Source organism: Mirounga leonina, unplaced genomic scaffold (assembly GCF_011800145.1).
Source record: "Mirounga leonina isolate KUSES-001 unplaced genomic scaffold, KU_Mleo_1.0 Mir_176, whole genome shotgun sequence".
NCBI classification, from domain to species: Eukaryota; Metazoa; Chordata; class Mammalia; order Carnivora; family Phocidae; genus Mirounga; species Mirounga leonina.
Genome location: NW_023270454.1, coordinates 44,522,442 through 44,810,799, shown reverse-complemented (window position 1 = coordinate 44,810,799; position 288,358 = coordinate 44,522,442). Strand labels below are relative to the sequence as shown.

Below are 288,358 nucleotides of genomic sequence, written 5' to 3'. Positions count from 1 at the left end.
GTGTTTGAAGCTCTCAGATTTAGTGCCCTCTTCTGTTTAAAATGTTCAATGCGCATCCAGGCAATTTGCCTTGTTCTCAAACAGCCTGAAAAAGCCTGAAACTGTTGGGAGCAAGCCTAGTGCAGGTTGAAAACTGTGTAAATGGAAGCTTCTAAGAAATGTGGGAACAACCAAAGGGATTCAAAAGGACTTTGTTTTCATTATCTTTTTTTTTTTTTAAAGATTTTATTTATTTATTTGACAGAGAGAGAGAGACAGCAAGAGAGGGAACACAAGCAGGGGGAGTGGGAGAGGGAGAAGCAGGCCTCCCGCTGAGCAGGGAGCCCGATGCGGGGCTCGAAGCGGTGCTCGATCCCAGGACGCTGGGATCATGACCTGAGCTGAAGGCAGACGCTTAACGACTCACTGAGCCACCCAGGCGCCCCTTTGTTTTCATTATCTTAAGAACAATATGTCTGAAAATTAGATTCGTCTCACTTTCCTTTTCCAAAACTATGCCCAATATTTTTGGATTCACAATATTTATGATTTAGTGAATATGAACACACTTTTATAAATCAACGAAACCAAGTTTGTTTGCTTTCTTGTTAGACAGAGTATATTACGTATTTCATTACACTAGTGTTGAAATGTTTTTAAGTTGTTCTGACAAAAGAGAATGTTTGTTTAAATTTGTACCATATCCTTGACGACAGTCCCATTGCCTTCTCTTTTACCTGCTGGAGAGTTAGGGAAGGGGGGTGGGACAGAGAATAACATTCTCCAATCTAATCAGATTATAACTGGTGGGAAGGGGAAAAATACCACTTTAGGAGCATTTGGGACAGAGACACTCATGGAATAGAAAATAGGAGTACCATGAAGGGCACACTATGGATGGCCACTCAGGATTCTTTCCCCTTCATGACCCTTGACTTCGCTCCTGTCCGCGGGGACCCTGACTCCCAAAACGGCATGTTCTGCAAGGCCAGAAGTGAGAGTAAACTAGCCATCACTATACAAAGGTTTGAGTTTGAAAAGTGTCCTTGACCACAATTAAATTATGTTGCCACCAAAGGAACCAGGCGTCTTGGTTATATCTCATGGTCCAAAAAAGTGATAATTCTCACAGATATGATTCTCATGGTTAAGGGATAAATTTGCTTACTCATGAAATTGTGGTTTTTACCAAAATATAAGCTTTAAGTTTGCTAAAATGAATGTTGACCTGTATGTACTATATTGGTCACTTCCTCGGTGGTAGAGCTCTCTCCTGGGAGTTAGGGGAGCTAAGTTTCAATACTCATATTTGCTGCTAAAAGGATGTGTGATTCATGAGCAGTCACGTAATAAATACTCTCTAAGCCTTAGTTTTCTCATCTGTGTTCTTGTGAGGATCATATAAGCTAACATGCAAAAATGTTGTTTAACCTATAGAACGAAAGGTGTTGCTAACCAAATGTAAAATTAAATAATCCCTTTTGGATTTGAAAATAAAGCCATTTGGGAACCTAATTTGATGTTTTGCTTAGGAAAAGGGTTCTGTTTGTTATAAAAGTTCAGCAGCAATATAACCATCCTCAAGGGCTTAGAGAGACCTTATAAACCATCATGATTGAGACGCTATGGTGAATCACATGGTCCCCGGATCTGAATGGTCTAAGATGTTTCTTAATATAATTTTTAATTTTTTAAATTGTAGTAATAAGCACGTAATATAAAATCTACCTGCTTAACTATTTTTAAGTGTACAGTTCAGTAGGGTTAAGCGCATTCACATTGTTGTGCACAAATCTCCAGAACCTTTTCAGCTTGCAAAACTAAAACTCTATATGCATTAAACAACTCCTTATTTCCTCCCAGCTCCTGACAACCTCCATTCTACTCTTTGTTTCTATGGATTTGGCTACTTTAGATACTTCAAATAAGCGAAATCATATAGTGTTTGTCTTTTTGTGACCAGCTTATTTCACTCAGCATAGTGGCCTTAAGTTTCATCCGTGTTGTATCATGTGGATGAGGTTTCTCCCTTTTTAAGGCTGAATAATATTCTACTGTGTGTATAGACCACATTCTGTTTATCCATTCGTCAGTTGATGGGCATTTGGGTTGCTTTCACCTGGTCTATGTAATATTTTTGTCATAGTGATATTATGTTCTGAATCAATTAGCTTGTTTAAGATCAAAGGAACACACACATCACCTTCAATGATAGGATGGGTAGGAACCTGGGGTCGCAAGAAAGAAAGTTAGCTCTAAAAATTGCCTCATCCAACTGCTCATACTTCAGGAGTTTGTGTAAAACAAACTATAGGAACCAGGACATTTATTCACAGTAGCAGCCTTAGCTAAAATGACTTCCCTTCTTTTTTGGGTTATCTAGCATTTATACTTCCCCAAAGAGATATTTTTTTTGAGTCCGTTTACCACCACTTATTGTGGAGTATTATCCTGTGGCAAAATGCTCGCCAGACACCCTCGAGGTGGCTAATCCACCTCATGCCTTACGTGCCTTTGGCTCGTGCTCTGGTCCTCAGCCAGTTTGCTATGAGGACGAGGTCAGCAGGCTTCGCGTCCCTCAGCGCACACCCTAAGGCAGACTAGCTCAGATAGGAAGCACCCATTCGGTCTCTTACTTTAGGACGGAGCTCCTAGCGTATATATAAGTCAATGCCTAATAGAATATATATTGCTATATATATATATATATATATATAAGCTGGAGTTACATGTCTCCTCCATTCTTTCCCTTAGCACATTCATTCATTTAATCACCCATTTATTTGTACTGTCACTCAACAAAAATATATCAAGTCCTCTGGTGTCTAGTGCCTTCATTGCCCCCTCCCACCCACCTTCTCAAAGGCCCTCAGGGTACCCTGTACAGGCAGTATTCATGCTCCTGACCTATTCAAGCTGCTTTTTTTTTTTTTTAAAGATTTTATTTATTTATTTGACAGAGAGATCGAGAGAGCACAAGCCAGGGGAGCAGCAGAGGGAGAGGGAGAAGCAGGCTCCCCGCTGAGCAGGGAGCCCACTGATGTGGGACTCAATCCCAGGACCCTGGGATCATGACTGGAGCCAAAGGCAGATGCTCAACCAACTAAGCCACCCAGGCACCCTCAAGCTGCTTCTTCACATCAAAAATTAGTGTTTCAATCCTTCAGATATCTGCTATTTTTAATGAGTTAATCGACACATTAATTAATGTGAAAAAATGGTGTTAACTGATGTTAATACGGTCTCTTGAGTAAATTGTTTGCTCATAAAATAAGACCCTTCTGAAGACAATGCTTTCACCCAAAGGAGCAGGACCACATAACTTGCTACATAATTTGTGGGGCCCAGTGCAAAATGAAAATGCAGGGCTTCTTGTTCAAAAATTATTAAGAATTCCAACACAACAGGGCGCCTGGGTGGCTCAGTTGGTTAAGCGACTGCCTTCGGCTCAGGTCATGATCCTGGAGTCCTGGGATGGAGTCCCACATCGGGCTCCCGGCTCAGCAGGGAGCCTGCTTCTCCCTCTGACCCTATCCCCTCTCATGCTGTTTCTCTCTCTCTCTCTCTCTCAAATAAATAAATAAATAAAATCTTTAAAAAAAAAAAAAGAATTCCAACACAACATCAGCAGAGCATTAAACCAAGCACAGGGCCCTTCTAAGTGTGAGGACCTCTGTATCTGCACAGATTGCACACCCATGAAGCCAGGTCTATAAAGCAGTGATGTCAAGCTGGAATCTGAAGTAACATAGCAGGCCATTAAAGATGATTTAGATGGACATCCTTCGAATTATATCATGAAGGCAAGTTTGTTGAAACAACTCATAAAACTATATTTACTGGGGTAGAGAAAAGAGTAAATCTCTCTGGAGATCACTAGGATGTAGGAAGAAAGAACAGTAAAACAATAATAGAGTAATAGAGAGGTTAAATAATGTGCCCAAGGTCACATATTCAGTAGGATTTGAGCCAAGACTGAAAAATTCCTGTTCACCCCTGTCTACCCCTCTGCCTGCCTTTGGCAGTATAGTGTCCACAAGGCTTGGAAACATAAGTAAAAGAGCCTATTTAGTTAGTTCAGATTGACATTTGGACCCATCGCTTTAAATGTACCCGAAAAGGTATCTGAAGTTTGAAAACAACATATTTGCATTTTTTTATAAATGTAACTAACATACTGTTTAAAAATAAATTTATCTTGGGACACCTGGGTGGCTCAGTCCGTTAAGCATCTGCCTTTGGCTCAGGTCATGATCCCAGGGTCCTGGGATCGAGTCCCACATGGAGCTCCTTGCTCAACAGGAAGCCTGCTTCTCCTTCTTCCTCCGCTGCTCCCCCGCTTGTGCTCGCTCTCGTTCTCACTCTGACAAATAGAAAAAGATCTTTAAAAGAAATACATTTATATTGGTGGACACCGTTGTACAACATTGTAAATATACTTCATGCCAATGAACTGTACACCTAAAAATGGTTAAGATGGTAAGTTTTGTTATGTATGTTTTAGCACTATAAATTTCTTTAAAGTTTTGGTACCTGTATTAGTCTGTGCCACCATAACAAAATACTACAGATGGAGTGGCTTAATCAACAGAACATTCTGGAAATTTGAAGTCCATTGTCAAAGTGCCAGCAAATTTGGTTTCTGATAAGAGCTCTCTTCCTGGCTTGTAAATAGCCACCTTCTCCCTGTGTCCTCACATGGCCTTTCCTTTGTGCACTTGTGGAAAGAGAAAGAGAGAGTTGTGGTGCCTCTTCTTATAAGGAAACCAGCCTTATGGGACAGATTAGGGCCCCACCCTTATGACCTCATTTAACCTTACTTTCCCAAAGGTCCGAGCTCCAGGTATAGTCACTCACATTGGGGTTAAGGTGTCAAAATATAAATTTGCGGGGACACAATTCAGTCCATTGCAATACCTTTTGTCAATATGTCTTTCAGATAGATTGCACAAATGTATACTCCTGCTTTCTGTGTTTGCAAAGGCTTACCCTGCATTTTCCCCAAGAGTTTCACACTTACAAACGCAGACTGTTTTGAAAATGGATCTTTTGGACGTTCAGAGTTGGACAAATGTTCATTATTGCACAAACAGGAGGTTTGACTAAGGGGCTTAGTTCAGGATATACGTTTCATTATTAAATGCTTCAGACTCTCAGATCCATTCTCTTGCTGTGAGCTCCATATCACCTACAAACCTTGATGTGTCCTTGGGCCTAGGAGGCACCTTAGCTCATATGTGGAGAAAGCTTACAGGTGCACTTACGTACTTTGCCAGAGCCCCAACGGAAGCAGTGCTTAGGTGCAAGGTTTAGAGAAGTTGGGAATGACTGGCTGAGAAGGAACTAAAAAGTATCCTGGTAGATGAATTAGGTGAAATATTGAAAGAATGTGAAGGGAGAGGTCATCCTGAGCAATGGGATTGAGAAGAATTCCTTGACATTGAGTTCCACAGCCTGAGGGTATGCATTTGAACACCCCCGCTTTTCTAATCCCCAGTGGCAGCTGAGCCTTCAAGAGTCCTTTTTTCATTCAGATTGATCAGGGAAATGATGACCCTTTCTCTGTGTGGATCTCCTTGCCAGACAGGAGTAGGCCATCTAGTCCTACCTTCCAGACGAGAATACAATAGACTTTTCTGTGTATTCTGAAGTCCTACTACAGACTGCAGAAGCTCAGCTGCTTTCAAGAGTGGAGAAAGGGTGCCTGTGCTCTAGTTCTTTGCTCACTTCTCCTCATTCCCTAGGTACAATGATCTCGGACTTCTTTCCTAATGGACAGAGCCCCCGTGGAAACGAAGAGCAAAAGTACTTGTTTATTTTATTGTTTACATTTAAGAACAACTTTACTGCTTTTATTTTTTTTTTAAAGATTTTATTTATTTACTTGAGAGAGAGAGAGCGAGCATGAGCAGGGGGAGGGGCAGAGGGAGAAGCCGATTCCATGCTGATCAAGGAGCCCGATGTGGGGCTCAATCCCAGGATCCTGGGATCATGACCTGAGCTGAAGGCAGACGCTTAACCAGCTGAGCCACCCAGGCGTCTCTGATTTATTTTTTTTAAGTAATCTCTACACCCAACGGGTGCTCGAACCCACAACCCTGAGATCAAGGCTCTACTGACTGAGCCAGCCAGGCACCCCTCACCTAGAGAGTTATTATGGAGACAACCAATGTCATAATTACAGATGTATAAAATAATTTTGTGTAAGTGAGTTCATACATGTATTCTGTGACCTATTTTATTCAACCATAAGCATGAAATCTTTTCGAGTCAGTAAATATGAAATAACAGCGTTACTCACGATTGCATAGTACTATTCTGAATATATATATATATATATATATATATATATATATATATATATATGATTGTTCACTTAGCCAGTTCTCAGCTAGGTAGTTTCCCATTTGTGAAGCTGCTATAACAAAAACAAAGCCTGATTCTTTGTTTCGAAAAAAGAAAAAAGAAACCCTGGTGAGATCAATGTCCTTGTACATATCTTTCACTACCTTTAGAGATATTTAAATGATCATGTGTGATGTCTTTGGGATAGACAACATATGAAGTCATGGTTAGGAGAAATTGAAAATACACACAGCCTATTCTCTATTTACACCCGTAGAAAGTAGTTACCTCTACCCTCCTGTAGAGTACAAGGAGTTTGAAGTGCTTTCATTTTGATCACCCCCTCATCCTCTTTCTTGTCTCATGTGATATTGTGTTCAGAATTTGGGCTCTATTTTGTTATTTTTGTTATTGCTTTATTTTAATTTTTTTAAGACTTTATTTATTTATTTGACAGAGAGAGAGAGTACAAGCAGGGGGAGCAGCAGAGGGAGAGAGAAAAGCACGCTCCCCGCTGCGTTAAGCGGCTGCCTTTGGCTCAGGTCATGGTCCTCCTGACCTGAGCCAAAGGCAGCTGCTTAGCGACTGAGCCATCCAGGCGCCCCTTAACTTGAAAATTGTCAAGCACATAGGAAAGTGAAAAAAAAAAAAGTTCAAAAGACACATGTAAGCACCTCGCCTATCTTTATCAATTGTTAACATCTCTCTCCCACTTCCATTTCTCCCTCTCATTCTTTCTCTTGGAGATATTTATTACTCTTATGCAAGCTCAGCCATGCATTTAAAAGAACATTTATTATATCATCTCAAATTTCTAGATATTCTATGGCAAGAAGTTTTTCAGGTTATCCGGTCAACTGTACTTTCAGAAATGAAAGTTTTTCAGAGAACATTACACAATTCTTTCATGGTTCCACAAGAATAATTGGCTGCAAATTTATTCTTTATAGTCACCTGAAAAATAATTTAAATAATTATTATATTATTTCTTCAGAAGCAATAATTGCATTCAACTTCTTCTACCTGTGACTTGTGTGGTAACATCCTTCTTCAGTCTCTTACATGTCTACTTATACTCCCTATATATATTTAATTTTCATATAAACTTTGCCCTCATTTTGCTCAATTAAAAAAAAAAGACATTTGGAGTGTGTTGGATAGGGAAAAAATAAACACCAAACTGCATCATGCTGTATTTCTGACCTGGAGAAGATGCAAGCAGCATCCCAGACAGATGGACTTGCATATACAACAGCCTTTGTGAAAGAAAGAATGAGGTTAGACTGAAGAGGTAGATGGGGTGTACCTCAGGACCTTGAAGATAGTGCTGTTGAAGTCGCTAAGCGACTAGGGGTTTAATCAAACCTGGGTTTGAAAAGATGACTCTGACTGCATTGGGAAGAGCAATCTGGAAGGCACTAGAGTAGGTACAGGAAGACCAATAGAGACTATTGGAATAGCCCTAGCAAGAAATAATGGCTTGGAATGGGGTGCTGGCAGTAGTGATGGAAAAAGCAAAAGAGAAAGAGAATAGTTAAGTAATGATCTTGCTAAAGTGATGAGCAAAACATTTTCAAGCGTTTACTTGGTCCTCTACCAGAATGGAAAATCAGGTGATAAAGAGAAAGCTTCCCGCTGTGGAAGCCGTGGAGGCTCCATGCTTGGATCTCCTTTCAAGGAAGAACTTAAAGGGGTACCTGGGTGGCTCAGTTGTTAAGTGTCTGCCTTCAGCTTAGGTCATGATCTCAGGGGCCTGGGATCAAGTCCCACATCAGGCTCCTTGCTCAGCAGGGAGCCTGCTTCTCCCTCCCCCTGCTTGTGTTTTCTCTCTCTCAAAAAAAAAAAAACAAAAAAAAACAAAAAAAAAACTTTAAAAAAAAAAAAAAAGGAAGGACTTGTTCTTCAGCTGCAAGGGATTATTCCCCTCAGCCACACTCTTCCTGGGCAGCCCCAGCCAATTAGCAGACATGGCAGGGTTACTGGACATGGCAAGAGGGTTACTGGAACTGATCATTTCTGCCCAAAGCTGGACTTCTCTCACGGACAATCAGCTCTGTGTGGGTCGGCTGAGACCTCACCAGATCTGCTTGGGCCTGCGGCTCTCTCTGCCCTAACCTGCATCCTTCCCTTTATCTTTCATAGGCTTTATTCACCAATAGATCTCAGTCTCATTATCTGCTTTCCATGGGACCCTACTAATCCATCGGCTAAATGATGAGGTTAGGAATAGCTGATGAAGGACATTTGACCAACTATGACTTTATCACCACAAAGGCCAGAGCTAGGCCACAATTCACTAATTGTCTGCTAAATTTTCTCAGAATCTTAGGCAACCAGATTCTCCCATGCGTCCGAGGAGTCCTGGGTGTTGTTTTGGAGTAGCTGCTCAGAGATGCAGAATTCACAGGGAGCAGAGCACGGAAGAGACAGTCGGGCATTATCTCTTCGGGCAGAAGGAAAGGCTATGAAAAGAACTGACTTAGGCTTCATCTAGTTCACTGTGAGCTGTGTGATTGACTGGTTTCCCACCCATAATATTCTTTAACACTATATAACCCAGACTTGGGAAAATGCCCTTTTGAGCCGCACTGGAAAAACCAAAGGCCAGAATTCACGCCTATACTTGGGATTAATTTTTCTCTGAAAGATAACTATGTTCCCACTGTCACTAAGCCTGGGGAAAAAATTGGCTCAGGGACAGAAAGCAGCTGAGGATTTAGAGAGGTGGGCTGCAGTTCAAAGGAGAAAAGGTCTTTCTCTTCCCTTTGGGACTTAGCAGGGGTTGGGAATTGTTGGGTCTGGATTCTGAGGTAGAGATGTGGAGATTAGGGTGGTGTAAGCAGGTTTGGTGGGGACAGAGCAAGCTGTCCCAGATTAGTTACAACTGCGTGGGAACCAAACAGGAGCTAATGTAGCCAGAGGCTCCAGGCAGATCTGGGATTGAGCTGTAGTTGTTATTTTCTGTGTTGCGCTCCCTCCCTGAGCCTCCAGTAAAACCATGGCTTAAGCTGTGCTGTGGAGAATTAGTTAAAAGTTGTGCCTACATTTGGGCAAAGGCTATGAAAGGAGCACCATTCCCAGACCGTGTGCCCATGTGAACCTCTTCCACCATGTAGATCAGAATTTAGGGGGCCCAATGAGTGATATCCCTGTTTCCTGCCCACCTGTGGAACCAGCTGAGAGAAAGACGGAAGAGTAAGGCAGGAAAGAAAAAAATATCAGCTTTATTGCCATTAAAAGCAGTTGAGGGATGTGGATTAGGTGTGTCAGCCAAGGGGTGACATACTAGTCCCCCCCTGAATTGAACTTACCTATCTCATCATCAGCAGTGCTGGACAGCTACATGGAAAAAACAGCTACGTGGATTGTGTGTGCCTTGCTGGCAGGCAAAACTCAAAGACAAAAGGAGGAAGAAGTTGAACATGTTCAGCTTCTTCTCCCCAACTCTCCATTCAAACCTCAGTCCTCCTCTAGGGGTCAGAAGTAAAGAGCGCGGAGAAAGGCTAGGAGGGTTAGACATGGAACCAGAGCAAGAGATTTCTCCACTCCCCAAGGTAGTATGCAACAGTGCGCGTCAAGGCTAATAATTTCTGCTCAGCGTATATGTTTCCCAAACAGAGCCAGCCCTGTTTGTCTTCTACATCCTGTACTCTTGCTGTTCCATCTAGGCCTTCTTTTATGTCTCTTTCCCATTCCACCTCTTCGGTGCTCAGTACTTTCTCTGTCTACCCTTAAATTCCCAGTGTAGCACCCCAGGAGTAGGTCTATGTTTCCCTTAGGCAAAATTCAGACCGTTAACTTTACATCCTAATGCTTCATCACCAAAACTTTTGAATGTTTCTAGCCACAAAAAGCTCCTATCTATTCTCTCCCATTAGAAAGAATCGACCAGGGCACCTGAGTGGCTCAGCTGGTTAAGCGTGTGCCTTCTGCTCAGGTCATGATCCCAGGGTCCTGGGATTGAGCCCCGCGTCGGGCTCCCTCTGTGGGAAGCCTGCTTCTCCCTCTCCCTCTGGCCCCCTCCCCCTGCTTGTGCACTCACTTGCTCTCTGTCAAATAAATAAATAAATAAATTAATTAATTAATTAAAATAAATAAATCCCAACCTGAGCAGAAGGCAGATGCTTAACCGACTGAGCCACCCAGGTGCCCCAAATCTTTTCTTTTTTTTTTAAGATTTTATTTTATTTTATTTTTAAAGATTGTATTTATGTATTTGAGAGAGAGCACGCACAATTGGGGGGGCGGGGCAGAGGGAGAGGGAGAAGCAGACTCCCTGCTGAGCTGGGAGCCCGAACTGGGGCTTGATCCCAGGACCCCGAGATCATGACCTGAGCCAAAAGCAGACACTTAACTGACTGAGTCACCCAGGTGCCCCTTAAGATTTTATTTTTAAGTAATCTCTATATTCAATGAGGGGCTCGAATTTAGAAACCTGAGATCAAGAGTCGCACGCTCCACGGACTGAGCCAGCCAGGCACCCCTTTACCTGTCAAATACTGAGATTTATCAAGACCATAGTGAGGCAAGGACAATGTAGTACACTTTTCATAAGGCTAAGTTAATTCAAAAGAATCTCCTCTATTCTGAAATTTTATGTTGAGGGACCACATAAATAAATTATTTTATTTATTAAATACTGATCATTGTTAACAGATAGTGTTTTAGAAAAATGGCCTTAGTTGACAAAAATAAAAGTTGACAACCCTAAGTTGGTGTCAATTTTTTTCAATTGTACTGAACTGGGAAATGGCTAAAGTCCTATGGTTTGACAATTCTCAGGGATTTTTTAATCTAAAACTTGTACTGAATAAGCATCTTGACCTGACAGAATCATAGAAGTAGCAGGCCCATTCTAATTCAAATGGCAGATGGGGTTGTACATCAGGCAGAAACTGGAGGAAGCCAGTAGAACTGAGTGGACCTGAGACCAAATCTCAGAGAGGAAGAAATAGTACCTAACTACCTAAATCAAAAAAATCCATAGATCATGGAAAATATTCTTGATCTGATTGGCCATCCATGTCTAGTGGGGGTTGAAGGCATGAACGTAGTCATTGTTCCTCCCTGCCACTTCTTAACAAATTAATAGACAAAAGGAAGGGGCACCTGGGTGGCTCAGTCGTTTAGCGTCTGCCTTCGGCTCAGGTCATGATGCCGGGGTCCTGGGATCGAGCCCCGCATCGGGCTCCCTGCTCAGCGGGAAGCCTGCTTCTCCCTCTCCCACTCCCCCTGCTTGTGTTCCCTCTCTCACTATATCTCTCTCTGTCAAATAAATAAAATCTTAAAAAAAAAAAAAGAATAGACAAAAGGAATTCAAAACATCAGCTTTATTAAAAATAAAGTAGAGACTATAGCTTGAGCCCTAGACGGAAATAGAGCTCCTTCTTCCTTTTTTTTCACTGAATCTGCAGGGTGGGCCTACCTGTAGTACCGCTTTTAGACCCAGGTGAAAGAGAGCCTCTGCCTTGGGCCCCATACTCCAGAGGGCCACACACATCCCCAAAACACACATATTTGTTAAAGAGCACCTAAGAGTCTCTGCCACATGGGCTGCAGTGTTCAGTGTTGTGGAACCCATATCCTAAATAGCCATCCTTGTAACTGACACCATTCAGGCCCCAGGGAAACATTGCTTTAGTTGCAAGAGTGCCCCATGTCTTCTAAACAAAAGGCAACTGTCTTTAAGTGCCAACAGCTTGGTGTAATGCCACAGCTGACTAGAGATAAATGCTCTGTGCTGTGGGGAGGGTTTGAGTAACAGAAATTCTTTTTTTTTTTTTTTTAAAGATTTTATTTATTTATTTGAGAGAGAGAACAGGAGAGGGGGGAGGGTCTTGAGGGAGAAGCAGACTCCCTGCCGAGCAGGGAGCCCGATGCGGGACTCGATCCAGGGACTCCAGGATCATGACCTGAGCCGAAGGCAGTCGCTTAACCAACTGAGCCACCCATGCGCCCTCTTTTTTTTTTTTTTTTAAGATTTTATTTATTTATTCATGAGAGACAGAGAGAGAGAGAGAGAAGCAGGCTCCCAAGGAGCAGGGAGCCCGATGCGGGGCTCCATCCCAGGACCCTGGGATCATGACCTGAGCCGAAGGCAGACGCTTAACCATCTGAGCTACCCAGGCGCCCGAGTAACAGAAATTCTTAAGTAATAGAAAGGACTCGTCAAATTAATTAACTTCTCAACTCCTTTTCCTCAACAGCATGAATGCAGTGAAAAAAGTATCGGTTTGCAGTAGGACCCAAAATTTATTTTTCCTGCTTTTTTTTTTTTTAAGATTTTATTTATTTATTTGACAGAGAGGGAGACAGCGAGAGAAGGAACACAAGCAGGGGGAGTGGGAGAGGGAGAGGGAGAAGCAGGCTTCCCATGGAGCAGGGAGCCCGATGCGGGGCTTGATTCCAGGACCCTGGGATCATGACCTGAGCCGAAGGCAGACACTTAACGACTGAGCCACCCAGGCGCCCCTATTTTTCCTGCTTTTACTCACTTTCCAATTTGTGTCTCTGGAGCTATTCATGAATTGGTGTTTTATTTGTAGGACCTACACATGGCAGCTGAAAAACATTTTGCAATAAAAAGCAATATATTTTATTTTTACGTTTTTTTTAAGCTTTATTCTTTTAATTTTTATTATTTATTTTTTTAAAAATTTATTTGATAGAGAGAGAGCACGAGTGGGGAGGAGGTGCAGAGCGAGAAGAAGCAGACTCCCTGCTGAGCAGGGAGCCCGATGCGGGGCTCGATCCCAGGACCCTGGGATAATGACCTGAGCCAAAGGCAGATGCTTAACTGACTGAGCCACCCAAATGCCCTTTATTTTTACATTTGTGTATGTATGAGTAGTATTTATTTATTATTTACTTTTAAGATTTTATTTATTTATTTGACAGAGAGAGAGAGAGACAACGAGAGAGGGAACACAAGCAGGAGGAGTGGGAGAGGGAGAAGCAGGCTTCCCGCGGAGCAGGGAGCCCGATGTGGGACTCGATCCCAGGACCCTGGGATCATGACCTGAGCCGAAGGCAGACGCTTAACCGACTGAGCCAGCCAGGCGCCCTATGGGTAGTATTTATTACCTAATGTCACGTAATGAAATCATCCTATAAGATAGTGTCTTATAGCATCAGTAATGATTTATTATGGGGCACCTGGCTGGCTCAGTCAGTAGAGCACGTGACTCTTAATCTCAGGGTCATGAGTACAAGCTCCTCGTTGGGAGTGCAACCTACCTAAAATTTAAAAAAATAATAATGATTTATTCTCTCTTACGATTTCCGATTATCAGAAATTTGGGAGTAGTTTGGCTGGGCTGCTCTGGTTCTGGATCTCTTGTGAGGTTTAGCTGGGGCTACAGTTGTCTGAAGTTGACTGGGTCTGGAGAATCTACTTTCAAAATGGTGTACCCACATATGTCCCAAGCTGATGCTGGCTGTTGGCAGGAGGCCTTCATCTCGACATGGGCTGCTTGAACATCACCACTTCATGTCTGCCAGCTTCCTCCAGAGCTAGGAATCCTGGGTATCTGGAAGTCATGCAGCATCTTTTCAGCCATATTCTGTTGGTCATACAGACCAGCCCTGATTCAGTGTGGAAATAGACTGCAAAATGGTATGAATACCAGGAGATGAGGATAATTGGAGGCCATCCTAGAGCCTGACTACTGCATACGTTTAGATATATGTGTTAAGCATGACACCAATTTTTTAAATGGACAATAGATAGATATTTAACATTAAAAATGTGAATATAGTAGCTCCCCATTATTCACAGTTTCACTTTCCCCGATTTGTTATCTATGGTTAACCATGATCTGGAACACATCCTCAGAAGGCCAATAGTAGCCTGACCCTATGTCACAATGCCTACGTCATTCACCTCACTTCATCTCATCACATAGGCATTTTATTATCTCATAAGAAGAAGGGTGAGTACAGTACAATAAAATATTTTGAAAGAGACCACATTCACATAACTTTAATTACAGAATATTGTTATAATTGTTCTATTATTAGTTATTGTTAAATCTCTCACTGTGCCTAATTTATAAATTAAACTTTATCACAGATATATATATATATATATGAAAAAGCATAATATATATAGGGTTTGGTACTATCTGTGGTTTCAGGTGTCCACTTGGGGGTCTTGGAACATATCCCCCATAGGAGGAAGGGGACTACTGTAGTTTTATTTTTCTAGATATATTTAATGCCACTTAATTTTTTAAAAGTAAAATAAAAACTTTAGCTTTTAAAAATCACTTAAATTATGGGGTGCCTGGGTGGCTCAGTCGTTAAGTGTCTGCCTTCGGCTCAGGTCATGATCTCAGGGTCCTGGGATCGAGTCCCACGTCGGGCTCCCTGCTCCGCGGGAAGCCTGCTTCTCCCTCTCCCACTCCTCCTGTTTGTGTTCCTTCTCTCGCTTTGTCTCTCTCTGTCAAATAAATAAATAAAATCTTTAAAAAAAATAAAAAATAAAAATAAAAATCACTTAAATTTTAAAATGTAATATCCATTAATTATAATTGGCATTTTGTTTTTTCCACCTTAATAGATAATTTAAGAAAAGCTTTTTGGGAACATATATGAAAATAATTAAATTTTACTTTAATTTATAATTTTTTATTAAAACACTCAAATTTTGTATATTTTGAATGCAGTTACAGTTTATTTTTTAATCTTTTAGATCATAGGTACTATTTTCACAAGTTTTGTGAAAATCTTGATTACAACAGCATAATTAGTGATTTGCTGAAACTAAGACCAGGGAAATAAATATAAAAAATTTATGAATTATGATTGCCTTTATTTTATACTCACAATAGAACACCCAGATGTGCAATAATTAAATTCACTCTTCTTTCATATTTTGCCTATTTTTAGTCATATTAAAAAACACAGCTTTACACATATTTCAATTTTATCACTCTGAAGGGATATTTTTTAAGGCAGAAGGATAAAGTAGATCTTATTAAACAGTTTTTCTGCTTGATTTATAATCTATGCATGTGTAGACATATGGTGTGTGGGCCTCCATTTGAATTCTTGCCCTACTTTCATGACTTAGCCTAGGAAACCTACAGCCCTCTTGTGGTAAGGTATAGAGGAATGGAACCTGTCTAAATCAGTGTATCATGAGGGGTGCTTTTGGACTGACAGGTCTAAGAGAGAGAACAGACGTATTCCATGCTTTTGTGGCAAAATAAACAAAATCTGCTCCATGAAACTTGGCCAATCATATACATCAGAATTGAGGGGACGTAAGCATCTCCACCCCCCACAACATCCAAGGAATTCTAATCTGGCAGTCAAGGCATGTCAGCAGGAGTCTCTTGATGGGGAGTTCTTATTCAGTGAGGTGAGTTGCAGTGTTGGTGGTGGTCCATCTAGCCTCCAGCAGGACCCCAGATAAACTATACAGGATGGAGGCCCAGTCCAATCTCTTGAAAAGAAAAATGGCAGGGCACCTGGGTGGCTCAGTCGGTTAAGCATCTGGCTCCTGATTTCAGCTCGGGTCATGATCTCAGGGTTGTGAGATAGAGTCCCACATCAGACTTGGCACTGGGTGTGGAGACTGCTTAAGATTCTCTCTCTCTCCCTGTCCCTCTGCCCTTCCCCCCTCACTCAAGTTCTCTCTAAAAAGAAAAAAGAAAAGAAAAAATGGCAAAACCTAAGCATATTTGGGTATCCCAATCCAGTACGTTCATAATAAGGAAAGATTCTACTTCTGGCAGATGATCTTGGTGTCTAAAGCAGATACTGTAGCAGAAGTTTAGGCACACACATCCTAAGGAAGCATAGCAGGTGATTAGGAAAGCGGCGGCTTAAAGGACAGATACTAGGGCACCAGAATTCACCCTGGACGTGTGGAAGTCGCAGAGTGTAGGACTGATAACAGAATTAAGCCCAGACACCACCTGTGGGTAAAAATGAGCTCTATTTTATTTTATTTTTAACCTTTATTGATCATCTTTTTTTAAAAGTAATCTCTACTCCCAATGTGGGGCTTGAACTCAGGACCCCAAGATCAAGCATCACATGCTCTACACACTGAACCAGCCAGGCACCCCCCATATGAACTCTAGATATATTGCCTGCCTGGGTCAGGACTGTCTCCAAAGCTGGAAAGCCCATGCTTATAGTGTTGGACCTGGAAAAGCAAGGACTATGGAGCATCAGTAGTTGGCTGCACGCTGTTATTTCTGAGTAGAAAGTCTTTCAGCACCCATCACGTACAGCATTCAGATTACCCACTCCCACAAAACATGAAATAAATAAATTCTGGTAGCTGAGTGATGACAGTATGCCAGAGAGGTAGAAGCAAGGCAAGTGATGGGAAAACTGCAGCAACAGTCTCCCTTAGGATCAGTGCACGATGGTGTCTTGAACTAGAGAGGCAGTAGTGGAGATGGAAGGAAGTGGGAGGATCTGGTAGAGTAAAGAAGGGAAAGCTGCTGGAAGAGAAAGAGGAGAACATTACCAAAGCGGAATCCTTGGGAAGAAAGGTGGGGATAACAGCAGAGCACGGGGAGGGCTGGGTTGGGCATTTATTTTAGTAGGAGAGAAGGCAGAAAACATGGGACAGAGGATACACAAGATTTATTCAACTCCTACTATATCCCAGGACTGTTCAAAGGAGTTTCATGACTTTAACTCATTTAATCCTCCCAACAACTGTATGAGACAGGTATTATTATCATCCTGATCTTACAGAAGAAGAAATTCAGCCACTGGGGGTATAAGTTACCCCCAGGGCCCATAACTAGCAAGTGGCAGAGTTGAGATTTGAACTTGAGCTATTGGTTCCACACTTTGAGCTCTTAACACCAACAGTAAATCCTGCACGTGGGGAAGCTGGTAGATTTGGGTGGTGGGAAAAATTGCAAAGAATGAACAATTATGCCCCCCAAGAAATTTGCTTTATAAAAGGCCTCCAATAAACAAAAAATAATATTTCTTACATGAAATTCCCAAACATAGCACCTCCCACTTAGGAGCATTTGAAGAATCTAGGATGTGTTCCGACTAACAAACACAATATCCTTTTTTCATCTTGGCCACTAGGGGGAAGAGTGGAATATAAAAAAAAAATTATCTTCACAGGTTCTCAATGGCTGATAATTAGTGTTAGTTCTTTCCCTAACATTAGCAGTATATAAAACTTGTTCTGTGTTTTTTACTTATGAAAGATCATTTTCAAATAAGACTCATTAAAGCATCCATAAATGTTTTTCTCCACTTTCTAATATATATATGTCATATATATATTTATGCTAAGTGAAAGAAAGTAGACACAAGAGACCACATAGTGTATGATTCCATTTATATGAAATGTCCAGAGAAGGCAAAGCTCTAAAGACAGAACATAGATTAGTAGTTGCCTGGATATGGGCTCAGGGGAATGGGGGATGACCGTGAATGTATGTGAGGGACCTTACTGAGTGACAAAAATATTCTAAACTGATATGGTGATGGTCACATATGTAAAATAGTAAAATAACTGTACAAAAAAATCATTGAATTGTACACTTGAAAGGAGTGTTATGATATGTAAAATATGCCTTGAAAAACTGTTGGAAAAAAAGAAATGTAACATTTTATGAATCAAATAACAACAAAAAACCCCACGGATTAAAAAAGATTAAAATACAGGCTTATGTATGCATAGAAATGTCTAAAGTCACTATTAGCAATGATTAACTTTCAGAAATGCTATTGTAGGGGCATCTAGGTGGCTCAGTCAGTTTAGTGTCCCACTCTTGATTTCTGTTCAGGTCATGGTCTCAGAGTTGTGAGATCGAGCCCCACAGCGTCTGCCTTCGGCTCAGGTCATGATCCCAGGGTCCTGGGATCGAGCCCCACGTTGGGCTCCCTGCTCAGCAGGAGGCCTGCTTCTCCCTCTCCCACTCCCCCTGCTTGTGTTCCCTCTCTCGCTGTGTCTCTCTCTGTCAAATAAATAAATAAAATCTTTAAAAAAAAAAAAAAAAGAAAAGAAATTGGGATGTAGATCCTTTCTTTGAAGGTTCACGTGTATTAGTACATGTCTGATGGCTGTGGGGAGCCAGATAGGCATCAGATAGTTAAACTGACTATCAGATAGTTAAAATGGGAGAGGAAAATTCTTTTTTTTTTTAAGCTTTTTTGTTGTTGTTGTTGTTTGAAGATTTCATTTACTTGAGAGAAAGAGCAGAGCAAGAGAGTGAGAGAAAGCACAAACAGGGGTGAGGGGCAGAGGGAGAGGGAGAAGCAGGCTTCCCGCTGAGCAGGGAGCCCAATATAGGGCTCAATCCCAGGACGCTGGGATCATGACCTGAGCCGAAGGCAGACGCTTAACCATCTGAGCCACCCAGGCGCCCCGAATATAAACCTCTTGAAGATGAAGATTGTGTCTTTCTTGGTTCTGCTTAGAACAGTGCCTGGCATGTAGTAGGAATGCCATAACTACTTATGGATGATGGGTGAACGGAAGCGTGAACATATGAGCAGGAGCCCAGACAGACCTTTGGCCTGTGGTGCTGTTGTGGTTTCAGCCCACAACAGCTGTCCTGGCAGGAAGGCCAAGGTTCCGGAGGCCACGGGCAAGGGCAGGCAAGGTCTGGAATTCAGTGACGCATGTGTCATGCACGATTGACACACAAAAGAAAAACATTTCACTGGCTCATTTTTAGAAAGTCAAGAGTGAGGGTGCTGTGTCATCCCTCAGAGATTCAACTGACTCTCCCTGCTCATGTGTGCTCTCCTTGGAGCTATGACTCCTCTCCAAGAGAGCGACCTTGCAGCGTACAACAGAGATGGTTCTAGACATAGCATATGTCAAGTTTCTGAAACAGAAATGATAGCTTTGTGTGGTCCAGAAACATGGTTGTAATCTTGCTTAGGGTTTTAGGGGGGCGGTTTGGGGAGAAATGGAGAGAAGGTAGAAAGAATGTCGGGAAATATGCTTTGAAATAATGGTATTTTTAAAAAATAGTATCTCTGAAGTGGGTCACATTTATTTTATTTATTTATTTTTTTTTTTTAAGATTTTATTTATTTGACAGAGAGAGACACAGTGAGAGAGGGAACACAAGCAGGGGGAGAGGGAGAGGGATAAGCAAGCTTCCCGCAGAGCAGGGAGCCCGATGTGGGACTCGATCCCAGGACCCTGGGATCATGACCTGAGCTGAAGGCAGTCGCCTAACCAACTGAGCCACCCAGGCGCCCTGAAGTGGGTCACATTTAGAATTCAATGGTTAGGCTGTAGAAGTATGTGTTATTCTTCCTGAAAAATGAAGATCTAAATTCAAAAAGTCTAATAAAATGCCTTATCCTATATTGGTCTCTTTTGAACCAAGAAAATACCCAAGAATGTCATAATTGTCACAATGTTTTATTGCTGTAGAGAAAAGGGAAACTTCTTCCGATTGGAAAGTGGAGCAACGCAATCCAGATGGCTTAGCTGAGACAGATCGGTCAATAACATACTTGACTAATGGTAAGAAGAGTTGCCTGTAGGTACTGCTATTCTGATTACATAACATCCACTTAAAAAAAAAAAAAAAAAACTTAGTTCATGTGAAAGCATGGAAATGCTTCAGGCATGAATACAGCAGTAACGGTGCGAAGGGACCAGAAAGGCAATGGTCCTGTCCGAAAATGTCCCTGCTCTGTGGCTATTATGGTTATAGTCCAAGATGTTAGAGCTCTAGCGAGCACTGAAACTCATTCAGCAGATGCTCTAGCATACACTCTAATGAACAGTAGTGGTGCCGACAGGAGTTACCTACAGACCCCAAACATCTTAGGCTCTGAATGGTCACCTCGATTTCTCCCCTCACCTGGAAGGCCCACTGACCCCAGTCCCCACTTCTTCATCTGGCCAATGCTACTCATCCTTCAAAACTCAGGTGAGCAATTGTCTTTGCCCAGAAGTCCTCCGTGACCATGGTTCCCTTCCCCACTTTTATAGGCTCCCGGAGCTACTTTAACCCCGTGTGTCATATTAATTTTATAGCACATTTTGTCTGTCTTTCTCTCTGACCAGAATGTAAGCTTTTCCACCTCTCCAGGCGCCTCCTACAAGGCCAGTACCATAGCAGGGCGTTCAATAAATGGCCATTAATAAATGTTATTCAGTCTCGAAAAGCAGTGAATTGATTTGACCAAATAAAAGCAGTTGCTTTAAGAACTCCCCCACAGCAAGCCTTAATGCTGCAAAGCTTTTCGGTGGTCATTAAAAGAGGAAAAAATTAAGCAGCACTGTTGAGCTTTCTTTGTTTCTTTTCTCCAAAAGCACGGTAAGAATTCAGTATGCCTTTCTCCTTATACTCAGAAAAAATCTAAAAATGAGGACCTGGACCCTTTCCTTCTCTTCCAGGTTCAGGATGGCACATTCTCAATTCCCTCCTGACCACAAAAAATAAGAATCTAGTCTCAAATCTGTAACACCTATCGCTAATGAGAAAAATTGTTCTTGACTTTCCATTTGACAGAGAAATACAGAGGCGGAGCGGCAAAACCCCCGGTCTTTGATCACTTGGCTAATCACAGAACCTGTAACAGATCCCAGAAGAGAATCATAGGAGAATATTTGGCTCTATGGGCCAAGCAACCTGGAAGCTTTTTACCATACAATCAAGTGACAGATTTTTAGTTTTTAGTCCAATCTTTTTAATCAATTGCAAAAGATGGCATGTACTTGGAATATTTTAGACAGGGCTCTTTATAAGTATTATTTGTCCTAAAGTCAGGTAGATCTTCCTTTATCCCTAACCCACATTTTACATTTCTGAAAATGTAAGCAGGAAATTACTTCAAGAAAATCCCTGGCAGAAAATCAAATATATTCAAACCATTCAGAGGAAAGGAATTCTTTAAAAAATGAAAACTTACCAAGGGGAGGGGGCGGGAAGCAACTAATGCCTAATTCTTAATGTCCCAAAGGAGGGGGGTGGGGGACTATCATTCTGCTACCTATCCATCATAGTTAGACACGATTTATCATTTGTTTCTGGGAACACATTGGGACCCACTCTGACCTCCTATGTCCCAGCAGACCAAAGGAGGTGAAAAGGCAGCTTTTTGTCTGCATTTTCTGGCCATGGAGAATACTTTGGCTGTCACCTGCAGCTCTGCTTCCAAGTCTTTAGTGACTGGGGAAATGCTTAGCTGGTTTCATCTTTTCTGAGTGTGGAGGATGCAGTAGAGAACCAGAAGCACCTTCCAGAAGATGCCATTTATTTGTGCAGTCTGGGTATCTCTTTTCTGGAGACAGAAAAGAATTCTATGACTTTTACTAAGTCCTAAGATTCTGAGAGGTAGTGAATCTCATTCTTATTTAATTGCATTCTCATTACTGTATTTCTTTTCTATGTTAAATATATTCATGCTCCTTTAAAATTAAAATTACAACTCAAGTCAGTGTAGTGAGTGGTTAACTTTGAGGAAGGTTTAAAGTACTAGTGGAGTTTATATTTAATAAAATTACTCATGAATCTATAATTATTGCCTCTTCTTTCTACCTGATTTTACATTTCCCTACATTAATTTTCATAGAGTATGAATGTGATTTCATTGCAAGTTACTGTATCTTTTGAAGTCCATATAGATAAGTATTATAAGCAGATAACAAATATAAAACTATATTTCCTTAATCATCCTTAACTAACTTTTAAAAAAATTTTTTTTAAGATTTTATTTATTTGAGAGAGAGAATGAGAGAGAGAGCACATGAGAGGGGGGAGGGTCAGAGGGAGAAGCAGACTCCCTGCCAAGCAGGGAGCCCAATGCGGGACTCAGTCCAGGGACTCCAGGATCATGACCTGAGCCAAAGGCAGTCGCTTAACCAACTGAGCCACCCAGGCGCCCCATCCTTAACTAACTTTGATTGCACATGTATCTTGGCACTATTCTGTAAGCTGTGGAGGAAGGCTAATGACATATTTTGTATCCTTATGTAGATTGTAACCCAAAGACTTAGATAAGGAGTGATATCCTCTTATTTATCTATCATAAGTCTCTTTACCTTTGTGATGTTTTCCTAATAGTATCCATGAATTTGTGTTACACCAACAACCTTTTCCTAAGTGGCCCTTTCTTTGATGCGTACATTCTCTGGAAGTCTTATAGTTGAGTGTGGGTTTTGTTCTTCAAGCAGAGCAGAGATAACTAGAGTACAAGGGGTACTAATGCATAAGCTTGGCCTGATTTCCATCATCCTCTACCTGCTAATTACATCTATATAAATATGTAGAAGGGAACCAGATGCAGAGAGGAACATGTTTTCCAGTTTTAATTACGACAAATATGTATCAGTGTGTGACACTAAATTCTAATGAATAGACAAAGAACAAATCAACAAATACATAGCACAATATATGATGATATATAATAAATATATAATGCAAGTTTATTTTATTTCTTATGTGGATAATACTGAAAGGAAGAACAGGAATAGATTAAAGGGAGAACATAAGATATTTTCAAATGTACAGATGTCCTCTGAAAAGGCCAAGAGACAGAGAAAGGGAAGGGAGACCGTAGAAATGATTTTTTTTAAATAAGGAGACAAAAGTTCCCGATGGAATCATGGACTATGAATTAGCACAGAAATGGTGGATAATGAAGGCCATTTGGACAGAGAGAAAATGCTGGAGCCTGGAGTCAACATCTTGAACCTCATTTAGAAGAGTGCTGTAGAATTTTTGATGCCTAAAAGACAATAGATGTGACACATTTGAGGGAAGGGTTTTAAGATCAGTACGAAAATAAGCCTAGAATCAATTACATTGATAAATAAAGAAGGGTCACACCGTGTTTATGGAAGAAGAGCTGTGAGAAGTTCGGAGGAAGAAAACGTATTTAATAACCGTAAGGCCAGGGGCAGAAAATGGTCAAAATTCCTCAGAAATTTAGGCAACGATGCACATTACTTTTCGGCAGGACTCACGGACACTGTAGCATTACCGAGTTCTTGGATCAGACGCCACAGCTGCCTGTATGACAGGATCTGCCTAGAAGTTTCCAGTCTCCTGGCAGCCATTTAGCCTCAGCATAGGCCCCTTATGATATCAAGGATTCTGTCTTCCCTCCATTCCCACAGGTACAGGGATCTCAACTTTTTAGTCAGAGGAAACTTAGAGGACATTCCAGTTCAATTTTCTCATTTAACAAGTTAGGAAACTGAGGTCCAGGGAGAATGTAGGATTTGTTCAAGGCCACACAGTTTGATGCTGAAGGAGCATAAAACCCAGACTCCCAAGGTCATGATAGTGCTGTATGCCACATGCATTCTTCTTTCTTTCTTTCTTTCTTTTTAAAGATTTATTTATTTGAGAGAGCGAGAGCTCGCACCCGAACAAGCGGGGGTAGGGACAGAGGGAAAGAGAGAATCTCAAGCAGACTCCCTGCTGAGCATGGGGCCCAACACAATGCTCTATCTCACAACCCTGAGATCATGACCTGAGCCAAAATCAAGAGTCGGTTGCTTACCCCCCAAGTGCCCCTATATTCTTTTTTCTGTTGCAGAAGGGCCAGTTAGCTAATATTCTTCTAGCTTTGGAAAAGAAGGATAAAGTGTAGTGTTAAACACAAAGCAGTGAGGTTTTCTTACTTTTAGCTAACATTTTAATTTCAAAATATTTTAAACATACAAAGAAAGGGTAGTGAATAGTATAATGAATACACATCTACCCACTTCTTGAGCTTTGAAGTATAACATTTTGCCATTTTTGCTTTACATCTTTTTAAAATATTAAATAAAAATATAAAATTCTCCTACATGGGGAGAAAATTATAAATTATGTTTGCATAGGAGGTTGATTTTTTCAATAATTTTGTCATATTTAACCAACTATAACCTCACTGATAATGTAAAACAAACTTTTTCTTATTAATCTGAGTATATAATTGATATATGATATATATATATATAATATGTAGGGGTATTCCTCTTTATAAATAAGTTGTTTTCCTAGAAAAATAAGTAAGTGACTCAAACATATTAACTTTAATATCCATGCAGAATCTCAATTTTCTAGGATAACATTGTATCAACAAACCACACATTATTTTTTCATTTCCTTGTTTTTAAACTTAAAAAATTTTTTTAAATTTTTTATTTTTTTAAGTAAGCTCTAGGCCCAACATGGGGCCTGAACTCATGACCCCAAGATCAAGAATCATATGCTCTACAAATTCAGCCAGCCGGGGGTCCCAAATTAATCTTTTTTTTTTTTTTTTAAGATTTTACTTATTCATTTGACACGGAGAGAGAGAGAGAGAGTGAGAGCACAAGCAGGGGAAGCGGCAGGCAGAGGAAGAAGCAGGCTCCCCTCTGAGCAGGGAGCCTGATGAGGGGCTTGATCCCAGGACCCTGGGATCATGACCTGAGTCAAAGGCAGATGCTCAACCAACTGAGCCACCCAGGTGCCCCCCAAATTCATCTTTTTTTTTTTTAAAGATTTTATTTATTCATTTGAGACACAGAGATATAGAGAATGAGAGCATGAGCAGGGGGAGAGGCAGAGGGAGAGGGAGAAGCAGGCTTCCCGCTGAGCCAGGAGCCCGATTGTGGGGCTCCATCCCAGGACCCTGGGATCATGACCCGAGCCGAAAGCAGATGCTCAATCATCTGAGCCACCCAGGTGCCCCCAAATTAATCTTTTCATGCTGTTTTATAATTTTGTGTCTGAGGTATCCTTCCCTGTTCTAAAGCCAAAGAAATATTTTCTCCCAAAAATATTAAAATTTTTCTTCTCACTTTAAAATTGTTATTCCATTTGGAATTTTTTGACTGTATATTGTAAGGTAATGGGCTAATTTTGTTTTATTTTTAAATCTGGATACCCAACAATCCCTGCACCACTTAGTAAAGAGTTAATTATTTCCTCACTGATTTCTTTTTATTTTTTTAAGTTTTTTTTAAGTAATCTCTACACCCTATGTGGGGCTCAAACTCACAACCCCGAGATCAAGAGTTGCCTGCTCCACCAACTGAACCAGCCAGGTGCCCCTTCACTGATTTCTAATGAGTCATAATTCTTTCCATCCTATGTGCAGCTTATTTTTCAGCTCCCCATTCTTTTCCATTGGCTATTTGTTTATCCATTCACCTAGCCATCTTAGTTGCTATAGCTTTACATCTTTTTATATCTAGTAGAGTAAGTTCCCATACACACAACATTCTCCATGTTTTAACCATATATTTTTAGCCACATATTTATATAAGACTGCAGACAATGGGGACTTGACTCATCCACATGATGACATTCCACACAGTCCAGATGATGGCCAACTGTGTGCACTGACAAGAATATGAGAAGTTCTGCTTCCAATTAATACTGAGTTACGAGGAAACAGGAAATTGACTTTTAGGGAGAAGCAGAAAATACTACTGTAACCAAAATAGCCAATAGGTAAAAAAGAGTTAAGGTGGTACTGGGAACCCTGCTTCATTACTGCTATATTCATGGGTCAATTTTGTTAAGTGTATTGTCTTTGGACAAGAAATGTCTTTGCAAGAATTTATATAAGCTCTCATGTCAATTTCATTATGTTGATTTGATTTTTGAATGATTTTTAAGGAATAATATGAAGATACTTCTGGATATTTCTGTTCAGCTTTCAGCTGAGGAGAAAGCCAGTCACTGTCACGAAGAGCCATGTTTAAAAACTTGGGAAGCAGGGGCGCCTGGGTGGCTCAGTCGTTAAGCGTCTGCCTTCGGCTCAGGTCATGATCCCAGGGTCCTGGGATCGAGCCCCGCATCGGGCTCCCTGCTCCCGCAGGAAGCCTGCTTCTCCCCTTCCCACTCCCCCTGCATGTGTTCCCTCTCTCGCTGTGACTCTCTCTGTCAAATAAATAAATAAAATCTTAAAAAAAAAAAAAAACTTGGGAAGCAATCTCTTCAGGAGCAGTGAAGCTAGAATAACGTGAGGTGGCGCCTGTAATTGCACTGGAATCTGCCCGCGGCTGCAGTTCTCATGTAAATTGACTAATGTGGTGATGCTTGTTCCAAAGCTGCAAAGGCTTCCCACAGCGCTGTCGAACCAAACCCCAGGGCTCATCCTCTCTAGACTGTTAACAAAGATATGACGGGAAATGGTCTACATAGAAACCTGAGCAAGATATCTAGAAATGTAATGCTTTGGGGGGGAAAAATATAAATGGAGTGCAAATTCCATTCATTATAACAAGTGGGCTTTGTACTATGAGAAGAAAAATGTAGGCTGATTTCTTTATGGAAAAAAACAACATTTATATTTGAGAATATCTTCATGGGGTTTCCATACAATCTGAGAAAATTTTGTATTCACATTAGAAGCTATAATTATTTTTTTTTAAGATTTTTATTTATCTATGAGAGAGAGAAGGAGAGAGAGAGAGCACATGAGAGGGGGGAGTGGGAGAGGGAGAAGCAGACTCCCCGCTGAGCAGGGAGCCTGATGCGGGGCTCGATCCAGGGACTCCAGGATCATGCATGACCTGAGCCGAAGGCAGTCGCTTAACCAACTGAGCCACCCAGGCACCCTAGAAGCTATAATTATTTTAGTGAAATTAACACTCTGAACTTTTCTCAAGATTTACCTCTTGGAATATATTTATGAAATTGCTGTATCAGGGGGCGCCTGGGTGGCTCAGTCGGTTAGGCATCGGACTCTGGATTTCAGCTCAGGTCATGATCTCAGGGTCATGGGATTGAGCCCTGCTTCAGGCTCCACACTCAGCGGGGAGTCTGCTTCTCTCTGTCTCCCTCTGCCTCTCCCCTTGCTCTCTCTCTCTCTCAAATAAGTTAATTAAAAAAAGAAAGAAAGAAAGAAAGAAAGAAAGAAAGAAATTGCTGGTTTTGTAGGTCAAAATGGCTGAATATCAGCAGTTCATAGAGGTCAATTCTATACACCAGGCCATAACTCTCTGAGCCTCATAATTTCATTCAACAAACATTTATTGAGGGCCCTAATATGGTGTTTCTTCTCAGGCAACTCCCATTATATTTGGAGATTCTAAAATGTCAACAACTAATTGAAAAACAGAACGATAAATGCAACGATAGAGAAGGTACAGAATGACACAAAGGAAGGTGTGAAAGATTCAGCTCAGTCCAGTGAGGAAAGGCATTGCAAAGCAGATGCTGTTTGAGCTGAGTAACTGGAAAGCGGTTGAGCCAGTTGAGGAATTGGGAGTGTCTTTCCAGGTGGAGGGAACTACTTGTACAAATCTTTGAGGCATAAAACAGGATGACAAGTTCAAATAACGATGCTGTTAAATCATTTAGGCTGTTTGGATCAAGGGTGAGGGAAAGTGGCTGGAGGCTGCAGGAAAACAGGAGTAAGGACAGAAAATAAGAATGGAGAGAGGTCGAACAGGTGTGGTTTGTGGAGGGTCTCGGATGTCATACTATAGAGTAAGAATTTTGACTCTCGGGGCGCCTGGGTGACTCAGTTGGTTAAGTCTCCGCCTTCGGCTCAGGTCATGATCCCAGGGTCCTGGAATCAAGCCCCGCATGGGGCTCCTTGCTCGGCGGGAAGCCTGTTTCTCCCTCTTCCTCTGCCTGATGCTCCCCCTACTTGTGCTCTCTCTCTCTCTGTCAAATAAATAAATAAAAGTTGACAGAGAGAGAGAGAGCACAGCAGGGGGAGCAGCAGAGGGAGAGGGAGAAGCAGGCTTCCCGCTGAGCAGGGAGCCCCATGCGGGGCTCGATCACAGGACCCTGGGATCAGGACCTGAACCGAAGGCAGAGACTTAACCGACTGAGCCACCCAGGTGCCCCTCTAATTATCTTAATAATAGAATAAAATCACTGCATGATCAATTCAATTATCATCTAATCGAAAGATTAATTTTCTTTTTTTTTTTAGACAGAATGCTCATGCACAAGTGGGGGTGGGTGGGGGCAGAGAGGGAAGGAAAGGGAGAGAATCTTAAGCAACACGGAGCCCCTCTGGGGGCTTGATCTTATGACCCTGAGATCATGACCTGAGCAGAAACTAAGAGTCAGGCGCCCAACTGACTGATCCACGCAGGGGCCCCTGGAAAGATGAATTTTATTTATTTATTTATTTATTTTTATTTTTAATTTTTTAAAAAGATTTTATTTATTTTTTTGAGAGAGAGAGAGAGAGAGTGACAGTGAGAGAGGGAAAACAAGCAGGGGGAGTGGGAGAGGAAGAAGCAGGCTCCCCGCTGAGCAGGGAGCCCAATGCGGGGCTCAATCCCAGGACCCTGGGATCATGACCTGAGTCGAAGGCAGATGCTTAACTGACTGAGTCACCCAGGCGCCCCAGAAATATGAATTTTAAAAATCAGTTTAGAGGTGCCTGGGTGGCTTAGTCAGTTAAGCATCTGACTTCGGGGCAGGTCATGATCTCAGGGCCCTGGGATCAAACCCCATGTAGGGCTCTGCTCCATGCTCAGGGTGAAGTCTGCTTGTCCTTCTCCTTTTGCACCTCCCCCTGCTTGTGCTCTCTTTGTCTCTCTCAAATAAATAAATAAAATATTTTTAAAAAATCAGTTTAATTGGTCATTCTATGTGGTTTCTGCTTGAGACATAATAGTCTACAAATCTTCCACTCCAAAGGAACTTTCTTTCCCTAGTTCTGAGGGAAAGCATTTCTGATATGTGAGAACGGATTTTCATTCTCAAACGGGAGTAGTAATGCCCACAATGTTCTCATCTTCATGTCACCTGAAAAAGGAAAAAGCTAATTTTCTCTTCTCTTCCTCCACCCCAGAAATCACTATCCCTAAGAAATAATCTCAGAAAATAAAAGTTTTTACATTAGTTTAATCATTAATTTGGGCAATGATTACTTAAAATTATATATCCATGTGAAAATTTTGAATAATAATACTTAAATGGCCAAATTCCTCCCATTTTTCACTAAAACTTGCCCCCAAAGTTAAGCAAAATAAATAAATCTTTTTCTAGAAATTTCTTTAGTGAGATTTTTAACTGAGGAAAAACATTATATAATGTGCTTTATTAAAATGGACAGTGTTGCTTCTGGTCAACAGATGTTATCTGACAGGACAAATACTTGGCACAGAAATTACTAGCACATTCAGAAACTAATCTTCCCTGAATTCAGCTTTGACTCAAAGGCTGGCTATGGAATACACTGATTGGAAAATTCACATTTAAAAAAAAATGGACAGAGTAGTTATCTCAGATTATTTAAGACTGCTCCATACATTTCTTTCAAGAGTGAAAGTAATATTTAAATTTCAGGGGCATGGCACTGATTAAAACATATGTTGTGTTGTTTTTTTGTGTGTGTGTGTGTGTTTTTATAAATTTAGTCCTCTTTTATATCCTTGTCTTCATCAAAAAGAACTTGGTTATCTGATTCTGCTGCCATTTTTAATCTTTTGTAACTGGTTTCATATTCTCAGCCCCACACCCTATCCCATTTTGACTTTTTTAAGGTATATTTTTAATTTTATTAAAATCCGCCAATGGTCTAATAATAAAAATATTGTTTGTAAAAGACTGTTATTAAACTTTCATTACATTGCTTGTTAAAGTCTAAAAAAGGCTAATAAAATATAAGTTGCTTTTGGACTTGATAGCTGCTTGTTTCAAAAGTTTGTTCTAAATAAATACTGGACTTTAAAAGGAAAAAAATCGGGCGCCTGGGTGGCTCAGTCGTTGGGCGTCTGCCTTCGGCTCAGGTCGTGATCCCAGGGTCCTGGGATCGAGTCCCACATCGGGCTCCCTGCTCGGCAGGAAGCCTGCCTCTCCCTCTCCCACTCCCCCTGCTTGTGTTCCTGCTCTAGCTATCTCTCTCTGTCAAAAAAAAAAAAAAAAAAAAAAAAATTAAAAGGAAAAAAATCCTCTGTATGCAGTCACAATTGGCATTTAGTAGTTCTAAAAAATTTTTTCAGAAAAGGCAACAATTGGCCAGAAGGTAAAGCCAGACAAGTTCTGGACCTGCGAGGTACAGCTCATTCTTCCTTCATCCCTGTTGAGGAACGTGACAGGCAACAACACAAAAGCCAGTCTGCACCAAACTCAAGTTAAGCTTTCTTTCCTAACTATCTTAACTACATATTGCTGCTTACAACCGCCCCAACTTCATGGCTTAGCACACAACCCTCTGATTTGCTCACAATTTTATGGATCAGCAGTTTGGTCTGGGTGTTCAGCTGGGTGGTTCTTATCTGGTCTTGCCTGGGATCACTCAGTTGCAGTCATCTGGCATGGAGGCTGGAACTGGAGGGTCTAGGATGGCCTGACTCACATAGCTGGGCTTAGCGCTGGCTCTAGGTGGAGCCTCTCTCTCCGTAAGTTCTCTTATTCTCATGGAGATCACATGGTAGTCTCAAAGTTCCAAGAAAGTGAGAATTCTCACAAAATCACTTCCACAGCATTCCATCAAAGCAAGGTACAAGGCAAGCTTAAATTCAAGGAGATGGAAAAATAGTCTCCATCTCTTGATGGGAAGATTTTTTTTTTTATTTTTTTTTATTTTTTAAAAGATTTTATTTACTTATTTGACAGTGAGAGAGGGAACACAAGCAGGGGGAGTGGGAGAGGGAGAAGCAGGCTTCCCGCTGAGCAGGGAGCCCGATGCAGGGCTCCCTGCTCGGCTCGATGCAGGGCTCGATGCAGGGCTTGATCCCAGGACCCTGGGATCATGACTTGAGCCGGAGCCAAAGGCAGACACTTAACAACTGAGCCACCCAGGCGCCCTTTGATGGGAAGCGATATAAAGGCATACCTCACTGGAGTATATGTGGAAAGAATATGTGACTGCTTTTTCCCAGTCTACCACACTAACGATGACTCAAATTTCACAAACAATATGGAAAAAGATTGATCAGTTTAATTATGTAAAAATAAAATTTCTTGTACTACAAAAACACCATAAGTAAAGTAAGAAGATGGATGACAAACTTGGAAAACACTTATAATTTATATCAGACAAGAGTTTGCTATCTCTAGCACATAAAGAGTTACTTAAAAATAGAAAAGTAACAGACTAACAACACTATAAAAAAATGCATTGGAGGGGCGCCTAGGTGGATCAGTTGGTTAAGCCTCTGACTCCTGATTTCTGCTCAGGTCATGATCTCAGTGTTGTGAGATGGAGCCCCGAGTTGGGTTCTGCACTGGGTGTGGAGCCTGCTTAAGATTCTCTCTCTCCCTCGCCCTCTGCCCCCCCCCAAAAATTTTTTTTAAAATGCATTGGAGATATGAACAGAAACTTTGCAGAAAAAGAAATGTACATAGCCCTTAACCAAATGATAAAATGTTCAACCTCACTCTTAATAAAGAAAACGCAAATTAGGGCACCTGGGTGGCTCAGTTGCTTAAGCGACTGCCTTCGGCTCAGGTCATGATCCTGGAGTCCCGGGATCGAGTCCCGCATCGGGCTCCCTGCTGGGCAGGGAGTCTGCTTCTCCCTCTCCCACTCCCCGTTTGTGTTCCCTCTCTCGCTGTGTCTTTCTCTGTCAAATAAATAAATAAAATCTTTAAAAAAAAAAAAGAAAAAGAAAAGAAAACGCAAATTAAAACCACACTGAAATATAATTTTTCATCTATCATACCTATCAAAAATCCAAATGTTCGACAATATACTCTGACGGGAAACAGGCACTCATATCCATTGGTTATTTTGGGAATACAAAATAGTATGACTCCTATGGAAGGACTTTTGCAATAGATAGCAAAATTACTTATGTATTTGATCTAGCAATCCCTCTTTCAGAAATCTATCCTAGTGAAACACTGGCAAAAATGCAAAAAGACATTTTGCAGAAAGTTATTCATTGCAGCAATGTTTATGATAGCAAATAAGAGAAACAACTCAAATGTTCATCAGTAGGAGATTATTGAGTAAATCATAGTACCCACACATGTAGCTCCATGCAACTGTAAAAAGTAATGAGAACTAAGGGCACCTGGGTGGCTCAGTTGGTTAAGCATCTGACTCTTGGTTTCGGCTCAGGTCATGATCTTAGGGTCGTGGGGTTGAGCCCCAGGTCACGCTCTGTGCTCAGTGGGGAGTCTGTTTGAGGTGCTCTCCCTCTGCGCTTCCCCCCATGCTCTCTCCAAAATGAATAAATAAATCTTAAAAAAAGTAATGAGGATTATCTCTACATACTACAATAGAGTGATCTCCAGGTGCATAGTTAAATGGAAAAAAAAAGCAAAGTGGAGAAATATACATATATTGTACGCTGTTTAAGAAAGAAGGGTAACAAATATGTGTGTGTGTGTGTGTGTGTGTGTAGTTTACCCAAAAATATGGAAGGGAAAAAACCCACAAAGTTTTATAGTTTATAGGGGAATGGAAGGAATAAAAAGGTAGACTTCTCTGCATATATCTTGTTCCATAGATTTGACTTTAGAACCAAGTAAGTAGTTTACATTGTTATTAAGAAATTTGGGGATGCCTGGGTGGCTCAGTTGGTTAAGCAGCTGCCTTCAGCTCAGGTCATGATCCCAAGTCTTGCTTGAGCCGGGCCCAGGGGGGATTCTGCTTCTCCCTCTCTCTCTGCCACTCCTCCTTGCTCATGCGCGCTCTCTCTCTCTCTCTCAAATAAATAAATACAATTTAAAAAAAAAAGCAATTTGACATTGGGGCACTTGGGTGGCTGTCAGTTAAGTGTCTGACTTGGTTTTGGCTCAGGTCATGATCTCAGGGTCATGGGCTTGAGCCCCATGACAAACTCTGGGCTCAGCGTGGAATTTGCTAGAGATTCTTTCCCCCTCCCCCCTCCCTCCCTTTCTGCTCCTCACTACCCCCACTCAGGCTCTTTCTCTTTCTAAAATAAGTAAATAAATAAAATCTTAAAAAAAAGGAACTTAAGCAAATATTGACCAACTGCAATTTGTGGACTTTTAAAAACAAAGAACAAACTGAAGGAGGGAAAACGCTTTTGAGGCAGTTGAAGAAATTTGATCACTGACTAGATAATTAGTAATATAAAGAATTGTTGTTATCATTATTATTATTCTACATACAGGCAGCGGTGGTAGTGGAAGATAAGTGGGTGGGACTAAAAATACAGGATTTGCCAAGAGTTGATAATTGGTAATTGGGATGTAGGGCACATGAAGATTCCCTTATACTGTTCTCACTACTTTTGTTTAAAATTTTCCACAATAAAATGTTAAAAAGAAAAAAATGTATTTAAATTATTATTTTTTAAGATGAGGACATTCTTCTTTTTGAAAGACTTCTGGGGGACATTATTGTATCTGAATAAAATACTTAGAATTGAGGTGATTCATCCTGTGAATATGAGGAAAGCCTACCAAGGATAAAGCCAAACATTCTTGATAGTAGAGTAGAATAATAGAAACAACCTGGTTCTTGATGACTGAACCACAGAATAAACCAGCCCTGGAGCAGCTCAACCTCTGGATACCTAGTCAGGTAAGAGTTAACTGTCTTTGTTGTTTAACCCATTTTGAGTTGGTTTCTGTTATTTGCAGCAGAAACCATCCTAGGCAAAACAGTGGTGAAGAATGTGTTTTTGTGTGGATGTTGAAGTCATAAATGTGGTACTGAGTAGTGTTTCTGCTTTATCTTACAGAATGTTTGGTAAAACAGCATCCCTTAATGTGCCATGGGCCTTAGGCTTATGAGTCTAATGCAGAGCTGACGCTGAGACAAATTCAGAACAAACCCAAGGTACCATCCTTATCCCAGAGTTAAACATCGTTCTGCAATGATTAAGTCCATATAGTTCAGGTTTCTTTGTACTTCTCAAATTCCAGAGGCATTAAGCCAACAGTAGAGCACCTTCCACCTAAAGGCATACCTCATTTTATTGTGCTTCATGGATATTACATTTTTCACAGACAGAAGGTTTGTTGGCAACCCTGCATGGAACAAGTCTATCACCACCATTTTTTTCTTTTTTTTTTAAAGATTTTATTTATTCATTTGAGACACAGAGATACAGAGAGAGAGCGAGCATGAGCCGGGGGGGGGGGGGGGGGAGGGGGGGGGGGGGGAGCAGGCTCCCCGCTAAGCCAGAAGCCCGACGTGGGGCTCGATCCCAGGACCCTGGAATCATGACCCGAGCTGAAGGCAGACGCTCAACCATCTGAGCCACCCAGGCGCCCCACCATTTTTTTCTTTTTAAGATTTTATTTATTTGTTGGAGAAAGAGGGAGAGCGAGCCCACGAGCTGGGGGGAGGGGGAGGGGCAGAAGGAGAGGGAGAGGCAGACTCCCTGCTGAGCAGGGAGCTCCGTGTAGACCTCGATCCCAGGACCCTCGGATCATGACCTGAGCTGAAGGTAGATGCCTAACCCATCAAGCCACCCAGGCACCTGCCACAATTTTTTTTCAACAGCATTTGCTCATTTTTGTGTGTCTGTGTCACATATTCGTAACTTTTTCATTATTAGATTCGTTATGGTGATCTTTGATCAGTGATTACTACTTACTGAAAGCTCAGATGATGATTAGCATTCTTTTTTTGGCAAACAAAAATTTTTTTAAGTAGGCTTCAACCCAACATGGGGCCTGAACTCACTATTCTGAGATCAAGAGTCACATGCTCTACCAACTAAGGCAGCTTGATGTCATAACCCTGAGATCACTATCTGAGCTGAAATCAAGAGTCAGACTCTTAATCAACTGACCCACCCAGGCGACCCTAGACATAACTTTTATATGCACTGAAAAACCAAAAAATCCATTTGACTTGCTTTATTGCAATACCCGCTTTATTGCAGTGGTCTGCAATATCTGCAATATCTCTGAGGTATGCCTGTATATTCCATCCTAGTTTACCATAGGTGAAAATCTCGGCAATCACATTGCTACAGAATGCCAGGAACTAGCAATCTTCCACCTACCACCAGTGATGAGGTCCTTGTTACCATTGAACTGAAGAGTGACACAATTCCAGAATCCTATTCTTAGTGTCTGCGTTCAAGGACCACATCCGTTACTAATTATCTTAGGTGGAGTTCCCTAGAAACAGAGCAGGAACTTGGGGGCAAGTGATCTACTGAAGGGGTGTTGTTAGGGGAATAGTAGGGAAAAAGCAGGATAGGACAGGAGAGAATATCTAAGCAAAGATGTAATCTAGATTGGAAACAGCTTCAACCTGAGCCCCCCAGGGAACTCGAGAGCATGAGTTGTCGCACAGACTTGGCCCCACCTTTTGTACCACTGTGGCAGTCAGTCATTGGTTGTGAACTGTCTGGGGTGGGGATGGAGTGTGTGTGTGTGTGTGTGTGTGTGTGTGTGTGTGTGTACCACTCACAGAAGCTGGGGGTAAATGGCCCAGGTAAGGGGATCTAGGCAGAGCATCAGAAGCATCCACTACAACACCCCAACTTACTCTAATAGCCCAAATCGTACAAGACCCTGCCTGATACAGCCCATCTCTGCAGAACCATTGCATTCTTTCTGAAATCATCTCCAACTACTCTCTCTCCTTTTCACTCCACTTTAGCCACTTGACCACCTTACAATTCCCCAAATTCTATAGGATGTTTATGTTTCAGATCCTTTGCACTGCTCAGTTCCCTCATCTGGAATGACTCTTCTTTGCCTATCCCCCCATGTCTTCATGACTAGGTCCCTTGTACATCCTTCAGGTTTTTACTCACTAGACATCTTCTTCGTAAGGCTGTCTCTGGCCATCCCATCTAAAATTACACCTTTCACCCCTAACCAACACTTATAAATCCCTTCCCTTTCGCTACTTTTCTTTTTAAACACCTATATAGTATCTAGCACACTATATAGTTTTCTTATGTAGCTTATTATTTGATCATATTCTAGAATATAAGCTGGGAAGGGTAGGAATTTTTGTCTTTTTTTTTTTTTTACCTCAACACTTAAAACAGTGCTTTGTAGGTTATAGGTGCTCACTTAGTATTTGCTGAATACATGAATGAATGAATGAATGAATGAATGAATGAATGAATGATTCCTGGCACTAAGTATAAATTCTCACTAAACATTGTTTGAACTGAAATAAACTGAAATTAAAGATGTTGGCCCAGTCCCCCATGCAATATAGACAGGAGAACAGAGATGTAATGTACATTGCTATACGCAGAGTTGTCCATAGATTATATATTTTCTTTGATTGTTCATGCGATGCTGTATGTTAATCTACAATCGATATTATAACATATATTTTATATTATACATCTTTAATATTATAGATTATAGATTATTTATACATATACATATTAGTGAATAAAGACAGAAGCACTAAGGATTTTCCAATTCTATTTTAATGAGTTCAAATCAAAACTCAGGAATCTAGATTAACATAAAGATACAGGTATAGCAAAATTAAAGTGAATGCAGATTGTATAGATAGCTCAATTCCTATGATACAAAACTTAAATGCAAAGATGGAACTCGGGAAGTTCTTTACTGCAATGTCATATTCTGATCTCAGAGAGCAGGAAACTATTCAGACATGTAAAATCTCAAGTCTCTCAATCCCCAAATCTATCAGTAGATACCAAAACTCTTCAAGGCACATTCAGGTTTTCTAGCAAAGAAGCCTATTCTAAAACTACGATGACTGAAACTACAAAAGCACCTATCGGACACTCGATGGCATTTTTTTTGCTCAAGTGTCCATCAGCGCGAAATTAGCCTTGAGCCAAGGCGGCATCGGAAACCACACTGGCTTCCTCCTGTAAATCATCCCCAGCAGGGGATTCTGATTCAACGGGAGGATTCTTCTTCTCGTTCAGCACTTTCACCAGAGCTTTCCTGCTCTATTGTCCCTTTATCATCATTTCCGGCAACCGTTTCATGCGAAGCTGCATTCTGAGCCTCTGAGGCCATTTCAGCGCTGCTTTGTGCGGTGGCCCCCAGGGCTGCGGCGGTCACCCCTGGCCCAGCTTCAGCACTGACCGCGCCGGTCTCTGCCGCAGCGGCCTCCGCATCCCCAGGATAGGCTGAAGCCTTTTCTCTGGCTGCAACTGGAGCGTCTGGACTGTCTTCCGCATCTACCTCCGGAACTTCCGCGAAAGATGCTTCACACACTTCTGAACTTGCTTTCTCAGCTCCCGCCACCTTCTCTATTTCACCTTTAAGATATAAGATTTAATTAAGATTCACCATTAAGCAAAGGGTTAATTTAAAGAGCATGGGAATACAGTGGAAGTCTGCGCAGTCACTTGTAAAAATGAGACAAAGCTATATGGACTGATATGAAATGGTCTTCGAGGTAGCCTGTCAAGTGAAAAAAAGCAAGGAAAAGAGCAATGTATACCCTATGGTACTATTTGTGCTAGGACCAAAGGAGGTAGGACATACCTAGATAGTTTTTATTTGTAAAGACTCTCTAGGAGGATACAAAGAAGCTGGTATTACTGATTGCCTCTGGGGAGGGAAAATGGGGATCTGCTTTTTCATAAACCCTTTTGAACCTGTTAAACTTAAAAAAAAAAATTACAGGGGCGCCTGGGTGGCTCAGTCGTTAAGCGTCTGCCTTCGGCTCAGGTCATGATCCCAGGGATCGAGCCCCGAATTGGGCTCCCTCCTTGGTGGGAAGCCTGCTTCTCCATCTCCCACTCCCCCTGCTTGTGTTCCCTCTCTTGCTGTCTCTGTCAAAATAAATAAATAAAATCTTTTAAAAAATTACAAATATTATTGATTTAAATACAAAGAACATGAAAATAACAGCCAACCTTTCATGTGAAATAGCCTGGAAGAGCAGCCGACTTACTAGTTGATGACTGAGCAATCAGTAATATTCTCTCAACTTCAGTTTTATCATCTGTAAAATGGGGATATCGATAATATCTGCCTCAAAGAGCTATTGTGAGGACTGATTAAAATCATGTGTATGATAAGGGATTTAAAAACAAAAGTGTGGGGCACCTGGGTGACTCAGTAGGTTAAGCACCTGACTCTTGATTTCGGCTCAGGTCATGATCTCAGGGTTGTGAGAAAGAGCCCCTCAGTGAGCTCCAGGCTTAGTGGGGAGTCCACTTGGGATTCTCTCTCTCCCTCTGCTGTCCCCTCTCTTTCTCTCTCTCCGTGTGTGTGTGTGTGTGTGTGTATACATAACGGAAATGCTATATTTCATCATTATTGCAATCAGCCTTCTCATGATTATATTCAGTAATGTTTACTGAAGATATTCCATTTCTTACTGTTGTCATGACTAAAAGGTTAAAATTGGTTCATAGGTAGCTATTATCTGTCCCTAAATAGTGATTATAGTAATTGATAATAATGGCATTATAATTGAGATGGAAAAAAGTATTTAAAGCAAGCAGTTCAAGGCAAGAAATATGTATTAGGGTGAAAATGTAAAGTTTCTGTTCTAGTAGTTGGCATTTTATCAATCAGATCAACTGAGGGACTTAATAGACATGACTGATTGTACTAATGTCAAGTGTACTTTGGGCAAAGACACATGGGCGATCTTAGCCAAAACTGAAACAAAAATTAGTTTTATGATTTAAAAAAATGTAATGAGGGAAATGAGAGGTGAAGCTGCTGAGAGAGACATACTAAAATTATGCTTGCCTGAATGGAAGCCTGAGTAGGGGAAAAGTAATATTACCACACAAAGAATTCAAAGCCACTGGTCAGCAGTACAAATGTAAAACGTTTCATTTATCTAATGCACTCATCCAAAACATATAACAATATTCTTTAGGTTTTGGTTGGGCTTTCCCTTTCTGAATGAACTCCTGCCCAGAGCCATTCTGTCAAGTTAGTAAAGAAGCCAAAAGCAAATAGTGTTCATTGCTAGACTAAGATCATGGAAATCAATGCCTTAAGAGAAAAAAATAATAAATTCACTTTACCTTGAAGTGGATGTAACTCTGCTTTGGTTTTTTCTTTCAAATTTGTTATATGTTCCGTGTGTTTGGCTTGCTCTGATGTGACCGCCTTGTAAGTCTGAAAGTAAATGTGTGCTTAAGTTTATTTCTTGAGCTCTAAAATTCATCATGCCAAGTTCAAAGGTATATTCAATTCAAAGAGGAGAAACCCCACCTACTCTTTTATTCCCCTTTGGAAACTTTTGCTATTAAGTAGAACACTTTAAAAAGAAAAGAAACAAATGCTCTAACAGGAGTCAAAGATAACAGAAAACACACAGTAGATACAAACATGAAGACAAAGAAGAAAAACAAATTATGCTAGAATCAAAATATTCTGACAGGCATTTGCAGATATCCTCTGGCATTTATCCCAGGGAGATGGGAACTTATGTGCACACAAAATCCTGTACACAAATGTTCATGGTTGCTTTATTTGTAATAGCCAAAAGCTGGAATCAGGCTGGGGGTCTTACAACAGGTGAATGGTTAAGCAAACTGTGGTACATCCATAACATAGAATGCTACTCAGGATTAAAAGGGAACAAACTGTCAATACAGTATAACAATTTGGATGAATCTGGGTGAAAAAAGCCAGTCTCAAAATATTATATACCTTATAATTCCATTTATGTAACATTCGTGAAATGGAAAGTTATAGAACTAGAGAACAGATTCCTGGTTGCCAGGGCTGGGAAGAAGTGAGGAGACTGGCAAAAGAGACTGAGTGCAATTACAAAGGGCTACACAAGGGATCCTGTATCTTGACAGTGGTGGTGAATACACGAATCTACACGTGACAGAACTGCCCAGAACTAAATACACACACACACAAAAGTGCAAGTAAATGTGGTGAAATCTGAATAAGAACAATGGATTTTATCAATGTCCATTTCCTGGTTGTGATATTGGATTATCCCTATAAAAGATGTTAATCACTGGGGGAAATGAGGTGAAGACTATATGAGATCTCTCTGTATTAGCTCTTATAACTGCATGTGAAACGCATTCATCTCATAATAAAAATTTTGGAAAAAAATCTTCCAAAATGGCATATTTGTAGACCCTAATGAAGATTCCTTAAGTAAGCTAAAGTTATTCCTTAAAAGCAGCACTGTGACCTGACCATCGGTTATTTCAGAAACAGAATAGGGAATAAAGCTATCTCAATCACAGATCTGATGTGCAGGCTTCCTTTCATTTCATATTCAAGTACTCCTCTCTGGCCTGTGTTCATTTTAGCCAATGATCTTTTAAAAATGAAAATCTCCCTAGTTAGATAATATTGTTTATATTCTCTCAGCTTTAAAAAAATGTTAGGGATTTATCACTTAGTAGCAGGATTACAGATTTTTAAAAATTGTATATTTATATATAATATTCTAAATTTTTAATAATCAAAAACCAAGCATCTTATTAAAAATTATACTTTGCAAATTACAAACCATTTCATACCATGTTAAAATTAGACTGTGAACACGGAAAATCTATAACCTCAGGGGTGGAGATGATGCTGAAGTGGCCCTAACAAATCCCACAGAGTTTGGTAAATTCAGACTTGAATCATCTGGGTTTGAAACTTGCAGGACAAACAGGATTAGCAGGAATGATGGTCACCATTTCTGAATAAGAGCAGGGAATACTTTCCTAGTAGGGTGGGAGCTCCTGATAGCTTGAACCACTATGCTGAGCCGACACCCTCCGCTCTCAGTACAGGAAAGCTGAGCCTGCGCGGAGGTTCACATTTCTGAAATGGCCAGCCCAGCAGTGACATCCCAAGGAACATTACTTTTTTTGTTGCTCAAGGGGCTAAAACACAAGATGGGAAGAAAGACTAGTTTAGGTAGGACTGAAGAGATGATGATATTAGAATAATTCATACTCATGTGTGGCCGGGAGAATCTAGCTTTTCCAAATCTAACGTGGACAAACACAGAGTAGAAAAAAGGCCTGTCAGAAGAGGCCTTTGGAAAGCCTCGAATCTAGACTTTGGAAGTTATTTCTGAATGATATTACTTATTACATGTAAGCGTTTAAAATAGCCCACAGATACCTCAGACCCTCAAAAACTTGACGTGACCTGGGCCTCTCTCAGATTCTATGAGGCCCTCGTAGTAGATTTTACTTGGAAATGGAAAACTGGCTAGTGAGCATCTGTGAATTCAATTCAGATAAATCTAGCAGAGAACTTATTTGAAAGTATAGGACAAGGGGAGGGGGGACTAGAATACAGGTTTTCAAGTGCCTCACATTCTGTATTTCCTCCTGACAAGAGCCTAAGATTCTTGGGAATTAAGGCTTCCAACATTCAAGAGTAAAACCACAAATTCTCAGAGGTGGAAAGGGACTTGGAGCTCATCGCCTTGTCCAACTTCCACTCCCATTGTGAGAGAAAAAGGCCAGAAAGGGCTCGAATGAGAAGCCAGTTTATAACGTTCAGTTTACGATTGCTTTTGCAAAGAAAGATTTAGTGGGCTGGAGAGGTTCATGTCTGGCACTAATAAACATAATTATGGGTATAGTGAGTTCCAGATGAAATTCCATCTTCCAGCTCCCCACATAATCACATGGCCCAGCCCAATCTCTATTTCTCCAATGGCCTATATCCAACAATAGTAGCCCTGGGCAGTGAATTAACATTAAGCAGTAGAAAGACGGTAGAAGGAAAGGAATCTGGGTATGAGTAAAAGCTGATAGATCAGTGGAGGACAATAATATAAGTGACATATTTGAAGTTTCCTGGTTTCTTGAGGCTCTCAAAATTCTGAAGATTAGAATAAGTTATTTTGGTTTGGCCATCTACATACAAACTGCTCCTATTTATGCCTAAAAGTCCATTTATGCATATTTCTTAGGGTAAAACCAAAATGTAGTGACTCTTGTGTACTCTTAGGGTTTCTAAAGAATGTATTTTACTTTTATTCACACTGAAGATTAAATTTTGATTTAGAAAGTTTATGACAAAATGGGGAATGATTCGGGGTGCCTGGATGGCTCAGTTGGTTGGGCGACTGCCTTCGGCTCAGGTCATGATCCCAGAGTCCTAGGATCGAGTTCTGCATCGGGCTCCCGGCTCAGCGGGGAGCCTGCTTCTCCCTCTGACCCTCTCCTCTCTCATGCTGTTTCTCTCTCGCTCACTCTCTAATAAATAAATAAATAAATAAAATCTTAAAAAAAATGGGGAATGATTCAATAGACTTGTTATTACTTATTTAATGCAAAAATATCTCATCATTTTAGCCCCAAAATCATACTATCAAAAGCTTCATTTTATAGTGATTACCTGGGAGGAGTGGGTAAAACATTCTTTTAATTTTGCATATGTCTATTTTGAATTTTTAAAAATATATGAATATTACCTTTTTAAAATAATGAAGGTATATAAAGATATATAAAACTAATAAAAAACTATGGAGACAGTAAAAAGATTCAGGGAGGAAGGAATGACTAGGTGGAACACAGGGAATTTTTAGGGCACTGAAACTATACTGTTTGAGACTATAATGGATATATCATCATGTATTTGTCCAAACCTATAGAATGTACAATACCGAGAGTGAGCCCTAATGTACACTACAGACTTTAGTTAGTTATAATGTATTGATATTGACTCACCAGTTGTAACAAATGTGCCACACTAATGTGAGACTGTTGATGGAGGGAGTGTTGAGAGGCGGTATGAGAACTCTGTACTTTCTGCAGATTTTTCTGTAAACTTAAAATGCTCTAAAAACATAGTCTATTGGGCACATGGTTGCTCAGTCGGTTAAGTGTCTGCCTTCGGCTCAGGTCATGATCCCATGGGTCCTGGGATCGAGCCCCACAGCGGGCTCCCTGCTCCACGGGAAGCCTGCTTCTCCCTCTCCCACTCCCCCTGCTTGTGTTCCCTCTCTCGCTGTGTCTCTCTCTGTCAAATAAATAAATAAAATCTTTAAAAAAAAACAGTCTATTAATTTAAGTTAATCTTTCAAAACAGTTCTTGTTAAATGTTAATAATAGTACCTACTTACAGAATTACTGTAATTATTAAATGAGCCATGAGTCTGTCATATGAGAAACACTCGAATGTCAACTATTATTGGTATTTATAGTAACATCATTTTAAAAAAAGATTTTATTTATTTGAGAGAGAGCACAAGAAGGGGGAGGGTCAGAGGGAGAAGCAGACTCCCCGCTGAACAGGGAACTCCAGGGACTGCAGGATCATGACCTGAGCCGAAGGCAGTCACTTAACCAACTGAGCCACCCAGGCGCCCCTAATGACATCATTTTTACTAGAAGTCACCCGTACTTGGCAGTGTATGCTGTGTAAGAAATGTTGATTTCACACCTAAAAAAAATCTTCATAATCTTGTATATTTAATTAATCCCATGTCCTGACCTTGACAATGCTTTGAGTTTTACCATAGGTTGTAAAATACACGAATTCCTAAACATTATGGTTACTTAAACACTTACATAATATCCACCAGCACTGACTGTGACACCTACAACCAGATAATAGATCATATTTGATCCAGATGATCCAGGCAATTTGTTAGACGACATCCAGCGAAGAGATGCTAGGAAAACAAGTTGAAACACAGGTTCATGATATTAAGCAAAACTATTTAAAATAATTATATCTTAAAAAAATTTTCCCCTTCGGTGAACTTAGAATCTATTAACATCAAGTGATTTTAGCTTAAGGGAATACAGTATCACAAGGTAGGATAATGATTCCCATTTGACATTTTCCCAATCTCATTTGATAAGTACTTATGAAACCTGTCATCTTCGTGCTTAGCATCATGCTTTTCTTGGAAAGAGTGCGGGCGTGGGTAAGGAGAAATGACAAAAGCACTGAACAATTTTGACAAACGAGATGTAAAAGGAATCCATTCGCTGTATGTACTCCACACCACAGGATTCAGGGGAAAAGATTTTTCCAAAAATTGAATTAAATATATTTGTACTTAAAACTTACATGTTAAATAAAACATGTTGATATCCAACACATTTCTATAAATCTATAATACGAATGTCTATGTAGGCAGAAATATTAATTTTTCTAACAAAAGCCTTTAAAGATGGGCAGATATAAGCTTGTTTAAGACAAAACGTTACAACATGGTCATGTCTGAAATGGAAGTACAATTCTGTAAAAACTAATAGAAATAGGTAAGCGTACTGTATTATTACATCTAAATATATAAAACCATATGCCCTGGAATTGAAATTTTTATAATAGACTCACAGCTAGAAAGAGCTTAAAGTTCATATAGCTCAAATTCTTTATTTTAAAGATAAAAAAGTAGAGACATTTGTTGAATGAATAAATAAATGTTGAGCACCTACTCTGTGTTTGGTCTTGTTAGAATCATTAAGGATAGAACTGTGAACAAGACATACAAGGTCCCTAGCCTCAAGTAGCTCACCGTGTAGAAGGAGCGAACAAAGGTACAGACAAATGATTGTAGACAAATAACTGCAATGCCGTGTGACAAATGCTGGAACAGAAGCAAGTAGAAGTTGCAACAACAGCAAGAAAATTCAGTGAAAAACCTCAGCTAGTTGCCTCAAGGGACCTGCCACAACTGGAGAGACATGACCTGGGTTTTGAAGGAAAGTAGAGGAGATTGTCAAGATAAATAAGGGCAGAGAAAACTGAACCGGAGGCAGAAGGCAAAGCATGTGCAGGAGAGCTGAAAAAGTGCCGAGTAATTGGATGTGGCCTGACACAGAGGATGGGCACGAGGACTAAGAAGTTTTGATTTGCAGAGGGCAAATCTTCAGACATTTGCACTGATTACAAATCTTTGAAGTAGCAATACTGGAAAGATTTCCCGTATGTGTTTTTAGTTTGGATATAAATGACCATCTCTTGGAAAAAATATTTTTTCCCCACAAATGTTCCCAAAGAGGCTATGGTAAGAGGGTATGGCTTTGACTTGTAGTGGGGCTTTTGTTGGTTTGAAAATACATCTGTTACTGAACAGGGAATGTGTAGCTTCTGTAGTTGTCAACCAGATATAAATATCAAAAAGATTACTTTAAATAGGAAGGAATAAAGAAAATCATCAGAGATGTAAGTAAAGACTTAAACACAAATACAATTATGCAGTTATTTAAAATAGCAATGAAATGGGAAATATTTAATAAAGATTAATTAGTTAAATTTGAGCATATCCATACAATGTGAAACAGAAGTTTTGCAGGAGAATATTACTTCCGTGAGAAAATATTTACAATATACTAAATGCAAAGTTATAGAATAATCTATACAGGACTATCTCAGTTTGTGGAAGCAATATGCATAAGAATAAAATGCAAGGGGAAAAAAGGTCTGGAACATTATATATACTAAAACGTAAATGGTGGTATTCCTTGAGTGGTAGGATTACAAGTGACTTCTATTTTGTCTTTCTGCGTTCCTTCCAATGATCTATTACAAACCCAATTATTTACTCATTAAAAAGTTACATTTTTAAAGGCAAAAGCCAGAGAACGCAATTTGATGAGGCACAGCTAAAATTTTACCCTTCAATAAAACTGAAAGTTTTATTTTTCATCAAAACAGTAAGTACCAATAAAAAAGGTCAATTAATGTCCATAACTGAAACCAGATTCCCAGTCAATAACAGTTCTTAAAATACATAAACAAATCAGTGCTACGAAAAAAGTAATTAGATGAAAATTAGAGAAAGATCAGTGTTGCTCCAGCCAGTGTTGCTAACTGCCGATTTAGAATTTTTAACCTACTCTCCCCTTGGCCCAAGTTGGGGAAGAAATTATCTGAAACGCGTCGCTACACAAGGGGTGTGTGTTTGTGCCTGAAGACCGTGGGGCATGCGGGCGATAACGCAGAAGGCCACGGTCAGGGGGCTCATCTTTCTCCCCTCCCAACCCCCAATCACAACGGCCTCGCTATCTTCAGATGTTTAAAATTAATGCCTTCTATTTGTCAGTGAAAAAAACTGCTCTGTCTTACTCGGTATAAAGATAAGGAAAAACGAAAAAAATACCTTATTCTGTTACTTGTGAGGCAACTACTTCCTACGAGCATTTTAAGAGAAAAACAAAGCTAGCTGGACAGACCTGCCTTCCCTCCCACCACCACCATCACCACCGCAGGCCTAATCAAAGTGGGGGGGGGGAAATCGGCCCATGGAATTTTCCGCAGGAGAGTTTCTCTCTCGGCTCGAATGCACGCTCTGGGCTAAGCTACCTCACAAGCCTTACAAAGTGAGGCGAAGTGCAGGGGGAACTAAGCACTTTCCAAGAGGTTGTCTAAGAGCCGGGGGCTAAGCTGGACGGAAAAGACAGGGAAGACGGAGGAGGTCTAGGAAGGAGCTGCTGGGGCCGAACAGCGCGCGAGCGCAAAGCCGGCCGGGGGGCCGCTGGGCGCAGGGAGGAAAAACATGCATGCTGACACTTACTAAGCCCCGACAATGTTCCAGGCGCTAGAGTAAGCAGCTTTCCTGTTTCTCCAGTTTTAGTTAAGAAGCTTCCAGCTTGCACTGCAACTTCCCCTTTAGGAAATTTCTGAATACTGTCCCTCTTCCCCTGCATCCCCAAATCTAAAGGTGGCAGATAACTGGGACGGCTGAGCCGAACAGCTTAGGATAGCTCCAGGTTTCTGCGCAGACCCAGGGAAAGTGCTTCGAAGGCTCACGGAGCTCCGGCTGCCGAGCCCGGGACAAGCCTTGAGTTTATTTACTCAGGGGTATTTACCGAACATTTACTGGGCCCGCACTCCCTCCCGCGCCCTGCCTGGCTCCATCGTGCCACCCGTTCCTCTGGCTTCCTCGCGAAGTTGGAGAGCGCACAGGTCCCTATACTAATAGAAGGAGTTTAAGCTACGCGGGCGTTAGCCAGGCACTTTTCTAAGCGCTTTTAACTGCCTATTAACTCATTTAAAACTCACACCATTATTGTCCCCATTTTAGCGACGAGGAAGCAGGTGAAATCACTTGCCCAAGATCAAGATTCGAACCCGGGAAGCCTAGGCCGGATTCCGAAGCCGCGCTGGAAAAGTTCCCTAAGTCTTCAAGAACTTCGGGGCGTCTTCCCCGCGACTTTCCTTCATTTCTCCCCCTATCCTCAATCCCAGGCTTCTGCAGCTCGGGCCGGGTTTGGCCCCCAGGGTGCCGGCGGGTACGGAGGCGCCGGCGAATCCGCGCGCAAGGCGCCTGTCCTCTTCAGGCTCGGACGCCCGGGCCGGCGCGGCACTCACCGTCCTTTCGGAGCGGCGCGGGGCCGAAGGGCGCCCTCAGAGGCAGCGCCAGCGTCTTGGAGACCGCCCTGCGGAGATACATCGCGCCCACTGCCCGCCGCCCGCCGCCCGCCGTCCGCCGCGCAGCCCGCTCCGCAGCCCGCTCCGCAGCCTAGGGCGCGCTGCGGGGCGGGGGGAGCCGCCGCGAGCCCCGCCCCGGGGAGGAGCGCTGGCCCCCGCTCAGCCCCGCCCGTGTGTCCCCGGGAGGTGGGGAGGGGTTGGTCGCCCGCTTCTTCCTCCCCCAACCCAATCTCCAGACTTTGCTGCTTTCTCCGGAGTCCGAGAAGCTAGCTGCTGGCGCCTTCTCCGAAAAGGGATCGGGAACCGAGAAATCACCGTCACCTGCCTGCCTCGTACTGTTCCACTGTGTTGAACTCCACCGAATAGGCTGGAAATGTTTAGGGATTCGCATCGTGAAAAAGACGGACATGGTTTATCATGCCGATGCAATCTGAACCCATTTTAAGTCACACTCCCCGTTAGTTTTCCTAAGAGTGGAAGGGGTAGCTGGAAGTTTCCTGGAGGTGGAATGAGGAGAGGAGCAGTGCACTGGCAGATGTTCAGAATCATAAGAAAATCCCCAGGAATAGTTGAATCTCTAGGTAATTCACTGTTACAAAAACTTTAAATATAAACTCCTAAAATGCTGTATATTCCTGTATGGGTTGTGGAATTAGTATTTCCACATGAACTAAAAATTCTGAATTATTAGTTTCTTCCCCCAGATTTCAATTTCTTGCTTCATTGTGGCTACAAGAATTTGTCATAATTTGAATATGGAAACCAATAATTTATACTTATAGCATTTTCTAAATGATTAATTTTGGAAGGCACGTTTCCTCCTATTATTATCCCTCATATGTGTTTGGCACTTGATAGTTTATAAAGCACTTGCACATATATTATCTCCTTTAATTCTCATTTCAACCCTCTGAGGAAGACAGTAATTTTACCTTAAGCAAATGGCTTGGTGGTGGGAAGGAATGTCCAGGGACTGATGGTCATCAATTAAAAAATAAAGGACATGATCATAGTTCTTCTAGTTTCAAGTTCTCTTGGCATGTTACAGGCACATTCACACATTTGTTATGTGAATAAACACTGCTCAGAGATTCTACTTCTGTGCCCAATTCTAGTAATATTTAACATATGCTCACTTGAAGAATACAAAGTCAATGGTCAGAACTCGTTTCTTGCGGGGCACCTGGGTGGCTCAGTCCGTTAAACGTCTGCCTTTGGCTCAGGTCATGGTCTCAGAGTCCTGGAATCAAGCCCCACATGGAGCCCTCTGCTTAGAGCGGGGAGTCTGCTTTTCCCTCCCCCAAAGACAACTGTTGTTTTTTTTTTTTTTTAAGATTTTATTTATTTATTTGAGAGAGAGAATGAGATAGAGAGCATGAGAGGGGGGAGGGTCAGAGAGAGAGGCAGACTCCCTGCTGAGCAGGGAGCCCGACGTGGGACTCGATCCCGGGACTCCAGGATCATGACCTGAGCCGAAGGCAGTCGCTCAACCAACTGAGCCACCCAGGCGCCCCTTGGTTGTTTTTTTTTTAAGATTTTATTTATTTACTTGACACAGAGAGAGAGCACAAGTAAGGGGAGCGGCAGAGGGAGAGGGAGAAGCAGGGCTCCCTGCTGAGCAGGGGGCCTGATGTGGGGCTCCATCCCAGGACCCTGGGATCATGACCTGGGCTGAAGGCAGACGCTTAACCGACTGAACCACCTAGGCACCCCACAACTGGTTTTTTGGTATTTAGAGTAGCTAGCTATCCCTAGTGATTAAACCCTTGAATGAGAGCAAGTAGGTAATCTGTAGTTAATGAGCAATCAAATTTAGATTTCCAAGCAGGGCAAGAAGGGGCTAGGTCTCCACCAAGAGGTTGGTATTCCTGAAAGTAGCAAAATGCAGGTTAGTGCAGTTACTACCTTGACCAGCATCAAGTATTCATCCTCTGGCAACTAGAGATTAGCTATCTCCCTGGGCTGTAAAATGTTTAATGAACTGCTAGCAGCTAGGACCAATGGACAAATCAAACCAAATCTACCTTCCACTATATCTCATTTGTTCACTGGTATACTTGGGGATGAATTTTTACTTGGCTGCCAGGGAGAAGTAGTCAAAGGCAGTAAATTGCATTTAAATGAATTAATGCATGCATTATACTGTTATTCAATGTGTTAGAAGCGCCCCTAAAAAGGATTCTTTTCAAGTAAATATTTGTAAATGATGGTGCTCTTAGGACACTGTTCTAGGCTCCTTTTCAGAATCCAGTTCTATTCTTGTTCTGGATATAGTCTGAGGTCTTCCAGATCACCTCCAGGTTTCATAGTAGCCACCCAATCTCAATCAGTTAAACTGTTAAGTATCTGTCAAAAGGCTTACAAGATGCTAGGGACCATGCTAGATGCTGGAGATTAGTTATAATTTATTTCACAAATATTTATCGAGTATCTATTATGTTAGGCACTGTTCCAAGGCAATCTCCAATGAATAAGATGAAATTTCTGCTATCACACAGATGTTATGGTTGCAGGTAAATGAGACATGGAACCAACATCTTTTCTCAGAGGTAGCTACCAAGCCCACCATCAATGGGGCCAATGATGAAAAGAAATCTCTGATCAGGTATTAGTAATAAATGTGATCTAAGGCCTTTGGTGAAAACCAAACTAGTTTTTTTTTTTTTTTAAGATTTTATTTATTTATTCATTAGAGACAGAGAGAGAGAGGTAGAGGGAGAAGCAGGCTCCCAAGGAGCAGGGAGCCCGATGTGGGACTCGATCCCAGGACCCTGAGATCATGACCTGAGCTGAAGGCAGACGCTTAACCATCTGAGCCACCCAGGCGCCCAAAACCAAACTAGTTTTAACAATGCAAACTGATTGGTTTAAATGATGCAAGAATAACACACATGTATAGGCCTTTAAAAGCTTTTCCCAAAGTATTGTCTCATCTATTTTTGTACTTTAGCTTCTTAACAATCCCAAGGGATATTGGATAATGCTAATTATCCCTATATCACATATGAGAAAAACTGAGGTAGTATAGTACTATAGTTAAGAATATGAGTTTGGGGTGCCTGGGTGGCTCAGTTGGTTAAGCGACTGCCTTCGGCTCAGGTCATGATCCCAGGGTCCTGGGATCAAGTCCCACATTGGGCTCCCGGCTCAGCAGGAAGCCTGCTTCTCCCTCTCCCACTCTCCCTGCTTGTGTTCCTGCTCTCGCTGTCTCTGTCTCTGTCAAATAAATAAATAAAATCTTTAAAAAAAAAAAAAAGAGTATGAGTTTGGTTGGGGGACGCCTGGGTGGCTCAGTCGTTAAGCGTCTGCCTTCGACTCAGGTCATGATCCCAGTGTCCTGGGATTGAGCCCCGCATAGGGCTCCCTGCTCAGCAGGGAGACTGTTTCTCTCTCTGCCTGCCGCTCCCCCTGCTTGTGCTCTCTCTGACAAATAAATAAAATCTTAAAAAAAAAAAAAGAATATGAGTTTGGTTGGGACGCCTGGGTGACTCAGTTGGTTAAGAGTCTGTCTTCGGCTGGGGTCATGATCCCAGAGTTTTGGGATTGAGCCCCACATTGGGCTCCCTGGAGCCTGCTTCTCCCTCTGCCTGCCGCTTCTCCTGCTTGTGCTCTCTCTCTCTGTTAAATAAATAAAATCTTTAAAAAAAAAAAAGTATGAGTTTGGGGGGTGCCTGGGTGGCTCAGTCGGTTAAGAGTCTGCCTTCGCCTCAGGTCATGATCCCGGGGTCCTGAGATCCAGCCCTGAATTGGCTCCTTGCTCAGCGGGGAGCCTGCTTCTCCCTCTCCCTCTGCTGCTCTCCCTGCTTGTTCTCTCTCAAGTAAATAAATTTAAAAATCTTAAAAAAAAAAAAAAAGTATGAGTTTGGGAGCTAGATACCTGGTCTATTTTACTGGTCTGAGTAAAATGTGGACCATTCCTTTATTTATAGAGTTGGGTGTGAGCTCTAAAGCACATTAGGTATGAAATGTGCTCCTCTAGTTGGAGGAGGCAGTGCTAGATTCTGACTTCCAGCCCAGCTGGAGCTCAAGGCTCCTTTTACCATATTCTGCTGCCTTTCAACGCACGTGTGCCAGGATCCATTGTTTTCCACTCTTATCAGATGGTATGATCTAGTGGGGAGACTACCATGTCCTCTAGGTTGGATGTGGCCCTGCCAGCTGGGAGACGTAAGAATCATGAGTTAAATAGTGCCATTCTCCAGGTCCTATTCATCTTAGTTAAAAGCTTGATGCCTCTCATTTCTTTTTTCTTTTTTTTTTTTTTTCACGTAAGCTCTGTGCCCAGCGTGGGGCTCGAACTCACAGTCCTGAAATCAAGAGCCTCATGCTCCACTGACTGAGCCAGCCAGGCGCCCCAAGCTCAAGGCCTCTTGGATCAGAGGGCATTTTCTACCCACTCTACTGCTCCTGTAGAATGCGTAGCTTTCCATTTTGATGGCCAACTCTTCACATCTTGATGAAACATTTCCCATGAGGACATGAGAAGACATGTCCTTGAGTTGTCAAATTCATTCTGTCACAAGCTGTTTCTCCCAAATGCAAGAGAATTTTAGCATAGGTCTTTGCTATAGAAGACTGAGAAGCTCAGACAATAATTTCCCAGCTGTCGGTCACGTTGTTTATAATACTGCCCTTGAGCACGTCCTTGACATTTTTCTTTGTCTGGTTGGGAAAACAAGAATCAAGGGTCAGGGACAATTTGGCTTACCTAAGATGGACTCCCACCTAATTGTGATTGCTGACAAAGAAGATATTAGTCTTGAAAATATATTGTAAGGGTCCTCTATTGGTAATATTAATCATACTTACTCAAGGCTTAAGTGCTATAAATTAAAAGCAATTTTCAAAGACTGAGTGATTTCCTGGGCTCCACCAGAAGTTAGAAAAAGCTTTTCTTTTTTCTTTCTTAAGATTTTATTTATTTGAGAGAGAGAGAGAGAGAGAGAGAGAGGACACAAATGGGGGGAGGAGCAGAGGGAGAGGGAGCAGCAGACCCCCCGCTGAGCAGGGAGCCCGAAGCAAGGCTGGATCCCAGGACCCTGAGATCATTACCTGAGCTGAAATTAAGAGTGGGACGCTTAACCGACGGAACCATCCAGGCGCCTCACAGCTTTGTTTTTCTTAACACTAAATCCTTAGGGTATAATCTGTACAAATTTGGATGGCTTAGGAGAACAGAAATAGATTCTCACAGTTTGGGGCACTCGAAGTCTGAAATCAAGGTGTCAGCTGGGCCACACCCGCTCTGAAACTAGTAGGGGAGAATCCTTCCTTGCCTTTTCCAGCTTCTGAGTTTGTTGGTAATCCTTGGCTTGCGGATGCATCACTCCAATCAATCTCTGCCTCTATCATTACATGGCGGTCATCTCTCTGTGTGTCTGTGTCTCTTCTCATAAATATACCAGTCATATTAGATTAAGGATCCACTCTAGGCCTGTATGAGCTCATCTTAACTAATTATATCTGCAACTACCGTATTTCCAAATAAGGTCACATTCTGAGATACTGAGGGTTAGGACTACAACGTATCTTTTGGGGGACACAATTCAACCTATTACTTCCTGTACTTGCAACTGAGTTTATATAGCCTGTTTTTTCCATGGCAACTTAAAATAATTTAGGGGCACCTAGCTGGCTCCGTCGGAAGAGCATGCAACTCTTGATCTCAGGGTTGTGAGTTCAAGCCTCACATTGGAGGTAGAGCTTACTTAAAAATGAATGAATGAATGAATGAATGAATAACTAAATGACTACCTCACAGCTACTAAATCTGAAAAAAGGTCTACCTATTTTAAAATTTGTTTAAAAGATTTATTTAATTGACCGAGAGAGAGACAGCAAGAGAGGGAACACAAGCAAGGGGAGTGGGAGAGGGAAAAACAGGCTTCCCACTTAGCAGGGAGCCTGATACGAGGCTCAATCCCAGGACCCTGGGATCATGACCTGAGCTGAAGGCAGACACTTAACCACTGAGCCACCCAGGTGCCCCTGATTTTGATCTGATAAAAATTTTGACTGTATTTGACAAAGGATTTTGTCTGCATCTTCTTTTTTATGGAAGCTCTCTTACATTATTACTAAAGAAACCATAATTTGACCACAATTCCTCTTGGGAATTTAGAATTAGAATAATTCTTGTTTGGTCCAACCACACTCTTCAACTAAGATGTAAATCTAGTAACTACTGACTGTGGCCTATTACAATATGAATTAGGTTAGAAAAGAAAATTGGGTAAAGAAAACAGACAGCAGGGCTAAGAGCAAGAGTCTTGATAATGTTTGAGTTCCAGACCCCTTATTACTGGGCCCAGGTGCATTCCTGTTTTTGGTGTCTGTGGGTCACTCTGCATCCTCATAACCTTTTTTTTTTTTTTTTTAGCTTCACACAGTTTGAGTTAGGTTTCAGTATTTAACTTAGAAAGCATTTCCACCAGCGCCACTATATGCACAACTCTAGGTTACTCAAAGAATAATTTACATCTGTGCTATCCAGTAAAGCAGCCACCAGCCTCATGTGGCTATTCAAATAAATGAAAATGAAATATTCAAAATGCAGTCACATTAATCACATTCCAAATGCTCAATATCCACAAGGGGCTAGTGGATAGCAGACAAAACATTTCCATCAATACAGAAAAGTTCTTTTGGACAGCCGGGTCTTCAGGAATGGCTCCCCCTGGAGTCAGTCATACAGGCATAGTCAAGATGCAAGTCCACACAGGGAAGCTATGTTTGCAGGGCCTGACATACAGCTGATACTGTTTATAATTTATTTCCAACTGAGGTTGCCAGTTTCTGGAATTTCAAGCGTCTTAGAGTTTTCAATTCCCTTTTGGCAGATGTATTTTTAAATGTTTCTTTTAGTGCCTTGATTTGTGAGTTGATACCTGACTTCTTGTTTTACCGTGTGAGGACATTAGTTCCCTACTGCTGCTACAACAGTGTTTTAAAACAACACAAATTTACTACCTTACAAGGTTTTTTTTGTTTTTGTTTTAGGTGAGAAAGCCATCACAGTTCTCACTGGGCTAAAATTAAGGCGTCAGCAGGACTGTGTTCCTTTCGGGAGGTTCCAAGGGAGAATTTGACTTTTCCAATCCTTGGCTCTTGGCCCCTTTCCACCTTCAAAGCTGGCAAAGGCCAGCTGAGTCTTTTTCACATCACATCACTGACACACTCTTCTGCCTCCCCCTTCCACTTATACGGACCCTTGTGATTTCACTGGGCCCAACCAAATAATCCAGGATAATCTCCCCCTTTAAGTGTCAAATTTAGTGATTAGCAAACTTAATTCCATCTGTAATCTTAATCCCCCTTGGCCATTTAATCTAACATATCACAGATTCCAAAGAGTAGGCAGTAGTCATCTCTGGAATCTATCACATCTACCACAGTGTTGTTGGGCAAATCACCCTTCACCTCCGGTTTTTGCATTTGTATAATTAATGAGATTGGTCTGTATAACCCCTAAGGTCCTTTCCAGCTCTATCAGCTAGAGCTCCAAACTAACAGAAGTTCATAGTATTATATCTGGCTTTTAACTGAATTTGCATTAAATAATCTGAAATAATGTTAATTCTGAATTTATGTTCAGAAGTGACTTCCAAAGATATTAGGCGATGAATCTCCCAGAATAAGTGTTGGCCACAGCCCCAAACACACACAAAACCAATTACAATGCAGTAAATCTTTCCACTTAATGTCAGAATGGAGACTTAAATAATGAATCTTCAAATGTGTGTACACTGTTTAAATCACAAGTGAATGAAGTGGCACATAAGTAAATTTTAACTGATACACAAGAAAGCCTCCCCCCCCCCCCGCCCACAAGAAAGGATTTTGATGAGGGATAAATGAAGTGTATTTTATTTTGTGTCTATTAACCCTCTCTCCTCTTCCCTCTCTTCTTAGGAGTTTGCTAAGTCATATTACAAAAAGGAACAACAAACTGGTGCCGTAAATGGTGAGTACAAAAGTCATCCAAATGGCAATCATTCAAATTCAAGGAAATGGAGTGAGAACAAACTCTAGTAATAAAAGGATTCACCTTTCCTTTCTGACTTACCAGACTGGCTTCTCTGGAAGAAAACAGTATTTAGGTTCTTTAGGTTTTTTTTTTGTTTCTTTTTTTAAGATTTTATTTATTTATTTGACAGAGAGAGACACAGCGAGAGAGGGAACACAAGCAGGGAAGAGTGGGAGAGGGAGAAGCAGGCTTCCCGCTGAGCAGGAGCCCGATGTGGGACTCGATCCCAGGACCCTGGGATCATGACCTGAGCCGAAGAGAGACGCTTAACGACTGAGCCACCCAGGCGCCTCAGGTTCTTTAGTATTTTGAATAATAAAGTAGTTCTATCACCCTGACACATTCAAGAATATTTGGAATAGAAATTAAAAGTTGATACAAGGAAAAAAAAAGTTGACATAAGGAGTAAATCCTTCAGCGGTGATTTTTAATCCATTTCCTTAACAAGTTTTCTTACCAATGTGTCCTTAATTACCATTGACCCTGTTATCAGATGGTACTTTCTACATCAAAATACTTCTAATAATACACTTTAGAACTGACATTCACTACATAGCCACAACATATATAATTTGAAGAATACAGAAATATTTTTATTTTTTCATTTAATGATGCAAAACACAAATGCTGATTTGACATACATTCACATATAACTTTTTCTCTCACGTTTACAACTCAACAGATTGGTGAATCCAAAGGAACTAGTATAATCACTATATGGAGCATACCTATAATGAAGAAAAAAAAATAAAACTATAGCATTAACTAGCAGAAATAATATTAAAATTAGACCATTTTGAATAATTTCTGGGCATCTGGGAAAATTAGAAAACAAATCCATAAAGAGTATCAACCCTTCGTTTTATTTAAGTTTTAGCAAAAAATATTTTATGTGACCTATAAGAGAGTAGCAAAAGCATATCTTATTTCATGTTTATCTCTCGATTAGCTAACTAAGTGCCTGGGCAATTTGCTGAAAACATTATGATTAATAAAATAGGGTTCTGTTCTCATGGAATTTACACTCAGGTGTCGTATATAACAGATATTAAGAAACACATACAGAAACCTGTCTTCAGTGTTATGAAATCACTGTGTAGAGTACCATCAGATTTACAAAAATGATATGATTTTGGTTTCATTCTTTTTTGTTTTTTTTAAGATTTTATTTATTTGTCAGAGAGAAAAAGAGAGAGGGTGAGAGTGTGTGCGCATGCACACACACAAGCAGGGGCAATGACAGGCAGAGAAGCAGGCTCCCCACTGCACAAGGAACCCGACGTGGGCTCGATCCCAGGACCCTGGGATCATGACCTGAGCCGAAGGCAGACGCTTAACTGACTGAGCCACCCAGGCATCCCGATTTTGGTTTCATTCTTAAACACAACTTTCTTTGAACACAGTCAAAGCATAATGATTACAAATGATGCTAAAAAATGATTATGCTGAGAGATGCTTCAGCTAAGGTATTAAAATTCATAAATTTGTCACAGGCAGGAATATCAGTGCTAAAAAGTACAAACTCAATAGGGGGGCCTGGCTGGCTTAGCTGGAGGAGCATGCAACTTGATCTCAGGGTTGTGAGTTCAAGCCTGACGTTGGGTGTAGAGATTACTAAAAAAAAAATAAACTTAAAAAAAGTATAAACCCAATAAAAAAAACAACCAAAATACATTATTTAGAAAGAGGTCAAATTAACTTGCATAATTAATTAATCCTATAAAACTGCATACTTACCATATTAGTATTTCAATAGTTTATTCCAACCCATTTCTTCTTTTATACTCTAAAACATCTTCATTATGTTGTTTGATGAGCTAGAAGTGGGTAACAATTAAAATTAGAAATGTAATCTTCCTGGCAACTTAAAGAGGCTAACCAATGATACTTATATTTGGTATATAAGAGGAATAAGAATTGTACGTTGTAAAAGAATTACAACTATTTTAGGGGTGAGGGAGGGCATGGGGGCACTGGGGCCTGGATTTGCTTTTCTTTGTCTTTTTTCTTAAAGATTTTATTTATTTGTCAGAGAGAGAGAGCACAAGCAGGGGGAGCGGCAGGCAGAGGGAGAAGCAGCTCCCTGCTGAGCAAGGAGCCCGAAGTGGGACTCAATCCCAGGACCCTGGGATCATGACTTGAGCTGAAGGCAGACACTTAACTGACTGGGCTACCCAGGTTTCCTTCTTTTCCTTTTTTTTAAAGAAAGGTTTTTTTTTTTTAAGATTTTATTTATTCATTTGTCAGAGAGAGAGAGCACACAAGCAGGGGGAGCGGCAGGCAGAGGGAGAAGCAGACTCCCCACTGAGCAGGGAGCCTGCTATGGGGCTCAAATCCAGGACCCTGAGATCATGACCTGCGCCCAAGGCAGACGCTTAACGAATGAGGCACCCAGGCGCCACCTTATGATTTTAAATTCAACTTCTGCCAAATAAATTATTTCATTCAGTGGGTAATTATTATTATATGTGCTGCTGAAGCGAGCACTCATTCAGTGGGTAATTAATGTAATAGAATAACTTACCATAGAGGAGCTAAACCAATACAACCAACCAGAACTGAGTATTAAATGAGGTCCAGGCTGGTTGCTGGGTGTGGCATACTTCTAACCTTAGAAGTTTGATACTATGAGTGACCAATCCCATCCCCCAACTATATGTGTATTAATTAGATGTCACGGGAGATAGACACTTTCTTAGAACCACTGTCTGACAGAATATGCAACCAAAACAATGGTTGATATGGGGTGACATTTGCTGCAATCAAAGATCCAATTTCAGTAAGAGTTCTCAGCAGCAATCAAGCTTTTTTAGGGAAAACTTTAAATTAAAACTTCATTATGACAAATACTATTTTAAAAAGAATTAGTTACTGTTGTTATGTTGTAAATGACTTTCAACATCTCTTACTCCTTATCAACAAGACTTTTTTTTTTTTTTAAGATTTTATTTATTTGACAAAGAGCACAAGCAGGGGGAGTAGCAGGCAGAGGGAGAGGGAGAAGCAGGCTCCCCGCTGTGCAGGGAGCCCAATGCAGGGCTAGATCCCAGGACTCTGGGATCGTGACCCGAGCCAAAGGCAGATGTTTAACGACTAAGCCACCCAGGCGCCCCCATCAACAAGCCATTTTAATGAGAAAATCCAAAATAAGAGATCTAAGAATTGGAGGTGGGAGGCAGTGGAGAAAGCCCCTAACCTATTAGAGACAAAAAAAAAATTTTTTTAAATACTAATATAGCACACAGACTTTTAGTCAACTTCAAGAAAATTTATCTACAGAGAGGCAGTATTTCATAATGGTCTATAGTGTAATTCTGAAGTCAGGGAGAAGTGGGTTTAGCAAACTAATTTCCCCAAGCGTTTTCTTTATAAAAAGTCAACAATAATATTACCTACTATACAGTGTTGTTGAAAAGATTAAATGAGTTTTTACATGTAAAGCATTTGGCATACTGTAAAGACAAAAAAAAAAAAAAGGCTGCCACACACTAAGTACAATTTCCAACAACGTATTTATGCAAACGTTGATTAAAATCTTATGTTTTGGAAGTCTAGTGGGACTTAATTTGTATAGCTTGTCCACTGATGATTTGTACCTATGGCATCTGAAAAAAAAAGTGTCTTCATAAAACCCAACCAGCTCCCATCCTCATTAGCAAGTAAAGAACAATTAATAGTAAAATTGCCATTCATCATAAAACCATGCTCATTAACAATGAATGAGGTAAGTTTCAGCCTCATCATATTTTCTCGATGCTGCGGAAAACTTTAATATTTCTTTTTAGTCTTTGGGATTTCCGTTACACTTTCCAATTACATAAACATCCAACTGGATGGGAGATAAGCTCAGCAACAATCTCACACTGACATTTCTCCTCCCCACTGTGTTGGGGTCACACGACATCAAGGGAGTAAAAAACTCACATAGATCCACAAGAAGGCGGAGGTGCCCAAGGTCAGTCCAACTTTCAGCCAGTCAGGTCTGTCATGTGGCGGCTCCCGAATGTAGAACTTGGATCGCGCTGAAGCTGAAAGGGGACAGTGTAAATCGATAACGTATCGCCTCGTACTGAAAAACCTAACGTTTACGTGTGTATTATTGCATTTAATTCTCTCTTCAACCCCTCTCTCCCCCGCTTAAACAGCCTCGGAAACAGAGGTTCAGAAAGGTCAAGTCAACTCGCACTGAGCCACCGGCACAGCCAGACCGAGGGGCCCCTGTCCTCCAAGACGCCCTCAAAGCCTCGTAAACCAGCTTTTGCGGAGCCTCAGATGACCCTCGAGTTGGCGGGAAGCGGCACCAAGAGGGTCTGCACGACCCAACCTGCGGCGGGTTGGTGGGGGGGAACCCAGAGTCCCTTCGTAGAGACCAAGAGTTGTCGGCACTGAGAAGAGGGTCGGCGGCGGGTGATGGGGAGCCTAGAGTCAGGGCTGGGATCTGGGACGCAGGCCGGCGAAGGTCACTGCAGAACGAGCCCGGGCCCAGACGCCCCCTGCCCCCGCGGGCTGGGTTCACCCTGGGAGTGGCAGACAGTAAGGTCGGGTGGGCCTGAGCGGAGAGGGACACTCACAGCCGCTTGGGAGCCTGGCAGGAGCCAACAGCTTGGAGAACAGGCGGAACAACGCGGGCAGCGCCATCTTGCCAGGCAGGGCTCCGCCTTTCCGCAACCCCGTGTCCCCTGGAGTCGGCGCTCATGCGAGCGCCCCCTGGCGGAACGAAGTGCGGCATTCGCTAGCTACGCAGCCGCGCTACTAAGTAGAGGTGTTAACTCGAGAATCGTGGTTATTGCCTGGTACTCTAGCTCTCCTGGTCTCATCACCCGTTTGTAAAATGGGGTTTGGGAGGAAATGATGAAAAGGCGTAAGGGGTAGTTTATCCATTTCGCTGTCCCATGAGAATTTCAGGCCCCTGCCCCAGGGATACTCAAGAGATTTACTAAAATCTTTTTTCTTTTTTTTTTAAGATTTTATTTATTTGACAGAGACAGACACAGCGAGAGAGGGAACGCAAGCAGGGGGAGTGGGAGGAAAAGCAGGCTTTCCCGCAGAGCAGGGAGCCCAATGCGGGGCTGGATCCCAGGACTCTGGGATCATGACCTGAGCCGCAGGCAGACGCTTAACGACTGAGCCACACCGGCGCCCCTGAGATTTACTAAAATCTTAATACATGAGCCAGAAAACTGAAAATGGAGTGCTGTGTTGAGTAACAACTAGCACTTTGAATTCTGTGTTCCAGACACTGTACATTATGCATCCATCATATGGTTTACATACATCGTCTCATTTCATCTTCACGACCACCGCCTGATATACCTTATTATCCTCGGTTTACAGATGAAGCTCAAAGGCAACTTACTCATCCAAGGTGACATACCATATATTTGAAGAGACCTCCCACAACTCCCAAAGTCTGTTCACACGCACTATCTTAGTAGAGCTTCACAACGCTGTGAGGAAAAGAGAATCTTCGTGTTTTGGAAGTGCCCTGACCAGCTCAGGCTCAGGATCCCACAGCTGGGGAAGGTAAGATTCAGACTGAGGTCTTCTGACCCCAGATCTAGTGATCCTCATTAGCCCACCTAACAGACTTGGACAATCCCCTGAGGCCATGAGCTGTAGAACAGGGTTCAAAGAGTCAAGTTTAAAACGCCATTCCTGTAGATCATTTTTTAGCTTTTGATTTTTAGGCAAATTACTTAATCTCTCTACACCTCAGTTTTATAGCTATAACATAAAACCTATCCTATATGGTCCTTGTGAAGCTTACGAAGAGTCTGGTAGTTGCAAACAACTCGTTTTTGCCGGTCTACCAAAGACGTTGTACTGACAATAGGTTTTATCTTTCATAATTGAGCCAGATTTTGTGCATTCAATTCTCAATTCAATCTGATGTCTAAAGACCATGTAAACATCTATATAAGTAAAAGAAATAATGAATTTTAATAATTTAATCCTTTAAACTTAATGCCATTTAAGATCATTTTAAAAGCACAATGAATGTTAGCAAATCTTTTCTCCCTCTATATTTTCTTTTTCTTAAAAAAAATTTTTTTTTAAGCTTTATGTCCAACGTGGGTCTTGAACTCACCACTCCATGATCAAGAGTAGCATGCTCTACTAAGTGTCCACTTTTATATATTTTTTAGCAATATTACTGGGGAAAAAATTTAACCAAAAATTATTGACCAAAGAGTAAAATAATGTACTATACTTTCTGGTTCATTTTTACATGCAACTTATGGCTACCTGGATTGCTAAACTGTGAGTCACATTATAATTTGTAACCTAGTTTGAGCCTCCTAGACTCATGCTCAAGTAAGCAAACCACCCAACTAATATGCTGAGTCAGTTGTTGGTTCTCAACTTCTTGTCCACTCAGCAACCTGACAGTTGAATATTCTTTCTACATCATTCTTTGGAAGCTTGTCCTGACACAGCTTTTGCTAGTATCCAACAAGATGAAACAGAAGCCATATTTAGTCAGAGCATACAGAGCCAGTTAGCAAATTACTAATTTCAGTACTGCTGTTGGAAAAAGGTTGGTTTGTTCTTTTGGTCCCTGTATCCTTTTACTAGTGTATATTTTAGGAAAGTGATGAAATATAAGCACATTCCTCTCAGCATGTTAGAGTTGATGGAACCCTACACTTAGAGTAGGCAGCTGTAGGTGAAACTCCATCTTGTTGAAGCAATTCCAGCCAGGAGCTAGTAGCTATGATATTTTGGTAGAAGTTGTGACATGACATTCATTAAACCATTTCCAGAATTTGAATGCTAAAACTTTCTTTATGACCCAGGCAAAAGGAGAGAGGATTTGAGTTAGCAGCTAGAAAACCACAGTTCTAGTCCCAGACTTTTCCACTAGGCAACATCTTACTCAACTCACACTTCTCATTCCTAGGGAGGGTTAAAGAAGAGCAAAAGTTGAAAACAGTATAAAATATAAGATCACTACATAGATGTTTATTGATTTATGATGCATGAAAATATCATACATCAAATTCAGGATCTGAAGAGGGATGCAGTTCCTGATATACTGGCAAAATTTTTAAATTTTTTTATTTATTTTTTAAAAGATTTTATTTATTTGAGAGGGAGAGGCAGAGGATGAGCAGGGGGAGAGGCAGATGGAGAAGCAGACTCCCAGCTGAGTGGGGAGCCCAATGTGGGGCTTGATCCCAGGACTTCAAGATCATGACCTGAGCTGAAGGCAGACGCTTCACCGACTGAGCCACCCAGGCGCCCCATATCTGCAAATTTTTAAAAAAGATTTTATTTATTTATTTGAGGGAGAGAAAGAGAGACAGAGAGAATGAGCAGTGGGGAGGGGTAGAGGGAGAGGGAGAAGCAGACTCCCTGCTGAGCAGGGAGCCGATGCAGGCCTCATGTTGGGCTTGATCCCAGGACCCTGAGATCATGACCCAAGCCAAAGGGAGAGGCTTGACCGACTGAGCCACCCCGGCGCCTCAAGTATATGCAAATTTTTATTTAAAAAACAATCAGAAGCAATCACAAAATGTTAACATTTGTTAAATCTGGGTGACAAATATATAGACTTGTTTTATGTTGTATTTTTTTTTTTAAGATTTTATTTATTTGACACAGAAAGACACAGTGAGAGAGGGAACACGAGCAGGGGGAGCGGGAGAGGGAGAAGCAGGCTTCCCGCGGAGCAGGGAGCCTGATGTGGGGCTCGATCCCAGGACCCTGGGATCACGACCCGTGCCGAAGGCAGATGCTTAACGACTGAGCCACTGAGGCACCCCTTATGTTGTATTTCTATAAAATTTAAATACTTGATGATTAAGGCATAAAAGTGTTGATAGAGAACATCTTACATATATGGAGATGGAGAATTTTCACTCTACATATCCCTTTTGTAGAGTTAAAGTTTGGAGGTCATTTATTTATATATTTATTTATGGTTAATTTTTCTTGTGAAGAGGCACTTTGGCAATAGTGATATGCAAATACTTAGGGTACGATGAATGAAATAACCATCATCATCATCATCACCACCATCCTCATCATCTGTCATCATCCAGCCTTGGATATGTTAATTTCCTGCATAGCTGTCAATGACAGCATACAGGTTAAATAGGATCTGTTAGTCAAACAGTGGTGATCTGTGAGAGCAGGTATTTTATTTTTGAGTTCGGGCTATCAAATCATGGACTGTATGGTCCAACTGTTATCTATTGGTGCATTTTAACTAGGAAATGACTCAGATAAATGTCAATTCAAACTAGTATTCACTGAGTCTTTTTTTTTTTTTTAAGATTTTTTATTTATTCATAAGAGACAGAGAGAGGCAGAGGGAGAAGCAGGCTCCCCGCTGAGCAGGGAGCCCGATGCGGGACTCGATCCCAGGACCCTGGGACCATGACCTGAGCCGAAGGCAGACGCCCAACCATCTGAGCCACCCAGGCGCCCTAGTATTCACTGAGTCTTAAAAATTTGTTATCAGCCAAAAAGAAGGTAACATTTGCCGAACTATATTGTTGTCTCATCTATTCAGGTACTCAGCCTTTGGTGGGGACTACTGTTTGTTTCAAACATCAGAAATTTTCTTCCCTCAAGAGGAAAATAGTATATTATTCAAAGGAGAAATTTAGAAAACCTTAGCAAATAATACTGGTGTAGGAACTTCTGGATATGAAGCCAGAGATTTGGAAACCAAAGTTGGTAGTGAAGCTAAAATTATCACTGTAAGTTAGATAATTTTTCTACTTCTTAATAGCTGAGATGGTTGAAAGAAAGACCTCTTGGGGGCAGTGAAGTTCAAAGGTTATCATTGAATGACAACTGTTTTTATGAATTCTATGTTTGTTCTTAGTTTTTTTTTTTTTTTAAAGTTAAGGTTAAAAAACTGGCCGTATTCCAAAACTCAAACATCTGTAGATACAGGTTTCCTGTAGATACTTTTTTCAATGAAACTTTTGAACAAAGATAACAGAATTTGAAGGAATTGCAGGATCTGATTCACCAAACCTAATTTATGATCCAGGCAAAAGAAGAGGACATTTGAGATAGCAACTAGAAAACCCGAGCATTAGTCCCAGATTTTTACAATGGGAAATATCTCACTCACCTTACACCTTCTAGGGAGGATTAAAGAAGTGCAAGCTGAAACAGTAAAATATCTGGGTAAATACATTTAAAAGAGCAAAGTTAATGCACATATAATGCAAAGATTCATGATGCAAAGAATGCTACGGATGGAATTTAGCATTTGGAGAGAGATCGTCAAAAATAATCAAGCGTAAAAATGGCTCACACAAGGGAAAAATTGGAGCTCATCAATGGAATGCCAGCTTTAAAATAGTTTTACTGTCAATTAAAAAAAATTTTTTTTAAGTAGGCTCCATGCCTAAATTGGGTCTCAAACTCACCACTCTGATATCAAGAGTCACATGCTCTACGGACTGAGCCAGCCAGGCGCCCCTTTACTGTCAGTTGTTCATGAAATTACTTATACATATACACATAAATGGAAAAGGTCCTCTTCGGCATCTAGTTTGATATTGCCTACTGCAGCAGTTCTCTAGTATCCCTGCCTGATACTCCGGTGTTTAACATTTGAGGATTTCTGGCGATGGGGAGTTCAACACTCACAATACAATATTAAGCACTAGCTTTTACCCAGCTCCAGGGGAGTCCATGTCCCTGAACTCTACTCCAAGATGACTCAAACAGTCGTGAACCCTTCATTGTATGGACTCAACAATGAAATAAAACACATTTTAACTTTCAGATGCTTCTTTGGCAGTGCAAATACGGCACTTAGGATCTGGCTCTTTCCAGGCTCACCTTAAGTAATAAACTAAATCACCGATACTCCAGCCAGCCCATTTAACTGGTCAAACTCTTCCACGGTTTTCAGACTCCATTAAGCCTCTCCTTTCCGTATTGGTTTACAAGCCCCGCCTGGGGTGAAGCCTTCATTTCCCTTCCGCCTCTGCTGCTTAATTAGGCACTTCACGATCAAACGCAGAACTTCTTGAACACCTGCACTTCAGCACTTCAGGCTCTAAGTATGATCATACAGGCTGGGAGAATCTACGCAATGAATGAAAGGCCACTTTGGCAGCAAACAGCTGAAAGGCTATTTCTGCGTTTGCGACAGCCGGAACCGCACTTAGCGACTCTCCCCTAGCTCTCCCCGGGGGCCTCCAAGACGCGCTGCGACCGAGGGATGGGCGGGGCCTGCCGCGACCCTCGCGGCCTCCGCCCACCCGCGGGCCTCCTGGTTTCCCAGCAAGCTCTAGGACAGAGGAGGTGGGGAAAGGAGGTCATCGCGCCTGCGTGCTAGGAGGTGTGACCCGGGTGGGAAAGCCCTCCGCGTCCGCCATTTTGGCTGCCTCTGTCGGTCTGTTCAGTTACCACGTGAACCGCCGACGGAGACCCGTGGGGGGGGAGGCGGCGGCAGCGTTAAGTGAGAAAGGAAAAAAGACAACGAGGGGAAGGGGGTGTCGGGGTTGGGCGACGCGGTGACACTCGAGGCTTGGTGGCGGCGGTGGATCGGGGCAATCAAGGCTGAAGCAGCCAGGGGACGGCGGCGGCGGCGGCGGCGGTCGGACAAACAGACTGACCGAGCCGGGCGGTGGCGGGAGCAGCGGGAGGAGCCGGAACGATGCCGGCCGTGAGCCTCCCGCCCAAGGAGAACGCTCTCTTCAAGCGGATCTTGGTAAGTGTGAGACTCTGGGCAAGCAGTGGGGAGGATTTAGCCGGTACACGGGCCTGTCACCCCTAACCTCGGCCCGGCGGGCACCGGGCCACCTCCGCCAGGAACCCCGCCTTCATACTCCTAGTCAAGCCGAATGCACCCCTTCGTCCCCTCCCTATGGTTCCCACATCACCCCGCGCGCCCCGGGCCACGGGCTTCCTCCTCCTGTCTCCACGCTTCGGAGGCCGTGGTTCCGGAGTAGGCCCCGTTTTCCTAGCTTCTAGACTGCGGGTTTTCATCCGCCCCGAGTGGAGAGGACAGGCCCGGCCTTTTAGCAGGGAAGCTTGCAACACGGGCAGGAGTCGCGGCCGGGGTGGTGCGGTAACGCTGCCGGCAGGTCGGGGTGGCACCCTTGGAAGGAACAGGTGGTGCGGATGCGGCACAGCTCATTCATTGCCCAAGCGCGGCTCTCCCTCCTTCGTCCGTCCCTCCCTCTTCCTCTCTTGATATTCACCTGTCCCCGCCCGGCCCGGGGTCACTGAATGACTTGGAAGGAGGGAAGGAAGGGGTTCAGAAGAGGAAAGGAAGCTTACTAAACGACTACCTCCTTGTAGTTAGTTTCATACTCGAGTCTGCAGATTCTCGGCCTCTCTTTTTCCCTCGTTTCTGGATGGAGTAGGGAAAAAGACATTTATTTCTTAGTTTCCGAGCGGGAAACAGCCCCACCCCATACCCTACTCGGGAGGTGGGGCCCACTGCGAGGGGGCGGTCCGGTTGGAAGTGAAAAGTTACAGAGTTTCTGGTTAAGACGTTCTAGACACGGATTTTCTCAGAGACTGAAGCGTATTATCTCTGATGCAAAAATGTAGCAGCAAAGACAACTTAAGAACTTTTGAGATGGATCTCATAGACGCTAGCTCAAACTCACTTATTTCCTACATTTCAAACGTGTGCAGTTTGCTTTTTTTTTTTTTTTAAATACTATAAAATACAGTGATGTTTGGAGGGACAGTTGACGTTGTAAAATATATCTTGTGGCCCTGGCGCTATAATTAATACATCATGGCACATTTTTGTTTTGGTATTTAGTGTGTGGGTTGCCTCTTCATCCAAACATTTCTTTATGAAAGAATTAACTGTTTGCCAAACTTAAAACTTTTAAAATTTGGAGTGTGTGCATGAAAGTGTTAGCTGTTTTCCCTTACAATTTTAATTTGCTTCACTTATTTGAAAAGTAGAACAATTTTGGGCATCCAGTCTTCTAGAAATAGGAAAGAGTAATCCATGTTGAACTAACGTTGATTTTACAAAAATATCCATATACCTTACAGATTTAGTCAATTTATGTTGAAAAACTTATCGGAAAGTCACATCCAATACCACGTGACTCTTTACCTTTGAAATCCTTATTGCCGTTTTGTTTTAAGAATAACGAGTATAGGGCGCCTGGGTGGCTCAGTCGGTTAAGCGACTGCCTTCGGCTCAGGTCATGATCCTGGAGTCCCGGGATCGAGTCCCGCATCGGGCTCCCTGCTCGGCGGGGGGTCTGCTTCTCCCTCTGACCCTCCTCCCTCTCGTGCTCTCTGTCTCATTCTCTCTCGCAAATAAATAAATAAAATCTTAAAAAAAAAAAGAATAACGAGTATAGATAGGACTATCACGTGGTTTTTTTAAAAAATAGAACGATTTATTTGCTTTTAAATCTTTTATTTACTTATTTTAAAAGATTTTATTTACTTATCTGACACAGAAAAAGAGAGGGTGAGCGCGCGCACAATCGGGGGAGTGGGAAGCAGAGGGAAAGGGAGAAGCAGGTTCCCGCTGAGCAAGGACCTGGGGGCGGGGCTGGATCCCAGGACCCCAGGATCATGACCTGAGCTGAAGGCAGGCGCCCAACTGACTGAGCCACCCAGGCACTCCTACTTTTAAATCTTTTGAAAGATTAACTGGTGTGTAAGTTCAACTGAAACATAGTTTTAGGACAAAAATGTGTCTTAAATCTTACTCCTTAACTTTTTTTGAAAAAAATTCAAGTAGAAAAGTTGATAGAAGAGTACAAGGAGCACTCATAAACCCTTTACCTTAATTTAGTATATTAACATTTTGCCAGATTTGCTTTCTCTCTTTTCCCATACACAGAAGAGTAAGTTGCAGACATAATATTTCATCCATAAATGCACCAGCAAGCATTTCCTGAGAATAAGGATATTGTCCTGTATAGCTATAATACTGTTAACAGTCATTCCCTAATACTGTGGAATATCCAGTTCATATTGAAATTATCCCAATTGTTAGGGTCGCAGTTTTTAAAAAATCAAACTTTTTATTTTGAGATAACTGTAGATTCCCATGTAGTTTTAAGGAATAATACAGAGATCCCTTGTACCCTTTACCCAGTTTCCCAGGGCTAACACCTTGCAAAACTGTAGTTCAGTATCATAACATTGATACCCTTTATCAATCTTATTCATATTTCTCCAGTTTACTTGCACTAATTTGTGTGTGTATTTAGTTCTGTGCAGTGTTATCGCAATTGTAATTACATAACCCCCACTACAGTCAGTAGGCAGAATGGTTCCATCAGCACAAGGATCCTTCTGTTGCCTTTTACAACCACACCCTCCCACCTGCTTTCCATCTCTTCTACCCCCAAACTCTGGCAGCCACTACTGTTCTGTTTTCTATTTCTATAATTTTGTCATTCCATGAATGTTTACTGAAAAGAATCATACAGCATATAACTTTTTAGGATTGTCTTGTTTTAATGCAATATAATTTCCTTGAGATTCATCCAAGTTGTTGGGTATCAATACTAGTTTGTTCCTTTTTATTGTTGAGTAGAATTCTGTGATAGGGATGTACCACAGTTTAACCATTCATAGAGTAACGTTTTTTGATTAATCATTTTACACATTTTTTTTTTCCTGGTTGTGATAGTGGGGCAGAACCTTTACGTTCATTGCTAAAATTGAAGTGCTAAAGGGTTTATTGTGATAGGGTATATGCAGAAAAAATGTGAAAATTACTAAAGAGAAGGGGATAGAATGTTCTTGTTGTCCTATTACTTTAGGAATGAAGAAAACTGTGCTAACCAAAAATATAGTTAGTATTTGCTTTTTAAAAATTCCTTCTGCTTCCTCAGTTTTTATGGTATGTTAGCTGTCTTGATTTTAAGCCCCCCAACGAAAAGTTGGGCATACTTTAATGCCTGTAACCAAGTGTTGCTGGGTTGGTACTGTTAAATCATTCCAGGAGTATTCACTTTTTGAGCTGCTACTTTGGTAGTTGTACCATACTTGTTTGTAGTAAATTCCTTTAGGAAATGAAGTTAGTTTGTATTTTTAAAATATTTGAAACCTCAATTTCAAAGTAATGAAATATGTTTTTGCCTTTATTTTTCAGAGGAAACCCAGAAAGTTTCTGTAGTGGATTTGCCTGGGTTGTTCTAGTTTAGTTGATACCTAAAATTCAGGTTTGGGGTTGCCTGGGTGGCTCAGTCAGTTAAGCATCTGCCCTTCAGCTCAGGTCATGATCCCAGGGTCCTGGGATCGAGCCCCGCATCAGGCTCCTTGCTTGGCAGGGAGCCTGCTTCTCCCTCTCCCACTCCCCCCTGCTTGTGTTCCCTCTCTCGCTGTGTCTCTCTCAAATAAATAAATAAAATCTTTAAAAAAGTAATAAAATTCAGTTTTGTTGCATATTGGGCCCTTTTTTCATATATTACTTAACTGTTTTCTGATTAAAGAACTGTTTTAAGTTGGTCAAAATGTCTACAGAATGTTTCTTGTCTATAATTTGTCTAGAGAAGGGGCAGGGGATGAATTTAATGTAACATATATTATGTAGGAGTTTAGTTTAAAGAAGAGTTATGTGTGTTTACCAAAAGTGGGGTTTTTTGCGGGATTTTTGTTGTAATTATACACTATTTTAACAGTTTGGAAAACTGGGTCATTAGAAAATTGTGCCTTTGCCTACTCTTGATGCTATTTGTTTATCGAAAGAGTTTGAGGACATTACCAGATCTTTACACCACTTTTTTAGGATCTAGGTTAAGGTAGGAAAAATGAGTTGCTGGAGTGGAACGAAGTTCACACCTTTTTAGATTTTAGCCCACTTGGACAAGTTGGAGAGCCCCTCCTGCGCTGCAGTTAAGTAGTGCCAGGGCGGTGACCGCCGCTGCTCCGCCCTGCTTCTCAGGTGGTAGTGTGAGCTGTTGGGAGTGCTTAAAATATTTTACACCATTACTCTAGTTTTGGACTTTTGCCTAATGATTTATGTTGTTAAAAGTCTAGAGGACAGAATTTCTCTTTCCTAGAAAAGTGGTAAGAGAAGTTAGTATAGCATGGTGATACTCTTTGTGACTTACTGAAAACTTACCATTTATACTGCACAGTAGAACTTTCTGCGATGAGGGAAATGCCCTGTATCTGCTCTGTCCAATATGATAGTTGTTAGTCACGTGTGACTGTTGTACACCTGAAGTATAGCTAGTGCAATTGAACTCAATTTTTAAATTAAATGTAAATTCAAATAGCCACTTGTGGTGGTATGCAGTTGCCGTTTTGGACAGTGCCCCTTGTGGATCCTTCTTTATTCTTAAAACTTCCGAAGGTGGGGACATTTTTATTAAGGAAACAGACTGAGATTAAGGTTAACAGCTTCGTTTTAGATTCAAGAATCAGTTTTTTTGTTAGCTCAGGGCATTTATACCATACCTGCCTAGTGTTTAATCTCTTTGGTGGGGTTGGGGAGGTTGTAGGGAGAAGGAGTTAGGTAAAGGTGTTGTAATAATTGTAGGTGGCTAGATGTATTGTGGGTACCTACACATTGTAGGTAAATTATTTCATTTGATTTATTGCATTTGGAAAAAAGTGCTCTTTACAGTTAATGATACTTAGGTTGGATTTAGTTGCAGATGAAATTAAGATTAGGAATTGTCAAGTAAATTTCCATATGTACATGGAAGGTCTTTTGACTTAAATTTCTATGTGATCTAGTTTGCAACTGAATTTGGACAGTAACCTTGAAATTGTTTTGTTTTGTTTTGTTTTTAAGATTTATTTATTTGAGAGAGTGAGAAAGAGAGAGAGAGAGTATACGAGAGGGGGGAGGGTTAGAGGGAGAAGCAGGCTCCTCGCCGAGCAGGGAGCTGGATGCGGGACTCGATCCAGGGACTCTAGGATCATGACCTGAGCCAAAGGCAGCCGCTCAACCAACTGAGCCACCCAGGCGCCCTGAAATTGGTTTTAATATGCTTTTGTCTGCCCTGCATGTGTTCAGAATGTAACAAAGAAAAAATAAAGAAATGGAAACAAAGTTTTACCTGCTGTGAAGTCATTTTTCTTTTTTTAATTTTTATTTATTAGAGAGGGTGAAGCAAGTGAAAACATGAGTAGGGGGAGAGGGGCAGAAGGAGAGGGAGAAGCAGGCTGAGCAGGGAGCCCGATGTGGGGCTCAGTGCTGAGACCCTGGGATCAGGACCTGAGCTGAAGGCAGAAGGTCAACTGACTGAGCCACCCAGGTGCCCCTAAAGTCCTTTTCTTTTGTACACTGTAGGTAATCAGATGTTTAAGCTAGAATAAATTTCTTCCTGAAAGTGTACTAGAAAAGGAAATGCAAATTTGCTATAATGTAAATATACTATATTATAAAATACACAAAATACTTTTTTTTAAAGTCAGTAAAAATATTAGGAGAAAAAACCTTTTGGTAATGTGGTGAATTCACTATTTTGTTTGTTTTCCTTTATACTTCTGCCCTAAATCCTTTCTGGAATGTTATGTAGTATGAATGAACAAACAAAGATACGTTTTTACTTAAATTGACAAAGCATATGTGTATGTACATATATGTGTCTGTGTGTATACATATATATATATATTTTTTTTTTTTTTTTTTTGAGAGAGAGAATCTTACTTAAGCAGGCTCCACGCCCAGCATGGAGCCAGACACGGGGCTCGATCTCAAGACCCTGAGATCGTGACTTGAGCTGAAATCAGTGGCCTAACTGACTGCACCACCCAGGTGCCCCCAAAGCATATATTTTTTAAATTGTTTATTGTGTTAGAAACCTGAAATGTTTCAAAAGTGATTCTTTTGGGTTGAGAGTAGGTTAAAGTACTTGTTTGTGCAGATTATTTGGAGAATAGAGTACTTTGGTTTAAAAAAAAAAAAGATTGGCCACAGTTTAGTTTTTTTTTTTTTTTAAGATTTTATTTATTTATTTATTTGAGAGAGAGAGAGAGAGAGAGAGAGAAACAGCATGAGAGGGGATAGGGTCAGAGGGAGAAGCAGGCTCTCCGAGAGCCGGGAGCCTGATGCGGGACTCGATCCCAGGACTCCGGGATCATGACCTGAGCCGAAGGCAGTCACTTAACCACCTGAGCCACCCAGGCGCCCCACAGTTTAGTTTTTAATAGTAGGGTACAACATATATGTTCAGAAAAGCATACAAAACTCTTAACAGGAATTGAATTAAAGTTCGGTTCTGTGGGTATTTTAAAGGCTTGCAGTCCTGGGTCATTATTGGGGATAATACAAACTAAGTTATTTATGATAATAGAATTGCTATCCCAACTATTACTTTGAAGCACTGGTTAAAAGACAGTTACCACAGAGGCAGGAATGGTGCCCTGTATGGCTGGAGGACTGGAGAACTACTGGCCAACCTGCTTTACCTTAAGGGATCTCTTTGTTTAGTGTGCATTATTTCCTTTAATATTTATGCTTCTGACAATGCAGTTCTCACAGAGCATTGATTCAAATATATCTTCTTTGTTCATAAAAGTGGTTTTGAACATAAAAAGCCAGGTTATATAAGGGATCATATGCAAAGGACTGTTCAGAATTTTCTCTCCCATCAGATACCTGCCTGGCACATTTCTTCTCTTAGAATTCTCTTCAGATGTTCTCTAAATGTTGTATAGAGGCCTTCCTTAACCAGAAGTCCTCCTCAGCTCAATCTTATTTTCTTCCTTAATTTATTTCTTTCTATATCACTTTATTACCATATGATATATATGTGCAAGTAATTTATCACATCTTCTATAATTAAAAGGTAGGTTTTATGATGATAGGGCCTTCTTTCTGTTAATTACTATACCTCCATTGGTTAGAATAACGTACCATAATAGACATTGAATAAGTACTTGTTGCATAAAATGAGTGTATAAAGAGTGACAAGAGAGAAAGCTCTTTGGATTATGTTCTTGTATAAAGATTTTTGAAAAAGGGAGTTACTGGGCCTTGGCATCATAGAGTACATTGTTACATGAGGTAATCGTAGGCTATCAGGCAGAACCTGTATTACCCGGTAAGACCTTAGAAGTTTCATTTACAGATGAATCATAGTATTAGTTTGTTTACATGGCCTTTCTCCAGTCACAGAAGCATAATAAGAGGAAATTTTATTGTTTCTGTTTTGGTGGTTTTAGCACTGGAGGAAAAAATGGCATCTGGATTAAATGAGGATGTTTGTCGTGAGGAGCCTGCTGAATCAGATAGTAAGGCTCAGTCATCTGTAGTTTCGTAAAGCTCTACAACTGACTCCAGTACAGATTTGGGGGTGAGGACCAGTGCAAATATTATAAAACAGGAAGGGAATATTTAGATTAGAGTTGCTTTGTGAGTGTTTTACAGAAAATGTAAAGATGAAGTTGAATTTTTGGAATTGGAAAGGTATGCTGGGAAGTTGGTGTGGCAGAGCAAGCCACATAACTAATCATTGAGCCTAGCCAGCCATCAGCATTCGCATATAAATACAACTTTGCTGTCTATTTATAGATAGTAGCCCTACTGAAGAGAGGAAAACTTAAGATTCTTAGTGAAAAATAGTTTTGAAAAGAATGTCAGTTGCCAGTGCTGATGGTGAGAAGAGCAAGTGAAGAGGTGTAAAAGAGTGATGGTTCTTAATATAAATATTAGGGTTTGGAGAGGAGGGAATTTTATGCTCTTATTGCATTCTTGACTTTTGGGAATTTCCCTGGAATATCAGCTGTATACCTAACATCTATGCTGTTTTATAATGCATGTTGTACAAACTTGTGTTGAAGTTTTAACTTTTAAAAAACTAGTTTAACTTGTCACATATGGTTTTCCCCCCTTAGGTAAAATAGGAATTATATTGTTCACTGCTAATTTGGAATTAAAATAATTCTTTAAAATTTTAATTTAATAAAGCAATCTTTTTGACTATTTAAAAGTAAAATAAAAATTGCAGTATGGAAATAAATAATGGAGAGGTTAATGTTTTTGTTGCCTGATATGTTCTATTCCATTGAAATTTTCTTTGGCTAATATAATAGGAACACATTTTCAGTAGAGATAATTTGAAATTTCTGTCAAAGCCTACTGGGGAAATTATAATCTTATTTCAAGCCAATATTTTTTTTCTTTTTTCTTTTTTAAGTAAGCCCTAGGCCCAACATGGGGCTTGAACCCACGACCCCAAGATCAAGGGTTGCATGCTTTACCCACTGAGCCAGCCAGACACCTTTAGCCAGTGATACTTTAACTCTTAAAGATTCCATTTGATTTTATTATGTAGGAGATTACTTAAATATTCCCGTGTGTTATCTGTAAGAGTTGTTCTATTTCCATATCTTGTATGTAAAAAGAGAAATGAAAGTTTGCTTTTGAAAGTATAGACCTAGAAAAAAAAAAAACCCTTAAGGTTGGTTGTTTACTTCCACACATGGTTGTTCCAGTTAAAAAAATTATTTTTCTCCTTATAATAATGGCTTCCAGTTAATATGGTACTCTTTATTTTTCAGAGATCTCATTGGAGATTACAAGATCACCTTTGATTATCAGTGCTTTGGAACTGAATCAGAATCTTTAAGAAGAGGGGAAATGAAGTAAACTGGCACTTATTGAGTATATATTTTGAGCCACATTTATGCTAGGCTTTCCTTACACATTAGTTGATGTAAAACTTGCATCTCTCCTTCAAGGAAATTGTAATAAGTATAGTCCATACTTATGTTATTGTTAAAAGTAGATTTCTGATTGCTTTATATACAGTTAGTTGTGCTGTATCAGGACAAATGGGTTCCTAAAAGTCATTGCACTATGCAAAATCATGCAATAAAAACCACAGGGCTTATGGAAAAAATGGGATTAGGCACAACACTCAAAAATTTCATTAGTGAGGGCCACCTGGCTCAGGTCATGATCCTGGAGACCAGGATCAAGCCCCGCATTGGGCTTCCTGTTCAGCGGGGAGTTCTCTTCTTCTCCCTCTCAAATAAATAAATAAAATCTTTAAAAAATTTTTTTCATTAGTGAAGAAAGCAAAGGTAAGAACCAAATTAAAATGACAGCATAATTTTTACATATGTTAAATGGTTAACAAATACATAAATACTATAGAATTAATACTGCACTTTAACATGGAAAAGACCAGAAGTTTGTTTGTGGAAGTGAGTGTCGGAAGGATTGCAGCTTGTGAATTGTTTTGAAGTAATGGAAGGAAAGTTATCTAAAATCTGAGGGAAAGTTGTAACACCAGATTGGGATGGGCGTGGCTCATAACACAGCCAGAACTGATGTAGCTGGTAGACGTTTGAGGTGTATGTCTGTCCTGTACATGCCTGTGTGGTTTGTTTCAGCTGAGTGCAGTTTTCTTTGTTCACCTAGTACTTCTGGTGGGCAAAATCCCACAGAAGCAATCATGAAATTTGAAATTTAGTGTGTTCAAAATACTCCTTAATATGTCAATGATGTTGGAACAAACGTGTTTTCCAAACAAGCATTATAGCAGAACTGATTGTATATTACCTAACTTTGTGTTGTAGTGATCACATAGCCTAGGTTTGGGTAACTCTTCTTCACTCTGGCATGTGATTATTTGGGTTACTACTAGGCTAGAACTTCTTGCATTTAGGACCTGAGATAGTGTCACATTCTTTGTTTGCCATCTTAGTTGCCACTGCCACTATGAAGTCTTAAATTTATTTCAGTGTTTTCCTTGTTAAAGAGAAGCTTTGTTCCAGACTATCAAAAGTTTCAAGCCAATTCATTTTTTTTTTTTTTTTAAGATTTTATTTATTTACTTGACAGAGAGAGAATATAAGCAGGGGTAGCAGCAGTGAGGGGGGGAAAGCAGGCTCCCCGCTGACGCTTAACTGACTGAGCCACACAGGCGCCCCTAGGCCAGTTCATCTTAAAGATTTTTTGTGGGAAGACAGTATTTTATTTTATTTTATTTTTATTTTTTATTTTTTAAAGATTTTATTTATTTATTTGAGACAGAATGAGAGAGAGAGAGAGCACATGAGAGGGGGGAGGGTCAGAGGCAGAAGCAGGCTCCCTGCTCGGGACTCGATCCAGGGACTCCAGGATCATGACCTGAGCCGATGGCAGTCGCTTAACCAACTGAGCCACCCAGGCGCCCGGGAAGACAGTATTTTAAAAACAGGATACAAAATAGTACACATTTCTTCAGTTTGTGTTTTGAAGCAATTTCAATGTTGAGTGGAGGGAGCCTGGTGTGGAAAGAACAAATAGAAAGATTCTGGGATTGAATCTTAGCTCTGCTGTGTTTTATTCCTTACTCTTTTTAAGACTCAGTTTGCAAAACGTACTTTTTTGACACGACTCACTGGTCATGTAGTGAGATATGTATGAAAGTGCCTGGCAAATGGTAAAGCATGTGAATTAGTACTTGTTTTGTTGTAGGTGTAGTCTATTAAGAACTTTAGTTTTTTCATTGGTCTCATTTTATGTTATCCTTATGTATTTTATATTCTGTTTGATATTTTTATTTTGTTTTGTATATGTTTTGGTATTTAGGAAGGTTTATATCTAGTCAGTTAAATTTATATTTTTACCTTTGAAAAGTTCCCTTAGTCCTCTTTTTTTTTTCTTATTTAGGCTTTTGCTGTTTGTTAGCTGTAAATTAAATCCACTGAGTCTCATTTATCTATGTGTGAGGCAACGAATGAGCTTATTCTGCTTTACATTTTTTCCTATGTCTCTTTTCCTTTTACATTTTAAAGTTATTTTTACTTGGTTGAGAGTATGTAATTTTATGTACTATTCTTTCACCCTCATCAATACCTTTGTTTTAGATATAGTTCTAAAATTAAATATAGTTTATATTCACAAGCAGACCGCTAGCGGAAGTTTTCCCAGTCATCCCTTGGTTGGATGAAGCTCATTGTCCACTAGAGATTCCTCAGCAGTGCTTATGGAAATCTCTTAAGTTCATACATGGTTAACCTGTTTTTCTATAGCCTTGATATTTGAAGGACAGTTTGGCTGAATGTAAAATCTTCGATGTATATCTTAAGTTTTTTGAAAATATTGCCCTCCTGTTCTCTTGCTTGTATATTGCTGATGCCACCATGATTTTCTTTGTGGATGATTTGGTCTCTCATTTTGGAGCTCTGGGGGCTTTTCCTTTATCTGTAGAATTGAATGATTTTACTAGGATTATGTCTCTGTGTCGACTGTTCTGGATAAATTTTCCCTGGTACGTGGTTTCAGGTTGTAGAGTGACGTTTGTTTTAAATTCAAGAATTATAGTTTATTGGGGCACCTGGGTGGCTCAGTTGTTAAGCATCTGCCTTCGGCTCGGGTCATGATCTCAGGGTCCTGGGATCGAGCCCCGCATCGGGCTCCCTGCTCAGTGGGAAGCCTGCTTCTCCTTCTCCCACTCCCCCTGCTTGTGTTTCCTCTCTTGCTGTGTCTGTCTCTGTCAAATAAATAAAATATTTAAAAAATATTTAAAAAAAGAATTATAGTTTATTAGTTCTCTTCTATTTTATTCTTCGATGATCTTTGCCTGTTGGATCTCCTTTGCCTCTTTTTATCTTTTACTTTTCCTTTGATTCTTTTCACCTTTGTTTCTTTTTCACTTACTTGAGAAGTATTCCTATTTTCTTTAGATCATATCTCTTGAAGTTTAGTCTTCATTTCTGAGATGCAGTTGGGTTTCTCTTGTTTCTTTAGTTCAGTCTCCACCTGTTTTATATTTTCCTATTGTTTGTCCATTATTTAAAATTTTGAACATCTGATTTGAGGTGTTCTTTTATATCTTCATCTGGTATATAATTATTTTTTTTCAGTTATATTGAGAAATAACTGATATACCTCATTGTAAGTCATACAGCATTATTTAATTATTTTTAATTTGTGATGGAATTGTATTACATGTTTCTTTTTTATCGCTAGGCTTTTTGGGTGTGTTTTCATCTGCCACAAGGTTTTTTACTTGTTTTTATTCCATATAAGTAGCTTGGTATAGATGCTGGGTTCTTTTTTCTGTTCAGGTTGTGATGGATTTTACTAGACTAACACTATGGACAGTTTTATTTATTTATTTTTTATTTATTTTAAAGATTTTTTTATTAGAGAGAGAGAATGACCAGGGGGAGAGGGAGAGGGAGAAGCAGACTCCCCGCTGAGCAGGGAGCCTGACGGGGGCTCGATCCCAGGACCCTGAGACCATGACCTGAGCTGAAGGCAGACGCTTAACCAACTGAGCCACTCAGACGCCCCTAGACAATTTTATTTTTATTTTTATTTTATTTATTTTATTTTTTTAAAGATTTTATTTATTTGTTTGAGAGAGAGAGGAGAGAGAGAGCACATGAGAGGGGGTAGGGTCAGAGAGAGAAGCAGACTCCCCGCTGAGCGGGGAGCCTGATGCGGGACTCGATCCCATGACTCCGGGATCATGACCTGAGCCGAAGGCAGTTGCTTAACCAACTGAGCCACCCAGGCGCCCGACAGTTTTATTTTTAGATTGAAGTTTGTGTGGCTTCCTCAACCTCCTAGTTCAAGAGAGCACCCTCTTTTGTTGCTACAGTGAACTGGTTTTATTTATTTATTTATTTATTTATTTATTTATTTTTAAAAAGATTTTATTTATTTATTTGAGAGAGAGAGAATGAGAGAGAGCGAGTACATGAGAGGGGTGAGGGTCAGAGGGAGAAGCAGACTCCCTGCCGAGCAGGGAGCCCGATGCGGGACTCGATTCAGGGACTCCAGGATCATGACCTGAGCCGAAGGCAGTCGCTCAACCAACTGAGCCACCCAGGCGCCCCTATTTTTTTATTTTTTTTAAAGATTTTATTTATTTATTTGACAGAGAGCACAAGTAGGCAGAGAGGCAGGCAGAGGGAGAGGGAGAAGCAGGCTGGAGCCGGATGTGGGGCTCGATCCCAGGACCCTGGAATCAGGACCCGAGCCGAAGGCAGCCGTTTAACTGACTGAGCCACCCGGGTGCCCCTGTTTTTAAATAATTATCTCTTCCACCCCTTTCCAATAGTTGTGTCATTATTTTAGTAGAGTCTTCATCTTCAGTGGCTTCTTTCTCTATTAGGCCTTCAAGTGTCAATCCCTTCTTCTAAAGTGCCTCCTTCTCCCTCAGTGCTATGCCTTGCTAAAACTGCTATCTTTGGTCTTTTTTGTTTTTTAAGTTTTTATTTAAATTCCAGTTAACATACAGTGTAATATTAGTTTCAGGTGTACAGTATAGCGATTCAACACTTCATACATCACCCTGCGCTCATCACAAGTGCACTCCTTAATCTCCATCACCTATTTCACCCATCCCCCACCCACCTCCCCTCTGGTAACCATCAGTTTGTTTTCTACAGTTAGGAGTCTGTTTCTTGGTTTGCCCCCCGCCCCGTCCCCATTTTCCCCTTTGCTCATTTGTTTCTAAATTCCACATGCGAGTGAAATCATGGTATGTCTTTCTCTGTCTTATTTCACTTAGTGTAATACGCTCTCCCTCTATCCATGTCATTGCAAGTGGCAAGATTTCATTCTTTTTTATGGCTGAGTAGTATCCCATTGTGCATATATACCACATCTTGTTTATCCATTCATCATTCAGTGGACGTTTGGGCTTTTTACATAATTTGGCTATTGTTGATAATGCTGTAAGCATTGGGGTGCATGTATCCCTTTGAATTAGTATTTTTGTATTCTTTGGGTAAATGTCTAGTAGTGTAATTGCTGGATTGTAAGGTAGTTCTATTTTTAACTTTTTAAGATTTTATTTTATTTTATTTTATTTTTTAGATTTTATTTGAGAGAGACAATGAGAGAGAGAGCACATGAGAAGGGGGAGGGTCAGAGGGAGAAGCGGACTCCCTGCCGAGCAGGGAGCCCGATGCGGGACTCTATCCAGGGACTCCAGGATCATGACCTGAGCCAAAGGCAGTTGCTTAACCAACTGAGCCACCCAGGCGCCCCTTTAAGATGTTATTTTTAAGGGGCGCCTGGGTGGCTCAGTTGGTTAAGCATCTGCCTTCGGCTCAGGTCATGATCCCAGGGTCCTGGAATTGAGCCCTGACATCGGGCTCCCTGCTCAGCAGGGAGTCTGCTGCTCCCTCTCGCTCTGCCCCTGCCTCCCTCCCCCCGCTCATGCTCTCTCTCACTTGCTCTCTTTCTCAAGTAAATATATAAAATCTTAAAAATAAAAGATTTTAAGTAATCTCCTTTTAAAGTAATTCCAACATGGGGCTTGAATCCACAACCCTGAGATCAAGAGTTGCATGCTCTACCAACTGAGCCAGCCAGGTGCCCCTATTTTTAACTTTTTTTTTAAGTGGGCTACACATGGAGCGCAGCATGGGGCTTGAACTCACGCCCCTGAGAACAAGACCTAAGCTGAGATCAAGAGTCAGATGCTTAACCAACTGAGCCACCCAGGCACTCCTATTTTTAACTTTTTTTTTTTTAGGATTTTATTTATTTGAGAGAAAAAGCATGTATGAGAGAACACGAGTTGGGGGGGCATGGAGAGGGAGAAGCAGACTCCCCACTTAGCAGGGAGCCTGATTTGGGTCTCAGTCCTAGGACCCTGGGATCATGACCTGAACTGAAGGCAGACGTTTAACCAACCGAGTGAGCCATCCAGGCACCCCTATTTTTAACTTTTTGAGGAAATCTCCATATTGTTTTCTATGGTGGCTACCAGTTGCATTCCCACCGTTAAGTGCAAAAGGGTTCCCCTTTCTCCACATACTCGCCAACACCTGTTTGTTGTGTTGTTGATTTTAGCCATTTTGACAGGTGTGAGGTGGTGAGATCTCATTGTAGTTTTGATTTGCACTTCCCTGATGATAAGTGATGTTGAGCATCTTTTCATGTGTCTGTTGGCCATGTGTATGTCTTCTTTGGAGAAGTGTCTTTTCGTGTCTTCTGTCCATTTTTTATTTGGATTATTCGTGTTTTGGGTGTTGAGTTTTGCAAATTATATATTTTGGATAGTAACCCTTTATTAGTATGTCATTTGTGAATATCTTCTTCCATTCAGTAGGTTGCCTTTTTGTTTGTTGATTGTTTCCGTCACTCTGCAGAAGCTTTTTATTTTGAGGTAGTCCTAATAGTTTATTTTTGCTTTTGTCTTCCTTCCCTCAGGAGACATATCTAGAAGTTGCTACTGCTAATGTCAAAGAAACTGTAGCCTGTTTTCTCTTCTAGTATTTTTCTGGTTTCATGTGTCACATTTAGGTCTTTCATCCATTTTGAATTTTTTGTGTATGGTGTAAGAAAGTGGTCCAGTTTCATTCCTGTGCATGTTGCTGTCCAGTTTTCCCAACACCATTTGTTGAAGAGATGGTCTTCACAGACTTTATAAGCCTCTTCTTGACTTCTTGAGTAATAGCCATTATTCTCATATATCGTGTCTCTAAGTACTTCCTTTCAGGATGGGGCCTTCTTCTGAGTGAATTCTAGTTAATATTACATGTATTCAGTCACCACTTCGACCCTCTTGTATTGCTCTTTTGGACAGTTCCAATTGGAGCTTCTGATCTTGGGTGATTATGCATATATATATATAAGTTGGAATTTTTTACTTATCTTCTTATAAAGCTGGCTTTGGGTGATTTTATTTGCTCTCTTTCTTGGCCTGTATGGTTTTTGTGAGGATTTGTGGAGTGTTTCGAAATTAGAGGGCAACCATTATGCTATAAAGAATTTATTTTTGGTTTTATGTGCTATGCTTGACAATAATTTTTTTTTAATTGCAGTTCAGGTTTTATATATATAAATTGAGTAATTGGTTATACTTCTGTTTCTGTGTCCTCATGGCCACTCCATTGTTTCTTTTCAAACTCTCCTGGGAGTATTTATTATTGAAATAATTATGAAGTTCTAGTATATAATTGACTATCAAATGTGTATATAGCTATGAGTTTTACTGAATTTTGTCCTATCCCTAGCATTAGAGTTCATAGCTAACAGCATTTCTTTAGCAGACTTCTATTCATATTAGCAGAATCTGACATCTTCAACTTTTTTCTCCAGTGACACAGTTTAATGCTAAAAAAAAAAAGTCAAATAAAACACATTTTACAGTGCATTAACAGTGGTGTAGTATCCAGAAAGCAGATGGTGATTGTCACATTGAATTTTGCGGCTAGTAAGACCGTATCTAATTTTAACTTCTGGGTCCAAAACTGAGAGAGATAGAGACCAGTGACTCCCTGAGGCTGATATGCCACAAGAATATTGGTGTAAAATTCCCACAGACCTTTCTTTGTTTTATTCTGAGACTGTGTATTTGTTACTTTTAAAATACTGAAAAGCCTTTTGTTTTGCGAAGTATTAATGACAGATTTTTTTAAAAAATGGTTTTTTAGAAAAAATAAAATTTAGCAACCTCATTTAAACGATCCATTGTTTTTGAAATTTTACTAGTTTTGAAAAATTATACAAGTATGGGAACAAATACTGTGTCAACCTCAGAGAGTGGCCCAGGTTGTTAAAGGACTTAAAACTTTCTTACAAGGAACAGTTGAAGAACAAAGATGGTTAGCTTGAAAGAGAAAACTGAACTCTTACAGAGCTAAAATCAGTAAACAGAAGTTAAGACTGAGATAAGAGTTTGGCTCAGTGTATCTGTAACAGAGTGAACTGGCAGCACACATGAGCTGTGTGACCGCTTTCACCAGATGATGTTTAAGGTCTCTCCGACTAGAGACTATAAAATAGCTTTGACTTGTTAAGTCTTATCTCAGTGGATCTTAGTTTTTTTTTTTTTTAATTGTAGAAGTAAGAAAAATGTTAAAAAAAAAATAGTATAAAACTAGGAGGAGAAAAGTCATCCTTAGGATTTGTGTTCATGGTTGTTGTAGTTGGCCGGATATTGTATGATATGAAACGGACAGCATACTGTCTGCAAATGGAAGTTCCAACTAAAATAATTTTGGGAAAGGGAGGATAGAGGTAGAGATCCTATGTTGGCTTTGTTTTTTAAAGATTTATTTATTTATTTTGGAGAGAGAGAGTGCAGCAGGGAGAGGCAGAAGGGGAAGGAGGGAGAGTCTGAAGCTGACTCTTGGCTGAGCGCAGAGCCCGACTTGGGACTCGATCTCATGTCCCTGAGATCACAACCTGAGCTGAAACCAAGAGTCGGATGCCTAACCGACTGTGCCATACTGGCGTCCCTCTATGTTTTCTTTTTAGATTTTATTTATTTGTCAGAGAGAGAGCACAAACGGGGAGCGGCAGGCAGAGGGAGAAGCAGGCTCCATGCTGAGCCATCCAGGTGTCCCTCTATGTTTTCTTTAAAAAAAAAAAAAATTCAAAAATTAAAGTATAATATACAGTAAAATGCACAGGACTTGAGTGTGCTATTTTATTAGTTGTCTTGAGGGTACGGTTCTATTCATTTTGACAATTGCATATACCCATGAAAACCTATGCCCTTTTCAAAATGTAGAACATTTCCATCATCTCAGACCCTCTGTTCCCCTCGATTGTATAATTTAATTTAGTTTCTGCTTTCATATTTCTCTGCATTGAGTCAAGCTGGGTTAGGTCTAAATATTGTAAGCTGTAACTGATAACATAGTGCTTTATTTAAACTTAAAAAAAAAAAATTTTTTTTTTTTTTTTTTTTTTTTAAGTAAACTCTACCCCCGTTGTGGGGCTGGAACTCAAAACCGGGAGCTCAAGAGTCACATGCTCCACCGACTGAGCCAGCCAGGTGCTCCTATTTAAACATTTTTATTGAGTGCTTATTCAGGTTCTTTATATATGTTTGCATTCAGTTCATATATTCAGTTTGCATTCTAAACCCTCCGAGGTGGTTGATGATATAGTTGAGGCTATAGTTAGGCCAGTGATACAAAACTGTTTATTAAGTGGTTGCTAAGATTTGAACTCTAGACCATTGTTGTCCAATAGAATTTTTCATGATGATGGAAGCGTTCTACATCTGAGTTTCCAGGACATTAGCTACTGTTCACATGTGGCTGTTGAACACCTGAGATATGGGTAGTGTGACTGAGGAGCTTTACTGAAGAATTTTTTTTTTTTTTTAAAGATTTTATTTATTTATTTGAGAGAGAGAATGAGATAGAGAGAGAGAGCATGAGACAGGGGAGGGTCAGAGGGAGAAGCAGACTCCCTGCCGAGCAGGGAGCCCGATGCGGGACTCGATCCTGGGACTCCAGGATCATGACCTGAGCCGAAGGCAGTCGCTTAACCAACTGAGCCACCCAGGCGCCCTTTACTGAAGAATTTTAATTTTTTTTTTTTTAAGATTTTTTCTTTATTTATCTGAGAGAGAGAATGGGAGACAGCATGAGAGGGGGAGGGTCAGAGGGAGAAGCAGACTCCCCGCTGAGCAGGGAGCCCGATGCGGGACTCGATCCCGGGACTCCAGGATCATGACCTGAGCCGAAGGCAGTTGCTTAACCAACTGAGCCACCCAGGTGCCCCTTAATTTTTTTTTTTTAAGGGAAAAAGTGGAGAGGGAGAGAGAAAGAATCTTAAGCAGGCTTCACGCCCAGCATGAGCCCAATGTGGACTTGATCTCATAACCCTGAGAACATGACCTAAGCTGAAATCAGAGGTCAGATGCTTTTTTTTTTTTTTTTTTTTGACAGAGAGAGACACAGAGAAGGAACACAACAAGCAGGGGGAGTGGGAGAGGGAGAAGCAGGCTTCCCGCAGAGCAGGGAGCACGATGCGGGGCTCAATCTCAGGACCCTGGCACCATGACCTGAGCTGAAGGCAGACGCTTAATGACTGAGTCACCCAGGTGCCCCAGGGGTCAGATGCTAAAGTGACTGAGCCAGCCAGGTGCCCCTTAAGGATTTTAATTTTTATTTAATTATTGATGAACTGAAATGTTAAATGGTTACAGCTCTAATCTCTGGCTCCTAAGGCTTTATGTGCTCTTTCTCTATACCTTTCTGCTCTACGGAAGTAGAACCACTAAAGTAGCTCCAATACACTGGCACTAAGTGCCAGTCAGGCTTCTGGTAAGTGAATAAACGCTACTTGATTTGATTTTGGCATACCTAAATTTTTAACTTTTTAATGGTGAAAATTTTCAAACGTGAAAATAAAATATAATGAACCTATCTCCTAATTTTGACAGTTACCAACTTTAGTTCATTCTTTTTCATCTGTGACCTCTGCCCTGTAGACTGTTTTGAAGAAATCTCAGGCATCATTTCAACATGGTTGACTTTTAAAGCCAAGTTCGGCTTTTATCATTTACCTTGATTTGAAGCTGCATTCTTTTTTTTTTTTTTTAAGATTTTTTTTTTTTTTAATTTATTTATTTAACAGAGATAGAGAGTGTAAGTAGGCAGAGCGGCAGACAGAGGGAGAGGGAGAAGCAGGCTCTCCACCGAGCAGGGAGCCTGATGTGGGGCTCGATCCCAGGACCCTGGGAGCATGACCCGAGTCGAAGGCAGTCGTTTTAACCGACTGAGCCACCCAGGCACATTCTTTTTAATCAGTTTCAAAGAATGAAATGTTTCCTGGCATTAGCTGAAGGAAAGCAATGGAAGGATATATATATAATATATATATATATAAAGAAAATTATGTAATTTTAATGCCAAATCTAAATTGTGTGTAGTTTTTGCCTAGTTTCTTTATTTGCCCTGTCATAGTTCCCACTTCTTAGGGAACTGTTTTTTTCTGTAACAAGAATTCAGAAAAGGATGATGAACTTTCTTTCTGGGCAATAGATAACCTTATGTAGTTTATCTGGGCTTTTCACAGCTTGTCCAGCTATTCTGTTTACTCTATTTATTTACTTTTTAAAGATTTAGAGAGTACTTGTGTGAGTGGGGGGAGGGGCAGAGGGAGAGCATCTTCAAGACAACTCCCCATTGAGCACCAAGCCCCAGGTGGGGGCTCAATCCCACAATGAGACCACGACCTGATCCAAAACTAAGAGTCAGTTGCCCAACTGCTTGAGCCACCCAGGCACCCCCAGCTATTCTGTTCTATTTATATAAACAGCCACCTGTTATGGAGATTTCTTAACTGCCTTCATATTCATTTCATTATATATGTAGAGGGCGAGAGAGAGAGAGAAACCCAGGCAGGCTCCATGCCCAGCATGGAGCCCAACGCAGGGCTCGATCCCACAACCCTGAGATCATGACCCAAGCTGAAATAGAGAGTCAGACACTTAACCAACTGAGCCACCCAGGTGCCCCAGTCTCCTTCATATTAGTCAAATTAGAGATCATTTTTCTAGGAAGAACAATGGAATAGTTTTCAATATTATGACAGAAGTTCTGTTACTTAACATCATGAATTTCATTTGCTATGATCTCATGGTACCATAGTGCCTCACCTCAGACATTGGTGCTGATGAACTATGCTGGAGGATCCCAGAGGATCCCCTCTTTTGGGATTCCTCTGGCACAAGTGCCTAAGGCTATGTTCATTTTTTTAAAAAATCTCTTCTCTGTTTTTCAGATTGGATAAATTTTATCGATTTATTAGTACACTGATTCTTCCTGTTATCTCCATTCTGGTATTGAGCCCATATGATGAGTTTTCTTATCTTCCCAAAAAAAGGTGTTACAAAGTGTTCAGTAATTGCTTCCTCTGGTATTTTTATAATAGCTAATTTAAAGTCTTAAATCTCTCTCATTTCCACATTGGCATCTGTAAATTGTCTTTTTCCTTGCAAGTTGAGATTTTTCCTGTTTCTTCACATGCCATATAATTATGGATTTTATCCTGGACATTTTAAATATCAGCTTATCAGAATCTGGGTCTTATTGAGATCCTGTGGAGAATGTTAATTTTGTTTTAGCAAATCTGGTCAGGTTCAAGCTGCACGTCTCAACTCTTTGGGCTGTGGTTCTAGTATCAGTTCAGTTTTTAAAATCTTTTTTTTTTTTTTTTTTTTTTAAGATTTTATTTATTTATTTGAGAGAGAGAGCACAAGAGTGGGGAGCGGGAGAGGGAGAAGCAGACTCCCCGCTGAGCAGGGAGCCCGATGCGGGACTCGATCCCAGGACTCCAGGATCATGACCTGAGCCGAAGGCAGTTGCTTAACCAACTGAGCCACCCAGGCGCCCCAGTTTTTAAAATCTTTGTAGTCAGTTTTAAAATCCTGTTGATGTGCCACCCAGGAACTAGTCTGAGTCCTGGACAGTGTATTTGTTACTTCATTTATCAGTCTTCAGTGTCGTGAGTAGGATCAGATCCAAGCGTGTGCAGTTTAGGGGTGAGCCATAAGTAACTGTGGGGTGCTTTCTCTAGTTCCTTCTTCTCTGTGATATTCTTGGTACTTTGTTTCCCTGAGTCTTCTTTTTTCATCCTCTGGCTAGAAAGCTGGGGTTCTAGTTATTTTACCGTACTCTGCACTTTTGTGATTATGCCTGAAACTGGCTAGAGCTTATCAAATTCATTGGTCTCAAAAGAGCTAGCTTTTGGTTTCAGTGATTTCCTCAGTTTTTCTTTTTTCTATTACATTGATTTTGCTCTTAACCTTTTTTGTTTCCTGTCTGCTTACTTGGGAGTTTAATTTGCTCTTATTTTTCTAATTTCTTAAGGTAGAAGCTGAGATAATTGGAGACCTTCTTTTATAATACTGGCTTTTTTCTAACTAGTTCCCTAATTTTCTCTTTTGTTGTTACTTTTCAGCAATTGGATTGTGATGTGCCTTTGTTCTCCTCCTATCTTTTTTCAGTTTATCCTATTTGGGATTTGTTGAGATTCTTGGATCTGTGGATTTAGAGTTTTTATCAAATTTGCATGTTTTTTTTAAGATTTTTTTATTTGACATAGCGAGTGAGCGAGCACACAAGCAGGGGGAGCGAGAGAGGGAGAAGCAGGTTCCCCGCTGATCAGGGAGCCTGATGAGGGGCTCAATCCCGGGACCCTGAGATCATGACCTAAGCTGAAGGCAGACACTTAACTGACCGAGCCACCCAGGCTCCCCACATTTGCAGTTTTTTGTATTTATCCCACTTCAGTCTTTATTTCCTTTTGATGCTCCTGTTACATTTATGTGTTCCACTATTAGACTACTTGTTATTGTTCCACAGGTCATTGAGTTTCTCTGTTTTCTTTACCTGCTACCCTCTTCATTTTCCTTTTGTGGCTTCCATTTTGGATCATTTCTGATACGTTTTCACGTTCATTGCAGCCACTTTAAGTTGTCTCATTGGTTTTATATTCACTGCACTGGCTTCAAATTCACTGCAGTGTCTATATTTTAAATCTATATGATTAACTTTTCACTTTTTGGTATTTTTTATTCTACAAGGTCCATATTTTTAAGTTTCCGTTTTTCCTGTGTTTTAAATACATACTTTCAAAAATTTATTTTTAGGTAATCTCTATACCCAACATGGGGCTTGACCCTTCAACCCCAAGATCAAAAGTTAATGTTCCACAGGCTGAGCCAGGCACCCCTGTTTTTCTTTTTCTTCCTTCCTTCCTTCCTTCCCTCCTTCCTTCCTTCTTTCCTTCCTTCCTTCCTTCCTTCCTTCCTTCCTTCCTTCCTTTCTTTCTCTCTCTCTCTCTCTCTTTCTTTCTTTTTTTTAAGATTTTATTTATTTATTTGACAGAGAGAGACATAGCGAGAGAGGGAACACAAGCAGGCGGAGTAGGAGAGGGAGAAGCAAGCTTCCCGCCGAGCAGGGAGCCCGATGCGGGGTTCGATCCCAGAACCCCGGGATCACGACCCGAGCCGAAGGCAGACGCCCAACGACTGAGCCATCCAGGCGCCCCTCTTTCTTTCTTTCTTTCTTTCTTTTTTCCTTCCTTCCTTCTTTCTTTTCTTTTCCTTTCTTTCTCTCCGCACCCCTTTTGGGCCTTGAACTCATGACCCTAAGATCGAGTTACATGCTCTGTTGACTGAGGCTAGCCAGGTGCCTCCCCCTCACCACCAAGTTTCCATTTTTCTTTTGAGATTTTCTGTTTGTTTTCTGATTGGGTCCATGTTTTCCTTTCAGTCCTTTAATATTATGTAATAGTTAACTGTTCTAAAGTCTTTGCTACTTCCATCATCATCATTTTTGAATTTCTGTTGATTTTTTTTTCTCTATACGTCATGGGTCACAATTTTTGCTTTTTCACCTTTCTAATAATTTTTGGTTTTTCATAATATTGGATAATATAGACACTAGGCCATTGAATGTCTGGATCCCATTGGCTTTCTTAATAGAGTTTGGTTTTGACAGACTGTTAATTTGCTTGTGCATCAGCTTCTCTCCAGGGCTTGTTTTAAGGCTTTAATAAAAGTGGGTCTAGATTAGCCTTATTCCTAAAGTGTTGGCTTTCTGGGTCTCTCCTGAATCTTGGAGTATTCAATGAAGTCTCTAACTGGGTGTTAGGAACTCAGATGTCTCCTCCCATCCATGTATGAATGAGCACCAGTAGTTGTTCTGCTCATGCTAGTTGATAGTTGTTTTTGCCTAGCTTCTGTAGAATCTTTCAGTGAACCCGCTCAGCTTAATATTTGACAAAAGATTCAGGGGTGCCTGAGTGGCTCAGTCAGCTAAGCATCCAACTCCTGATTTTGACTCAGGTCATGATCTCAGGGTTGTGAGATTGAGCCCCATGTAGACTCCACGCTCAGTGCAGAGTCACTTGAGATTTTCTGCCTCTCTCTCCTCTGCTTGCCCACACATGTGGCGGCTCTCTCTTCCTGGCTCTCAAATAAATAAAATCTTTAAAAAAATATGTTTGACTAAAGATTCCTGGGCAGATTTCCAAACCTTCATCTTTGTACAGTTTTCTCTGATACCCTGCCCCATAAACTCTAGCTACTGGAGCACTTTCTAACTCAGATTATCTGCTTAGATCAGTGAGACTGCCATCTTCTGTCCACGCCCCCGCCCCCCATTCTATAGTCTGTAAATTGCCTCTAGGCAGAAAAAAGGATTTTCTTGGGATTTACCTTGATTCCCTTCTGAGATCACAGTCTTGTGTTGGCTCTCACCCAACATCTGAAAATAATTATTTCATATTTACTTAACTAGTTTTATGCTTGGCAGAAGTTTCATCTTTTTTTCTTTTTTTCCCCAGAAGTATTATTTGTGTCGGTTATTCCTATACATTTGGAAGCAGGAGTCTCAGAGTGTATTTAGCACAGTGGGGTTTTTTATCTATTAGGACAGTTTATTCTATTCTAATTATATCCTATTTTTCTTTACTATTTTTTTTTTTTTTTTTAAGATCTATTTATTTTTAGAGAGCACAAGCGGGAAGGGCAGAGGGAGAGGGAGCGGGAATATCAAGCAGACTCCACGCTCAGTGTGGAGCCCAACGTGGGGCTCTATCCCACAACCCTGAGACCACCATCTGAGTCAAAACCAAGAGTCAGAGGCTTAATCAGCTGTGCCACCGCAGTGACCCATGCTTTACCCTTTCTAGAGCATAGTGTTAGTATTTTAAAATGTAACTCCTACTGGAAGATAACAGTCTACAACGTTCTAGTATTTTTGAAACTGTTATGTTTAATTTTCAATTAACATATACCCATGTTATAGACAAGAGAACATATAGAGCACTGTGGCATTCATTCCCTACCAAGGGAAACCCTTATAGTTCTGAAATTTCAAGAACTCCCAAGTACAAGAGTTTTAGAGATAGGATTGTAGACTTCTATTTTTTTTTTTTTTTTTTTTAAACAGTCTCCATGCTGGGCTTGAACTCACAACCCTGGGATCAAGACCTGAGCTGAGATCAAGAGTCAGATGCTGAACTGACTGAGCCACCCAGGCACCCCTGTAGACTTGTAGTTTTATTTAATTGGATGATTCCGCTGTAGAGAGCTTAATGTCTATCATGACGTTTTATGAAACCTGTTTTAAATGAATTGAATATGAAACTTTTTTTCAAAGTATACTGTATATAATATTTTTGCATGTTTTCCTAAGTAAAAGTTCCTTAAAAACTTACTTTCAGCCTATGGGATTGGTTAAGGCATTAAGAATCTTGTCATGATGCCTTCGTTTTATATAGTTCTGTAGAATTAACTTTAGTGTTAGTGTTACATGGGATTTGAAAAATAAGCAAATCTATTTTTTTTTCATTTTGTACATCTTTTTGAATGGTTCAAAAAAGGAATTTTTATATATTTTATATTTGTTATTTTTTCTGTTAAACTAGGAATACTACTCTCATTTGTAATGAGTGACCTGTTGTAGAAGTAGTGCTTTTAGGAGAAAAAGATTGGGATCCATTTCCTTAAATACATACTGATTCTTGAGTGTGAAGAAATGAATTCTTAGCAGTTTTTTGGAGGAGTATGTCATTTTGAATTAGTTTTACAGGTCACATTGACAGGAGATAATTGGTTTAATGGCAACAAGTGTAATTTTAATATGGAAGACTGCCAGATTTTATTAATTGAGAACATAATCATTAGGAATTGAAACTTAATTATTGGTCTGAAATGTGTGATAAAATAAAAAGCTAGGTAGTATACTATTATCACATTTAAAGAAAGTGGCGTTTGTTTTTTAATTTTCATTTGGTAAACTCAATTATGTGGGGGAATTATCCCAATTAGTTAATTATTCTGTGTGTGTTCATTTTTCTCACCTTTTGGCACTTTTATTGCCCATTTATTTGACTAAAATAATAAGTAAGAAAAGAAACAAGGTGAGGGGCTCCTGGGTGGCTTAGTCGGTTAAGCCTCTGACTGTTGGTTTCAGTTCAGGTCATGATCTCAGGGTCCTGAGACCAAGCCCCAAGTTGGGCTCTGTGCTCAAGAGGGGAGTCTGTTTGAGATTTTCCCTCTTCCTCTGCCTCTCCCCCCCACCCCCCCATGCACTTCTCTCTAAAATAAATATATCTTTAAAAAATAAAAACAAGGTGAGATAATGTTTGAATTTGATTAGAAGATCTGTTAAAAGATTATAGGCTTTTAAATTTTTTTTTAAAGATTTTATTTATTTGACAGAAAGAGTGAGCACAAGCAGGGGGAGCAGGAGAGGCAGAGGGAGAAGCAGGTCACCCTGCTGAGCAGGGAGCCTGGTGCAGGGCTTGATCCCAGGCCCCACCCAGGCGCCCCAGCTTTTTAAATTTTTATTTTTTAAGTAGGCTCCATTCCCAATGTGGCACTTGAACTCACACCCTGAGATTGAGAGAGTCGAATGCTCTACTGATGGAGCCAGCAGGCACCCCAAAACGATAGGCTTTTTTTTTTTTTTTTTTAAAGAGAGGGAGTGTGAGTGGGGGTTGGGGGTGGGGGAAAGAAGGAGAGAGGGAATCTTAAGCAGGCTCCACGTCCAGCGCAGAGCCCAGTGTGGGGCTAGATCCTGTCAGGACCTTGAGATCATGACCTGAGCTGAAATCAAGAGTCAGACATTTAACCGACTGAGCTACCCAGGTGCCTCCCCCCGCAACAAAAACTGTAGCCTTTAATAACATTTATGATAATAAAATTAATAAAATTTATATATATGTTGGGAAGAACTCTCATCTGAGCTTCGGAGGGCCTAGGATGTAGTCTAAATTTTGCCAGTAACTAGGTAAATTGCTTGTTTTCTTAATCTTGTGCAATAAGGATTGAACCTTTTATTCTTAGTTTACAGGAGTATCATGAAGATTAAATGAGATGTTAGTGTGCAATCCCTTTGAAAAATGTGGTGCTGTAAACAGTGTAAGGTATTTCCAGTAAGACCAAGAAAAAAACAACTGGAATCCTGAGTATTTTAAGTTCAACTATACAAAATAAAGTCACATTGTGCATGTCAAGTAAGAATATCAACATCTATGATTTTTATATTCTTGTTAATTATATTTATACAGGTTCACATTTATACTATGGGACAGTAGACTTCTGTAGTTTTTGGATTAAAACCTTATTAAAAAATCAGAATGTTAATAGCAGTTGCCTCTGTAATGGGATATAGCTTAATTCCCTTCCTTCCTTCCTTCCTTCCTTCCTTCCTTCCTTCCTTCCTTCCTTCCTTCCTTCCTTCCTTCCTCCCTTCCCTTCCCTTCCCTTCCCTTCCCTTCCCTTCCCTTCCCTTCCTTTCCCTTCCCTTCCCTTCCCTTCCCTTCCTCTTATCCTTACTCCCTCCCTCCCTCTCTCTCTCCCTCTCTTTCTTTCTACTTTCTACAGTGGCATTATATCTCTTGTGTTAGAGGTTTTCTTTTTTAAAAAACTTTTTTCTTCCTATTTTTTTTTTTTTTCCTGTGCTACACTACTCAACTGTAGTAGAAAAGTAGTTGTAATGGCTAGCTGTAATGGCTCTGAATCCAGATTGTCTGGTTTAAATCTTTTTTTTCCATCACCTAGTAGCCGTGTGACGTTGGCCAAATTTTATAATCTCCCTGGACCTCAAGTATCTCATCAAAATGAGGATAAAAAGAGTGCTTACTTCGTACCATTGTGAGATTAAATGAGTTTTCCCTGTAAAGTATTTAGCACAGTACCTGGCATTCAGTAAATGCTCAATAAGTATTAGCTGTTAGTACTGTTTTACATGTTTTTTCCTGGCAAGTGATCTCCAGGATTTAAGGACTCTTTCTGATACTCAGCAAAGTACTTAAGACTACATAACAAGTTTATTGTCTGAAGTCAGTTTTTAAAACCAGAGCTATTTGATTGATAGGTAGCTGTTCACTGTTTGACTAATTCCTTGAAGTAAATTTTTCCATTCATAATGTTACTGGTATGTAAAAATTACCTACAAATATAATGCTAGGATTATGACATAGTGATCACACTTTTTGTGGTTTGTTTACTTGAGCAGAGAAGACCTACACTCCTTTTGTACCATATTTATTGTATTGGCTTTGGTAAATTTAAGCCTTAGGTATAAATTTTTAATCCAAAGTAAATTAAAAGATACTAAGTTTTTGCTGACCTACTACTGAACTATTAGTTCAGGTAGGTTATTAATTTTAGGTATTTTTTGTTGCTTTCATGTATTTTTTTGTAATCTCAGCTTTTAATAAATGTTCACATTTTTCTTGTCTTTTGGTGAAGATACGTTTTTATTTTTGTTTATTTTGATGTAATTAAGCACCTCTAATGTGTTTATGGGCTGTTAGTATAACCTCTTTCCGGTTCATTTTTTCAAGACCCTTCCCCAATTATTATTACTCTTTTTTAAAGATTTTATTATTTGCAAGAGAAAGTGCACAGAGGGAGAGGGAGAAGCAGACTCCCTGCTGAGCAGAGAGCCCGATTTGGGGGCTTGATCCCAGGACCTTGAGATCATGACCTGAGCTGAAATCAAGAGTTAGATGCTTGACCAACTGAGCCACCCAGGCACTCCTCCTTGCCCAATTTTTTAATGAGCTGTCTTTTTGATATTGACTTATAGAAGTTCTTTATATTATATATATAGATATAGGATCTTTGTTGGGCATTGCATATGTCTTCTCTGGCTAGCCTTTTTTTTTTTTTTTTTTTTTTAAAGATTTTTTTTATTTATTTGAGAGAGAGATTGAGCAGGTGGAGAGGCAGAGGCTGACTTCCCCACTGAGCAGGGAGCCTAATGCGGGGCTTAATTCCAGGACCCTGGGATCATGACCTGAGCCGAAGGCAAATGCTTAACCAACTGAGGCACCCAGATGCCCCTGAGTTACCTTTTATTAAAAGTATTTTAAACATTTAAACTTTCCTGTTGAAGGGATAAGGGAGCTTGTCAACCTAATGTATAATGAAGATATTTTAAAATGTTTTATTGGGAAGCTTTATTGTTTTACCTTTTTCATTTAGATTTGTGATGCTTTTAGAATTTTTCTTTTGTTCAGAAGGGTCATTGTTTGGCCTCATGAAGTTTCACCTTACATATTTAAGACTTAGTACTCAGCAATTTTTAGCAACAGATGCATGGGGACTCTGCTAATTTATTTTTTCTATCTTTTTTCTCTATACTTCAGTTTGGGTAGTTTCTATTGCTATGTCTTCCATTTCACTGATTTTTTCTTCTACGGTGTCGATACCTTTAATCTGATGACATTTTCATTGTATATATTTTTCACCTCTAGAAGCACTATTTAGTTCTTTTTTATATGTTCTGTTTCTCTTGTCACATGTTTATATTTTCCTTAAACTCTTGAGCATTTAGTTGTCTTGATATTTTGACCTCATTATTTAATCATTTCTCTTATTTCTCCTGGTTATGGATCATGTTTTCTTGCTTCTTAGCTTATATAATAATATTTTATTGGATGCTGTGTATTTATGAATTTTACATTGCTTTATATGACTTATCTGTCTTTAAAGAGTGTTGGACTTTGTTAATAGCAGACAGTGAAGGTACTTGTATATCAGCCTAGGGCTTTGTTTAGGGTGGGTCTAGAGTACACATACTCTAGGGGTAGTTTTTGTCTTCTGCTGAGCAGACCTTTTTGCAGTGTTTACTGAATTCTGCAGGTATTCATTGAAGACTCCATTCTGGCTATTTGGAATTCTCAGTACCATGTGAACCCTGAAAATTCTTGAATCCACTGCTTCCTGGTCATTCTTTGTTTGGCCTCATGAAGTTTTCCCTCTACATATTCAAGACTTAGCACTCATAGTTTTCAGCAACCGATGCATTTGGACCCCCTGCAGATTTTTAAATTTCTTTCTCTGCAAGTTCCATCAGCATTTGCTTTACCATTTGGTTGGCCTCATTGAACTTCATTCAGTCTTTGTCTCTTCAACTCTGTGTGGACTGTTGTGCTCTGCTTGGGATCCTTCTCCCTGTACTATGATCTATAGAGCAGGGGCATTTCTAAGTCTGTCATCCCCGCCCCCTCCCCCCATGGTTCACAACCCTGTGCTGCCTATTGTACAATGTCTGACAATAGTTATTTCATATGCTTTGTCCATTTTTGTTGTGTATAGGAAGTAGAAGGGCAAGTTCAACCTCACTTATTCCATCATGGCCAAAAGTGGAAGTTCCCTTACTGTATTTTTACAGAAATAAATTTTCAGAGGTACACCTGGGTGGCTCAGTCAGTTAAGCGTCCCACTCTTGATCAGCTCTTGATCTCAAGCCCCATGTTGGGCTCCACACCAGGCATGAAGCCTACTTAGATAAAATTAAAAAAAAAAAAAGAAAAAGAAAAGTTTTCAGAAAGCTACTTGAGGATTTTAAGAATAATGCCCTTAAACTGTTCTTTGTATGTATATAGTTCCTGGAAAACATTGACACATCAGGAGTGTCCCTTTGAACTAGTGTTTACATCATAACTATACCTAATTATTATAAGAAAAACACACTGTAGTTAGGCTTTCTGCTGAGTAAATAGAAACATGAAATTTAATTACTTTGTTATGTTTCTTTGACTACATATGATTAATGATAGCTCTGAGTTACTGCTGCTGCTTTCCCTTCCCTCTTATCCCCAGATAACTCTGCCTGTTGAGTGTATAGTTGATTATGGGGAGGGAGGGCAGGAAATTAGGAAGCTATTGTAGAGAAATTGGGACTAATGGTACCTACTAGAGGATGGAAGTATGAGTGAAAGAAAGCACCAAAGATAAATAGGGCTTGTTTGTTTTTGTTTTCTTTACATCTGGTTGGGTGAGTTGAGGGAAAAGCATCTACTGAGATGATGAAGACTTGGTGCAGAACAGATTCTGGGGGAAAAATTCAGTTGTGTTTTGGATATATTAAGTTTAAGATGAGAAACAGCAAAGTAGAGGTGATGAGGACATAGTTGTTATAGAACAATTCTGTAGTTGTTCTAGCATTGAGCTTAAGCAGTTGATTTCTTTGATGCCAAATGTAAAATTTTACATTTTCATTGTTTTGTTTCTACATTTTTTTCTGCTGTGATTTTGTCATCATTTGCATTAAGTCTCCCAGATTTTGATGGTAGTTGTAAGTAAAATTTGCTTAAGTTTATGACCGTGAATTCTGGCATAGATTATTATATCTTTTAGATGCAGGCTTTTTCCTGTAACAAATAGAATGGTTTAAAAAATAATTATTGGGGCGCCTGGGTGGCTCAGTCGGTTAGGCATCTGACTCTTGATTTTGGCTCAGGTCTTGATCTCAGTGGGGTGAGTTCAAGCCCTGCATTGGGGTCCACGCTGGGCATGGAACCTACTTAAAAAAAAAAAAAAGCATTAAAAAAAATAATTGTTATTAGTGAAACCACATATTGATACCTGAAAGTCAAATAGCACTAAAACATGATAAAAAAATATGTCCCCTTCTCCCCTACCCCCTCACCCTTTCACCTTCCCACTTCAGAATCAAGCACTCTCTTAGCCATTTTCTTTGGTATTTGCTTTCTTGTTGCTTAGTAATATACCACTGTACTTGGTACATGACTTTTAGAAAACATTTGTTGACTTCTGGTTATGGAAAAGAAGGACTTAGAACATCATTCACACATTCGTCCACTTTCCTTTTCCTCATTACCCTGTCATAGTTGTATCACAACATTTTGATAAACTGGCACTGAATATTTACATTTTTATAATTATGCATGTATTGTTTACTGTTAAGCTAAATATTACACTAAGACCATACTTTCTTATACAAGCCTTTATTTCTCCTGAGTTAATACTTGCTCATGCAGTTGGTTTTCTGTAGACGTATTTCTCATTTTTCCCAAATGTGTCTGAATTTCTGTCATTTGCTTATAAATAATAATTTCCATATTATGAAATATATTAGTTCCATTTTGCCCTTACTGGAAACCTATTCCATGGTGGCCTTTGGCTTCCTTTTTTATTTTGGAGTGGTTGTTCTCTAGTTCTTTTTTCTGCATTAGATTTATTTACCAAGTGCCATATTGTCTTGTTTTGTTTGATTCTTTTTAATGGTTTCATAAGGAAGAATGCATAGAGATAAAATTTTAGCTTTCTGAGAAGCCTGTGAGTGTCCTTTTCACAACTTGATTGATAATTTGGCTGGGTGTAGCATTCTAGGTCGAAACTTGATTTCACTCTGAACTTTGAAGGCTATGTATAGATGTTTTCTAGTTTTTAGCAGTATTCCATTATTACTTTAGAGTAAAATTTCAGTGATATTCTAAATACAGATCCTTTTTATGTGACTTTTTTCCCCCTCTGGAGGCTTTTCTTTATTTTCAAGGCTTTGAAATTTCATTATGATGTGCCATGGTATAGGTCTTTTTTTTCTTTTTCATTATTTTGCATGCCACTTGTTCATCCCTGTGGCTTGAGAGACTTCTTTCCTTCAGTAAGAAGAAAATATTATTTTAAAATACAATTTCCAGACCTTTATTTTCTTTCAGTTTTCATTTTCTATAACACTTGCTGGACATTTTGGAGTGAGCTGATGATTTCTTATTTTTCCTAACCTATATTCTGTCTCTTTGTGTTGCTTTTACTTTCTGTATTTGAATCTTCTGTATTTGTTTTTTTTTTTAGTGGGATTTAGGAGAATATGGAAATAACATTTGATCACTCTGTGTATTTAGTAATCAAAATTTTAGTATTGAATTTAAAATTGCATTTCTTCCTAAACTCGATTTTTTCTTTTTTGTTTTGACAGAGATGTTATGAACATAAACAGTATCGAAATGGGTTGAAATTCTGTAAACAAATCCTCTCTAATCCCAAATTTGCAGAGCATGGAGGTAAGTATAAATAACATATACTTGTAAGTGTAAGTAAATAAAGCTTTGCTAACTTGTTTGACTTCACTTATTTGGATTCTGTTACTCTCAGCTGCCCTAACTATTTTTCAGAGAGAATGGACCTTCTTTGACTCTTGTGTGAAGATGTTTTAATACTGTCATTTGAATTTAATGTTAAGAAAACTATAACACGTTCTACTTGATTTCTGGTTTATTCCTGCTTTGAAGATTAATGCTGTAGGAAAGGCAGAGGAAATTAGTAAGGACAGATATGTTTAGATTTAATAAATAAGCTCATTTAAGATATTAGAGAAATTTGCTTTAGAACTTTTGTTGAGCTGGAAAAATTTGATTTCTTACATTAAGCTTATTTAGAAAGTGTCCATTTGGTCCTTAGCTTATGAGCTAGCATCTTTTTATTCAGCATTGTATCTTAGTTTTTCAAGACAGTCATGTTTAAGACATGATTTGTATATTGTGACGTTCTGAAAATTTACATAGGTTTTGCCTATGGGAGGGGTAGAAGATTGGACAGTGAGATGTTAGTAGGGTAAGAGGAGAGTGTGTAGCTAAACTTGTGAAGATGCATGGGAAAACTGAGCTTTCGCAAGTCTGATTTGTACAGTTAGGAAACATGGCTCTTCAGTAATTAATTTGATAATCTCTTAGTATCGAAGAAAAAGGAGAGAGTAATAGTTCTCTATCGGCTCTCTTTACTCCTGTGTATTTTTACTATAATAAGATTGGAGGTGGAAAGCAGGGGGAATGAAACCACCTAAATTTATCTCTTTTTTTTCCTTGTTAAAAAATATTTTGGGGGGCGCCTGGGTGGCTCAGTTGGTTAAGTGACTGCCTTCGGCTCAGGTCATGATCCTGGAGTCCCAGGATCGAGTCCCGCATCGGGCTCCCTGTTCGGCAGGGAGTCTGCTTCTCCCTCTGACCCTCCTCCCTCTCATGCTGTCTCTCATTCTCTCTCTCTCAATAAATAAATAAAATCTTTAAAATATATATATATTTTTTGTTAGGTGGATGGTGTGTTATATGAAGTGCCATAATTTAATTGAAAGTATTTTAACAGTACATAAAATGATGGTTTGTCTTAGACTCACTGGTAGTACAGAGTTTCGTTAATTAAGGTACTTTAAGATGTTTGGTAAAACTTGTATAAATAGACAGGGCGCCTGGGTGGCTCAGTCGTTAAGCGTCTGCCTTCGGCTCAGGTCATGATCCCGGGGTCCTGGGATCGAGCCCTGCATCGGGCTCCCTGTTCCGTGGGAAGCCTGCTTCTCCCTCTCCCACTCCCCCTGCTTGTGTTCCCTCTCTCACTGTGTTTCTGTCAAATAAATAAATAAAATCTTTTTATGCTTCGTAACATGCATGTTATAAAATTAGAAATCTTTTTTCTTTTCCTTCTCTGAGAACTTAGTATTTCTCTGAACTCTCTTAATCTTATTGATTGTAAATAACAGGTGCCTGACGTTTTCCCTGTTGTGTGTTTTGTAGTAATCCCAAAGAATCATTTAAAAATTTATGAAAATCAGAAATGTTAGAAAATTTATGTGGATGGTTTAACCATTGAACAGTGGATTTAATCTTAATGTAACTTGAGTTCACAGAAATAAAGTCTGTTTTAAGGTAAAGTTTTCCGTACTTTAAAGGAGTGCTTGATTATATGAGGTGACTCCATGGAATTCCCTTGAAGAACAGTAATAGAGTCGTTGTATCTTGTTAGCACATGAATTACCAGATAATTATGCATCTTTGTATCTTTTTATTTAAAAAAAAAAAATTCTGGGGATGCCTAGACTATAGAAATGTGTGTTTCCTTGGTTTGTCAAATTTTAAAATATTTTAATTCTGTAGAAGTCTGAATGTTTTCCAAATAATCTTCTTGAAAGTTTAAGTTCTTAGAATAATGTAACATTTGTTTTTGAGATTATGATTACTTCTTTGTTGATTATTTTTAATGTTTAATTACTTTTTTCTTCCTTTTCTTTCTCTCTCTTTTTTTAAAAAACAGAAACCCTGGCTATGAAAGGATTAACATTGAACTGTTTGGGGAAAAAGGAAGAAGCTTATGAATTGGTTCGTAGAGGTTTGAGAAATGACTTGAAGAGTCATGTGTGTATCCTTTTTGAGATATGTTTAAGGATTGGACTGGGGTGTCTTAAGCTAAAACAGCAATTTGGGAGTCAGAAGTCTTAGATTCCTCTTGCTGTGTAATTCCAAAGTTTTAAATTGAATTAACAGCTGTCTTCATGAACATTTTTATGTACCTACCCTGTTCTAACATTACTTCTGTTCAGATAAATTGGACTTGCCTTTTAAAATACCATAGTCCCACCTTATCCGCAGTTTCACTTTCTGCAGTTTCAGTTACCCGAGGTCAACTGAGGTTTGGAAGCACATGATTCTTCTGACACATTGTCAGGTCAGTAGTGGTATTACACTACGTCACAGTGCCTGCGTCTTTCACCTCACTTCATCTCATCACGTAGGCATTTTATCATCTCACATCACAAGGAAAAGGGTGAGTACAGTATAATAAAATATTTAAGAGAAAGAGAGACCATGTTCACGTAACTTTTATTACAGTGTATTATTATAATTCTATTTTGTTATTGTTGTTAATCTCTTACCATGCCTAATTTGTAAATTAAACCTTATCATAGGTATGTGTGTATAGGAAAAAACATAGTTATATATAGGTTTCAGTACTCTTGGTTGTTTCAGGCAGTTTTTGGGAGTCTTGAAACCCCCACAGATAGGGGGGTTCTATATTTATGAAAGCTCTTCCACAATTACAAATAAAGAAGCACGCTGCAAATTTTATCATCATTACAAATTTAGAAAAAAATATACAGTAGGAATAGTAGACAAATAGTATACTGATGAAGGGCACAGGCTTTGGAGTATGCTTCCCTTAGGTTTGAATTTCACCTTATCTTCTTTTTGTGATCTTAGGACTTAGTTTCCTAGTATATAAAATGAGGAGAACCATATCCATCTCATTGTGGTGTCTTGAGGATTTAATGATGAAATATATTAGATGTTTAACATAGTTTCTGATAATGCCAAGGTACTATACCAGATAAATTTTAACAGAAGTGTGAAGTTAGGAGCAAGTACAAATGTCTGAAGGAAGATAGAGAAAAAATTGTGGGTTACTCTTTTTTAAACAGTTTTTTAACAACATTTCTTTACCTATTTTGTGAGCTGATACAGTTTTTAGTGCTGAGACACTTAGAATTTGAGGTGTTTACCAGACTTCTGGCATACTACAGATGAAGAAAAGTTAGGGATTTTGCTGTCGAGGAATTTACAGTCTGGTGAAGGAAGGTACTTACTGGAAGCATATACAGAAACATGTTTGAGTATTACATAAAGCATTACAGCTTGTTCAAAAATTATCACTAATCCAGTAAAGCAGAAATGAGTTGGGAGTAAGCAGAAACTCTAGGGTAAAAAGGACTAATTAGTAAGACTGTTGTAGATCCTTTTTCATCATTTTTAATGATTGGGCAGTGTTCTGTATGTATTTACTTAAATTTATTTGTGTTCCTCTTGATGGACATACGTTTCTTTAAATTTTTAGCAGTGTTAAACCCCTCCTAAAGTGTAGATTTTTAGGAGGTGAAGTTTAGAGGCAGTTAAAAGATAGTTGCAGTGCTCAAGAAGTGATGACGTCCTGAAATAAAGGTAATGGGGGCCAGATTATGAAGGGTAGTGTGTCTTAGGCTTTTAAAAACATGTACCAGCCAAATGAGAAGATTGTGTTAAGCTTTACTTTGTCATTTATAGTATGAAAGCAAGGATTTTTCAAATAAAATTTATGGTATTAAATATGTATTTTCAGTTACATGTGCCATCCTGGACATTATGTATTTAACTGACTCTGTTGAGGATCCCTGGTATAAAAATTGGTAGATTGAAAAGTTTGATCTGAGAAACACTACAAGTTTCTGAAAGGGAAGTGAATTATTTTCTTTTGATTTTGTGGGGTTTTTTGTTTGTTTTTAAGAAAGATTACTCTGGAGAGCATAAAAGCAGAGAGACTGAAGGTGGGAGGATGGGTGACTGTGCAGTAATCAAGATCTAAAGTGAAAAGGACCTGTATTAAGGGAGTGGGATTATTTACATATTTCCCCCCTTTATAGTAGCATTTTTTTACAACCAACTGCAGTTTACTTATCTGTGCCCTTACTACAAATTTTTTGAATGCAGGAAATAGTCCATTTTGGTCACCTACACCCTGATTAATAAGATATTTTAATAATTATTTGCTAAATGAATTTTTATCATATATGTGGTTTTTATCTTCTATGTTGACTTTTAGGAACTTTGTACTGCACTAAGCGATCTATACTAAGGATCTTGTTAGCTAAAGAAAAGTACATGATGTAAAATAATTGTCATGTGTATACCCATTCCCTCTTTTTTCTTTTAAAAGTAAAGATAATTCCAGGGGCACCTGGGTGGCTCAGTCGTTTATGCATCTCAGGGTCCTGAGATCCAGACCAGTGATGCAGAGCCTGCTTGGGATTTTCCCTCTCCCTCCGCGTACTGCACGCCCTCCCCACCCTGCACTCATGTGCGCATGCACACTTACTCTCAATAGATAATTCATAACATTTATTGAGCATTTATTTTGTACGAGTCTTTTCCATTTAGTTATGAAACTATGCTGTATAGACTTTCTATTTACATTTTATAATTGAGGAAACATAACAAGACTAACTTACCAAGGTCACAGCTAGTAAGACAGGTGAGACATATTTTCTTTGGCTCAAAAAGCTGTGTTGTTTTCCAGTGTGTTAAACTTCTATCTTTATATTCTCTCTCTTTTTTTTAAAGCTTATACTTTTATAAATAGCTGTAGTTTTCTGAGTTTCTTGAGGAATATTATTGGAATATTATTTCTTGACTTGTAGGTTGTGTCCTTAACTAAATCCTTTAGGTTGGCATGTTTATGGCCTTCTCCAGAGGTCAGACAAGAAATATGATGAAGCCATTAAGTGTTATAGGAATGCGTTAAAATGGGATAAAGACAATCTTCAAATCTTAAGGGACCTTTCTTTACTGCAGATTCAAATGAGAGATCTTGAGGGTTACAGGGTAAGTAAAATAGCCAATTTTTTAATTCTAAGGGGAAAGTAGTATTAAAATATTTAAAACTTTTTTGAGTACTTACTGAAAACAAAATTTTCCTTTCTTAAACAGAATTTAATTGAATCTTACTCATCTCCTCCTAGTAGTGATTGTGTATATTATGACTGGACTAATCAGATTTTTAAAATAAATTATTTTACTCTGAGGCAGAATTGGATTACTGTGTAGAATGGAGTTAATTCAGTCAATATTAACATTGACGGTCCTCAAATAGGCAATGCCTTTGTCTGCTAGTAACATGTAAATACAACCTTTAGTTCTCACATTTTTCTGGAAAGCCTATTTGTTTCTTCTTTTTACCTCCATTGAGACTATTCTTTGTGCCTGTATTTTAACCCTTAAATCAGTCTATTAATTTAGATCTGTATAGCCATGTGTAGTACCTGCTCAGTTGTTTTCTATAGATCTTAACGCAGTAGTTGGGCCCTGTATTTTTAAAAAGGTTTTTCTGCTGTACTCCTTTCCATCCTGTCTCTCTCTTTTTTAAGTAGTTCAGGAAGTAATAAAGCGGTCTGGTCTTAAGTTTTAAAACAGTTACAAGATTATCTTGGAGGCTTCATTGTACTTCTTACCAAATATTATTTTGCTCTTATGAAGCTACACAATATGGATGTCTGAAGCTGTTTTCTGTTATTATTCCCAGGATTGTGTTGCAAATTGCTCAGCATTGTTGGGTAAATTAATATGATCTTTTTAGGAGCATTTGCTTTCACTGTAAACCTAAGGAAAATATGTGGTTTTTTTCCCCTTTAAAGGAAACGAGGTATCAATTACTTCAGCTTCGCCCTGCACAGAGAGCATCATGGATTGGTTATGCTATTGCTTACCACTTATTAGAAGATTATGAAATGGCAGCAAAGATTTTAGAAGAATTTAGGAAAACACAACAGGTAACAGCCAGAAGCCAGACCTAGTAAACTGGGTCTAATTCTAAGTATAATGATAAAAAAGAAGTGTATATAGACTTGCAAACTTTTTATTTTGAAATAGTTTCAAACTTCAAGAAAAGTTGCAAGAATAGTACAAAGAACTCCAGGTAGGAGTTCAGTCACATTAACTGATTATTAATACTTGACACATTTACTTTACAATTTCTATTATCTACTTATCTTTTTAAATTTTTTTCCTGAAACATTTGAGAGTAATGCAGAGACCATGATCTTCTACTCCTAAATCTGTCAGTGTGATACTTCCTAAGAATAACTCTATAGTTATTAACTCTATACACAGTACCATGTAGATTATCAAAAATTAGGAAATTTAACATTGATAGACTGTTAATATCTAATCCATGGCCCATATTCAAAATGTATTAATTGTCCTATTTATATCCTTTCTAAGATTTTCCCCCCATTACTAGAAGCATACTTTATATTTAGTTATCAATTCTTTCCAGTCTGATTTAATCTGGAAGTTTTGAAGACTTTCTTTGTATTTCATGACATTGAAATTTTTGAAGAGTACAGCAAGTGCTTTGTAGAGTGTCCATCAATTTTTATTTCTTTGCTGTTTCTTCATTATTAGATATAGTTAAGAATTTTTGGCAGGAAACTACAGGAGTTATGTTTAGCCCTTCTCAGTTCATCACTTTGAGAAGTGTAAGGTCTGTTTGTTCCACTTAATTAATTGGTTAAGGTGGTGTCTGTCAGGTTTCTTTATTTAAAAATTGTTATTTTTTTCCTCTTTGTATTTAGTAAACAGTTTGAGATTTTCTTGCCTGTTCTTCATCAAACTTACCACTAATTTTAACATTCATCGATTGTGGTTCTTGCCTGAATCAGCTGTTCTATGATAGTTGCAAAGTGGTGATTCTCTAACTCTCTAATTTTTTCTAGATTTATTATTTTACATTCTACTGTTAAGTAAGAGCTTTCCTTTCTCCCCTACTTACTTATTAAGGACTTAGGGATTCTTACTTTATTCAGTGAGTTATAAGTTAATATTGTCATTTTTTTACTTAGTTGCTCTCTAGACAGATATTTAAGAATTTTTAGAAAATGAATTTTATCAGTTATTATCCTTTGACTTCTTTTATCTATTTTGAGTGTATAAACAGTTTTCTAATACGAAAACAAAATTCTTACTGTTAGTATTCTTTATATCCATATATAGACATCCCCTGATAAAGTGGATTATGAATATAGTGAACTCCTTTTATATCAGAACCAAGTTCTTCGGGAAGCAGGTCTCTATAGAGAAGCCCTGGAACATCTTTGTACCTATGAAAAGCAGATTTGTGATAAACTTGCTGTAGAAGAAACCAAAGGTATTTAAAAAAAATTTTATTTATCTATTTATTTTATTTTATTTTATTTTTATTTTATTTTTTTTTTAAAGATTTTATTTATTTTTTTATTTGAGACAGAGAGAATGAGAGACAGCATGAGAGGGAGGAGGGTCAGAGGGAGAAGCAGACTCCCCGCCGAGCAGGGAGCCCGAATACGGGACTTGATCCCAGGACTCCAGGATCATGACCTGAGCCGAAGGCAGTCGCTTAACCAGCTGAGCCACCCAGGCGCCCTCTATTTATATATTTTAAAGATTTTATTTATTTATTTGAGAGAGAGCCTGCGCATGCACAAGTGTGGGGGAGGGGCAGAGGGAGAAGCTTACTTCCCGCTGAGCAGGGAGCCTGACGTGGGGCTCTATGCCAGGACCCTGGGATCATGACCTGAGCCAAACCAAGAGTTGGACACATAACTGACTGAGCCGCCCAGGTGCCCCAAAGGTGTGTTTTTTTTTAAAGGATGTCATTTATTCTAGTATTTAGTTATGACAAAGAGCAAGACTAAAAAATCTAGTTGCTGCTGATAATTGCATATAATTCAGCATTTTGGTGATAGAAAATCTGTTCCTTGCTCATACACACTGTGAATAATTTGTAATGTCAGAAAATACACATTTCAACAATGGATATTAATATAAGAAAGAATAATTGCAAAATATAAAACCATTAAATGAAGTGACTCAAGATATTTTTCTTTAAATAAAATGTTTTTGGCTTGAAGATATTAATAGGGTTTGATCAAAACACAGGAGGTAATTGCTTAATTTTACAAGACAGGAATAAATTTCTTAGGAACAGCTTATTAACAAAACTGAATGTGTTATTGACAGTAATATTTACTGATAGTCTGTACTGAAGTATATATGGGGCAATTATGAGGTCTTTCTAGTTTATCTGGATGTCTTTCTGGACATAGAAAGAATATGAATTGAAACCAGAGATTTGGCTTTATGTGTGTGGATTGTGATAAGAGGGGTAGATTCCTAAAGATCTCCAGTGCTGCCATTTATTAGAAGGCCGAGAAAGGGGTGCCTGGGTGGCTCAGTCGGTTAAGCGTCTGCCTTCGGCTCAGGTCATGATCCCAGGGTCCTGGGATCGAGCCCCGCATCGGGCTCTCCGCTCTACGGGAAGCCTGCTTCTCCCTCTCCCACTCCCCCTGCTTGTGTTCCCCCTCTCTCTGTGTCTCTCTCTGTCAAATAAATAAATCTTTAAAAAAAAAAAAAGGCCGAGAAAAAGGAGTTTCAGTTTTAAAAGTTGAGGAACTGATCATAGAAAATGAAAGAAGAATAACAAAGTAACTGAAAATAGAAGTATTTTTCTAAGAATTACCATCTGAAATGTCTCTTTACCTGGCTTAGTCCAGGGAACTGACGTTTGCTGGTTTCAGATTCCTTTGGCTCTTGTTGAAGTTGAACACTAAAAAAGTGCGATACTTGAGCTTGCATAGTGGATATAACCATTATTTGCCAGATGAGCTTTCAGCAGAGGATAATGCTACTGGCAAGAAAAAAATGGAAGTCTCTACCTCTGCTGGAGCTCACTTGTGAACTATAGATCCAGAACAGCCGTCTTTCATTTGAGTTGATCATCCCTTAACAATCTATTAGTTATAAAGGGAGGGGATTTCTTACTTTATAGAAAGATCACAAGATTGGGAAAAACTAGTTCGGGTTCCTTCATTGGCTACTATAACTAGCTGTATGACCAGTCACAAGGCTTGGACCTTGGTTTCTTTATCAAAATACATGATAGTTTTCAAAATACTCTTAAGTACATTATTTCATTTAATCCTTTTGATAACTGTATTAGTGAGAAAGAATGACAGATCAAGTTAGGTGAGGATTCAGAATTGATCAGTGGATTTTAGGAATTTGGAAGTCATTGGTGACCTTAACAAAAGCATTTTCTGAAAATTTGGAAGGAGGGTGGTAAAAGCTCAAACAAATCAACTAGAATTAAATGACATTGGAAGTCAAGGAATTAAAGATAGCATGCATGGATGACTCAAAAGGACGTTTGTTGTCTAGGGCAACAGATAAGTGGGGTGGTGCTAGATGAAATGGAATACAGAATCAAAAGGTTTTTTACAGTATGTGCTTATACTCACTGGAGAATGATCCAGTAGAGACAGAATATTTAATACAACAGAGAAGATGTGATCTAGTGGATAAGTTGAAAGATTAGCTTTAGATAACAGTATGAATAGTTCATGGTAGCAAGGGAGGGTAGAATATATAGGCAAGTAGATATATAGATGTGGTGGATATTTGGGAGTTCTCTTCTAATTGCTTCCATTTTCTCAGTGAAATAGGAAACAGCCATCAGTTCATTCCAGAAAGTATTGGTACTTAGAGTGAGTCAGGTGATGGGGACGGGATATATAAAGAGAATAGAAAGGAACCGAGAGTAGAACATTAATCTTTGGAAATTCCAGTAATAAAGGCATTGTTAGTGGTCTGAATAATTTGCAAACTTCTGGAGCGGGTGAGTGGGCGCAGTTAAGCAGAAAGTTTCATTGTTAATTCTTACACCACCAGTTCCTTCTACAAAGACGAGGTGGGAGAGAATTAAGGAAAGGAAATGTTGGATGGATGTAATGTAGGGGAGAAAAGTTGCAGGATTTTTTGTTCTCAGTGAAGTAGGCTTTTGATTAGTATAGAGCAGGTTTGTCAACCTTGGCACTGTTTTGGGACTGAGATGTTGTGGATGGAAGTTTCCTGTATGTTGTAGAATACTTAACAGCATACCCTAGCGTCTTCCTATCAGAATACCAGTAGTACTAGCCCATCACTTACTGTGATAACCAAAAAATGGCTCCTGATATTGGCAAAAGTGCCTTTGGCTGAGAGCCACTGAAATAGATGTGAAGAATATGGGCTTTTTTAGCCAAATTACTTGGATTCAAATCCTGATTCCAACAATTAACTATCTGAAAGTCCCTCAGCAAGTTTACTTAAGTTCTCTCTGCTTTAAAATGATGAAAATAATAGAGTTTTGAGAGTTGAATTACTTAATGCAGGTGAAACATTTAAAAGCCACTGGCAAACAGTGAACACTCGGTAAGTGTTCATTTTTATTGTCTGATGAGAGCAGAGGGTGCAGGGATGAAGTCATGCATGGTTTGAAAATAATACCTCTGGTGGATGGAAGCCTGTTAAGGGTAAGGAAAAGTGTACCTGAGCAGTGTTTGAGGCTCATTTGATTTTGGAGCTCATAGATTTCTAGTGAAACTGGTATCTCTGTCCGTTCATCTAATGACCTGCTTCCTTTTGTGAGAAGGTGTGTAACAAGCAAACATTTGGGGTTGATCCAGGCCTTAAAATTGGTAAATAAGGGAGCCTTAGGTTTTGAGACTGATTTTGATATTTGGGGTTGTTAATGTCATTTAGGGATGAGATTGGCTGTGCAGCCCAGAGAAAACCAGCAATGAGTCTATGAGTTACTGAAGGGTCTGAAGAAAAGGGAATGGTTTTTCTCTAAGATTGAAGGCTAGGATTAATGAGACAAGAATAAGCTAAACAAGACAGTTAAGCTTAAAGCAAGATAGGTGCCCTATTTAGTAGTTGGAAGAGGTAGAAAAAGCAGGTTTGAATGTGGCCATGACTGTGGGGTGCTATAGCTGAATCCTTTTATAATTGATTTGGAGATCATAAAGTTAGAGTGTTGAATTGGGTCAATAATTCAGACGTAAAATTATCTGTGTTATGTCAGGCATAATTAAGCAGTAGATGGTGGCTTGCTGACTGTGTTTAGTGAATTTGGGGAATAGCCTGGAGTTAGACAGTACCTGAATAATTGAGGATGTGGAGAGGATGGCATTTCTACATAAGAACTTCAAAAAAAAAAAAAGTGACATGGTAGTCTTGGTGAAGGGTATTGGGAATTCAGGAGGATACCAAACCACTTCCCAACATTGAAGAGGTTTTAAGAGGAAGTTTAAGGAAAAGTTTTAAAGAGATAATCAGAAGATATTTAGTTAATTAAATTTGTTTTTCATCAGGGGAACTTCTGTTGCAGTTAGGTCGTTTGGAAGATGCAGCTGATGTTTATAGAGGATTACAAGAGAGAAATCCTGAAAATTGGGCCTATTACAAAGGCCTGGAAAAGGCACTCAAACCAGGTAGTATTGTTTAAAATTTTTTAAGTTTTTAATTGCTCCCTTTGTTGATAAATATTTTATTAACTCATTGAAAAGCATAACTAGAAAAACAGTGGTTAAGAATTGGTTTCAAAATCTGAATACAAAAGTACAGTTGCAAACTTCCATTTAATATGGCAGATTGAGCATTTTCTGAAACCTCTCTTCTACACATTTATAGAAATAGTTGAGAGAAGAATTTCAGAAACAACTTAAAAATTCACAAATGGCATGGCAGCATAAAAAATGGAAAGGGAAATTCCTACTGACAGAAATGTCTCCTTACTTACAGAGATGTCTCCCTAAAGGAAAGAAGCAAGCTTAACTTCTGTGGCCACAGCAGCATGGCCTGCCAAGGGCACATGAATGTAGCCAAGCTGAAAGAACAGTACTGTTTCCTATGTGGGAAGAGGGACTAAATTTCCATCAGCCAAATGAACTTGGGTCCAGAGACTCTGCCCACAACTCCCCTTTACCCTCTCCCATGAATGGGACCCACTTGTGAGGACAGACCCAGAAACATGTCATCTACAGATAGGGTCCTTAGCCAAGATGATCTGATTTGAGGCTGTCTCCCTCAAGACTGGTAGTGAGCCATTACTGATACGTTGATATATACAAGAGAAACCTTGTAACAAAGAATATTTTGCTACTGTGGAACGTTGTCACAGGAATGGTAATCATTAGTACAGCAAAAGGGAGTAAATGGAGGAATCTAAGATGAAAAAAAGAAATTGCAGTCATGAAATATGAAAAGTTATGAGAAAGTACCAATTAGGAATCTAGGAAATGAAAAGCCTACTTATTTTTTTTTTTTTTAAGATTTTATTTATTAGTTTGAGACAAAGAGATAGAGCATCAGTAGGGGGAGAGGCAGAGGCAGAGGGAGAGGAAGAAACAGGCTCCCAGCTGAGTGAGCTAGGGGCCCCATGTGGGGCTTGATCCCAGGACCCTGGGACCATGACCCGAGGTGAAGGCAGACACTTAACCATCCTAGCCACCCAGGCACCCCGAAAAGCCTATTTATTGACATAAAAATCTTAATAGATTGAATGGAAGAGGGTCCACAACTGAGGAGAAGTTAGTGAACTGGAAGATTGAACTGAGGAGAGCTCTCAACTGAGATTAAAAGAAAATATAAAAGAAATACGGAGAAATGGAAGATTAGGGGATAGATCCAAAAGCTCTAAAATAAAGGATAGGCTGAAGAGAATAGTAGAGAAGCAAAGGAAACATAATAACCAAGCCTTTCTTAGAACTAAATGGAGTCCTTACATTCTGAAAGGTACCTAAAGCAGAAAGGATAAAGAAAATTATGTATTTTAGATGATAATAGGTATTTAAAATAGGAAAATATTAGAAAAATATTCTAAAATGATTGTTGGTATATTTAGGTGGTTAGATTATAAATTTTCTTTTCACCTTCAGCTTTTCTGCTTAATAAGAATTTATATATACTTGGAAAAATTTATAATTTGCTAGAAAACACATAGAAGTATTAATTATATATAAAAAGAATTATTTTTTTTGTTTGCAGCTAATATGTTAGAACGACTAAAAATTTATGAGGAGGCCTGGACTAAATATCCCAGGGGACTGGTGCCAAGAAGACTGCCGTTGAACTTTTTATCTGGTGAGAGTAATTGCAAAGGAATGAAAATGATGTAGGGTTTACAGTTTGTTTTGTTGGTTTTAGATATATGAGTATGCATATTAATATTAAAGTATGCATTTTAGAGTTGTCTGGGTAGATGCAAATCAACAGAATTTTTTTCTTCCAAGGTGAGAAGTTTAAAGAATGTTTGGATAAGTTTCTAAGGATGAATTTCAGCAAGGGTTGTCCACCAGTCTTCAATACTTTGAGGTCATTATACAAAGATAAAGAAAAGGTAAAGCCAAATACCACTTTTTCCCCACTATCATTTCTCCGCTTAGTATTTGGAATCGTTGATTCTTGATTATCTATGTACATAGTACACATTTTGTGAATCTGCTGTTTTCCTGTCTCACGGTTTAAATGCTTCTGTACCTCTTACTTTTCATCCTTTTCTCTTTTTAATCAAGTAACTTATTATTTCCTTATTTTCTCTTTTATTTCTGCTATTTACTTTGAGTCAGTGTAGGTATGAAAAGTTGGTAAGGTAGTGATTTCTTCAGTATTTTCTCTAATCTTTGTTCATGGTGAAAGTCAGAAGTGATTTTTTAAACTAAGGCTTAGCTTAGTAATCTTTCTTCTTTCTTATTTGGTAGAAAAAAAATTCTATCAGCAGTTTGTTTGCTGTCCTAGTAAGTTAACTTACTCTTTTAGCTGTGTATAATAATGCTCAAATTACTTATTAAGAGGTTGTTTTAATCTTAATTTAGATTATTTTGCTTGCAAGTACAGTGACATCAAGGCATGTTGGTTGGATAAAAATAAATCAGTTACAGTAAAGAATCAGAAAGATGGGACTAATTAAACATGCTAAACACTTTAACCTAAAGCACAGAAGGTGTGTTTATTTTCCAGTCTTTTGTTGAGAGGCCCAAGGTATAGGCTTTATTGATGACTTTGACTCTTTTTTTAAATTGCATAAATCACATTCATAAAATGTGGTCTGTTGTTTTCAGTATCAATAGCGTGGGAACGCTTGATTATAGCGTCTTGATTATAGAAGCCTATATATTAATGATTTTCCCCTTTATGGTTGTATTATTGAAACCTGAATTTGTTAGGAGTATCTAATTTATCCTTGAGTCTTTCCACGGTATTCAACTTAAAACAGTTTTTTCTTTTGTTCTCATTTATTAAGTTTGCATAATATTGAATTAAATTCTGTAATGATAATAAATGCAACTGATTTAAACAGGTTTGGGAAAACAAAACTCTTAGTAAGCATGTAGCTCAACTTGTGGGAGCAGAAGAACATGGGCGCACCAGAATAACCTAGCTGTGACCATTCAGTCCTCACAATTTTCTGAGGTAATGGAGAGAGCTGGTGTTAATCTGTTGAGTTGGTGAAGTTGAGGTCATTTAGGAGAGCTTCTATAGTAACAAATCCATTATAGATGGATTAAGTGAAGAAGGGAATTAATAAATTAAAAGTATTCACAGATCTCTTACAAAGCCAGGAGCAAGTGGTATAGTCATGACTCAGGAGAAACCAGAACCTGGACATCCACTCACTATCCTGGATTTCAGAAACCCACCCACTTTTCTGTTTCAGTTTTACTAATGTTTTCCCTTGGATTCTAAAATTGAGAGTTGATGCTATTATGTACTTTTGGAATTTCTCTTTTCACGTAGTTTTTAATTCTTGATTCCTAAAGGGCAGATGTTAATTGTGGGTGTTATTTATGTGAATTGAGATAAAAATGAACCAAGATAAGAGTCATCCACAATATTACCTACAGTATTACCTCTTTTAATCCAACCTTTTCCTGATTTCGAGCTCAGCTTGATGCATATTCCCTCCTTTCTAGCAGGGAAGGGGACCAGTAAGTTTTTAGAAAGTTACATCTTTTTTTTTTTTTTTTTTTTAAAGAATTTATTGATTTGAGAGAAAGAGAGGGAGGGAGGGCACGAGCAGGGGGAGGGGCAGAGGGAGAGGGACAAGCAGACTTGCCGCTGAGCGCAGAGCCCGATGTGGGGCTCAGTCCCAGGACCCTGAGATCATGACCTGAACCAAAATCAGGAGTCGGGCACTTAACCAACTGAGCCACCCAGGCACCCCGAAAGTTATATCTTAATACCTTCAAAAATGTATGGTTTACGTGCTTTTAAGTTTTTATCCATAGGTTAAGAGGTTTTATAAGAGGGTGTGTACATGAGTGTATGTGTGCGTGCGCATGTTTTGGAATGTTGATGTAGCCCTTTAAAATAGTAAATAACACGTTTTGTACAAGAATGGTAACTGCATGTATATATATTTTATTAAAGTGTGCTTGTGTGTTTGTACTCTAGGTGGCAATCATAGAAGAATTAGTAGTAGGTTATGAAACCTCTTTAAAAAGCTGCCGATTATTTAACCCTAATGGTAAGTGCTCAAGTTTTATGTTTTAAAAATATCCTGGAATTTTTAATATATTATGAAATTCTTAATCAGAAGGTCAGTATTATTCATTATTTAGACAGTAAGCTTAGTATATTTAAACTTTTTTCTTTTTAAGATGGAGATGCATTAATTTGCACATAGTGTGAAAATATTTGGTTAAGAGAATCATATTATCTTGCTGGAAAAAAATGTAAAATTTAAAACATTTACAAAACTAGATCTAATCATACAATGATCCTCCATCATTTACCCATCATCCAGTTTCAGTAGTTTTTAACTCATGGGAAAACCTATTTCATCTATATTCTTACCTACTTCCCTCTTTTCGCATGTTATTCTGAAGCAAATCCCAAACATCACATCATTTTATCTGTGACTATTTCAGTATTCTAACGATCATAACCAAAGTATCATCACCACACCTGAACATTAATACTTTGTTAAGATCAAAGACAAAAGTCTATGCTTACATTTCCAGTTATCTTAGAAATGTCATTTTTTTCTTCTTTGGCTTTGAAGTTGTTTGAATGAGGATCCATATGAAATCTGTACTTCGAGTTTGATATGTCTCAACTCTCTTATAAAAAAATCTATAGGTTTTCTATTTGCTCTTTTTCCTGCAGTTTGTTTAAAAAATTAGTTTTTTTTCTTAAGTTTTTCGACAGTCTAGATTTTGCTGAATGGACTCTCATGGTGTTGCTTAACATGTTATTCCTTTGTCCTCTGAATTTGTTATAAATTGGTAGTTGGATGTAGAGCTATGGTGTCTAGTATAATAGCTATTAGCCACGTGTGACTATTAAAATTTTTTAAATTAAATAAAATTAAAAATTCAGTTCCTCAGTTGCAGGAGCCACATTTCAGGTGCTGCTTAGTAACTGTGTAAAGCCAGTTGCTACTACCATATTTCCCAGGGCAAATACAGAACATTTCCATCCTTGCAGAAGCTTCTAATGGACGGGTCTGAGTAGAGGATTAATGAGATTCACTTTTTTTTGTTTGTTTCCTTTTAAATATAGGGGGTGAACAAGGTTATTTCATGGGTGGAGGGTGGTAGTATATTATTCCATCAGGAGGCATTTAGTGTTTGTTTTGTATGTTAGCAACTGTCAAGAATTACAAACGGGTGATAGTCTATCATTCATCTTCTGTTATCTTACAAGAGAAATTTCCCTTCTGTTACCTGTTTATCCAGTATTTTGGTTTTTATATAGGAAAAGCAAGATAAATGCTGCTTCTTTTCCCTCTATCTCCTACTTTTTGTTGTTGTTGTTGTTCTTTACCAGTTTTTAAAATAATGAATTCATTTAGTAGCATCCTTCAAAGATGCCAGTGCATATTTTAAAGGTATTATGAATTCATGGGTTTAAACATACTTGATGTTTTAAATCATTGCAGTTTCACATGGCTCTAGCCTTCACATACCATGGTGTAGTAGTTGATAGCTTTTTTGCAGTTTGGTATGACAAGATAGATATTCCAGCTCATCTGGTATACTGCCCATAGCAGACCTGGAATCAATTGTTTTTCCAAAGGAGCCCTGGTTCTTACAGTGGGAAACCCCAGTATGGGACCTGGGGTGCTCATTGCTTTTGGGTTATTGTTTCTAGGTCTCAGATTAATTTTAATAATACTTTTTAGAAGGCGTTACCATGGTTTCATTGGTTAATCATCATGATGTTCCTTTGATTATCAGCATTTTCCTACATATTTTACAAATGTGGAAGAGGTTCAATGACATGCCCAAGAATATGCAGCACTTTAGTTGCAGATCTATCAGATCGGGAGTTGGTGAGTTCCACTCCTATTGTTTGTCCACTGAGCCATCCTGCTTTTACTAGGATAAAAATAAGCAATCTGTTGCTTTCTTTGAAAGCAAATAACAGTTCTTAGGTTTTAGATATTGGTATTTAAAAAGTATTTTATAATGTGTGGGTTTTATATTTAACTTACACATTTTCTTGTGAGTATATAAAAATTAAATTATGAACTAAAATGTAGAGTAAGCATTTTTACTTATCTCATTTTTTGGGTATAGTTTTTATTCAGTCTAAATTACGCATCATTGCATATCAGCATAATGTTAGAATATATTAATATAATCACCCAAAACTCAACCACATCACAAGTATATTTATGTATAGTTTAGTACATTAGCTAGAAACCCAATTAAGCAGTCAGGCCTTTTTTTTTTTTTAAACCTCACATTAATGGAAAATCAAAATTTTTTCTCATACCTTTTTCGCCCCTCATAAATAATATCCTGATCTTTACACTTTCATAGTACTAGCACAACTTGTCTCCCACACCCCTGCCCCATTCCTTTCAGTTTCTTTTTTTGGGTAATTTTTTATATCTTTGATCTCATTTATCTGCCATATTTATTATATAAAGTTCTTACTAAATTCAAGGTAATGTGTTAGGGGCTATAATGATACAGAACAGACAACATGGTCCCTTCCAAAGATCTTATGAATTTAAGGATGGTTTTATAGCTAGATACATAAATAAATGGTTCAAACTACTTTTCCTTATTAATAAAGATAAAGCCATTTGGAGGTGGGTACTCTCTTAATATATGTAATGATTAATCTTGGTTTATTTCCTCTCCCACCCACCTCTCCCACTTTTTAAAGATGATGGAAAAGAGGAACCACCAACCACATTACTTTGGGTCCAGTACTACTTGGCACAACATTATGACAAAATTGGTCAGCCATCGATTGCTCTGGAATACATAAATACCGCTATTGAAAGTACACCTACATTGATAGAACTCTTTCTTGTGAAAGCTAAAATCTATAAGGTAAAAATCTTCCCTCCCGCTTTTTTATAAGGTAATGAGTCTTATAAAAACTTTTTTCTATAATTTGTAGATTCTAAAAGCTGTAATAAAAATGATATATTTGATGACTTCTAAAACCTGGAATAACTATAGAACATTTCTCAGTCTGATTACTTTTAGATTTGTCGTGGTCATGATAATTTACTCATTTATATGTCTGTATACACACAGATATACATACATGCATATGGTTATTCAGATATGTGGTTATTCATATTACATATTCTTATACATTCACACACATGTCTGGTTATTTTCTTGGTTTTAAGTAGTAACAGTATAGATACTCTAAAGTAATTCGCTGTGACATGTTTGTTTCTATTAACACTTGAGTATGACCATGATCAGTAGTATCTGGTAATCTTAATGAAATGAAACTGAAGATTTTACTATTTTACTTGTCTTCTTAACTTCTTGGTCTTACTTGAGAATCTCCAGTCATATGTTTTAGCATCATCTTAAAGTTGACTCTTCTTTTTCTTAATACAAATACAAATTAGTAATAATAGCTCTTAAGGAGGAGGTTATAAACTTAAAATTTATTTACCAAAAACAATAAAATTAAGTATTATTTTAAAAGCACTTTTCAAAGCCAGGTTATGCTCATTAGTTTTGTGGCTTTGACAAATGGACTAGTAATGTAAATTAAAACACATCGTGGAATGTCCAGTAATAGGCAGTAATATTCCCTGGTTGCTTTAGGTTAGAAATTTAGCCAATATCTTTGCCTTTTTTTTTTTTCAATGTTGATGAATAATTTTTTAAAATAAGCATTGTTGTATGTTAACAGAATTTCCCTGATACTCAGCCATGATGCCTTTTATGAACTTTCTGTTGTTCTGACTTAAAGATTTTAATTATTTATTCTTAAAATCCATTGTTTTTGAGTATTCATTATGTGCCAGACACTGATAAAGGCAGTGAGGTGTAACAGTAAACAATGTTATTAAAACAAGTCTTTACTGTCAGAAAGCCTGTATTCTGCATGGCCAGAAAAGTATCAAAATGTATGCATCTACATTGATTAGGGTCTTAAGATCAGTCAGAAGAATACCTTTTTTTTCATTTGTGTTTTAGTTACTTATCAATAGGTAACTAATTACCTGCATAGTAAAATTAGCATACTGACTGGTTTATTTTGCTTTTCTATAAGCATGCTGGAAATATTAGAGAAGCTGCGAGGTGGATGGATGAGGCCCAGGCCTTGGACACAGCAGACAGATTTATCAATTCCAAGTGTGCAAAGTACATGCTAAAAGCCAATCTGATAAAAGAGGCTGAAGAAATGTGCTCAAAGTTTACAAGGGTTTGTACAGCTAGTGTTCTTATGAATAGTTTATACTTGTATATCTTGCTTATTTTTCAATTTTTTTTCTAGTATTTTTAGTATCAAAATAGGATTTTAATTAAATTACCTTAGGAGAAAGAAACGGAAATCAAAATTAGTATAAAATATAAATTTTCTTTTTAGTTGGTTGTACAGTGGGTTATTTAACTCTGATTTATATTGATGTATGTTCAGATGAATTTTTAGGGGTGAAAGGAACTAATGTTAATTGACTACCTGCTGTGTGCTAGTGTTCTCTTTCTTATGTTATTCTCCAACCCCAGTTATGTAGATGTTTTGATTATTTACAAAGGTACATTTTTTTCAGTGATTAGAAATATAATTCCAGTTTCTTACACATAATAACAGTTCCCTCTTACTCTGAAAACAGTTAAAAAGAAAGTTATTTTGAAAAAATTCAAATCAATTGACTATATTTTCCTTCTTAAATGCTATGGTGAAATGGTGTATTTGGTAAGAAATGGTCTTGAATGCATAAATATTTTCATATAGGAAGGAACATCAGCGGTAGAGAATTTGAATGAAATGCAATGCATGTGGTTCCAGACAGAATGTGCCCAGGCTTATAAGGCAATGAATAAATTTGGTGAAGCACTTAAGAAATGTCATGAGATTGAGAGAGTAAGTACCATATATATGTATGAGTTTCTCATTTTATTGTAATATGTTGAAGGTTTTGGACAACTATAGTTTTTTCTTCTTTATAATTCACAGTAAGTGATTTCTAAATATCAATGCTCATGTTTTTTCATTTTTTGATGGAAATGTTATAGACTACATTTTCAGCAGACTTGCCGATTATCTACTCTTCATGTGAAAAACTTGATAGAAAGTTTGTAGCTTGGCTGTGTTTTTATTGATGTTTGAATGTTTCGAATTGCTCCATCTTCAGTAATACAAAGCTCATTAAGTTATCCTAGAAAGCTGTTTGTTAAGGGGTTGATTGGTGATGTATACCCTTGATAGTCCTAAGATACAAGCTTTGAATCCTTTATACAGTATTTCTGTAGCCAGCATAACATTGTGTAGGATTCAAATTTGTATTCTTAGAAAAATTACCAAATACTACATTTAGTCTTTGCAGGTCATTCTAAATATAAAAACTGAATGTTTAATGTGTAAATGTACTACATCATTATGTATATTAATAAGTTATGTTTGATTTGTCATGCTAGCTTTAAGTATGATTTAAGGAAGGAATAAATACATATATTTCAAATCATGTGTTTCCTTTTCATTCACCAAATAATTCAGTGCTTGGTGTATGCCATATACTGTGCTAGGGGATACCAATTATATTTGCTTATTTGATATGCAAAGTATTTATATTGGGTGATAGTAATTTTTAATATCTTTTTATTTTACTTATTTTTTCATGCATAGGAAAACAAGTAATTCTGAGAGTTTTCTCTGTAGTTTTCTTTGTTTGTAGTTTTCTTTGATTTCTGTAGTTTTCTTTGACATTGTTATACTTCAGTATAATAAAAAAAATAATTTCGTTAGCATTTTATAGAAATCACTGACGACCAGTTTGACTTTCATACATACTGTATGAGGAAGATTACCCTTAGATCGTATGTGGACTTACTAAAACTAGAAGATGTACTTCGACAGCATCCATTTTACTTTAAAGCAGCAAGAATTGCTATAGAGATTTATTTGAAACTTCATGACAACCCCCTTACAGATGAGAATAAAGAACATGAAGCTGATACAGGTATAATATTCAAAGATTTCTTATTATTTGCTATGGTGTGTATATGTGTCTTTGTATTTTTGTGTAGCGTAGATTTTTTTTTGAGCTTTTTAGTGAGCACCTTGTGGGAAGATGTTATACATGCTTAGAAAATGATGATGGACATTTTGTGGATTTCCCTAAGCAATAAAAGAAAAATACTGTTTATACTTTGAAAAGTGAAGCAAGGATTTAATTTGTAACTGATCATTAGCTTTTAAGAAGTTGAATTTCATGAGTTTAACATTTAAAATCTGGTTTACCCAGTACTGTAAATTGCTAACTATCATTCGTGTTGGCACTCTACATTAGTGTTGGCTGTCAGTATATCTCGCTATTCTATTCTTCTTTGTAATAGTTATTTATAATTAACCTACTGAAAGGTGAAAATTGCTTGAACATTAAAAGCCAGTTTGGAATTAAACTAGTAAGATTGCCTAATAATTTATCATTTGGCTAGTTTTTAAAGTGCTATTTTTATATCATGATGCCAGAATGTATAGTCTTCCTTCGATAATTATTTGGGAAAGGTTCTCAGAATAAAAATGATACAGGCATGTAGAAGGATATAAATATACATCCAAATATTTTGTGAGTTGTTCATGGCAAAAATGTTACATGAGGTGGCAGAAAAAGTGTGTCAGATTTTATTATTCAGTCCTGAGCTTATTCCTCTTCTGAAGTTATGGTTGGTGGTTTTCTGTAGCCTTCTTCCTGATAAAGACCTTTGGATCCTTTTGTTAATTTTTATTAAAATTTCAAATCACACATTGAAACCCTTGTATAGATTTCATTTGACCCTCTACGTGTTGTTGCTTCTTTAACTAGAAAGAAAATGTCAGTAAGAATCTACAAAACAATTACAGTTGAAGCTGAGAGCTGTGATCCTGTGGCTTCTTTTATCTTTCTGTTCACTCCTCCTGCCTTTCTCCTCTTCTTCAGATTATTCAAATAATAGACAATTAACTCTATACAAAGTTAAAACAATTCAGAAATACACTAGCAAATGTGAAAATCCCCTTTCACTATTCTGCATACCCATAGATAATCTTCTTTCAAAGGTTATCGCTATCTCTATAAAAGGTTCAATTGCCTTTGTACACAATTACATATTTCAGTTATATGTGTATGTAAACTCCACACACACATATCAGGGCCGTTCTTTGAGGTTGTTTGGTTTACATTTGTTTTATTTTTCTAGCCCCATAAATGAGTAATATTATCTCCAGTATTCTGCAACTTATTTTTTCATAGTGTTGCTCCATATCTGGACATAACTTACTACAATCATCAGTCATTTTAAAGGCTATGTAGGAACCTATGTGGGTTTTTTTCCCTCACCATTACAGTGCTATAGTAAATGTCCTTGTATATCATTTTGTACTTGTTTATTTAGCCTGGATTGTTAGAAGTGGAAATTACTGTGTTAAAGAGTATAAGAATTTGAAATAGTGTCACATTGCCTTCCTTAATTAAAAGGTTCATCAGTTTTTATTGCCACAGTATTGAGCTTATCTTTTACTTTATTGAGCTTATCGTTTCCTTTATTGCTAACACAAAAAATTATCCATCCGTTACATTTTCATTATTTTGGGGAAAATAATCTGATTTATAATTCCTAGATTATTTAGAGATTTATTTATTTTTAGAGAAAGAGTGTGTGTGCATGTACATCTGGGGGGTGGGGCAGAGGGAGAGAAAGTCCCAAGCAGACTTTGCGCTGAGTGTGGAGCCTGACTCAGGGATTGATCTCACAACCCCAAGATCATGACCCAGGCTGAAATCAAGAGTCAGACACTCAACTGGCTGCACCACCCAGGTGCCCCTATAATTCCTAGATTTATTTATTTTTTTTTTTTTAAGATTTTATTTATTAGCGTGCGCAAGAAGGAAGAAGGGTAGAGGGAGAAGCAGACTCCCTGCCGAGCAGGGAGCCCATTATGGGGCTCAATCCCAGGACCCTGGAATCATGACCCGAGCTGAAGGCAGACGCTTAACTGACTCAACCACCCAGGCGCCCCTAATTCCTAGATTTTTAAGAATGGAACATCTGTGTATGTTTTCATGTGGCCTTTGGCTTTCTTGTATGAATTGCCTATTCATGTCTTTTTCCCATTTTATTTTTCAACTTGGTTTGTAGAAGTTCTCTGCATGTTCAGGACTTTAATCCTTGTTTATGTATTACAGAAATTTTCTTCCTGTTTTACTTTGGTCTTTATGGTAGCTATCTTTTATTATGGAAAAGTATTCATTTATATGAGATAAAATTTCTTTAGTCTTTTGTGGCTTCTAAGTCTTGCATACAAAGGCTTTTTTACTTCAGAATTTAAAATGTATTTATTTTAGAAGATATTTATCTTCTGTTTCCTTACAATATTCTTTTTTTTTGTTATGTTAATCACCATACATTACATCATTAGTTTTTGATGTCGTGTTCCATGATTCATTGTTTGCATATAACACCCAGTGCTCCATGCAGTACGTGCCCTCTTTAATACCCATCACCAGGCTAACCCATCCCCCCACCTCCTCCCCTCTAGAACACTCAGTTTGTTTCTCAGAGTCCATAGTCTGTCATGGTTCGTCTCCCCCTCTGATTTTCCCCCCTCCTTATAATATTCTGTTATGTTTACAATCATCTGGGTTTAATTTTTTTAAAGATTTATTTATTTATCTTGAGAGGGTGGGGGGAAGGGTAGAGAGAGGGTGAGTGAGAATCCCTAGCAGACACAGGGCTGCATCCCATGACCCCGAGGCCATGACCCCAGCCAAAACCAAGAGTTGGATGCTCATCTGACTGTACCACCCAGGCACCCCTCATCTGGAGTTAATTGTTATATAATGATGTGAAGTAGAACGTAGCTTATTACCCCTAGATAGACGGCTGACTCCTCAACAGTATTTTTGATAGGTTGTCATATTCCCCACTGATTTAAAAAGGGGCACCTGCCTGGCTGTCTGTGGAGCATGCGACTCGATCTCTGGGTGTAGAGATTACTTAAAATCTTTAAAAATAAAAAAAATAAAATGCCACCTTTATCATGAACTAAACTGTGAAATACAGTGTAGTGGGTTGTGGGTATGGTGTCAGTTCCCACATACATCAGAAATTCCTGTAAAGACATTAAACTGTGGTATTGACATTGGTATACAGGTTTCTGTTCTTATGATCTCTTTGTCTCTTCTTAAAATCCAATACTATGTCTTTAGAATTTTCTTGCTTTTATATGAACTTGCTTTTATATTTGAACTGTAGAATTACCTTGTCTGTCGGAAAGTTGGAGGTGTATTTTTTTTTTTAAGATTTTTATTTATTTGACAGAGAGTGAGAGCAGGGATACAAGCAGGGGGAGTGGGAGAGGGAGAAGCAGGCTCTCCGCTGAGCAGGGAGCCCGATGTGGCGCTTGATCCCAGGACCCTGGGAGCATGACCTGAGCCAAAGGCAGTCGCTTAACCAACTGAGCCACCAGGGCGCCCCTCTTTTGGAGTTTTTAATTTAAATTGCACTTGAGATACAGATTACCATTTGGGGTGGGGATATCTTAAATAATATCGAATCTTTGCATACTAGAATGCATTGTATCTCCTATTTCTGTTTGTGTAATTATATAACTTTGGTGAATTTACGCTAGCATTATCTCTACATGTCTTTTTTTTCCATTACAGTATTCTAAATGAATATTACAGTTTTTGTCAAGTTGGTATCCTTATTGAACTCTGATATTAGGTTTAGTAGTTTTTTCAGCTGATTTTTAAAAAAATTGTCTATGTAAGCTGTTATATTAATCTGTAAACATTGGTAGTTTGTTTTCTTTCAGTATTTATACCTCTCTTTTTCGTACCTTATTGCATTGGTGAGGGTTGCTAAAACTGCTAATTAATGGAAACAGTAGTATACTTGCTGCCTTTTTTATCTTAGACATAATGTAGTATACTTGCTGCCTTTTTTATCTTAGACATAATGTTTCTAATGGTCCACCATAAAGCTTGCTATTTGTAGTAAATATCTGGTAGTTACCCTTTATTTGGTTGAGAAGTTATTTTTTGCTTCTTAGGTTTTTATCTTTTCAGTCAATTTTTTTTTTTAAGATTTTATTCATTTATTTGACAGAGACACAGTGAGAGAGGGAACACAAGCAGGGGGAGTGGGAGAAGGAGCAGCAGACTTCCTGCAGAGCAGGGAGCCTGATGCAGGGCTCCATCCCAGGACATTGGGATCATGACCTGAGCCGAAGGCAGATGCTTAACGACTGAGCCACCCAGGCACCCCTATCTTTTCAGTAAACTTAAAAGAGTCTTACTAACATGGCCAGATTTATTTTGCCTTCTTATGTGAATGTTGATTTGGCTGTATAGAGTAGTCTAGGTTTAGGTGTTGTTTGCTATGTATATACATATATGCATGCATACACATACATATACACACCAATTTTTTATTTTTAAGATAGTGCAATATTCTAGCATAGTAGAATTCTCTGGATCCTTCTAAGTGAAAATTCTGATCTCTATTATGTTCACACAAGTAAAAATTCATGTAAAGTTGAGACCATGCTTATCCAGATAAATAGTGCTACATTAAGTGAAACAGGATTTGAATTCTTAATTTCTATATTAACTTCTGATGTGGTTATTCCTTTTTCTATTTTTGTATGGCAACTCTGTTATTATAAACTGGATGAGTCCTTTCAAGGCAGTGGGAGATAATATAGAATAAGATCACAAAATAGCCAGTGGACCAGATCCGTACTGCAGTTTGATTTGATAAATGAAGTTTTATTGGGACGTAGCTGAGCCTATTTGTTTATGTATTATTTATGGTAAATTTTGTGCTACAGTAGCTGAGTTTTTTTGCAGCAGAGACCCATGGCTTACAGAGATGAAAATATTTAGTATCTGGCCCATTATAAAAAAAGATTATTGACTCCTGGTGTAGCATAGTGGAAGGAAAGAGCCCAGATTTTGGAGTCAGAGTGAAGTGGATTTAAATCCTTGTTCTGCCTTTTGTTATTACTCTTGAGTTAATATTTTTCCTCTGAAACCTCAGTTTTCTTATACATAAAATAATATTACACTCTAATCAATGAGATTGTTGAGGATATTAAGTAAAATAATGCATGCATGGTATCTGGTATGTAGTAAGGAAGCAAGTGGTAGCAGTTATTTTACAAGTCATTAAAAGGCCAGAATTTTTGTGGTTGTTCATTTATAAATGTCTTGTACTTTGAGAATGTAATTTTTGGTCCTTGTTTGAAATTTTCTTTTTTAGTTGTAAGGGCTTCTTTACTAGGAAAAAGAGAAACTGGTGTGCATTTGTTTTTGAAGGTTGTTGTGTATTGACACATAATAAATTTCCCTAAATTTAGCAGCTGAAAACAACTATTTCCATAGTTTAGGAATTTAGAAGCATCTAGGTTGTTCCAGCTCAGGGTCTCTTATAAAGTTATAGTTAAATTGTTGGCTGAGGGTTGTGGGAGGGGGGCACCTGGGTGGCTCAGTTGGATAAACATCTGCCCCTGGCTCAGGTCATGATATCAGGGTCCTGGGATCGAGCCCCGCATCAGGCTCCCTGCTCACTAGAGAGTCTGCTTCTCCCTCTCCCTCTCCCACTCCCCCTGCTTGTGGGCTCTTTTTCTCTCTTACTCTTTCAAATAAATAAATAAAATCTTTAAAAAAAAATGTTGATTGGGGCTACAATCATCTGAAAGTTTAACTAGGGCTAGAAGATCCATTTCCCAGATGACTCACTCACATGGCTTTTGGCAGGTGGCCTTAATATGTTAGTCTCTCTGGAGGGTTTCTTCAGTTCCTCAAGGCATAGTAGCCAGCCATGAGAGCAAGGAAGAAGCCACAACACTTTTAATGTTCTACTCTCTCGACATAACACCCCATCACCTCCTACATGTTCTATTTGGTAAAAGTGAGTCACGAAGTCTAACCTATATTTGAGTGGGAGAAGAATCATACAATTTGTAGTCATATTTTTAACTGCCATATTCTGCATTCTGACACAAATTATTTACATTATTCTTTTTTTTTAAAGATTTTATTTATTTATTGGAGAGAGAGAGACAGAGATAGAGAGCAGGAACAGGGAGGAGAGGGAGAAGCAGGCTCCCCGCTGAGCAGGGAGTGATGCAGGGCTCGATCCCAGGGCTCCGGGATCATGACCTGAGCCAAAGGCAGACACTTAACTGACTGAGCCACCCAGGCACCCTATTTATATTATTCTTACATGCAAAATACACTTGCCCCTTCCAAGGCCTTCAAAAGTCTCATTCCATTACAGCATTAGCTCAAAGTCCAGAATGTTAGTTGTATATGTGTATGAGGTGCTGGTGCTGATGAGATTTCTTTAATATGGTTCTGATTTAGTATAGCTAGTATAGCTCTTCAAGTATAGTTCTTGATATGAAATCCTGTACCAGGGGCACCTGGGTGGCTCAGTCTGTTAAGCATCTCCTGTGGGCTCAGGTCATGATCCCAGCATCCTGGGATCGAGCTCTGCGTCGCTCCCTGCTCAGTGGGGAATCTGCTTCTCCCTCTGCCACTCTCCCTGCTCATTCTCTCTCTCGTCTCTTTCAAATAAATAAATCTTAAAGAAATCCTGTGCCAAGTACATGTCCAATATAAATTGATTGCAGAGGAATATTCTTGATCAAAAGGGGGTGGTGAAGGGGAAATGGGAGGCACACAGGAGTTACTGGTTATGTCAGTTCTTAAGTCCAGTTGGGTATAGGGTAGCAGTTCTTTGATTAGGACTCATGATGTAGGACTAATTCTCTTAATGGTTCCTGGTTCTATGCTGTGGTTTCTTGGCTCCACCTTCTGCATCTTCTTTCCTTGTTCTTAAAAGTTAGCATTTGTGGGGTGCCTAGCCAGCTCAATTGGAAGAGCTTGCAACTCTTGATCTTGGGGTGTGGGTTCAAGCCTTATGTTGGGTGTAGTGATTACTAAAAAAATTAATTTTTAAAAAGTTAGCATTTGTTTGCACCTGAGTAGTTTTTCAGTCTGCTTCCAAAATTTGGGGGTTCTTTTGTACTATCTCTGTTCCTTTCAGTCCAAATTTGCTATGTTTCTGCCCATAGAATTCTCTTAAAACCTATGGATCTTTTGTGAATCTTACTGGAAGCCACATGCATGAATATCTTTGTCTACCTTGAGCTTTTGCTGAGAGGACAGCACCCTTGAGTTTCTTAGAAGTTCTGTTGTTTGAAAGGATCAGTGAGGGGCGCCTGGGTGGCTCAGATGGTTAAGCGTCTGCCTTCGGCTTAGGTCATGATCCCAGGGTCCTGGGATCGAGCCCCGCATCGGGCTCCCTGCTCTGCAGGAAGCCTGCTTCTCCCTCCTCCTCCACTCCCCCTGCTTGTGTTCCCTCTCTCGCTGTGTCTCTCTCTGTCATATAAAAAAAAAAGAAAGGATCAGTGAATCATACCCTTAAAATTTTTAAGAGAAAAGAGCCTTTTGGGTGACCAGTAACTGCTGAAGTACCATCTTTCTGAGTTCTGAGTTTTAAAGGATTTTAAAGCCAAACTCTGCTTTCTCTGTTGACATATTTTCTTGGCAGTTCTCTGAATTTAACCTTTGGTCAGCAGCCATTTTTGAAGAGGCTGAGAATTTTCAAAACTGTCAAGTCCTTGTTACATTTGTTTCTTTCTCTTGCATTTTAATTACAGTCTGCAAGAGGAATCAGGTGCTACCTTAACTACGCCCTCTTTTTTTAGCTTGGAAATCCCTCTAGCTAATCACTCAGTTCATTTGACATTTTATGATGTTATTAAATAGATGTTATTAAACTTTCTGCCTCTACATGACTATAACATGTGTCCCTTGCAGCCTCTTCAAAATCCTATCTCTATTAAATAGTCTAGGGTCCTTTGAGCTTCCACTAATGCTTTTTCCAAGTTTTTCCACCTTTTGCCATACTCGAACCAAAGTCAGTCCTACATTTTAGGTTTTTATTGCAGCAGCACCCCACTTCCAGATACCAAAATCTGCCTTGGTTATCTGTTGCTGCGTAACAGATTGCCTACACATAGCTTTAAGTAACAGACATATATTATCTCAGAGTTACTGTGGGCCAGGAATTCAGAAGTCACTTAGCTGTATGATTTTGAAAGATGTGGGTGCTCTCAGGAGATTGAAATGAAGATGGCAGCCAAAGGCTTCTGAAGGGTTGATTTGAATTGGAGAATCTGCTTCTGAAGGGTTGATTTGAGTTGGAGAATCCAAGATGGCTTACTCTCATGGCTGGAGGCCTATTGGCCACTTGGGTCTTTCCATGTTTGTGTATCTTCACAACATGGCAGTTGGTTTCTTCTGAGTGGCCCAAGAGAAAGCAAAGAGGAATCCACCATGCTTTTATGTTCTGATCTTGGATGTCATACACTTTGATTTCTAGCATATTCCATTCGTTGGAAGTGAGTTAAGTATAGGCCACAATTAAGGGAAGGGGAAATAGGCTCTACCTTTTGAAGGAAAGAGTTTATGGGCATATTTGAAAATCACGCTGTGATGGTATATTTTAGAATGACCTTTTTCATTTCTCACAATCAATAAGTATGCCCAAATAAATACCAGTTGCACATGTAACTTTCAGATTTATTGCTTGAAGACTAAACAATAGATTTTTTACTTTATTATCTCATATTTGTGATTTCCAGTCTTTCCCTTGAGACATTCCATAGTTTATACCACAAAAGCTATTGTTAATTTTCAGTGTCAAGCTTTTAATTTACCATATAGTTATTTATTATTCCATCAACAAATATTTGAGTATTTTCTGTATATTCTGCTAGGCCCTGAGAATACAAAAATTACAAGTAAGACAGGGTCTCTTCCACCAAGGAGTTCACAGTCTAAAAGAGATCCACATGTATAAATGAAGTATTGTGACAAGTAAAATATATGTCATAGTGGCAGCACTGAGTAGAGAATGAATAACTGACAAGGTTAGAGAGGCATAACTAAGAAAAAGCATAGTCTAAGGCCATAGATATTATGAGAGAAATATGAGACAGCTTGTTACATTTCTAGAACTGCAAGTATATTGCTGGAGCAATTTGTATGCTTTTATGTTTTGCTGTGGTTGTGGCACCAGGTCTCCACCTGGTTTCAAAACATTTTTTTGAAGAGATCACAGTGTTCTCTATCGAATGTGGAACCATTAAATGGCTAGGTACACATAGGCACATGAACATGTATAACATGTAATATTTTTTATGGGAGTTTTAATGAGAATGTTAGTGATTGGTCATTACTAATAATGCTTTTAATTAATTAACACATATTGCCTACAGCAAACATGTCTGACAAAGAGCTAAAGAAGCTACGTAATAAACAAAGAAGAGCTCAAAAGAAAGCCCAGATAGAAGAAGAGAAAAAAAATGCAGAAAAAGAAAAGCAGCAGAGAAATCAGAAAAAGAAAAAGGATGATGATGATGAGGAAATTGGAGGGCCAAAAGAAGAACTTATCCCTGAGAAACTGGCCAAGGTACTTAATAATAGTGTTGAGCACAATTGAGTGAAATTTCATGACCAGCTATTGTCATTTTATACTGTCTTATTTAACCAATTTGATTATAGATTTTTAGAGTGAAAAATCATTTTAATTTTTAGTCTACTTTCTTTCTCTCTCTCTTTCTCTTTCTTTCTTTCTTTCTTGATCATATTTCACATTTAAAACTTGGAACAATGATCCTGATCCAGAGTAATCTAGTATGGTATAGTGGAAAGTTTTGGCTTTTGAGTCATTCTGATCTGGGTCCACATATCAGCGCTTCTACTTCACTGTGTATCTTGGACACTTTGTCTCACCTCTCTGATGGTTTTCTTGTGTATAAAAAGGGACTAGGAAGAAATCCCTACTAGGCAGGGATGTTAGGATTAAAGGAACTATATGTGCAAAGAATGTAGCATCTGTTATAAGTGGTAACATGCACCTTTTTATATCTAGACCAAATTGAGCTTATTGAAAAGTAAGTGTATATGTATATCTTTCACCCACGTGTCAGTTTACAGTTTTTCTTTATTGGACTTTGCTATTTGAACCTAATCTCTTTAAAAGTCCCTAAATATTTTCCCCCAAGCCAAAAATCATATCTGCCATTTTTAACCATTAAGCTGAAACCAAGGTATTCATTGTCAGATGAACCATTTTGATTAATAACATACCTATGCACTTCTGGCCGTTGGTGTTCAGCTACTCCATGTGAAAATAATTGCATGGTTTATTATGTTAAAGCAATAAATATAGTAAGCACTAGAGTTCAGTATTAGCCTCACTAGTAACTAAAAAAATAAAAATCAACTGCCTTAGAACTGAGAAAAATTATAATACCTAATAAGTAGAGTTGGAAAATAGTTTTAGGATTATATCAGAGCAGATGGACAATAATACCTCATAGCAGTATTGCTAAGAACCATAGAGAAATCTAGCTTAGATTTCAAAGGATATATTGACATCCTTTCACAAATAATTGTATAACTTCTAGGACAAAGATACTATCTTTTTTTTTTTTTTTAATTTATTTATTCATTTGAGAGAGAGAATGGGAGAGAGAGAGCATGAGAGGGGGGAGGGTCAGAGGGAGAAGCAGACCCCCTGCCGAGCAGGAAGCCTGATGCGATCCCAGGACTCCAGGATCATGACCTGAGCCGAAGGCAGCCGCCCAACCAACTGAGCCACCCAGGTGCCCCAAAGATACTATCTTTTTATTGTTGGGAGTTTATTGGAAGAATATACAGAATAGTGAGGAGGCACAGAAAATTGCCTTTTAGGCCTCATGGAGAATTGCAAAGTTATTCAGGGATAATACCGGCTTTAAGGGCCTTCCATCTTTATACTTCAGCTTTCTTTATTACTACCACTTTTACCACTGTCACTGACGGTCTGCCACCCCCATTCTTTCTACATACTTTCTCTATAGCCCATGACTTTTCTTACTGACTTTTCTCTTTGTAACACTTTATATCTTCCATTATACTTCTTAGAGAGAGGATCTATTTGGATTATTTAGTCACTGTCTAATAAAGATTACTTACCCCCACAGAGCAGAATTCTTATACCAGGCCTCCTTATAGACTATTGGGTTTTCCTTGTGTCCAGCTTATCATAGCTGCTTTTGGGCCAGATGTCAACTTACAGTTTAATTATTTATAGCTAGAGGTTTGTAGAGTCTCAGAAGAAAATAATGCCTACAGAAAGTGCTTTATTTGGAAAGAGCCCAGTGGAAGGTACCCACTTTCATAGGCTGCTGTTTAATATATACTGTTCTTACCTGTTAGGCACATAACACACTTCTCTTCCTAGGATAACTGCCTCCAGGATGCCCCCTTCTAATAGCATCCACACTTACTTGTATCCCCAGTGTGGTGGCAGTGCTAGATTACACCAAGCCATCATGATAAAGTATGGCATTGTAGGCTATTTTAAAAGCTGCCTGCCAAATCTGGATTTGCAGTCTCTAGATTCTGATTTTTTATCATCTTATATTTTATCATTCTTAATGTTACAAATGATATATTCAGTGTCACCAGTTCAGGATTTTATATATGTAATAATAAAATAAAAGCATTATTAAGTTAGCAGTAATTCCAGTTAAAGAAAAAAGGAAAATAAGAGGTTTAGTGAGTTTAATATTCAGTTAACTGAGTATAAACCTGAAGTCTTTGTTTCTCCAACTTCTCATGAGGCAGTAGTTGGTATTTATGAGTTCCCTCATGTATCACCCATCCTATGTTCCTTCTTGCCTTCAGGAGGTAGTATTCATCTCAGCTGGATTATTTTTTTCCTTCTGTGCACTCGTACGTTCCTCCTTATCAATGTGTTCTTAGTATTCTGTCTGTATAGGATTTAATAGTTTTAAACTTTCTGTTGCTATTCTGCGAGTATAGGGAGGTGTATTCTTATACAACATATTGTAATACGGATTAGACTTCACATTGGTTTATAAATTTTAAAATTGCATATGATCAGAACCGCCCTTGCAAATCTCATATTGCCCATCAACACAGTGCAGTCCCATTATACATCTCTTTAAACTTAAGTAAATTCAAATCTTCATGACTAGATGTAATTTTTTTTTTGAGAGACAGAAATGAGTATGCATAATTCTGGCAAATTCATCCAGTACTCCCCTCATTGAACACAGGACCCCAACTGAGTATGAGACCCAGGAAGTGTGACTACCATTTGTTTATTCCATGTCAGTTCCTGTGTGCCTCTCCCAGGGTGAACATTTTGCTACAGTGATTCTCATTTTGGTACTTAATATGGTTTTCATGCACAGAATGCAAAGTAGTGATAAATATATTCATTTCTATGTGTCTGTCTTTACAACTTTAGGGATTTTTCAAGGGTAGTTTTGGTGATACTTTTTTTTTTTTTTAAGATTTTATTTATTTGACACAGAGGGAGAGACAGCCAGAGAGGGAATACAAGCAGGTGGAGTGGGAGAGGGAGAAGCAGGCTTCCCGCCGAGCAGGGAGCCTGATGTGGGGCTCGATCCCAGGACCCTGGGATCATGACCCGAGCTGAAGGCAGACGCTCAACAACTGAGCCACCCAGGCACCCCTTGATACTTTTTCCTTTTTTTTTTAATCTTAAGCACTGATTATAGAACTCATCCCTGTTTATATGCTTTTGTATATATAACTCTATACTTCATTATGTATGTATGAATATAGAATGTAGTTAGCTTTATTGTGGTTATGTACATATGTTTAAACACTTAGATTTAGCCTGACAAAAATCTTACCTATGTGAGGCACACAGAAACGTGGGGACAACAGATCCAGATTTTTTGTGGAGGCATAGGTTCTCATTTATTAGAATTGCAGGCAGAATTTCTCTTCTTTTTCCAACTTTAAATACTTGATTTCAGTAAGTATAATGCTAGTATTGCCTTAGCTTCCCTCTAGTCCTTGTTTCCATTTTGTGACAGCAGCCTTATCTCCCTGGTAGTAAATTACCCTGGTCAATACAGCGATCCTCATTTTGGTCTGCTTTGAAAGTCTTGAAAAACTTGATACAGCTTCATTACAATTTCAGTTTCCAGTTCTTTACCTTTCTCTAGTAGACATTTTTCCCCTGTATACCACAAATCCCAACTCAGTAGTACATAGAATCATGGGAATAAGAAGCAAAATATTTACAAATGTGTGAGAAAGGCATCCTTAGGAGGGCCCCTCTCTCCCCTCTGTCTCTTGGTATCTACAGCTAGTAGAGTGACAGTGCCATATATTGATTTCTTGTTTAGAGCGTGTATTCTTCAGAATAATGCCAGCTGGTTTACATGCTAGTATAAGGTAAAACTCCTAGACATCACTTTTTTGCTTAAGGTGTTTTGTTTTTTGTTTTGTTTTTTACTGCTGTGAAGTAATTTCCTTAGCCAGAATCTGTGTTGGTAAAACCACAATTACCGTATTAGCAGAGGCATGTTGTACAGCTATGGCAAATCCAAATTCCATCAAGGATAAATTGTTACTACCTCTGTGATGAGACAAGGCAAATACAGGCATGGATGTTTGGTGCCTTCTGATAAATATGGTATTGCTCCCCACCCCCATCCCAGTCTACAGAGAAGAATTTTGTCTAGATACTCAGTCTAGGAATGTAACAGTAACACAGTTATGTAGTAAATATTATACCTGCCCAGGAATTACTACAAGTATGTAATTAATATGACATCTATATAATTAATAAAGGGTGGTAGAGACAGTTCGATAAATATAAATCTTCTTAAATGCCGTGGCATTGGAATAAATATGGATACTATAGATTTTGTATTAGAACAAAAGCAAGATAGAATGGATATTGTACTGCTTTTTTTTAATAACTTGATTATACTTCACTTTGAACTTAAAAAGAATGTTGACTCATTCTATAATATTCTCTCTCTCTCTTTCTTAATCCCTCTTCATCCTGTTTAACATCTCTCTGTCCTCCCCCCGCCCTACCCCTTGGCTACCTTAACCTGTTCATCTCACTGTCTTTCCCTGGTTCTGTTTTATCTTTCGCTTCACTTGTTGGATAGTTTCTATCCAGAGATAATGTAGTATCTATGGTTAAAAACCAGTGAAGAGTTGTAGAGTTCAAAATCCCCTTCCTTTAGATTATGGGAGGTTAAAATATTGACAGTATTTCTGGGTAATGGGTAAGTGATTTTTACCAAAAAGAAAAAAGAAAAAAACCCAGAAAGTGAAGTGTTATTCACATCCTCCCCCCCCCCCCCCCATCTTGCTTCCACTTGTATAATATCTTTTATTTTTGTTAGGTTGAAACTCCATTGGAAGAAGCTATTAAGTTTTTAACACCGTTGAAGAACTTGGTGAAGAACAAGATAGAAACGCATCTTTTTGCCTTTGAGATTTACTTTAGGAAAGGTAGGCAATTAGGGTATAGTGGCCCTGATAAAATTGATCACTGTTATTTCTTAGATGTAGTCACCCAAATCCAATAGTCTCACCACTGTAGGATTTTTTCCCAATGTAGCTTCTCACAGAAATGCCTGCTATATGTACAAGATATTGTGGGGAGGTATAATGATACTATTATCTCTCCTAGGACATTAAAATCAACGATAGATATTCATACATAAGGTCAAATATAGTAGTTACCATGTACGGTTGTGAATAAAATTAGTTAATGATAACAGAGGTTTGATTAGTGCCTGATACAAAGGGAGCATTGAATAAATGTTGGTTATTATTAGCTGTTATTAGAAAGTGTGGTGCTTAAGGTGTATCTTGAAAGATGGATCATATTTCTGAAAGAAAAGTTGCATAGAAAGGAAGAGGATGCATTAAGAAAACACAAGTATGCTTAAATAATGTTGAGGTTGTCTATATTGCCAGAGTCAGGTAAAAGATAATGGAAGGTCTTGGTTGTCTTGTTTAGAATGCCTAGACTACATATAGATACTAAGACTTTGTGGTATTGAATTGCTGTAATTCAGGTGGTTCATTAAAAAAAAAAAAGTGTATCATTAAGGTGATGCATATTGAAGGGAAGAGAAATTGGTTAGTAAGATCTGACAGAAGGTTGTTGCTCCAAGCAGTGTAACTGTTCTAAAAGAGATTGAATAAAATGGTACCTCTGTAGAGTATCCACTAAAAAATCATGTTTATCCAAAGTAATTAATAATGTCAGGTAAAGGTTGCTATATAGCATTGCTTGGAAATAGGACACAAAAACTATAGTTTAATTTTTATTAAGATATTTACATGGGTATGTAAGATAGCAAAAGGGCCAGGAAGAAATAGATCAAAAAATAACCGATGGTCTCTTGATGGATTTGAGTGATTACAATGGTTTCCATTATATTTCTGTTTTCCAAAATGATTGTGTTATAATTTGGAAAAGAAGTTTAATATAGTCCAGTAATTTCTTTTAAAGAAAAGTTAATACAACTCCCCTTTTCCTTCCTTCCTTCCTTTCTTTCTTTCTTTCTTTCTTTCTTTCTTTCTTTCTTTCTTTCTTTCTTTCTTTCTTGTTTATTTAGAGAGAGCGTGGGAGCAGTTGGGGGGGCTGAGGGGAGTGAGGGAGAGAGAATCTTAAGCAGGCTCCACAAGTGGAGCCCATTGATCATAACCTGAGCCAAAATCAAGAGTCAGACACTTAACCGACTGAGCCACCCAGATGCCCCAATACAACAAATCTTCTTAAATGGAATCCTGAAGTATAAAAAAGCTGTTCTGCTTAAAGTGGGGAAGGGCAATCTAAATTCCTTACAGTTGGCTTAGTTGTATTCTAACCTCTGAAGGGCTCTTCAGCATTTGGAATTCACTGTAGTCGTGTGAAATGGGTAGTAACAAAGAGTATGGCAGTATTTTTAGCTTTCTGAGTGTTGGAGTAAGGGAAAAAGAAATGTCAGAGGAGCCTGGAGTTTTGAATTTTGTCATTTGGAGAATGGTACCAAATTAGGGAAGTCTTAACAAAGAGGTGGTTTTAGATGGGACTTAATCAGGTGACATTTCCATTCAACAGGTGGAAACACTACTGAAGCTTGGGAAACATGGGGGTGTGAGTGTGAGGATAATATGGAAAGATACTAGAAATCACTGAAAACATAACCTTGGTGAATATTGTACCTTTTGAGGAGGAAGAGGAACCAGGTGATTAATTAGGAGAGGACACTCAAGTAGGAGGGAAACCATTTCACGTGAATGTCTCAAAATCCAAGAAAGGAACTAGTTTGAAGTATAAACAATGAAGTTTTATAAGTAGTGCAGAAAATCTCTATTTTTATTAAAGGAGGTTAAGAAATGAAATGGCTTCAAATTTTGTTTATATGGCATTAGTTCAAATATTGTTGAATGCTATCTAAATTTTTTGTACTTCATAAAATATTTTTTTCTTAAAAACATTTTTTCTTAAGGAATATGGTGTGGAAAATATTAGCTAATGTTGCTAATCTGAGGAAATCATTTGCTTCACTCATGTTGCAGTTCAGATGTGATTGACTCTAAATTAGTTTCTCTATTTGTAATTCTCTTAAATTAGTCCTCCAAGAGGGCAGCTTATTTTATCAAATGATCAAAATATATCTTACTTTTTCTTTTTATAGAAAAGTTTCTTTTGATGCTACAATCAGTAAAGAGGGCATTTGCTATTGATTCTAGTCATCCCTGGCTTCATGAGTGTATGATTCGACTCTTTAGTACTGGTATGTTTTTTTGTTTTACATTACTTAAGTATTTGATTACAGTAGTTGATAGTGACTGTATAAGTAATCTATATAAGTTTGTCATAAACTCAGATCATTTTAAAGCTGTTACATTTTAAATTAGCTAAGGGGAAAAGCAGGGTTCTTTTCTTTGTGATGAAGGTCTTTAAGGCTAGAAATGTTACTTGATCTTGATACAGAATTGTTCAGTCCGAATATTTGAGAATCACCTTTGTTTCTGTTTCTAAAAAGTTACATGTATGTTGAAATTTTGAATCATACTCATTGTGTAAAGCTTTTTAATAAATTCTTCTAAAACTGAAAAATCTCTGAAATTGACTAGCTATCTCCTTATTTATCTGTCTTCAGAATTCTTGGAGTCATAAAAGTTTTGTTACTAAATACAGATTTAAAAGAACTTTAAGGCAATCACTACTTTTCAAATATTTTCATAGTAAGATCCATATGTTACTTTTAATGTGAAGTAGAACTACAGAATTTTAGAGTGTAAAAGGTGGAATTTTATGCTAATTATTTTTCATTTTATAGTTGAGAAATCTAGAACCTTAAAAGATTAAATGACTTATTCAGGGTAACACAAATAATTAGTAATGAAGCAGGAATGATAGCTAAAGTACTCCTGTAGTCAAGTGGTGGTGGTGTTTTGATTTTTAAGTGACTCTTCGGAGAGGGGATATTGAATCTTTAATAGAACAATCTGCAAATACTGTTAAATTACCTATCTCGTTGCTGAATACTGAGCCACATATGAATCCATACATATCTAAATAATGTGATTAAAACAGGCATCGCAGTCAGTCTTTTGAAAAATGCTAAAATTGTCCTGATTAAGACCATTGTTTGACTTCTAAGAAAAAGTAAACCTTACTTAATTTATATTTATGCTTGTCAAAAAAAGATTCCTGTTATAGATACTGAATCATAGAGATGTTTTTCAGTGTCTTAAATTATGGAAGTAATAAATAACCACCTTATAGAAAAACAGAAGAAAGAATTGCTATATTTAGAGAAAATAAAAAAATTTGTTTCTCATCTTTATGTATTAAATTCTTTTTGAAATCATGAGTCAGAAAATGAAGGCCAGGAGTAATGGTCTTAAATCCATTCTTGGTTAGGATGGAGTGCACTTAAGCTGTTTTCAAAATTAAAATACACACTTTATTTTGTATAATCAACTCTTTCCTAAAAGGTAGTAAAATAATACATATAAATCCTCTGGATTTGGAGATTTCCCTTTGAAATAGGAATTAAAAGTGGCATATCTAAATATATTTGCTTATAGTATGGGTGTGGATTGATGAACATACAACTGTTTCCTTGGAACAGTTGTTTCAGGAATTAAAATGCTCATGGACTTCAGAAGAACAAAGGCAGGATGGTCCTGATGTAAAGGTAGAATTATTTAGTGTCCCTTTCAGCTTTGCGCATTGCTCCACATGTTTAGCTGACAGCATTGTCAGGAGTTACAAAGTAATCCTTATTTTGACTAAATTTAGGCAGTAAAGTGATAATTTGGAGTGATAAAGATGCACGGTTCTTACCTTTGTTAAGAACAGGTGTGTACTGTATAGAGCTATTTGTGAAACTACAGAAGCACAGAGTTAGGGCATCTTTGATATACCCCACAGGGTTCCTTTAACTAATATATTTGGTACTTTAAAAAAATTAACTTTGAAGTAATTTTTCTTTTTTTTCTTTTTTTTTTTATATTTTTATTTGTTCATTTGACAGAGAGACAGCAAGAGAGGGAACACAAGCAGGGGGAGCGGGAGAGGGAGAAGCAGGCTTCCTGCTGAGCGGGGAGCCCGATGTGGGGCTCGATCCCAGGACCCTGGGATCATGACCTGAGCCGAAGGCAGATGCTTAACGACTGAGCCACTCAGGTGCCCCTGAAGTAATTTTTCAAGAACACATTTGTCATGTCAAGTTATATTGTACTAACTCCTTCTTTACAAAGAAATTCCCACAGTAACACCTTTCTGGGAAGTATGGGTATAAAAAGGAGCGCTGATACCTATTTTATTAATAATAGAAACTTCTCTAAATAAATATACTCATTTTAGTCTGGTTATGAGTACCCTCCAAATCTTCAGAATGTTGTTATAGTACCAGTGTAATTAGTATCTGCTACATAAAGTAATTTACCAGATAGGTCATCTTCCTCTCCCCCTTTTAATTACGAAGATGATTTTCAAATTATTCTTTTTTTTTTTTTTTTAAGTTGTAGGACTTAGAGCAATTTAAACTACATTTCTGTTCAGTGTTAAGTAAAAGATAGGAGCTTAGGTATTCAGTTTTATTATTCGCTTACAATGCTTTTAAAATAACTGGTCATCTTGTTCTGCAGTGAATCTTTTGTCTTTTCCTCTCTCATTTGTACAAACTCCTTTCTTTTATCTGCAGATTATTTTTCTTCTGTAGTTATGCATTTCTCTCCTAAAAACTTCATTAATACTCTCATTTACCTACTTCACTGTTTTGAGTGGTAATCACTTAGTAGGTTGTGCTTTAACCTAGTAGTGAGTAGTCTTTATCTCACACAAAATATGAGCATTTTCTACCCAAATTATTAACAAAAATGCCAGCTAGCCTAGGAACAAGGGAAAGTCTTTTTGCTAAGAATCAGCCTTTTCAGTGCGACTTTTAAACCATTGATGATTACTAAATTAATTTAACCTGCAATAAGCTAATAGCATGAACCAAACATTAATTTTAAGATGTCAAAAGACTCCAATCAAAAGCCTCTTAGAGAAGGTTTTATTACCCTTCCCTCAGTCAAGTATTACTTTTCCATGATTCACAAGACATTGTGTCAGAAGATATCAAGGAAGATAAATAGTCTGGGATTTTTTATTTTCCTGAGACTTCAATATTTTTTGTTAATCACTTTCAGAGGATTTTTAGATTGATCCCACAGCCCACTAGTCTTTAGCAATAAAAGCTTATCTAATAGACCTGTGACATTTGAGGTTGCTCCGTTCCTTAAAGATACAGGTAAAATTGCATTCTGTAGAATTTCATACAGCATCCTAAGTTACACTGCAGCAGATTTTTTGTTGTTGTAATTAGTTAGTATCTTCCTAGAAATTACAGTTCCAATCTACATAATGTAGGGGAGCAAACAGAGTCAGCCTCTAACATTTTGTGATTTAGTGAGGAAATGTTTTTGGAAGTAGCTATTAGTGGAAGTTAGGAGTTACATAAATATTTCCTCTTTATATATCCTGTGTGTGTGTATATATATATATATATACGTATATATATATATTTGTTTTTAGTTGTGTGGGCTTTTTTTTTTTTAAAGCAGTTTGATTTTTCTGGGGAGATTGTTTTAATCTGAGGAAAACAAATTTAATAAAGGTAATAAAAAACATGAAAAGCTTAGCTTCCACCTATAACCAACTCTAATGTAACTATACAGTTACTTTCCCATCTACATATAGTGTCCGGAAAGCACTTCATGGAAACCAACAAGGCTTGTGGAAATAACATATTTTATAGAAAACCTGTGGTTTTGACATAATGTTCATTGTAATTGGCTGTAATCTATTTTACCAACTTTTCTTTCAGTTCTCTCTGCACTCCTGCCTCCCCTGAAAAACAAATACTAATAAATTGCAAAAGCCAAGTTGAAAGTACAGCTGTAATGGAGGTTAAGCTAAATTCTTTAATAACTTATTTAATTGGGGAAAAAACCCACCTCATTTAATTGAACCACTCAATTCTATAGAATGATAGAGGAAATGTTATTTAACCAACAAAGGGCATATCAGTCAGTTATTCAGGTACATAATAATTATGTGTAGAATATTTCATACAGATGTTTACTACTCAAGAGTTCAGTGTTTTTTGTTTTGTTTTTTTAAGATTTTATTTATTTATTTGAGAGAGAGAGACTGAGAGAGAGAGCACATAAGAGGGGGGAGGGTCAGAGGGAGAAGCAGACTCCCCGCTGAGCAGGGAGCCCGATGCGGGACTCGATGCAGGGACTCGAGGATCATGACCTGAGCCGAAGGCAGTCACTTAACCAACTGAGCCACCCAGGCGCCCGAGTTCAGTGTTTTTTAAACTTAGGGTAGTGATCCATTGGGGAGATAATGAAGGCAGTTTAGTGAGTCATTACTACCATTTGAAAATGTAAAATAGAATAGAGTAGAAAATAACAGAATGCATAGCACAAAGTTAGGGTTAGTGTTCTGTGCAACTTTTGCTTCACATGATGAGTTATGTATATATAGGATACATATTCATCAGTACAACATTTGAAAGTGACCACCATGGTTCCTAAGCATAATTAACAATTTATCAAATTATATATTTAGCTATTATATAATTAGCTCTTTTATATATAACTTTTCCTTACTGTGATCATTTTAGGTTGGGTATTTCCTCAATTTTACAGATCAAGAAGTAAGTTCAGAGAGGTTGTGACTTGTCCAAGCCTAGATCCATACCCAGGTCTGTCTGGCTCAAAGCTTCAGACTGTCTCTCTATACCAAAATAATAATGGGGAAAAAAAAAAAAAAGCGTACTAAAATTCAGTCCAGAGAGCTTGTGGGGGGTCCGCTTTTCCATCTCTAAATCCCAAGCTCTGGGAATAGGATTACTAGCATGTATTCCTTACAGGAAAATACTTTGGTGGTCCTTTGGAATTTACTATATAGTGATAACTCAGTTTACATAGCCCCTACAAATAAAGGTCAATGAAGTCAATCATGTTTTCTTTTAAAATTGATAAATTTTGTAATGCCTTACTTGGGTATAGAAGATGGAGGTGAGGAAAATTCTGTTTTCTTCAGCACTGCATAATTACTGTGACAGTATTTATCAGGTAGGTGTCATCAAAGCCCCTAGTTTACAGACTTGATTTAAAGTTGAGGGGGGCAGCCCCTAGGGGCTTAGAAGGCTACAGAATTAACGTCTTTCATTATCTGTTTTGCTTTTTTTTTTTTCCCCAGAAAATGCATCGTTTATCAATGAAATGTCTTTGAATGCCAGTAGAAAATCATTAGATTATTCTGCTGACACACATTCTTTACATTTATATAATAAGCTCTTTAAATATTGAATTATAAGTAGGTTCATCTAGTTTTTACATATAATTATTTCATTGTACTCTTCAAGTAAATAATTTCTTTAACTTCTGCAAACTGTATCAGAGTATCTACTAATTGAGTTTGTTTTTAATTTGTTCAGCAGTGTGTGAAAGTAAAGATTTACCTGATACAGTTAGAACAGTATTAAAACAAGAAATGAATCGTCTTTTTGGAGCAACGAATCCAAAGAATTTTAATGAAACTTTTCTGAAAAGGAATTCTGATTCATTGCCACACAGATTATCAGGTAATCACTTTATTTTCTTTTTATCTTAGCCTTCTAAAACAATTTCAGTTTTTATCTTAATGGATCAGTGACAAGGTTACACATTTCTCACATGGAAGAGGCATTGTGATTATCTCACATTTTAATCTTATGAAAATAGGCAGCTTAAATATGCTTCCTATTTTTAAATTTCTTAGACAAAATTATTACTGTGAAACAAGGTCAGTAGTTTCTCCTGGTTCAGCATAGTCTTTACAACAAAGCAAGTATACTGCATTTAGCTGTATATTACATATAATGAAGGAGGGAGGAGCTTTCTGTTTTTTTTCTTTCTCCCTTCAGCATGCTCTTAAAATTCACTTGGATGTGACCATCATCTTCTATTTCTCATGCTTATATAAGATATTAAACTGAACAGTGCAAAGCACCTGAAACCATTTCACAGGCAGGGGTCTGTGCTAGCAGTCCAAAGTCTGGACTTGATGGGACCATGTGGGTAGTGCTTTAGTAGGATGCTTTTAGAATACCTGGCTAAGAAGCCCAGCAGCTTTGTATGCCTTTGTGGAATTCTGAATTCAGCTTTTTGGCTCATACCATCAAGGTTGGGTATCTCTCCCTCCTCTCACATCCTCACCCCAACCACATTTAGTGGAGTATTCCCCTCAGCCCCAAATTATGTTCATTTTAGAAAGAAGAAACCTATCCATGGTCCCACTACACAAAGACAACTATTATTAGAATATTTTATTTCTTCACAGTTTTTTTTACTTTAATTGTAGTTAGGCTATTTTTGGTCTATCTTCTCAGGGTTTTTTATTTTTTTAAACAGTGTTTCAAATGGCTGTTTGCATTTTTCTAATAAAGTGCCATATATGTTACATTTAGATTTGAATGGATAGAGGATAAGATGCTGGTTTTACTTTTAAATAAAAACAAATTTCCTTTTTTCTTCTCCTTTAGCTGCCAAAATGGTATATTATTTAGATCCTTCTAGTCAGAAGCGAGCTATAGAGTTGGCAACAACACTTGATGAATCCCTCACTAACAGAAACCTCCAGGTAAAGAGTTTCTCATAATCTCTATTAATAATACCTGACTACTTTCAGTTTCTCTTTAAACGAAGAGAATAATTTTCATCAAATAATTGTTTTTGTTATTTATGCGTACTGTTTACCAAACAGTTCTGAATCCATATCAGAAACTAACCTTATCTTAAATTTATTTAGGATTGTCTGTGTGTGCACACATACACAGCAGGCTCCTTGGCATTCAAGAACTAGTTCCACATCTCTTACTTATATTTTTTTCTAGAAATATGTTTTAGTAAAATCATGTATGTATTCCACAGTTAATTTTAGATTTCAGTTCATATCTGTGCATTTTTAAAAAAATATTTATTTTAGAGAGAGTGAGAGAGAGGGCGTGCATGAGTGGGGGGAGGGAGAATCCCAAGCAGACTCCCCACGCAGGGCAGCTCAGTCTCACCAACCCGAGATCCTGAACCGAGCCAAAATCAAGAGTCGGATGCCCATCCAACTGAGCCACGTAGGCGCCTCCATATCTGTGCATTTCTGAGCAAACAGTGGTCTCCAGGAAGATTTTTTTTTTTTTTAATTTATTTATTTACTGATTGAGAGAGTGCGCATGCATGCATGCAGGAGGGCTGGGGAGGAGCAGAGGAAGAAGAGACTCTTTAGCAGACTCATACTGAGCCCCATGCACGGCTGGATATCACCACCCTGAGATCATCACCTGAGCTGAAACCAAGAGTCAGTCGCTTAACTGACTGCACCACAGGCGCCTCCTCAGTGAAGATTCTGACGTATTGAAGATGTATATGCCAGGGGTCAAATTAAAACTCATTTTATAACTTGCAATGTAACATGAGATGAAGTAGAGTAAAAGATACATGGGTGTGTTGCAAAATACAGATTCTAGTTTAGACTAAAAACAAAGGACATAGTGCTACTTCCTGTGATAATTGGCCAGATAAAATAAGCATTTGATATATTCCTTTAATAGCAAATGAAGGAAATATCTTCAAGAAACATTTGACTTGTTGATTGCTAATTAATACATCATTTAGATTAGAACATTTCTAGACTGGCAAAGGTGTTGGATATTATATGTCTGCAAACTACATAATGTTTTCCAAGTGAAAAGATAAATAAAACATGGGAAATGCAAGTCAACATGAAATATTTTCAAATAGAAGATATACTGAGGGGTTTGGTTGAAACAATTACCAATTTTTTTTTTTTTAAAGATTTTATTTATTTATTTGAGAGCGAGAATGAGATAGAGAGAGCATGAGAGGGGGGAGGGTCAGAGGGAGAAGCAGACTCCCTGCTGAGCAGGGAGCCCGATGCGGAACTCGATCCCGGGACTCCAGGATCATGACCTGAGCCGAAGGCAGTCGCTTAACCGAATGAGCCACCTAGGCACCCCAAACAATTACCAATTTTTATGAACAAATTTTTCTTGCATTATGCCCTTTGGTTTGAGACTTCCTTTCCTGCTTAGTTAGTGGAGAAACCTACAATTTGAACACAAGGGTGAAAAGCAATGTTTGATATTGCCAACTGTCTCTAAGCCTCTTAAAAAAAAAAAAAAAAACTGTAAAAGGTTTAAGTAACTGATTGTTACCATAGAAATTTTGACGTTTGTACACAGCTCCAGCCGGAGCTGAGGCAGCGTTGCCACCTAGGGTCGAGCACTTGCTCAGAGTGAGTGTGTCTTTAAATGCAGCACCCTACCACTTTGCTTGCCCAACATTAGTCCTGGCCCTGTTTATAAATTCATCCTTTTGTGTAAACCCTGCAATTCCAAAGAAGCTAATTCTTATGGAATGTATATGTGGGAGTTAAATGCTTTTGTGTATCTTAAATACGTACCTTTGCCTTTTGTTTAGAGAATCTGTGGATAATGAAATGTCTAATGAATTCACAGTAAAAACTTATTTTTTGACAACTTTAACATGACCTTTTCTCTTTCTTTAGACATGTATGGAGGTATTAGAAGCCTTGTGTGATGGTAGCCTAGGAGACTGTAAAGAAGCTGCTGAAGTTTATAGAGCAAATTGTCATAAGCTTTTCCCTTATGCTTTGGCTTTCATGCCTCCTGGATATGAAGAGGATATGAAGATCACAGTTAATGGAGATAGTTCTGCAGAAACTGAAGAACTGGCCAATGAAATTTGAACATCATTAAACAAGCAAATGGAATGACTTTGGACCATATCTAGTGTATAATATTTTTGTCACGCACCTGCTGCATTGCTCTAACTTACACAGAATGAGAAGAGTAAATGTTCTTGCCTTCAAATAGTGTTTTACGTTTTTTATCCTGCTGAAAAAGTATATATAAAATATCTAACATATTACAGGATATAGGTTCAGTTTCTTAAAAAATTAAAAGCTGCTAAAATTGAGGGATTAAAAAAAGATACCTTATTCTATTCCTACCTACCCACCCATGTTTTTTAACTAATTTATATAAAATCTGGAGGCTGTTACAGCTAACAAAGCAGGTGTGTGGCAGAAATATTACTTTAAAATTTGTCTTGTGAGATTTTACTATATCTCAGACAGCATAAACGCTGTTTTAGCACTGGATTCTTTCACTGAGCACAAAGAGTTGTTGGGGCTTTAGCATCTGACTGATTCTGTTACGGGGTTGATTCTGACCATAGGAAGTATGCAATGTGAATCACTATTTACAGAGAAACCTACAACAGATGCTTGATGTTGTAGAAGCTGGGACATATAGATACCAAGCAGAATTATAAGAAACCTAGAGGGTGTTCAATACGCTTGTTGTGTTTCCAAAATTCACTGTACATGATCAGTTTGGTGTTCTTGTACCACAGTTTTTAACTGAAGGAACCAGTTGGAACAATCTCAATTTTAACTAAAACTTGAAGAACTAAAATAGCAATGCAAACCTTTCAGCATTGTCTTTGGCCAAACTTGTTAAAACTGTAATGCAAGAACCAAATGCACTGTGATGTGGCACCAACTAATTAGCACGCATGAATTTTTTCACCCAAGAGTGAAAAAAGAAAATCTACCATGGCTTGAAGTTAAAGAGCAGAACTCCTGACTACCATTCTATGACTGATCAAGAGACTAATAGTTAAAAACCTCAGCAGGCCTTGTTCACGATATGCAGAAAAAAAGTGCTGCAGTTTAGATACCTCTGGAATTTTTCCACAGTGTCACAGGTTTGTAATACTTGAAGCCCTACATTTCTAAGAATATATTTCTTGCTCAGTTGTTTCAGGCAAGCCCAAGACTTTGTAATTTTTAAAGGGCCCAAGATTTTTTTTTTTCAATAACAGACCAGCTTCTTTTTCCTGCAGTTACAGATGTAATTTCCTTTTTGTTGTCAAACATAAGGTACCAAATATGATGCAATAAATTGTTTTGAAAAACAGTTGTGTGAATATTTCAACTAATCTGTGTTGGGCTTCTGTGAAAACACACAGGTGGAAACAGAGGTGCAAGCCAGAGGCAATGTAATGTGCTGTACGGCTAGTGCCGACGGGAGCGTTCAGGACGGGCTGAGTGCCGATGTCAGGGGAACTCCGTAATGCAGGTGTACGTGCCGTTCCTGCACTAAGATTTCATTGAGGCTAGGATGGTGGCAGGTGAATGTAATTCCTAACTCCTCGTTTGAAAGGCAAGCTGAAAACTGCAATTTTGATGGAGAAAATGAGCCTTAAAATGTTAAACCTGTATACTGAGAACTGGCCTCAGGCTCAATATTCTCATGGCATTTGCAAGATTTAAGCAAATTAAAGTGAATCAGTTGTATATATAATTGACCTTTTTTTGTGGGACTTTTAGTTTATAGGACGTATATTCTAAAGGGAATTTTCAGGAGACCTGATCCTTCTACTGATTGGACAGTTGTGCTAAACTCAACCTTTCATAGTACGTGACCTGCATTCCGCGTCCCAGTCTAACGATTTAGTGATGTAAAGAGAAGTACAAACTGAACTCCAGTGCTTTGTTCTGTTTTCTTAACCGGCCCTGTCTCAGGAACATCTTAACAGATGGCAAAAAAACAAACTTTTTTTCAACTTCTCCTATGAGTGGCAACTGAAGTTCTTATTGTTGGGAAAGAACACTAGTGCTACCTCTGCCACTACTGAGGTGTTGGGAGGAGGCGCCAGCCATATAATAGGGAGTGTATGTGTGAATTATGTTTAAACGCTACTGTATATTGAAATGGAATTCATATATTTGTCTTGATAATGTTCAAATGATGTAGATTGTCTTAGAATGAAAATTCATAAGTACTCAGAACTCTTGATGCAGATGCCACCCGTGAGGAGCTAAATTCCTAAAATGTATATTGTACTCCAACCCAATTTTACTGGAACTATTGAATAAATATTTTATTTTCTTTCAGGTTTACTTGATAGTGGATACATTGTCTGGTGTCGGAGGACCTTTGACAGGGTTCATTTTATGTCCAGACAGCACCCCTAAAACATTGTACTGTACTGTCTTGCTCTGAGTAGTATCAACTGGGTCATCTCACATTTGCCTCATCACTCTATTTAAATTCCAAATGATACTGTGGGGGAAAACAGGGTTAGAAAAACAAGTGGGGGAAAAAATGCAGTGATGTTGTATTCTAAACAAGTGCCTTATGTTTATTGCTGAGAACTGGTGTTATCAACCCTTTTCAGAAGAAAGGGTCCCTTGACCTGTATTAACATAGGAAAGTAAAGTTATTTTTGTTTTTCTTTATATTTACTACTCTTGTCATTTCTCATTTAAAAAACAAATTCTGACTAGGTTAGTTTACTCAGCTTTAATTAGATAGTTGAGTCCTACATTTTCAACATTCTTCTGTATTTATTATGCACCAAAATAAAGTGTGATCTATAACAGCATGGCTAAAAGTAGTCCCAATATTAGTGAATAGCTTTTCTGTGGGTTTTATCAGGCCCTTGTTTTCCAGTGATGTTTGTACTCCATGGTGTGTTGCTGTTAGAGCTGTGAAATGAAAGCTGTGATTGTAAGAGGAGGCCAGAAAAATGTGGTCTAGTTTCAGGTAGGTGGTGATAAATTCAAGGAATTCTCTCTCCTGCACGATTTCTAGGAATATTCCAGTTGCCATGTGTAGCGTCTGTTTGGGAAAAGGTAAAAAGTGAAGTGTTAAATTTTCTTACGAGATACATATATACTTAGTAATTACTAGCCTTAAATTTTGAAATAACTCTTACTAAGAAATGAGTTCAAAGAAAGACTGACCTGTCAGATGGAAGGTGGTCTTCCTGTTCTAGCTCATGCGCCACTTTAAGTTACAGGCACGGTTTCTTGATGCCATCCAGCTATCATCTAAACTTTGTTGAGTCCACTGCCAAAACTAAATTAAAAACAAAGTCACATGAAATGGCTGTATTGCCCCATAGGGAGCTGAAACCTTAAGTTTTGTTCCAATTTTGATGATTAGAAATCTCACTACTTGTAGCAATAAAACATTTTTGGAAAAGGTTATTGTTCTTTATTGAATTGCACTTTAACCTTTTTTAGTATGCAACCTACAGGGTGGATGTTAAAAGTATTGGTAGTGTGCAGGAGGTTCTGGAGAAAGTGGTGACTTCAGTAAAGCAGAAGAGTATCTTGTGTACTGTGCTGTAGGTTATACAGCTGAGCTGACACTGCTGCCTCCGTCAAGACCTACTCCTTTTATGATGACACAAAGATGGGCAGGCGGAAAGGGAGCAGTATGTGGTAGAAAGCAGGTCTTCAAGGTTTCCAGCCTCAGTTTATCCAGTTGCCTTTGAAATGACACCATCTTGGAATTGTAGCCAGAAGAAAAAATCGGTACTGTTTAAATTAGAACTTTTACTAAATTGTCAATGATAGTTAAGCTTGCAGTATTAATGTTCAGTGCTATAGAGTTCTAGATGCCAAAAACAGAACATAGACTTTGTTTCAAGGTGGCCTGTAAAGCAAAAGTAAAGTTGACATTTGGCAATCTAACAAAGACTGTAATGTAGTTCTTATACTTTTTATATTAGGCCTTGTGTCTATTTTAACAGTCTATTATTTCACACAAGTGGTACAGTTCTTAAAAATAGTGATCTTGAATATGTGATAAAATTTTCCTGTGATACATAAAGATTCTGCTGTTGCTAAATCAACTTGGTCTCAGTAAGTACAAATTATCCTCTTATTTAGAAACAGCATAGGAGCAAAGAGATTTTTGGAATATGATTTGGGTCCCCTGGCTTGCTTTCAGCTAATAATTACGTTTGCCGCCTTGTGCATTGTCTTAACAAACAAGAAGCCTTTCTCCACACCATTCTGTTATCTTTCCAGTCTAGTTTCCTAATGGGCTTTTATGAACTTGCCACTTGTTTACTTCATCTGCAAGTTTATCAGGTCCATTGCCTAGTGCTTGATGCTTCATCACAATTGAGATAGGTGCTGGGTTTTCTAAAGTGTTCTTCCAAAACTCTATGTTTCTTCATTAATAATAATTAAATTACCTACCACCACTTTTTATCTTTCTTTCAAACTACTTACTTGCCTTCAAGTAGTCAGACTGCTGGTTGATATCTTTAAAAATGAAAAGGAAGCCATTTAAAGAAGTAAATAATAAACATCTCCCAGATCCTTTAAGTACTGAACTATGAAATACAAAATATTAATTCTTCCCTTCATTAACTTTTAATAAATTTACTATGCATTAATAACAGTAATAGAAGTATTCAGAAACATGTATTCAGCTAGCCTTGTTTACTGTTAGCATAATTTGCTTAGATCTGATTTAGAGTATTCCCATTCATCATCTTGTGCCTCTCTGTTGGTCTTCAGGAATTTCCTCAAAATACCACAGATCCATTATATTTTACTTATGTTGAATACATTTCTCACATCTAATTCTTGTTTTTTTCCCTGTAGTTTGTCAATGGAATGGTTGTGACTGGCCTTGTAGGAAGCAGATGACTGGAGGACCATCCTCTTTTTCAGTTGCCTGTTCATTGTCGCATAAGTTGGCAGTGAATCTACTCATCCTTCATGTCTTTAGCAACCAGCCACCCAGGTAATATCACAGCCAGTGGAATTAAGTCACTACAGAGATTGTCATTCAGTAGTTGCTTTTCATCTTTCCAACAGTTTGAGGGGTAACACACATACCAACCACCTACCTAGAAAGCTCTGTTATCTATAGCCTACCATCTCTACTTTGATTACAAGTAAGGAGACACTGGGGTAGGGTCTGCAATGGTCATTTCTAGACACATGACGTATAGCCAGTATTAATCACAACCAGAAGCTGTTGTCCATAGTTGATCTTTATTTAGGATAGGCAATTGAATCCTTTTATGTCATAAACTTAACCCTGTTTATTAAAATCCCAGGGGCTATTTAAAAAACAAACAACCCTCAATAGCTGGGCCTACCTGCAGAGATTCTGATTTGAATGATGCGGAGTCAGGCCCCCCGGGCGTGGGTCATCATCTCCTTTTCCCCGCACCCCCAGTGATTTTAAGGTGTATCCAAAGTTGAGGCCCACTGTCCTTGATGAAATTTAAAATATTTTATAGTATTGAGTTTTTTCCTTAGATTGAAGAAGCAAGCAACTATGTAAATGCGAAAAGATTTAACTTTCCCCCATCTTACATTAAAGGGGAAGAACGTAGGTTTGAATTTTCCATCAAGAGCTTTCTGGTTATTTTCAAAGTCCATGGTTTTTCCTACTTAACCATGCTGCTACTGTCCTACTGGAGATGCTAGCATTCGAAGAAAAAAAAAAATCACTTCATAGTTTGGTTGGATGTCCTGCTAACTTGTCTCCTTCGAAGCAACTCATAAAACATAATTGCCATGGCGAGATAGATGCTTGAGTTTTTGAGTGGATGAGTACTAAAGCAAAGCATAGGCTTTTAAATAAGAAGGGTGCTAGATAGTACTCTCTGGAAATCCATGCATACCGAACCCCCAATCAAGTACATGTCCCTAAAGGACTGCATTTTATATAAACAAGTGGGTTACTATTACAGATCTCGGATGTGAAAGGAACCATGGTTCTTGGAAAGACAGAATTCAAAGCTAAATGTTGGCCTGTTAGTGTAGAACCTGGAAAGGAGATTTACATAATACACAGACCTATATCAAACTATAACCTGCTTTGTGAGATCTGTTGAAATAATATTCTGGGGTAGATATCCCAAATCTATCCAATCTAGTGTTTTTCTATAGTAAAAAAGGAATTGTTTTATAGACAAGCCTCAATTCTGTCTAGCTTGTTCTTGGCTGGTTAAAGGATTTGATAAATGAGTCTGGTTTTAATACTGTTTGTCGCCATTCTTGAGTTCACAGAGATGGATGATCTTCCCTCACCTTTACAAACTGGAAAATCTGAATTGTGTTAGTCTCTTCACATAGAAGCCTGGCCTTATGTGTTAGTTACTTTTCTCTGATCCTTGTGACTAAATGCCCACTTTGTGGCTTGGTACAATAGTGTGATGTAGTTGAGAACATAAGCTTTTAGGTGAGACAGAACTAGGTTTAACTCCTGGTTCAGGTCCCTTAGGCAAGATAATAAGAATTTCTAGTTTATAGTTGGAAGGATTAAGTAACATAGATACTGTGTAGAAAGTGATTAGCACAAGGCCTGACACATGGTAAGCATTCATTATACTCGTATTTGCAAAAGGATGTTCTTTTCTGTTTGTCAGTATTCGACTTGGTTATCCTTATTTGTTGACTGCAGTACATGGGGCCAGCATATTCAGGAAATAGTTTATAATCTTTTCCTAGATACTAACAGCTCAGTTTTTTTTTTGTTTTTTTCCCTAGTATTTTACTTCACACTCGGGAGAACTTTACATTGTTTTGCCTTTTCTCACAGTAGAGAAAACCACCTGTAATACCTCCATCCTTCAATGATCATTTTGACATTCATGGAAACTTTCACTAGTGTTATCGAACTTGACAGATTTCTTGATGCTACGGTTTAAAGTTATTTAGAAGATGTGGAATTAGGCCAGTCCCAGTGTCCTTCCTTCTATCTATCCAGTAGTTAATGAATGCCTACCACCCCCCAGGAATTGTGCTTCATATTGGGAATAGATGACATAGACCTTGCTCTCACATTTTTTACAGGCTAGTAAAGGAGACAGACAAATCAAGAAATGAGTGCAGCAGCAATTTATAAACCCCTAGAGTCAGTACTCATTTCTTTTTGGATGGACTAGGAAAGCTTGACAGAATATTCACTAGAGTTTGGAAAGAGAAAGACCAGTTTCTTAGATAATAGCATGTACCTAAAGGCACAGATACATGAAACATATATTCAGGGACTATGTAAATTAGTGAGAATAGAATCTAGGAAATGAGGCTAGGGCTCAGATTAAAGTATGTTAGATGACTTCCTAAAAGACTTGATTTGGCTTTGTATAAACAGGACAGTTATTGAAGAAATAGGGAAGGGTACGTGAGAATTCTGCTAGCAATGTGATCATGAGGGCGGGGAGAAAGATTGGAGGCACCAAAACTAATCACAACACTCGAGTTGAGCTAATGAAGAATAGCTGTCACTGAGCTCTTACTATGTGCTGGGCAGTGTAGTGGGCACTTTGCATTTGTTAGCTCATTTAATCCTTGAAGAGACCACATGACGTAGGTATTGTTCCCATTTAACAGAAAACTTGAGGATCATAATTTGCTCATGGTGACACAGTTTATAAGTGATAAAAATCTGCATTCAAGCCCAGGTGTGTCTAACACCAAAGTGCTTGCTTCTGATCACTATAACCTCTCGCAAAAAGTGGTAAGGACAACAATAATAAGTATGGGGAGGAGAGCAAGGTGCAAGAGATGTTAAGAAGGTGGGACCTACCGGGTGCTTGGGTGGCTCAGTTGGTTAAGCATCTGCTTTTGGCTCAGGTCATAATCCCAGGGTTCTGGGATCGAGTCCCATGTCGGGCTCCCTGCTCTGCAGGAAATCTGTTCTCCCTCTGCCCCTCTCCCCACTCATTCTCTCAGTCTCTCTGTCTCTCAAATAAAATCTTAAAAAAAAAAAAAAAGGTGGGACCTAGATCAGCTGACTTGTTGGAGGGGAGAGGGCAGTGCATAGAGAAGTTTTTTTTGTTAATGATGTCCAGGGTTTAGGCATGAAACACTTTGTCTTTGACAGTATCATTAAACAGTAAGAGTTGGGAAGAAGAAATTGAGGGGGAAAGAGAGGTCTTTTCAGAATGAATTTTAGGTGTTTATAGGACATGTAAGTCCCATAAGATTAGTAGGCAGCTAGGCATATGGGTCTAAAATTTAGAAGAGAGGTGATTTATAGATTTTGAAGAATTAGTTGTGAGTAGTATAGCCTGGACAAGACTGCTCAAAAGGGAATAAACAAAGATGATGACTTGCAAATGCCAAGAGAAGTGGGTAGAGGAAGAGAAGCTAGCAAAAGAGACCAAGAAATTATTATTATCAGAAAGTTAGGAGAAGTAGAAGATAATAATGTCGGGGAATCAAAGTTCTCCAACAATTAGGATCAATGGGGTCAAATCAAGTTATTATAATTTGCATCAGTCAAGGTGGTAACATTTTAGAGGTCTGAGTATCAGATGTTGGTGAGGATGTTGAAAAATAACATAGAACTCTCAGGTACCATCTTCTGGAGTATAAATTGATATAATCATTATGAGGGCAATTTGGCAATATTCATTTACTAAAATTAAACGTGTGCATACCCCTATGAACCAGCAATTCCACTAGGATATATATACACACACATATAGATGCTCTGTAAACATTCCTACATATTTGCCAGAGAGACATGGAAGAATGTTCATCACACTATTTATAATAATGAAATTTGGAAATAAAGTGTGACATAAAAATGGGTAAGTTGTGCTATATTCATTTAATGGAATGCTGTACAGTTAAAATGAATAAGCCAGCGTTAAGTGAATCAAGAATTTGGTGATTTAAAAAAAAAAAAGGCAAGTTAAATGGCATATTATATTTCTTAAGTGTACATTTATTAATGTAAGACAGTACTGTGTGGTTTATGAATATATTAGTTTAAAGGGGTGCCTGGCTGGCTCATTCAGTGGAGCATGTGACTCTTGATCTTGGGGTTGTAAGTTCGAGCCTCACGTTGGGTATAGAGATTACTTAAAAATAAAATCTCTAAAAAAATATTATAAAGGTTTAAAAACAGGTTTGGGAATTATAAACACAAACTTCAGGACAGAGGTTCTCTATAGGAGGGAAAGGCACATAGGTAGCCTATAATTTTTATTTCTTCAAAAATATTCTTAAATGTGGCAAAATTAAGTTTTGATGTCTTTGTTAATTTTGGGTCTGTATAGGATACTTTCTTAAAGTTAAGTAAAACATTTTTATTTTTTATACCCCACTAAAAAAATAGGTAGATAAAAATGCCTCTACAATTGAAACAGAATTTCCTTTTTTTTTTTTTCTAGGGGGGAGAGGCAGAAGGAAAGTGGGCGAGAATCTTAAGCAGGCTCCGTGCCCAGTGCAGAGCCTGACATGGGGCTCAGTCTCACGACCCTGAGATCATGACCTGAGCTAAAATCAAGAGTCAGATACTTAACTGACTGAGCCATCCAGGTGCTTCAAATTTTTCTTTGGTATTTTTACTGATTTACTAAGAATGAGAAAATGAAGGTCAGACCACCAGGATATGTGACATAATTTTTCAGGGGGAAAAGTGGCTCCCATAATATCTAAAACATTATTACCCTTTGTAATTACTCATATATAGGTAAAATTCCTTCTTTACAGATGAAGATATGTGTCTCAGAGATGTTAAATGACTTGCTAAGGGCACCCAGCTGGTAGTAGTGCGAGCGCTGCATTAGGTGTTCAGGTTACAGACCTGTAGATGTTAGAACAGGAACTTGAACCCAGGTTTTTTGTTTCAAGGCAAACAAAACTATGTATGGTGTGTTCCTGGATCCTACTGTTTTGCTCAGAGAGCTATTAGTGAAGTTAAATGTCTTGTGTTATTTAGACCTCCCTGAGAAGAAAGAATTGTTGAAATGAAGTACGGGTATTTTCTAAACTATGCATTTTTATACAGTATCTGTTTGTCCCTTTTGATAGATACAACATACTTTATGCTGACAGAACTTTATGTTTCAAACATATCTTTTTTTTTTTTTTTTCATAAACCCCTGTTATGGTGGCATTTGGATTTCCTTTTGCAGTGAGAAAGTGCATCTTTAAGATGGTGAAGATAGGTGTTTAAGATCATTTACCAATTCCATGAATTAGAACTACCATCCCTGTATCCCTCAAGTGAAATACAGTGTCCTGCAAAAGAAACCACTCTAGTGGATAAGAGGCCAGTAGTAAAGTGGTCAAGAGCTGTATGTTATAGATGTATTGATTATCAGAGATTGCCAGGCTTTCTTATCTTTGTACCTGGATCATGTTAACCCTTCAAATCTCAATTTATCTCGTCATTTTCTAGGAGATTTCAACATTCATGTGGATGATCTGTCAAATACCCAAGTATCACAGTTCCAAGGCCACTTCAACCCATTTCCCTTGGCCATACTCCCTACTTTGTTATAAAATAGTTCTGAGTGATTTCAATACCCTTCTCCCATCCATATTACCCCCAGTACGCCTGATCTAGAGTCTCATCAAGAGCTCTATTCCTGTAATATTGCCTTCCAGTTTATTCTTGGTCCCACTTCCTTCCATATCTGGCCTTGATCTCTTAATTGGTCACATGACCTGCTCTCTCACCAGTGCTTTCCATCCCTTTCTGTATTTTTCCTGGTATCTCTCTCCCAAAGCACATTTCTAGAATGGTGCTATATTCTGCCTGGCATCAATGCCCTCAACTCCCTTCCTCCTTGTCTTTCTCCTCTATCTGTTATCCAACTCACAATTCTGGGTCAGTCCTATAATATGCCTGGCCCTATAAGCCATTCAGCTAAGATACTAGAAACAATCATAAAACCACTATACTTTCATTATTTCCAAACTCAGTTTGGTAGTTAACACCACCATTAATGCTTTTGTCTTAGTCCGTGATCTATTTCAAACTGTCTCCATTCTCTTTAAACCCCCTTTTCACTCCCTCCTACTTCACAATAACATCAGTTATTATTTCTTACTTCACAAAAAATAATGAGGCCATTTAGCAAAAAACCTCTCACAGCTATAAATTTATTTATAACCATTCCCTTACTCCCTTAGTTTCTGAGAAAAGGTATTTTTTTCAAGGCCCACCTTTTCTGTCTCCTTTGGGACCTGGCTCCATCAATTTTCTTTTTCCTTCTCTACAAGTTCCTTTTCATTCAAATTGCAGTCATGCTCAGATCTCTCAAGTATCATGACCCCTCTCTTTTTACCATTTATTTCCTTCTGGTTTCTGTCCTCTATCTCTCCTTTCCATCTTACCTCCAAAGCACTTTGAAAGAGTGACGTTCTCTTGAAGTCTATGTCCTCATCTCCCATTTGTTCAGCTTGTTCCTTGGCTTCAATTCCCACCACTCTGTGGAAACTAATTTTACTAATCTAATAGCAAAATCTAACAAACATTAGAATTTGTGTTTATTCAGTAATGGTAATGTTTTCCCTCATTTTACTCAAGAGGAGTCACTCTTTCACCTAAAGTATAATATTGTAATTGGGGTGTAAGGTAAGTTCAGATAGACCCCATATTCTTGGTTTCTAATTATAATACTGTAGCAAGAAAGAAAGCCTTGCAATTCCCATTCCTTTCCAAAGCCCAACATATTTTTCACTTTCTTTGTGAAGCATCCCTCGCCATTTTAAGCCACAGTGATGCTCCTTTCTTGGAAATTCAACTACTGTCTTAACTATTCACATGAGAACATCTGATTGTCACAGCTCAAATTTGTATTTAGTTCTCAATTTACTTGGCATTTTTATTTATAGAGACCTTTGCTACCAAACTGGGTTTTGCACCTGGCACCATGTATTTTTCTTTCTTATATACTTTACTACCCCGACCATAAGGCCTTGCACAAAGGATATGCTTACTGAATATTTATTAAATGAATGAGTTTTATCTCACCTGGAAATGTATTATGAACACTTCATATATGCCCTTAACTTGATTAGCACAAGGTAGATAATTTCCATCATCAAAATCAGCCTGTAAGATACCAAAAAGAATCGTATTTCCATATGACTTGACGTTACAATTTGTGTATGACCAGCTAATGGATTGCTTCAATTAGTAGTATATTATGTTAGACAACAGGGTCGGGCCTGATACACGGCTAAAGCACAGGTTCAGGGACTCTTTTAAAAAGTTTATCTACTGGTAATAAAGCTTGGGGAGACTAGTTCACACAAACATCTGAATAAATTAGACTGCCAGCTTAAATGTATTAACTTACCACAAGAAAGGTCGTCATACAGGATGACTAATCCACTTTGTTTTTTGTTTTTTTTTTAAGATTTTATTTATTTGACAGAGACACAGCGAGAGCGGGAACACAAGCAGGGGGAGTGGGAGAGGGAGAAGCAGGCTTCCCGCAGAGCAGGGAGCCCGATGCGGGGCTCGATCCCAGGGCCCTGGAATCATGACCTGAGCCGAAGGCAGACGCTTAACGACTGAGCTACCCAGGCGCCCCTGACTAATCCACTTTAAACAAGTCATGGGTCAGAAGATGGCTCAGTGAGCCAGAATAAGAGACCAGAAAGTGCTCAAAAAAGATCAGTCATTTCAATTTGCATTTTGGACTATAGGAGCTTTCTTGCTGGAGCTTAACAGCTGGAAAGTCTAACAGTTCACATAAGGTTAGAAATTAGATAAGTTATAAAAGAAAAAGCTAATGCTTTTTAGAATTTGCCACAAAATCAAGCATATTGTGGGCCATTAGAAATTAAATCAATATGTGAGTACTGCTCTAGGCCAGACGTTTCATTGATAAGACTCCATCCCTACTTATAGTAGCTGTATGTCATGGGCCATGGATCCTACAACCTAGAGGAAACCACGTGTTAGCTAAGGAGCAGTATCAGCAGCGTATGTGGTGTTTCTGTAGTCTCCAAGGTTTGTACAAGCGCCATTTGTTTTGTTTTTCATTTTGAATTTGGTAGTTGTGAGGGAAATTCAGAGGCTATTGGTTAGGTTCAGTGAAAGTTTTAAAACAATTCATAGTTACCGGATCTTTCCAAAATAAACATCTTTACTGCTGTTTTCAAGTCCTTATAGACCCCTCTAATTCGTCTGTGTAATAGCCAATACTTGGAAATGGTCAGAACTGAATTCAAACCTCAAGGACTAGATGATTTATATCCCAGGGTTCTGAAAGAATAATCGATCCAATAGGACCACCAAGGTAGCAGTAGAAAAGGTGGTCTTCTCAAGGGAAAGCCGTTTTCCATGTAAAAGCCAGGAGATGGAGTATTTTGTTGGAAGGATGAGAAAATGGGTGAGTTTGTTCTGAATACGCAGGATTTTCAGAGGACACAGGGAAAAAAGAGCAAGAAGAGGAAGGGTTTGGGAGGATTGCAGAGCAGAATGGAAGAGGATGGCCACCTGGAGAGTCTTGCATTGGGGAAATGCGGAGTATGATAGGGAGGTGAGGACTAATGGGCCTTACAGGTCTCAGGAAATTCCTATGAAATGGTATTTGAGAACTGGCCCAAGGCAAAGGCCTAGGGCATCAATTCTGAGGACGGGAACAGTTGGCAACCAAGTCTGGGGATACATCTCTTTCTATCCTAGCTGGTGTTAGAGACATAATGCTACTAGCAACCTTTATTCAAGTTTCTTTCATTTATTCAACATATATATATTTTTTGAAGATTTTATTTATTTGACAGACAGAGAGGGAACACAAGCAGGGGGAGAGGGAGAGGAAGAAGCAGGCTTCCTGCTGAGAAGGGAGCCCGATGTGGGGCTCGATCCCAGGACCCTGGGACCATGACCCAAGCCGAAGGCAGACGCTTAACGACTGAGCCACCCAGGCGCCCCTTCAACATATATTGATTGAGCATCTCTTATGTGTCAGGCATGATGCTTGATTCTAGGGGTGGGGTTACAATGGTAAGCAATAGGTATAGCCTCAGTCCACAGGGCGCATAAAATAGTGTGAGATACAGGCCAGTTGCAATGGTCTGAATGTGTTCCACCCACATTCATATGTTGCAATCCTAATCCCCAAGGTGATAGAATTTGGGAGAGAGGCCTTTGGGAGGTTATTACTCATGAGAGTAGAGCCCTCATAAATGGGATTAGTGCTCTTACAAAACAGGCCCTGGAGAGAGCTTGCTTACCTTTTCCACCATGTGAGTTTACAATGAGAAGTCTGCAACCCAAAAGAGGGTCCTCACCCACCGCTGGCACCCTGACATCGGACTTCAGCTAGAACTGTTAGAAATAAATGTCTGTTGTTTACAACCCACCCAGACTGTGATGTTTTGTTAGAGTAGCCCAAATGGACTAAGAAAAAATATAAATATAAGACAATTGTATCTTATGATAGGAGAAGTGCAGGGTGTAATGGGACTATGAGTAATTGGGGTGGGACACATAATCCGGATTTAGGAAGATCTAGGAATGCTTCATGGAGGGAATGCTGAATAAGCTGAGTCCTAAAGTGTAGGTGTGAAGTAGCCAGATGAGGAGAAGGGGCAGAAAACAGGTGAAGAGGAAGTAAGGTTATTTTAGGCAGAGGACAGCATATGCAAAGCCCCAGAGCAAGAGGAAAAAAGGCTGAGACACTGAAAGAAACTTGTTCCTATCTTATAGGGTTGTCGTGAGATTTAGCTGTGTCTGAACAAAGTGTCCAATAAATATCAGAAATTATTACTGTGCCTAGAGCATAAAACTGAGGGTGAGTGTGAAAAGAGGTGAGAAATAAGGCTATGTGAATAAGCAAAAACCAAAGTGGAAGTCCTGTAAACCATGATACCAGGCATTTAGACTTAATCCAGGAGTCATTGGTAAACCACTCACAGATGGTAAACAGGAGGGTAAATTTAACGCATTTTAGAATGATGGGCCGAGACTAGCAGCAGGGAGACAAGGCAAAAGATTGTTGTAATTGTGGCCTAAATTAGATAGGGGCAGTGATGAGGGAGAATCGTGGGTGGGTTTCAAGAGATATTTTGAAGGTATATATATTAGTTTTTCTAGGACTACATAACAAATGACCACAAATTTGGTGGTGAGAACAGAAATTTGTTCTTTCACAGTTTTGGAGGCCAGAAGTCTGAAATCAAGGTGTTGGTAGGGCTGGCAGTCCTTGGTGCTTTTTGGCCTTTGACAGCATGAATCCGATCTTCTCAGGGGCCTGCACAGGGCCTTCTCTCCTGCTTTTGGGTCTCAGTTTTCCCTCTCCTTCCTCCTCTTTCTCATATAGGATACCAGTCATTTGATCTCATCTTGAGATCCTTAACTTAATCACATCTGTAAAGATCCTATCTGTAAAGACACATTAGAACTTGGACATCTTTGGGGGGGGGGGGCACAGTTTGATCCAATATAGAATTAATGGAACCTGATGACTGGCTGGACTGGGAGTGGGGGAAGTTGATGGAGAAGGAGAAACCAAGATTAAAATCCATGAACACCTGGTTGAGAGTGATGGTACCATTCACTAAAATAAGTTAACAGTGGAGGAAAAATAAGTTTGGAGAAGAAGATGACATCTTTATTTAAGGCACTTGTGGAAATCCAAGTGAGGATCAAGTAAGCACTAGGTCATGTAAACTGTGAGCCCAACAGAGGGAGATGTGAGCTAGGCATGCCGATTTGGGTGGTAATTGAAGCTATGGACATGGGAAAGATTGCCAAGGGAGAATGTGTAGAATAAGAAAAAACCCAGATCAGAACCTGAGATACACAGAATTTAAGGGTGGGACAAGAAGAATAGCAGTCAGGAAAGTAGGAGAGAAACAGTAAGAGAAGCATGTCTTGGAAAAGCTCAGGAAAAAAAATTAATAGCAGGAGTGAGCTGTTTCTAAGGACTTCTGGCAAAACTAGAATGAATGAAAGATGGGGCAATGCAAAGAGGGTAAAGAAATATTTCGGGACGCCTGGGTGACTCAGTTGGTTAAGCGTCTGCCTTTGGCTCAGGTCATCATCCCAGGGTCCTGGGATCAAGTCCCTCATCGCATCGGGCTCCCTGCTCCGTGGGGAGCCTGCTTCTCTCCCTGCCTGCCCCTCCCCCTGCTTTTGCTCTCTCTCTCCCTGACAAAATCTTAAAAAAAAAAAAAAAATTCAAAAAGTTTGGCTTTGAAAAGCAGGAGAGAGAGATTGGCAGCTGACCGGAGATGCATACAGAGGATTTTTTTTTTCTTCTGAGTTTTATTTAAAACGGGAGAGACTTGTGCCTGCTAAGAAAAATGTCTGTAGTCAGAGAGATTTGAATGTAAAGGCTAAGTCAAGATCATTAAGGAGGCAGAACATACAGGAGATAAATTCAGACAGTGACATGATATAATTTTTTGGAAGAATAACGTCTGCATGCGTTGAGGAGACGGTGGGGAGAAGAATTCATGAACAAGTGGACCTAGTGATGTTAACTCTAAGCTCTGGTCATCAAAAACTTTAGCAGGGAGTATAGCATGGATAAAACTGGAACAGGGGAACCCAGGTAAGCCTATCCATAGTCCCAAATCTCTGACAGAAGATTCTCTACTATGTGGATCCTGGAAGAATTCAAAGAAAGTCTGTTCCTATCTGGACAAGATTCTTTGCAAGGTTCTGGGGGTCAAGTTACTTTGTTTCCTAATATTCCTCTCAGTAAATGTTGGTACTTTCTTTATATCCATGAGGAACGTGACATTGGGGATACGCTAAGAGCTGTCACCAAAAGCACAGAAGGAAGAGGCCCTGGGATAGAGGAGCTTCCGGTGAACCTCAGAATGCCTGGCTCTGCCCTGGCTGTGTGACTCACTCACTTTCTCTGTGCCTCGGGATCCTCATGGGGATAAATGAGAGTAGAAACAGGACCTACCTCGTAAGTTCCTATGAGAATACAATGGGATGATCCATGTAAAGTACTTAGAAGAAGGGCTCAACAAATATGTTACTCTTAATAAGTTTCATCAGCAGCGTGACTTCAGACAAGTGGCTTTAAATTTTTGCTTTTAATTCCTCAGCTATAAAATGATGGCTGGAACGAGGTGATACTGTGGGTTTCTTTACAACTTGATGATGTGTGCATTAGTTCTTCGGGTGATAGAAAAGAAAGAAACCTCTGTGTGGTAGCCACCAGGTGGCAACAGTGAAGAGTTTAACTGCTCTCCCATTCTGGGGAGAACTTCACTAATTTTTCAGTATACAAATTCAAAAAACAAACAAAAAATTGTTTAATCATCCTTAATTCTTATTTCAAGGGAACTACTGTTAACATTTTGCTGTATAACCTTCCATCCAGATTATTTCTTCACCTCTATATGTAAATTATTATTTTTAAATTTTACATAAATGAGGATACTATTATATATCCTGTTTTATAATCAGCTTTTTCTTTAACAGAGGAATATATGCAAACACCTTCCATAGTCATTAATGTAATTCTACACTACATAATTCTCAAAGGCTCTGCGATATCCCACAGGTATTTGTTTTTTAAGCCGTGATTTGTCTGAACCATCCTCTACTTGTGAAACACGGATTGTTTCTGTTGTTTTGGCATTACAGACATTACTTTGATAAACAGCTTTGCCATATTATCTATTTCTTGGGAAAGATTTCTAGAAGTGGAATGTCTGGGTTAAAGGATATACACTTTTTTTTTTTTAAGCTTTTGATACAATTTGTCTTTTCCTATGTTTTCCTGTCTGGTAGAGTACCATCCCTGATCAGTACCTTCCTTCACAATTTAATTCACTATTCTACAGCATTTATTCTTCCTGATGAAATTTAAAATCTTTCTGTCAAGTTTTGCCTTTCCCTTTCCCCTAAAACTTTAGTTGGGATTTCAATTGATACTGTGTTAAATTTATAGATTAACTTGGGGCGAATCTGCATCCTTACAATATGCTTTTCTATTCAGCAACATGGTATGCTTCTTTATGTATTCACTTCTTCTGTCAGTAAAATTTGAATGTTGGTTTCCATTTAGTTTACTTCTGGATATCTTTTTTTTGTTGTTGTTATTAATAAATATCTTTTTCTGTATTTTTAAATGGCTTTTGCTGTTTATAGAAATACTGTTAGTTTTAGGATTCGTGATTTTGTAATTGGCCTCATTACTGAACTCATTTAATTGTCCTAATATTCTTTAATTTATCCATTCACTCATTCTATAAATGTTAATATTGAGTGTTTACAGTGTGCCAGGCACTGTTCTGGGTCCTGGAAATAAGCAGTAAAAAAGTCTGTTCTTAAGATCTTTATACTCTACTGAGAGGAAGTACTAAACAAATAAATATATGACAGGGTGGTAAGTGCTAAGAAGTTGGGGGAAGCATAGTAAGGGATGAAAAGTGACCATGAAAAATACGATTTTAGATAATGTGTTCAAAAAAGCCTCCTCTGAGAAGTTCAAGTCTGAGAAAAGACCTAAAATGATGTTGCTTTTCTTGGGCTTTTCAGGTAGATATTTATGTCATTACACCCTTTCTCACCTACAGCAAGATTTACATATCCCTGGAAGATTGTCCATCAGCAGCACCAAAGATTTAGTCTATAAAGGGAGCTTCCAGGGTTCCCAATATTTCTGGATTTACGTAATACCTTCAGAGATCCTTTCAGCCAAAATCCCAAACAGATTTTAGAGGCACAGAGTTCAGTGTGCTCCTGGTAAGTCTGCTCGTCCATACCCCTCAGATCTCAGTATCTTCCCACTTTGCCAGTATAAACTGCCTAAGTGAACAATCTCAAGAGATTAATTACAGGCTATAAACTGCTTAAAGAACAATCTCAATAAGCTATAATTAGACCTTCCTTTAAAAAAATTATAAATAACCACATCATATCTCATATGCCTATTTGCCTTTTTACAGGTCAAGTCCATTTACAGATTCTTAACCCCAAAAATGCCTTGCTCTAATATAGCCTAACTTCCCATTTCTTCTAATCTACTTGATTCTTCTGTTGTGTTGAGATCAAATGCCCTATATCTTTAACAGTTTTTCTAAACATTCCCTTTATCTTCTTACTCTAACCAAAAACCTAGCCATCTCCTGAAAACATGGCTTCCTCCGCAGTACTCTTTTTTTTTTTTTTTTAAGATTTATTTATTTATTAGAGAGAGAGAAAGAATGCAAGCAGGGGGGAGCAGCAGAGGGAGAGGGAGAAGCAGGACCTCGATCAGTCAGTTCCTCACGTCTCAGTTCCCACGGGTGGACAGGATGAGGGCCAGATGTATGTGCAGTGCGTTGCATCACAGGAGAATAATCTGAATTTAGGAGTCTAAGCTTTTATCAAGGCTGCTGGTTACTGGATCATCCCCCCCCTTAGGAGAGATTACTCATTATCTTGAAATGCAAGAAAGTTTCCTCTAGAGGAGAGGAGAAAGGCATCTGTAGGCTTATTATCCTGGAATGTAATAAACATTGGGATTTTTTTGCTAGATACTTATATTACTATGCCCTTTCCTGCCCACAGGAGGCTACTCTAAACCTACCCAGGTTGATTGCCTGCTAAAACAAAAACATCAGCATTCTCAATAGAATTTAAACAAGACCTAGAATCTCAAAACAGAATATTCAAAATGTCCAGGATACAATCCACAATTGTTAAGCATACTAAGAACCAGGAAATTTTCAATTTACATGGGAAAAAAAAAAAAGATGCCAACATTGAGAGAACAGAGATGATGGAATTATGTGAGAAAAGCCTTAAAGCAGTTATTTGTTGGGAGATAATTCTCCATTGATCTCTTGTATTTCCACATGTCTTTTTGGGCAAAGGCATTAACAGCTTTTATCTTGAACTATCTTTTCAGGGATGCTTGTATAGCAAACATCCTTGAAAAATAGACATCTTCCTCTGAGGATAAAAGTAGGTTTGTCTGCTGTCCAGGATAAAAAAAAAATCATGTCTCTCTCCAGAGCACAGTTGGATAGGTTTGCTAGCCCCTTATTAGGGGAGTTTCCCATAGAGTTCCTCTCTTGTAATGCAACTCACTTCATGCACAGGTATCCACCTTGTCCTCAAGGCATCACTCTGTGGAAACTAGGACTCAGGAAACTGGTCTATGAAACTATGGGCAGCCTAACATTAATTTGCAAGTAAGGTAAAACCTCAGGCCCTTCAAAGTTCTTGACTATTATAAAAATTCTCTTACAAGTGGGGTGCCTGGGTGGCTCAGTTGGTTAAGCTCGTCTGACTTTGGCTTAGGTCATGACCTCAGGGTCCTGAGATTGAACCCCGCATTGAGCCCCTGTACTGGACTCCTCACTTAGCAGGGAGTCTGCTTATCCCTCTGCCCCACCCCAACTCGTGCTCTCTAATAAATAAATAAAATCTTTTTAAAAAATTCTCTTATAAGCAGTCAAAAGCACTTTTGAAACCAATGAAAAAATATAAAGTATCAGCAAAGATATGAAAAATATAATGAAAACCAAATGGTTATTTTAGAATTGAAAACTATAGTAGCCAACTATAGGTGCCCCATATGTTGTATTTTTTGATAGGAGTTTATGTTACACCAGTATATGCACTTGTAAAAGCTCAGTGAATGATGCATTTAAGATTTGTGCATAAATTTTACCTAGGAGGAAAAAACCCTATAAAACAATATTGGACACTAGTTAATGATAAACATCTTAAGGGTGATGCCTGCAATGTACTCTGAAATGCATCAAAAAATATGATGCATTGATGGATGGGTACGAGAATGGATAAATGATATGGCGTATGAAATAAAATGTTAATTCTAGGATCTCGGTGGTGGATATGAATGTTTGCTGTAAAATTTGTTCCACTTTATGTTTAAAGTTTTGCAAAATGTTGAAAAATATTGCTTCTCTTTTATTCTGTCCTCCTTTGATTCCAATTATGTGATAGACTCTCTCATCCTAGCCTCCATCTTTTTTTTTGTTTTGTTTTTAAAGATTATTTATTTGAGGGATGCCTGGGTGGCTCAGTCGATTAAGCAACTGCCTAGGCTCAGGTCATTATCTTGGGGTCCTGGGATCAAGCCCCATATTGGGCTCCTTGCTTGGTGGGGAGTCCGCTTTGTCCTCTCCCCTCTGTCCCTCCCCGCTGCTCATGCTTGTTCTCTCTCTCTAATAAATAAATAAAATCTTGAAAAAACAGTTTATTTGAGAGAGTGAGCAAGGTGGGGGGCAGGGGCAGAGGGAGAGGGAGAGAGAGTCCTAAGTAGACTCTGCACTGACCATGGAGCCTGACACGGGGGTCCACCTCGTGACCGAGATCATGAGCTGAGCCAAAACCGAGTTGGACGTTGAACTGACTGTGCCACTCAGGTACCCCCTAGCCTCCATCTTTTAATATCTTTTCCATATTTTTAGTTCCTTGTCTTTCTCTAGTATATTCTAGATAATTTCTTCACATATATCTTCTCATTCTCTCTTCATCTGTATCTGATTTATTCTTTAACCTTTCCACTGAGTTTTGTAATTCCAATAATTGTATTTTCCATGTCTAGAAAGTCTCACCTGCCTCCCAATCTGCCTGTTCTTTCTCGGTCGTCTCTTGTTCATCTTTGTGATTACATCTTGTACTTTTTTTTTTTAAAGATTTTATTTATTTGTCAGAGAGAGAGCACAAGCAGGGGGAGCGGCAGGCAGAGGGAGAAGCAGGCTCCCTGCTGAGCAAGGAGCCCCATGTCGACTCGATCCCAGGACCCTGGGATCATGACCCTAGCCGAAGGCAGATGCTAAACAAACTGAGCCACCCAGGCGTCTCTACATCTTCTACTTTTTTTGCAACATTTGGAGCATAGATATTTATACTCTGTATCTGTCAATTCCATAATCTATGGCCCTTGGAGTTATGTATCTACTGAATGTTATTCCTACAGATACTCATAATAGTTTGGCTTCTTGGTGCTTGGAGTTCTTTGTGAGCTCATTGCTTGACCTTAATTTTTAAAGTCCTCTTGACCTAAATTGGGGATGTTTTCTTCCAGAGAGGTTTTGCTTCTGTTTCTGCTTGTAGCCAGGGAGCAACACAGACTTCATATTCATTCAGTTCTTTATGGGAGGGTGGGGAAATCCTATGTATGGCTTTTCAACTTGGCAGCTACTCTAGGGTTCTGTATCTGGATTGCAGCTGCTATAGACACATGTCCTCCTGTCTGCTTGCTGATCAGCCTGGGCGAAGGGTTTGTGTGTATGGGATGGTAGTGGGGATTCCTTAGGACTTTCTCAGTCTCTTGGGGACCAATAATGTCCTGTAGAGCATGTCTCATGCAGATTATAGCTGTTTGGCAGCAGGGTTCCTCAAAAAACCTTACCAGCCATACTTATAGAAGAAAATGTTTGATATCCTTTATTACTATCCTTCTATTTCTACTTTACCAAGGGTTTTTAAATTAGACATGGATGTTAAATTTTATATCAAATACCTTTTTAGCATCTGTAGAGATGATGACACATTTTTCTCCTCTAAGCTTTTATTAAGAATTGTTCTATCTCCTAGATTCACTGTTTGTCCTAAAACTGGAACTAAGCTCTTTAAATATTTTTCCTTTGCCAGCTGGCACAGTGTTAAGCTCTGTCAGTAGAGGATGCTGAAAAGAATTTTCCTTCCTAGTTCTTGCTTTCTTGGCTGGCACTTGCCAGCACATAGCTTCTCTAGCACCCCCTATCCTGCACTGCCTACAACTTTTCCTTTGCCTGGCTCCTGAGGTACCTGCAGCTGGCTTCCTAGTGCCCGGCTCCTGCAGTGCAAGGGGTTTCCCTGGCACCAGGCTCCTGGTATGGGCAATTTCTCCAGCACACAGCGGCTTCCCCAGATCCACCTTCAGACTGTTTTGTAGCAAAGTGGCGTCTGCAAGGTACCTACCCCTGAACAGCTTTCTCTGGCACCCTAAAGGGTGGACTTTCAGCAAGTTCCAAAGGGTGGATTACCATCATGTTTCACTGGCACAGTACCACAGCAAATTCTTTACCAGTCACTAAGCCAGGGCCTTGCCCTCTGTAACAAGGTCTAGATCTCAGCCTGGAGCTGGGGGCAGGGTGTGTGTAGGGGGGTTGCTGTGGGGAATCTATCTCCACTTAGGAGTAGTAACTACTTCTTGTATCTGATATCCCTATAATATTTAGAGTTCTCTTTACTTTGTACCAGCTAATCCCTTGTTCCTGCAATCCCATCATAGTTAATAATTGTTTATATTAAACATTACACAGCCAACTTACTATGTGGTTTCTATTTCCTGACTGGACCTTGAATTATACAATTTTCAGTTGTTTTTAAATTGAGAATTAAGGGGTGCCTGGGTGGCTCAGTTGTTAAGCGTCTGCCTTCGGCTCAGGTCATGATCCCACGTTCTGGGATTGAGCCCCGCATCGGGCTCCCTGCTCGGCAGGAGGACTGCTTCTCCCTCTCCCACTCCCCCTGCTGGTGTTCCCTCTCTTGCTGTCTTGCTCTCTATCAAACAAATAAATAAAATCTTAAAAAAAAAAAAGAATTAAAAGGAAAAAAATCTCCCAGTTTGTGGTTTATCTTGGTGAATGTTCCATGTGCATTGGGCGCCTGGGTGGCTCAGTTGGTTAAGCGACTGCCTTCGGCTCAGGTCATGATCCTGGAGTCCCTCTGACCCTCCCCCCTCTCATGTGCTCTCTCATTCTCTCTCAAATAAATCTTAAAAAAAAAAAAAAAGGAAAGAAATGTGTATTCTGCCACTGTTTGATGTAATTTTCTCTGTATATTAGGTTAGGTGGGTTGATAATATTGTTAAAGTCCTCTTTATCATTACACATTTTAAAAATCTACTTGTTCGGGGCACCTGGGTGGCTCGGTCGTTAAGTATCTGCCTTCAGCTCAGGTCATGGTCCCAGCCCCAAATAGGGCTCCCTGCTCCACAGGAAGCCTGCTTCTCCCTCTCCCACTCCCCCTGCTTGTGTTCCCTCTCTTGCTATCTCTGTCAAATAAAATCTTTTAAAAAAATCTACTTGTTCATCAAATACCGAGGTGATGTTGAAATCTCGGCTATAATTTTGGATTTGTCTATTTTTTTTCTCTTTTGTCAGTTTTTACTTCATGTAATTTTAAGCTTTGTTGCTCTCTCTTCTTGATGAATTGACCTTTTTATATTATGAAATGTCCCTCTTTATCTCGTCCTGAAGATAGGCCAAATTCCTTTTCCTGAAGTCTACTTTGTCTAACATTAGTAGATATTCCAGCTTTATTGTTTGCATATCTTTTTCCATCATTTTACTTTGAACTTGTCTTTTATGTTGATGATGCCTTCCTTTTAATTGCAGTGTTTAGACCATTTATAATTAATTTTTGATATATTGTTTTCTATCTGTTCAATCTAATTTTGTTTCTTTTTCCTCTTGTCTTCTTTTGGACTAATTTGTAGTATTCCATTTTAATTTCTCTGTTGGCTGCTTAGCTATGCTTCTGTGTTTTATGACTGTAGCTGTTGTTCTAAGTTTTACCATATGAATCTTTAACTTACCACAGTTTACCTTCAAATAACATCATTCTACAACACATATAATGTAAGATACACAGTAGAAGCTCAAACAATGGAGGGGCTAGAGGTGCCAGCCCCCCTTTTCTCTGGTATTTGTTAAACAAGTTCCACAAATTGGGTCTGTTAACCATAGTATCTTTAGCAACTCACATAGTGCCTGTTTTTCATGTGGTAGGTGCTCAATAAAATATTTTTATGAATACATGGAGTTATACATAGTATTCTCTTATATTGGGTGCCTCAGTCAGTTAAGCATCTGTCCTCAGCTCAGGTCCTGACCCCAGGGTCCTGGGATCATATTGAGCTCCCTGCTCAGCTGGGAATCTGCTTCTCCCTCTGTCCCTCCCCCTCCCCTTGTTTGTGCTCGCACAGGTGCTCTCTCTCTCAAATAAATAAATCTTAAAAAAAAATAAAAATAAAATTCCCTTTGGGGGCATCTGGCTGGCTTAGTCAGTAGAGCGTGTGACTCTTGACTTCTGGGTTGTGAGTTCAAGCCCCACACTGGGTGTAGAGCTTACTTAAAAAAAAAAAAAAATCCCTTTGAATCTGAGTTTAACTCCTTTTTCATTCTTAACATCTTTTCTCTGATTTAAAAATCTTTGCTATTTTTGTCATATTTATTTTATTGATCATTTCAAAGAACCAGCTCTTTCCTTTTTTGATCTGTTTTGTATTTCTGGATTTAATTGTAAAACTCAGTAAGCTAACCTATAAAATGACAGTAATTTACTGTTTAGGTACCAAAATAAAACTCTACTATTTATACTGTAATATCTCTTTTATGATATTTGGGGTTACTATTAAACACAGTGGTATGTTAATCTGGTGGAGGCCAGTAAGACCAATGCTGTACTTCTCTGGGAATTAAGAATGCTCTCTTTAAGGGAGCACTCCTACTATCACCTGGGATGGACAGGTAACCAGAATTGTGAGAAGAGTCCAGATATAGGCCACTGGTTTTCAATGAGAGCAGGGACAGGGCACAGGTTTTCCCCTCAGGGGCATTTGGTAATGTCTACAGAGGGTTTGTTAAAACTAGGAGTGGAATACTGCTGACATATATTTGGTGGTACCCAGGGATGCTGCTAAACATCCTACAATGCACAGGTCAGCTTCCCACAACAAAGAATTATCTGGCTCAAAATGTCATCAGGGCTGAAACTGAGAAAACTTTATTTGGGCATGCAAGAGAACTCTCCTTTGTCCTCCATGCTCAGTCCTGAACATATGAGTGAAATTGCCTAAGAGCTATTCCATGGTAAGATCTGTTCAAAAATGGCCTCTGCCACAGGGAAGTGGCATCTCTGCAGCAAAAAAAAAAAGGCTGAAAATAAGTAATTATACTTTGTACATAAGATTACCCTTATTTTGTGTTTCTAATATTGTTTTTTTCTATTAAAGTATTTTTAAATATACATCTAAATAAATACCCTAAATAAATTATAAATCTATAAACCTAAATAAGTACCCTAAACCATTTATAATGTTCCAGTTGAAGTTGTATTGCTAAAAGTTCAAATTTAGTCTCTTCTCAGCTATGTTGCAAAGTATTAAGAAAAAGTTAACATGCTGATACTTTGAGGTCAAGTGGTAGTGACAGCTAGTGAAGAATTCCAAGGACAAAATGAATTCTCAGAACAGGGCTGCATAATCCATCCACTCTTCCTAGTAGCACAATCTCCAAGTATCAAACCTGGAGGTTCTGGGATTATTCAGTTAAGAAGAGTGACATACTTCAGTCACACACAGTCTATCTCAAACTGCAAGTTGAAAACACAAAACTCTTCAAAACAGTGTCAAGTGTCTATAGTATTTCTTCTATTTAAGTAGTGCTGAAATGTGTATAATTGGTAAAGAGTTCAAATTGACAAACTTTATGCAAGAAATTTTCTCACTTCATTTATTCATCATTAGCTGAAAAACAGTGAGCTTTCCCGTCAGTAGTCAAGAGCTGACAATCTGGCTGGTAAGACACAACACATAATTATGAACCTTAAACAGTGAAGATCGTATTCAAAGACCAATAAACAATACCCCAAAAAGCAAAGAACATTCTGAACTGAAGTAATCAGGAAAAGCTTTACAGAGTTGAAACTTTTGACATATGAATAGGATTTGGATAAACATACAAGAAAATTAATTTCTGATAGTTTAGTAAGAGCTAAACTGAAAATGCTGGACTACACAAGAGAAAGGGTCTTAGGGTACAAGGATGCTAATGCTTTTTTTTACTCATCCTTTGCAATTACCTGATTATCCAGAGCTTTGAATTCTTCAACTGGTTTTTGTCCTAAATCATCAGCTTCTTTGAATGGGATAGGTAGAGTAAATTAGAGGAATATATTCCAAGGCCCTCTAATAGTATCCAGGATGATCAATCTTCATAGAAATAATCTCACAGATAAACAATTAGAATTTTCCAGTCCATGTTTTAGTTTCTCTAACAGGATACGGAATAAATGTAATTGGCATACACATTCAACCAGGTGAGTAAACTTTTTCCCCTAACATAACTTGCTATATTAGTAGCTGTATAGTTTTTCTACGGCAACGTAAGTTACTGTATATTAAGGCTATCGCAAATTCGTGTTAATTCTGGGCAGTCTCGGGTTCTACCATTAATTTCCTCTGACTACATTTTCATTTTACCTAATGGAATAAGCAGTTTATCTCCTTTCCTAGAACTTTTAGTGCTCTACTGTTCCCCTCACTCTATTTAAAGCCTACCATGTCCTCCTCTCCACAGCCCTTGACTTTACAAGTAGCATAACCAGTTGCCCAAACAGAAAAAAGCAATGCAGGCTTGTTATTGCAAAACAACTTTTCACAAAAAAACAAAGTTTGCACATTTTGGACCTTTTGTGTGAGTTAATGTATGGTAGGTTTCACGTGAAGAATTCACGGTAATCCAGAGAAGATTCTTTAAGGTTGGGTGGTCTCGTCTGTTAATGTTTTTCTTAAATAGTGTGCCAAGACAACTTCTGCGTGCGCTCAGGAATACTGAACGGCTACACCATCGTCACCCAGGCATTAAGACATAACTAGGGCATAACGGGTTTTATTCTCCCAAGAGAGGCCGTCTGGTAACAACTCTCGGTTCAATGCCCCTAAGTGGCCCACATGCGATCTGCTCTACTTCTTGGGCCTGGGGCACCACCAGAGTCCCGCGGATACCCTCACACGGCCTAGGGGGCGCCCAGGAAATTCTCCGTGCCACGGCGGCAGGCGGCCTCGACCTCCCACCTGCTCACTGTCAACCAAGAGCCTGCCAAGACCAAGGCTGCCCAACTCCGCAAGGCCCGGAGCTCGCCTCCACCAGCGTCCCGCGCCTTCCGGCGGCGCCTCACGCCCCACCTCCCACAGTCCTCGCTGCTGTCCCAGCTCCTGGGGTCCAGAGGGCCCGGAGGAGGCAGGGGGCACAGCCGACTCCGCAGCCCCCGGCCGCAAGCCAAGAGAACCCGCTTCCACCTGCAAGTCCGGGGAACCCCCACCAACGTCCACAACGGCGCCGAACCCTTCAGCCCAGCCTCCCGAAGACCTTACGGCCCCTCACCAGGCACACGCCCCCGTTTAAGGCGGCTCCTCGGCCCTCTCGCGAGAGAGTGCCTGGTGGTACCTCCTTCCTTTCAGCTGCCTTTCTCTCCCCGCCCCCAGAGTGATTGCGCGGCTTCCTCCGGAGGGCGGGAGCCTTGGACGTGGCGAGGCCGGGCCAGCCTGGGTGCCGGGCCTGGGGCGCTCTGCTTGGCCGCTCGGTGGGCTAGCCCTCCGCACCCGCCGTCAAGCCGCCGCCGGGCCCCGCGGCCGTCAGGCCTTTCCAGGTAGACTGCTGCCGCCGGCAGCGACGGCGGGGTGGAGCCGCGGGCTAGGTGGGAGGAGCAGCGAGACGCGGCTGGTGGGCGCCGCACCTGCGCGACGCGGGGGCGGGAAGGTGCGCACGCGCGCTGCCGGGCTGGAGGGCGGTGGCTCCTGCGACGCTGCGCAGCCGAGCCGGCAGGCTGGGCGCGCTCGCTCGAGGTGGCGTAATCTCTCAAGTCTTCCCACGTCGGCTTTTCTCCGCCTCAGTTTGGGGCGGGTCCGGAGAACGGAGATGGAGTCGTCTCTCGAGGCAAGCTTCTCGTCCAGCGGTGCGGTGTCAGGGGCTTCAGTATTTCTGCCTCCGGCTCGCTCCCGTATCTTCAAGATAATCGTGATCGGTGACTCCAACGTGGGCAAGACGTGCCTAACCTACCGCTTCTGCGCCGGCCGTTTCCCCGACCGCACCGAGGCTACTATCGGGGTGGATTTCCGAGAACGTGCTGTGGAGATAGATGGGGAGCGCATCAAGGTGAGCGGGGGTGGGTGGGGGTGGGAATGACTGTCACGGAGGAAGGATGCCGTGGGAATGACTGTCACGGAGGAAGGATGCCGTGGGAATGACTGTCACGGAGGAAGGATGCCTTGGGATGACAGGTCCCAGCCCCACCGTAGGTTAATCGCTGGCCCTGTGCAACGTGTGCGCTTCGTCTTTTCTCAAGCTGATGTAGAGATGGGAGCTGGGGATTGGAAGGATTTATATATAGCAAACTTAAAGGCAGTGCTCCACAAACTTTAATGTCCCGCGATTTACCCGGGCAACTTTTTTTTTTTTTAAATGCAGATTCTAATTTGGTGAGGTCGCAGGTGATGCAGATGCAACTAGTCCGTGAACCACACATTGAGTAGCACAGAGTATATAGAAGGTATCCATGGACTCATTGGCAGTGTCTTATGTGTTGGGAGTCAGTGAAGTAAGGCCGAAGGAAAAACAGTGAAATTTATCAAGCGTGGAAAACATTTAATAAATCTCATTTATTAAACAATTGTCTGAGCACTGCCCTTGATACTGTGGAAGTAAAACCTTATTGCCTTTGAGGAAGTAGTTAGGTGTTCTCTTGCATGCAGTTTTGCTTCAGAAGTTTCTGTATGACATTGAGTTGTTTAGAAAAATCTGTTTTCCTGCAGAAACATTCTATACATGAATAGTTCCTGCTTGGTTTGCCGAAAGCACATTCTTAGCGCCACCCTATCCCAGTTCTTAATTCTTATTGGTGGTTCCTGAGACTAGGGACTCAATCATAGTGGAAAAGGTAGTAGGCCCAAGGCCAAGATTAGGGTTCTGAGGGGTTGGAATGGGTACATTGGAAAATGAGGATCGGTGACAAGGTGAGACCTTGTGCTGGTATAAACCTTAGACACACTCTTCATTCCAGACCACCACTAAGTCTGCAGCCACTGGCTAATACTACCCCTTAAAACATACAGACCCCAGGAAAAGCTCTGCCTTCCTTATAGTGTTTACTTTTTTGCTTTAGATTAAGATGTTCATCTTTACCTCAGTCCCCCTGTGGGAGAAAAAGCAGACTTATTTCTTCATTCCTACCCTCACATCCTTGAGGCAAGAACAATTTATTTTTTAGTTCTCCAACCACCGTCCTCCCCCACCCCATCCCCAAAGGGGTTTAAATGCTAATGATGTAAAGGAGAAATAGGGTTGAAAAGAAATCAGCCTTCTATAGGCCCTTTTACCTTTTAGTTTTTATTTTAATCTTATCATTCCATTCAGGCTGCCAGTGGTGGTCCCTTGGGTACCCTGTATTAGGGAGTTAAGAAAGATCTGTATATATTACAGAGGAAAAGACAGAATAAGAAGAGACTGAATCTTTTTCATCAGAATTAGGTTAGGCCCAGAATCCTGAGGGTGAGGGAAATAAAGGGGCTTCTGAGGTTTGAGAAGGAGGTTAGTTTGGGAAAAGCAGGAGTCCTGGGAGAAAGTGCATGGGCTTTGGAGCCCAACTGACTTGGCTCAAGTTTGAACCTACGAAAGGGTAAGGATGGGCTGTGTGTCCTTAGATGGGTGACCAATTTTGCCCAAGACTTTCCTAGTTTTAAAACTGGAATTCCCACATCCCAGGATCCCCCTCAGTCTCAGGTGAACTGGGGTAGTTGGTTACTCTAGTCCTAAGGCAGGTTCTTTAATCTTTCAGAGACTTTTTTCTTTTCTGAAAAAGTTGGGATGATAATACCATATGAGATTAGATGAGATTAGATGAGAGGATTACATGAGAACATATATGAAGCACCTGGTTCATAATTGGTAATCTTAAGAAGATTCTTCTTCCTTGGTGGCTTAACATCATTATCCCTCTTTGGCACCATCATTTCTATGGCTGTGCACCCAAAGCGTGAAGTAGAGGTAAAGTAGGGCATAAGCAGACAGCTGAAGGTGAGAGAAATTACCCTAAAAGCATGATTTTAAAGAAATAAGTAGGACACCTGGGTGGCTCAGTTGGTTAAGCAACTGCCTTCGGCTCAGGTCATGATCCTGGAGTCCCGGGATCGAGTCCCGCATCGGGCTCCCTGCTCGGCGGGGGGTCTGCTTCTCCCTCTGACCCTCCCCCCTCTCATGTGCTCTCTCTCATTCTCTCTCTCTCAAATAAATAAATAAAAAATTTAAAAAATCTTTTAAAAAAAATTAAAAAAAGAAATAAGTAGAGGGAATGGAGGCAGAGGAGGAGTTGGGATTTTCCTCCTTTACGTACTTATGGGTTGCCATTTGTACTTGAACATCTCAGATGAATCAGTTGCAAATATAAGAGATACTTATATTGAAAAAATATAAAACATGTCCAGTATCTAAGCTGACTACTTAACTACTGGGGTAAGTGCTGGAGGTGATAAGTAAACCAGAACCATAAATGTGATGAATCTGGGAGCACAGAGTTCATTGTTCTGATTGAGAGCAGTAAGGAGAAAATATTTTTTTTCTGGGATTATTCTTTCTGAGCTTTAGCCTAACCTGTTTGATTGGTAGAGACCTGGATACTGAGTTTCTTTTTCTTCTAAGGCCTTAGCCATTGATTTGTACCTCCAACTTTTTTTTTTTTCCTAAAAATTCATTTACTTGAGAGAGAGCGAGAGAGCGCACAGAGGGAGAGGGAGAGGCAGGCCCCCCGCTGAGCAGGGAGCCTGATGTGGGCCTCGATCCCAGGACTCCGGGATCATGACCTGAACCAAAGGCAGACGCCTAACCGACTGAGCCACCCAGGCACCTGACTGGTACCTCCAACTTTTAAGACTTGAAAGGTTTTTATTGTGGTTGAAAAGACTAACAAATATTCTGAGATTTCTGTAGTAGAAAAAGACATGACTATATTGGACATTGTTTTTTTCACAAAGTTTTAAGAAACAAAGACATTCCAAAACAGCCATACATTATATATTGGACTTTTTTTTTTTTAAGATTTATTTATTTATTTGAGAGTGAATGAGTGGGGGGAGGGGCAAAGGGAGAGGGATACAATCTCAAGCGGACTCCCCGCTGAGCAAGGAGCTGAGCAAGGAGCTGGATGGGAAACTCGATCTCAGGACCCAGGTGCCCCAGGACATTTTTTTTAAAAAACTATTTTTAGGGGTGCCTGGGTGGCTCAGTCCAGTTAGGCATCTGACTCTTGATTTCAGCTTAGGTGGTGTTCTTGGGGTCCTGGAATCAAGCCTCCCCCAGTCAGGCTCCCTGCTCATCGGGTAGTCTGCTGTTTCTTCTCCCTCTGCCCCTTCTACCAAGTATGCGCTCTTGCTCTCTCTCTCTCATAAATAAATAAAATCTTTAAAAAAAAACTTTTTTAGTATCTTAAAAAAAAACTGAATATAGAAGAGCTTTATTCCATGTCCTGCTTCTGCTTTTTTGTTGTTAACCTGTAATATATCTTAAGTGCTGCTGAAATGTTCATATGTATTTTCTCTTTGGAAAATTTTTAGCCTAATCTGAAATGACATGTCTTTTCATTTTTCATCTTAAAGTGAAAGCTGGAAAGCTTTATGTTACTTTAGTAACAACATGACATTCTGGACATTTTTATTTGTTTGGTAAAAGTGAGATATTATGTTAAAATTTTTTTTAAGATTTATTTATTAGAGAGAGAGAACGCGTGCTCACGTGCACACACGTGAGTGGGGGGCGGGGCAGAGGGAGAGAATCTCAAGCAGACTCCCTACTGAGCGGGGAGCCCAACTCGGGGCACTTTCCCACCACCCCAAGATCAAGAGTTGGACACTTAACCATTTGAGCCGCCCAGGTGCCCTGTGTTAAATGTTTTTAATTGTGGACTGTAAGTTTTTCAGAAAGCATGTCTTAGGGCAGTGCCCTTTCAGGATCAGTTAAAATGTTTTATGAAATGTGGCAAAGTCTATATTTGTTCATCTGTTCCTAAGTACTATATATGTATGGTTGAAAAAGGAAAATCTTGTTTGCAGAATTTTGGAAGTTGAACAAAATTATAAAATGAATTCTTTAAATAAAAACACATTTGATTTTTAAATTAAGACTCTCAACCCTAATTCTTATGCTCCTTCCTTGCATGTGTATCCCCATCATAACTAGCTATATTGCTTTCATACAAGCATTTTACAATGGCAGACACCGACAGAATAATTAAAGCCTCATGTTGCATTTAATCCATCTTCTCATTAGGGGTCAGCAGTTTCTATTTGAACATTGGGATTGCTTACTTATCAATTGTAGAGGTATGACATTTTGCCATGTTAAATAAAAGATATTAATATTAACTAAAGGAACATAATTGGAACACCTCTTCCCCCATTGGTAAAACAAATATTTAATGAGTAATTGCAGGAAAGATGACATTTTTGTTAGTCACAAAGAATTATGATACATCATAGGGGTTGGCAAACCACGCTTGAGGGCCGAATATGGCTTGCTGCCTGTTTTTATATGGCCTGCAAGCTACAAATGATTTTTACTTCTTTATTATTTATTTAATTTTTTTTTTAAAAGATTTTATTTATTTATTTGAGACAGAGAGAATGAGAGAGAGAGAGCACATGAGAGGGGGAAGGGCCAGAGGCAGAAGCAGGCTCCCCGCTGAGCAGGGAGCCCGATGCGGGACTCGATCCTGGGACTCCAGGATCATGACCTGAGCCGAAGGCAGTCGCTTAACCAACTGAGCCACCCAGGCGCCTGATTTTTACTTCTTTAAATGATTGGGGGGGAAATCGTAAGAATATGATTTTATGACAGGTGAAAATTATGTGAAATTCACATTTTAGTGTTTGTAAATGAAGTATTGAAACACAGCTCTGCTCCTGTGTTCACATACTGTGCTTGCTTTTGCGCTACAGTGGCAGAGTTGAGTAGTTGTGACAGACACTGTTAGGCCCACAGAGCCTAAGATATTCACTATTCTGACCCTTTACAGAAAAAGTTTGACCCTGCTATAGTGCATAGATGAATCGTTGTCCTAGATTGGGGGAAGATTTATATATCTAAAAAGATGACCATTAAAATCAGGCGATGAATGAGTGCCAAGTTATTGTTTGGATGTGGATGGAGGAATCATTTGTGCTTGGAGTGCTAGGTGAGGTTTCACAGAGGGAAGGCAGAGCTGAGAGGGCTTTTCTGAAGAGGACCATTAGCAGGATACTCCAGCAGGATCAGAGGTTCCTGTGGAAAGGTGGCAAGTGGGAAGAATTTGAAGGCGTTGGTAGCAACATTTGTGAAGAGTTTGAGAAACAAAGCTAAAGAGTCTAGGCTTCATTTTGTATGCTTGGTAAAAAGTCCAAGTGTTTTAGGAAAATAAATGTGGCAGCAGTTGAGAATGAATCTAGAGTGAGACTCAGTCTACCCCTTGACCTGGTTTTCTATCTACATTCTCTCCTTTGGTAGTCTCTTGATGTCAGCTGTCAGTCCATGAAGATAACTTCCAGATCTTTGTTTAGCCCACCTCTCTCCTCATCTTACTCTGCATTTCCTACTATCTTCTGGACATGGCTATTTGGATATTCCCTCCTTCGCCTTGAATGTCTGAAGTGAGTTCATCTTCCCTGGCAAATCTGCTTCTCCTGTTTCTCCCCACATCGCCCAGGTTGTCATGATGGCGTCCTCCTTATCCTCAAGGCCTTGTCCCTCTCTTTTGTACCTAAATCGAGCTGGTTCTCTACATGCATGATTCTCTCATCCATCCTTTCTTCAAAATCCTAGTTCAGGTCTTTCTTACCTCCCTGTGAACTGTTGCAGCAACTCAACTCATCTCATGCCCAGTACTCAGTGAGCCTGTTTTGTACATTATTGCCAAAATGCCAGATTAGTGTTCCACTTTAGGGAGATTAATGTCCCCTGCCTCAGATGCCCTGGGTATTTCTCCATTATGTTGTAAAATTCCAACTTTTAAAAATTAATGTCGGACTTCCTTCATCTTGCTCCAGATTGCTTTTTAAACTTTTTTTCCCATTAATTTCCTTCGGGTACCCTATAGTCTAGCTGCTTATTTGCCGATCCCTATGTTTCCCCTTGCATGCCCCACTCTCCCTGGAATATTCCCTTTGCTCAAATTTCACCACATGTAATTTTTCCTTATTAAACTCTGTGTCTATCAAAAATATCCCATCCCTCCTTCTCCATTCTATGTATTCCTTCTATAAACTCCCTCCAGCACCTTACCTGAGCCTTTAAATGATCTCTTAACTCACTGTATTATGTAGGTGTCTCTACCTCTTCTATTAAGTCTTTTTCAGTCTTACTTAGAGCAGGATCCATGTCTGGTAATGCCTTGGACTTCTCTGAGTAGCTCAGTTTCTAAACTAGGTAGTGCTAAGGGGATACATATCAAATGTATGAAAACAAGGAGATCAATTGGTAGGCTACTCTGGAAATCCAGAATTGAGGTAATAAGGGAAACTAATGGAAATTTGATAGCTGATCATTTGGGTTAATACCTTTATCATTTTCAGTCAAGCAAAAACAGTATTAAGTCCGTTTAGCCATATCATTTTTCATTTTGGTCATAAAACTACTAAAAGAGATTTCATCAACAATAAGAATCTCCTGTTGGGATTTAGCAAATAGCTAGGTTGCCGTCTTTGTTGGCACTTCGTATTAGAATTTAAAGTTGAGATTTGTGAAATATTATTGAAGTATACTTTGTGTTGTCCTTATAATGTGTAAAATGGGAGTAATATCTATGGGAGCATGTATTAACCTTTTTTTTTTTTAATAAAACATTGTTAAATTGGAAAAAACTGCTCTGAAAATACTTCCTAACTGAACCAAAGCCATGTTCCTGTGCCGTCCTTTCTTTGCTGAGTCTCTCTCTGCTCATCCTTAGTCCCCTTGCCCTAGCCTCAGTGTCCCATGTAGGCCTGAAGGTTGCAGACAGCATGTCTGTGTGCCTTTGCCTGAGCCTTCACTATTTCAGCAATTCCGTCAGTGAAATTTTGAAGCGTCTTTTTAAATACTCCTTTGTGGGACACCTGGGTGGCTCAGTTGGTTAAGTGTCTGCCTTCAGCTCAGGTCATGATCCCAGGGTCCTGGGATCGAGTCCCACATCGGGCTCCCTGCTCAGCAGGGAGTCTGCTTCTCCCTCTCCCTCTGCCGCTACCCCCCTGCCTGTGTGCTCTCTCTCTCTCTCTGACAAATAAATAATTAGAATCTTTAAATAAATAATCCTTTGTAAATGCCTCATTAACTTAGTAATTACTTTTATGGCTTTATGGTGTAAAATTTACTATTTCATACCTCTTGTTTCCTGCAAGTCTTAATAAGGATAGAATGCATAGTTCTGAACAGGATTGATGGAAAACCAAGTATTGTTGAGTCCATCCCATCCTAAAACAACAAATGAATGAATGGTTTTCTTAGGGATAAACAGCCTCATCGTCACCACTGTTATTGGGGACTTTCACAGTTCTTTGAGGCAGGTTTAAATTCTATGTAATTGTTATTTTTTTTTAGATTTTAGTTTGTTTTTATAGAAAAAGTGATTGGTTGTTATGGAAAACAGAAAAGTAGAAATAAAAGGGGGAATTGCCTTAACGACAACCATGGTTATTTGGTATTATTTCCTCGTGTGCTTTTCATTTATTTGTTTTTAACTTACAAATATTCTTTGCTTAAAACATTATAAATCATTTTTCATTGATGAAATGGTTTTTGAATACCTGAGCTACACGAAATGTTATTAAAGGAGAAAAGATCAGCTCCAGTGTTTTGGACAGCTTTTATATAGGTCATCCAAATTATTTCCCAAATATCTTTCGAAATGTTAAAGATACAGTTTGGAGTGGGGTTGGGTTTTTTTTCTTTCTTTTTTGGGGTCACTCTAAAAAACAGATATAATTCATATACCATAAGATTTACCCTTTTAGGGGTGCCTGGGTGGCTCAGTCCTTAAGCATCTGCCTTCAGCTCGGGTCATGATCCCAGGGTCCTGGGATCGAGCCCCGCATCGGGCTCCCTGCTCGGCAGGAAGCCTGCTTCTCCCTCTCCCACTCTCCCTGCTTGTGTTCCCTCTCTCGCTGTGTCTCTCTCAAATAAATAAATAAAATCTTTAAAAAAAAAAAAAGATTTACCCTTTTAAAATATACAATTTAGTGGTTTTTAGTATATTCACAAGGTTTAGTATATTCACTCTCATCACTCTCTGATTCCAGAGCTCCGAAAAGAAACCCCATGCCCATTTTAACAGTCATTCCCCATTCCTTCCCTTCCCTCAACCCTGGCAGGCACTGTCTACTTTCTGTCTCTGGATTTGCCTATCTTGGACATTTCACAGACATAGAATCTTACAATATGTGGCCTGTGGTGTCTGGCTTCCTGCACTTAAGATCATGTTTCTAGATTCATCCATGTTGTGTCATGTATCAGTACTTCATTCCTTTTTATGGCTGAACAATATTATATGGACATACATTTTGCTTCTTCCTTCATCAGTTGATGGATATTTGGGTGCTTTCTACCTTTTTTTAAAATTTATTTATTTATTTTTATTTATTTATTTTTAATGATTTTATTTATTTATTTGAGAGAGAAAGAATGAGACAGAGAGCATGAGAGGGGGAGGTTCAGAGGGAGAAGCGGACTCCCCGCTGAGCAGGGCACCCAATGCGGGACTCGATCCCGGGACTCCAGGATCATGACCTGAGCTGAAGGCAGTCGCTTAACCAACTGAGCCACCCAGGTGCCCCTGGTTTCTACCTTTTAGCTATTACGCATACTGCTGCTATGAACATTTGGGTACAAGTTTTTGTGTGAACATCTTTTCGGTTCTGTCAGGTACATACCTGGGAGTGGAATTACTGGTTAATGTAGCAACTCTGTTTGTTTTTCTTTTTTAAATAATTTATGGAAGTGAAATTCAGATAACATAAGATTAACTATTTTAAAGTAAACAATTCAGTGGCATTCAGTAGATTCATAATGTTGTATAACCATACCTCTGTCCAGTTTTAAAATATTTCAGTCACGCCAAAGTAAAGCCCCCCCCCCATTCAACAGTCTCCCCATCCCCCAGCCCTGGCAACCACGAAATCTGTGTTCTATCTCTATGGATTTCTGTATTTTGGATACTTTATATAAATAGAACCATAGAATATATGTCTGGCCTCTTTCATTTAGTGTATTTTGGAGGTTCATCTTTGTTGTAGCATGTATCAGTACTTTATTCCTTTTTGTGGGTAAGTCATAGTCTGATTAACTTTTTAGAAACTGCCAAACTGTTTTCTAAAGTGGCTGCACTATTTTACATCCCCACCAGCAATGTATGAAGATTCCAATTTTTCTACATCTCCACCAGCCCTTGTTACTGTCCATCTTTATTGTTTTTTTAATGGCCATCCTGGTGTGAGTGGGTATTTCATTTGTTTTTGTTTGTTTGTTTTGTTTTTTAAAGATTTTATTTATTTGAGACAGAATGAGAAAGAGAGAGCACATGAGAGGGGGGAGGGTCAGAGGCAGAAGCAGGCTCCCCGCCGAGCAGGGACCCCGATGCGGGACTCGATCCAGGGACTCCAGGATCATGACCTGAGCCGAAGGCAGTCGCTTAACCAACTGAGCCACCCAGGCGCCCTATTTCATTTGTTTTTGATTTGCATTTCCTTGATGGCTAATGATGTTTAGCCTCTTGTCATGTGCTTATTGACCATTTGTATATTTTCTTTGGAGAAATGTCTATTCAGATTCTTTGCCAGTTTTTAAATTGGTTTATTTGTCCTTTTATTATTGAGTTATAAGAGGCCTTAAATATTCTGGATGGTACACCCCTATCAGCTATTATTCACAGGTATTTTCTCCCATTCTGTGAGCTGACTTTTACTTTCTTGATAATATTCTTTGAAACACAAACATTTTTAATTTTGATGAAGTCCAGTTTATCTATTTTTTCTTTGATTGCTTATGCTTTAAATATCATATCTTAGAAACCATTGTCTAACCCAGTGGTCACAAATATTTATCCCTATGTTTTCTTCTAAAAATTTTATAGTTTCAGCTCTTAAATTTAGTTTTTTTTATCCATTTTGAATAAGTTTTTATATGTGGTGTGAGGTTTTATTTTTCTCATGTTATAAGGAGACCAGAGGCAGCAGTCTGTGTGATGGTACCCTGTCAGCAGGATTCCAGGTTTATGTAGACTTCTGCCATTCTTGTGTGTGGCCTTCTTCATGCTCATGAGATGGTTGCTGAACCTCCAGTCATTATATCCCATTCCAGGCAGAAAGAGTAGGGTGAGAGAGGTGTAAAAGGCATGTGCCAAATGCTCTATCTTTTTTAAAATCACATATCCATAGTTTCCCCAGAAAACCCCACTGAAAGACTGTCTACCAATTATTGGCTAGAACTATGTCATTTGGCCTCCCTTATTTCCAGGAGAGCCTGAGAGATCAAGTTTGTATAGTATTTTATATTCTCTGTCTGGAGCAGAATCTGGTTTATGTTAATTAGAAAGAAAGGCAGAATATTAAGAAAATGGAGAAATTTGGTCTTAAAAAGAACTACCAAGAAAAAAAAAAATCAGAGCTGATAAAATTTAAGGTAGCATGGGGGTGCCTGGCTGGCTCAGTCAGAAGAGCATGCAACTCTTGATCTTGGGGTTATGAGTGCAAGGCCCACATTGGGTGTAGAGATTACTAAAAAACTTTTTTTTTTTTTAATTCAGGTACCACGGAAGAGATTGGTGATCAATATTTTCATCTCTAATCACATTTTTAAAAATGTATTTATTCATTTATTACATCTTAATTGAGAAATTACCATGTGCTGCCATATTCTGAGCACTTTATATCTTATATCCTACTTACTTTAAAAATTTTTTTTTTTTAAAGATTTTATTTATTTATTTGAGAGAGAGAGAATGAGAGACAGAGAACACGAGAGGGAAGAGGGCAGAGGGAGAAGCAGACCCCCTGCTGAGCAGGGAGCCCCATGCAGGACTCGATCCCGGGACTCCAGGATCATGACCTGAGCCGAAGGCAGTCGCTTAACCAACTGAGTCACCCAGGCGCCCTATCCTACTTACTTTTATGGGCCCTCTACAGGATCCTCTCATTTCCCTCTACTTCTGTGTCATTCTGTGAAAAATCACCAGTTGAGGCTTCCAGTCCATAGCCTGAATTTATATAAATAGTACAAGTCTTTAGGTCAAAAGTTATCTAAGCATCTACCTCTAATCTTTCCACCCTTATCACTTAACTTTTTTAGGAAGTAAACAAAGGCAGGGGAATTCAGTGTTCTAAGAGAATCGTAACACATGACTTATATTTACCTTTAGATATTATTTTCCTCAACGCCCCCCTCCATAGTTCAGTTAGGAGATATTGGAATAGTCCTGTTGGTAGAGATGTTTAGGTTAAATAAGTGATTTTTCTAGCCTTTTAAGATTTTCAAGGGGGATTTCATAGATTTCATAGAATGTATATATATATATATATATGTATATGTTTGGGGACTAGACCTAATGACTCCTAACATCTGTCTTAAGTCTACTATTTTAAGTTAGTCTAGTGGAAGGTAGAGAAGGGCATATAGTAATTAAGTTTACAGGAATTAGACACTTAATTGGGGGTGCTTGGGTGGCTCAGTTCAGCTCAGGTCATGATCCCAGGGTGCTGGGATCGAGCCCCGCGTTGGGCTCCTTGCTCAGTGCGGAGCCTGCTTCTCCCTCTCCCTCTGCCTGCCACTCCCCTTGCTTGTGTGCACTCTCTCTCTCTCTTAGTTATTTGAGAGAGAGAGAGAGAGCATGAGAGCAGGGTGGGGCAGAAGGCAGGCGCTTAAACGACTGAGCCACACAGGTGCCCCTAAATAAATAATATCTTAAAGGAAAAAAAAAGCAATTAGATACTTAACATGTATGTTAAAACCTGATACATTTTTACTTATTTTATTTATTTAAAGATTATATTTATTTATTTGACAGAGAGACAGCGAGAGAGGGAACACAAGCGGGGGGGAGGGAGAAGCAGGCTCCCCGCTGAGCAGGGAGCCCGATGTGGGGCTCAATCCTAGGACCCTGGGACCATGACCAGAGCGGAAGGCAGACACTTAATTGACTGAGCCACCCAGGCGTGTCAATTTAATATTTTATTTTATTTTATTTTTAAGATTTTTAAATTTATTTATCTGAGAGAGAGAATGGGAGACAGCACGAGAGGAGGAGGATCAGAGGGAGAAGCAGACTCCCTGCTGAGCAGGGAGCCCGATGCGTGACTCGATCCCAGGACTCCAGGACCGCGACCTGAGCTGAAGGCAGTCGCCCAAACAACTGAGCCACCCAGGCACCCGCAATTTAATATTTTAAAATCAGTTGGTTTTTTTTTTAAGATTTCATTTATTTATTTTTCAGAGAGAGAGAGAGAGAGCAAGAGCAGGGGAAGCGGCAGGCAGAGGGAGAAGCAGGCGACCTGCTGAGCAAGGAGCCCAATGTGCGACTCAATCCCAGGACCCTGGGATCATGACCCAAGCCAAAGGCAGACACCCAACTGACTGAGCCCCCAGGCATCCCTAAAATCAGTTTTTGAGGTGTAATTTCATCCAAACAAATTTAACTTACTGAAATTTAAGTGCTGAGTTGAAATATTTGTTCTGACACTAGTATTAATTATGAGGTAACTATAGTATCATGAAGTCTGGATCTCATAAATTGCCTGAAAAGGCATTATGGACAAGAACAAAGTAATTTAAGTGAAGAAGTACTAAAGACCATGCGGGGTTGATTAAAATTTTCAATATGTATAATTGGAATGAAATTTTCAGTTTTCTCTTTTCATTTTCAGATCCAGTTATGGGACACAGCAGGACAAGAACGATTTAGAAAGAGCATGGTACAGCATTATTACAGAAATGTCCATGCCGTTGTCTTCGTGTATGATATGACTAACATGGCTAGTTTTCATAGCCTGCCATCTTGGATAGAAGAATGCAAACAACATTTGCTAGCCAGTGACATACCACGGATTCTAGTTGGAAATAAATGTGACTTGAGAAGTGCCCTTCAAGTACCTACAGACTTGGCGCAGAAATTTGCTGACACACACAGTATGCCTTTGTTTGAAACCTCTGCGAAAAACCCCAATGATAATGACCACGTGGAAGCTATATTTATGACCTTGGCTCATAAACTTAAGAGCCACAAACCATTAATGCTTAGTCAACCCCCTGATAACGGAATTATTCTGAAGCCTGAACCAAAGCCTGCAATGACATGCTGGTGCTAAGTAACGGTCTTTATTATACTATCTAATTTTGACTAAAGAAATGCTTTTGAAGTATGACAGTGATAAGTCATAAGATTTAATCTCAAATATAATGGATCATCCTGACATTTTACTATTTATCATTGTCATGCTAATTTTTGTATTTTGTATCTACTTAGTTACATCTGTCATTGTGACAACACAGGGCAAAAGTTGGTTTTCACATGAGGTTAAAAATGAAGTAAAGGTAGGATGAATTAGAACATCTTCCCATTGAGAGCCCAGTGAAGGAGGCCTCAGGTGAGAGCACGATGGTATTTTAGGAGTAAATGACTGTTCAATCCTGTGTTCTGGGATTGAAAAAAAAATTAAGGGTTTAGGACATACTTACTAGGTATGTCCTTTGAATGGGAAGTGTTCTCAATAGGACAAAACTGGTATTTGCCTCTCCCTGGAGTTCTGTCTTTGTATTATTGATGTGTTTAATTGCATTATTATTGGTACATTTGAGAGCCAAGACTGTATTTAGTTCCAGTGTGGGGAGAAGGCATAGAATATTTTCTGGTTCTCAGCGCATAAAGAATGACTTCCAGTGATCCCAGATGCTTGATATTTCTAATCAATATATCAGATCTACAGAAGTCATTGTTATTTTTAGAAAAATAATTTGTTTTCTTACTAAATTCTATTAGAATATGCAAAAGCAAGTCTGACTTTAATGTAAATGAAGTGACATAATAAGGTGCTTTATATTTTATTTTGATATCTTTAGTGAAAAACCAATTGAAAGCATTGGAGGAATTGTAACTTGGGGGAAAATAGGTAAATGTGGTTCCTGGCTACCACAGGAGACCTGTTCTCTTAGCTTTTAGTAATTTCAAGCTGTGTATCTGGCATAGTACCTCTTGCTGTCCCCCACAGTCAGTCAATTTAATGACTAAAGGTTGAATTAACAAATCAACTTCTATTTGGATTGTAGCTCTGAAGGTGTACCTCTAATTCCTAGGAGTCTACATATATTTCTGTAATAGTATTGTGTTACAGTGTATCAGTTTTTAAAATCTTTAAATTTTATGGTCACAACAAGCTATTCCTCCTCATTATGAAAAATAAAGTAGATATTGAAAAATACCTTGTCTATCTCCCTCAGTGGTGTAAAGAATAGTTCAAGAAGTTTCTTACCCTAAGTATGTTTATTTTGAATTTAAGACTTTGCACGGAGAAAATAGTAAGCTTGTATACAAAGCTATTACATGAATGGAACGTAAGCCATGAACTTTCACTGAAGGGTGCACATTCACTAATTCTGATAGATTGGTGTCATTCCTAATTTTAGAGGTAATTAAGCCAAAAGATGATTATACTTATAATATTTTCAGAATGTAGGAAATCAGATATGTAATCTAATCTAGTTTAGGAGTTTTGTTTAATCATCATGGTGATCCTAATTGGACAATTTAATTATAAAAACAAGGTAATGCTATTAAATGAACTGAAAGAAGTAATTATAGGAAATAATTATTCAGTTATAAATATTAGAGCTTAAGGAAAAACAAGTTGGCTTTATCTGTGTTTACGGAGATTAATCCAATTTTCCTATCATGCTAGAATTAAAAATGGTTTGAATTTAAATTGTTGATTTGTAACTATTTTTGTAGTAAAACAATGACAACTGTGCTAATTGTGGTGGGTGTAACAGTTTTTTAAAGAAGGGAATCTGTTTGTTGCTTTTAAAACATTTTCTAAAGTGTGGGAAGAAAGTTTACAAACCTTCCAAGCACATTTATGTTTTTAAGTGCTGTTAATAATGGTTAAAAAAATAATTTAACTGTTTCTTTTTATAAGAACATAATGTAGGTATCCTTTACAGTTCTGTGAAAGAACTTATTTTTTCACTTTAATATTTATTAATTTTAAAATCTTTGTATCTCATTTGTAATGATTTACTGTTTTAATTTTTTTCTACATGTTTTTATTTTTTAAAAAAGCATACTTATCAGTTGAATGGGGATAAAGGTTTTAGATATTTTCGAGAATATTTATAAAAACACTTGTTGAGAAATCACTTCCAGAATGGTGGCTATCAAACAAATAATTATAAATTTTTAAGCACAAGTCACACATTTTGTAACTCCTGTGTGAATTTATTTTAATTGTGATCCTTACTTGAAAACATCAGGTATCTTTTGGGAAAGTCTTAATTTGAGAACAACCGAAGGAAGCTAATCCAGAATCTAATAGTTAGCTATTAATGACAATGCTTTATTGACAGTATATTGCTAATATGTTTCCTCATGAAATCTAAAGTTAAATAATTTCATTGTGGAATAGTGTCATTGTAACATTTCCCTTATGAAGTTCAATAAACCAGCTTTGCCATAAAGAAATTGTGTTTCATTCCCTTTGGTTACTAGGATGATTACAGGGTAAAACAAAAACATCTTTTTTCCCCTCTGCCTTCCAGGTAATGTATAGTATGTTAGAAACAAACAAACAAATCTATTTGGAAATACATTTGGGGTTAAAGAACTTTTCGGAAAAAAACCTAAATATTAAAATTAGATGATAAGGGTAGATTTTTCATTTGTGTGGCTGAGTAATCAGCTTGTTTAAGAGTACTTCAGGGCAAACAGAAATACTGTAAGAGTGGTTGACATCTCCAGATTTAGAAGTAAAACAGTTTAACAAGATGAATAATTATAAAATGTATGACAATAAAGAGAAGGAATTACGTTGCAGGTCTAAGATCGCAATTTCTACCTTCATGTTGCTGATTCGGGCCCTTTAGGAGTGTGGATCGGAGTTTGGGCCCCAGAAGTTGATACTGCTTTGCCCCATCCATTTATTTCACATGTTAGTTACTCTTCTGCTCAAACACAAAATTACATTATTCATGAAAGACTGCTTTCTTAATCAGACATTAAGATAATAAGTTGGTTAAGTCTTTTTTTTATTTTATTATGTTAATCACCATACATTACATCATTAGTTTTTTTATTATTTTATTTTATTTTTATTATTATGTTATATTAATCCCCATACATTACATCATTAGTTTTAGATGTAGTGTTCCATGATTCATTGTTTGCATATAACACCCAGTGGTCCATTCAATACATGCCCTCTTTAATACCCATCACCAGGCTAACCCATCCCCCCACCCCCCTCCCCTCTAGAACCCTCAGTTTGTTTCTCAGAGTCCATACATGATTCATCTCCCCCTCCGATTTGGGAGAAATTGTTTAAGTCTTTTGAGGGCAAATTTGCTAGAGCCTGTGTGGCAAGAATTAATTAATTGGAATAACCTGATTTATCAAACATTTGTTTAGTGCCCACCATGTGTTTTCCAGTTGTGTTAGGCAGTGAGCTACATAAATGAGTAAGACGATGTCCTTGAAGAACTTACAAAATAATATATAAACAAGTGGGAATTCTACAACATAATATGGTAAATGTAATCAAGGAGATAAATACTTAGGGCAATGAGCACAGAGCATGGAGTCATGCTTTGACTTTGATGCAGGGGAGTGAGTACAGGGGAATGAAGAGCTAGCTGGTCAGAATAATGGGAAGTGAGGCTATCAAGAGAGGCTGTGGTTGAGCTGCCACGTTGCCATATACGAGGGGGGATTAGGACTGACTTGGGTACAGGAATCAAACTCTTCTTTGAACCAGCCTCCTAAGGGGGTATTTATTGAGAGGGTCGGACTCGTCCTATGGGACTCCAAGGACAAGGATGCAGCTGGACTCCAAGAAGAGCTGGGATTGGGCACTCAGTTTCCTAACTCTGGGCTTAAGCTTCTCTGCACATCTTCATTCTTTCTCTCTTTCATAACTGGATTTCTCTCCCCTTTTCTAGTTCAGGTGGCAGAAAATGTGGCCACTGACTGCTTCTGAACTTCTGTGTGCTGCAGACATTCAAAGACAAATGAACAGATTGTCAGTCCTGACTCAAAATTTCTGGCATGGACTGTTTTTGGCCTGGCTAGAGTCAGATGCCCAGCTCAGGACCAAAAAAAAAAAAAAAAAGGCAATTTCCACATTTGGGCGGAAAAGAATTTTGAAGGAGGGAAGGAAAAAAAGAATAGCCACATGAAAACATTTGAGCTTTGGGTAACTAATGGAAGTGTTAAAGCAAGGTGGTCATTGGGACCATCAGATTTATGCTAGAAATAGTGGCAATGAGAAGGGTATGTAGGAATGGAACCGTGGTGGCCAGTTGGCTTAGCGTAAGAGCCTACGGAAAGCTTTCACTGGGACATTGGCGGAAGAATATGGATTGGAGACGTGTCAGGGTTAAAATCCTGAGGAGCTGGAGACGAATTAAATACAAGTTGATAAGGTCAAGGTCAGAAATTTAATTTCATGAAGCAGTTAGTATGGTTCTTCCTTAGGGCTACACACTGCTCTCATGGATGTAGCTAAATGTTTTTAAAATGAATATTTTTAGTCTTATTTTTTGTATTATTGTATTGCTTTAAATTGCCTATACCAAAAGTTTGATTCCTGTGATCTGTCATTTCCATATTTGTTTTTCAAAATTTTTGAGTCATCTGAAGCTTCTCATTTAAAATTATTAACTTTTATTTCCTAATGCTATTAGATATTAAAATATGTTTAAATAATTTAGTTACAGAAGATTTTGTATATTTTTCTTGAAGTTCTGGAACACTAGGTACTAAAACAAAAGTTGAATTTTCATATTGATCCTTCATTCCTTAGAATTAGAGTATATAAACGCATTTCATTACTTCTGTTGGCTCCTCAGTCCTTTGAGAGGTTTATTTATCTATAAAATATGACAAATAATAGGGCTTTTTTTTTTACTACATTTTTGTATAGGAAGTATATTCACATGGTTCAATATTTGGACCATGTACAGATGAATAAACAATGAAGTCTTCTCCCTACTCCTCTCAGCTTCCTGGTTCTTCCACCACAACCAACCAGGATTGTGAATTTGTTGTTTCTGTACATAACAACAAGATATCCTGAAGATGAGTTCATATTAAAATATGTAAGCATCATTTTTCTCTTAGGCCTCATGGAATTCCTTTAGTTGACCATAATTTATTTAGACGGCCCTCTATTGGTGGACATTTGGGTTGTTTACAGTCTTCTGCTATTTCACACAATATTGAGATGAATAACCTTTTACATAAATCATTTCGTAAATGTGTGAATATGTCTGAAGGGCAAATTCCTAGAAATGACGTTGCTAGATGAAAGGTCCGTGCATTTGTGAGTGGGGTTTCTAATTGCCCTCCTCAGAGGTTGTGCTGGTGATGGAAAGAGTGTTGTTGCGTTATACTCTCACCAACGCAGTGTTATCAAAGCTTTTGATCTTTGCAGATCAATAGGTGAAAAATTGCCTTTCTCTTATTGTGAATAGGGTTGAGCATCTTTTTAATGGTCATTTGTAGTTCCTTTTCTGTTGAATTGTCTGTATCCTTTGTCCTTTTTACTGATTTGTAAGAATACGTTATACATTTGAGAAGTTAACCTTTTTTTGTTATAGGTGTTATAAATATTTTTTCTAGTGCATTCTTTGCCAATTGACTGCTTGTAATGGTTTTGGCATGAAAATAATTTTAATTTGTCAGACCTAACGATCTTTTTTATGATTTTAGTTTTATGTCACAATTAGAAAGATACTCCTTGTTCTGAGGTAAAATAAGAATTCTCACGTGGTTTCTTAGGGCACTTGGGTGGCTCAGTCAGTTGAGTGTGCGACTCTTGATTCTGGCTCAGGTGTCATGATCAGGGTCCTGGGATTGAGCCCTACTTGGGCTCCCCGCTCAGCAGGGAGTCTGCTTGAGGATCCTCTCTCTCCCTGCCCCTCTGCCCCCCCCCCCCCCCCCCCTTCACACACTTACTCTCTCTCTCTAAAATAAAAACAGATAAATCTTAAAAAAAAAGAATTCTCACTTGGTTTCTTGTAGTACTTTTATGGTTTGTTCTTTTTTTTCACATAAAAATCTTTGATCTAGTTGAAATTTATTTCAATGAAAGATATGAGATATGAACACAAATTTGTCTTTTTAGATGACACTTACTTGACCTAACACCATGTTTTGAATAATCTATCCTTTCCCCTTGAACTTGAGGTGCCAACTTGATCATTTCCTAAATTCTGTATGTTTTTGGACTTATTTCTGGATTTTCTCTGCTGTTCCATTAATCTATCTATTCACATGCCATTTGTTTTAATAATTATAGTTTGTTGCTTTAATATCTGGTAGGATTAGTTCTGTTTTTACTCTCTTTTTCCAAAGTTTTCATGGTTCTTGCTTATTTTGCCACTGGAACTTCAAAATTGGTTTAAGGTCTAAAGCCTAGAACAACAACAGCAAAATCCTGTTAGTATTTTTATTAAATCCATGTTCAATGTCAGGGTTAAAGAGAATTGCTATCTTTATGCTTTGAGGCTTCCTGTTCAAGATCATGGTGGGTCTTTTCATTTGCTCCACTGTTCTTTTGTATCCCTCTGGAGCATTTAGAGATTTTTTTTTTATATAGATATTCCTCATTTCTTGAGAGGTTTATTTTTGATACTTTATCTTTTTTGTTGCCCTTTTTAAATTTATGTTTTTGGGATTATTAGGTACTTTGAAAATGCATTTCAGAACTATTCTACCACATTTAGTCAAGATGGAGAAATTGGACCCAGATAGTCTCCAGTCTCTTTAAGATTTTTAAAATTTATTTGACAGAGAGTGAGAACACAAGCAGGGGTAGTGGGAGAAGCAGGCTCCACTCTGAGCGGGGAGCCTGACGTGGGGCTCGATCCCAGGACCCTGAGATCATGACATGAGCCAAAAGTAGCCGCTTAACCGACTGAGCCACCCAGGTGTCCTGATAGTCTCTAGTCCTAAACAATTAGAATTTTGGACGAAATATATGAAACACCAGTTTTTAGACACTGGACAAAAGGTCCATGCATCAGGACTTGCACAGGACTTGCAATCCCAGAAAGGACTTGCAATCCCAGAAAGAAGGTAAGAGGAATAAGTTTGGCATGGCCATGTATGCCCCTAATTAATCCTAGCCTCCCTTACAACTTGATATGGTCATGTGCCATAGTTCTGGTCAAAGAGATGTAAGCAGGTGCCTGCCAGGGATTCCCAGGTAAGTCTTGGTTTCCTGTAAAGAGGACTATCCTTTCCTGTTTGCTTCCTTTTTTGTTCCTGTATGGCAGGTGAAAGGGGTTGGAGTTTGTATAGCTGTCTTATCATTTAAAAAAAAAAAAATGGTCTGGAGCATAGCATCCAAAAGCTACTCCAGTTCAGGCTACTTACCTCATGATTTGTGGTGAGAAAAATAACCCCAATTCAGGGGAGGTTTCAGCTGCATGTAGCTTAACACAACCCCAGCTGGAAGGACACTTTAGGTGGAAGAGTGAAGGAGACTTGGGGACACAGGGATTAAGGCTTCTGGAGAAAGATTACACTAACCCACTCTAGGAACTCCCTCCCTGGGTAGGCAGGGAGCCAACTTGGTGGCCACAGGCTGTCCTGGTGCACTAGTCCTTCATGGGGAGGAACTTTCCGGGAAAGTCTCAGTCACTGCCATTCTGCTGCCCTCCAAGCCTGCCCCACGGAAAAATACCCTTTTAGGAACTTGGAAAACACGTGAGCCATGCAGATATTATTATTCCCAGGCAACATCCCAGGAGGAGCAGAGCGACAAACCAGAAGGACCCTGGGTCCCAGATCCCGCCAGCATAACCCTGGACTGCTTATGTCAAGACTACTGCATGAGAGGCAAGTAGAAGACTTCTATCTCGTTTAAGCCAATGTTATTTGGGGTTAATTGATTCCTCATCTAAGTTACCCCAAGAAAGTATATCCAGCTTCAAATTGTTAAAATTTGTCAGTCCATGATAAAATTAATGGTATACAATTTTACCTTTGAATGTAAAACAATATTTGTATTAAAGTCTGATATGGAATTGGTAGACATTAGGGAACTCTTCTAGCTTATTTACAGTGAAAAGGACTTTTTAGAGGGTTTGAGGTAGCTTACAGAATCTCCAAGACCTGGATCTAAGATTTGGATGCTATAAAGACAGGAAAACCAAGAGCCAAGAGAAATGCCCGGGTGTGTGGCGGAAGGTCCACTGCCTACTACCTCCCCTCAGCACCTGTGACACTCAAGATCTGACACCAAAGCATCCCCAGAGCTGCTCTGGAAGAGCTGAAAACTTCCAACATCACGCTGGCCAGAAGGGCCATTCTCCCTGTCACCCTCTTTCTGCATGTTCCCTCCCTTCCCAATGGCAAGCCTGCGGGGCAGAACCCAGACCACACCCCGAGCTGAAGCTGCACAGAAGTCTGAAAACTACAGATCTGAGCATTCTAGGCTCTACAACAGGAAAGCACTAGAGCAGGGCTGGGAAGCGTGGTGTGAGCCAGTCATAGCTTCTGCCTCAGAAAGGGGTGCTGGTTGATGCCTGGGAGAGCTTTGCCCTGGGAAGAGCATGCTGCGTGTTTCCGTGCCTTTTGGAAGTCTGTCTGGAGTGTGAACTAAAGAGATCCTCACTGGGGGGCGCCTGAGTGGCTCAGTCGTTGGGCGTCTGCCTTCGGCTTAGGTCATGATCCCAGGGTCCTGGGATCGAGCCCTGCATCGGGCTCCCTGCTCGGCGGGGAGCCTGCTTCTCCCTCTCCCTCTGCCTGCCTCTTTGCCTACTTGTGGTCTCTATCTCTCTGTCAAATAAATAAATAAAATCTAAAAAAAAAAAAAAAAGAGATCCTCACTGATGGGGTCATTTGTGATATTCCATAAACTTCTTATGCAAATGTAAGATTAATAAATGTTTCCTGCTCCTGGGAGTCTGTTACTCCACTGTACATCTACATATGCAATACAGCACACATTTTTAAAAGTTTTTATTTAAATTCCAGTTAGTTAACATACAGAGTAATATTAATTTCAGGTGTAAGATACAGCAATTCAACACTTCCATGCAACACCCGGTGCTCATCTCGACAGCTGCCCTCCTGAATCCCCATCACCTATTTCACTCCTCCCCCACCCACCTCCCCTCTGCTAATAATTCAGTTTGTTCTCTGTAGTTAAGAGTCCGTTTCTTGGTTTGCCTCTCTCTCTTTTGTCCTCCTCTGCTTGTTTATTTCTTAAATTCCATATGAGTGAAATCATATGGCATTTGTCTTTCTCTGACTGACTTATTTCGCTTGCATTATACTTTCTAGCTCCACCCATGTTGTTGCAAATGGCAAGACTGCATTCTTTTTTATGGCTGAATAATATTCCATTGTATATATATATACCACCTCTTCTGTATCCATTCTTTAGTTGATGGACACTGGGGCTGTTTCCATAATTTGGCTATTGTAGGTAGTGCTGCTATAAACATTAGGATGCATGGATCCCTTTGAGTTAGCATTTTTGTCTTCTTTAGGTAAATACTTAGTAGTGAGATTGCTGGATCGTAAGGTAGTTTCTATGTTCAACTTTTTGAGGAACCCCCATACTGATTTCCAGAGTGGCTGCACCAGTTTGCATTCCCACCAACAGTATAGCGGACATTTTTAAATTCTGAAAATATTGGGAACTTAATCACGTAAGGTCATGTGTATCATAATCCAGACTAGGAGGCACTCCCTAAGCCTTAGTCCTTCCTCTTTTTTTTCCGGCCAAACGGCCTTTCCCTTTATGAGCTCATCCTCAGGAAACACTTGATTCCCCAACTTACTTTCCAGGGCCTTGACGGCCCCTGAAGACCTTTTGAGGTACCTAGTGGCACACCCAATAGACATGGCCAAATCCAAACTCATAAACCTCCTCCCTAAACTTAGTTTTCTTCCTGTGTTTCCTCCAAACCTCCAGGTTCTATCTGAGGCTCCCCTTTGCCGCACCTCCCGCATCGAGTCTCCCACCCAGATGTGTTGCTTGCCCTGCCTTTGCCCCTTGCATTGGTTCTCTTCTTCCCGAGAGGCTGTGGACGCTGCAGGTAGACCGTGAGGTCCAGCTACATGGGGATCAAATCCCAGAAATTCTCATGGTGAAACCTCTCGATGCCGCGTGTCCTCTGCTCTTTAGAAGGGGGCTGCCAATGACAAAAAGGTTACTGTGAGAATGAAATGAGTTCATAATGTGTGCTGTCTGTTGCTGCATACCGTCTTCTCCAAGACTTAGTAGACAGAACAGCAATCACTGACGACCTCTCACTGTTGTGGCGGGTGGGGAATGCGGGAGTGCCCAGCCGGGCAGTTCTGGAGTGGGGCTCTCTAAGGGCTGGGCGGGGGGCGGGGGGGGGACGGACGGGGACGGGACACTCAGCCCTCTCTGGGGCTGGCAGCTGGTACTCCTCTGGCATCTGTTTCTCTCTGGGGTCTCTGCACGGTGGCCTCAAGGTAGCCAGACTTCTTACCCGGTAGCTGGACACGCCCCAGAGCAAGGGGCCCAAGACAGATATAGAAGCCCCAGGCGGTTTGTCACTTGGCTCAGGCATCCTGCTCCAGCCACCCGAGCAGCAATCACAAAAGCCTGCCTGGGTTCCAGGGGAGGAGGCGGGAACTCCAGCCGTGCAGGGAGGCCTGTTGAAAAACTCGTGGGCTTTTAAAAAAAACCGTCATGGGGCGCCTGGGTGGCTCAGTTGGTTAAGCGACTGCCTTCGGCTCAGGTCATGATCCTGGAGTCCCTGGATCGAGTCCCGCATCGGGCTCCCTGCTCGGCGGGGAGTCTGCTTCTCCCTCTGACCCTCCCCCCTCTCATGTGCTCGCTCTCTCTCATTCTCTCTCTCTCAAATAAATAAAATCTTTAAAAATAAATAAATAAATAAATAAGTCTGTCCCCTCATGGAACCCATTACTGGAAGTCACAGTGTTCAGGTCATGCATGGAGTCTGCCAGTTTTATCCTCGTATTCTAATAAACCTCATAACATCCCTGAGATCCAAAGTCCTATCTAATAGAAGCAGCTGCAGGTGAGGGGCGCCTGGGTGGCTCAGTTGGTTAAGCGACTGCCTTCGGCTCAGGTCATGATCCTGGAGTCTCTGGATCGAGTCCCGCATCGGGCTCCCTGCTCGGCAGGGAGTCTGCTTCTCCCTCTGACCCTCCCCCCTCTCATGTGCTCTCTTTCTCAAATAAATAAATAAAATCTTTTGAAAAAATCATATAATTAATAGTAAAGATTACTATCAGTCTTTAAGAAAAATATTTCCTGGGGCACCTGGGTGGCTCAGTTGGTTAAGCGACTGCCTTCGGCTCAGGTCATGATCCTGGAGTCCCAGGATCGAGTCCCGCATCCGGCTCCCTGCTCGGCGGGGAGTCTGCTTCTCCCTCTGACCCTCCCCCCTCTCAAGCTCTCTGTATCTCATTCTCTCTGTCTCAAATAAATAAATAAAATCTTTAAAAAAAAAAAAAAAGATTTAAAAAAACCATCATGGCGAGCGACCATAAAAATGTTCTGTGCCATGCGGATGATCCAGTGGTTATCTTCCCGGCACAGTAATTAAAAGACTTAATCAAACGGAAAGCTGCGCTGCACATTTTTCTTTCGCAGAGAGACATGGTTCAAATTGTTGGTCGCTTCTATAGCACAAACGTCTGCAATGTATTTCATACTAAGGAACACATTTCTTACTTGATAGCTATTTTTAGGAAACCCAACACTCTCAATTTCTCTTCCCGACTGGCGTTTGGAAATGTTTCCAACTGATGTGCTCTTGTTTCTAAAGCCTGTGTCACCTGTAAAAATGCTATCGGATTTGTTCCAGCGGGTCTTGAGGGTTAACTGGCTTCAAGCCGATGCCCTTCTTGCTTGCTGACCTAAACCCCGCAGTTTGTAGCAGGACTGATGTATTTCCCTTGAGAGCCGGCAGACCGCTGGCCTTGAGGAAGAAAGAGCCAGACTCTTGGGAAGATAAGGCCTGACCGCACCTGCCGAAAGAGCTGCCACTGGCCGTGGCATCCTCCATAAGAGACACCTGGAGTCCTGCTTCCCGGTGTGCGGGGGAAGCGGGGGAGGTCTGGACTCCCTTGCTGGGAGGCTGCTAGTTGGGCTGCCGAGGTAGCCTTTACTGAGAAAGGCCTGGGAGCTTTGATTCCTGGCGGAGCGGAGTTATCTGGAAGGCTTGCCAGGACAAATGATGAACTGCTGAGCACTTGCTTCTCTTGCACGTGGCCCCTTCACCATTCCCCACGACTTCCTCTTTAAAAGCCCTCTGCTTGGGGCGCCCGGGTGGCTCAGTCAGTTGGGCGTCTGCCTTTGGCTCAGGTCCTGAGATTGAGCCCTGCATCGGCCTCCCTGCTCACTCGGGAGCCTGTTTCTCCCTGTCCTCCCCACTCGTGTGCTCTCTCTCACCATCTCTCAAAAAAAAAAAGAGCACCCTCTGCTTCACCTGGACTGGGAAGATGGCCTATGGGATGTTAGCCCACCGTCTTTCCTAAGAAAGCAAACCTTCCCACCAACCAGGCTCTTGAATATTGGCTTTGGAGTGGCCAGTAACCAAACGTGAATTTGGAACTGGTTCTCTGCCCAGTAATCATTTTAAAAGCTAGAATTTTCCATTTTAAAAAGCTAGAATTTTCTGTATAAGAATCTTCCTGGGGCGCCTGGGTGGCTCATTTGGTTAGGCGACTGCCTTCGGCTCCAGTTATGATCCTGGAGTCCCAGGATCGAGTCCTGCATCGGGCTCACTTCTCAGTGGGGAGTCAGCTTCTCCCTCTGACCCTCCCCCCTCTCGTGCTCTCTCTCACTCAAATAAATAAATAAAATCTTAAAAAAAATCGTCCAAACTAGGGCTTACACTACACCGTGGACCCATTTGTTAAAAATATAAATGCAACATTCAAGTAGTTTGCAAGAACAAAGTGGGGAGATGGAAATTTAGCAAATGAATTCCAGTAAAAACCTTTGCATAGTTGACAGGTGGAACTGAAAACTCGGTACCAAGGATTAATAAGCCTGGTCAATGATGTTCTTTTTTTTGGACCCAAGATTCTTTGTGAGGTCTTTTTTTTTTCTCACCATCTTTGATAGTCATTAAATGCAAGTATCAACAAACTGGACCTTCGCCTTGCTTTATCATGAAGTGTTAAATAAAGATTTTCAGAATAATAAAGCATTTATTATTATTATTAGCAAAATAGGCCTTTGTGTGTGTGTGACAGAGGAAAAAAAGTTTTTTAGAATTAAGAGAAAAGAAATAAAATACTTGTTGAAAAATATTCTTTATGTCACCTCATCCTTTCAATTTCTCTTTTGCATATGTTTCTTAATCTCCTGAGTATTATCAGTACAGTTTGTGATGATAATTGCAGGTGAAGCAGTGAGCATGCATTGCAAGTGCCGGCTCACGTTCTTCTCCTGATAAGGACATCGTGTCTAAAGAGTTGGAAGACCACTGACGGGAACACTCTGTCGCGGGCTGGAAGACGGCCTCAGCAGATGGCACGGCATCCTCAGCCTCGACTGTGTGCAAAAGGGGCAGAGTCAGCAGCCACTGCTTGAGGGTTCGTGCTGAGCGTCATCCTCTCGCTTCCTTCCTCCCTAGAACATTCTGGTGGGAAGGAGGAGGAACACGTTTCATTAATTCTGCCTGTAGCCGCCTTGATTGCGTATGATCGTCCCCACAACGTCGCAGTCAGTATCTATGAATGTCATGTTTCCTCCACAACCACCCTCTTTCCCCAAGTGTTCGCCATTTGGAAATCACTCATGTGCTGAAGTGATTCCTCTTGATTCTATCACAATTGGGCTCCAAGGGCTTTCAAGAGGAAAAAATTTCCTGATGTGATGGTTGAGTCATGCTTCGTGAAAATGAGCATTCATTCCCAGCACGCGCTCTAGTAACATTGCATTACATTTGCCGAGAACATGTGCCTTCTGGGAGTTTTGTTTCATGAGAGTAAAAATGAAGTCACTCTGCTTTTAATTCCTTTGCTAAGCTTAACAAAACAAAGCAGCATTTCTTAATTTAAAGATGATCATGAACTGAAAGTACTGAAGTCCTCATTTTTGTCTCTTGGATCCTGAGGGCAAGCAAGGTCCCACTCGGCCAGCTGAATCTTGGCAAGACTCCTACAAGCCGTGTTACACTGCCCGGCCTCAGTTTCCCTATCTGCAAAACAGGGTCAATAAAACCTGCCCCTTTTATGCCTTAAAACAGTTATTATTGGACTGATTTATACTAATGAAATCTTTTTAGAAACGTAAGTGGGACTTCATTCTGCAATTGACAATGCAGCTTCTAATAGAAGCTTCAATTTTGTTTTCTGTCTCCCTTCATTCTCAAATTTCCTACAGCCAGAGTCTTTTTTGGCCTTATGACCTGAACTCAAATTAGATACCTCAATTTCAATTAGAAACAAAAATGATCAAAAAGCCACTGAACTCTCCTAAATGGCGGCCCCGATCTGGAGTTCCTGGTCAGCGCAGAAGCTTGCTCAGACTACCTCTTGTTACTTCTTAAAGACTCCCTCAGAGGTGACCCAGGAATGCTGGGCTGCACAGGCAGGAAACCGATGTCTCTTAGAAGCTGCTTTTCTCCTCACCTTTGCTTCCTGTCTCAGACTCAGGACTTCTCACTTCGGCCCAGTTTTTGGAACTTGGGCAACAGCCGCTGCCTCGGGGAGGAGGAGGTTCTGGGCTTAAGTCCGTTTCTATTTTGGAGTCTGCTCGCTGAGTCACCCTCACCTGCCCCAGCCCCCAGCCAGCTCTCTTATCCATTAGACAGCTTCTGCACCGTGCCTAGGACCAAGGAGCTTCCTGAAAACCTATGAACATTTTTGAGACCTGACAAAAAGAAAGGACTGACCTCGAAATATAAAAAACAAAATTAAGAAACATTTAATTAAATGTCTACAAACTAAAAATAATGTGACATTAATCGATAAATGTTAATATTCATGTAAGTGGTAATTAAATTTGAAAACAATTAGTAGGTTAGATTTCCCTTTATTTGTTTTTTTGAAAGATTTATTTATTTTTATTTGAGAGATAGAGAGGCAGAGAGAAGGAAGAGAATCCCAAGCAGACTCCCCACTGAGCGTGATCTCAAGACCTGAGTCGGGGGCTTAACCAACTGAGCCCCCCAGGTGTCCCAGGTTAGTTCCCTTTGCTGAGAAACTGACTGCAAATTAAATGGTTTACTTGTAGCTAAATCATTTTTAAAAGTTTCCAGAAAACCAGTACTGTGTGTACATTTTAATATATTTGATATGATGTGTAGTGAGACCTTCAAAAGACTGAGTGCTTGAAAATTAGAATACAGACTATGTGCTAGATGGTATTAGTCAATGACTGTTAATTTTCTTAGTTGTGTGGATGGTATTGAGGTTAAGTGGGAGAATCTTGGGAGAGACATACGGAAGTATTTAGGGGTGGTGTCCTTGCTTTCAAAATGTTCTGCAAAATAATAACAACTATATGGTGGAAAGGAGGAGGAAATAGTCTCATTTATCCTGCTCATAGTAGCCTTGATTATGGATAATAGTTTCCACATCTTTGTGGTCAGTTTCTTATATTTGAATGTCATTTGTTTCCTACAAAATCATCCTCTTCCCCTAGGTGTTTGCCATTTGAGAATCACTCAGCATGTCAGCCATCTGCTTTCAAAATGTTATGCAAAATGATAATACACATGTGTGTATAAATATATATATATACATGCTACACACACATATATAATATATATATTACACACACACACACACATAAAGAGAGAGAGAATCAATGTGGTGAAATGTTAACAAGTGCTTTGAAGACCGTAATAAACCAGGTAAGAGGATAAAGAATGATGGATAGCATGGTCAGGAAAAACCTCTTGAAATAGTAACATCTGAACCAGGTAAGAGTGAAGTGAAGAAACAAGATATACAAAGATTTGAAAGAGAAGTATTCCAGGCACAAGGAAAGGCATATGCAAAGGCCCTGAGGCAGGACTTATTAGAACTTGATACTGTCCAGCTAAATTGTTGTTGCTGTTAATCTGGTGAGAGTAAAATGTGCTCTAATGATACTTATTTGTATTTCCCTGCTTACTTTTTTTTTTTTTTTAAGATTTTTTATTTATTTACTTGACAGAGAGAGAGAGCGAGAGAGGGAACACAAGCAGGGGGAGCAGAAGAGGGAGAAGCAGGCCTCCTGTCGAGCAGGGAGCCCAATGCGGGGCTCGATCCCAGGACCCTGGGATCATGACCCGAGCCGAAGGCAGACGCTTAACCATCTGAGCCACCCAGGTGCCCCTCCCTGCTTACTTTTCATATATTTATTTGCTATGTGTGCCTCATTTTCTGTGAAATTCTTGTCAAGCCTTTTCCCTAGTTTTCTACTGGGGTGCCTTTTTCTTATTGATTTGTAGGAGTTATTAATATATTCTGGATATGGCTCCTTTGCCTATTATGTGTGAGGCAAATATCTTCTCCCACTTCTATGGATTGTCTTTTTATTCTTCTTATGGTGTTTTTCTAAGAACAGTTGTTCTTCATTTTTATGTAGCTGAATTTATCCATCATTTTATACTGTGTTTTTGCATCTGATTTAAATTTTTTTCTTATCCTGAAGTAAAAAGAGATGTTCCATTTATATTATTCTAAATGTTTTATGGTTGTGTTTTTCATATTGAAGTCTTTAATACACCTAGAATTGAGTTATGTATAATATGAGGTAAGGATCCAATTTTGTATTTTTTTCCATATGAATATCTTATTGTTGGGGCACCATTTATTAAAGTAGCCCACCCTTTTCCTATTGATCTGTAGTGACCACTCTATCAATGAAGGCACTATTTATGCATTTATGTTTCCATTGGTTTATTTTATTTTATTCCATTGGTTTATTTGTTCCCAGATTGATACTACACATTCTTTAATTTATATCTTGATATTTAACAGAGACATTCTCTCACCTTGCTCTTCAGCCAGAGTCTTGTTTATTCTTGAACCTTTGTTTTTCTACCTAAGTTTTAGATTTAACTTGTCAAATTCTATGAAAAATCCTGCTGGGGATTTTAACTGAGATGCTTTGGAGTTATCAATCAGTGTAGGGGATGGACATATTAACAATGTTGAGTCTTCCTGCCCAAGAATATGTTAAATCTTTGCATTTATTTACTCTTTCTTCAAAGTCTTTGAATAAAGTTTTATAATTTTCTTCTTAAAGGACTTATTTCTAAGAACTTTCTTTTGGTTACCTTTTAAAGATATCTTTACAAATCTTCATTTTCTAATTTCTTGTGGCTAATGTATAGAAATATACTTGATTTCTATATGTTGATTTTGTATATTGGTTTTACCTAGGAACCAAGTAAAATATTTATTAATTCTATTTATTTGTAGATTCTTTTCTTTTTTTTTTTTAAGATTTTATTTATTTATTTGAGAGAGAGAGACTGAGAGAGAGAGAGCACATGAGAGGCGGGAGGGTCAGAGGGAGAAGCAGACTCCCTGCCGAGCAGGGAGCCTGGTGCGGAACTCGATCCAGGGACTCCGGGATCATGACCTGAGCCGAAGGCAGTTGCTTAACCAACTGAGCCACCCAGGGGCCCTGTAGATTCTTTTCTACATAAGTAATCAATTGCCTGCAAATAAGAGCACTTTTTTTTGTTATTTCTAATTCCTATACAGTTTTTGCCTTTATCTGGTTTTATTGCACCAGTCAAGATGTTCAACACAATATTAAATAGGAGCGGTGAAGCTGACACACATATCTTGTTCCTGATCTTAAAGAGAAATGGTAAATATGAGGTCTGCTGTAGGTTTTTCATAGATACCTTTTCTGACATGTGTTTTCGAACACCACCAATTCTCAGCAGATACTGGCTGGGTGTCCCCCGGATTTTTTTTTAAGATCTAATTTTTTTTTTTTTTTAAAGATTTATTTATTTATTTGAGAGAGCGAGAAAGTACATGAGAGGGGGGAGGGTTAGAGGGAGAAGCAGGCTCCTTGCCGAGCAGGGAGCCCGATGTGGGACTCGGTCCAGGGACTCCAGGATCATGACCTGAGCCGAAGGCAGTCGCTCAACCAACTGAGCCACCCAGGCGCCCTAAGATCTAATTTTTTAAGTAATCTCTACACCCAACGTGGGGCTCAAACCCACAACCCTGAGATCAAGAGTCGCGCTCCACCCACTGAGCCAGCCAGGCGCCCCAATGGTGTCCCACAAACTTAACTCACTTCTGACACTATCTACCTGGGGAGAGTGTCAGATCGCACAGGTTTACGGCTCATCCCACAAGACTATCCCTGCTTCAGATGCCAATCACAAGTCCAGGTTGTCACGGACTATAATTTGGAGTTCCCACCACCCCTTCCTCAGGTTTAACTAATTTGCTGGAGAAGCTCACAGAACTCAGGAAAACCAGTTTACTCACTTCATTACTAATTTATTATCATAGGATATTAAAGGATACGAGTGAACAGCTGGACAAAGAGATACCCAGAGTGAGGTCCAGAAGGGTCCTGAACACAGGGGCTTCTGTCCCTCTGGAGTTTAGGGTGGGTCACCCTCTGGGCACGTGCATACATCATGTTCTCATTCACCAACCTTGAAATTTCCCATACCCCATAGGTCAGGGACTTTTACAGGAGCACATAATTGATTAAATCATTGACTGTTGGTGATGGAACTCAATCTCCAGCCCCTCTGCCTCCTTAGGGGTCAGGGGGTGAGGATGAAAGTTTCAACCTTCTAATCACCTGGTTGGTTCCGTGGGCAACCAGCCTCTACCCTCAGGTTACCGAGGCGCTTTCCAAGAGTAACCTCATTAACCCAATGAGGGGTGATTGAAAGGGGCTGTTATTAATAACAAGGCCCCCCATTTCACCTTTATTGCTCTGAAGCTACTTCAAGAACTAAGGGCAGGAGATCAAATATTATAACAAAAGATATTCCCTTTGTTCTTAGTAGGAAATTCCAAGGGTTTGGGGAGGTGGGGCCAGGAGCTGTGGATAAAGACCAATACATATTTCTTATAACCCACAATATCACACACATACACCCTTTTCCTCATTAAATCCTCCTCAAGCCCATCCTGCTTGTTTTAAAGTTATAACTTTATTATTCTCTTCTGTACTGGACCAGGTGCCTTATACATTACCTCATTTAATCTTTACAATAACCCTTATGAAGTAGGTATTATTGCTTCTTTTAGAGAAATTAAGGGAATTTTCTTTTTTTTTTTTTTAGATTTTATTTATTTATTTATTTGAGAGAGAGATCACAGAGGGAGAGGGAGAAGCAGATTCCCCACTGAGCAGGGAGCCTGATGCGGGGCTCCATCCCAGGACCCCGGGACCATGACCTGAGCAGAAGGCAGGTGCTTGACCCACTGAACCACCCAGGTGCCCCTAAGTAACTTTTCTAAAATAGTATTGCTGGAAAGGGATTGAGCAAGGTTTGTCTAACTTTGCAAGCTCTGCTTTCCCCAGAAATCTTTGCCGCCTTCTCCTCGGGTTGAAATCTATTCCAGTAAAGGGAACTCTGTGAGGATGAATCAGAGCAGTTGATTTGAACAGAGGAGACTGTGAGGAGAGGAAGTAAAGAGAAATGGGAACTTAAGTGGACAGTGAGCACCCCCTCCCCCGGCACATGATGCGGAATTTGTGGGAAGCAGGCATTCCACCTTCGCTGCCTGGGTCACCTTCACATCCAAATGTCTTCTCTCAAGACTCCCTAGGGTGTCTATAGCCATGGCAATCCAGATAATTACGGGCTGATGAGGGCCACATGGTGGTTCCCACTGCATGCCACGCTCAAGCCAATCACAAGTGCTCCCTTCCTTTTGTTTTGTTTTGTTGCTACCAAGTTGGCTCCCCTGATTACCACTTCCTAAAAATCATCTCACCATCCTACACATCCTGTGTTAAGCGCTTGTTATTCCTGCTACAAACTCTTGTTTAGCCTCTCATTTCCTTTGATGAAGAAGTAATAAATAGGAGATGGAAATCCACAGGGAAGTTGCATTCATTTGTTCAGCAAATATCGAATGAGAGCCTCCTATGTCTCAGGCACCATGCAAGGGGCTAGGGATATAGCAATGAACAAGACTGACAAACCCCACTGATGTTTACATTCGAGTGATAGAAGACAAGCATCGAGCAAATAGACAAATACACAAAATAACTGTGGATTGGAATAAGGGATAACCATGAAACAAATTGGGTAATGAGCTAGGGGGTAAATGGGCAGGACTTCTGAGACAGAATGGTCAGGGACGGCATCTCCAACACACACCGGAGTTCAGGGCTGATAGTTGAAAGAGACAGTGCGCCATATAAAGAATGGGAGGGGAGCACTGGGCAGAAGAATCAGCAGGTGCACAGGCCTGGGGCCGGGAAAATGCTTGGCAAATTTGAGGAACAGAAGGTCTGGCTGGACTACAGTGAACAGGAGAACAGACTAAATGACACTGGAGAAGGGCGGGGGAGCCAGACCACTGCAAATAGTTTGCATTTTATTCTAACTGCAGTGAAAAGTCCATGCAGGGTTTCAGCAGGGCAACGGCATGATCTGCTTTACTATTTTGAAAGATCACTTAGGTCACTGTGTGAAAAGTGGGTGGGAGAGTAAGAGATGAAGGCAGCATGCCTGGGGAGTGTCTTTTTTTTAACACAGTTTTCCCGGAGGCTCCACTCAGTGACCCTCCACCCTCCCCTGACATCCCATTGGTCAGGTGGTCAGCCCTAGCTGCAAGAGATACTTGAAAGGTGACTATTTTAGGCACAGGAAGGCAAAGGGAGCAATGGTTTGCGAATGGCTTTTGGGTAGCCAATCCGGTGTCTGCCAGTGGGGTCGTCTGCGTTATACTTAAAACAAGCCACATGGGTGGGGCCATTTTTATTGGGCTCGTTTATAAAGGGGAAGCAGTGTTAAAACACACAGAGCTCACAGGGCTTGAGTGCCAGGCTTCTGACCTCAAATTCAATGTGCTCTTCTCACTACCTTTCATTTTTCTGGGCTCTGCAAAAGGCTGACCCTAGTCACACAGCTCCTGCCGTGTCTCCAGGTGAACGATTCTTCCAACTCGGTGTTTAACGTCCAGCGTCCCTGAGCAGTTATCATGGCTGGGTGGGCACCGAGGGGAGGCCAGGCCATCGGATCAGACTTTGGAATGGAGAGAAGCCCTTTTAAAAACGAAAAGAAAAAATACGATCTTGGATGATACCCGGAAATACTGTTCCACCGAACAGAAGGATAAGGTCGAGACATCCCTTAGGGGGTGTGGAAGACAGTCCGTTGGAGTGTGGGAAGGACACTCACATCTTGTGTTTGTATGGCTATAGATGACACAGACATGGAGGGTTAGCACTGCTAATATTTAATACAGGAATTGACACGTTCCCTTTCAGTGGATTGTGACAGTATGTGCCTACAAGTGCCTGCTTAAGGGGATTTGCCAGTAATAGTGTCTTAAATGGTAAACTATAATTCTTTGTGATGCGATGGGGAGTATAAATGAAATTCTACTCAGAAAAACAATGGCTAATAACCATACATATGTCTTCACATGACCTTGCAGCCAGAATGTGGCGTTACAGATTATATGCAATGAGTATTTAACACAGGTACATTTTTTCCAGATTAAGGAACAATCTCTTTCATGCATTCTTTTGTGTCCTTCTCCCCCTTTTAACCAGTTAGGATGGTGATCTTTTCCAAGTAATGACATGACCCCGTGTTTTCTGTTGTGAAAATTCTGTTGGTGCACGAGGAATCAGAACGAGGGGAGTTCTCACGTCTCCATGTAATGTTTAATGCTGTCTGATAGACCCATTCACAACAGCAATTACTGGGCCAGTGGGACCAGGAAATTCAAGGAAGGCAATTACTTGGACAGAATTAGGATGGGTAATGTTGGCCTCTGGGACACTTGTTCTTCAATATGTTTATGGTCACTAACTTTCACTTTTTAAAATTTCTTTTTTCCTTTATCTTTTTATTGTGGAGATTTGGAAACATAAAAATACACAGTATAAAAGAATGACATCACCCCTCCCCCGCCGGGTACCCATCACCCAACTTCAATCATTAGTCACACAAGGTCATTATTCACACTGGTTTTATCTATACCCCCATCCCCTTTCTCTACCTCTTGTATTGGAATTTGAAGTAAGTTCCAAAATCCTGGTTGTTTCTTAAGATATTTTATGGAACCAAGTCCTGCTGGTTTGATAGCCATGTTATTCTTTCTCTGGTGACTGTAGATGTCTCTGCTCTGATCGTAAAATGGCTCCCAAAGAGCCATTTTTGAGTTCTTGGAGGAAGCCTATGTTCTGACAACAATTAGCATTATCATCAGGCAGAGTACATTCCACTTACTTTTATCTTTCCTTAATTACACAGGAGCATCATTCTCAGATCTCTGACAAGACTGCACTGTGACGCAGAAATGCCAGGCTTCCTATGTTCTGCCCAGGGACTCAACCCACGTGCCGGATCTCTGCCACTGGGGTCCGAGAGTCTGCGCGGTTAGCGAATTCTCAGGTGACTCTGCCCGCTCAGTTGGAAAAGCAATAGCTGAGCATGTTGCCAGAGGCTGTTCAAGTACATAGGTGTTTGAGCCATGGTGCCGAGAAAACCAGCCACATTTTCTAATGCTACTCCCTCTGCTCTCTCTTGCTGGCCCCCACCTCTCACGGGTCGGAGGCTCTGAGGCTGGAAGGCTGACATTCCATGGTGGTTGCGTCAGGGAGGTTCTACAGAACAAAGGGCATGAACTTTGAAATAGCTATTGGCTGCTCAGCAATCACATGCTTTCAGATTTCTGGCTGTTTCACATAGTCATGGGGCTGTAGATCTTCCCTACATAAGTGGTGTTCCAGTACACACACACGCACACACACACACACACGCACACACGCACACACACAGGCCAAGTGCTAAATTTTGGATAGCTCTACTGTGTAAAGAAATTTTGAGAAATTTCTCTGATACCTCCATTCTACTGGGATAAGTTATTTTCCTTTTAGGGACAATTTTGGTAGGTATGGATGGAACAGAGCTCCCCCCAGTATATATCCCGCTCACATGGTGAGCTTGAATATGACTCCATTTTTTATTTTAAGCTACTTAAGATTCTCTTGTTTTGGAGAAACTATATCCCTCTGCCCCAACTATGAGCTAGATTCTAGAGATTAGAAGAAACTCGGGAAGCTGCTCATTGGTGAAGGTATCTTAAATACTTGCATTTGGTTCTGCATAGTTTGTGCATAAGGTTAACTAGAAGGTAATGTCCCCTGGTGATCCACGACTCTCTCACAACTCATGTTGACTCATAAAGAAAAAGAAGTGATAGGTTAGGGAAGTACAAGATTAGATTAATTCAGGACTAATGAATTTATAACCCGTGTTTTGCAGAAAACTGTGCTCTAGCCAGATAGAGATTTTAAAGAGCTATATGACGTGAAATGCTTTGGTTTGTTTTGAAAAATAAACAAGTTCTGTTCAACTTAGTTTACCGTAGGCTTCAAACGTGTTATTGGCTCTTTTGAAATTTGGGCTTATTTGAAACGTAAAAAAGTCCTGAAAGTGGTGTCTTCAGTTGGTTCATCAAAGTTCCACCTGATGATGGGGGTAAACTTCAGCACAGCGTTTATGTTTGTCTTTGAAATGTATTAAATCTTCCTTTTGCTTAAGTTCTTTTTGTTTTAGAGCTCCAGGTCTGAAACAGTACCAGATCCTTACCACAAGAGGGAGCTGGACCATGAAGAATTAATGGGTTGCTTTGGAACTAGAAATAAAAACAGGGCGAGTGCATGTGATTTGAGGTAAGACCGTCAGTAGGAGCTGTTGAGACAAAAGTTATTCCTCAAGTGATTACCCCATTCTTGCAGTTGTTTATACCAAAATTCAGAGTTAGCCTTGACTTTTCTAACTTCCCAACCTATTAAGCTTGTCCTTTTATTCTGTTACTTTGACTGACCCTGGGCTACCAATTCTTAGAGAGAGCAAATATCTCATGCCATTTATATGCCCAGCAACCACTGCGGAGCCCACACCACAACCAGCTTCTTTGTACACGGCTCTTACAGGCTCTTGCTCTCCAGGCCAATATCGCCCCAGGGCCAGGTACCGGGCAGCTAAAGACTCCCCTATACCCGAGAGCCTGTTGAAATTATTCAAAGGAATCAGTCCTAAACCTGCTTACCCTGCCTCACCTGTTCCTTCCCCCAAGATCATAATAAAGGTCCTTGTCCACGTTTTCCCCTGCTCCCTTGCGACTGACATTCATATTTCCCCATGTGACCTCCCCGCACCGCCCCCCTCCCACCAGCACCAATTCCACCATGGTGCCCTCTCCTCTGGGAACGGTGAGTCGCCAGGTAGCCAACTGTCTTTCAATGGCACTTGTCTCCTGGTGTGCTGGCCTCACCATACCTGAATAATAATAATATACACCTTTGAAAAGAACCCCATATCTCATCTCTACAAATTCTATTGTCATTGGCTTTACGGCATGTCTGAGATTCAGCCACTTCTCCTTGTCCCTTCTGTTTGCCTCCACCATCATCTTGTCCTTCCTGCTGTCACCTGGCCCCACACTCACTGCAGTCTGTTCTCCACCTGTTAACAGTGAGAGTGATAGAGTGATCTTGGGATAGCAGGAAAGCAGCTCTTACCCTCTTCTGTTCAGAGCACTCCAATGGGTGGGCTAACAGCAATTAAAATTTTACAAGTGTTTTTGGAACCTATAGTAAACGAAGTTAGACAAAGCTGGTTTGTTTTGAAAAACAGACAAAAGTATTTGATATCATCTATTGATTTCCCATTACACTCTGAGTTAATCCACAAAGTCCTTAAAATGGCTTTGGGGGCCCCACCGGTCTGGCTTCCTGCTCCTCTTTTGAGCACATCACCCAGTCCAGTCCTCGCCATCCATCCTGGCCTCCTGGCTGTCCTTGGACACTCCACGCAAGTTCCCATCTCAGGGCTTGGCTCCTTGCAGCCCCTCCTGCATCTGGAAACTTTCCCCAGGCCCCCTGATTTGTGCTCTCCTTTCTTCAGTGAGGGCTCCCCAATCTTGTCCCTGAGCATCTCTTCCCACACTCCTTCCCCCTCCCCTGTCCCGCAGCATTTCCTTGGCCAGTGTCCCCACAAAGGCAGAGACTTTGTTATTGTTCACTGCTGGGTTGTTCATGTCCTAGAATAGTGACCGTTAGATGGTAAGGCTGAAGAAATCGATGTTGAACGGATGAGCAAACAGAGAACATGAGTTTTAAAATAAAGACACTCTAGCCCCGTCATTCTTACCTCAAATATTTGGAGATTGCTTCATATGCATCCAGGAAGAAACACTTGCTGGTTCCCAAAAGCCTGTCATGTAAGTGAGAAGCGAGCTGGATGCTTCACTAATTCAGCAGTCTACGCAGCGCACACTTTGGCGTGGCCTGTTGGCCTCCGTGTGGTGCAGAGAGGGGGGACCAGTGAGGGCGGGCCCGGAGAGTCAGGGGAGCTTTGCCGGGCAAGGCGTCTTCACTGGGGACTTCTCGGAAGGAGGCAGGCTTTGGCACTCTGAAGTAGTAGGGCCACGGTTAGTGAACCTGCACCACGCCTCAAACACAAACTTTTTCTTTTCTTTTTTTCCCCCAGGTATCATTATTCGTGCAATTTTACAAAAATTGTTAAAACTTACAAATTTACGAATAAAGAAAACTGAGGCACAAAGAAGTTATGTCCACAGTTAGGACATGACAGAGCTGGGTTTTCAACCTAAGGCGATTGCCAAAGCTCTCTTAACCATTACGATCCACTCTGTCCCATTCCTTCATTGAATTTCTTGAATGCTTACTGTGCGTCAGCTGTTGAAGACCCACCAGTGAATGAAACAGACTGAAATCCATGCCCGCCTGGAGCGGACAGTCTAGTGGGAGGAGACCATAAACAAGCGTGATGGATTACTAAATTAGATAGTAAGTTAGAAGGTGATGGGTGGTATGGAGAAAAAGAAAGGAAGGCAAACTGGTTTGGGGATTCTGGGGGGAGAAGGGGGTTGCAGTTTAGGTGGGGTGGCCAAGGTAGGCCTATTTCAGTGAGGACTTGAAGGTGGGAGGGAGCCAGGCAGCTACCCCGGAGGAAGACATGCACAGGTCTCGAGGGGGTGAGAGCCCAGCATTTCAAAAGACAGGGAGGTGCAGGTGACTGCACTGGAGGAAGGAAGAGGGTGGGGGCACAGCACGCATCACTCAGTCTCTTCAATCCCAGAGCACCCCTGTGCAGCAGGTTTTATCCACATTTGCTAGAGTCCAACCTATAGCCCAATGTCACAAAGACAGCGGCAAAGCCGATTAAAACCAGGCTGACTCAAAAGCAAACAATCCAATTAAAAAATGGGCAGAGGACCTAAATGGACATTTTTCCAAAGAAGACATCCAGATGGTCAACAGACACATGATAAACTGCTCAACTTCACTAAGCATCAGGGAAATGCAAATCAAACTATAATGAGCTATTACCTCACACCTATCAGGATGGCTAATATCAAAAAGATGAGAGAAAACAACTGTTGGCAAGGATGGGGAGAAAAAGAAAACCCTGGTGCACTGTGGGAGTGTAAACTGGTGCAGCCATTATGGAATATAGTATAGAGATTCCTCAAGCAATTAACATGAGAATTACCAAATGATCTAGCAATTCCCCTTCTGAGTATCCGAAGAAAACCAAAAGACTAATTTGAAAAGACATTTGTGCCCCTATGTTCATTCCTGCATTATTTACCATAGCCAAGATATGGAAACAACATAAACATCCACAGATTGATGAATGGATAAATAAGAGGTAGTATATGTACACAGTGGAATACTAGTCAGCCATAAACAAAAATGGAATCCTGCCACTTGGGACAACAGGGATGGACCTAGGGGGTATTATGTGAAGTGAAATAAGTCAGACAGAGAAAGACAAATACCATTTCATTTCACTTATGTATAGAATCTAAGAAAAAAAAAAAAATCACACACACAAAACAGACAAAAAAAACGGAAACAAACTCATAAACACAGAGAAAAAACTGGTGGTTGCCCGAAGAGGGCAGGGGATGGGCAAAGTAGGAAAAAAAACAAAAATACAAAGCAAAAAACCAGTCTGCCTGTTGAGCCCAGCTCCTTTCCAGCACATGGCCCTCCCAGTGCCACCAAGGACCGGCAGGAACGGGGAAGCCTTGTCACTGAGGGAGCTTCATGTGGTGCTGGTGAGGAATGGAAGATGAGATGCGATGGAGAAGCTACGACTGAAATCCAGGCAGAGGGGTCTGGGAGTTCTGGATCCGGGCAGAAAGTGGTGAGAATACAAGTAGGGGAAGCTGGTCTGGGTGTCCCATGGCTCGAGGAGGGACCACAGTCTGTGAGATCAGTTGATTGGCGCTAAGCAAATGAACAAGGGAAAGGAGGACTAAGGATATTAACGATGGCCTTAGCATGTCAAGGTCAGGAGGAGATAGGAGCTCCCACAACTGTGGTTAAGAGAATAGCCTGGAGCCCAGCCGTCTGGCTTCAGACTCTGCCTCTACCACTTCCATGACTATTACTTAATTGCAAGTTACTTAACATCTCTATGCCTCAGTTCTCCCTTCTGTGAAATGGGATAATAGCAGTACCTCTATCATATGGCTGTTAAGAAATCATCTAAATATTTAAAACCACCTTATAAACTCTACATAAATGTATATTTGTAGAACCTCTCCCATACCCACCACTTGAGAATTCTCTAAATTGATGTGAATTAATTTAAAAATCCATTTATTTATTTAAAGAGACTAACCTTTCTTCTCTGAAGAAAATAAAACAAAACCTGTGTTGCAGATGAAGCAGATACTGTGGATGGTCAGCCCAACTGTCATTTCTTCTTTCTTTCTTGCTGGGAAAACCCTAGCTTTGTTTGGGCCACCCACTCTTCTCCACAAAGCCCTATGCTTCCCTCGGATAATCACGACACCGCCATGGCCCTTGCAAGTGATTCATTTAGGTTTCCGCAGTGGTACAGAGAAGAGACTTTCCTTTTCACCCACTGGATGCTGGCTGTGATGTCTGGAACTACAACAGCCATACTGTGAATGTGAGGTGGGCTGGTCCCTGAGGGCAAACCTGACAAGCTGAGAATTGCGGAGCAGAAAGATGGAAAGGACCTGGCTGAGCTGCTGAATTAACAACTCCAGGGTCACTCAACAGTGTCTCATTATGTGAGGGTCTTATTATGTGAGGTAATAAATTTTCTTTACTGCTTAAGCCATATTGAGTTGGGTTTTTATGTTTCTTGAAGCTGGAAGCATTCTGATACTTGAAGTAAAAATTTAGTAGCAGGGATGCCTGGGTGGCTCAGTTGGTTAAGCGGCTGCCTTCGGCCCGGGTCAGGATCCCAGGGTCCAGGGATCGAGTCCCACATCGGGCTCCTTACTCGGCGGGGAGCCTGCTTCTCTCTCTCTCTCCCTCTGCTTGTGCTCTCGCTGTCAAATAAATAAAATCTTTAAAAAAAAAAAATTTAGTAGCAAGCTAGATAAATCCATTCATCTTTTTCTATGTATAAGAAGTGAGGCTCTAATTTCCCAAAACCATGGCTTTTGGTTTTCATAAAGAAACAAAATTTTAAGAAAAACATATACCAGTATGTTGCTGTAGAGTTAGTTAGCATTATGTTTTTATATAAAAGGCAACAGTTGTTTTCTAAAATAGTTTTGGAGCAGAACTTTCTTATTGAACCACCCCAAATCAGTCAGATGCTGAACTGAAATTAAATGTCGAGCACAGGGGTGCCTGGGTGGCTCAGTTGGTTAACCGTCTGCCTTCGGCTCAGGTCATGATCCCAGGGTCCTGGGATGGAGCCCCACATCGCATCATCAGGCTCCCTGCTCAGTGGGGAGCCTGCTTCTCCTTCTCCTTCTGCTGCTCCCCCTGCTTGTGCTCTCTTGCTATCTCTCAAATAAATAAAATCTTTTTAAAAAAATAAGTGTCGAGCATAGCATAAAATCCTTCTGAATGACTTATCTAATTCTGGATATGGCCACTGAAATACTTTCAAGTGTAACATGAACCAGCAGACAGAACAGTTTGGAGCATTAAAACCTCAAGGCAGACATTTAGTGAGAGGTATATGTGGGACGATCACTGAGACTAAAATAATTTGGTCTCGGTCTTCCTCACCTTACCTTATTCTACCACCCTTGATTCCACACCAATTTTAATCCCAAAAAGATGCCTGATCCTTCCCTTTTGAGATTTTAGCTTCTCAGAGTCACCCAATTTGCATTAAAATTTTAATCTCATCCCCGTCTCTCCCGCAAGGAGGAAGAATACTAATATTGTATGTCAGTGGGTGAAACTCTGTCTTAAAGATCCAGATATGGATGTGTCTCCATCCGGGTGATGAAGCTAATCCAGCATCAGAGTCTGGATTAGTCATCTTATTTTGCTTCCCTTTCCTTCCTTGGATGGAAGGAAGTGTGAGAAAATCAAAGACTGGTCAACTGAGGGAGGGAAGATCAAGCAGGAGGTCTCACACCTGCTTCAGTTTGATGCTTAACTGTGCCTCCCTTAATAACGCCCCGCTTACTAGAATCCACTGCTTTGGGTCCCTGGGCACAAGGTGCAGGTGGTAGCAGAGTACTATTTTTACATGTGTGTCATTGGCTTTTTTCTTTGGGAATGTTGTAGGAGTGAGTTTGGGAATGTGAGCTGTGATTTGGGGAGGAACAAGGGGTTCCTGGTTTCCTCAGCTCAAAGCTGTCCTAAGAGTACCCGAATCTACCACATCTAATAAAATTCCTATTATCTTCTTTAAACCATGAGCTGAAGCTTCCCGTCCTTCAGATACTTCCCCTGATCAGTTCATTTATATTCAATACCCTTAACATTTACGTAATCAACTAGACCCTTTGGGTTGATGTTGATGATTCTTCTGGATTCACAGGTGTATGTGGAGTCATGCTAAATAAATGTAAAGCTCCTAGCCATTCCATACCCCTCCTCTCATGCTTTGAAAATGGCAAATAGCTAATAACATTTTAAAACAACTCAAAATGGGGGCACCTGGCTGGCTCAGTCGTTAGGCGTCTGCCTTCGGCTCGGGTCATGATCCCGGGGTCCTGGGTCAAGCCCCGCGTCGGGCTCCCTGTTCCTCGGGAGGCCTGCTTCTCCCTCTCCCACTGCTTGTGTTCCCTCTCTCGCTGTGTCTCTCTCTGTCAAATAAATAGAATCTTAAAAAAAAAATAGATCAGAAAGGTATGTAAAAACCAACCCAAGACCAACTTTCTTAATTAAAAAAAAACCACACACACACAAAAACCCAAAACTCAAAATGTAAAGTTTGCTTAATAATTTAAACACACAGGTAGACATATCATAATAGGGCCTCTAGGTGGTTAAGTGTCTGCCTTCGGCTCAGGTCATGATCTCAGGGTCCTGGGATGGAGCCCTGAGTCAGGCTCCCCACTCGGCAGAGAGTCTGCTTCTTCCTCTGCCCCTCCCCACCCCCCTTGCTCTCTCTCTCTCTCTGAAATAAATAAACAAACAAATAAATCTTTTAAAAATTATAAAGAAAAAAGTGACTGCCCTTCTGCCCTAAATGACCAAAGGAAGACAATGAGAGATGATTGTATATTTTGTTTAATACTTGCATTGTTTCTATAGCGCAATTATAGCAATCTTTAAATTTACTTTTCATTACAAATGTTTTGTCAAGTTTTGTTTCAGAAACATTTTTCCTACTCTCTTGCACATGCACCCAGACACACTACAAAAAAACTCATTCATAACACAGTAAGGGCAAACATTATTCATGTAAACATCTTTCATTAATTTCCCATAATTTAAAAAAATCATAGAATTATAGATATTGAATAAGGCTCATAGATTTAGTTCAAATTCCACAAAAGACCAATCTTTTGTTAACTGTGATGGGGTTAACTTTTTGTTGCAATAAATGCTGAAAGCCTACCCCTAGGTTCCAATCCTTAAACATACCTCACAACCTAATAAATGCATTTCAGGATAAAAAGAGAACATAGAAAACCCAGGAGGAAACCTTTTGAAGGAGGGAGCTCAGACCATGAACCTAATTTCTTCCATGATAAGCAGGCATTACACATCCCTGTGGTTTCCCAATACAAGAATCGAGGTTAATTATAGTAACCCAAAATATAACCAAGTTGCTATGTTAAGATACATTGGCATGTGTGTACATATTGCTAGTAGACACAGTGAAAATTTTGTCATATTTATCATTTCATTATATCCAGGACCAAAGCAGAGGGGGGGAAAAAAAAAAAAAAACCCCAAACAACAAACCAAAACAACCCACTCAAGTTGAATACCATTATAAAGGAGTGTTCTAGTAACATAAGAGTCAGGAGAGTTGGGAGGTATGTCCCAGAGATGCGATTGGTCTTGCTAGTACAAAGACTTCTAACAACAGTGTGTAAAGTCACAGACAGAGGAAGCAAGGATTTGCGTTATCCGAGGACGTCTCTCTCTGGTTGGAAGCTTGGTGCTTAGGTGCATAGTCTCCCAGAGCTGAGACAGGAAATGTACTGTGCTGAGAAATGGGCCCCTTGCCAGCCACTCCCTCCCTCCTTCCTCTCTGTGAGGTGGAGGCCAGGAGGCCGGGACTGCTGGCAAAACCGTGAAGTTCCACCCTGGGGTCTGAACCCCAACTCCACTGAGGGCAGCCTCCCTGACGTGTGTGACTAGGCAGTAAGGGTGGCGGCTGATGGTGGCCAGAAAACCCAGCTCCGAGGGTCGCGCGGCCACGTGGCTTCTGATTCTGCTGCCCTGCAAAGGAATTGTGCTCTGGATAACTGCACCAGTGTCTCGAATGCCTCTAATTCACTCGCAGGCCCTCGGAGGCCGGGAGTGATGTCACTTAAAGGTGGACACACCTCCATGAGCACCTAACTTACACCAGGAAGCGGCGCAGGCACTGGGGAAGCCTATGAGCTCTCTCCGTGTCCGATGCAACGACGCAGGGAAGTTGCCGTGAGTCAGAGTTATTTGTAGGCTTTTGATTTTTAAAAATCAAAACTGATCTGCATTATAGCTCAATAGACTCAGATAATTCTCACCAAAAATTTTGTAATTTGTTTAAATAGCACTGGAATAATTCGACTTCATTTAAATATATTCATTCTACCCTGAAAATATTTCATACAAACATCTATTTACATACAAACACATTAAAATTTGTGAAAAGGGTTTCCACCCCTGTGGTTGTATGGCTTGAAATAGTTTCATTGCTTTGAATATGTATGCACACATTTGGCAAAATAAAACTATTAAAATTTAGTACTTTTTTAAAATAAAAAAGTGACACCAAGGCTCCAAATTCCTGAAGGGAAAGATCAAAGAAAAAAAACGGTCTATCAAGGTACCTCAAGTAGATGCAAATTTAAGATACTTTGTGAACCTTTGATCTGTGGCAAATAAACATTGCAACTATCAGTCTTGCAACATAGTTTCGCTTGTTTTTCTCAAAGAAAAGATGTCTGGTTCTAAATCACTACTCTTAAGACAGAAACTTGAGGCCACGCTTTTTGGAACAAGGCAAAACAGAAAACTATCCCTTCTTGGAAGATCTTAGATGCGCTCTGCCGTGAGCGATTCAAGATTTTATATATTAAAGGAAAGTTTCTAAAGTGCCACACACTGGCTCCCTAAGAAGGCAACCCCTGAATTCACTGCTCACAGTCACTGCCATTTTCATAGTCACCAGTACGGGCTGTAAATGGCGACACCTGCCTCCCTGTTGGCCTTTCCAGGTTGTTGGCGATAAGGAAATCCTTTCTCAAGCGTGAAGAACCCCCAGAAGGCAAATAAACCGAACGACACGCCCCAGACAGGTTCAAAGAGGTCTTGAAAAACCAATTTCCTTCTTCACGTCTCACGCAGACCGGCGCGAAGCAGGTTCGGAGGAGAAGAGGTACCGCAAAGCTCCAGTCCCCCCGCCCGCTGCCTCTTAGGCTCCTCTCTGCCTTGGGTCAGAGTCCGTCCTTACGGCGCTTCGGGCTCTGTCGGTCCATCCAAACGTCCACGCGGGGACACGGTCCCACAGCTTAGTTCCTACCGCTAGCTCGAACACGAGACAGTATCTCGTCAGGAAACGCTGCTCAGGGAAGACCCAGTCACGCAGCAGTGCGCTGAGGCAGCGCGGCGCGAGCCTCCTCGGGCCGTGGCCTCACGCACCCGCGCAGGCGCCCGCGCTCTTTGGCAGAGCGTGAGCCGCTGCCTTCGTTCCCCACCGCGCGGACCCTTCCGCCGCTGCGCCGCGGTCATCGTGCGCCCAGAACTGCCAGTCGGCTGCCTCCTGCCGCGCTTCCTTCCACAGCGCGTAGAAAGACTCGGTAGACAAGTACATCCTGAGGCTTCCCGCCCCGGGGCTTCGGCTCGAACCCGGAGAAACCCTTCCCCCCTCACCGGCTAACTCCTTATGGAACCTCAACGCCCGCGACGTCCTCACCTACCCGCGCGACACGGCGACTCTCAAGCCCCCTCGGGGGCCGCTCTGTGGCAAAGCCTTCCCTTTGGGAGTGGGCGAGGGGCGGGGGGCAGGCGCCACAAAGCCCGGCAGAGACCCAGGGTGAAGGCACAGAGGTGCGCACAGAGGGCCTAGCAAGAGAGGAGAGGCGCTCAGAATGGGGAGGGAGGGCGGAAGAGAGCAAGAGACCAGCTGGGCGGGGACATCAAGCCGTTCTCAGAGGCGAGGGAGAAAGCGGGAAGAGATGGGACAGGGCAAAGAGGAGCCAGAAGACGCAAGAAGAGAGGAGGGAGAAAGACAGAGAGGCTCAGCTTGGGTGTCCTGTTTCCTCTGATTTGTCTGAAGGTCGCAGACACACTGCTGGGTTTTAAACCGAGTGCTGTCGTTCAGCATCTAATTTGAAAAATGGGTTAGTTGGTTAATTACTACCTACAACTCTTCAATCCCTATATCAAAAGAAAGAAAGGAAGAAAGATTCCATTTGAGTGGGGGGTAATCAGAGTAACCCAGGAGGACAGAAATGATACCCCTACTGCAGCCTCAACAAGAATGACACCACCACCAGGAACGAAATCATTCAAAGCGTAGCTGTGTTGGAAGTGTGACCTGCTCCATCCTGACCTCGCTCACTGACCTGGCTCCACGCCCCAACTGACCGGGGCTACTTTAATTAAAGCCATCTTTCTCCTGAAGACAGGCACTTGCTTTGGGACGCATTTGAATTAAAGCACCCATCAGAATACAAGTCCCGAGACTGCCCATCTGTCACAGTTTACAGAACCGTCTCTTTCTACGAACAGAAGCTATCCTATCATCTAAAAACCCTACTCGGTTCCCTTTGTGGGAGATCCTTCTGGCAGCCCTGACAACTTCTCACGTGGGAACCGTCAGCTTCTCCCCCCCCCCCCGCCGCCCCCCGAGACCCCTGCCAGCTAGCTGCCCGCCTTGGGCGGGCCGTGTGCGCCCGCCCCGGGGGGGGGGGGGGGGGGGGGCGGGGCAGGGAGGGGCTCCGGGAAGCCTGGCCCTGCAAAGGAGGGAAGGGCCCCCTTCTGTCACTGTCTTGAGGGCTGAATCCTGTGCCCAGGGGCCACCCGAACAGACAGCTGTGAGCAGCCCCCGGTCAAGCACTTTTGTTAAATTCTTCCTAAGAGCGACGAGTACCTTGACGAGAAATAGCAAACTTCCTTCCTGCCCGTTTCTTTACTCTTCTCTGCTCGGCCAGAGCTCCCTATGGGCTGTGGCCTGGAAGGCGCTAGCTTTCAAGGCCACACTGGCTCAGGCGACGGGTGCTCCCACTGGCAGCTGGGGCTCTCCACCGCTTCCGGCAGCCTTGTCGAGGCATCTGAGGAAGCCACAGCTACGGCATGGGGTGAGGGTGCCTACAAAAGCCCCGAGCTCGCAGAAATCATTCAGAGCCATCTCAGGTACACTACACACCTACCTAGCAGTTAAACTAAAAAAACGGGGGTTTTCTCCTTATTTCTGCAGTTGTGATTACACGTGGCTTGCAAAATGGCTGAAATGCTAGTGATATCGTTGCTTTTAAACTATACAGATGTTACTCTTAATTCACAATGCTTTGAAGCAGGTAAGTGCTTTGGAAATATGACAATGAAGGGTTTTAGCACTAAGGTTTGATTTGCACCTAGTGATCAGTATGTCTCTCCTAACAGTAGCAATTAAAAAAAAAAAAAAAACCCCAACTTTAGAATTCTGCGTCAGAATTCTACGTTGTTTTTTGACTTTTGAATTCAGTGCACTGCGCCACAAGCCAGACTGCTCTATGTTATGTACATTTAATGTGTACTCGAGAAGAAATTACTAGCACTATTGAAGATATTGCAAAATTGCCACAGCTACTGCTTAGAAATACTAATTTCCCTCTCTCCTTTCTTAAAGTATATATTACAACTCTCCCATAACTTAATGCAAACAAAGTAAATTCATTTCTTCTCACATCTTAAAGCAAAGGTATCTTTGTTTACATGCGAGAATAATAGTTCTATAATAATACCCCGGCCCTATGAGCCAGTTCTTTATATTAGGACATAATAATGAAACAATGATCTAGAAAGAGCCAGAGAGACCTACGCACTGGCACTGACACGAAATCCATTTGGAAGTTTTTTCTCTTGTAAAAGATATCTAAGATAGAGAATGGGACTGAGGGGTGACATGACTCAAAAAAGTGGGGTTCTGTTTGCTAGGAAAAAAAAAAGCCATTCTATTGCAAGATACAGATCAAAGGTTAAAAGGCAAATTATACTACATTTAGAGAATAAAAATGTAGTAATCCTCTATCCTCCGTACGGCACGTATGCAAGTGTGAATACACATTTTATGTTGGCCATAGGAAAAAATATCATGAAAAACCACAGACTAAAAATGACTGAGAAGCCCCCTTTCCCTTTTTCAGTCTAATCATTTGGCATCTCTGAGTGTGGTACAGATTTAGACTTGAGCCACCCAAGAACATCACGCTGTCTGTGTCAAGTGTTCGACAATACCTCTCAGTAGGACGTTGTTGCAAGGCTAGCTAATTTTAAATCTGGTATGAGTAATACAGTCAAACCTAGTTAGTATGCGAGAAAGTCGTTGCTAACGTGGAGTGAGAGGATGTGATGTCACAGCATGAGCAGTCCCTGGTTGTCCCGTTGTCGGAAAACGTAGTGCATAGATCCAAGTTTCTATTCCAGGTCTCGGAAGCCCAGGGCTGAGCCTTTCACTTCTGCTGGGTGGCCTGGAAGGCCTTCAGCTCCACCTGGTACCACTCCGGGGCTTCAGGCCCGCTCTTCCCTGGGGGGCTGTGGTCGTAGCCATAGGCCACGGTGAGCTCCTCATCAGCCTCCACGGCTCGGAGTGTGCGGATGCATTTGATGGGCCCGAAACGGGGGTGGACAAACCTAGACATCAAGATGCGCACAGTCATTCCTGGGTCAGATCGGGAGGTTAGAAGCAAAGCCTGGGGCGGAGGGGGGTGAGGGGGGTGGAGGGGGTAGGAATCACCCAGGAGCTCTTCCCTGGGCACCATCGGTAGGCCCTCACGTGTAGCCCACAGATTGGCCAGCATCAGCTTCACCTGGGTGCTGCTAGACACCGAGAATCTCAGCCCCACCCGGACCTGCTGACTTGGTGTCTGCATTTTAACAACACCTCCAGGTGATGCATATGCACGTTCAAGTTTAAAAAGCACTGCTCTAGCTTCCTCTTTGAGCATATTTGGCACTCTGTATTTTTAAACCAACAACATGGGCAACAACAAAAATCTATCCTTAATGAGAAACTGGATCCAGTGCAGCCGGTCGGCATTTCAGCCCACCTGGCCTGTGGCATCAGATTACCTGGCTGTACCTTGTGGTCAAGGCTTTACCAGGACACTTTGGGAGGTGTAAGGAAGAGCCCCATGGATTTTCAAATGCGAAAAACTGTATTCCACCCTCTACAGACAGAGGAAGTATTATTTTCTAGCATAAAAGTAGATGAAGACTTCTTTCCAGGAGCGAAGCCTAGACCTCTCTGCCAACCTGCTTTTTAAATATTTCCCTGTGAAGCATCTTGTGAAGGGAGCAGCCTCGAGCCTTTCGGAACCCGAGGCAGGGCTAATGCTCTGACTGTGTTCCTCTGCCAAAGGCTCCCAACCCGGTTCACCCCTATGACCCCTGCAGGAGAACAGGAGATAAATAAGGAATAGATTTAGCTCACCTAACAGCTTCTGAAACCCAGAACGGAAATATGTAAGGCATGACAAGAAAGAAATTCGCTTTATCTCTATATGCATCTGGTCAAATCAGTCTCATTCATTTATCGTCACACTGTGAGCAAAGGACATGGAGACACCACAGGAGAGGCTTCCAGGCCCTAAGTTAGATTGGCACATGGGGCATGATAGCAAGGACCTGGCTGGTTCCCTCTATTGGTGGTGGGGAAAGGAGTGTGTCTGTGGTTTAGGGACATCTTTTATGTGAATGACAGAGGACAAAGTGCGCACCCACACTCCAAGGGGCCTCTATGTCCACCCCACTTGGGTGTCATCTTTTCTGGAAAGCACGCTTGACTTGGGGTCAGAGACTTTAGCGTGAGTCCCGGTTCCACACATTATTACTGCCCCCTCTCAGAAAGCTCACTTCCATATCTCTGAATCTCACTTTCCTCACCCTCACCTCATGGTAATACTAGCAATCCTAATCGTTTAAGAGTTGTCACTGTGACAAAATAGGGTCCCCTATAGGAAGCACCTCACACAGGGCCTGGCACAAAGTGAGGACTCAGCTTCTACTAGTGACTATGTGCGCACATCTGTGAGTGAGTGTGCGTGTGCACAGAATTCTCATACTGTGCTCCACCACAGACATCCCTGCACCAGGGATTTGGGAAGTCCTTATTAAAATCACAACTCTTGGGGCACCTTGGTGGCTCAGTCGGTTGGGCATCCAGCTCTCGGTTTCGACTCAGGTCATAATCTCAGGGTCCTGGGATCGAGCCCCACGTGGGGCTCCCCACACAGTGGAGAGTCTGCTTGTCTCTCTCTCTCTCTTCCCCAGCTTGTGCTCTCTCTCTCTCTTCAATAAATAAATAAATCTTTAAAAAAAATAATAAAATCACAGCTCTTTGTCTCTAAATTAAAATACTGCATTAAAAAATAACACCCCTGAAACGGAGCTCTAGCTAATCTTACTGCACACTGACAAAATTCCATGAGAAACCTAAGACTTGTGGTATAATCTTCTTTTATTTTCATTTTCCTGCTTATTATTTTCAAAGAGTAGAAAAAGAACAGACTGAAAAGAAGGCACTCCATTTCAGGTGCTGATTCTCCCAGGCAGCATGGGGCATGACGCTTAAGGACACTTAGCCACTTCGGCTAAGAGCTCCGCGTTTCCGGTCTGTGATGGGGTGGGGGTGGGGGGGTAGGTAACGGAGGTTGCCCCACAGAGGTCCTGGGAGGCCTGAGTGAGAGAATTCATGAGAAGGCGTTAGCATGGCACTGGCCCAAAGTGCTCAATCAATGCCAGTAGCACGATTAGTGGCCAAAGCAAAGCTCTCCGCACCCAGTGGTTTGGGCCCTTGGCGACATGTCACCTCTATTGACAACTAGGGCAGTGGTTCGTGTCCGTTTGTCCGTTTGGATTTTGTACCGCACTGCAGCTTATACAGGGATATTGCTTTGCTGATGTTAAAGTGTGCATAATGATACCAATAATTTTAGAAGCAAATGAATGCCATGGATCGGTATCTGAATTTTATATTTTATTATTTTTCAGATAGTCTTCCCTTTACCCCAAATAACTAATTGTTCACATTGGGCTGGAAGGAAATAACCCTGACGAGTCTGGAGACTTGATTTTGCACAAATGGATCTCTCCCTTGTCTCCTGTGCGCTCTTCTTTTTGGTGAGAAAAACCATGTCCTTGCAGTGAAATCACAGAACTTGTTTGTTTTAAAAGAGTAGTTGTTAAAAGAGAAGTTGAAGTAGCATTTGTTACTGTTAGTTACCACTGCTTTAAAAGATTGTTGGGAAGCCGTGTGCAGCCTGGAACGATGCTTTGGCCTAATTCACATTGGCTGCGAAAGCCTTGGAGTTAATAACAGTGTCGGTTTCATTTCACATGACACATGTCCTTTGCCATTTCTACCTGCCCTTTAAACAGAAGTCGGAGCTGCAGTACTTGGTACTGGCTGCCAAGGAAAGCAAGTCCCTGCCAGAGCAATTTCCAAGCCATCTCAGGGATGTGAGGAGGGACATTCATATCCTGGCAATTTTCCTATAGATTAAATGCACATGATTGGATCCTGCTTCTGTTAACAAGCAATAGACAGGGGGGACTGAGAGCTATAACTGAGCAGAAAAGGTGGCATGTGGCCACCTGCCTCCCAGGTCGAACAGGCATTTTCTGGCTGAGCTAAGGAGATCAATGATGATGATCCAAGGAATGCCAACTGTACTCTTCAAGGAATAGTCAGAGACGCTTGGCTTTGGGAGGAGAACATTCAGGGGGCATATGAAAGCTTCTAAAATATTTGTAGGGCTACTATGTCGAAGAGAGACTGGCATAGTGCATAGGGGAATAATTAGGGCAAAGGGCTGGATGTTATAGGGAAACCCATTTGGGCTTCATACAAAGAACATTTTAATCATCTGAGCCTGAAAGTTAATTTCACAACAATATCTATGTCAGTTTGTCCAGACAGCTGCCTTCGTGGTTAACAGTAAGCTCCCCATCAATGGAGGTTTACAAGAAGAGGTTCAGTGAGCCGTTGGAAGGGGAGGGCTCAAACTCCGAGAGGTAGGACTATTTGACTTTTTATTTATTTATTTTTTTATTTTTTTAGAGTGTTTTTCTTTTTTTAAGATTTTATTTATTTATTTGACAGAGAGAGACACAGCAAAAGAGGTAACACAAGCAGGGGGAGTGGGAGAGGGAGAAGCAGGCTTCCCACGGAGCAGGGAACCCAATGCAGGGCTCAATCCCAGGACCCCGGGATCATGACCTGAGCCGAAGGCAGCCGCTTAACGACTGAGCCACCCAAGCACCCAGGACTATTTGACTTTTTAAAATGACAGCTTTGTTGAGATGCAATTCGTATACCCTAAAAATTCACCCATTTGAAGCATGCAATTCAGTGGGTTTCAGGCAGGCAACCATCACCACTCTCTAATTTTAGTATAGTGCGCTACTCTCAAAAGAAACCCCATACTCATTAGCCAGCAACCCCATTTCCCCGGGCCCTGGGCAACCACTGATCTGTACTCTGTCTCTATGAATTTTGCTGTAATGGCCAAGTCCTATCAATAATAGAATCATACACTATCGGGTCTTATGAGACTGGCTTCTTGCACTTGGCATAATATTTTCAAGGCTCATCCACGCTGTAGCATGTGTCAGTATTTCTTTCCTCTTTATTGTCAAATAATGGGGACTCTGATTTAATCCGTCTTTTCCAGCACCAAGACCTTGTGCCCTAGGCTTGGCATTTTCTTTTCTTCCTTCCTTTCACAACATAAAAGAGTTCACGAGTCTTCACTATGCAGAACAATTTTAATTTTTCTAATATTTCAAATAACACTATCCTTAATTTTCCCGAGTGAGACCACTGAAGGACAAAAAAGCATCGATGAAACAGCAACCAAGAAGTGTCTCATTTCCATAGCGTTTCTACCCTTCCAAGCACTTTGCCCTGTCTGAGTTACCAAGGCCAGGGAAGGGGCTGTTTAGACTCCGAGTGTCAAGTCCTAACCGGGAGACGTCTGGGAGAGGAGCCTCAGGAACCCAGAGGGAGCGTCCTTCACCTGGGGCAGGATGACAGCTCTGACAGGCCCTCGTCAGTCGCGGGGCCCCAGCAGACGGGGCCCGGATCCACCCTGGAAGCTGGGTGTCATACTCACATATCGTAGATGCAGTTTGGAGTGAAGGAGTGATTTGCCTTGTGTCCCAAGGAGGCACAGTACTTGGACACGTGGCTGTAGGGCTCAGGCACATCAATGACCGTTTCTTCATCGAGGGAGAGGGTATTCCCATTAAGAGCCCAGTCCCTGCTGTCAACCTGCAGAAAACAAGAAAGTGCACGTTAGATAGGGCCTTTCTCCCCAAATCTCAGAGAACATCAGCAACATTAACTCATTTCTCCTTCCGTTTCGCTGTGTGAGTGCTAGATGCGTGAAAAGAACCAGAGGCATCCCTCCGCACATCGATGGTGCGAAAGCCGTTTGTGGGCAGCATCAGGCAGCTCAACTTCTTACGTACTGACTTTTCCTCATCTTACATGAGAAAAAGGACTGAAAGTCCCCGACAAAGACACACAAAAATATAACCCGATGCCCCTAGGTGGTTTATTTCTTCACTGCAGGCTAAGACCTAATACCTCCAAAGCCCTCCAGCACCAAACTCAAATTTACACATCCAGTTGTTCTTTAAATAGCCCAAACAAAGCGGAGCTTTAGCCACTTTGGGCCTGCTTCCCCTGGGACACCTGACCCCACATCTGCTAGCAGATTCGTGAGAGAAAGCCCAGCACCACAAAGCCTCCAGACTGCCTCTGTCCTTCGGAGCTCTGTGGCCCAGAGACTCCTCTCTGTACTACACGTCACCTAGACACGTCAGCCCCCTCTCTGACCCTCTCTTTCCTGGGAGTTCCCTGCCCTCCTCCTGCTCCGGATGGTGGCCCCTGTGCCACAAGCCTCTGGACCGTCTCGGGCTGGCAGGACGTCCCCTCTCTTGCCCCCCTGTCCAAGCACTGCCCCGTGCCAGGGAAGCCTGTTGTGGCTTACTGCCTCCGGTGGTCGGATCTGCCGCTCTGACCAACCCCCAGATCCCTGGAAGCCCCGCTGTGAAGAAGATGAGGCAAAAGAAACACACAAGAACGTCAAATGGAACCGGAACTATGAGGAATGCAAAATCGTGCTTCAAGCGGAGTCCTTCACCTTTGTTACAAGTGGGGGATCAGTGTGACCAGCAGATGGTGTCACCCATTCCCAGTGTGCTCTCTTACCTACAACAAGCACTCACTCTCTGCAAGGCACCAAGAGTCTTCACTTCTCCAGCCCACCGCCCCACTCCACCCCACACCCCAGCATCTGCTGAGGTCAGCAGAGCAGTTTTTTGGAGCAAACAGGATTACATTAAAAACAATTTTTTAGGGGTGCCTGGGTGGCTCAGTCGGTTAAGCGTCTGCCTTAGGCTCAGGTCATGATCCCAGGGTCCTGGGATCGAGCCCCGCTTGGGGCTCCCTGCTCCTTGGGAGCCTGCTTCTCCCTCTGCCTCTGCCTGCAGCTCTCTCTGCTTGTGCTTTCTCTCTGACCAATAAAAAAAAAAAATTTTTTTTAAAGATTTTATTTATTATTTTAGAGAGAGAGAGAGCAGGGGGAGGAGCAGAGGGAGAGGGACAAGGAGACTTCCTGCTGAGCAGGGAGCCCCACGTGGGGCTCCATCCCACAACCCTGAGATCTTGACCTGAGCCAAAACCAAGAGTCGGAGGCTTAACCGACTGAGCCATCCAGGCGCCCCTAGGACCACATTTTTATATAGAACTGCTGACTCTCAGAGGTATACTGCCTCTCCTGCCCCTAAATTATAATTATGCTGTTATTTGGTTCTGATACTCATTCAACAAATATTTACTGAGTGCCTATCATACGCCAGGCACTGTTCTAGGTGTAGGGGATACAGCAGTGATGAAAGTGAAAAAAATCTTCATGGATCTTAATATTCCAGCCCTGTTATATGAACTGATATATGGTACTTGGGACCATCTACCTTACGTTGCCATTACTTGTATATTTTTCTTATCTCCCCAACAGAATCTAAAAATTTATTTATTACTTTAGAAAGAGAGCGGGAGGAGGGGCAGAGGGAGAGGGAGAGAGAGAATCTCCAGCACACTCCCCCCTGAGCACGGAGCCTGATGCAGGGCTTGATCCCACGACCCCGACATCAGGACCTGAGCCAAAATCAAGAGTCCAACTGACTGCGCCACCCAGGCACCTCTCCCCAACAGAATCTAAATTTCATGAAGGCAAGGAGGGTGCCCCATTCATTTCCACAGCACAGCATATAGTGAGTTTTGCCGGGAGCCAGATTCTATTTGAAATCCTGCTTGAACTCTGCTAATAACTGTATTTGTGACCTCGGACAAATGGCTCACCCACTCTGGGTTTCAGTTTTGTTACCTGTAAAATGTTAGAATAGATAGATAGTGTATCAATATCCTGAGCCACCTTTCATATGCTGAATTTCCTGGACTGTCAGGATTGCGGACACAGAGGTCTGGCCATCACTAGGGGTACCGCGTGCCAGACCATGGCTCAGTGTGAGCGCCAAGCCGTCTTTGTCTGTACGACGGCTTTGAATGGGCAAACCCTTGATTACTTCACGGCATTTCCCCCGTAGCATTCCATAGCAATAAGTGAAAAAGGGAAGTACATGAATGAGGGATATGAGCAACAAGCCCAAGTCCCACACCCTTAATGCAAGTGAGACCAGATGGAGACTACAAGGCAGGCTCAAGCAGCAGACTTTTTGCCCTTAAGTGGACATGTAAGGAAGTTAATTGTGACGTGAAGAAGCAAAAACAAAAACACTGGATTCTGGAAAATATATCAAAGATTGTATTTTTTTTTAAAGATTTTATTTATTTATTTGACAGAGAGAGAGAGAGATAGGGAGAACAGGAACACAAGCAGGGGGAGTGCGAGAGAGAGAAGCAGGCTTCCCGCCGAGCAGGGAGCCCGATGCGGGGCTCGATCCCAGGACCCTGGGAACATGACCTGAGCCAAAGGCAGACACTTAACGACTGAGCCACCCAGGCGCCTGATCAAAGATTGTATTTTAAAGGCAAGAGGTGATTATTCTTTAACTTTTTATTTTCAGCTTTTTGGGCAATAGAAGCCTTCCTGGCTGGATGTAGGCTACTGTATGACTTTTGCACAAACAGAAGTAGGGAGCCTTCCCAGAAAGTAGCCTGTGCAAGATCATAAATTAATTATTGACCGAATCCAGCTGGGTCTCAATTTTTCAGAAACCGGGTGTAGTACAGTACAAAGCAATTGCTGTCTCCTGGACGGGTGCCATCCCACTTTCTCTAAAGTAGCTGTGAAACTTAAAAGAGACCCCAGAGAGGTCCCCTGTCCCTCCCACCATGTGAGGCTGCAGTGAGAGAAAAGAGCCATTTATGAACCAGGAAGTGGTTTCTGACCAGACACCAAATCTGCTGACATGCTGAAGTTGGGCGTCCAGCCTCCAGAACTGTGAGAAATAAATTTCTGTTGTTTATGGGCCACCCAGTATACGGTATTTTTTTTTTTAAGACTTTATTTATTTGAGAGAGAGGGAGACTGAGAGAGAGAGAGAGAGAGAGAAAGCACAAGCGGGGGGAGTGGCAGGCAGAGGGAGAGGGAGAAGTAGACCCCCCCCACACAACACACAGCAGGGAGCCCGATGCGGGACTCAATCCCAGGACCCTGGGATCATGACCTGAGCCAAAGGCAGACACTCAACTGACTGAGCCACCCAGGTGCCCCGAGTGTATGGTATTTTTGCTATAGAAATCTGAAGACTGCTATAAGACAATATCCCATCAATTTTACAAAAAAAAGACTGTTTATTCCTTCATATTTCTAGCGAATACTGAAGTAAAGGGGCTAACAGGAAAATTAAGAGTGTTTGAAACCAAGCCCTGTAACCAATCAAGTTGATCCTCCACTTAGACCCCGCTCACCTCTTGGTGTGTAATCCGGACTCCATTATAAAAAGACATAACAGTATTAGGTCCCACTGCTACCTTTGAAAATAGTCCTTCTCCAGCACTGGAAATGAGAGATTCAGCAACATAAACCCTAAATAGAAAAAAGGGCCAAATGATGGTTCTTTTAGTTGGATATGTCACTGTTTATATCAACCACCAAAATACCAGGATAGCTAATGAATCCGAAGCATCAGTTCATAGTAATCCAGTGAGGAAGGAAGGAAGGGAGGATGAGAAGTTAAACCACGGTATTTGGCACTGAAAACTGAAGAACTTGTACTCATGTATCTTTAGGAGTGGTGTTTAAAATCTGCTCTCTGATATGGGGATTATTATATAGAGTCGACCCTTGAACAACATGGGTGTGAACTGTCAGGTCCACTTCCATGCAGATTTTTTACAGTACTGAAAATGTCCTTTCTCTTCCTTATGACTTTCTTTTCTTTCTTTTTTTTTTTAAAGGTTTTATTTTTAAGTAATCTTTCCACCCAACATGGGGCTCCAACTCACAACCCCAAGATCAAGAGTTGCACCCTCTACTTGACTGAGCCGGACAGGCACCCCCCCTTTATGATTTTCTTGATAACATTTTCTTTTGTCCAGCTGACTTTATTGTAAGAATACAGTGTATAACACATATCACATACAAAATATGTGTTGATCAACTGTTTATGTTATTGGTGAGGTTTCCAGTCAACAGTAGGCTCTTAGTAGTTAAGTTTTTGGGGAATTAAAAGTTACATGTGGATTTTCAACTGCATGGGGTAGGGATAGGGGTCGATGCCCCAACCCCTGTGTTTTTCAAGGTTTCACTGTATTCATAAAGCAATGTTTGATATAAGATTTTTTTTTAATTTATATTTTTAGTTAATGAGTATTTTCACTGTCTTCCTGGATAAGTAAAACATTTCCAAAGTAATTAAAGCTATACCCAAGTTTGTCAATGCCAAATAGGAGGGAAAGACTGTTTTAATTAAGCTCCAAGATGAATCTTTCACATGAAAGAGTGACAGACAATTAACAAAACATATCCAGTAAGCACTTCCCAACAAAAGAGTTCATAACGGGTCTAGTAACTATGGCCCCAGGCCCACATCTGGCAGCTGCGCCCTTTTGTAAATAAAATTTTGTGGAACACAGCCACACCTATTTATTTAGTATTGTTGGTTGCTGCTTTGGGTGACAAAAGCAGAGCTGAGCAATTGCAACAGAGACCCACAAAGCCTAAAATACGGACAACGTGGCTCTTTACAGAAAGAGTTTGCCAATCCCTGGATTTACAGGAAAACAGCACTCATGACTACTGAACTGGATTTAATAAGAGAAGACACACCCCATCAACAACTATTTCAGTTCTCTGGGCACTGGGATTCAATGATTCTGGCGGAACTGGTCATCTTTAGTTTTTGTTACATGGATCTTAGGCTTATTTTGTAGACTAGGGGACTGAATTATTGCTTCCAACTCTTTCCTCCTTCCCTGTGGTAGAATTAAACGTCCTGCTACTTAGCCACGTGACCTTGCGGTGCCTCCTTCAGAGTGGGGAGACGAGATGTACCCCTGCCTCAATCCCTGTGGGCTTGGCCGTAGGATCTACTTTGCTACCTGAACATGGGCAGGAGGACTGCGTGCCAGGTCTCAGGTGATAAGAGGCATGGCGAGTTTCTGCCAGCTTCCCTGAATTTCCATTCATCTCCATAGGAAGAAGATGCCCCAGGTGGCTGTTCCTCCTTTAGCCTCAGGCTTGGAATTCAGACATGAGCCCAGAAGAGCCCAACTTGCAATCTGGAGTCCAGCCTCGTCCAGCGGAGCCAAGGGGAGCCGAGTGGAGCCCAGTCAAAAGTGGCTGAACCTCAGCTAACTTACAGAACCACGAGTGTAAAATAAAATGTGTGCATTCATAAACCACTGCGAGTTTTGAGGGCATCCTTCTACAGCCTCATCACAACGACAGTAACAAAAAAGACCGATATATACGATTATCGCGCTACCGTGTTTCGGGGCTCCCAAGACACTGAACCCTTCCCTTTGTAAATGGACCAGAGCTCTGCATCAAGAAAGAGGCCATTCATTCACTGTGACATTGTGGTGTGAGCCCTGTCAGTTCAACCAGGGAAGAGGCCTATTTTCAGATGGGAACAGAACAGAAAGTGAGTGGAAGTTATGCTTTGCAAGCCACGCTTACAAAGAACAAGGCAAAGAGAAAACCAACCGCAGATGGCTCTCTTCCTCACCAACAGGCCAGTTGCTAGGGGATAAAAGTCTCGGGCAGAGTACCAGGGAAAGCCACACCAACAACGGAGAGCTGGAGTTTAGAGAAGATGGACTGGAACGGGACTTGACACTTGGGGAGCGAGCTTATAGAATCAGAAGCTTGTCATTTGTTCACTGGAAGCTTCTTATGCTTCTTATAGTCTTTCTTTCACTGCTGTTCTCCCTTCGTGAATCAAGAAATTGTCTTGTGTTCCAGACCCGCTCGGCAGGGCTGAGTAAAGGAGGCGTTCTGGTTCCTGCCCAGGCTAGAGTTTTAAGGAGTACGAAATGCTCCCCTAGAGGCCAGCACGTGGTGCAGCATCCACTGCACCAGGGCCCCAAGAAAGGGGACGTTGGGGCAGGGCATAGTGGGCTCTCCATATGTAGAAGTTTCCTTCTGGGACTGACACATGGTTGTTCTGTGCTTTATGGGTGGAGAAACTCTCTCACAGCGACAGATGCGATATAAGCATAAAAACACTCTTCCTCAGAATATATGAATATTTTCTTCCGCTCAGAGGGCTACAAAGGAGGATTAGTTCCCACCATGAGGGTTATTTAACTTCCCATAAACAATGTCGTTCAAACCACAAGGAAAAAATTTACCTCTCTGATTCATATGGATCTGGAAGAAGAACACTGGTAGAAATGCAAGATGATGTCGATTTATCAAAGTGGTACACCGAACCTGAAAAGCAAGCGAACATCTCAATCTAGAGATTACCGAGTTAGGGGAGAGCTTTTAAAGCAGGAGTTAAATAATGAAAAATGTTATTCAAATTACACCGACTAGAATAAATTCTCCAATATAAATGAACAGTTTTTAGATTTGCTTTTGAGTTTTATTTTTAGGTCTTAATGAACAGCCATCAGATGTATCTCTTAAAATCCCATTTTTGCCTTTGAATTTTCTTTATTCAAATGGTTTACAAAATGCTTGTGTAATTAAAATTTTTTAATCAAGATCCTGCTTTGTCATGAAATTTTGAGATCTCTCTGGTCAGATCGGGTTGGATGATGGTTTTAAAATTTTCTTGTGATTTTCTTCCTACTAGACACAGGGGCTGTAGACTCCAACCATCCAACCCCAGCAACTGTCCCCTTCGCTAAAAATAAACTTTTGCCTCACCAGAATTAAGAACAGAACTACTTTTGATAAAGCAAAAACAAAGTCTTCTTATTTCTATCAAGGTGGTTCAGACGCCAATCAGTAATTTATTCAGAAACTAAGGTACACAACTGTTCTAGAATTAACATTGGTTCTCTGCAAAGGATTAGCCTCCAAGAATCTTCCCAAAGTGCAATGAAGACAACCAATGCTCTAATGCCTAATAAGCAAAGAAACACATTTTAGAACCGAAGGGCTTACTCCTGTAAAGTAAATTCTTTTAGGCACTAAGGCATCACAAATCATCCTGTTAAGCAATTCCTCAGCGGTTACCAGGTCCTCCTTCTGGTTTTTGCTTGTTTCGTACAATCACAAAACCCAAATCAGTGTCTCAAACTAAAAGTTAAAAAGCAATCCAGATCAGTCAGTGTCTAGCTAGGAAACAGAACACTTGCGTATTTCAAAGAGAGAATTTCACTTAGGGAACTGGTTATAGGGAGCACAGAGGAACTGAGAAACCGAAGGGGTCAGTGAGGAGCCTAGAGACTGGCAGGAGCTGAAGCCACGTAACCCTAAGCCAGAAGGACAAAGGTGGAGGTGGTGTGCCCGGGCCTCTAGAGCTGGGGTATACCGGCCCAGGGAAGCTGGGATGTGGGGGGACCTTCCTGGTGGGAGATGGAGTCAGGAGACAGGCCCCTGCTGGAGATGCTGCTGGACACAGAGAGAGAGCTTCTTCCTCATGCCTTTCCTCTCCGTGGCCCTGGCCAGTGCCTCCCTGTGGCCAAACCCAGACAGAAGCCAACGCACAAGGGCCTAGGCAATGTGGCCTTGAAGGAGGAGAAGCCCCCCTGCAATAAAAGCAGGGCAAGAGAAGGACGAGAAATGCATCTGAGAGCAAACTGGTAACGGACCAACGCACAATCCGTTAAAGCAAGTTAGCTGAAAAAAGAAAAAACCCACACTTTTTAACCAGACTTTTCTGTGAAATACTTGTTCTACTGTGCAGAAAATCTCCTCTGAACTTCCCCCTCCCTTCCTTAGACTAAACCTGTCATCACAATGTAACCATGGGCCAGCCACATGGAGAGCCCCGCATTAGGGACAGTACAGATGCAAACAGGAGGGACATCTCCAGCTGCCTTCAAGGAGCTGACACCATCTTTTCCGACACACGCTGTCCCTTCCTGTTTTTCCCCCACTGGCCAATGGGCCAAGGCTCCGGGCACACGGAGCACACTCTTTACTTATCCTCCTCTCCTCTGTAATTTATACTACGCCAGACCAGAATTCATTCATTTCCTTGACAGACATGAATTCTAAGCCTTAAAGACAGCACAGGAATTACCAGAGAAAGGAGTTCCTCTGCGGAGAAGGGAAGAGATGAGGCAGGAAGAAAGTCCAGCCTGAGCCCTGACGAGGAAATCAGCATGCAGGAGTGGATAACTAGAAGCAGTCTGCGGTTACAGAAGCACAAAGAGAAAGGGTGTAGGGAGAGGTCAGCGAGGGGCAGGTTGGGATATTTGCCTTACGTTTTCCTTCTCCTCCCCATGCCGGACCAGATGGTGGCAGGGCCCCGTCAGGCCTGGTCCACAGCTCACTCACTGTACCTGAGAGGGGGTGGGGGGTAGGCGAGAAGTGCCCCAAACCGAAGGCCCATGTTCCTCCCAGGCACCCGAAGCAGCCATGCTTCCTGATGCTTGTGAAACCCAAACTGCTCAACATGTCCTCAAATTAACAGTCCTACCAGAATCTTACCAAGAATCATGTGCCTCCTCCCCACCTTTTTTGTGGTCTTAAGTTAAGGTGAAGAGGGTGTTTGTTATTTACAACCAGGAGGTTTGTTTGTTTGTTTGTTTTAAGATTTTATTTATTTATTTGAGGGAGAGAGAGAGAGATAGTAAGAGAGAGCATGAGGAGGGGCGGGAGAAGGAGCAGAGGAAGAGGGGGAAGCAGACTCCCCAAAAGAGCAGGGAGCCAATGTGGGACTCGATCCGAGGACCCTGGGATCATGACATGAGCTGAAGGCAGATGCTTAACTGACTGAGCCACCCAGGTGTCCCACAACCAGGAGTTCTAAGAAAAATAACCCTTTGAGAATTATCACCCTCGCTTCCCAAAATCTGTTGCTTACTCACACCAAGAAGAACATAAAGAGAATAGTAACCTCCCTTATGCTGTTGTATAGTAGGTGCCAATATCTGTGTTTTATAATGAAGAAATAGGTTCCGAAGGGATAAATAACTTGCCCAAGACCATAGTACGGTAAATGTTGAAGCTGAAACCCAAATCAGGTGACTCTCAAGTTCACGTGGCTCTTGCCACTAAAACATGCTGCCACTGCTTAAGTTTTAAAATGGGCATCACCCATTGGGATCCTCCCCTGGCCTGGGGCCCCTCACTGCTAAACACGGTAGCACTGTCTCCGTTCAGAACATATGTGAAGAGCACAGAGAGTAGAATTTGAAGTGCAAAGATGACTGTTTCACTTAAAACTTTTCATTTTGGGATGATTTTAGATTTACAGAAAAGTTGCAAAGATGGGGCGCCTGGGTGGCTCAGTCGTTAAGCGTCAGCCTTCAGCTCAGGTCATGATCCCAGGGTCCTGGGATCGAGTCCCACATTGGGCTCCCTGCTTTGTGGGGGAGTCTGCTTCCCCCTCTTCCTCTGCCCCTTCCCCCGCCCCTGCTCCCTGCTTGGCGGGAGGCGTGCTTCTCCCTGTCCCACTCCCCCTGCTTGTGTTCCCTCTCTCGCTGTCTCTCTCTCTGTCAAATAAATAAAATCTTAAAAAAAAAAAAAAGTTGCAAAGGTAGTACAGAGCACCCCAATACTCCTCACGGTTTCTTGTAATGGTAACTTCTTAATGTTACATGGTATGTTTGTCAAAATTAAGAAACCAACATAAATACGTTACTATTAACTAAACTTCAAACTTTATTCAGATTTCACCAGTTTTTCCACTAATGCCTTCTTTCCGTTCCAGGATCCAATCCAGAATCCCACATTGCATTTAGGCTGCCTCAATTTTTAACTTAAGAAAACAAAAACTGAGACATTTAAAACAACCAAGTTAGACCTAAGTGTAAATGCTAGATTTCCTAGTTTTGGACATTCTCCTCTGGAGATTCTCCTTCAGATCACAAATAGCTAAATATTATTTAGGACTATTTAGCATAGATTTATTATCTTCTCTGCTTTTTTTCTCCGTATAACCTAACTTAGATGGGACATATATGCACACATTGCTTTCAAGGAATGAGACCAATTTAAACAGATTTCGTTATGCTACTCAAAATACAAAATCTTGGTTTTTTTCCTGGTTTTTTTTTTCCAGACTTTCTACAATAAATTATTTATTTATTTATTTATTTATTTATTTATTTATTTATTTATTTATTTAAAAGATTTTATTTATTTATTTGACAGAGAGAGAGACAGCGAGAGAGGGAACACAAGCAGGGGGAGTGGGAGAGGGAGAAGCAGTCTTCCCATGGAGCAGGGAGCCTGATGCGGGCCTCGATCCCAGGACCCTGTGGATCATGACCTGAGCCGAAGCCAGACGCTTAACGACTGAGCCACCCAGAAGCCCCCAATAAATAATTTTATACTCAGAAAAAAAAATGCTTAGTATGCCATACTGTACTTCTAAAAGGAAAAAGGATTTTTTCCTAATATGGATTCCACTGGGCTCACTCATGTATCCAGTATGTGCCCCGTGAAGATCCTGGGCTCTGAAGAAGGCAGGGGATGCCAACATGCATTTATCTTTCCAAATCAGAGCTCAGGCTGAATCAGCTTTACAATTTGTACCAACCTGGAGATCTACCTAATTTGATTCTTTAATATCATTAAACTGTATTTCAGTTTTTTTCTGAGATCCAACCTTTTGAGATGCATTGAATTACTGCTGTCATTTCTTCACTTCTTCCCTGTATTAGAATATATAGCTATGCCTTTATCATGTGACTTTTTAGCATCTGCTACTGAAATGCATGGTATCTATTTCCCCATCTCACTGATATTTAGCTTGGCTGTGCAATCTGCTTTGACCAATGAAAAGTGCCTGAAAGTGACATCATGTCCATTTCAAGCTAAGCTTTCAGAAGCAGCTTAGGTGTCTACTCATGCTCTGGCTTCTTGGACTCACTTGGGAAAATCTTGACCTAGGTCACCACAGTCCTTTCAGACTGGGCCCCAGAATTAAGACCTATAAGGCATAATAAGATAAGAAGCCTCTCAAGTCCAGCCATGTCCAGCCCAGCCCAGCCTGACCCAGCTGAGTACAGCTCGTCAGCAGACCTGTATTTGAGGACATGTCTATTATGCAGCAAGGCTGATTATTATTACACGATTCAAGTGGACTAGACAAATAAATTTCTCTCAAATATGCCCTAACAACCTGCTTTGGAACTGGAGCAGCCCATCTGAAGCAGATCCAACTTACTTCCCGGCATCAGCTCAAAGTGAGGCCTTCCTTCTTCAGTGGACATAAGGGTAGCCAGTTTTCCCTCTATCATCTCTCCATCAATGAATTTTCCATAAAGTGCTGTCCTCTCATCAGGGTACACATAGGCTATCTTCTCTCCAGTCATCTCCCCATCTTCATTTACTTCTCCCACAAGGCTGCCTCCATCCTGATGGGAGAAACCAAAAGCCAGAAAATATTATATGTAGTATTTATCTATATGACACGACTTCAAGGACTTTTTCTTGCGTGCTCCCATCATTGATAGCGCTAACATTAACAGTTGACTCAAAGCTTTCATGTGAGAAAAACATGATGCATACCTCCCCATGCAGCCCCATACAAATAAACTGCTAGAAGTTACACTCATAGAAGCACAGAAGCCTGATTTAGGGAGTCAGAGACTGAGCCACACTTTATAATCCTGACAAGTTACTCTATTTTGGTTCGTTATCTAAGAAGCAAATGCATTGTATTTGTAATATTAGTTACAAATATTTAAAGGAAAAGTAACTATGTGTTAAACTGTGGGCCCATTTCCAATGTGATGAGGATCTATAGCAAGATGGTTTTACCCGCTTTCATACCATCTCACTTCTTCTCCATGTGGGATTTTGGATTTCTGGTCTACTAAGAAAATCTTTAGTTCAAATGTATTCAAGAATTAACTTAGTGTACATGACTAAAGAGAGTTGTCTGCATGTTCTAGGAGATAAACAAAAGGACTTGTGGACACTGCCTTTCCGAGAATCTTACACCGTCATTTTAATGGCATTACAAGGAAAAAATGAAAAAAAAAATCAGCTAAATTCTATTCCCTTCCCCATCATCTCTTTCTTCCCACTTTTATTTACTGCTCCTTCTGTCTCCTTCCAGGAGCGAAGCCAGCTGTGCTTCCTGCTTAACTGTCACTTGCTTTCATTCCTAAGGGTCATTAAATACTTTAGGGCAGAGGCTCTGATAGAATTCTGTATCCTGGGGGCGCCTGGGTGGCTCAGTTGGTTAAGCGACTGCCTTCGGCTCAGGTCATGATCCTGGAGTCCCGGGATCGAGTCCCATATCGGGCTCCCTGCTCGGCGGGGAGCCTGCTTCTCCCTCTGACCCTCCCCCCTCTCATGTGCTCTCTGTCTCTCTCATTCTCTCTGTCTCAAATAAATAAATAAAATCTTTAAAAAAAAAAAAAAAGAATTCTGTATCCTGGTAAGTGCTAGGGACACGGCAGGTGATCCATAAATGACTTTTGAATTGAAATGGGATACCAAAAATAATCTAATAAATAATCAAAAAATAATTGGATCTAGGGTGCAAGCAACGTTTCCTCCCCCACCCCCCATGCAGAAGGTCTTTATGGTATAACTGAAAATCTGAGACCTATGTGGGTTCAATATAACAATACTAATGCCATGACATCTTCTAAAAGCTTGGTTATTTCTCCAAATCAAAGGTTCTAGAAACAGCTACTCAAAGTCAATGGTGTAGGATGACTTCTGAGTGATCTCAAATGCTGCTTACTGAGAGACAGCAGGAATAAATAACATCAGGTACCTGATTTCTACAGCTCACCATAGTCTAATTGCTCTTTGGAGGAAAAAGGTTATAAGTTTAAAAACGAACCACAGCACTTTCATAGACAGAAAAATACTTGGCAGCATTTTTAACACATAGAAAGTGCCTTAGAGCTATATGATTGCTCTTTCTCCTCCCAGAGTTAATTCTGAATAAGCCAGCATAAATGGGGATGATACTTTCTGCAAGATCTGCCTTCAAGCTTTCAGCGGTGATTACTGAGCTGAAGGGCGTTAGAGCATTTGTGCGTCTAACATGCCGTAACTAATGTAAGCCAGTGTCTCGACTTATTTGTGCATAATTCTGTCTTTCTAGGCTCTCACGTTTTTTTTTTCCCTTAAGTACTTTAAACTTTTGGTCAGGGAGGCGATGAATCTATTTGTCTAGTAAGATAAAGCAGAGTTTCTTCTTTCATTTCCAAAAGGAGGTATACATTTTTTTTAAAGATTATTTATTTGTGAGACAGAGACAGAGATAGTGAGAGAGAGCATAAGCGGGGAGGAGAGAGAGAAGCTCCCTGCCGAGCAAGGAGCCGGATGTGGGACTTGATCCCAGGACCCCAGGATCATGAGCTGAGTGGAAGGCAGACACTTAACTAACGGAGCCACCCAAGTGACATCATTCTGAAAGAAATAAGCTGTCCTGAGAGTAAGCTTATAAATAGTATAAGGCGAATCATTATTTTCCCTCTTCTTGTTCCTGCTTTGACTCTGTATCACAAAAACGTCCTTGTCTGCTGTGTCAGGGAGTGTCGGGGAGGAAGCTGCTACCTTCTCTCCTCTGCTCAGTGCCTCCTCTTCATGGGAGAAGGAATCATTCATTTGATTAGTGAGAAGGCAGAGTCTGACACCCACTGACACCCATCTCTTTATTGGGTGGGGGTTAGCAGGATAAAGCCTGCTGCTCCCAGAGGTCCCGCGACATTTGCACGCACGCTGTCCTGGGAGCTGGCGGTGCCGGCGGGCTGCACCTGTTGCCCTCTCCTGTTCTCTCCTTGGGGAAGCTCCCCAGGCAGGCCCTACTCCCCCGGGGGGCAGCCTGCAACTTTCTAGAGCTCTATCTGACACTGGTCCAACTGTTTAGTTCAGACGGGGAAAGAACAGAAGCCCATTTTGACTTTGGGTCCACATCACCTCTCCAAACCCCCACTACTGTTATAATATAACCATCTTGATCTCTGACACCTGGAGACATAGGTGTCTTAGTTGATTCTGAATCCAGAGAGAAGAGGGGTGTGATCAGCCCCCTCAACTGCCAACAGATACCATATATAAAGCAAGTGTTATCCCAAGTTAATTTTGGAAGCTCATAACTCCCTAGTGCTTCTTTCCTAAGGCAGAGTCTTCTCTTGGCATTTAATAAGATAATAATGAACACCAAAGACTAAAATAAAATGTAGGTGCACCATTTAGGTGTCAAGATGCAACTACAGAGTGAAATGGATCCATTCACCTTGGTGCATCTTTGATCTCCTCTAGAGACTTTAATTGATCATAGTCACAAGTAAGATGACAGGTAGGAGGAGGCCTCTTTCCTATACCCAGCCTCCCGCAGAGGGTTCCACTTTCTCTGACTTCAGGATTCACTGTCATGTCAGCAGATCCCCAGTCCCAGTCAGCAAGATGCTCAACCAGCCTACTCATGAGGCAACAGAAGTCTCAGTCTTCCTAAGCTGGTAAGTACCTCCACAACATCCCTCTTCCTGCCTGCCTTATGGGCAGTAACCCAAAGGACTCCTGATCTATCACAGAGCCTACCAAGAAGATATGCAATTGCTTTGGTAACTATTTTAAAAATGTTTTACAGTATTCTTTCTTTAAGCCCTGTTCCTAGAGTATAACTTGTTTTTAAAGAACAATAATGTGTAAGTAGATTTAGCTGGGGCTACTTTTCTTACTACACATGCAATAGATCATTTGTTTTTATTAACGTTTTTTTAATCATAAGAAGATAGGGTTCAGAGTAAGAAAAATTGTCTTGTATTTTGACTTAAGCTCTGGACAAAATAAAATATTACTATAGTTATTTTTAGTTAGTTTTTTTTTTTTTAAGTAAGCTCTATATCCAACACGGGGCTCAAACTCATGACCCCAAGATCAAGAGCTGCATGCTTTATTGACACAATGAGCTAGGTGCCCTGGACAAAATAAAATAGTAGATAAAATATTTTCTAAGGTCTATTTTCTGACATATTTTCTGAAAATTCACTAATAACAGATGGGATATTTGAAATGCAAACAACAATTAGAGCATTAATTCCCAAGCCAATGGGTTCTGGCACATCATTTGCTCTAGTAAACTCCAGAAATATTGGAAAATGTTATCAAATACTCAAAGGCAAGTTAATTTTAATTACCTTAATTTAAGCAACATAAGCCATAAATCACTTATAAAGTAGGGAATAGGGTTGTAAAATCAAGTAATAACAGTGCAGTAAGTCCCAAAAGATGGGAGATTGTTGGATCAGTTCTCCTGTATGAGAACCAGAATAAAATTAACAGCAACACAATGGAATATTCCACCATCTCTTTCTATATACCAAAAGAATATATATATATATATATATATAGAAGATTTTATTTATTTTCTTGAAAAAGAGAGAGAGAGCAGAAGCAGGATAAGCGGCAGGCAGCGGGGAGAAGGAGAAGCAGACCCCCGCTGAGCAGGGAGTCCGATGCAGGACTCGATCCCAGGACCCTGGAATCATGACCTGAGCTGAAGGCAGATGCTTAAACGACTGAGCCACCCTGGTGTCCCCCAAAAGAATATTTTTAAAAAGCATACATTTTTGTCTTTATTAGTGGTACAATAAAGCCATTTTGTCCCAATTTGTTTGAATCATGACTATCCATTCCTTTCCAAAACAACACCGAGGAGGAATGAAGAGTAGCTGTGAGGATCAACAATCTAAGAGGATAGTGAGTAACAGTGAGGGGCACACCTCAGAAGCTGGTGGCTTCAGCTCCTGTGACTCTCTCAAGTTTCACAGCTTCACATTTTCTAACATAGAGGCTACATTTTACTCTTTATTGCCAGGAGCCAAAGCATTGGCTTAACCCATGTTACATTCCAGCAAAATGAACAGTCACCAGGCTTACTGGGTAGTATATCCAGCAGACTCCATGCCGAATGTTATCCTTGTACTGCCCCTTGAAGATCAATCTCCCATCCGTGTCATACTCCTGGGCGGGCCCATTCAGCTCTCCGTCTACATATGTGCCCTGGAGAACGCCCCCGTCCTCATAAGTGTACACTCCCTGGCCCTGCAGGGCATCGTCCACATAATACCCTTCCAGGGTGCTGCGAGAGAAGGGAGAACAGAAGGGAATAGTCAGACCATGGCCCCACTCTCTTAGAAGAAAGGATCACAGGCAACGCTCTGTTTTGCTGCTGACCTGTATTCAGTGCACCTCCTGAATTCCCTACATCGCTAAGAAAAATACTCCCGTGATTTGGGTAGGATTAGGGACAGAGGGAGATTTCATTCTTAACTTCCCGGTTCCCATTCATCCTTTTTCTCTGCTAGCAGAAATAGAGAAGAATAAAGCCACAGGTGGAAACTGAGACCAAGCCTCATCTGAATATGTCTTCAAGGCTAAGATGCTGACCAGTACCAGGCAATAGAAATGGTGGTGTTACCCTTTTCACATATAAACCACTCATGTTTAATTCCCTCAACACTGGTCCAGACTTCACTGGGTTCTCAAGCTCTTTCAGATGGCTTGTATATAGTGGTCCTTAAGGACAACAATAGTGGTTTAGAATGTAAATATCTACATATTTATTTAGGTCATTAGTGTATTATTTATGGGTGACAACCATAATCGATATCCAGTCAAAAGAACCCCTTCCATTTATTTGGATGATATATGGGGATTTACTTAAGTATATGCATGTGCGCACCTGTGTGTGTGTGTGTTTGTGTGTGTGTGTGTGTACATATCAGGGCAAATGGGGACAAGTAAGGAAGACTGCAGGCTGAACCTTGTTAATATCATTAGCAGCCTGATAGTGTTGAGACCCCTCCTTCCACAACAGAAGAAACTCACAGGGGTGCTGCTCATGGTGAATTTATAAGAACCTCCCCCTCCCTCTTCATAGAACACTTTTGGAATTTCAATCTGTTTTCAGGATTAGCTTCTCAAAGGCCATTGTGCAACGAAACCAACTTTACCAAAAATTCCCTCTATGTACTACAACTTGGAATAAGGGAAAGAGTACCTCAAATAATTTTTTAAAATTTAAAATGTAAGATGTTTAGCAATGGTGACAGTTTGTTTTAACATCTGCAGATAGCACTCACCCATTAATTCACCTAACAAACATTTATAGGGTGCCTCGTAAGTAGCGAGCATTGTGGGAGGTTCTAGAAAGCACGAGGAACACAAGGAGAGCATGGCAGGCACACACTGTGTATGTGGATAGATGGGATGCCAAGGGGGCCGTGGGAACTGAGGTGGCTGCACCTGGTTGTGCCTGGTAAAGTCTGGTCTTGCTTACTGAATGATAGAATGATCTATGATTGTTAAATGAAAAGCACAATCTAAGTAACTGTAGCCGCTGATCACACTGTACTTACACTATGGGTAAGAAACAGTTCTTTCAGTTTTGTTTGTACTACCAATGATAAATAGGCTGAATAAATTCATGAAGAGAATAAAGTGCACTTTAGCATAGCCCTTGCATAAATAATCAAAATTCTGTATCAATGAGGTTGGAATTAGTGAGTTTCGACTGTCATTAGACTCCCCCCACCCATGACCAAAAAAAATTAAAAAATAAAAATAAGAACAACCTTGGGGAAGGATAGCTAATCAACTGACGTAATGATACAATAGTGCAAAAACTACTTACTCACCTATCTTCCCATTTAGGCTGGCCAGATAAAATATAGGAGGCTCAGACAGGTTTGAATTTCAGATAAACAACAGATAATTTTTTAGTATAAATAGGTCCCTAATATTGAGCAGAACACACACTTATCCTAAAATATTTTTTGTTGCTTATCTGAAATGCCATTTTAAGTGAGTACCCTGGATTCTTATTTGCTCAGCCTGGCAACCCTATTTACTAAGTTCTCAGGAACATTCAAAACATTCCTGTGTGTGTTTGAGCAGAATTCTCCCCTGACACACTAGTCTAGTCTGCCAATATTTCTCAGGTTATAATAAAATCTACAAGGCCTGGGTCTTGCAAATCACTTAACAGTAATATGGACTTGCACATATTTCCCCCTAAGTAGCTTGTTCCATCGTCCCTTACAATGGAGCCCATCCCTATTAGTCTCGTAACACTAAGAACCAATAGCTATTTCCCTCTTTGCCCAAATGACAAAGGTGCACAAATGCAAACTCTTAAGGCGCTGAAGAGCAAAACTGACTGCATTATTTTTCAGCACCTGCTTGAGGAAGACTGTTAATGCTCTCAGCAAATCAGTATGATAGGTTGGAGGAAATCTGACGACCAAAGGGGCATGTTATTGCATGAACTGGGGGCCTCCAGGGCAAGAAAAATGGTAAGGCTTTGACATCCTCTGGCACCGAAGAAATAAAATAAAAGCTTCTGAGTCTGGGGTCAAAGGTCCTGCCATTCTTTCTAACTTTTCTTCCAGAGGAGGGTGGCAAACCACGGCCTGCTCCTTGTTTCTGTACGCACAGTCCTTCCCCGCGTCCTCTGTGGCTGCCTTCATGTCACCACAGCAGAGTTGTAGAGGGAAGACTGACCCCTGTATTGTAGGCCCAAAAAGCCTACAGTATTTACCATCTCACCCTATACAGAAAAAGTTCGCTGACCCCTGTTCTAGAGTCCCCTGCTCACATTAGTCTATTCACTGGCCCCAGGCACATGCACCTCTCTGTATCTTAGCTCCCAAACTATGGCATCCTTGCTTCTGCCTTTAAAACATATGTAACCAAATGGTTTAAATCCCTGAGGACACGTTCAGGAAAAAAGCTGTGGGTCACATTTTCTTTCCTTTTTTTTTTTTTATTCAAAGCAAAAATAACCTTGGGATAATAATGACTATCCTCAAGCCTCTGGCATTTTTCTATTCAAAAAAGAAATATGCTGAGAAAATGGCACTGTTTTGTGGCCACTAAACTGTTAGTATCAGAGAATACTGGAGAGGTAGCTCCGTACGAGTAGCTTTCTCATCCTTCTTGCTGAAACTGGATGGAGAGTTGCATTTTGGAGGAAGTCTGCTCATACTGGCTTAACCGGAGCCTACCCACCCTACTTCCCCAAGAGTCTACCCTGAGCTCCGCAACCAGTCCATATTTCTCACTGGAGCCTCATCACGAACCATCGCAGAGCTTTCCATGTCTTTACTGATGGTCACCTTATGTGTCCCATTTCTCTAACTAGACTCTAAGCCCTTTGTAGGAACAAGTTAGGTGTTATCCATCCACGTATCCCTCCCTAACACAGGAACACAGCCTATCTCCAAGTGGTACTTCCTAAATGAAAGAATGGAAATGGAAACTGGGCTAGTTCTGCTTTGAGAAGAGATAATTAAGGGGGAACATAACAATGTTATGCAAGTGCAGGGAGTACTCTTTCTATGCAGTATATGTGCATAGAGTCTGCTAATCAGGAAAGTCTCTTAAACTCTCCCTGCTTCATTTCTTCATTTGTAAACTGTAGCTACTAATAGGGTTATAATAAGGATTAAATGGGTTCATATATATCAAGTGCTTAGAAGATGATCTAGGACATACTGACTGCTCAAATAAGTAATAGCTATTATTATTAAGCATGCACACTCATGGTTATGATGGTGAGCTTTCTACTGAGAAACTGGGCTTAAAACATCATCAGGGAAATAGTTATGAGATAATGGAATAGTCAAAGACATTTACCAAAACTGCTTTAAATTTACAAAAAAAAAAAAAAAAACAGGCAAGAAAGGTTCCTCTGTCTGGAATAATTTATGAGCAACCCATTGCACGGCAAAAGGATGAAATAAATGTTCCTTTAAGTGAAAAAAGTAACACGTATTCATTGTAAAACAAAGAAAAACCAAACCAAGTACTACAAAAATGTAGAACGTAGAAATTCCCAGTCCTCTCACTCAATTTGGCATACACCATTTAAGACTTTTTCCCCATTTATATATCATGCACTTTCCCACCTTTGTTGTTTCTGTTTTAATAAAAATGGTATCATACTATATACAGTGTTCTTGACTGGTATTTCCTGAAGTCTCTTTCAACATCTTGGCAGATTCTTTAGTATGTTAAGAAACTTCAAAAATGGTCTTTCGACTTAGATTTTTCTGGCACCCGCATCTGAATCAAGTAACCAGAAAATGTGGAGAAAATTAAAACATCAACTTTAATTAAATTTCTTTCTGTACATATACACACAGACCATTGTTACCTGTTTTATCAAAGCTCTTGTACTTAAATTTCCGGTGATAAATTAAATTAGGAAATCTAACTTAAAAAGAAACTGGGAATTTTTGTAATTATTTACCTAGACAGACACATCTGCATTTTACTCAAATATTATTATATTTTCTTTTTAAAATTCTCTTTAATATCTGAATACACAAAAGTGCTCTTAGGAGATATGACAGCTTGGGCTTCTCCTTGTTATTCTGGGGTCCAGAATGTTTCAGGCTTTCCACCTCATGAGGCACAAACTCTGTTCCCTCCCCCATTGTGTTCCCTTCCTTTCGTCAGCTGTTGTAATACAAGAACCAAGAGGGAAATTTTAAGTGAATCATAATTCTACTTTAAATTCCCACCTCTAACCGAATTAAATTGTGACTCTTGGTACTGAAACATCATTTAAACAGTTATTTTATGTGACAATATATATTATCTCTTTTTTTAAAAATTGAGATGTAACTGACATATAGTAATATATTATACATTATCTCTTTAAAATACTGAACACTAAGTAAAGATGAACACTAAGTAAAGAAAAAGAAGAACATCTCCCACAAACCCAAACCATCTGCTCGGGCTCTATCTGAGAGAAACTTCAACTTCTTACAAGGGTGATAAGCAAGCTGAATGGAGCACTACCATGCTTCCATGTAATAGAGTATGCTGTCTATCTTTAAAGTTTTTTTTTATCCTTTAGTAGAAGATCTGTGAGTCTGTAGGATCTGATTATTATAAAGGCTCAAGATGACAGTATTGAATAGCAATTAGTGAAATTTAGTTTTGCTCTCTAAAAATAAATCCTATGGGTGGCTCAGCTGGTTAAGCATTAGACTCTTGATTTCAGCTCAGGTCATGATCTCAGGGTTGTGAGATCGAGCCCCTCTTCGGCTCTGTGCTTAGTGGGGAATCTGCTTGGGATTCTCTCTCTCCCTCTCCCTCTGCCTCTCTCTCCCTGTCTAAAAATAAATAAATAAATAATCCTAGCCATCATTATCAACAAATAATAGCAACAGCAATAGTGAGAAATAATAATAATAATCCTCCTTGATCTTGAGGGCATTATGTTAAGAGAAATACGTCAGACAAAGACAAATATTGTATGTCCTCACTTATATGTGGAATCTAAAAGAGCCTAACTCATAGAACAGAGTAGAATGGTGGTGGCCAGGGGCTGGGGGATGGGGGAAATGGGGAGCTGTTCGTCAAAGAGACAAATTTCAAGCCATAAGATGAGTAAGTTCTGAGGATCTAATGTACAGCATGATAACTATAATTAACAATACTGTATTATGTACTTCAAAGTTCTTAAGAGAGTAGATCTCAAATATTATCACCATTAAAAAAAAAGGTCATTATATCAAGGGATGGAGGTGTTAACTGACCTTATTGTGGTAATCATTTCACTATATAAATGTATCAAATCATCATGTTGTATACCTTACAGGTTTACATATATCATATGTTGATAATATCTCAATAAAGCTGGAAAAATAACAGATACAGAGTAATAGGAAACAAATCCATTTTTTCCCATATGTGCCTCCTAGGAACCCTCCACTCTGCAAGGTCTTTACAGGTTTTCTCATTCAATCTTCACAGTAACTTGGAGGAATCGGTATAATTATCTGCACTTTACAAATGAGGAAATAAGTTCACAGATCAGAGTTCTTCAGACCTGATTCTTCAAGTAAACTTTCCAACAATTTGCCAAGCCCCTACAAGACAGTAAATAAATTCAACCCAGCACTCTTTTGAACTCTTCACAAATTATAGCTAACAAGTGACTTCAAGTAAACTTAAAGCAAGCAAGAAAGCAGTCGGGGTCAGAGCTATTTCCTTGCTTCTTTTTAGAGGAGAGTTTTAGGTGTAGTGAGAAGAGAAGGGCTCTGGAATTGAGCTCACCTTGGCTTGAATCTCAACTCCAGCTGATTAGGTGACCTTGGGCAAGTTATTTAACCACTCTGTGCCTTCGTTTCTTCATATGTAAAATAGGATTATAAAGCCTACTTCACAGGTTGTTCTGAAGGAAACATGTCCAGGGTTGAACAAATGATAGGTATTCAAAGTTATTCATTTTCCCCCTCACTTCCTTTCCTTCTGTATATCACAAAAGTTTTTGCCTTAATCAGAACAGTTCATTAGAATACAGACAAATGTATTTGTTGAGCCTGGTTCCAGCAAAAGCTGGAGGACTATCAGGAACACAGAAAGGACTTTTGCCTTGTGTGGGAGGCTGGGAATACATGACTTCAGAAGTCCATTCCGACTCCAATCTCCCTGAAATGTGACCAAGTATTTTCTAAAAACCAAACACAAGGAATGGTGCATGGGCCCGTCACCTGGAAAATGTCAGCCTTTCTCAGTGGCTCGCCGAATGGACAGCCTTGCTTAGATTATTTGGCCAATGATAAACTACAGAAAGACCTCTTAGCTGGACACATCAGTGTCGCAATCAACACTAGGAGTAGTAAATAATACTTTGAAATCTTATTGGCATGTCAAGGGGAAGCATCAATAATATAAAAAATATGTAACTAAATGAATTAACTTACCTTTACCTCATAGTCAGGCTAAAACCCACACAATTCTCTAATATTACCCAGCCCAAAGCCAAGCTGCATTGAAATACCTTTCTTGTTACCATTCTAAAATTTCAAGTAGTTCTGCAAAATTACCTTTGCATCTATAAATCTTGGTTGAAATGAGAACAATTAAGGAAAAAATGCCTTAAAATGAGCATCCAGAATTGGGGATTAATGTAAAAATGAGAGATGTGTACATCAAGGTACTCTGCATACTAAATACTTTCGTAATATGTACCCACCACAGTCCAGTGGTGCCAGACAGACTCCAGAGCCACAGCAATGAAGCTTCTAGATCCCTTTCTCCTCACTGCATCAATGCCTTCATCTCAGGACCAGAGCAGATACTAAGTCCCAATGACCTAATCTTAGTCTTAGGGCATTTTCTTCATTCTTTACAAAGGGGGAGAAAATGGAAAACAGTAACAGCTTGAAAAGACAATTTAAAAAATAAGGTCAATTTTCCCATTCGTTCCTAATTCCTGGGATAAATTATCTGGTAAAGAATGACTGATCTGACTTAAGGTTCTGACTTAAGCTGGTTTTATTTATTTATTTATTTATTTTTAAGGATTCTATTTATTCATTTGACAGAGAGAGACACAGGGAGAGAGGGAATACAAGCAGGGGGAGTGGGAGAGGGAGAAGCAGGCTTCCCGCTGAGCAGGGAGCCTGATGCGGGGCTCGATCCCAGGATCCTGGGATCATGACCTGAACCGAAGGCAGATGCTTAACTGAGCCACCCAGAATAAAGGAGAGAGACCCACTGTTGATGAAGATCTCAAAACTAGCAAACATTCTGAAGCTAAGATAATAGTAATGTACAATGTACATTTTGGCTATTTAAATTGATCTAGAAATAAATAGCTATTTCCTTATTTTACCGTGAATATGTTTAATTAAGATGCTTAAATTCTCTGTGAACAGTGCTCACCTCTGTGATGTGGGGGGTGAGGGTATAGAAAAAGGGGAGGCATATTCACTTTTTACATTGGTGTATTTCTTTCTTCTTTTGTTTGTTTAAAGATTTTATTTATTTATTTATTTATTTATTTATTTATTTATTTATTTATGAGAGAGTGCACGTGCATGGGGGGTGGAACAGGGAGAGGGACAAGCAGATTCCTTGCTGAGTGCAGAGCCCAATGCAGGGCTCCATTTGGGGTTCAATCTCAGGACCCTGAGATCATGACCTGAGCCAAAACCAAGAGTCAGACACGTAACTGACTGAGCCACCCAGGCGCCCCACACTGGTGTATTTCTTGAAGACTATTATTCTACCAAGTATCTGCTCTATGTGCAATTTAAAAATATTCTGCTTCTATCTAGGAACTTGGCTAAAAAACTTAACAGGGCCATTTTTCCTGGTGATCTGAATATTTAAAATTCTTATTCAGGATTATCACAGTCTACATAAAGTAGAAAAGTGATTCTAGAATTTCCCTGATATAAATTTATATTTGTTTGTAACCCTCTCATAAATCACATACATAGCTTATGGCATAGACTGTGGTAATGGTTTCATGGATATATACTTACCTCCAAATTCATCAAGTTGTATATGTTAAATATGGACAGCTTTCTGTACGTGAACTGTACTGCAGTAAAGTGGGTTACAGAAATCCGACACCCAGGTTCAGGTGTCATATAAGATTAGAATGCACCAGGCTAAATCTTTTGTCACTACACTCTGCAATTTTCCAGACAGGTTCTGGCAATTGCAAACAAACCCTCTGATGGGAGCACAAGCCTGTGTTACAAGTTTGGACAGCTTTTAAAAACTCTCACAGAAACTTTTTGTTTCCTCACCTGTTGTTTTAAAACCTTGATTTCAGCCTTTTGGGGGGGATTTTTTTCAGGCTAAAGCCTCCTGACTGGCACTGAAAGCATGGGGTCCCCACTTTGTTTTACCCAATACATCAGACCCTAAAAATTGGGAGCAGTTAATAGGGAGAAAAATTAATAATTGACAAATGTAAATTAAGGTACTGTTCCATGGAGAAACAGCTGACTTCTCCATGACCACATCCTGCACCCTCCTTAAAAAGACCTAGTAGATTCCACGGCCTTTTTTTTTTCAGTCATAAGATTATCTCACTAATGTTTATAGCAAATCCTTTCAGCAGATGCCTCGTAATATGCTCAGTATTGGGCTGAAGAAAGAAGGTGACAGTGACCTTTTGAGAACCTGTCACCACACCGCTACATCACATATGATAAAAGCAGTGATACTGACTTTCTCCCCTCTAAGCCCCAATCTATCTGAAGAAGGGTACAAAGGTGACCTCCTGAGGTCTGTGCTAATACCATCATTCTTTGATTCTATCTGACCGAAGTCTCTATAGATGTTTGACTGGTACATATAAAATCTAGTGAATTAGTGCCTCAAAAAGAAAAAAGAAAAAGCCAATGAATTTCTTTCTATTCCATTGATAGTTACTGGCCTCCTGTTTCAACCTGACCAGTGTTTCAGTTTCTCCCCTGCCCCCACCCCCCGCGGTGCCACGCATGCGCAGGACTGCAAGAGGAAGTGGGTAAAGCTACCTGCAGCTAGAAGTGACTAGCTTGATGTAGGGAGGGAGGTGCTTGGGAAGTGTCAGGCCCCACTCAGCTCCCCCCAGGGCCAACAGGATCAGTATCTTGGAGCTAACACAGCTCATTCCTAGCACACTGGTGCGGAAGAGCAGTCTAGCCCTTCAGCACTGCATGTCAGGTCTGGGAAGCAAGAAAGCAACATTATAACCAGCCAACCCTGCTGCACTGTTTCCCTCAAGTCAATCACCGGGTATGATCATCAAACTACCAGCTTTAAAGCATGAGTGTGTGTGTGTGTGTGTGTATGTGTGTGTGTGGTGGGGGTGGAGTGGGTGTTCTGAGTGAATTCTACCTTCTCTTTCTGCTTCCATACTCATTTAGCAAGACCTCTTTTTTTTTTAGTATCAAATTAAGGGAAAGTGCCATGAAGCGTAGCAGATCAGCTGTCCTCAAGGAAACCTCTGTCCTATAGGGGAAATAAGACATTTGCACAAATATACATTTGTTGAATGAATAAAAGAATGACTGCAGCATGAGGTAAGAAGTAACACTTTCCAGAAAAGAGGTATAAATAAACTGCTATGAGAATGAGGCAGGGAAAGTTTCCCTCTGGACAGGTTAAAGGAATCATGAGAGAAGAAAGCATTGATACCAAATCTTGCAAGTCCTGTGTGGGACTCAGATGTCCACCAGGTATCCCCAGCAGGGCCAAGGAAAGGGAGTAAAATATCTGGCCATTTAAAAGGTACAGTTTGTGGGGCGCCTGGCTGGCTCAGTCGGTGAAGCGTGAGACTCTTGATTTCGGGTTCTGAGTTTGAGCCCCACACTGGGTGTAGAGATAACTTAAAATCTTTAAAAAAATATATACAGTCTGTAAGCAAAGCTCTGCTAAAAAGAGATGTGGTGTGGGGTTAGGGAACATGGGAAAGAGAAGATTGGGATTAATAAAGAAAACGAAATTGTACAAAAGTTCTATGATGGGTTTTTATTACTTTCCTCACTTCTCCTTGTATCAGATAATGGAGGGCCTGAAGAACTGTGAAAAACTTTAAAAACAACCCACTCCCTCCATAGAAAAGACCTTCTGGGTCACAAGCCAGTCCCTCTGTCACCCTTGAACTGTCAGCTTAGACATTTCCCTTTCCCAGAGGAATTCTGTGGCTTAGGAAGCTTCGGCTTATTACCCATGTCCAGAGCTTAGAAGCAGTGCTCTACCCTACAGAATCCTATAACCTGCTTTAGCTAAGTCCAGTTCCCTATTCCCCAGTCAAGTGGGCAGAAAGAGAGCCGGCCTCCCCATGCCTCTGAATTCCTCCAAATGCTTGAGAGATTCACCCGGTCGTTCTCTGTTTCTGAAACCGACATGGTTTAAAAGTCGCGGTTGGAAAGCTGCACCTATACAATGCCATCTTTTCCTGAAAGAGAAAGTCATTTCTCCGCCTATTTCAAGAGGGTCATTCCCGCCTATTTCAAGAGGGTCATTCCCGCCTATTTCAAGAGGGTAAGGAGCTTCTGCCTCATGGCATTCTCAGATGGGAGGTGAAAGCAAAGTAACAAGAACCCTGCTGGGGAACATATTTTAGCTAGAGGTAGAACGTCGACAGTACGAGTTGTGATATCAGCAAGAAGGTACCACACATAGTGACAGTCATCCCAAAGAGTAAGCCTGCCATGCACCGTGAATCTGGAGCTGAACCCCTCCTACGTTCACCTGTCCCGGGTCTCCCTGCTTGAACCGTGCTGAGGCAGCTTGGAAGAGCCTTGCTAAATATTTTCTTGACCCGTCTCGTGAGGACGGGGAAAATGCTGAGAAAATGAAGCTGCAGAACCCACGAGGTGGCCGCACTATCCTTCAGGGTATGGAAGAGCCAGACCGTGACAACCGGGAGAGAGAGGGCTGTGTGTACTGGAGTGACTGGGTGTTATCCTTGAAAAGCAGTGAGAATCAGTCACAATCTGAGCTGCCCAAACTGGCCCCTGACAAAAACAACCCCCGTTTGTGTGACTTCAAGGAGACTGAGTACACGGGGACAAGCAGGTGAAATCCATCAAAGAACTGGGGGAGCCCCGTAACTGTCGTGAGCATAATGGGAGCTCCCTGACTCGGGCATGACATTAGAGCTGTGGTAAGCACAGCCTAGGAGGCAGTGATGACGGACCTAAGCCGCAGGCTGGCTCCCCAGAGCAGCCTGAGTGACTCCCTTGGTCCCCAGAGCAGTGTATACATGTTGGGGTGACTTTTGCCTTTTCTATAAGTGGGACCAAAACATCCACTTGAATTCTTTCATTTGTATCATTCCTTCAAGTGAAGTAATTTGGTACCCACCCTCCCCGACAAGACAAAACAAAAAACAAAACGGTGAGTGCTACCTGCCATCAAAGAAGAAGAACTTGCCCCGTCCGTTCTTTTCTCCGTGAACAAAGTTCCCCTCAAATCTGTCCGTGGAGGAGTAAGTGACCGTGCAGAAGCCGTGTGGTAATCCATCATCATCCAGGTGCCCTGGAGAAAGGGAATCACAAGGCAAACCTTAACATCTTCAACACGTTCCCACTGACATGTCTGTGCTCAGATCCTGCCCGCAAACTCCCTGAGCAGCCAAAGCCCCCCCACCCCGCTCCCTCTCGGGGGAGAGCGCCTGCCAAGCGTTCTGTGCCTGCATCAGCAGTATCAACTTGTCTGTTATGTACACTTTGTGAACGGACAGGGGCCACAGTAGAGGGACTTAAACACATTTCAGACAAGGGACCAAAAATGAGCTTGCATTTTACTGGGAACTACAAGTCATTACCAATAATAACATCTGCATGTTTCCATTTACCAAGTACTTCCCTACATGGCACTGCTCATATTTGGAATCAATGCCCCCAACTCTCTTGCTTAATTGAAATGTGATTGAGATAGCACCATTTTATAGTCTACTGTAAGGTACTTTGTCTTTGCAGTAAGTTACCTAGTTGTAGAACTCAGTATACAATATGATTTTATAAATCATTATATAGTATGATGTGGAGGACTGCTAGCCGGGTGACTTCTGAAAACCTTTGCTCTGTATGCTCACACAACAAGGGACATAGCCACGTCTCTGAAACTGCCCTAATATTTATACACTTCACACTGTACTCACACATAAACTCACAGTCCTTCTAAGCCTGAACTTAAGCTTAACCTTGAACTTACTGCTTTCCTTTACAATGTCTTTCAGCCTTGAATGTTTAGTAATAACCTTGTCATATACCCTCTACCACTACGTTCAGAGGGTTTGTGCTTTAATGCAGCTGCAAGTATCCACGTGGCCATTTCAACAGTGATTTTGAACATCAGCAGCTCTTATTATACTGTGATCTTTAAACTGCTGGTTCTTCCTGGGTCACAGACCGGTATATTCCCATATTTATGTTTATAGTCAATATTTAGGTTTTTATTATTATCTACATATTTCACAAAACCCAGAAGTCACCTCATTGGTATCTCCCCAATTATTCTGGTGAGCTAATTTTATGGAAGTGGGTGAAAATGAAGGCAGTAGTTAATCTCTTGGCTTTTTCCTGGGTTAACGACCTGGGTCATGGATGTAAAAGGTATGAAAGCATTAAACACGGTGTGCAATGCAGGAACATTAAACACTTAAATGAGGCTTCCAGATGGCTCACAGACATAAAAGAAAACACAAACCATATCACCACAATGAATCCTTTAGTCTCCTAAAACGGTTTCTTCTAACATGATTAAAAAAAAAAAAAAATCCCTTAGAAGAGAGGTTAAGTAAGTGTTATTATGAAGAACAAAAAAGCTCTTTATTTGTGTTATTGATTACATAAACATAAAATAACAATGAACAAATACACTATTTTATTGCTACATCCGACTCTGTATAGAATGAATTACCTAGAATATTACAATAAAACATGACTACTTAAATCACAATCAATATGGTTCCTTTCCTCTTAACACAAATTTTTTTCTACAAAGGGCCAGGAAATTAATGGTTAGAAAGCAACTAGGCCATAATTGCTTTCTTCTAACTCAAAAACTAACTATTCATGGCATATTCAATGATACTTGAGTCATATGAAATCATTTGGACAATTATTTTCTAAGTAGGTACCGGTGACATTTCTCTCATTGAAATAAATGAAATATACCTTTTTTCCTTTCATTAAAAAGACCCATCCCGTGTATAGCTAAAAGCTTGCTTTTATGAAATGTTGGGATTAACATTTCTATGAATTTAGCATTCTACTTAGAATTTAGGTGTAAATATCAGAATAATCATTTTAGCCTTATATTGAAGTGCTCACTAATTAGTTGAAAGTGTTTTCCCCACAGAAAACAGTTCACATATTTCAGACTTGAAAAAGTTCAAGTTTGATGAAATTTCTTATTGTACTTTTAGATCAAGAGAACTATTATGGTAAACATGAGCACTAAGGGAGAAAAAATCCAGTGTAGAAATTTCAATTCCACCGTCCCTCATTCACAGCAGTCCTGTCCTATTTCTGAATAAAACATTGCAGGTACATCCCCAGCAGCGGAAAATTAGAGAAAATTTAAAGTGTCATGTGGACACTTAGCATGGAACATGCTAAAAGCCCTTGAAGGACAGCACTGATCCCAACTGAGATGAAAGCAAAAACGTCAATCCCATTCCATGAAGGATGCTTGTGTCAATGGGTCTTTCAACAGGCCAGTGAAGAGTTGTCCCATCACCTACTTAGTCTCTAGTGAGAGAGGCACAGAGAATGCGAGCCATTTCTTGGGTGACACTGTGTTTGGAAAGATGCGGATGTGCATTGTTTCCATCTCCCTCTATCAGTCCACAGCAGGCCCCCTCTTGTTGGCTTGTTTGTTTTGTTTTCCTCTCATCTTTCCAAAAGGAGGACGATGTTATCAATTAACAGGATCAATTAAAAAGAGCAAGAAATTAAGGGTTGTGATCATTCGAGAATTCTACCCTGAATATTTAATAGCCTGGAGTGGTTTTCCTAGCAGTAGAACCTTGTATCTACAACCACCAAAGCAATAACAACAACAAAGAGACTTTCCAAAGAAAGCAATGTAGAGAAGAGAAGAGATTCGGTTGTTATGCCCTCACACCTCCTTTCAACATTAGTGCTTCTATAGATGATCTTCTGGTATAGCTCTTGTTCAAACACCACGTGGATAATAGCACCATGGAGTAGTTGTCTGGTCAGTATTAGTCACTTAATATTGCTGCTATACAGAGAAGAAAAAAGTCTGCATACCTATTAGGAATCTGGCAATGGGTAACATCCTTTCCTGTTCTCTCAAGTAAACCTCCCAACAAGCCCCCACACTCCAAGCTTATTTCCTCATCTGAGGAAGCCCACGCCTTGCACCCAAGAAACCCATTAGCCACTCCGAACGTGCTAATGAATACTGAAAGCCCCTTCCCCAATTCTTTCAATCTTTTTCCCTCCAGATAAGGGCAAACTAGCAGCATGCCCTTTCTTCCCTGCTGCTGATGGAAGAAGGTATCACTAAAGAGAGAGGTATCCTGGGGACCCAGGAAGAGAAGTGGAAGAAGCCTTTGGAGTTAAGGTAGTTCTCAAAAAACCACCAGGATCTCCAACAGCAAATTCCTATCCCTTCCAAGTGTTACCTAACTCCAAGAGAAACACTAGTCCTCCTTGCTTGGATTGAGGTCAATTTGTAAAATGCTCCAAGTCAGCCAACAGCCTTCTGGGCCAGTTCCCACTAAACAGAGATTGAACACCACTCAGACAACAGGAAAATTCACTTGAATGACTGTTCGGTGTTGATAATGCTGCCCCAGCTCATGTGTTGTAGATCGGTCCCCAGCGTGATTTTAAATATTTACAGAGGTTAGAGAAGGAAAAAAATATAACAGTCTCATACCTTTACTTTTTCACTTTGTTCTAAAGATCATTATCTATTGAACAGATAGCAAGTTAAAATTTCCCCCTCAAGTTACCTCTGAGCTTTTTTTCTTAACCTGATGAGAGCCAGGCCTGTATTCTGCGCAGTGCTGGTCCATCTCTGCCAAGGAAATTCCCTCTGGGTCAGACACCCGGCTGCTGACTGCCTCAGGCTTACCCAGAGGAGATCTGAGAGTAGGGCCTCTGTGTGTGTGTGTGTGTGTGTGTGTGTAGTGTGTTTCCTTCAGAACAAGAGACCCTTACATGCACTGTTGGTTTTATGGAATAGAGCTGCTTAAAAAAGTAATATTAATAAAAGGCGAACTGATTCTGTCTAGTGCAAAAAACATGCCCTCACGATGATGCATTTACACTGGTTGTTAAAAACATACTTTCATTTTTGAGAGTAATTCTTTGTGAGAGCTCAATGATTAGTTGTGAGGGTCATAATTTTAGTGCGTGGCCCACAGGGAGGGGGTGGTGCCCGTGTACCTAGCATGCATTTTTCCTAAGTACAGAGCATGAGCCAGCCTTGTTAGAGACAGGCAGGATAAGATATTTGGGGGACTTAAAAATATTTTTAATATTTTGAGGAGCTTGGGGTAGTGGAACACTGATTTGTTTGTTTTCATTCTGGCTCCTTATTTCCAGACATTCTGATACTTCCTTTTTTTTTTTTTTGAGTAGCTTTCCTCAGCGTCTCCTATATTTTTCCAAGCCTTCCCATTTTTTCTTGCCTGCTTAACCACATATCTGGATTATTTCAAAGAACCTTCTCGGTGATCCCTTATCCTGCTCACCATTGCTGGCTCATCTTCCCAGAACAGAGCTCTGATCCTGTCATTCCCAGCTCTAAAAAGCCCCCGTGGCCTCCCATCACTTTCAGTACACAATCCACATTTTCAGCCTGTGACGCGGCCTCTTCCCCTGTCTTACCCTCCACTTTTCTCCTAGGCCCCCTGTTCCGGCAGGGCCAAGTGATTAGTCTCTGACTGTGCTTCCGTAACGACAAGGTGCCAACCTCTGTATTCACTTACTGAGGCCCCATCTCAACTAGAATCAACTCCATACCACCTCTTCTGGGAGATCTTTCTCCATCTCCCTCCCCAAGCTGGAAGTAATTTTTACTTCCTCTCAACCACCATAATTCATCTGTTTGGATATGACAGACCTATTTAAAATTATAGTAGGGACCCCATTGTATTCATTTTTGTTATCTATGGGTAGACACAGCAATAAATCTAGTAATAAACACCACTTCCTCCTGAACCAATGAGCCTGGAAGAGTTTTTAAAAAGCCACAGCAGGATCTCAGGCGGCTTTCTCGGGCCCTCTGAGGCCCAGGGCTTGCTGCCTTCCCGAAGGAGCACAGCCAGCAGGAGGAAACAGTTACTTCCTCCACTGTCCACCTCCCCTGGGGATTCATCCACTCAGAGCCTAGAACTTCACCCAGGCTATGGTTCCACCCTGACAGAGAAGCAACATTTCAACTCTAGTCCTGCAAAGACCAATTTCTTCCCCAGGGTAAATTGCTAAGGAGGAAGAAAAAGGAAAAAGGATGTCTGTTGGAGAGGCTGTAAGCTAAATTCTCTTTCCCCAAATACATTTTTCTGACAGTCACTGAACTGTCAGAATCAAACTCTAGAGCAATAAAGACTCATACTGACACAGTACTTAACTGTTGCTTCCAAACTCAATTACCAAGTATTTCATATATTTGACGGACTCACTAAAAATTAAAAAAAAAAAAAAATAGGAAAAATGTAGGGAGACAGTCTGGTATGGTGGAATGAGGTTCTGGAGGTCTAAGCCTGTTCCCTACCTCGCTGAGTGTCCCTGGATTCGTTCTTAACTCTTCCATGCCTCAGTTCCCTCCCCTGTAAAATTAGGATAATATTAGGGCCCACCTCATAAGACTGAGTGGATAATGTGTGTGTGGAACATTTAGCCCAGAGCCTGAACACAGTAAGAACTAAACAATTATAGCAGTGATCATAATAGTGAAGACAACTAAACTGCGGAGACCAGAGGCTCTGTTTATGGAGAGAGGTAGGTGATACTTCAACACCAAGATATTCAAACTAGCCTTTTACCAGTCTCCCAAGGACATGTTAGATGATAAGCAAAGACTGTTACAGACAGCACTAAAAAGGCCAACAATGGCTAGAGAAAAGCCCACTGGTACAGTTCACTTCATGTACACATGCAAGCTCTAGACACTGGGAGTTCGAGCCTTAGATGCTTTTAAAGACTCTAAAAGAGTCTTGTTTACTGTCAGGTACAAGTGAGTGACCATGTGTCCTGGATTGCCCCCAGACACTGATGGCTTAAACTAGTTGTGCCAGCATGAGTATTAATAGTGACCCCTCTCACTCTCACGCATATTCTAATTTGGGACAATAATGTATACGGTTTGCCCTATATATCAGATTCTTCCTTGTTTGTATAAGGAACTATCCAGTGGACAACCTCAAAAACAACAGATATATTTCTAAAGCTGCTTGTTCACATTCTGCAAGGAACCCAGGGATCACGGACAACGGGGCCTTAGGTTTCTAAACAGCTCCAAAAAGGAATGTGGTTTTAACCTGAGGAGCACTGCCTGTGATCAAGGGTTTGCATTAAATGTTTACAAATAAATTTTTACAAATAAAAGTAAACTTTGAAGAATGAGAACAAGCCCTAACAATTTGAAAAGAGCACATTTTTCATTTATTTTTCATAACACGAAAGCACAAGTCAATAATCTAAATTAAACGAAGGCTTCCAATGGACCCTCTCAATCACTGTCTTTGGGGTCCCCAGAAGCCCCCAAATTTGCTTATTAGATAAATAGTTCTGTGAATTCACAACACTGTGAAATTAAAACAACCACCACCACCACCGACACTCTTTGAAGCTGGATAGAGAAATAAGTTTTAACAGTTACATCAGGATGGGTATCTTCCAGAGAATTCAGAATTATTATTATACTTAATCTCACCGTAAGACCTCAAGATCACGAATTATGTTTTATAAAAATTGATTTCTTCTCTATATATCCTTATGCATTTGCACAGTGTTGCTACTTTATTTTGCTTTACCTTTTATAACCGCTTCTTTATACAAATTAGATAGAAACCAGCTTCAACCAAAAGCTTAACATTATTTACTTGGACACTTGGTTTAAAATATTCTGGAATAATACCACACAACATTGCAAAACATCACGACGTACTGTCTGGGGTGGAATCAAGTAAGTAAACACGCTAAAGAGTATTTTCCCGTATTCACCGTTACAAAATCCTAACATCCCCTGATACAAACAACTAGATTGTATAACGTCCCCACCTCGCTTTTTAGAACTAGCAAAAAAAGAGGTGGAGAAACTCAGCAAAACAAAGTGGCGAGAAAAGTCGGGGGAGGGGCGCTAGAAGAGAAGGGGCGGAGAAACACGACACCGAGGCGGTGATATCACCCACAGCCAACGGCATGGAATTCAGAAAGTTAAGTGTCACCCAGCAATTTCGGTCAGGGCTTGCGGCGCGCCTGCACAGCGTGGCGGCGGCGGCACCCGAGCGCGGAAGCAGGAAGGGGGAGGGGCGCTTTGCCTGAGTTCGCTCGGGGGCAGCGGAGGGGAAGGCCACCGCCTCCGGGGCGGCGTGCGTTCAAGCCCCGGGTCGGGAGCGTGGTGCGTTGCCCTGCAATGATTTCATCTTCTCGGAAGAGCGGCCGCCGCGGCCGCGGCTGCCACGTGCCTGAGTCGGCCCCGTGCGCTGCGCCGGGGGACGGACCCGGCCGCGGCCGCGGTCACCGCAGGTCGCTGCGGCGAGCGGAAGGAAAGGGCTGGCGGCCGGAGAGGGGCTCGGGTTGCCAAAAGCGGGCGGGGGAGTCGCTCCGCCGAGACTGCCGGTCTCGGGGGGGCTGTCCTGCGCACCCCCACCTCCCATCCCCGAAAGCGGGGAGGCCAGAGTGCGGGGCAGGTTCGCAACCCCGAGGGCGGATGCAGGCTGTGGCCCGGCGGGCCGGAGCGGCCGGACCCTCCCGGGGGCCCCGGCCCGGCAGAACCCCGTTCCCGGCCTGCGCCCCGCCGCGCAGTGCGCGCTCCCGGCGGCGTGGCCGTGGCCGCCCGGCCCGTGCCCGAGCCGGGCAGCGGGCCACCCGCGTAGGGGACAGTGGCGGCCGCGGGGCCCGGCGCCGCGCGGGTCGCAGCCCGCCACTCCTTCCGCGTTCCAAGCCCTCGGCGCCTCCTCCCCCAGCCCCAGAGAAACGCTGTACCTTCCACCGCCTCCTCCACCATCTCGTCGTCGCTATCCATGGCGCCTGGGGACCGTGCCCAGCTCGGGGCCGCGCGGCTGCCTCCCGTCCGTCCGGGTGCTCCCGGTGGCTGAGCGAGCGCTGGGGCTGAACCCTGCGAGTTTGGAGGAGGAGGAGGAAGAGGAGGGGCAGTCGGGGCTGGTTCGCACTGCCTCCCCCTACAGCCCTTTCAATTCCTTGGTCTTAAGCTGCTGCGGCAGCAGCCGTCCCCCCGCTCCTCCCTTCGCCCGCTGGCCCCTCGTCTCCGATGCTCCGGGGTGCCGCCGTGGCCGCCGCCGCCGCTGCAACTTTCTCCTGTAATACCCTCTCTTTGTTATCGAGCAGATGATCCGCTGACATCACCCAGCGCCGGTGCGCTCCCTCCCTCGCTGATTGACAGTTCCCTGTCCCTTCCCAGAAGTAAGGCTCCTTAAAACGAAAGGCGCTCCCGGTCCGCGCTGACTCTGCGCCCCAGCCAGCCAGCCCCCGGGCCCATCAGGGTTTATCTTTTGCTTCTGCTCGGCTCGGTGCGCTCCGAGCGCGCCACGCCGTCCTGTGCACCCGGCTTCTCGTGGGGACTTGGGACCTCCGGGGTACCGCCCTCAGGGGGCTCAAAACTCCCGACCTCCTGCTGTGCCGGGGCAACTTGGAAGTCCGCCGTGCAGAGCCCTCCAGCCCCGTCTTGGGACAGCCTCCCAAGAGCAGGGGAAGCCAAGGCAGCGTTTCTGACGCTCCAGCACCTCAACTTCCTCTCGCCCTCGCCCCCACTTCACCCCGTTTGCCACCCGGAGCTGCACGAGTGCAGCACGCAGGGGAGCGCAGGTGTCCCTGCGTCGCCGCATCACATCCGCGAGCAGGTTTCCCGGACTCAAGGGGGTAACATCCAGCCCTGATTCCGCCGGACTGGGGCCCCCACCCCAGCGCGCCGAGTCCCCACCCTCCTCCGGACTGTCAGGCGGCTCGGGTGATTCAGAAATTCAGCAAATCCCAATGGCAGCGGGCTCGTTATCAGGCAGGAAACAAGCCGCACGGAAGGCCCGGCAGGTTCCTCCTCGTGGTTGCGGTAATGGAAAAGGAGCCACCGAGCGGAGCTAACGAGGAAGGACCCTCCGTCTGGCGCGCCTCCTTCTCGCGCCTTCCGCCCTGTACGTGTGATGCCCCAGTGCCTCCAAGTGCCAACCGCTCCATAGATTCGGGCTCTTCAAGTGGAGAAAATCACGGGGCACCCAGTTCCCGGCCCAGCCACTTAGAGTCATTATGGCATTGCCTCTTACAGGTGGCGGTAAAGGGCGGCTGTAAATAGCTGGTTAAATGGATGCAAATGTACACAATGTACCGTGGAATTACAGGGTGCTGCTCTGGGCATCTGCCAAGAACAGCTACTGCACGGGAGGAGGGGACAGGAGCGAGCGAAGAAAAGTTGTTCCATTTTGTTTTCTGAACAACGAGTGAGACTTTGGGGATTTCAGAGTACTTCCAGCACCCGGGCGACCACGCCTTGTTTTTGGCTTTGTGCTTAAGTGCAAAATATTTTTATCGAGTATTGTGAGTTTCTTCTTAAATTCAGTTTTCCCTTTGTGAAAAAAAGAAGTGTTAGGGACACTCGTTCCATACATTACCAGGAATTTCAATTCCTTTTGACTGTTTTAGAAACAAAGGGAAGGGCCCTGGACCAGGAGTTAGGACACTAGGGTTCTGGTGCTGCTGACCTGCAGAGGGGCCCTGGGAGCCCCCCCTCCCCTTGCCAGCCTGAATTCCTCCTGTGGGAGATAAGAGACTTAGGCTAGACGACTCTGAGATCCCCAGCTTAGGCTAAAGCACTCAGAGGTCCCTTGGCTTAGGGTAGACCACTCAGAGATCTCCCGGCTTAGGCTAGACCACTTTGAGTTCCTCTTGCTGAGGCTATACTGACTGGTATAAGGTCCCTCCAGCTTAGTCTAGGCCACTCAGCGGTCTGCCATCCTAGGCTTGACCACTCTGAGGTCCCACCCCAGCTGAAGCTAGATTACTCTGAGGTGTCCTGGCTTAGACTACACCTCTCTGAAGTCTTCTGGCTTAAGTTTAACCTCCTGAAAGTCCTCCAGTGCAGATACCTGAGCTTTAAAGCTACACAGAGGTGTTGCTGCAGTGGAAGATGAAAGAGCCACTCCGGGTTACATCATTTTCAAACATGAACCGTAGTAAGAGGAGTTTATTTCTGATTTTTTTAAAAAGCTATCAGGTACTGAACTTGGTCACTCACTGGTTTTGAGTTATATGGTATTTGTTCTTATTTCCCCCTTTGCAAAAAAACCGTAACATTTCCTCCCTTACGTATTATATGGATGCACAAAAACACACCAGATACTCATCTTCTCCAGTTTCCAGTTTACCAGGGGGCAAAAAAAAGATGCTGAAAGCTATAGGAAGCAAAAATAATTTGTTCCTTTACTCAAAGGGAGCTAAAGCAGGGGACAGGTGGGTTGGAGGAAATCGCCTCTCACAACACACAGGTGGAACCACGGGTAATAAGTTTATGGTGAGCGAGTATGTGGGGGCGTGGGGAGGAATCATGTCCCAAGTGTCCTGCCCCTAACTTTAGGTTCAGAGGAGGATGTCCAACTCCCCCCTGGTGGTGTGGGGTCCCCCCCCCCCCCCCCCCCCCCCCCCCCCCCCCCCGTCAAGTGCTCACTTTCCACCTGCTACTTTGAAAGCACCTGGAACCCTGCCCATGGCCCCTGTCACTGAAGCAGGCCTTCTCTGGACTGTAAGGGTGGGGGTGGGGAGCACCAGGGCCTCCCTGTCAGAACGGGCTATAGGGAGTGAAAGTTCCCTGAGAACCTTCCTCAGATTTGCACACAAGGCAGGCAGCAGTGGTGGGGACACAGCCGCAGGCCCCGTCCCTCTACCATTCATCCTTGCTGGCTCTGGGCCCAAAGTTTAGGCAAAATTATTTTTATGGTTCCCTTAAGATATATTTACATTTTTACAAATCATTCCGTGTACGTTTTCGATCGTCTTCTCTAGACTGATTCTTATTTGTAGCTCCAGAACCCAACACGGTGCCTGGTACAGAGTGAAGGTTAAGCCTTGTCCGTGCTGATTTTGCAGACAGGAATATTTTGTTTTATATAAACAGTGCTGAGTCTCCCAGACTGGATCCTCTTCCTGTGTTTTGGCAAAGTGCTTTGTTTTAGCTCAAGTCTGAAGAGCGATTTTGAGTTGTTCTACTTTCCCACATCTACTGGCCCCAAATCTGCATCCATTGCATTCTTTCCCACAGTTGCCTTCATTGAGAGCTCATGTCATAAACCCTCTTTGCACTTGGCTCCCCGCCATTCTCCTCTGTCGTACTCTGTCCCCACCAGTGTGGTCACGGGCTAGAAAATCAATCAAGCTCTTAATCAGCATGTGCAGCGGTGGCAGCGTGGCCCGGCTCCTAACTCAGCAGATCCAAGAGCACAGTCGCAGCGAGCCCCACCAGGAGGAGGGGGCTGCACAGGACCTCGGACAGCCAGGGCGGGGGGGCGATGGCCTCCATGCTCACACCAAGACGTGACTTTTCTGAGCTGCTCGGTCTTGCTTCCTTGCGTCCCAGGATATACACTTCTCTTCACACTCAGCTTGGGAAACGTAAGTCCCTCTGCGCAGCACTGCAGTGAGCAGTAACAATACCGAGTTATCTTCTTCATTTTACTGCCCCTGTCTTTCCCCCAGAGAAGGATGATACTTACTTACAAGACTCCTGGAACTCTTGCGATCAATATACTTTTAGAGGCATCTTGTATTTTATGCACCTTCCTACATTTAGGGGCGACAATTCTGTCAGTTCATCTCTATGCACTAAATGAATTGTGAAAAACCTACTGGTTGGGGAGCTCATGCAGGATTCACTGGTGCTGGCTAGTGACCCCGAGCTAGGGACTCTGGGATGACTGATCCCTCATCCTGCCCTGCTGGTAGGTCTGGAGGGGCTCCTGGCGGTCTTCTGAGCCTCCATGATCCTGGAAGGCAGGAACGCCTCAGGTGTCCTGGAGGAACTGTGGCTGATATCCTGGCTCTGCTTTATTTGCTTATACGGCCAACAGGGAGACAAGAGCAGAATGGGTGAAGGAACTCTTAAATAGCCATCAAGTCTTAATTTGGCACTGCTCACCCCTTAACAAGATTTTTTCCCACCAAGTTCGCCAATTTGATTGAATTTTCACCCCATTTGTTTTATATCCTTCAAGAACCAGCCATGCAACTGGGCAATTACGCTCTCTGGACCTTAGTTTTTCCATCTGTAAGTGGGCTCTAAAAATTCTTTGCCTGGGAAAAGTTAAATAGAACATGAAGAGCCCCAGGGACATGCATAGAAAAGGGAGAGGGGAAGCAGTCAGGGCAACTCTCACAGACTGAATATTCAAGACCCAAGTCATCTCAACTTAACAGCACCGAGATCTGGGGGTGAGAGAGAGACCTTTATCTTAGTCTAGGAAGAGAGACCTGGGCCTTTCAGGAGAATCAAGGTGCTTGGATCCTGAATTACTGAGTCACTAATCAAGTGGCTGTGTTAGTGACAACTGCAGAAGCTCTGGAGGGAGGGGCAGGGAGAGGAGCAGCAAGGAGAAGGGTGTGGGGGAGGAGATGTGCATGAAAGGGAAGCATTTACAGCATGTGGTGCACAGCAAAGAGCAACCAGGAGCATCAAGGGCACCAAATAAAGGTCCAGGGAGCAAAGGAAGAGATGGCGAAAAATTCATCCTGCTGGAAATAGACATGACTGCAGTCATGAAGAGGACTCCCGAATTCCGGGTGACCTGATTTGATTACGGCAACAGGAAGTGCAGGAGAGGGCAGAATAACCTGACCGGAGGAAGTGAATTGAATAATAGAGAAGACATCATAGTTGCTATGGTATTAAAATACCTCGCATCACATTAAGCTTCTTTTTTTTCTCTTTTGCTTGATTCTTGTTCTTGCAACATGTTAATGTCATTGCAGTATATCCAGTAAACTAAATTTAGATCTTTTGAGACATGGGGGAAGGGAAGAGGCAGCCCAGATCTCCCTATTTGGGTGCACTCTGGGCAAATATTCTTCCTCCCCAGTGTGCCTGGTTCTTTTGGTCCTTTCGTGGTGGGATATGAAAATCCTTGTCGGGCTTGGGTCTAGTGAAGCTGCCGAGTGACGTAATTTGAAAAAAAAAAAAGAAAGAAAGAAAAGTGGGAAACAATTTTCAAAGAGGCACCTGCTTTAGAAATTACTTCAGAAAAATCAGTAGGATGCCGAAATTTGAAAAACACAACTACCATCAAAACCAAATGTATTTTCCTAGGTATTATTTGATTTTATTGCTTTAAAAATTATTTTACTTGGCTATAATTAAGACTTTTAGGTCCTGCCATCATTCATATGCAAATGCTACCATGGCCAGGGGTGGGTATGTTGTGTACTCTTTTGACAGTACTGTATACTGAGTGAATAAAAGGGTATTTCCAGCTGACTTATTTACCACAAATGACACCACATTCATCGAGGCCCTGATCTTGTCCTTCCTTAAGTGGATTCACATTAATCAGACCTCAGAGACTGATGTATATACCCAAATGATGACCAACAGACCAGAAAATTCACGTTGTCATGGCAAGCACAGTCTTCCTTTGTAGATAAATATACTTGAGAAGACAAATTCCATCCAAATGTTTGCTTAGTTAGCCTAAAGTTAGAATAAATGAGATTAGTTGTGTGGTCCCCAAGAGAAATACTCCTGAAATTATGAGGCTGCCCACCCGCCCCACTCATCCCTGCTTAGATGGCCCTGCCAGCCTCTGAGACTTTGGGCTTCTTTTCTGCATGCTTTAGCCTCTTCAAACCGGTTTCTGCACACAGCATCCTATACAGCCAACTAGGCAGATTTACACTTTTAAAGTCATAATCACATTCTATTTCTACCTTCCCGATATCACAGTCAAGTCACTTTGATGGGGATTTGGGGTATCGCCAAATTCCTCAGTCACAAATTTAGTCACTGTCTTGGTTTACTCCCTCTGAATTCTAGTCAAATCCCTCGTGTATGCCGATTTTGCCCATCTAACTTTCTGAGGTCTTAGAGAAGGAGCATATTTTTGCTACATAGGCCACCAACAGCAGCCTAACCTTCCTTAGGTTACCGTGCACTTTGGATAAAGAGATCAGGCTTATTAAGATCATATATTCTGGGCTGTGATAGAGTCATCCATGTTTTCTTGGGTATCCAGCCAAAGGATAGTTCCTCTCCTCTGTCGGGGAGGTTGAGAGGATTGGCCTTTTGCTATGATGACTTAGACTGTGAAATTTCACCTTGAGGGTGCAGCTGCCATCCACTAGAACGTAGATGGAGAGCAAAGTGGGCTCCTCATTGTCCAAACAGGACGCCGGCTTTGAACTCATTATCTAGAAATGAAAATATTCACATGGCCCTGTTAACTCAAGTCATAAACCAGGACAAGTTGATGACATCTTTGGGATCCCTGGCCTCGAAAAGACACTTTTGACCCATAAACAGCCCATATCCAGAGGAGATTCATGCTAAACCATCCCTTTTCCGAATGTACTTTGCTGGGCACCAGTCTTTTTTAATGTAGAGTGGCCTTTCAGGTCATTTAAGGTCCTGTTGCTCCTCCTTGCTGAGTCCATAGCTCAATTCCTATGAAAAGAGGCTGTGGCCAACATTTTGGAATGTCTTTCAGCCAAATTTAAAGAGCTCAGCTCCAAAGTCCCCATGCTCAAGATAGAGGAAGATGGAGAAGGGCCCTGTGGCAGGCCTTGCTCTGTCTCCACAGAGAACAATTCTAGCTGAGCGGCCTGGGTGTGGGGGCGCATCTTGTGTAAGCACTGAGCATCTCTTCCCAACCTGGCATCTGGTCAGTTCCTTAAGCCTGGGCTGAGCAAGTGCTCTCCATCAGAACAGGCAGCCTCGTTATTGTTCAGCTGGGAAGGTGGGGCACCTCCTCCACATAGCTTGGGCTCTCCCTCTCTGGACTGGCTTCCCCCTGTGATTCTCTACCCATTCCACGTGGCCAAAGGTGGTGAATTGAAGCAGGCTAGGTTCATTCTCAGTTGTATATAAGGTAAGAGAGAGGGGCAAGTCAATTTTCTCTTTTCCCTTCCGCCAATCCTGTATAAGATTTGGGTATTTTGCAATTAACTTCCCTATTTCAAAATGGTCTGAAAATGCTTATTGCAAGTTTTTGGATTATACAGTGGATTTATCTTATTTATAGGTTCATTTTCATCCAAGGGCCATTTCTCTTATTACCATTCTCTCCTAATTTTTGGAGAGCTTTATCTTGAATAAAAAGTAATTCGGTTTCTATGACCTCATTTGTATCTAAGAGTAATCTCCAAGACCATGATGGTTCAAAGACTTGCCCAGGATCCCACAACAAAAATGTGTCCAGTTGGGGCTGAAACCAAGGCCCATGGGTCCTTCAACCATGCCACACATCTCAGTGCAGAGTATGAGATCCTTTGAAGGGTGGGTGAGAGGGCAGGTGAGAATTGAGAAGGGAGCAGCATGTAGAAACAGTCTCCTGTGTCCCAGGAGCTTGATCCTGATGATTTCATTTTATCCTGAAAATGATCTTGCCAAGGATTATCTCCGAATAAAGATTAGGAAACCTGAGGGTCAGAGTCTAAATAACGTGTCTGAGGTCACATAACTAGTGATAGCGGGATTGGAACCATGACTGTCCACACCATGAAAATGCACAGAAGGGAAAGGAAAATAACTGGACAGTGGGGGAGAAACAATTCTAGAGGAAGGCGGAGTAGAGGAAAAGTTCAGGGAGAGGCTTCACATCAGATTGCACGGTGTCAGCAAGCTGGATGTATGGTGGGCATATACATGCCTAACCAAGGATGGCAGAGGAATTTATCTCTGGAAGTACGCTCTTACGGAGCAGTCTCAAGTGACCCTCTCTTATTTGAGAGGACTCTCACTATTTTTTTGAAGATTTTATTTATTTATTTGAGAGAGAGAGAGAGAGTGCATGAGTGGGGGAAGGGGCATAAGGAGAGGGGAAAGCAGACTCCCTGGTGAGCAGGGAGCCCAATGCAGGGCTTGGTCTCAGGACCCTGAGATCATGACCTGATCCGAAGGCAGCCGCTTAACCGACTGAGCTACCCAGGCGCCCTGATTCTCATTTTTTTAAGATGACATACTACTCGGGCCCAATTAGTTCAGTTTTTCTGGCTATAGAGGCTGAAGGGGAGGGCAGAAACTGGGTCTGCTCCTGCTGCGTCATGCTAAACCATCCCTTTTCCGAATGTACTTTGCTGGGCACCAGTCTTTTTTAATGTAGAGTGGCCTTTCAGGTCATTTAAGGTCCTGTTGCTCCTCCTTGCTGAGTCCATAGCTCAATTCCTATGAAAAGAGGCTGTGGCCAACATTTTGGAATGTCTTTCAGCCAAATTTAAAGAGCTCAGCTCCAAAGTCCCCATGCTCAAGATAGAGGAAGATGGAGAAGGGCCCTGTGGCAGGCCTTGCTCTGTCTCCACAGAGAACAATCCTAGCTGAGCGGCCTGGGTGTGGGGGCGCATCCTCAAGTGCCAGGCCCGGTGCTGGATGTGTGGCCGTGAGGGAGATGAGCATAAGCCTATTGCGGGAGGCGTCCTCTGCCATTGACCGACCCAAACAAGCCCACCGGGGCAGGTGGCTGGGTATGGCCATCCTGGGAGCAATTTGTGTCTGACAGATGATTTTTGAACTCTCAGCACAGAAAAGGACAGAAATAGGCTTTTCGGAGAACTTCATCATATTAAAAAAATCCAATCTTACTCTATAATTTTAAGCCATCATTTACTATGTATTACGATTCGACATTTTTTTCATACTTTCATTCAAGATGGATTTGTAGACAGTATTTCTAAAATTAATAATAAAAATGTAAAAGCCCTGTAATCTAAGAATTATGTCACATACAAGTATGCAGTCGTATGCTTTTGAAAATAGTAGATAATGTATTTCACAGCACAGCATCTCTAAATACATGAACTAAAATGTTAACAGTGGTTAAGTCAGAGTGATGTGATCTCAAGTGATTTAATTTTTTCTTTTTGTCATTTAAGGAAGTTTTTTTTTATAATAACTATTATTAACCTATATAATTAGAAAAGGAGTTTTTTTTTTTTTAATCCTACTAACCAGAGGCAAGTTTCTTTACTTTTCTAGGTTTTATTTTTCCTGTGTATAATATGGAAATTCTAATAATTTCCATTGGCGAGAGCAGTTGTGAGGATTACTCAATGTATTGCAGGTAAAAGCACTTTAAAGAGTTCCAGGCACAGGGTAAGTGCCCAGTAGCTGATGGCCACCACCATCCCAACTGTCTTCGTCTTAGTGAAAGCTTCTGGTTCTACTCTTACCTTCTCATGGAGGAGGAGCGTGGCCTTTCAAGCCAGATCACATAAGCTGTTGCCCTGCTTAAATCCTTCTGGTGCTGCCCTTGTACTCAGGACCTGATCTAACCAGCTCAGCCTGGCTGCAAGGCCCTACAGGATTTGATTTCTCACCACCTCTGCAACCAATTCTCACATTACCCTCCCTCCTTCTCAGTTTCTACACTCCAGCCACACTGACCCTTTCGTTCATGGAATAAAATCAAGTTCTGGCCAACCTCAGGGCCTTTGCACTCCCTGTTCCTTTTGCCTGGAATTCTCTTCCCTGTATCTGTTCATAGCTGGGTTTTGGTCTCAGTGTAAAAGTCCCTTCCCAGGGAGGCCTTCCCTGACCATCCAACCAAAAGTAGCTCCCCAAGCACACTTCTCCTGTTCAATACTTCCCCCCGCCCCGCTTAAATTTCATCAAAGCATGTGTCACTACTTTACATGTTTTTGTTTATTTGTTTTAGTCTGTTACCTGGTGTCAGTGTCCCCGTAACCCTTGCTCGTTTTGTCAGAGGTTTCACTGGAACAGCTGCAGCAATGTCTGACATATCATAGGTGCTCCATAGATGCTTGTTGGATGCTTTCATTAATTAAGTAGATGATCGTTGTCAACTGAATGAACAATTTAACCACCACCTCCCACCACCTTCCCTTTAAAAAAGGCTGACATTTTCCTAAAGAAGAAGAAGGCAATCAAATCACTTCGTTTCCACACCTCTCTCCCAGTTAGAAAAAAGAATGATAGAATCAAAACGGTCTGTTTCTCAGGGTCCCCCCACATGGGGCCAGATTCATAGCTTTCTATCCCAGATAGAGACTTAAAAAAAAAAAAAAAAAAGGCTGCCCAGATTTGAAAAAAGAATGCTTGTATGCTTTAACTCTGATACATAAGGCTGGACAGGCAGTCCCCACTCTACAAAGAGGTCGTGTTCCCAACATTTCTCTCTGCATGTTGTTTGTTTCCAACACAGAATGCATTTTTCACTGGAAACAATGTTCCCAGACTAGCCCACAAAAGCCTATTTAACCCACAATGCTCAGTAGAAAAAAGCATGTTGAAATTCTAGGACACAAAATGAGGAAAATGAATGTGAAGTACAATTTAAATGTTTATCTTGAATAGGAGTGCTTGAGGAAAAGCAGCTTCCCACAAAGGAAGATGAGGCGAGGGCCAGGGGTGTGGAAGTTTCATAGAGCAGAGCACACGCCCAGCTGCCCCGGCCCCACACGGCTGAGGGGCCGAGGCTGTGCACTGAGCAAGAGCTGCGCCGTCTGTCAGGACGGCTCGGGCATAGGCAGGTCTGAGCCTGTCCGAAGGAACATTCCTGCAGGTCCGCATGCAACAGAGGGCACGAGCGGGCCGACGCCAACGCTTCCACCCATGGAATTTGAGTGGCTAGACTCAACATGTGAGAATTCTTCCATAAAACCGAGATCTGAGTATGTAATGATCAGTGACTCAGGAGCTTTCTCCGGGAATTTTGGCTTGAGTTATCTAAGTATAAACATGATAATACAACTTAAAAAATCATTGGTTCAGTTTTGGTTTCATCTTTGAAAATCATTGAAATTCCCACTAGGTAACTTCAGGAACTTCAGGCATTTTCCCCCTTGTAGCTGATCTTTCCGCCACTACCTTGAGGCCAAAGCTTTTAACACCTAAAATTTAGGCCTCCCAAAGAGGGGGCGGCGGGGGGCGGGGAGGGGGAGGTTCTCCTTATAAGGGTGTTCTAAAATTTCTCATGTTATTTTGAATAAGAAAGTATGCTGGTTGGGAAAGACCCATTAACCTGAAACAACTCCAATCAACCCTCATTTTGGAGGCTTGTAGAGAGGATCTCCTGGTAGAATTGAGAAAGAAGGAGGCAAAGAAATTTAACACATGGTTGGTCAGTTATTATTCCTTGAAAGAGGACCTCACGATTGCCGTGCTGTGTATCATTGTAAATGAATTCTTAAAGGTCATTTAAAAAGCAATAGTGGTAAATAGTTAAACTTGTAGCGCTGATGAATCTAAATACAGAGGGTAAATACAAAAGAAGGTAACATTTCCAACTACATGTCCTACATGGAATTTTAAGTGCTTAGGCAGAAGAATGTGCTCTGGAAAACTGTGTTAGGTGATTCCAAAAAGGGCTCTCGTGATGATGAAGCCACTGATGTTGAAGATGTTTGTGAAGGATTCGAATAAAATTGTCTCATGAAATATGAGATTGAAAATAGTAATATTTCTTACGTAATGTGTAATTTAAATATATGGGCAACCAAATTAATATCTTTTTTTAAAAAAGATTTTATTTATTCATTTGAGAGAGAGCATGAGCAGGGGAGAGGGGCAGAGGGGGAGGGAGAAGCAGGCTCCCCACCCCACATGGGGCTCCATCCCAGGACCCCAAGATCATGAGCTGAACCAAAAGCACAGACGCTTAACTGACTGAGCCACTCTGGTGCCCCCCAAATTAATTTCTTAAATATTAGAGGCATTTGACTCTTTCATCTATAGCCCTAATAGTTTATATACCCAACTGGGCAAATTCAAGGGGAAAAAAAAATCTCATTGGAAAAAAAAAAGATCACATTATATATGTGGAACACATCACACACATGTTTGCTTCTGACAGAGGCAGACCATTCTGGACTAAGAGTGAGGAGGTTCCACTGCCCAGGCTCTGGTTCTGGATGCGGTGCAGCCGCGTCCTCCCGGCAAGTCCCCTCTTGCTCTGAAGTGCTGTTTCATTGGCTGTAAAATGGAAACAGATGTACTTCTTACATGACTGTTTTTAATCATATTTATAAAATATGCAGACTCAATTATTGATTAATTTATACTAAGAGCTAGAAGCAGGGTCTGGACAATCTCAGATGACTTAATTTAAAACCATTTTACATTTTACATTTTACTGTGTTTTGGTATTTACCTTTTCTATCCAATCTGCATTTTTACTTTAAGCAAAATAATGAGACGAGGCCATAAATGCTGGCCTCAGCGGTTTTCTAGGGATCGCTTAGTTCTCTCTTCTAGATGTGGTTCTTCCGGTGGAGCCTCCTCTGTAGTGTCAACAGCAACATAACACGGAGGGCTTTGGGGTCGGATAGCCCCAGGCCAAATCCAAGTCCCAGCCCCTTTGAGCTGTCTGATCTTTAGGAAATTTCTTAATTTGACTTAGCCAGGTCTGCCTCTTTTCTAAAATGGGGATGACGGTAAAATGAAAGCGAGGATGATAAACCCAGTTCATTGGGTTATGGATAGGATTAGATGAGATCACGCATGTAAGACCTGGGACCAATGGTGGCCATTGTTTTTGTTATTTTAAATTCCAGGCTGGTAATTGTATCTGTGTCCTAGTGTTGCCCCAGAGCACCACAAACTCAGTAGCATAAAAAAACAGAAATGTATTGTCTCACAATCCTAGAAGCTGGAAGTCCAAAACCAATGTGTGAGCAGGGCCTGTGGTCCCTCTGCAGCATGCAAGGGAGTCCTTCCTCACCTCCTCCGGGTGTCTGGTGTTTGTCCGCCATCTTTGGTGTTCCTTGGCTGGTAGATGCATCACTCCCCTCACGTGGCATCTTCAAGTGTGTCTGTCTCTGTGTCTGCGTTTCCCCTTTTTAATAAAACCCAGGCATACTGGATTAGGCCCCACACTAGTGACCTCATTTTAACTTGATTACCTCTGCACAGATCCTATTTCCAAATGAGGACACGTTCTGAGGTACTGAAATTCGGACTTCAACATATCCTTTTTATTTTTTCTGTGGGGGACACAATGCAACTCCGAAGAGCGATAGTTGTTTCTCTCAAACATTCTCCAAAATAACTGGTGTCTTACATTTTGCTCTCTAAAATCTCTTCCCTGCAAGATGTTATCGTCACAGAGACTTTGCTCAGCAAGAATGTTTTCTTTTTTTTTTAAAGATTTATTTATTTATTTTGACAGAGAGATGGAGAGAGGGAACACAAGCAGGGGGAGTGGGAGAGGGAGAAGCAGGCTCCCTGCAGAGCAGGGAGCCCGATGCGGGGCTCGATCCCAGGACCCTGGGACCATGACCTGAGCCGAAGGCAGACGCTTAACGACTGAGCCACTCAGGCACTCCCAAGAATGTTGAGGTATAAAAACAGAAACTCTTAAGTTGGTTCTGTTTGTCAATACACTTGAAAGCAAGGCATCTGCTGTTTAAAGAGGGAGGCATTCTTTCCAGCACGACTCTGTCCAGAGCATGTTGCAAATTGTCACTACCAGGCTGCCCCCAGAGTTAGCTGGAAGCTATTTTGGATATCACCTGGTTCAATGGTTTCCCAAACTGGCTGCAGGTAAGGATTACCCAGGGAACTTTTAAAACATATTGATTCTTAGCCTTCAGCTGCGGGATCTTCAATCAGAGTTGCAGGGTGGAGTTGAACTTTTGAAAGGCTCTCTAGGTGATTTGGTCCCAGTTAAGCTGGCACCCACACCTGGAAGTCCCTGGCAGATGGGGAGCTGAGGCCCAGAGAGGCTGACTGAGTACCAGGGTTGGTCAGGTGTCAAGTAGTTGACTGATGCCCCCGTTAAGGGCTGCTTCCACCCAACTTTTTTCCCCGGATGGCGCTAGGGCTTTAATACTGGTGGTGTTTGCAAGGAGAGCACGAAGATGCTCTCACTGCCTGCAGTGGTTCCCGAGAGGCTTTCAACTGTAAAATAGCTTTGCCATGGGCTGTCCAGGTTTGGTATGTCTCCCTCTAAGCGTTCTGGCTTTTTTGTTCTTTGTTCTGACATAATTTTCCACTTCACTGAATCATGCTTCCACATTTTAAAGTATAAACTTGGTTTTTTTTTCCCCGAAGAACCGAAAGGTTAGTTATAAAGAGCCATCAACACCCTTCCATCAGAAGCCACCCATGAAAGGTAGAGAGATTAAAGGAAGGAGGCGCAGTCCAGAGAGAAAAGTGGCAGGAAATCATCTTCCCGCAGAGGCGAGAGTTTGGGACGAGGAAGAGGAGGGAGAGGCTACCGTACCGTGGGGCATTATCAGCTCCCTACAGTAAGATACTGTCTGGTACCAGTGCAGCTTGGGACGAGTCAGCCTTCTCAGAGATAGGGTGACTGTGCAAGAATGGGCGAGTTAAGAACGTGGGCGTTGAAGTCAAGCAGAGCTGGGTTCAGATTCAAGCTCTATCACCAGCGGGCCAGTTGCTAATGTCTCCAAGCCCTGGCTTTCTCATCTGTCACATGGGGGTACTAACATCTCATAGCTTGTGGTGAGATGTGGAATTCCTGATCTCTGGCAGACCGTGTACAAACGGTCAGGCTATTATCATGCAAGAATTATGTTTTGAGGACTTGTGGGGGACCTTTTTCTATCACTTGCTTGAGGCCTTCTGCACATTATCTTTCCACGGGAGAACAGTGGATCTGCATCCCACTTTAGCAGAGTAAGTGGTATGAGTTGAATATGGCCTCACTTTGCTAGCAGAGAAGGAGGCGCTCCTTCTGGCCATCCGTCCCCCTTTCTGGTCTGCCATTCGTGGGTCTGGAATAGGAACCCTTTTCTTTGCTCAAATGAGATCAATGCAGGTAAAGCAAATTGTGTTTGGGAGGGGAGGTCAAGTGGGAGGCTTAGGACAGAAAAAGGTAGCTGGTTGTGAAGAGGCCTTGGTGCCAGGCCAGAGAGGGTAACCCCAGACCCAGGTTTTAGGGCAGGCATGAGGCTTAGGAGATCTCTGCAAGCAAGCTGGGCGAGTAGGAGCAGAGGAAGGGGATTAGAATTAGAGTTCTGTCCAGGCCCACCCTGCTGGGGGGGACTCAGTCGTAAACTTTGAATTCCTCCTGATTGTGACTGGCCCACCTCCTGATTGTGACTGGCCCCTGATTGTGACTGGGGACTCAGTCGTAAACTTTGAATTCCTCCCGATTGTGACTCCTCTCCAAGCCCCAGCTTTTTCACCTCTAAGATGGACAAAACCCAAGGCCTCCCTCATAAATTGATGAGAAAAAGTACGCAGTAGATCAAGAATGGCTATAAAAGTTTTGATTGTATTCAGTATACGTTAAGAGACATTGAGGGCACATTCCCTCTCTTCTGGAGCTTTGAGAGGGGCAGTCTGTAACCGTGGAAAGGACTCAGGCAGGCCTGTGGCAGCCAAACTACATCATCCCTATTTTCAAAAGCTTTATCTTTTGCTCGCTCTGATTGCGGCTGAATTAGTTGGGGTTGTATCAACATGGGGGTGAGTGCTGCATTGTGTAAGTGTGCCTTCATTGCTTAAAGATGATGTCCAGGTGTTATTTATATCCCAAATCCATTCTTCCCTTCTGAAGTTTGCTAGGTCTTTTGATACACTGATTAGCATCCAATCGCTTGACATATTGACAATGATGTTTCTAGACAGAGCATAGATCCAGATCATTTCTTCTCTCTGAGCTTCCCTCACCTATGTAAAAGAAGGTTGCCTGAGCCACAACTAGGGCCCCCCATCATGATAAAATCCTACATCTCAAGAAGCACTGGCCCAGGGCAGTCCACAGTGGGGATAATGCAGGCAACCCATTGTTAGCTGCAAGAAGTAGGTAAAAGTAGGGTAAAATGTGTGTCAGGTGCTCTCGCAAAGGGGAAGAACGAATCCATTCACTCTTCTTTTATCTTTCCTTCAACAAACATGTATCAAATACCTAGAATGTGCAAAGGAATAACAAAGCTAGGACACAGTTTTTAAGGAGCTCCCAATGGAAGGAAATGTGGGCAGACTACAGACCTCTTGGAAGGGCTTATGAAGGAAGGGGGGGGGTGAGAGAGATTATCCAGGAGGGGACAGGGAATGCGACCTATGCCCTTTGATTTTAAACATCCTGCCTCCTTTCTCCATAGCCACCTTTTATTTGTTGGGCATGCGCCACTCTATTGGGCTTGCAACATTTGATCACAGTAGCCATGGGATAAGAAAGAATCATGAAAAAGCACTGCCCGCTTCTCCCCATCATGCTCAAAGTCAGAGAGACAAGCCAAGGCCTGAAGTGGCCCAATAGGCTTTGACCGTGGGGTGTGTTCTGGGTTGGCAGCTCAGGTTATGCATGTGGCTGAGCCGGAGGGGCCTTTAGGATACTAGCCCTTCCCCAGGATCTCCCTGAGTTTGAGAGAGTAGGGAAGAGACAGGGCTGCGGTACCTTAGGGCCAGCTCTGCCCGTGGCTCTCTTAAAACTTCTTTTCTGGATCATATAATGAATCCACTCACCATTTTGTGATGAAGGAAGGAGGGGTTATCATCTCTCCTACTTCACGCATGGGAATATTAAACAATTAAAAGCTTAAGTAATGTTCCCAAGGTCAGATGGCGAAGTAGGAACAGGGCTAGGGAAAGGATTCCAGTTTCTGGTCCTCCCAGTTTCGTTGACTCAGGCTTAGATCTCGCTGTTGCTTTAAATCCCACATTTAGTTAGGATTCGGGGCTGTAGCTGTGAATTATTTCCACCTTAACCTTCCTCATTAAAAAAAAGAAAAAGAAAAAGCAAGGCGGCTCTTGCTTTCCTCTTCTTCTACTGCAAAACCGCTTTATGACTTTATGGTCGCATTTCGCCCCCAGCAAGTATGCGTACCCTTGTTCTTTCGGCTGTTGGTATTCTGCAGCAGCTGTGTCTTAAGGAGCCTGGAGAGCTCCAACAAGGATGGGCCGGAACTCCAGCTGCTGGTGAGCAAGTGTTCACTATTTATAGCGAGAGGGGGGCTGCAAAGCAATGGAATTTTTTCCTTCTGAGTCGTTTTGATGCAACCGACAGGAAGTGGGCTGTGATAGATGCTAAATTCTATGACATGAATGAAGTTAGTTGCGATACTTTTCAAACTCGGTTGTGCATCAGGAACCGCTGGAGGGGCTTGTTAGAACGTGGGTAGCTGGGCCCGGCCCCCAGAGTTTCTGCTTTAGCAGGTGCATTGCTGACAAGTTTTCAGGTGAGGCTGATGCGGCTGCTTGGGAGCCACCTCTCTGTTATAATGGGGGCGAGGGTCCAGGGAAGGGCCATCCCGCTTGGCTGCGGATTGAACCAAAGCAATGCACTGACAGGCACCAAAAGACTCTTGTTGGTGATCTTACTGTCCTTGTCAGATCGATTTCTGGAGCAAAAGTGTTATTTCATAAGTAAAGAAAGCTGCATTAAATGTAAAGGATAGGGTTCATAAGAAATACGTATGCATACTATTTAATAAAAGTTATTTTTCGTCTCCTTTTTCTAGTGAAAGATGCAATTTACTTGGTCATATTATCACATCATAGTGTTTGGAGTTAAGGCTGGCAGATTTGACCTCCACCGTCAAGTTCAAGCAGAACCAAACCTGGGCCCTGTCGGCCGATGAGGCCATCCAACCTTGGTCAGGAGCCAGGGAAAAGCAAGCAGGCAGGCATGCGAAGAAGGTGGCTCATCTGCTGAGCAGATCAAGACCTGGGCTTTGGCCTTTGATTTCTTCCATGAGATTGGCCTGTTAATCTTCCATGAGACTGGCCTGCTTCTTTTGGAATGATTTTTGATATTTTATGTTTTCCTCAAAAATTATCCATTTCACTCAGACCTTCAAAATATTAGCACATATTTGTACAAATGATTCTTTAATAAGAATGATAGTTTCCTTTATACAAATATTGAATCATTATGTTGTACACCTGAGACCAATATAATGTCAATTATACCCCACATAGATAAATATAAGTTTTATTTTTTTGGTTTTTTTAAAAGATTTTATTTATTTATTTGACACAGAGAGACAGCGAGAGCAGAAACACAAGCAGGGGAGTGGCAGAGGGAGAAGCAGGCTTCCCGCGGAGCAGGGAGCCCGATGCGGGCCTCGATCCCAGGACCCTGGGATCGTGACCTGAGCCGAAGGCAGACGCTTAATGACTGAGCCACCCAGATGCCCTGATAAATACAAGTTATTTTAAAAAAGAATTTTGGTTTCTTTTGTACATGTGCTAATTCACTTTCGAATTCCTAAGTTTATTTGTATTTTCCCTTTTTTTTCTTTTAAGATTTTATTTATTTACTTGAGAGAGAGAGTACGAGTCGAGGGGAGGGTAAAGGGAGAGGGAGAAGCAGACTCCCCACTGAGCAGGGACCCTGACGTGGGACTCAATCCCAGGACCTGGAATCATGAACTGAGGCAAAGGTAGACGCTTAACCGATTGAGCCACCCAGACATCCCTTAAAGTTATTCTTTATCTTATTTTATCTTTTTGAATAATCACTTCCTTCACACGCATTCTTCTTAAACCAGAAAGGTTTTGGGGCGCCTGAGTAGCTCAGTTGGTTAAATGACTGCATTCAGCTCGGGTCATGATCCCGGGGTCCTGGGATCAAGTCCCACGTCAGGGTCCCTGCTCAGCGGGGAGCCAGCCTCTCCCTCTGTCTGCTCCTCCCCCGCTTGTGTTCCTACTCTCGCTCTCTCTCTCTCTGACAAATAAATAAAATCTTAAAAAAAAAAAAAACCAGAAAGGTTTTAAGATTGTAACTTTTCTTCTGAACAAGTCTTTGACTATATCTCATAGATATTAAGTCGTATTTTCAGTAGATTCCCCCAATCATTATTTGCTAAATTATATAGCTTTTTTTTTAATTTATGGAAGTCGAAGGCCTTGAACAAAATTAATCAATCATCTCTGGGTCTCCTTGCTCTTTTGGTTCACTCTGGAAGCTACTGTCTTTTCTTCAGTCCCTTGTATTTAATAGGATCTTGGTGACTGGTGTGCTTAACGAGGTTAAAAAGCACTTTGTTGCAATTTAAGAGGAAATGGAATTTGCAATAGGAAGATTCGAGTCCTGACTCTGGCACTTCTTACTGGTAACCAAATAAACCACGCACTTTGAGTCTCACTTTTGTCCACAAATGTAGGATTGAATTACATGATCTCTAATGTCCTTTTCAGTGCATGACTCTAAGATATGTGGACTTAGTTTCAATTAAAGTGGTTGATGATTTCTGGGCTGACTTGTGAGTTGAGGCAGACACTGGAAAAGCTGAGTCCAGCCCTTGCCATGTTTTCTTGTGTGACACTCTCAGAGGAGAGAAAATCACATGGCCCTGGAGGCTCATTTCCTTCTCTTTTGTAGTAAGAAGCCAGCTCAGTTGGTGGGAGTTAGCTATGGGAGAATGAGGCTGATGTCAGAGGCTGAGCCCTGGAGCCTCTCCTTTCTAACAAGGCTGTTTCACGGCTCAGGAAGCTCCATTGCTACAGAATTATCTAGAATTTCCTGTGCTTCTTTCCCCAAAGTTGTGTGGAGCATTAAAGGCACAGATTCCCTCTCCTCGGATCTTTCCAGGGTGTGTCTGTCCCCCTCTGCTAAGTCCTACACACCTCTCTGGGGAATCATGGGACCTCAGAGTCTTGTCCACACTCATTACTTCTATGCCTGTACGCTTTTCCCCAATAAATCCTGTTTTTAATTTACCCCACGTGTTCCCATTCCAACACATCCTATTTGATGAATATACTACTAAGTGCTTTACATACATAGTCTCATTTAATCCCTGCAACAAGCTTGATAGGTATATGATCCCTATTTCACAAATGGAGAAAATCTAGTGCTCAGAAAAGGGAAGCCATTTGTCCAAGGTCACATGGCTGAAAGAGGCAGAGCTACAGTTTGAATCCACATTGTTGGGTTTTAGGGCCTGTGCTTTTAACTCTGAGAGGGCTCTATTCACATCCTAGATGTCATAGATGTTTTCCTGCAGGTGGTGCTAAAGGGTCTTAGTCAAACAAAATTAGTGTATTACAATTTTTTAATGAAGAAAAGTAAAGTGTAAGGGACACCTTTTCTAATTTGTCCCAAAGCACCACATGGATCAGCAGCAGCTCTGATGATATGACTGTATCATAGGAGGCGATTAATACGTGGTGATGAAAATGTGGTTGTTTTTTTTTCAAATGACACATTTAATTCAAGATACATTCAGCACTCATGAGAAGGCAAAGCCAGGTGTCAGGGGTGGGGGTGGGGCAGGGCCAGAGGTGTGGGTTCAGCGAGCCCAGTACATTGACCTCAGAGGTCTTAAGGCCAGTGCATTCAAGATAGCTTGGCTTCTCACTCTTTCCTCACTGTGCTCTGTTGGCCCTTATTTCTTGAATCTTCTAGGACAGTTACTGGGGACTAGTGTGTCTATTCCACAGCGTTGCTGCTCGAAGGAAATACCTACTGTCGATGTGGAAGGCTCTGACCAGGAACGTCTGTTTTATAAAGGCAGATTGGGAAAATCTCCGTTGTAAAGAAATTAACTTTGTTATCTTTCATGAGCTAAAAATGACCCTTTGGATTCACTGTGCTTCAGGCCCACGTGGACTGTAGAGACCCCCTACCTCCTGAATGGCATTTTGTTACAAAGTATCCTTTAACGCTTTTCCATAAGGCTCAAATGTCCTACTTCCACATGCTATTTTCAGTTTTTGTGAGCAACATACTCTTCTGAGATCTGCCAGCATCCACATTAACTCATTCCCTGCTTTTCTCCATGGCTGAGCAAATGATGGATTCTCTGGGGTCCAAGAAGGGCCCAGCCTTCTAGATTCCCCCTCGACTCAACGTTCAGCTGGTTTAAACAGATTGTCACTTCTGGGCAGCCAGCAGTCCTGAGCAGTCCTCAAAGTGCCCCCGAAGAACTCGTGGTAGTAAATATATGTATATGTTTTCAATACTAGGTATGTACATGGATGTATCCACGGGTGGCTGATGTGCCTAAGCAGTGAGGTGAAGGTTCACATGGAGCTTGTCAAGTAAAGCACGAGACTTTGCTTCACACTCTAAATCCACGATGTAAACACAGACGTATGGGGAGCCACACAGAAACATGCACATATCCATACAGAAATAAGTATATTATCCAGAGAGAGCACATGGATGCATGGAGGTCTTCCTGTAAGAAGCATACAAAATACCTCCATAGACTCCTGATTTAAAGACTCCCAGGGTCGGGGGGGGGGGCACCTGGGGATCTCAATCAGTTAAACAGCTGCCTTCGGCTCAGGTCATGATCCCGGAGTCTTGGGATTGAGCCCCACATTGGGCTCCCTGCCCAGCAGGGAGTCTGCTTTTCCCTCTACCCCTCACCACCCTCTTGTGCTCTCTCTCACTCTTCTTCTCTCTCAAATAAATAAATAAAATCTTAAAAAAATAAAAGAAAAGGATCCCGGGAATTAGGAAGAAAGTAAAATTGGCACAAGTTCAAGAAGATAATTGCCTTGATGAGAATAGTTTCACAGACAGCCAAAGGCAAGATAATAGGGCCCTGAAGTTTCATGTGAGTATAGTTCCTAGCTTGGAGTCCAATAACATGATTAGCTGTCATTCTACCAAGACAGGGGGGATCTTTGATCTGCACAGGAATGTCCTTGGTAGGAAAGTAGTTTTATGTAAGTTGTATGAATGGCGTGTGTGAATATCCTTTACATCCAGGTAGTTTCCATTTTACCGATTGCAAGTTGTTCTGTATTAGCCTGTGGATAATTAATTTGGCTCACCGAAAGCATAAATACTGCTCAACTCAACAGAATTTTAGCAATCCCGAAGATAGTGCCCCTTGAAATTTTGGGGGGCGCTTCCTAGGGAAATATTAAGTCAGGTATATCTCCTAATGCAAAAGTAATAAGTGTATCCTGGTGTGTAAATGAGTCTCTTGAGAGTTTGGTTAATATGAATTCGGTAGAATTTGAGCTCAGAAAATTGAGTTTCTTATCTTTAACATCAGCCAAAATAGCACTTCCCCAAGCAATTCCCCCGACCTCCTCAGAAGTAATCCCATAGCTTTCATTCATTCAACAAATACTTATTTTGCACCGAATCTGTGTCTGGCCACCTTCTAGGTAGGGAACCAAACCCACAAAACTCTTGGGGAGCTTATATTCTAGGGGAGATAGCACTGTGGACTCTCTTTTCCTGGAATGTCACATAGGGTGTGGTCACTCATTTGTGATCCTTTGATTGTCAGATTTTTCCTCTTGTGTGAGGTCCATGAGGCCAGGGTCAGTTTTGCCAAGCGTTGTACATCTGGCATTAACACAGTACCAAGTTGTAGAAAGCACTCAATAAATATTTAAGGGATGAGTAAATCAGTAAATTCTCAAAGCTGCATAACTGGACTCTGGGTCTCAAGGAACTTGATCCTAAACCCTCAGATCCTTTAACAAGTATGCATACCTGGAAGTTATTAATGAGCATCGCTGTCTTGGTACAAGATCTCTGTGCCATCCAGTCTTGGGCACAGCCGTAGAAAAGTCAAGCAGTCTGATCAGGAAAAGAGAGGTCCTGAGCTCAGTTTTCCCGAGCTGTCCTCAGCTCTTACACGGTGCAGAAGCTGAACTGAGAGTTGGTGGTCTTACCATGGGGGCCACTCATCTAGTGGCCCCACAGCAGGGCTTGGGGTGGTCCAGCTGGCCATATGGGCTGGCGGGAAGCCCAGGATTTTGCAGTGAGAACGGACATGAGGCTGGGTTGATAAGAGAGGAGTCCCCTACGCCACCCCTGCCACATTCCTGCATTGCCTGCCCTAGAGTTGCTGAACCAGCATGTTTCAGCATTTGAGGCCCAGGAGAAAGAGGCGGATCGTCTAGAGACCAGCAGACTGTGATCAGCAAGTACGCAGACACACGCACCAAGCCAGGGTCACAACCTCCACCCAGGACCATGGGGACAGTCAAACACGTGTGCTAATCAAGCCTATCAGAAAGATGCCAAACAAGTCTCTAAGCTGGCTGGTTATCCTGAGATGGTGCGGGTGCAAGTGTTTGTCAGTAAGGGAATGAATGGCAGCAAAGAAAGAACTCTGGACCATAGCTACGCTGGGACAATCCAGGGGGATAGTACCAGATTTTGCTTGGGTTATACCAAGCTAGAAAACTCTACCTCTCCCCTCTTGGGGAGGCAAATGCAGGTCCCACCCATTTCCTTGTCTTCTCATATCCTATATTCCTCTTCTGTTGGAGAAATGGCTAGACTCTGTGTTCCAGGACAAGCCAGGGACACAAAGTTCTCTTCCCACATATACCCTGGGACCATTATAGGAGAGAAGCAATGGGAGGGAAAGGCTATCTGAAAGAGTGAGATTTTAAAAGTTTTTATAATTAACTTTATTTTTTCACACTATTTTATATTATATATATTAATTATATATATTATTCATAATATTTTTGAATTATTTTTAAACAGATTTTATTTATTTATTTGAGAGAGACAGAGAGAGCACGCAAGTGCGCGCAGGGGGGTAGGGGGTGGGGCAGAGAGAGAGAGAGAGGGAGAACCAGGCTCCCTGATGAGCAGGGAGCCCATGTGGGGCTTGATCCTAGGACCCTGGAATCGTGACCTGAGCCTAAGGCAAGATGCTTAACCGACTGAACCACCCAGGCACCCCTACTGAGGTATTATTTACATGCGATGCAACCACAGATTTTAAGTACATAGTTTGAATTTTGACAAATGTATTTACGAAACCAATGAATGCGGCAATGACGATGTAGAACACTTTTATCACCACAGACGTTCACTCAGTCCTGAAGAGTATTTTTATCTGAAAAGACTGAATCCTAAAAACACATAAATGATCAGATCAAAACAAACTTAAACATGGTAGGACCTAAGTTAATTTTTATCTGACACATCCACAGTTTCAGGGCTAAGGAAGATCGAACTAATTATAGACAAACAAAGTAGGTACATTTTATCTGTATATCTCTTTTTTTTTTTAAAGATTTTATTTATTTATTTGAGAGAGAGAATGAGAGAGAGCACATGAGAGTGGGGAGGGCCAGAGGGAGAAGCAGACTCCCTGCCGAGCAGGGAGCCCAATGCGGGACTCGATCCCGGGACTC

General features: G+C 40.9%; 5 protein-coding genes and 3 long non-coding RNA genes across 17 annotated transcripts; 3 read left to right on the top strand and 5 right to left on the bottom strand.

The window, feature by feature from the left end:
• Window positions 1-36,501: 36,501 nt before the first annotated feature.
• MGARP (mitochondria localized glutamic acid rich protein) lies at window positions 36,502-47,457 on the bottom strand. 2 transcript variants are annotated; one of them, XM_035023044.1, is made up of 4 exons: window positions 47,301-47,457; window positions 43,544-43,647; window positions 39,071-39,164; window positions 36,502-37,336 (listed from the first exon to the last, which is right to left on the bottom strand). In XM_035023044.1, exons 1-4 carry the CDS (start codon window positions 47,380-47,382, stop codon window positions 36,969-36,971), a joined length of 648 nt encoding a protein of 215 aa, XP_034878935.1. In that variant the 5' UTR covers window positions 47,383-47,457; the 3' UTR covers window positions 36,502-36,968. The 2 variants fall into 2 exon arrangements, with proteins under 2 accessions (XP_034878935.1, XP_034878936.1); XM_035023045.1 differs by lacking the exon at window positions 47,301-47,457 and adding an exon at window positions 47,042-47,273.
• Window positions 47,458-55,796: 8,339 nt separating this feature from the next.
• Window positions 55,797-60,099, bottom strand: NDUFC1 (NADH:ubiquinone oxidoreductase subunit C1). The gene is made up of 4 exons (XM_035023043.1): window positions 59,958-60,099; window positions 59,311-59,414; window positions 57,124-57,203; window positions 55,797-56,114 (listed from the first exon to the last, which is right to left on the bottom strand). The coding sequence occupies exons 1-3, from the start codon at window positions 60,022-60,024 to the stop codon at window positions 57,144-57,146; spliced, it is 231 nt and encodes a 76-aa protein (XP_034878934.1). The 5' UTR covers window positions 60,025-60,099; the 3' UTR covers window positions 55,797-56,114; window positions 57,124-57,143.
• A 2,505-nt stretch (window positions 60,100-62,604) lies between these two features.
• LOC118022311 lies at window positions 62,605-65,603 on the bottom strand. Its single transcript, XR_004682468.1, has 3 exons — window positions 65,197-65,603; window positions 64,478-64,512; window positions 62,605-62,636 (listed from the first exon to the last, which is right to left on the bottom strand). It is a non-coding gene; the product is annotated as an uncharacterized LOC118022311 (long non-coding RNA).
• Window positions 65,604-65,757: 154 nt separating this feature from the next.
• Window positions 65,758-147,786, top strand: NAA15 (N-alpha-acetyltransferase 15, NatA auxiliary subunit). 5 transcript variants are annotated; one of them, XM_035023037.1, is made up of 20 exons: window positions 65,776-66,073; window positions 98,719-98,803; window positions 100,824-100,928; window positions 103,761-103,918; window positions 104,728-104,862; window positions 106,085-106,238; window positions 110,260-110,379; window positions 111,935-112,030; window positions 112,180-112,286; window positions 114,341-114,413; window positions 117,068-117,237; window positions 118,430-118,582; window positions 119,117-119,245; window positions 120,128-120,341; window positions 129,656-129,849; window positions 134,633-134,741; window positions 136,925-137,023; window positions 142,244-142,387; window positions 143,327-143,424; window positions 145,366-147,786. In XM_035023037.1, exons 1-20 carry the CDS (start codon window positions 66,020-66,022, stop codon window positions 145,564-145,566), a joined length of 2,598 nt encoding a protein of 865 aa, XP_034878928.1. In that variant the 5' UTR covers window positions 65,776-66,019; the 3' UTR covers window positions 145,567-147,786. The 5 variants fall into 5 exon arrangements, with proteins under 5 accessions (XP_034878931.1, XP_034878930.1, XP_034878928.1 ...); XM_035023036.1 differs by having other exon boundaries at window positions 142,241-142,387; XM_035023038.1 differs by lacking the exon at window positions 65,776-66,073 and adding an exon at window positions 92,603-92,995 and having other exon boundaries at window positions 142,241-142,387.
• A 388-nt stretch (window positions 147,787-148,174) lies between these two features.
• LOC118022310 lies at window positions 148,175-173,575 on the bottom strand. Of its 3 annotated transcripts, none has more exons than XR_004682467.1 (6): window positions 173,488-173,575; window positions 172,184-172,374; window positions 162,327-162,541; window positions 157,424-157,504; window positions 148,633-148,747; window positions 148,175-148,507 (listed from the first exon to the last, which is right to left on the bottom strand). It is a non-coding gene; the product is annotated as an uncharacterized LOC118022310 (long non-coding RNA). The 3 variants fall into 3 exon arrangements; XR_004682466.1 differs by lacking the exon at window positions 162,327-162,541 and adding an exon at window positions 150,795-150,906; XR_004682465.1 differs by lacking the exon at window positions 162,327-162,541.
• Window positions 173,576-173,628: 53 nt separating this feature from the next.
• Window positions 173,629-188,522, top strand: RAB33B (RAB33B, member RAS oncogene family). Its single transcript, XM_035023041.1, has 3 exons — window positions 173,629-173,752; window positions 173,997-174,258; window positions 187,008-188,522. Exons 2-3 carry the CDS (start codon window positions 174,022-174,024, stop codon window positions 187,446-187,448), a joined length of 678 nt encoding a protein of 225 aa, XP_034878932.1. The 5' UTR covers window positions 173,629-173,752; window positions 173,997-174,021; the 3' UTR covers window positions 187,449-188,522.
• A 19,770-nt stretch (window positions 188,523-208,292) lies between these two features.
• On the top strand, window positions 208,293-213,034 carry LOC118022306. 2 transcript variants are annotated; one of them, XR_004682464.1, is made up of 4 exons: window positions 208,293-208,399; window positions 209,031-209,877; window positions 211,045-211,160; window positions 212,983-213,034. It is a non-coding gene; the product is annotated as an uncharacterized LOC118022306 (long non-coding RNA). The 2 variants fall into 2 exon arrangements; XR_004682463.1 differs by lacking the exon at window positions 212,983-213,034 and adding an exon at window positions 212,543-212,556.
• A 9,953-nt stretch (window positions 213,035-222,987) lies between these two features.
• Window positions 222,988-264,876, bottom strand: SETD7 (SET domain containing 7, histone lysine methyltransferase). 2 transcript variants are annotated; one of them, XM_035023034.1, is made up of 8 exons: window positions 264,139-264,854; window positions 256,354-256,483; window positions 244,574-244,775; window positions 239,889-240,078; window positions 234,946-235,027; window positions 232,060-232,177; window positions 228,233-228,390; window positions 222,988-223,751 (listed from the first exon to the last, which is right to left on the bottom strand). In XM_035023034.1, the coding sequence occupies exons 1-8, from the start codon at window positions 264,176-264,178 to the stop codon at window positions 223,571-223,573; spliced, it is 1,101 nt and encodes a 366-aa protein (XP_034878925.1). In that variant the 5' UTR covers window positions 264,179-264,854; the 3' UTR covers window positions 222,988-223,570. The 2 variants fall into 2 exon arrangements, with proteins under 2 accessions (XP_034878925.1, XP_034878926.1); XM_035023035.1 differs by lacking the exon at window positions 232,060-232,177 and having other exon boundaries at window positions 264,139-264,876.
• Between the last annotated feature and the right edge of the window lie 23,482 nt (window positions 264,877-288,358).

What these genes read in the sequence shown, in the direction of transcription:
- NDUFC1 (XM_035023043.1), bottom strand. Translation starts at nt 60,024, where the DNA reads ATGGCGCTGCCCGCGTTGTTCCGCCTGTTCTCCAAGCTGTTGGCTCCT. An exon ending in TGCCAGGCTCCCAAGCGGCT is followed by an intron (nt 59,415 to 59,957) that starts GTGAGTGTCCCT and finishes GTCCCCTTTCAG; the next exon opens with CTTCAGCGCGATCCAAGTTC. An exon ending in CCGCCTTCTTGTGGATCTAT is followed by an intron (nt 57,204 to 59,310) that starts GTGAGTTTTTTA and finishes ACCCACTTCTAG; the next exon opens with CTCATCAAACAACATAATGA.
- NAA15 (XM_035023036.1), top strand. Translation starts at nt 66,020, where the DNA reads ATGCCGGCCGTGAGCCTCCCGCCCAAGGAGAACGCTCTCTTCAAGCGG. An exon ending in TGCTGTAGAAGAAACCAAAG is followed by an intron (nt 106,239 to 110,259) that starts GTATTTAAAAAA and finishes GTTTTTCATCAG; the next exon opens with GGGAACTTCTGTTGCAGTTA. An exon ending in TATACAAAGATAAAGAAAAG is followed by an intron (nt 112,287 to 114,340) that starts GTAAAGCCAAAT and finishes TTTGTACTCTAG; the next exon opens with GTGGCAATCATAGAAGAATT.
- SETD7 (XM_035023034.1), bottom strand. Translation starts at nt 264,178, where the DNA reads ATGGATAGCGACGACGAGATGGTGGAGGAGGCGGTGGAAG. An exon ending in GATCCATATGAATCAGAGAG is followed by an intron (nt 232,178 to 234,945) that starts GTAAATTTTTTC and finishes TTTTCTATTTAG; the next exon opens with GGTTTATGTTGCTGAATCTC. An exon ending in CCAAACTGCATCTACGATAT is followed by an intron (nt 223,752 to 228,232) that starts GTGAGTATGACA and finishes CTTGATGTCTAG; the next exon opens with GTTTGTCCACCCCCGTTTCG.
- MGARP (XM_035023044.1), bottom strand. Translation starts at nt 47,382, where the DNA reads ATGTATCTCCGCAGGGCGGTCTCCAAGACGCTGGCGCTGCCTCTGAGG. An exon ending in CGCGCCGCTCCGAAAGGACG is followed by an intron (nt 43,648 to 47,300) that starts GTGAGTGCCGCG and finishes TTGTTTTCCTAG; the next exon opens with CATCTCTTCGCTGGATGTCG. An exon ending in TCAGTGCTGGTGGATATTAT is followed by an intron (nt 39,165 to 43,543) that starts GTAAGTGTTTAA and finishes ATTTACTTTCAG; the next exon opens with ACTTACAAGGCGGTCACATC.
- RAB33B (XM_035023041.1), top strand. Translation starts at nt 174,022, where the DNA reads ATGGAGTCGTCTCTCGAGGCAAGCTTCTCGTCCAGCGGTGCGGTGTCA. An exon ending in TAGATGGGGAGCGCATCAAG is followed by an intron (nt 174,259 to 187,007) that starts GTGAGCGGGGGT and finishes TTTCATTTTCAG; the next exon opens with ATCCAGTTATGGGACACAGC.